The sequence below is a fragment of the Arvicanthis niloticus genome, chromosome 21 (assembly GCF_011762505.2).
Source record: "Arvicanthis niloticus isolate mArvNil1 chromosome 21, mArvNil1.pat.X, whole genome shotgun sequence".
Classification (NCBI taxonomy): Eukaryota; Metazoa; Chordata; class Mammalia; order Rodentia; family Muridae; genus Arvicanthis; species Arvicanthis niloticus.
This window is the reverse complement of record NC_047678.1, coordinates 51,459,214-51,742,657: the sequence shown is the minus strand read 5'-3', so window position 1 is coordinate 51,742,657 and position 283,444 is coordinate 51,459,214. Positions and strand designations below refer to the sequence as shown.

The following is a 283,444-nucleotide window of genomic DNA, read 5'->3' as shown; positions in this document are numbered from 1 at the left end:
CCCCCACGAAGGACAGAAAGAGTGTTCGCTGGTGCATTCCGTGATAAACAGCAGTCCTTTGAAGTATTCTGAGTTTATAACATTGGCGGTCAGAAGAGAGATGAGATTTCTAATGTATGCTTCTTTCCAAGAACCACATTGGTTACTGTGATGCATCCTGTACTGTGCTCCCAAGCCATCTTTCCTCAAATATGACAAGTCCATCCCTTGTGCAAATGAGCCACCCTCAGTGGAACACTGAGGTACTAGAGGGACCTTTCCAGAATCCCTGTAGCAATAAAACAGCCTCTATGAGAAGATGGCCTGTGAGTGTGCCAGTTAAAATGCTCCTTCCCGCAGTTCTGATTTGGCCAAAGGATAGACACTGACCTGAGCAGGGCTTTATGGAGCCCTCTCCTGAAATTGACATATGGAATAATGAGGTGGGGAAAGAGGCGTTTTTTACTACTGGTGGTCGTATTTGCTGTAACATCACGTGGCCCTTCCACTGTGGAAGTGAATGAAGCTGAAAGCAGAGAGGTGGGAGACACAGCAAGGTGTCACAAGGGGACACAAGGTGGGGGGGAAGCAAGAGCAGTCAGTCAGAATGAAGACTGACTCCCTTCTGAGCCTTAGTTTGTGCAAACCCTTAAGTGCTGGGTTCATGTGAGCCTAAGTGGATGAGCCAATCCAGGAATAATCAATCTATGCACACTTACTACTTATTTGTGCTACTGGAGGTACAAATATAGAGCATATTTATTGGATGCTTCTCAGCATTTTTTTTCCTCCCACTCAAGGAGCACCCCATAACCATTTCCTCTGGTAACTGATTTTAGAAATAGGCATCATGTCCAACCAGAACCAATGAACCCACAGAGACAGACTGAGGCTTCTACTAAACTGAAGCTTCCTTTCTTTTCTGCTACAGTGAAGTATTTGAGGTCTGCAAAAGTAAGACCCATTTTTGTCTCCTACCAGGGAAAGACTAAACAGAAGAGAACTCAGGGAGAGGATACAGTTAATAATGTCAAACAAATGCAGTGTGTTCTGGGACAAAAGTTAGGCAGGTTTATTTGCTGCCCATTATAAAAAGATTGGTTTTGTTGGTTTTGTTGCAGTTCTACAGATTGAACCTAGGGCCTCAGGAACGCTAGGCAAACACTGAGCCACAGCTCTAGCATAAGACCAGGGCTTTCCAATTCAAACATTCTTCAGCTATGGTGCAAACCTTTTGCCTGTGAAACATCCATCTGAACTGACTTGCATCACCCCCCATGAGACTGGCGGTAAGTAGAGCCAATGTGAACATGAAACTTCTTACTCTACAACTTTCAACCTTCCTAATGCTACAACCCTTTAATTCAGTCTCTCATGGTGTGGCGACCCCAACCATAACAGTATTTTCATTGCTACTTCGTAACTGTAATTTTGCTATTGTGATGAATCGTAATATAAATATCTGTGTTTTCCTGTGGTGTTAGGTGACCCCTGTGAAAAGGTCATTTAGCCCCAGGGGATGTTAACCAACAGGTTGGGAACCACTGCTCTACAAGGGAAAAGGTGCTAAGTCCTGCCCCAGAAGTCTCATAACTTCCGTTAACATCTGCAATCTTTGGCAGGCTAGTGTATGATCACTCTAAGTGTGATCAAAGCTTAGTTCCTTCCCAGTTACTGACATTTTTTATCTAACTATTGATCTGTAGGAAGCTTCCTTTCCCTATGCCAACCCTTCCACCCCAATACACATGTCATGTTCATACAAGCAAACTTTTTATTTCCCCCAATACATCTTACACCTATTTTGGTAATTTGGATCACAACACTATTCAGTATTTACAGGAATAAGGCTACGAATGCTATTTATAAGCTGTGTGTGTGTGTGTGTGTGTGTGTGTGTGTGTGTTAGTTAAGAAAGAAAAGGCACTCCAAAGTTTGATGGACCACAGTGGGGTTACCTGTACAAATTAAAACTGATAATGCTCCCTCATATGTATATAAGAAGAAGTAACAATTCTTTGCATATTACAATATAAAACATGTTACTGGTATACCACATAATCTCACAGGACAAGCAGTTATAGGAAGAGTCAATCATGTCTTTAAAAGAGATGCTTATTAAACAAAAAGGAAGAGCAAAAATCCCCAGAGACAGACTAAATAATGCATTCTTAACTCTCAATTTTCTTTTTTTTTTTTTTAAGATTTATTTATTTTATTTATATGAGTACATTGTAGCTGTCTTCAGACACAGCAAAAGAGGGCAGCAGATTCTATTATAGATGGATGTGAACCACCATGTGGTTGCTGGGAATTGGACTCGTACCTTTGGAAGAACAGTCAGTGCTCTTAACTACTGAACCATCTCTCCAGCCCAATTCTCAATTTCCTTAATGTTGATAAAAAAAAAAAAAAGAACAACAGCAGTTGATAGACACTGGGTTATCAAATAACTGAGGAACTAGGCGAGCCAATATACCATAAGGCTGTGTTAACATTAGAATGGAAACCCACAATAGTTTTAAGATGGGGATGTGATTATGCTTATGTATCTACAGAGAATGAGAAAATATGGTTACCAACAACACTTATAAACATTAGATCTGACCAGGGAAAATCTCTTGTCAGCTGAGACATGAATGTCTTCAGAAAGCAAATAGCCTAGGTGATTCACTCTCCTAGACTGTCTCAGTCACTGATTTCGCCAAAAAAAAAAAAAAAAAAAAAAAAAAAGCATGCAAATAAACTTCAGAAGGGCTGGCCTTAATGATAGATCTCACAAAGACTGGAAAAACATAGAGATTGGGCAATAAATGCTACAGCTAGCTTTTTTCAAAGTAACCATTTTCTTCCTTGGGGCCCCTATAGGAATTCTTCACCCAAATTCAGCAGAAGAAATTTTACAAAGATCATCGCCCTAGTCCCTTAAGTTGGGGTGGATAGGTTTGATCATTTGATGTGTTATAATTGTTATCATCTAGGCTGGAAGGCTGTTATTAGCTATGATCAGGGATTGATAGAAATTTAAAAGTGTTTTGTTTAAATTACTGTATATTGATAGAAATTTAAGGTTTTTTGTTTAATAGTGTATATTGATAGAAATTTAATATTGTTTAGTTTGAAGTATTGTATATTGATAGAAATTTAAGGTTGTTTGTTAGATTCTTTGATTATATTATACATGTATCATTTATTGAAAATGTGATTATTGTTACAATTATTTCCATTGTGTGTAGACTACTAATGACAGAGAAAAGTACAGTTCTTAAACAGAAAGGAGGATATGAAGTGGAAACTTCTAGTTTCTTTGGCAAGTGATATCAAATGCTTTGCTGGGGCACACAGGTGAAAAGATGTCTTGCTAAAGCAGAAAGAATGTTTTCCTGAAGCAGACACAGGTGAAGGAATGTTTTGATATAGCAAACGCAAGAAAGGACACAGTATGTCTGCCTGCCTAGAGGACTGGTCTGCAGCTGCTGAGTTGTATTTGGTGTTTGCTACGGGACTGAACTGCTGCCAAAGAAGATCGAGCTTGTCCCCAAAGAACTATTGCTAAACGGGTCTTTTTCCCCCATATCTTAATGACTTTTCTCTTCTACTACCTCTGCTCTGTGATGGGCTAGAGGAGAGGTTAAACCCTTATTATAAGTAGGTTGCAAAAAATTAATGCCTACAGACCACCCTGTCCCATCTATTAGTCTACACTATTAAAGGTTCCAGGAAAAAACTGTTGGAAAACTTTTTTGTTTTGTTTTGTTTTGTTTGTTCTGATAATTTGTGATTGTTAGTTCTGCACTTTGTTTCCATTTCCCCTTTTAATATATTTTAGTAACATTTTGACATTTTTTTATATAAAATTTCCCTTTTTGTTTTCTTACTTTCTTACATTTGCCTGATCTTGTTTTCCTTTTCTTTGTTGTGAAACCCCATGTTTTCTACCTCATTATCTTTTTGTCCTTTGTAACTTTTCCCCCCATTCCACTTTGCTGTTCTCCTTTTTCCCTTTCCCTTTCCTTTTACATGTTACCTACCATATTCCTTTATATCAATCAATTACTATTATTAATTTATACCACATAATACTTAAGTTCATAGCTTCTCTACATGGTCGCCATTCCCTGCATCGCTGGTAGTATAGCACTTCGGACTAATTAGAGTGTATTGCCATATCTGGTGTGTTGTAGACTTTACAGTGACTTCTGCTCACTGAGCAGAAATGGGAGCTGTGTCCTCAAGAGAAGATCTCCAGACAAAATCAATAGATAGTCACACCAAAAGATGTGCAAATCACAGCACAGAAACACACGGTATCAAGACCGTGTGCTCCAATATGGGTGCTCCAAAGATCATGAACCCGAAGAAATGCAAGACAAAGGATCCAAAAGTCTACTTGGAAAAGTTAACAATGACTCCAAGAAGATCAAGTAAGTGAGAGGATACAAATAGGAAATCAGTGCAGGATGCAGAGAAGAAATTTGGCAGCTTTGATGAGAAACTCAGTGACAAGTGAAATTCAACATGGAAACAGATTTTTAAGGGGAAAAAAAAAGAACAGACAATGGTAGCACACACCTTCTCTAAGTTTAAGAACAACGTGGTCTGCAAAGTTCATTTCAGGACAGCCAAGGCTACCTAGAGAAACACTGCCCCGGCCTGCGGGGGCTTTGACAGGGTACCCTAAGACAGAAGGGGGAGAGCATTCAGGAGACGAAAAGAACAAGACCAAGGAGCTGGGCGGTGGAGGTGCACGCCTTTAATCCCAGCACTTGGGAGGCAGAGGCAGGCGGATTTCTGAGTTCGAGGCCAGCCTGGTCTACAGAGGGAGTTCCAGGACAGCCAGGGCTACAGAGAAACCCTGTCTCAAAAAACCAAAAAACAAACAAACAAAAAAAAAAAGAACAAGACCAGGACAAGTTTTCTGATCAAGGTCCATCGAGCAGTATTTTCTTAGGCAATTTATACAGGCAGGGAAGGGGATAATGTGTTTGGGGGAATTTCATAGAAGCTGGGCATTCTGCCATGGCAGATATCTTGCAGCCCTGATGTTTTTGTCTGGCTCAGGGCACAGCAACCACTTCTTTCCTTAGGGCGCAGCGACCATTGGCCACCTGAGGAAAAACAAAACCTAAAACTATTCTTTCAAAATGGAGTCAGGTTGGCTCCCGGCAAAACCCTATCTTGTAAAACAAAAACAAAAAAGTATTAAGAGTGAAGATCTCAGTAAATCTGGGGCTTGAGAGATGGCTCAGCAGCTAAGAGTACTTGCCGCTCTTCCAAAGGAAGAGTAAGCTCAGGTCCAGTTATATCAGCACCCACAACAGGCAGCTCACAGTTGCCTCTGACTCTAGTTCCAGAGGACCTGGTGACATCTCCTGGCCTCTGTGAACATCCTCACACTCTCAGCATACACTCACTTAGATACGTACACATAAGAAAAAAAAATCAAGAAATCAAATAAAAGCCCGCAGTAGAAACAAAACTGGGGAAATCCTGTAGCTTGTCTTTGCTAATTGTGGGTTCTTCTTTTTCCCACCATTTATCCCCACACTATGGTTTCACTCCTAACACTAGATAGGGGAGGAAGGATGGGGTGGAGGTTGGGGGGGAGAGATCACTTTGTCTAATTTCTTTCCCTTTGCTTCTTCTTGAGCATGACTTATTAGCCAATGCTCCAGCCATGACCATCTTCCCTGAATGAACAACAATCCTGCCTCTGGGCCCCTAGCATTCATACACCTTCTGAAAAGTTCCCAGGATTCCAAATGTCACACAATCACAGAAACTATCTGCAGCTGGCAAAACCATGCGGTGGGTAGAGCACAAAGCAATAATCATAGCCAGCTGCTGGGAACAGTCTGAAGCAGCCCCCCATCTCTACAGCTGGGATTAAAACAAGAGCACATTCCTATGTTTCTATGTTTTTTTTTTTTTAATTCCAAAATTGCCACTATAAAATTCTAAATCAACCATCAATCTAAAAAATAAGAATCATTATGATTTTCATGAAAGTTGTCTTCTGACCTCCACCCACTCACTCAGTGGCACACACACTCATACACCCAGACTCACACAAACAAAGAGTGTGAAGGAAACTTTATTTTAAATAAATTTTTAGAATTATGTATTTTATGTGTTTGAGTGTTTTGCACACATGTATGTCTGTGCACCATGCCAGGTGCCTGTGAGGATCTGAAGAGGGCATCAGGTCCCCTGAAACTAGAGTTATGGATGGTTGTAAGTCACCATATAGGTGTTGGAAATCACCTGGGTCCTTTGGAAGAACCACAAGTTCTCTTAACCATGGAGCCATCTCTCCAGCCTAGAAACTGCTTTTTAAAAAGAACGAATATTTATAATTGATGGGAAAGACAAAGGACATATTGAAACACCTTATGAAAGCAACTACCTTATTTGTGTGTGTGTGTGTGTGTGTGTGTGTGTGTTTGAACAGAAAGAACCTACATAGGTGAAGCAATGCTTTTCCCAGAAGACATGGGTTAGACATATGTGGTACCATGTGTCTAGTATGCATGGATCCGAGGTTTGATAACCATCATGACACCCAGCATGATACCCAATCCTATTCCTGGAACCTAGCACCTAGCAGTTTTGCACTAATGAGCTCACTACTTCATAATCTCTAGAACCCGGTAGCATACAAAGATAAGTTGTGGCCTCCAGAGCCCCAAGGCTTCCAGCCACTAGGCTTGGGATTTTCTTTTCTTCAGAGAACCTTCTTACTAGAAAGTTGACTCAACTACCCAAATGTCTCTGCTGCATCTTGTAGCCTATGTTCTTTCTGAATGAAGGATAGACTCCCAGTTGCTCAGAGTGTAAATATGAAAAACCGAAGAGCCACAAGTATCCAAGAAAATAATCAGAAAGTGAGAAAGGCTAAGGTCAGAAACTGATCTGGGAGCAAAATGAGGTTAAACGAGGGTGCTGCCTTACACATTCAAAATGTTTTCAACTTAAAACGCGCATTACAACTAGACTGTTGATGGAATGAAGAAGTAAAATAAAGATAATTGCACACATGTAAGAAGTAAGAGGAGCTAGGAGCCAGGAGATGGCTCAGTCAATAAAGTGTCCAGAAAACATTAAGATGCCGCATTGGTGTACATCTCTGATCCCAGTGTTGGCAGAGACAGGAGGGTCTCTGGAGCTTTCTAGCCAGGCTTATTTGGCCAGTGTAGCCAAGTTAGTGAGCCTCGGGTTCAGTGAAAGATCTTATTTCCAAAAAGTAAGGTAAAGGTGCTTGCCACCAAGCCTGATGACCTGAACTCAGTCCCGAGAACCCATATGATAGAAGAAAATCAAATCTAAAAGTTGTCCTTTAGCCTTCAAAAGCATGCTGTTGAAAACACACACACACACACACTACCAAGCACATTAAAAAAAAAAAAAAAAAAAAAACATGGAAAGCTACTGAAAAAGACACCCAGGATCAATCCCTGGTCTCTATAAGTACATACAACACACACACACATGAATACAACATGGGAGCATACACACACATACATAAATATATAGACACATACATGCACACACACAAAACTTAGACAATGTCTTATGTGTTCCTTCTTAGGAAGTTCTTAAAGATACACATTTTAGTGTAATGTGTGCTCTAAGGCTGCTGAGAGAAAATATATGATATACAAAAAAAGAACTGATGGGACCCACAAGTCTATCTGGCAGAAGTCACATTGTTTGCCTGGTCATCAACTACAAGAAAGACACTGAGAATCCTGGGAAACACAGAAGCTTATACAGGATAGTCTTGTTCACACATGAAGTCTAGAACACATCAAGATTAGCAATAGGTTATATATTCAAAGAGAGAGTCTTGGCAGGTTTTGTTTTATTTTGTTCATACTTCTAGCATTCCTTTTTATTGATAATTAAATGTTGGTAATAATCATGTAAAAGAAAGAGAATGTAGAGCCTGTGAGATGGTAGTGTGGTAAAGGCACCTGGCTCCAAGACTTACAAACCTGGGTTCCTGGGATCTGCATGGTGGAAAAGGGGAATTTCTAAAAGTTGTCCTGCAGCCTCCGCACTAGCACCCTGGGGTGAAAACACACACACACACACACACACACACACACACACACACGACAAAATGTAAAAGAAAAATAAAAGAAACAGAATCTAAGCATAGTTTAAAATGTTTCTGTAGTACAAATTATAATAATGTGTACACTGTTGAAGAGTTTTCAAGTTTAAAACTTATTCTATGGGGCCAGAAATAGCGGAACATGCCTTTAATCCCAGCACTTGAGAGGCAGAGGCAGAGGAGGGAGATTTCTGTGAGTTCAAGGTCAGTCTGGTCTAATGAGTTGAGCCTCTGGCCAGTCAAAGCTAAATAGTAAAACCCTGTCTTAAAAAATAAAATAAAACAAAACAAAACTTAAAAAAATTGTCATATGTACAGTGGAGTCTAGAGCTGAAAGCTGAAGAAGGATTTACATCCAACAGAGTCAGGACAGAGAGTTAAAGTTAATGAATCATAAGATAGAAGTCTGAAATAGAAGTGTTATTTCAAACCACCGAAAAAAAGAGCTAAAAATAACTTCTAAAAAGAAGAAAAAGGCAATCATGTGAGCTAAACCATATTTTAGAACACAAAAAAATTATGATGTCTGCCTAAGCTAAGAATGATGATGTGGTATTTGATTCATGAGTTAATGTCAGGGGAGTAGAAACAGAAGCTTTGATCTTTCAGGAGAGGTTTAGGATAAAAAGGACTCAGGAGGTAGAATTTTTTTAAATCAAAAATTCAGCTATACTTCAATTTTAAATAATTTATGCAGGGGTACATGGGAAGGTTTGGAGGGAAGAAAGGGAAGGAGAGATGATGTAATTGCATTATAATCTCAACAAATTTTAAATTATCTAAAAAATTTACATGAATAATATTGCTAAAAATTTCCTTAAATGAGAAAAGGTTCAGTTGAAATATGTTTGCATTGTAGCAGCAAGGGGAGTTAAAGAGGAGACTTAAAATTGCTACTTTGTTGTTCAGAAATCATGCATTGTGACTATAGCTCTTGTTTTCTCCATATGTGAGAAACCAAACTGTAGCCGGATATCTTCCTACTACATTTGTATAAAGCTCACGATTGGGCTGTATGAGAGGTAGGTAGAGTGAGGAGTTGGGGAGGAAGAGGAGAAGGAAGAGGAGGATCGAGTAGGAGGGATGTAGAAGCCATGGAGAACCACGTGTGGGTTGATAACAATCCTGGGTAACGATTTATATCTTAAGGTTAGATACTGGGAAACAACTCTAATTGTGTGGGCAAATTGTTAACTGAGCATTACCAGATATATAAAGCCTTTGTATAATAATTAACCATTAGAGTCTCATTTCTACCAGGTACCACTTGAACAGCGGGATGATCTGGGCTCAACTGTGGAGACAGTGTGGTAGACTGGCAGAGCCATCTCCCACGCTGGCATCTCGTGGGTGCCAGGGTCAGTGTATCTGGCCAGTCAGAACCGAGCAGTGGTGAGAACATGCCACGGCTCATGGCCTCAGGCCTTGCCTAGTTGGGAACATGGCGGCCCCACCAAACAAGACAAATTGGGTGCCACCATTTTAATTTTAACCATAACACCAAACTTTATATTTTGCTGTATTTTCTCTATCAGCATTGTAGGTTTTGTCTTTTGTTTGCTTATTTATTTTTATGTGAATTACACATTCACATGAATGTATGTGTAATGCATACATGCAATACCTGAGGAGACCAGAAGAGGGCATAAGATCCTCTGGAACTGGAGTTACATAAAGTTGAAAGCCCCCATGTGGGTGCTGGGAATCAAACCCTAGTCCTCTGGAAGAGCATCCAATGCTCATATTTTTAACTGTTTAGTCCTCTCTCCAGCCTTTATTAGCACTAACTTTTGAAGAAACAGTGATAGTTTGATGTACTAACAAGAATTATAACCATACAAATACAGGGTATAAGTCTAGTGGAGAATATAGTGAAAATTTGGAAAAGTATCATTTTTGTGCTCCCTGGTAACTTCTTTATAATTGAGTAAGTGCTCCTGTTGCTTCCCTGCTTTCTTATCACATTAAACTATACAATAACATGGCCAGGCATGGTGGTGCATGATCTTAATATCAGCACTCAGGAAGCAGAAGCAAGCAGATCTCTATGAGTTTGAAGTCAGCCTGGGCTACATAGTAAGTTCCAGGCCAGTCTGGACTACATGAAAAAACCCTGTCTGGAAGAACTCAAAAGCAAACAACCCCCCCCCCCCCCAGCAAAAAAAAAAAAAAAAAAAAAAAAAAAAACCAACCAACCAACCAACCAAAAAAACTACAATAACATCAAACTTAGTGCTTTAACCACTTTTAGTGGTGACATTTGATGCAGCTAATCATACCCATGCTATAGCAGGCATCACCAGCTGCACTCCAGAGTCAGCTCATCTGAAACTGAACCATCATACCCTCTCAGATGAAGACTCCCTGTGGCAGCTGCTGCAGATGATCTCAGCTACTCTTAATTTCACTGTCTGCGTGCCTTATGCAAGAGACATCATACATACTTCGGGTGTCTGCTTTCTTTCGTCTAGCTTCTAGCTTCTAGCTTCTAGCTTCTAGCTTCTAGCTTCTAGCTTCTAGCACAATGCCTTCAAGATTCAGCCATGTAATACAAGCTGGCAGAATCCTGTTCCTTCTGCAGAAGCTACAGAGTATCAAACCCACAGTTTCCTAGATGGTAGCAAGTGGGTGACTATTGAGAAAGAGCCCTAGCCCACTTTTTCAAAAGTGTGAAACAAATTCTTAGTTGTTCAGGCTGGCCTCAGAGTAATGACTCTCCTGCCTCAGCCTCCTAAGTCTCATGTGTAGAACCATCACACCCAGACTCAGCTTTGGTTTTTTTTTTTTGTTTTTTTTTTTTTATTCATTCATTCATTTACTTATTTATTTTATGTATATGACAGTAGCTGTCTTCAGACACACCAGAAGAGGGCTTTGGATCCCATTACAGATGGTTGTGAGCCACCATGGTTGCTGGGAATTGAACTCAGGACCTTTGGAAGAGCAGTCAGTGCTCTTAACCACTGAGCCATCTCTCCAGCCCCAGACTCAGCTTTGTAAAGACTAAAGTGCATTCTGCTGCATGGACCTGTCATGTTTTTCTAATCCATCTGTCAATCACCTTTTCTCTAGCATACCTCATGCTGCTACCAGCTTGGGGATGCAAATATCTGTTCAGAGCCAGGCACGGTGGCACATACTACAACCTCAGTACTTCAAGATCATCCTTGACCACATAGCAAGTGCAAGGACAGTCTTCAACACATGAGGCCCTGTCTCAAAAGAGCAAACAAAAGATCTGTGTGAGTCCTTCATTTCAATTTATTAGATCCCAGACGTGCAATTTCTGGGTCATATGATACCTCTGTTAGATTTTTTTTTTTTTTTTTTTTTTTAAAGAGACCATCCTACATCCGTGATGAATGTAATACCTACAGTCCTCAGTGACGCACACGCTTACCCAGGATTTATCTTTGCCTTTATATCCACAGTCCTGATTGGTGTAAAGTGTATCTCACTGTGGTTTTGACTTGCATTTTCAGGACAATTAGTGGTTTAACATTTTTTCATGTGTTTATTGGCTACTGGCCTTTTGTTTGTTTTCTTTTAAGAACTACCCAAGGGCCTTCCTGATTCCCTGTTAAAGTAAGTTATTGAACATGTGGCACTCACCTTTAATACCAGCACTCAAGAGGCAGAGGCAGATGGATCTCTGAGTTCAGGGACGGCATCCTCTACAGAATGAGTTTTAGGACAGCCAGGGTTAATAGAGAAATGCTGTCTCAAACAAACAAACAAACAAACAACAAAAAAGAAAGAGAGAAAGAGTAATAGTGGGTTATGTTATCAAAGTTTATTATATACATGTGTGCAAATGTCATAAATGAAACTCATTATTTTGTGCAATTGATATACACTAATTAAAAAAAAAATACTGGTTGGGTATGACTTTGATTTCCAGCACTCAGGAGACAGAGGCTAGAACTCAGATCTCTCTGAGTTCGAGGCTAGCCTGGTCTACCTAATTAGTTACAGGAAAGCCAGAGTTAACTGATGAAACTCTGTATCAAGCACAAACAAACTTACATAAGGAATTACTGAAGTATTGATGAGCAGCGGCACTTGAAATGATACTTCCAGTCCCTTCCGTGCAGATCATCTCCACAGATTTGGTCCGGAAAATTTTTTTCTTGGCAACACACAGAAAAGAATTGAACTGGATGGAGTTCACATTCTACACTTTTAACGTTTTTGAGTCCATATAAGTAAAAGAAATAAAAGGGAGAGGAAGAGAACTGCTGGATTCGCTTACTGGGGGGGGAGGGGCATGGGGCCCTACAGTACAACCCCTGCTGGCCCACGGAGCCCTGGTTGGCCCAGAATTCCTGGCAATACTCCCATGACTTGGAAATCCCCAAGTGCATTGGGATTGCAGGCATGAGCCGCCATGCCCAGCAGAGGATTGGGACCTAACTTGATTTCAAAAACCTTTGAAGGTTTGATGGGCATGCATGCAGTATGAGCTTAAACTGGCGTGCAAGCCTTTTCAAAGTGATGGAATCTGGGGCTTTCCCAGAACATTTCACATTCTCTTTTCACAGAGATTAGAGGTTGTTCCCTAGGGCAGGGAGGTTAGCAGGAAAGGGGTTTCCAGAGGGCAGATACTCACTTACAAGTCACTGCTGCCTTCTAGCCTCCTCCAGCTGGCTGGCTGCTTGGTCCCCAGACCTGTCCCTAAACCAACCAGTTACGCAGCCTTTTAATTGTGAAGATACAGCGTGCTTCTGGAAGATCAAGACAGATCCACATGTACACGTAAGGGAATCTGTAGCATATTAAGAAAAACTGCAAGTCGCAGTGAAATAGATTCAATGTACTTTCCATTTTGAGGGAGGGGATGAGACAGGAATCTTGCTCCATAGGCCCTGCCTGGCCTCCAAAAAAGTCTCTCCCTAGCCGCTGAAGCTCGTGTAGTATAGGTGTGCACCACCACGGATACATTTATGTCTTGTAAAATTGTACTTGTGTGTACATCGTTTAAAAATGAATGAATAACTAGAATCTCTTTTGAATACATAAAATGAGCCCTCCACACGTACAATTTACACGCATGGTTTTGGCTGGGGAGTGACCCTAAGGCCTCACTCATGTCTGTTAGGCAACCATCTACCTAGATTCCCCTTTTTAATTTTTTTTTTTTTTTAAATCTCTCTGGGATTTCAGGGGCATGTTCTGATACCCATGAGTGTGGTCTTCGAAGGGCACTCAGCTCCCCTCTGCCTGACCGAGGCTGGGTGGAGTTAGGGCATGTCTCCCTGCGTGCCTTTTCCTGGAGTTTCCCCTTGCAGACTGAGGAGGACTGAGGGGGCAGGCCCCTCCTTCCTTACTTTCTATGTCATCCCTTGGATTCCCAGGCCTCCCAAGGTAGCCCGGGGTATGAAGAGGCAAAAGAATACATTACGGAAGGAGACTTAAGTAAACTGAAAGCTCAGATCGGATCGTCTAAACTTCAAAAGATGGATTCTAAAGACAGAGACTGTTTCTTGGGAGAGAGCCCTCAGTGGGTGCCTGCCCCTCCTGTCCCTTGTAAGGTTCCCTCAGTGGGTAACTCTCAGGTACCTTACAACCTCTCAGTGAACCTCTCAGTGGGTATTCCTTGCCGCCTGTCTCCCCTAGCATTTCCTGCTACCTCACAGAACAGAGCTTGCATTTCCCTCTCTCCCTGGAGAGCCCATGGGACCCCACTGCTCTGTGAAATTACAACTTCTTTCCATTCTAGGAAAAGCATTAAAATCTGTGGTCTTAAGGACAGAGGAAGGAAAGGAAGTCTCAGAATTGAGCAGAAAAAGAGCACGGCAAAGGCTTTATGAACACTGTGGGGAACCTCCGTGGGAGAAGGGGGAAGAGATCAGACCCGGGCTTTCAGCTTCTTGCATATGTGTAAGAAGTATTAATTCATTTCCCCCTCTGTACACAGCATAAAATAGAGGCTGCTATAGTTAGCTCCAGAATGTTCTGCAAAGGCAGGGATGTTGAAGGTTTAGGCTCCAGTCTGTGGCTTTGCAGGGAGGGCATAGAACTACTTGGAAGAGGGGCCTGGCCAGGGGAAGTAGGCTTTACAACACTGGAATTCTGGTCCCTTCCTCTCTTACTTCCTGGACACTGAGTGACAGTCCCCTAGCACGAACTCCCACCCTGGTACACTACTGACAGCGTGGTGTGATGGAGCTAAGCAGTCCGGATGGGGCATCTCAAGCTGCCTCAATAAACCTCATCTTCTCAAAAGTTGATTATCTGGAGTCTTTATTTAGTCACATGACAGGAAGCTGACTGACACAGACTCTCAGTCTGCTAAAATGAGCCCATAGACATATGCATGAAGTTTTTTAGTACTTTTTTTCTTTCTTTCTTTTTTTTCCTTGAGACATTGTGAGCTGCCAGCAACAAGGAATGCTTCAAACTTGAGCCGTTTCTGCCCAGCTTAGAGCTGTGCTGGCTTCTAACCACAAGGAATGCTTCAAACTTGAGCCGTTTCTGCCCAGCTTAGAGCTGTGCTGGCTTCTAACCACTTCAAACGCACAGTGGAGTGCCCAAAGCAACTTAACCTTGCTGGTTGTAGAAGTCTGCAAAACCCAGCAGTGACTAGAGCCCTCTGAGCACAAACAACATCCTGTAAAAAATGGAGTCAGCTGGCCTGAGAGTGGGCAGATCACACAGGAAGACACTTAACAACCAAAGTTCACTTTCTATAAAGTGGAATTATATTTGGATTAAAAAGAAAAAACTGCCAGGCAGTGGTGGCACATGCCTTTAATCCCAGCACTTGGGAGGCAGAGGCAGGTGGATTTCTGAGTTCAAGGCCAGCCTGGCCTATGGAGTGAGTTTCAGGACAGCCAAGGCTATACAGAGAAACCCTGTCTCGAAAAACCAAAAGACAAAAACAAACAAACAAACAAAAAACAACCCCCCCCCAAACCAAACCAAACCAAAATAAAAAACCAAACTTATAAGGGCTGGAGAGATGGCTCAGTGGTTAAGAGCACTGGCTGCTCTTCCAGAGGACCCAGGTTTGATCCCATAACCCAAAAGCCTTTGTAATTCCAGTTCTAAGGGATCTTGTGCCCTTTCCTAGCCTCCTTAGTTACCAGGCATACACATGGCATGCAGATAAACAAATAGGCAAAACACCCACACAGATAAAATAATTTTTAAAAATTAAAAGCAGCAATCAGCCAGGCATGATGATACTCACCTTTAGTCCTAGCACTCATGAGGCAGACGAAGTAGTGATCTCTGAGTCCACCGAGGCTGCACCCTAACTCAGAACACACCAAGACAATCCTAAGAAACAAAAACACCTCCAACAATAAGACCAGAGTATTAAATGACAATCAGGGTTTTTTTTTTTTTTTTTTTTTTTTTTTTTTTTTGTACTTAAAGATTGTAATAATAATTACTTTGGGAGGCATTAGAGAGTTCTGTATCCCTATGTAAGTAAACCAAAACTCAACTCAATGTTAATGGTAGTATTCTAGGCAATTGCATAACCCTTAACTAGTGCCTTACGGAAGACTTGCACTTAACCTTTCAGATTAACCTAATTAATTAACCACTAATTAAACTCTACCTAGAGACTTTCCAGTAAAGATTCACTGAGTCACTGCTTTAAAAAGCTAAATTGTTTCCAACAACTCATTGTATGTCTGCCTTGGTTACTTTACTGTTGCTGTGATAAAATATTCTGACAAGAGCAACAGTTTATCTGATGGATGAAGTCAAGGCTTCAGGATCTTGAAGCAGTTAGTCACACTGTGATTACAGTAAGTAAGCAGAATGAGAAACACTTGATTTCTCTCTTATATTCAATCTAGGATCCCGGCCCAGGGAATTGTTCCATCCACAAGGGGCAGGTCTTCCCGCCTTGATTTACTCAACTGTGTGTGAGGTATGTGCAGCAAATAAAACTGCATAAATTACTATTCTGTTAGGGAGGGAAGGTTTTATTGTGGGTAAGACAGAGAACATCCAGAGACATCTGGAAGAGTACAGAGCAGAGACAAAGCAAAACAGGCTGGGTATGGCTAGGTCTATCTGCAAGAGAAGCAAAAGGAGTGGGAGAGAATAGTAGAGACAGCAAGAGATAGAGAACAGCAAGAGACAGCAGAAGTGGGAGAGAAAGAACCAGAAAATAGGGAACATGAGGACTGCAAGAGAGAAAATAGGAAGAATAACAAGAGATGGCAGAAACAGCGTGGGCAGGGGGACCTTGAATTATACAGAGAAGGTATTATATAGGGAGAAGGGAAGCCTGGGGAGGTAAGAAGGACCAGAATGCTAATGTGATGCTTTGGGATATAGCAACTGAGGGAGCCTGCAGGCCAGCATAGGCTTTGATATGCAGCCATGTTCCTTCTGCCAGAGCACGGGAAATGACTCCTTTTGAGGGAAGGAAGTCTATTTCTCAGGATCCTGAGAAATGCTGGATTTTATGTAACTGCCAGAAATCCGTCTATAGTTCAGCTTGAGCTCATTTCTAGACATCTAGACATCTGGATTGCCTGCGAGCACACATTCTAGCCTTTTGTTGATGACAAGGTATGCTGTAGTTGCTTCGTCAAAGCTACATTATGGGCCTAGAGGCCGGAATGTCAGTCAAAGGCTGGGAGGGGAATGTCAGAGATTTGGGAAATTCCATCTGAAACACCTAGTTCACTGACCAAACCTAACAAGACAGGGAACCAATCGGATTGGCTGGATTGGTTAGGATCGACTTTCAGTAAATTCAAGGATCACAAGAGCTATCGAGATACAAGCCATTTTGGATCACTTTACCCCAAAGTGTCCCAGTTGATTCCTGGATGGTGTTTGTTGACTGAGAGGGAATCTGTGGCAGACGTAGACTGAGACAGAAGGTGTTCATATGATCACTGTCTACAATCTGCACTAAAATCCCCATGTAGAAACCTTCATAGACTTTAAACTCTTTCTTTTTATCTGGAAAGATCCAGTTGTTTACCATGAGACACATGTTTGGTTACTGAGAGCAGTCACTGAAAAACAGGTTTTTTTATTTTAATTTTAAAAAAAGATTTACTTATTTATGTATTTTATGTATATGGGTACTTTGCATGTACATCTGCATACCAGAAGATAGCATCAGACAGTTGGAAGCTCCCATGTGGGTGCTGGGAATTGAACTCAGGACCTTTGGAAGAGCAGTACATGCTCTTAGCCACTGAGCCATCTTTTCATCCCCTAACAACTTTTTTTTTTTTTTTTAAATAAAGGAATAGTAAAAAGTTTTAGTCAATAACAACAGCATGGTAGCTTGTGTTTGTCTTTCATTGAAACTTGTGGGTTTCCTTTCTTATGAAGCCTGTCAGCAATGTAAACCTGTCCTCAAATCTGCCTTTCTCAGCAGGTAACCTGGTGGGTCCAAGGAAAAGCAAGGGCTGATTTTTACAAATGAGACCAATTCAGGCTAGCAGGTAATTGTGTCAGTTTTGATGTCTTTTCATTTAAGAAACTCAGTCATTTAAACTCTCTTAAAAAGTTTTTAAAATCTGTATCATCAGCAAGCAACATGTACATCTCTTGGATCCAACGTTCCTATAAATCTGGACTGTTTTAAAGGTGAAAGCAGAGTTTCTGGCTATGAATCTCCTAAAATCATGGTGGGGGGGGGAGGCAGGGGATAGTCGGACGGTGGTCAGAGGGTGGTCAGAGGGTGGTCGAAGAGTTATCAGAAGAGGGTTAGAAGGGGGTCAGAGGATGGTCTTAGGGTGGTCGGAGGCTGGTGGCAGGATGCTCTAGATCTTACCAGGTTGACAACTGAGATTAACCATCACATTGTCAAAATGGGATTTTGAATGTTCCCTAGCACAGAGAAATGATATATGTTTGGGGTGATGGACATGCCAATTAATTTAATTTAATCTTATTATACAATGTAATATACATATAATGAAATGTTAGGCTGTAACCCATAGGTATGTATAATTATGTATCAACTAAAAATAACAGGGCTGAGGAGAGAAAAATAGTTCAGAGGTAGAATGTGTGTGTGGTATTGTGAGTCCTGTGTTCTGTTCCCAGCACTGCAATCAGTCAACCAATCAATCAATCAATCAGTCAGTCAATCAATCAATATTTATCTATGAAGAGGCACTTACATCCCACAGAGAAGGAAGTCTCTATGAAGAACTAAGACTGTAATCCATAAACAAAGGAGAGAGGCATCAGAGCAAGCTAGCCCTACTGACAACATGTCTTAGTTTTATTATTTCCAGAATAGTAAGAGAAAATTAACTTAAAAAAATTTTTTTTTAAATTTATTCATCATTGCTCTTTCCAGACACACCAGAAGAGGGAATCAGACCCCATTGCAGACCTCAGAAATGAACTCTTATTGTTTAAAGAACAACAAAAAAGTGTTTTGTTTTGTTTGAGGGGGGTTCATTTTTATCGTTGTTGTTTTTGGTTCTTTGAAACAGGGTTTCTCTGTGTAGCCCTGGCTGTCCAGGAACTCACTCTGTAGACCAGGCTAGTCTCGAACTCAGAGATGTATCTTTTTCTGCCTCCCAAGTGCTGGGATTAAAAGCATGTGCCACCACCCAAAAAAGTTTAAAATACCCCAGTTTATCTGGAGCTTAGGGCTGGAGAGATGGCTCCATGGTTAAGAGCACTGACTGCTCTTCCAGAGGTCCTGAGATCAATTCCCAGCAACCACATGGTGGCTCACAACTATCTGTAATGGGATCTGATGCCCTCTTCTGATGTGTCTGAAGACAGCTACAGTGTACTCATATAAATAAAATAAGTAAATCTGTTTTTGTTTTTTTTTAAAGAGGTCTTCTGTTATAGCTGATCACTAGGGCATAGCAGCACACACTGGCAGTCCACGCACTTGGAGGCTAAATAGGATGTTCCTAGTGTGAACCTTGTCTGGCTACACTGAGTTCAAAGCTAGTCAAGGCTACACAGATGACCTCATCTAAAAAGCAAAACAATCAACCAGCAACAAAATCCGGGAGAGAAGAAAGTCAGTGAATATTTGGGAGGTACTTGCATCCATGCTCAGGGTGATTGATACATGGCCAGTACCACACCACAGAGCTGGCTCCCAGCCATTTAGATGCTTCATCTAAATGTTTATACCAACTTTTGTTCTGGGCTCAGGCCAGCTCAGAGCAATCGTCTCATCACTCAGCCCCTGACTGTCTCCACTGCACTCCCCAGCACTGTGTTCACACTGGAACATGTGTGCCGTCAGATGCATTGTCATGACCATAATTGAGGCCACATGTTGCTAGTGTTTCCATTTGCCCTTGGAGAAGGAATCCTTGTGCCTTTTGATGAGACAGCCAATAGTACCTTTTCCATGCCAGAGCCTGCCAGAGAAAATTCTTCCCAAGATTTAAGACAATTTCAAATAGAAGCCATCCAGTAAGACATTACTAGGGTCTAGCAGTGGACTCTGCCCTCGCGTACTCAGCACGCATTTGAGAAGCATGTGGTTCCTTTCCAGCTAGCCAGCTCACACATCCCTCCCCCTTCAAGGGAAACATTGTAACCTTTGGTTTGCAAAATACTCAGACACTGTGAACAGCCCAAGTCCCTGCAGCAATTAAGAGGAAACCAGAGACTTTTAGTAATGGCCTCATCAGGAACCCAGGGGCCTCTTCACAGCTGGTCTGGACAGGGACAGCCCTGGAGGGAAGTCATTATTGAATGAGTAGTGTCCACCTGATGGCCATTTCCTTTTGTCCTTTTTCTCTTTGTATTTCTGGGGGACCCAATGCTGTGCTTCTGAGCTACATCTCAGTTTAGGGCTACTGTCCTGTGAGATCATAGCACAATACGTGCTGAACTTGGTACCAGTTTTGATGTAGTCATTTAGAAGGCATTTCAGGCACAGGGAGTCCCTGTATGTATGGGGACCAGAAGTAGCTCTTATCTCCAGAGCATGAGGCAGGACTCTGGAAAGTAAGCCATGGAGGTGAATGAAAGAGGCAGCCACAGAGGGTTTTATGAGCTCTGTGTTTGATCCTCTGAGAAGAAAATGGGAAGTAGTGTGTGTGTGTTTGTGCACATGTGTGTGCATGCGTATCTATCTATCTATCTATCTATCTATCTATCTATCTATGTTGCTCACCTAATTTTTCTATTGATGTGATAAAAACAGTAAGTTGGATACGAAAGGGTCTATTTAGCTTATACTTGTCATCATTGAGGGAACTCAAGGCAAAAACTTACATGCAGGAACCACAAAGGAACACTGCTTTCTAGCTCACTCACAGGCTTGTGTTTAACTAGCTTTTTAAATATAGCCCAGAACCATCTGTCCAGGTATGGTCCTGTCCACAATGGGCTTGGTCCTCCTGCATCAACTAATAATCAAGAAAATCCCCCACAGAAGTGCTCACAGACCAATCTGATCGAGGCTATTCCTTAATGAAGGGTTTCTTCTAGATGAACCAGACTCTTGACAGTTAATGCTAAATAGGGCTGATGCCCAGGCTGGCCCCAAACTGCTGGATTCAGTCTTCCTGGAATTGGTGAGGCGGCTCAGTAGGTAAAGAGCTTGCATGGGGGACCTAAGTTCAGATCCCTAGCACCCACATAAAAGCAAGGCCACACATACTTGTAACTCCAGGTCTGGAGAGTGGAGACAGGAAGATCCCAGGAGTTCACTGGCTAGCCTAGTATCCTCAATCAGTGAAGGACAGACTCAGAAAATAAAGTAGGAAAGTCATAGAGGAAGTCAGAAATGTCTTCCTCTGACCCTTGAGAGGTGCATGAATGTACAGGTCAACATAGATATCTCACACTAATAACACACACACACACACACACACACACACACACACACACAAATGTAAATACCTCAGAACAAACAATCAGACGCCATGCTTCCTGCTTGATGGGTGCAGGTGCCTGTTCATATACGTGCTCCAGTGTGTATGGAGGCTAGAGGTCAACTTCAGATGTCTTTCTTCAGGAGCACCTTGCTTTTTCAACAACTCTTTACACTTGTTAATGGGTGGATGGATTATGGGTGTGTGTAGGTCAGAGGACAACTCTCAAGGGTTGGTTCTCAGCTTCGCTGTGTCATCTAGCTGGCTCCACCTTGGTTTTTGATGGAGTCAGTGAGGGAGGTTGGCTGCCCAGTTAGCCTTAGGGATTTGTCTGTCTCCATTCTCCTCATCTCTGGGGTAATGAGGGAGCCCTACCTTGCACACTTTTTATGTGAGTGTTAGGGATCAAACTGTCTCCATGCTTCTGTGATGTGAGCATTTTACTGACTGAGCTTTCATGAAAATTAATATGCTTCTGCTATGAAAAATTACCCAGGAACTCCCAGAAGTGCTAAGCACTATGTGTTTCCTGCTAATGGAATCCAGACCAATGGTCGGGTGCCGGGCGGTGGTGGCGCACGCCTTTAATCCCAGCACTTGGGAGGCAGAGGCAGGTGGATTTCTGAGTTTGTAGGCCAGCCTGGTCTACAGAGTGAGTTCCAGGACAGCCAGGGCTACACAGAGAAACCCTGTCTCAAAAAAAAAAAAAAAAAAAAAAAAAAAAAAAAAAAAAAAAAAAAACCACCAACAACAAAACAAACAAACAAAAAAACAAAACCAGACCAATGGTCGGAAGATGCCCAGGCTCCTGGAAGGTAACCTGGCCTGGAAGAATGCCCCCAACTCAGTGGCAGGTCTGCTGAAGGTGACAGGTACATATATCCAGTATGAAAGCACTGGGTTGGACTTTACCATGTGGGAAACAGTTGTATAGAGGCTTGGGTACAAGCCTGCACGGACCCTATAACACTGAGGTAATCTTTTCATCTTATAGCTATAGTTAGACTTGGCAGAGACAAAATGTCTAGAATATGTTATCTCTTAGGGTTTGGACAATCAACATTAACTGAAATTTCTCAAGAACCAATAGGATTGTGGTAAGAAAGTCCCCGTTGGCCCATGCAGGCACAGGCATGCACACTGGGGCTGAGGAGAATTCTGGAATCAAGGTGGGTCTGCATGCCTCAGTGAAGGAGACCAGAAGTGGCTCCACCTTGTCTGTGACTGGGCTGTGTCCTCTGTTTCTCACACTCTTTAGCGTTTCTTCCCATCACAGCTGTGTACAGCCCATCTGCCCCACCCACCCAAGCCCTGTGTAATTAGAATGGTTTAGCCAAGTTCCTACTCAGGCTGCTTACTGAGAGACTATCCCTCCCTGACCTTCCCTTGTTTGTGCCCAGCCTTGTCATCAGCCCAGCCTCTGGTGTTTGCTCCCAACACCTCTCCTCCCTGGCCCTGCTACTTTCTTCACCCCTCTATGGGGTTTGGTTATATCCCTAGGACTCATAGAAATTAATACAAAACCCAAAACTAACCAACCAAACAAACCTGGGTGTGGTGGCCCAGTCAACTCAGCACTGAGGAGGGAGAGGTGGTCTCAGAGGCTCTCTGGCCACCTGGAAACTTTGTCTCAAAAAACAATATATATGGCTTCTGAAGAATGACACCAAAGGTGTCTTTTGGCCACCACACATATGCACACACATATACACAGTACACACATATATGTACACATATATACACAACACACATATATACACACACACATGTACATACATACACATAGCACACACATATATGAACACACATATATGTATACACATATGCACACACATATATGCACACACATGCACATACATACAGCACACACAGCACACACATATATGCACACACATGTATGCACACACACAACACACATACACACAGCACACACATATGCACAACACATACACAATAAAACAAATGAGAGGAAAGAAAAGAAGCATGTAGGTGTTATCACTAACACCATGTTAGGAAGTTAGGAGGAAAAAGCAAGTTAGGAGGAAAGGGTTTACTTGGCTTACATTTCCACATCACTGGTCATCATCAAAGGAAGTCAGGAGAGGAACTTAAGCAGGGCAGGAACTTGGAGGCAGGAGCTGATGCAGAGGCCATGGAGGGATGCTGCTTACTGGTTTGCATAATCCGCTTTCTTATAAAACCCAGGACCACCAGCCCAGGGATGGCACCACCCACAAGAGTGGGCCCTCCCCATTAACCACTAATTAAGAAAATGTACTACAGGCTTGCCTACAATCCCAATCTTAGAAAGGCATTTTTTTTTTTCAGTTGGGGTTCCCATTTCTCATATGACTAGCTATGACAAGTTGACATAAAACTAGCCAGCACAGGTATGGAGACAATACACACAGGGCATACCATCACTGACTTGTGAATGATGGAAGAGATAGCCTACCCAGGATGCAGTTGGCATGGATAAACTCTGAGATTCAGGAGAGGTTGCCCTCCTTCAGTTCCCGGGCCCGTGGAAGGTGTGTATGTTCTGCAGGTGCTGTCTCTGCTCCCCTGGAGGTGGGTCCCTATTGCAGGCTTGGCTGCTTATAGCTCCAGCAGGAAGATCAGTATTTGAAAGCAACTGAAATTATGGGTAGTATTATTTCCTATCTATCTATATAACTCATTAACAGAATCAAAAGAATCAAATATTGAATAAGAAACAATTTCTCCCTTTCTCCCATGTTCGTGGATGTTCTGCTGTTTATTCAGAAATCAAAGACAGCAGGCGGCTGAACAGGACATGGCTGTTTGGAGACCAGCATGCTGGGGAAGGCCCCTCTCTCACAGCCCAGAAGGTGGTTGCTCTGCTGTCCAAATGTCACCAGAATCGCTGAATAGCTGCACTCTTGGACTGTGGTCAGCGGTCCTCGTCAGCTGGAGGGCGTATTCTTTAAGGAGTCACATCAGCTTTGTTTTGTTGTCTCTGTCATTGTTTTGGAGATGCAGAGCATGAACATGCTTGGCCCCCTGCTGTGTGGCTGCAGGAGTGGAGCCAGGATGTGGACTGAAGCCTGGAGGAGCTTCACCACACTCTTGTGCAAAAAGATCCCTGGGAGGAAATCTGGAAAGTCTATTCAAAACAGTTCACAAATGAGAGCTGCAAACTCTTTGCAGGGCAGGTTTACCCTAATAAATGATTAGTTGTGTTAACATGACCCCTCAGTACTTCCTTCCATGCTGGAAGCCCTGGCCCGAGGCCTGGAGGCCTGGTTATCAGGACAGGAGGATGGGGGCCATAGAAAGGCTGAGGGAAGCACTAGTTTCACACATCACAAGCATCGCTAACATATGCAAACCTGGGCTAGTGTTTTATGTGATTAAAAATAGTCTTCTTTAAAAATACATTCCCCACCTCCACTCCTTCACACGTTCTCTCTCTCTCTCTCTCTCTCTCTCTCTCTCTCTCTCTCTCTCTCTCTCTTGTTTTTCAAGACAGGGTTCTTCCATGTAGCTCTTTTTTTTTTTTGGTTTTTCGAGACAGGGTTTCTCTGTGTAGTCCTGGCTGTCCAGGAACTCACTCTGTAGACCAGGCTAGTCTCGAACTCAGAAATCTGCCTGCCTCTGCCTCCCAAGTGCTGGGATTAAAGGCATGCGCCACCACCGCCTGGCTCTTCCATGTAGCTCTTGCTGTCCTTGAACTCACAGAGATCTGCCTGCCTCTGCCTCCTGAGTGCTGGGATTAAGGTCCTGTACTTGCAGACAGGACTGTCCTCTAAGAGGCTTCACCCAGCAGCTGATGGGGACAGATGCAGAGACTTCCAGCCAAACATTAGGCAGAGCCCAGGTGTCTCAAGCACTTATTCACCATATTGCCAGTTGGTTCTGACTGGAGGTGCCCGTGGGGTAGACAATAATTCAATGAGCAGCCATCGGACTGGTTTTCTAATGTTTAATTCCACACTCAGGGTCACACACAATTCTTGCAGTTGAGGAGCGGACCTCTTCTTCCATTGTCACACACAGACAAAAGAATGTAACTGCTGTGGCTAATATTCCTAACAGAAGGATAGATAACATGTCATTACACGACCTGACCAGCACGTCTCAGTCTCAGGCTCGGGCTCCGACGTCTCGGGATCACCTCTTTGCATTCAGCGAGTCTTGCTTCACTGGCGTGGGCCAGTTCTCTGGGCCCACGGATGATCGGTTGGCGGTTTGTGTCTCATTGGTCCACTCGTCGGGCTGAGTGGAGTCCAGATGGGCATGGAGTTCACAGGCAGGTCATTTTGGACTGACTTTCCTTCTCTGGTCAGGGTTCTTATGCTCTATCCTACTCTTATCCATCTTTAACACTTTACTGCAAACGTCACACTATTTAATATATGTACATGGCTCGTCAGCTGGTTATCTCCTTGGCTTTCAGCTGGTTTTTATCTCTCCTAGCCTGGTTGTCAGCTGTCTCTACAGCTGCCGCCTTACATGTTCACTACACCAGGAAATCTTATGAAAGAGAGGGGGAAAGGATTGGAGGAGCCAGAGAGATCAAGGACACCATAAGAAGGCCTTCAGGACTGACTAACCCGAGTCCACAGGGGCTCACCTCTTCAGAGACTGAACCACCAACCAAAGAGCATTCATGTGATGGACCTATGACCCTTACACACATGTAACAGACATGTATCTTGGTCTTTTCTCAGGACCCCTAACACTGGAGCAGGGGCTGTCTCTGACTCTGTTGCCTGCCTTTGGACCCTTTTCCCCTAACTGGGCTGCCTTGTCTAGACTCAAGAAGAGAAGTGCCTAGTCCTACTGCAACTTGATGCCAAGTGGGTTTATATCCATGGGAGGCCTCCCCTTCTCTGAGAAGAAAGAGAGGGGCATAGTGGGGGAGGGCAGAAGGAGGATATGGGAGGAGATGAGGAATTAATAAAAAAATTTAAAAATTCTTCTGAGGCTGGGCGTGGTGGCACACATCTTTGATTTCAGCAGATGGGAGGAGGCAAAGACAGGCCCATCTCTGAGTTTGAGGCCAGCCTGGTCTATAAATTGAGTCCAGGACTGCCTGAACTCAATTACACAATAGTTACACTATTACACAAAGAAACCCTATCTTGAAAAACAAAAGAGCAAACAAGCAACACCAAACCAAACCATTCTTCTGACAGATTCTTTAAAAAACAATTATGTGTGTGTGTGCATTAGAAAAACAATTACGCGCATGTGTGTGTGTGTGTGTGTGTGTGTGTGTGTGTGTGCGTGTGCGTGTGCATGTGTGCGCGCGCGCGAGTTGGGGCTGGAGAAATGGCTCAACAGTTAACAGCACTTGTTCTTCTTTGGAGGACTCACCTGTGTTGGCTTTTCAGAATCCACACCTGTAATGTTCTGGGAGATCCAAAGCCCTCTTCTGGCTTCCATAGCTTTTGAATGCATATGATACAAATAAACTCACACAGGCACATTAAAACAAAACAAAAGAAGAAAAAAGACCCAAACAAAAACAACAAAAAGACCCCTTAAAGAAAGATTTAGTTAGCATTGGGCAAGATTAATACATTACCACAGCTCCAAATCAAGGCTGCGTCACTCTGACAAAATTCCTGAGGCTGGGGATTTCTTATAAGATTGGTGGCTACAGTTTAAGTAACATGGTGACAGCATCCTGGAGAAGGCTGCCTAGCCTCATCTCAACAGGATGGAAAACAGAAAGTGAGTCAGTGGTTGTGTGCAAAAAAAACATGGCATGGAGCCTCCCAACACACTTTGTAATAAGCCATTCTGGGGGTTCTAGTTTAGTCTGACGAGAGCTGTGACTCCCGAGGCAGAGGCATGTGATGGTTTGAAAGTAGGATGTCTCCCACAGGCTCACAGTGCTGCTGCTCAGGGAACTTGTAGAACTTTCTGGACATACAATGCAGCTGGCAGACACAGGTTGGTACAGATGGGTGGGGCTTGAGTTCTTTAGCTTCCTGACTAGGTGGGAAGAACCCATTTACCTCACCTTCCAGCAGCCACAAGCCTTCCCTGCCTTGGTGGACTAAATTGCTCTCTGAGGCAGGAGCCACAACAATCCTTTCTCTCTCTTAATTGTCTCTTAGGGATTCTGTCACTGACAAGAAAAGGAAACCTGAGCCTAATCACTTCCCATAGGCCCCACTTCCTAAGGGTCCCACCACCTCCCAACCTTGCCATACTGAGGACCAAACTTCCAAAACAAACATGGAGGATGCATTTATACAATATCCAGACACAGAGGTTCTGCCCGCTGTTGAGGCCCACATTCTGCCTCAACACTTTTGGGGCTAAGTGCTCTGATCAAGAGAGAGTGTGGCTCTTGGGGCAAGAGACTCGAAGAATGGAGACAAGACAGGGTGTGATTCAGTCTCTGTTCTATTTTCTCATGTCTCCCCTATTGAAGGGAATTCTGAGGTATTTATATATACAAGCAGGAGAACACAGGTGAAAACATTTTACCACGTGCACCATACAGCTGGGGTCACTAAACAGCAAAACAAGCTATGTGGGATAAACAATATATTTATCAGAGTGTGCTTCAGCTGTTATAGGCTTTTGAAAACCAAGTCTTTTATCAGGGTATATGGTTCCAGATGGCTGCAAAGTTGATCTAGCCGCTTTCTACTAAAGTCGGCTCCCAACAGCCCGCTTGACAGATAATAAGCAGGCATCAAAGCTACCTTTAGGGGTTATCTTTGGTATGAAGGAATTAAAGCAGGGTAATGGGTCACTGGAAGAAGGGGCAGAGAAGACCTGTGCCAACAGGTTGCATTTGAGACCTGATCAGACCACGGAACCACAGTCTACAAACACCTGGGCCAGCAGAAGGAATGACTTATGCAGAACCTGGGGGGCAACAGAAGCAAGATTGACAGTAGAAGTGTGTGAGACAGGGTGATTGCCGGGTGTGTGTCTTCCCAGCATCACGAGGTTTCTTAGGGAAGACAGCGATGGGGATTGCAGGGGCAAAAGTAGTGATTGTTAGGGGCAAAAGTAGCTTTTCTTTCCCAACTTTTTGCTGTTTAACAGCGGATGGTGGGGAAGGGAGTGGGGGTTTTTTAAAGTAAAGAAGTTAGCTTATTCTGGCTCTTTGTTCCTTTACTCATGAGCCCCTCGCTGATTGGTGAGAGACTCAGTTTCGTTAACTCTCTGAGAGCTAGAGAAAAAGGAAAAGTCACACACGCAGAAAGAAAGTCTTTTATGCAGGTAATATGTACAGACATAAACACATTCATACACACATACACTCTGGTCAGCCCGACCGCCTGTCTTATCAGCTCCACAAGTGTCCATGCATACTTACATACATACACATATACCTACATACGTATGTATAGACAAACATATATGCATTTGGATGGATGGGCAGAGTCTCCTAAGCCACACACATACATTTGGTGGGTAGATGGGGCAGGACCTCAGATGTTACTACCTTACTCCTTCTCTCTGGCCTTCTTGTACTTTCTTAGACAAAAATTCTTTGGAAGATTATCTCATAGATAAAATGTTACACATAGGGAGAGTTACAGAAGGATGTTGATAGTAAGTTCAAAGCAGTGTTTTAGTCTATAAGCTCAGCATAAGTTCAAATCAACAGTCTCACATGGCCTTGCTTTAGCATAGTGCACACCTGTGGCTTCATCCTTGGACCTGACCTAGAATGAAGGTTTTTACTTGGTCACAAATTTGTCCCACGACTATTTTTCTTTTTAGTGTAATTATGAAGGCTCATTGTATTTCTTATTATGCACCCTTTACTTACTATTCTATGAGGAGGAGGCACATGATTCCAACTTTATTACATCTTTTTGGCAAAATAGCTAAAGCCATCTCCCAAAAACTTTCTAAAATTATCAAATCAGGAATTCTATACAATCATTAATTCATCTAAACAGCATTAATTCATGAAAGTTCATCTTCATGTTGATCTGCAGGAAGTCTGCACAATAGGGAAGGATGGTGCCCAGGAATCATTAGGCTTTGTAACAGTGACAGGAACGAGAAACCATCCTGAGATGAAGTCTCTTAGGACCTTGCCTCTCAGAGCTCACCCATCCTAGGCCATGCAAAACAAAACAAAAAAAAACCGGTGGGCCATCTTCAGAAAACTTATTTGCCTTTAGCCCTTCCTAGATGGCTCACTCCTGACAGTGACGAGGGACACAGATGCTACCCTGTAAACTAGGGTGGCAACACAGCCTGTCTCTGCTTTCTTTAAATAACATTATTTCCAGGAGGGGACTTCCCTGCGAAAGGGCAATGCAACAGCTCAGGGAAATGCCTCCCTATAAGCCCCAGCCAGGTTAGTGGAGAGCATGTTGAGACGGGGCCACAGAGATGAGATCTCTTCCAAGCTTCCAGTTCCCTCTTCCTTCCAGCAGAGTATCTGAAGCAGGAAATGTCTCTGAAAAACAAAAGCCTGGTTGTCCACCATTGCTCTGACTTCCCACAGGGTAACTCTAGGCTCTCTGAGGCCCAGGCGCACAAAGGCCTTCTTATTTACAGGAGAAGGGGCCAGGCACTACCTTCACAGGTGTGTCAGATAGAGCTGGCTGTACCAGGAAGATATAGGGGCAGGTTACATGTCACACAATCATCTTGCCACATAGTGCGGGGGCTGTGACTAGCCTCAGTGGCCAAATCCAATAAGGGGAAGTTTTGTCTCTCTGGCCAGCAGATACGGGTCTCCAGTTTCCCAAGATCCAGCCTAAGAACTCCCCAGCCCCCAGTGCCAGCAGGGGAGAGGAGGCTTTCTCTGTACACCTCTAAACTGACATACCTCCTTATCAAAGCCAAAGCTGCAGGTTAAAAGGAGAGGGTGGCTTATGCCTCTGGGCCTAGTGACTCAAGAAGGCTGGGGCCAAGCCAGGAGCCCAGGAGTTTAAGGCCAGCCTAGACAATAAAATCAGACTTAAATGAGCCAAAGATGACACTGTAATAGTTTGAGTCACAGATCTAATGGACTTTTACTAGGTATCTATCAATCAGGGTGTGTCCTTTACAAAACATTGAGAACTCCCACCAAAACAGTGCAGATTTAGAATAAGGAAATGGCATAGAAAACAAAACAAAACAAAACAAAAAAACCTTGACTGGTTACAATCTGTTGCATCTAATTATTTTTTGGTAAAGATTAAAGCAGATGGCCTTTCTTATGCTCAGGCAGATTAGAGTCTGCTTTTGCAGGAAAAACTAGTCTCTCAGGGGATTTACCAGCTTCCTTAAGGTTTGATTCTGGGGCATGGGGTATGAGAGACTATTTTGTTCTGCTTTGCTGCTGCAGAAACTTAGGCCAAAATAATGGCCTTCCTTCAATTTTGGCTAACTTTGGGTAAAATGAATTTCTTTTTTATTGGTTAGGAAAACAATAAAAATGTTAGAGACCCACAATTCCTAAAACACCCCCCTCACAACCCTGAACTACAATCCCCATCCCCATTTCTACCCTCTGGTAATAGAGATGACCACCAGGCTTGCTGCCTGTGAACAGTTCTATGGGTGATTGGATACAGGAAGAATATACATTCTCAGTGCTACTTAGCCTCATAAGAAACTGGATTCTGCATCTCCATGGGTGCAAGAAAATATGTTACATGAAGTAAACTCAGAAAACAAGCACTGTATGCCTTCAGAGGCTAGGAAGCAAGGGGTTCAAAAGCACGAGAGGACCATCAAGGTGTTTAACAGTACAGGTGGGTGGGGCTCACTGCTGGCACAGGTAGATGGAGTTCACTGCTGGTGTTCCATAGCACAGCAGGAGAATCAATGTTGGCAAGAACTAAGAGAATTTAAAGAAGTAGTTAGTACAAAGTTTTCTTTAATATTTGTAATACAAAGAATCAATGAGGTGACAGATGTGTGTGTGTGATCATTACACACTGTATACATGTTCTGAAAGGTCACACTGTGTCCTACAAATATGCCCAATTACTATGTAATTCGTTTAAAAAAAAAAATAAAACCTCTCTACATTGTCTTATCATGGAGCTTGCTATGTAGACCATGCTGGCCTTGAACTCACAGAGAGCAGAGATCCTCTTGCCTTGACAGTGCTGGATTAAAGGTGTGTACACCTGCCAGCTGCTTGAAGGGATAAGTGCACCTGGCACTGTTCTGCCACCTGGAAGTCAGAGCATCCAGGCTTCAGGTGTGGTCTCCAACTTTGCATCTCAGCTCTAACCTCTGCATGACTGTCTGTCATTGGAACAACTCTCCTTTTTTTTTTTTTTTTTTTTGGTTTTTCGAGACAGGGTTTCTCTGTGTAGCCCTGGCTGTCCTGGAACTCACTCTGTAGACCAGGCTGGCCTTGAACTCTGAAATCCGCCTGCCTCCAAGTGCTGGGATTAAAGGCGTGCGCCACCACCACCCGGCGGAACAACTCTCCTAACAAGGGTCCTGTCTTTCCTCAATCTCTAACTCCCAGCCTCATCTCCTCATCTTCTCTCCTCAGTACTACATCCTCTACACACCAATTCACGACACTCATTTGTTCTCTGACGTGGCATAGATTTTACTGTGTGTGGTGGTTTGAATGAGAATGGCCTTCATGGGCTCATATATCTGAATGTTTGGTTCCCAGTTGAGGGACTACTTAGAAAGGATTAGGAGTGGTGTTATTCAGGGAAGTGTGACACTGGGGGTAGACTATAAAGTTTCAAAAGCCTGCACCAACCTGCTGCTGTTTTGAGGTAAGCCCACCAGAGGCCACCACTTGGACACTCCCAAAACCAAATACAAAGTCTTTACTGTTGGCCTGTGGCTGCACAGGGAACTTGCTCAAACTATGCATCCCAGGCCTTTTTATTTTTTATTCACAAAAACCTATATCCTGGTTGGCACATTTCAGTTATCAAGAAGCAGAACTATAGAAGCAAAACTGCAGGGTTAGTATGTATAGGAATTTCACTTGCCCATCACATCCTGGGACGGCTGACATAGCCTTTGCTCCTGCTTTGGCGGGTGGGCTAGGTCTTTGTCTTTGCTCCTGTTTTGGCAGGTAGTACTGCTATGTGTTGGGCTTCGAGGCCTGGATGGTGTTTCTATCATGACATCTGATGTGCTAAGTCTGTGAATCAACACTCAGCTACTGCTCCAGCGCCATGCCTGCCTACCCACTACCCCATCCACACCATGATGACCAGGGGCTAACCTCGGAACTGTAAAATGAGCCTTCAATTAAGTGCTTTCTTCATGAGCTGCCTTGGTTGTGATGTCTCTTCACAGCAATATGACAGTGAGACACTATGACAGCACACTGCTAAGGGAGCCACCTTCCCCCACCCCTTTCCTCTTTCCAACTCCTATCAGGAGGACTGTTCAGTCTTTCCCACTGCAATTCAACATCAGCACCTACAAATGTGCTGGGCCACATTCACAGCTGCCTGTCACATGACACACCTGTCAGGTCTGCCTGCTAGATCACTCTGTAAGGCAGCCGTTGTCTTGGCCCTGAAGCAGCAGAATGGTGAAACATTTGTTTCACACTTGTATGAGCCAGTCCAGCAGACTCTGTGGGGATATCCTGTAAGGGAAGAGTGTTAATACCACAGTCAGTGTTCTCTACTGAAATTAATAAAAAACATGACTCACAGTCATTTCTATTTTTTATTAAAATACCTTTTTTTTTTTTTTACTACAGAGACAACCAATGAAAATTTTTACAATTATATATATAAGTTGGCAGTCATGTTAAATGCAATCAACATGGACTCTTGGAAGTGACCAAAGTCTTTAAAGTCTTTAAAAGATGCTTTCTAAGTACAGACCTCTAACCTGTGGCCCATCCTCAGCATCTCATTTGCCAGTTTTACTTTCTTCTTTTTTATTTTGATGCTTTTTTAAAATTACAAATATTTGTTCAAATATACTAATAACAATGTTATCTTCTGAAACTTTACAAGTTATACTTTGGTTTGACCCCTTTCATAGCATCCTGTGTAAACAAACAGTATATTTTACTAGAATTTGTTTTGCTTTTGTACCTTAATTATGAATAAACTACAGTCCTAATTAAATGTTATGGGGAAAACATTGTTTTCTCATAAAATGTTATGAGAAAAATATGCCCATAAGCCCATATCTTGCTATAGGGAAGTATGTACATATAAATTTAATGACAACCTCTGATTCACAAGCTAGTGTTTGTCTCTTGTTGGTACTCAGGGTGGACCTGGGGCTGCACTGTGACAGGCGAGAGCCCCATCACCAGGCTTCAACCTCAGCCCTTAAAATCTAGTGTTTTTGGATCTGGCTATAAGAAAACAAGATCATTTTTTTGTTTGTTTGTTTTTTGTTTTCCGAGACAGGGTTTCTCTGTATAGCCCGGGTTATCCTGGAACTCACTCTGTAGACCAGGCTGGCCTCGAACTCAGAAATCCACCTGCCTCTGCCTCCCAAGTGCTGGGATTAAAGGCATGTGCCACCACTGCCTGGCTAAGATAATTTTTTTATTGAGAAAGAAACATAAACCATTACAAAATATTCAATATGGAGTGTAATTGCTACAATGGTGTGGAAGGTCTAGACTCAGTGAGACTGCTAGCTTCTAAAATATTTTATTTCAATTCAGGAAAAAAAAAAACCACTGCTCAAAACACTGAGCACAGGACTTGTGCCTTCTGAGGCAGTGCCTTGCTATGGACCCCGGGCTGGCTTTGAACCTCTGATCATCTTGTTTGGCCTCTCTGTGGTGGGAGTGCAAACCTGTCAGGTAATGGGTACTAATTCTTCAAGGCCTTGGCAAATCAGGAGAAATACACAAAAATGAATTTATCTCAGTGGGGATTATTTCTAATGGGAAAAACAGGGCAATAAAAAAGTTAAAGCAAATGGTTTAAAAAAATTGTTCATAGAAAATGTATAGGGTAAAAAAAAGACACTATAGTTTAAATCTTAATAATGAAAAGTTTTAAAAAGATGGTGATGTATTTTAATAATGTTTATGGCCATCATTAAGAAAATGTGAGGATAGCCAGCCTATTCTACAAAGCAAATTCCAGGCCAGCCAAGGCTGCATAGAGAGATCCTATCTCAAACAAAACAAGCAAACAAACAAAGAAAACATAAGACATACTGCCAGAAACCATTCTCTCAAAGCATTCTCTCATCATAGTATAAACTTTCTTGAGAATCAGCAGCTGAAATGGAGCAGCTAGCTGTGGTCCTTCAAAACGCCTCCTGATTTCAAGAAAACCCACAGCCCTGTGGGAGCTAAGAAGAAAGGAGCTGAAATGTTTCCAAGGCACCTTTAAAGAGAGGCCTCTAGGTAAACGTAAGAGCACGCCTTCATGTTTAATAATCACATACATCCACGTTCTAAGTTGGCTTCTTAGAAGGCTGGAATACCTGGAGTATTTGTCAGCTACTGCGAAGAGCATGGTTTATAATGGGTAGCTATGATACCACAAATGATCTCGTAACTAACTACTTTTCAAATAAGGACACAAAATGTGTTTAAGAACATTTTCTATTTTATGTACTAAAATATGTAATCATATAAAGATTATTTCTAAAAAGTTACTTTTAATTCAGATATGCTCTAGAGAAAATAGCAATTGTGTAAAATTGAGTCTGTGTATTATAAATATTTGTTTCAGATTCATGCTTGAAGGTGAGGATTTTATTACTGTGAAGGGCATGTGGTATGGAAGCTCATCTCTATGGAAACGCTATATAAGACGCTAACTAGATAATTCTGTAGCATGCTAGGAGTAAACGTATGAAACAGGTTTCCCCCTGTAATTTCAGAAATATACCTTCTTAAAATATGATACTTATTTAGATTCAGATATCCAGAAACAAATGTAATATTACAAAGGAACAAAACCAGTGACTATAAATGGTTTTAAGGTGGACCCTACTAGGAGTTCCCAACATTTTTGCCCTTCTCTGTCCATGTCTATACATGCTTCTTCAACCCTCTCCCTTTTCACATGTGCTGGAGTCCCTGCTGTTGCTGGTGCTGAGCCAGCCCCTCTCCTGGTCAGTCTCACGTTCAGCTTGGAGCCTGATGGGACAGCTACAGCCCCGCATCTGTTACTGGCTACTTCTCACCCAGATCCTCGCAGTGCATTTGATGACATTTCAAAGGTACGCCATGAAACTTGGTTGAGGCAACTCTACTGTACTGACGAATAGTGATGACTCTATACATCACCGCATCAGCACTACTGATGGGGAGGGGACATAATGTCGAAATCACTGTCAGCGTGGGTGCTACACAATAGATTTAGATTTCACCATATAAGAGGTTTACACTTAAAAAAAATTTACTTATTTGTGTGTGTGCACACTCATGCACACCTGCATGCATGTCACCGTACGTGTATGAAGGTCAGAGGACAATTTACAGGAGCTGGTTCTCTTCTTCCAATATATGGGCTCTGGGGCTCAAACTCAGGTATCAGGCTTGGCAGCAAGCGCCTTTATCCACCGAGCTGGCTCGCTGTCCTTTGGTAAAACTTTTCTGTTATAAAATATAGTAAACATTTACTTTCTAAAACCAATGTAAAATGGTGTGAAATTAAGCTTTTAATGTGGTTTGAATGTGAGTTGTTAGAATTATAAACTGCAATATTTACTCATATAAAACAGAACAGCCAGACAAGGCACAATTAAGAGAGGTGTGACTAGAGGGACCTGATGTCCTAGAGCTGGCAGGTGAGAACCACACATGGACCAGGCTTGTGCGATCACATTTTAAACAAAAAGCGTTTGGAAAGCTGGAAGAAGACAGCACCTTCTGTCAGAATGTCAGGTCTTTCCAGGACTTCTCTGAACCCTGATTCTCACGTGACTAAAGTTCTACTAAATTCAATGGAAAAGAGATATGCTAATAGGCATCAAACATATAAGGCACAGTTACAATAATATAATTTAACACACTCCTAGCATACTAACTCATGATTTCTGCACATTTCATGACTTACTGAGTAGTCTGCATGTCCTCCTAATAACTAAACTGCTTTGGTTTGCATTTCTTCTCCCTCTTTAAAACATGCAGTTCATACACTTGACAGTTTTACTACCATAGTCGATGCATTCTGGACCGATGCACTCACAGCAGGCGTTATGAAACCAGCGATATTTGGATGCTCCCATGGACTCACAGGATATCTTACACTGGTGTATGGACATGCAGTCATCAAAGTAAACCACAGTGCACATGTGCTCTGAAATAAAAATGGAGACCTCAGTTGAGACAAGAAGAGCTCTGCCACTCACTTAGAGAAGACCTGCAGTTACTTTCTACTTCTCTTATTGCTGATCAGCACAGGACAAAAATGAGAGAATAAAGATCTTCATTTGTTGACAGACATTAGACAAAGGCAGCAAAGACATGAGGTTAGAATATCTGGTGTAACAAGCATCCATGAAGCAACATGGCTGATTCCTAAGCTGACATTTCCCCAAAGACATACTTCCCTAGTCCAAAGAAGATTGAAAAATACTGTCCTAAGTTCATATTAAGAATTTGTACTAAAGCAAGTAATTCAAATGTTGCAAAGTGATTACCAATACACCATAGCAAGTACAGATGTTACTAATGGGGCTTTCCAGGTCTGCTCTCCAACAGGACAGTCACATCTTTAACTTTGTAGGTTGTGAATCCCATGTGGCTGCCTAGCTAAGACATAATATAACATGAAATAAACTAAAGAGAATAAATCATTAACAGAGAATGCATGATAACAGTTATGGGTTTTCTTGAGGATGGAGGAGCATGTGTCGTTCTGGACACAGGGTCTCTTGCTTATGCAGCCAAGACTGGTTCCTGCTTCAGCTTTCTGATCCTGGGATTACATGCATGTGGCACCTTGTCTAAGTTGTTTTTATAGGGCGACTTACAGAACTAATGAACAGAGGGAGGGCTTAGTAAAAAAGGTTGTGTTATGGGGAATAACAAGCAAAGCTTCCAGGCACTGAAGGACGGAAGCCTTGGAGATGAGTACAGTATCCATGGGAATGGAGCAAAGGCCCAGGCACAGTGATGTTTTCCCAACACTTGGAAGGGGCAGAAGGATCATGAGTTCAAAGCTAACCTGGGCTACAAAATGAATTCAAATACAGCTTAAAACAGCTTCAAAGAAAGAAACAAAGGAAAAGGCTGCTGGGCTGGTTCAGTGAGCAAAGCACTTGCCACACAAGCGGTCTGTACTGAGTTTGATCCTAGATTTACTCCACAGGGCTTCGAAGACGCGCTGTGGCACAGTGTCTGCCCCTTACCATGCACACACACAGATAACAAGCAACTCTTGTGTTTTACAAATGAGTAAACCTGGGGCATGGTGAAGCACAGAGCAGTGGGGTCAGAAGGACTGGCAACAAGCAAGTCACTTACAACTAGGACCCACTAAATTCATTTCATCTAATGTTATCAATATCTATTTCCTGAAAACCTACTGTGGGCTAGCCATTACAGACTCAAAGAGTACTCAGAGAGTCCAAAGAGCTAGGTAGAAAAGGTAAACCTACCAGTTAAAAACAAACTGCAAACTGAGCTGTGTGTAAATGCCAAGAGGAGGAAGAGGCACCAAGGAAAACCTTAGCTCTGTTTTGTGTTTCCAAAAACTGGTTTGGAAAGCTGTCATGATTTAAGAAACCTCTGAGCAAAACTTATGAATCAATATGAATCTATGATGCTCATTATATTTTGGTGTGAAAAAGTAGCAGCAAAGCATTTATCATGACATTCGCATATTTCCCATGTTTCCGGAAGCCTAGCATTTGATTTGTAAAGCAACTTAGCCTAAAAGCAGGTAAGAAGTCAAACTGCCATATAACAAAAGCTGTCCTGCTTTTATTGTTAACATGCAAAGTTCTATTTTATACTGGTAAGATTATAATGAAGGGCACAAAAAATAGCCAAATTTAGAAAGGCGTTCAAATAACAGCATCTGTGCATAATTCATCAATGTTGTAAGACACACACAGCTGCAAGTCAGGCACAGGGTACAGCTGTAGTCCCATGTCGACCTACAAGGAGGACTGCCACAGTTCTAGGTCAGCTACAAGGAGGACTGCCACAAGTTCTAGGTCAGCTACAAGGAGGACTGCCACAAGTTCTAGGTCAGCCCGGTCTGCATTTGGGATCTTATCTCAAACACCTAAAACAAAAGCCACATCAATTGTATTTTCATAAATATATTATTCTTCTATTATAAAACTATATTGAAAAACATCGAAGACTTTATATAAAAACTGTACACTGTTTATAATCCAAAATCATGAATGATCCATTCTCATTAGTAAATGGTCTTTGACACGATTCTCAGATGAGCAGAGATTATTCTCTTGTCTCTTCTGTGATCACAATCATATCCACTGACAACTGCCTGCATAGTCTGTACCTAGAAATGAGATGTCTTATAAGATTTTAGCTGATGGGCAGCAAGATGGCTGAGAAGGTAAAAGCTCTCACTGTACAAACCCAACCCGAGTCTGATCCCAGAATCCACAGTGGAGGGGCAGAACAGACAGAACAAAGTTGTCCTGTGACCTTCACAAGTGTGATGGTGTGTGTCCACACTTGGAAGCACACAGACACAATAACAAAATAAAAACAAGTTAATCGATGACCTTGGTATCATTCGCAAACGCTTGACTTCATGGGGCACCATGACAGACATGTGACAGCAAACACAGATGCCATGTAATAAAGAATAGTTAAAGTCTGACTAAAATAAACACCAGAACTAGGAAGTTCTAACCACAGGGACACCAGAGTGAAAACAGGTACCTTTGTCGCTGGGAAAAGGGGCGTGAACATTGTTGCTGGGAACAGACACATTTTGGTGGTGTGGCTGGTTCACAGTTTCTAAAAAGGAGACTAGGTTTTCATGGTGTGACAGCTCCTCTGCCACAGGGAAGGAGACGATGTTCCAGTTCAGCTGTGTGTCGCCCTCCGTCAGAGCCCTGAACAGGGAAGGGATGGGCTCGTGCAGCTCCTCCACTGTGCTCTTTGATGTGGGGGGGGTGTCGCTGTAATTCCGAGGGTTACACATACCTGGGGAAACAGAGGTCATACAAGTTTACTCTCCTCACAGATTATAACATTGTGGGATTCTGTTAATTCCCTGGAATGAAAGCTCTGTATGTTAGCATTGTGATTTTTTAATGTCACATACTGAAGTTTTCACAGCCTTTTTACTTCTGAAAAGATAAAAAGTAATGAGAACCACCCACTGAGCAAACCAAGTTCCAAACTCCCCTCCACTAACAGAAACAAGGACAGCAAAGATTCCAAGGGTTTGACCACAGATACGTAGGAATGTGCACGTACGTACGTACGTGTGTGTGTGTGTATACACAAGCACGTGCACACACGTGTGTGTAAATGTAAGACATGGAATACCAGCTTTCACTGACTCAATCAACAGTGGAAACATGAAAGCTGGGCCCAGGGCTTGGGATACAGCTCAGTTGCTAGAATGCTCTGCAAGCCCCAGTTCAAACCCCACCACTGTATAACTTGTGCAGCCCCGTACAACTGCAATCCCAAGGTGGTGGTCACCTCCACAGTCAGGATGCACATATAATGAACAGTAAGTGAGGCCAGGCTATAAAACCCCAGGACTTGCCCAGTGTTCTACTTCTCCATCGAGGCTATACCTCCTAAAGGTTCCACAGCATTGCTAACAGCACCTCCATCTGGGACCAGGTGTTTAAACACACACGGAATGGGGTACAGTTCACATCCTAACCATAGCCCAAGGGTGATCTTCAACTCCTATCCCTATCCTCTGTGTGCTGAGATTACAGATGTCTAAGACACATCTGGCTTTATGTGGTGCTGGGGATCCAGCCTATGACCTTGTGTATACCAGGTAGGCACTCCTTGTTATTACACTTTAAAAACAAAATCATCCCTCATGCTTTAATATCTACTATGTCTAATATGGAGTTTCATGTCTTCCCTGGAGTAAAAGTTTGAAAAGTTAAGCCAAAAATTATAAACTCTTTAAATTTTATAAATTTAGAGATGAGAAAAATCTCTCTCTCTCTCTCTCTTTGTGTTTATTTTTTACATATTTTTTACAGAATTTGGCAAGACCTGAGTAGAATAACATGTATCTCTCTCATAAAATTTAAGATATCTGAACTTAGCAATTGATTAGATGGCAGCATCACATATTATATGATCAAGTAAGAACACGTTACTCTCAGTGAGGAAGCAGGCCCAGATAAAGTCAATGTCTTGTCTGCTCTTACATAATCCAGGAACAGAGCCAGAACCATGACTCAGCCTTCTCTCATGTTCTCTGTCACAATTACCATAGGCTACAAGTAACCCAAGTGCAGCAGACAGCAAGGATTGCAGATTGCTGTTCAACACACACAAGTCTTCTGCCAGATTCTATGGTAAAAGGAACCAGTAACCAAAGAAGAAGGGTGAATGCCAGAGTTCAAAGGTCAGACTTAAAACTCCAGTGCTTATCACCAGAAGGTTCATTACATTACAGAAAATTCATTGTTGTACATTTATAAACTTAGGCAAAAGGCTTGTAATTTCCATAGTAACCACTAAAGCTAGGATGTGGAGAGGAACTGTGTAGGTAAGGAGCACAGAAGCTACCTCTTGGAAACACTATGAAGAAAGAGTTGGGTGACAAAGGCCAGATTTTATTCTGAGAAAAAAAAGAGGTGGACACAGTCAGGAGCCACAAAGGTGACAAGACAACTAAAAGGCACAGACAGACAGAACTGACACTGGACAGTAAGGGACAGCTGGCAACTGCAACTCTGGCACCTAGGGTAGGAAGGAGTGGAGCGGAAAGCCCGTCACACTCTCTTAGGGCAGCTGGCTTCCTCCAATCTCAGGGGGACTGGAGATGAAGCCTGAGAGTGGAAAGGATGCAGGTTAACACTCAGAGGCACAGGGATCATGACAAGGGAAGGCTGCTTTTACCACAGGTCACAGCTGCTCAACATAAGAGACTGGAACAGCTGAGATGACAAAGAACTGAATGTTTAATTCACAGGCCTGGGTGAAAAGCAGCAGTGTATGGGAGCAGCAGTGACCTGATGAGAAGTCAAGCACAAAATGGAGAGTTTCAAAATCCAAACCAAACCCAGCAAACATGGAAATAAAAACCTCATACAATCCCAATAAAAATACAGTGGAAAACATCACCAACAAACCACTAAGTCAGACAAAAGAATAAATGTTAGGGATGGAGGTCAAGGATGACAAAATGTTGGGCATCAAAGTATCAATAAAGGAAAAATATTGTTTACTGCTCCTCCTCATGTGTGTGTGTTCTGAGACAGGGTCTCTATACAGTGCAGACTTGCCTTGAATTCACCATGTAGCCCAAGCTGGCCTCAAATTTGTGGCTATCCTGTCTCAGTCTCCCAAGTGCTAGGATTACAGCATATGCCACCATGGTCAGTTGGAATGATATATTTCAAGTCCCAAGAGTAAGACTGTTAAATCCAGCAAGCTCATCTTTTAAAGTGGCGAAGAAATAAAACAGTGTAGGGTAAGGATGAAAGCGGCTCATGACCACTAAGCCACTGTTATTTAAAGGAATTCTATGTCCACTTTACTTTGGTACCACCACCCACTCATCTCTGACAGACGCCTATGCTCCATTCACATGTGCAAGCACTGCTTCAGTAGCCTGACACACATGCACCTCTGTACTACGCTTAGGACTGTTGGACATGGAACAAAGCTTCAACATTTCTTGAGGAAATATTATGAGGCAAATATACTCTCAGCCTTGTGCTTGAGAGTCTGAAGGCCTAGTTTCACCTCATAGAGAGCTCAGAACCCTTCCTTACTGCCTGTCTGTCTCCTGCATCTCCTGTGTGGCAGTAGTTCGTAACTGAACTTGAGTTAAACTTGTTACTTTTCTTCAATCCGTGTTTTTCTCTTTCCTTTTTTCCTATTTATATTTCATTGGTCCTCCATTATAACTTTTATTTCTCTCTCCAATGCAGAATGTAAATTTCTTTTTAAAGACATAAAGGCTGGGAGTGCTGGCACACACTTTTGATCCCAGCAGGCAGAGGCAGGAGGCAGGAGGCAGGAGGCAGGAGGCAGGCGGCAGGAGGCGGCAGGAGGCGGCAGGAGGCGGCAGGAGGCGGCAGGAGGCGGCAGGAGGCGGCAGGAGGCGGCAGGAGGCGGCAGGAGGCGGCAGGAGGCGGCAGGAGGCGGCAGGAGGCGGCAGGAGGCGGCAGGAGGCGGCAGGAGGCGGCAGGAGGCGGCAGGAGGCGGCAGGAGGCAGGAGGCAGGAGGCAGGAGGCAGGAGGCAGGAGGCAGGAGGCAGGAGGCGGAGGCGGAGGCAGAGGAGGAGGCAGAGGCAGAGGCAGAGGCAGAGGCAAAGGCAAAGGCAGAGGAGGCAGAGGAGGCAGAGGCAGGTGGATCTCTGTGAATTTCAAGCCAGCCTGGTCTACACAGCAAGTTTCAGGTCATCGTGGTCTACAGAGTGAGACCCTGTCTAATAAAAGACAAGGGGACAAAGGGACAATGTCAGGAGAGGACAAGTGGGAGTGGGGAGGGCAAGAGTGGATGCAGAGGTGGTAACAATGGTAATAGCGCACTGCAACCATCTATGAAAACCTCACGGTGGCGCTCTGCCCTTTGCTCACTTAACATATGGTACAAAGGAGTGCTCAGTGACTTAGTGATCCCAGTGACTGTTGAGGGCAGTGCAGGCTGTATTCCAGGGCCATGCACCTGCCTGCCTTTTTCACCCCTCCTGTCTACATGCCCTTCCCCTAACACTAGTTTTATACTTGTGAAAGCACAGGTTCCCACCTCAGCTTTCCCGGTATATACCATCACACCCAGGTAATATTTTTTCTAAAATCTTCTAGAATCTTCTTTAACTTGAAAGCTATAAATATTTATAGAAGATTATCTATAGGTAAGTCTTTCTTTAAAATCACTCAGCATTCTGTGGAATCTTTCAATTTGAAGAACCCCTTCCCTTACCCCATCACTGGGGCATTTTCTTCTATTATTTTTTGACCTTTAAATTTTATTTATTTATTTTCATTACTTATTTATTTAGAGACAGTTTTTTCTGTATGTGTTTCTGGGTGTTCTGGAACTTGCTTTGTAGACCAGGATGGCCTTGAACTCAGACAGATCTGCCTGACTGCCTCCTGAGTGCTGGGATTAAAGGTGTGCTTCAACCATACCTGGCTGACTCTTCCTCCACCCCTCTATTTTAAATCTTTCTTTTCTTGAGCATCCTGTTATATTTCCCATCTGTTTGTTCTATAGTTCATGACATCCTAATATTTATTTTATCATTTTATATGTATGGGTATTTTACCTGCATTCATATCTGTGATATCTATGCACTGTGTTTATGCAGTGCCAATGGAGGCCTGGAGAGGGCACTGGATCCCTGGGAACTAGAGTTTTAGATGGCTGTGTAGGTGCTAAGAACTGAACCTGGGTCCTCAAAGTGAAGCCAGTGCTCTTAACCACTGAGCCATGTCTCCAGCTCCCAAATCCTGATATTAATTTCAATATTCAATATTGACCCCTTCTATTTAATATTTGTTCTAGTCATATTGAAACAAATGCTTTTTGTAATTGTTTTTTTACAGTACAAATACATTTTCTCAAGAAGACAATCAGTTACAGATTTACCCTGTGTTGCTGGCACTTGCCCTGTTTTCATGTCCAGTCCTTAGACTGGGGACACCTTTCCCTCTCTGAAGAGCCTGCATGATAAAGACTCAAGTTTGACCATAGTCTAGAGTTTCTTTCTCCCTGATGCACCCATTAAGTGGAACCTACAGAGCCTCTAAGGGTTTACATGGGATTATTCCACCATAATCATCTTTAATGGAAATTCTTAGAATTTGTTCCAATTTGTTTACAAAATAGCGATGATCTTTCACTTTAGATAGCTAACGAAAAGCCAATTGTTTCTATTGTTTATTTCTCTTTATTGTTTCAGTGCTTCCAATTATATCCAAACATTTGATTTTACTAGTGTCTTTTGTGCAAGGGTACATGATAGGTAAATGGAGACTATCATGTTGAGCTGGAAGATATATTTACTTAGGAGTTGAACATTTATTTCATCAAACACCCCCCTTCTATCTTTCCTAGATATTTGGACGTAGTTTCTTATATAGCAAGTCCATCTAAGAACATTACAATGGCCTGGAGAGATGGCTCAGTGGTTAAGAGCACCAGCTGCTTTTCCAATGGACCTGGGTTTGACTCCTAGCGCATACATGGCAGCTCATAACCGTCTGTAACCCCTGTCCCAGGTACACAATATCCTCTTCCAACCTCTGTGGGCACCGGACATAGGCGTGGCACATAGACACCAGGGTTTTTGGTTAACACCCTCTTTTTTCACTCTGTCACAGTCAATCCAGTTAATAAACCCAGTTTTAATAACATGCCCACACTCCACAGGGTTACTGTAAAAAAAAAAATAACGGAAATAATTTATTAGAAGGGCTTAGCAATAGAAATTAACTTTACTTTTTTAGTTAGCATACAAAGTATCATAGTCATCATAGCATCTCCTCTCCCCCAACCCACTGTAGGTGTGTAGGTGTGTGCGTGTGTGTGCACGCACGCGCGTGCACTGGCTTTAATGAAAATGGCTTTTGTAGACTCATGTGTTTGAATGTTTGACCCATGGGAAGTGGTACTATTAGGAGGTGTGGCCTTGTTGGATGAAGAGTGTCACTCTGAGGTGGGCTTTGAGGTCTCAGTTGCTTAAGTTCTACATAGTGTCATGTTCACGTCTGCTGCTGGTGGTGGAACAAGATGTAGAACCCTCTACTCCTCCAGCACCATGTTTGCCAGCACACCATGTTTCCTGCCATGATAATAGTGGATTAAACCTCAGCAACTGTAAGCCAGCCCCAACTAAATGGCTTTCTTTATAAAAGTTGCCTTGGTCATGGTGCTCTTCACAGCAACAGAAACTTTCAGACAGGAAGGATTAGGAGCTGTAGCCTTGTTGGAGGAGGTGTCACTGTGGTGGGTTTTGAGGTTTAAAACTCTCACACCATTACCACTTCGTGCTCTGCCTTCTATTTCTGGATAATATGAAGTCTCAAAAACCTGGACAAGTTGCTGCGAAGTCTCCTTTCTGTGGCCTCTTGGAGTCTGCCACATCTTCCAGGCCTCCCACCACGTGGGAGTCTCCCTGCTCTGCACTCTGGGGCCCCACCACATGGGCAACTCTCCATTTACTACGCCTGCAGCATCTCTGTGCCCTCAGGGTCTCTAAGATACTAAATCCCTCCCTTGGGTGAGTTTCTGTTGCTTCCTTCTTGTCCTTAAAGGCTGCACTGCTCTCTGTCTCTCAGCTCTCTCTAGGAGCTTACTGGAACTTTCCCTATGGCATGGAGTTCGTTTCGAGACCCTTCTCCTTTTCTCCTTGGATTCAATTTCCTCCATAGACTCAGAGATTTTATTAAAGTCTTACTGCAAACAAGCTTTGCCCTAGTACACAGCTCAATGGCAAATGCACGCTTGAGTTCCCAATTCTCAAAGGCTATAACAACTTCTGCTACCACACAAACAAATGATTCCAAAGTCTCTTACTACTAAGGCTTTCCAAGTTTCCATTCTTGAAAATCATTTATCTCTGTGATGAAATGGAAACTTAAGGGTTCTTTAGAAAGTTGGTTGGATGGTGTTTTGCTGGAGCAAACACGTGAAGGAATGTTAAGCTGAACCGGACACAGGAGAGAGGATGTTCTGCTAAAGCAAGCACATGAAAGAACACGTAATGAGGATTCTTTGCTAACAACACACATGTATTGGTCCGTCTTACAATGTGTAGTTGAGTTACATTCGTTGGGACTCCATAGAGAGAAAGGCACAAAAAAATTCTGGTGGTCCACTGCAGGTTCTCGCCGCTTTCATGGACTCGGGCTGGTTGGATGCATGTGCTGAGATAAGACATGTGCTGAGGCAAGACACATGGAGGACATGTGATGTTTGGAGGGAATGTAAATAGGACTTCACAGAGTGACAGAGACAGAGCTTGGCTTGCTGGTACAATTAGCTGCGCAACGATTGTGGGTCTCACATCTTCACTGATCTTTGCTTCCTTGAGAGAGGCACAACCAAGAACTTCTCTTGGTGTTCCTCCCAGTCTCTCCTGCAGACATGTACCAAGGCCGAGGCCTGGCTGTCTGTTCCGGTTGTGTCACCGCTGTTGCTAACCCAATTCTACCAAACTGGACTGCTGGTGTATCTGTGAGATGTTTGCAAGTGGGTTGAGCCACTGCTGCTAACCTGTGAACTGAACTGCAGATTTTCAGACAACACAGACAGGAGTTGCTCCAAAGAACCTTTCTAAACAGGTCCGCTTCCCCTGTATCCTTTCTTTCCCATTACCTCTGGTGAGTGGTGGGCTAACAGGGAGGTTAAAGTGTTTAAGAACCATTATTAAAAATAAGGTTTGAGCTGGGCAGTAGTGGCTCACACCTTTAATCCCAGCACTTGGGAGGCAGAGGCAGGCAGATTTCTGAGTTCGAGGCCAGCCTGGTCTACAGAGTGAGTTCCAGGACAGCCAGAGCTGTACAGAGAAACCCTGTCTCGAAGGAAAAAAAAAGAAAAAAAAAAAAAAAAGAAGGTTTGAAAAAACTAAAGTTACACTATGATTTCTCTGCACTCTGCTCTCAAGAAATCTTTTAAGACTATTGTGTAAACAGCCTTTATCTAGGATTTGTAAATTCATTGGGTGTAGTAAAAAAATCTGTAGCAAAATTTGGCTTAAACCTTGCAACAAAAGGTTTATAGTTAAAAACCTATACATGGGTAATTTTAATTTGCTACAACATACTATATATGTGACACAACTTTTGTTTAGGATATATTATAAATGTAACTTGGATTCAACTTTTGTTTAAACATATAGAGTCATATAAAAAGCTCTGATGTTTTATAATGATGCACTATAAAGGGATAAAGTTCCCTCTATGGACTGAATTTATAGTTTAAAGTTTTATTTTGGTTCTAAAGGATTTTCAATTAAATCTTTTTTTTTTTTTTTTTTCCCACGAGATGACGCGGGAGACAGACACAATCGGGATAGACACACAGACTGACTGACAGGCAGCGGGACTCGAACCGGCGCACCAAGAGACGGGGCGCCCTCTGCGGGCGGGAGCCTTAAGGGCCGAGCCACCGGCGGTTCGCTTCAATTAAATCTTTAACTCAAATTTTTAAGACTTAAACTTAACAGGGATAAAGCTGTAAAATCCTGATCTTATAAAAGCTACTAATTTGTAAACTGTTAAAGATAATTAAGACATGTAAGTTAACGGTCAGTTAACTTACTGACCTCATAAAGGATCCATGTTCTTTAATGCTCTCAGAGCTATGCTTATAGCCATGTGTAGTGGTTTAAATATGCTTGGCCAGGGACTGGCAGTCTTAGGAGGTGTGGCCTTGTTGGAGGAAGTGTGTCAGCTCCTAGCAGCAGCAAACATAAGGTCTCTCGAGAAGACAGATGGGGTGCTGAGGACCCCCCTGGACTGTGGAAAGGCTCAGCACTTGGGAATGCTCATGCCTCCCCTGCTGTCAGTGCTCAGCCCTAATGGGTTGACTGCCTGCTGTCCTCTGCCTGGTCAAAGTGAGGTAGTTTCCCTGGAGCCTCCTCCACAGGAAAACCTCTCAGACACTCTGGGACCTGGCAGCCAAAGGCCGCAGTCCTCTGTACTGCAGCTAAAGATTTAATGCTGTCATGTTTGATAGCCAAAGATGGACCACTGGCCCCAACAAGCCATCCAGACCATGGGAGCCTAGGGGAACTGCCCAGGTAGTGGTAAGTCTCTGTCACTTTACTTGATACACAGGTCATTTGTATTATACTACCTGCTAAGTTTAGCCTCAGATCTCTGAGGATGTTGATGGCTAGGCTAAGAGTAGTGCTGTGGGTTAAACAGCAGTAGTCAAACAAACTCCTTTCCTGAGGCTGCAGCTGCCTTGTTAGTTCATTTAAGTCAGGCCTTAGGACTCATTTTTCTAGAACTACTAGGTCTTCTGTTGAGAAAAGCTGACACAATTTACCTTGCTGACAGACCTCACTCTGAAAGAGATAAAGTCACAAAATGAGTTTAAAGTGTTTCAGATTTCATTCCTTCTCTATGCCATTGTTAGACTTTGAGAGTTCAGGGTTTTAGCCTTAATCAATGGAGTTCTGATAAGCTATTAATCTAGCCTTGATAAATTTTCTTTGATTGTCTCCTAAGTATAGAAAAAGAGTGCTTCTGCTGAAAACACCTCTGTCCAGTCTACACATCCAACCCTCTTACTATGACTCAGGGGCATGAGTCTACTGTTTTCTTTACAGTGTGGATTCAGTACAAATTACAAACAGTGCTAATGTTAATATACCTAAAATTTTTTATCTCTTTTTCTAAACTTACAAAATTCTTGTCAGGGAGTCGTGAGACTTGGATTCACCTATTACAGGTCAAATGGACTCCAGATAAGAACTCTTGTCAACCAAGCCTAAGCTCTCCCTTACTGCCTACCCTGTTTACCCGAGGTGGGATCCCCCTTCCCCTGGTTTTGGGACTCTTCTCACCCCTCAACTACCAGGACCATGGGCATATAAGTGTCAATGTACACCCACGATGGAAGTTTTACCCCAATTTTATCTTCTATTGTTAGTTTGTATCTGTCCCAGCAGATTGCCAGTCAACTGCATATATGCTCTAAAACTGTCTTCAATGGCCAGTGCTGGTGTTCCTTGAAACCTACATCCCAGAGGTCTCCAAAGCTGTCAGCATTTCACTAGTCCCAGATGGTTTCACAGAACCTGGGCAGCAAGCAAAACAGATACCACCCAGTCTACACTCCTGTCTCCCTTCTCAGCTTTGTCCTACATTCCAGCCTTCCTGGATCCCCCCAATTTTAGCAGGAAGTAGTTATAGAAGAGATTACATCACTCCTTTAACATCAACAAAAGGCTAGAATGTTATGTCTCAGAAACCTGGGACAAATGGCTAACTGAGGTGCCTATTAACAAATCAAGACAGATGCTGGCCAGCTCTCCCAGCATCCTCAGTACCTGAGACTCTCTGCCCAGCTCTCCTCACCTTACCCTAAACCCCTCAGGGACTGAGCTTCCTCTTTCCTTCCCTGGCTCAGGCCACCTCTCCTGGTTGGTGGCTTTTCTGCTCTCCCTTCCCCTCTTATGGTCCTGTTTAGTCAGCTGGTCATATTCAGCCTGGATTCTTCCCACTGCCTGCTTTCTCCCTTATAGCTACAATAAACATTTCCTATTTATTTATTTTAGGAGTAGTTATATCCTCTTTTTATTTTATCTTTTCATTCAGATAAGATGTAAGCTCTCAGCTATGCCTGCCTGCCTGGCTACTGCCATGCTCCTCTCACCATGATGGTCATGACCTTTAGCTCTCTGGAACTGTAAGCCTCCAAATTAAATGCTTCCTTTTATAAGTTGACTTGATAATAGTGTTTTATCACAGCAATAAAAAAGTGACTAAGACTCTGTGTGTGTGTGTGTGTGTGTGTGTGAGAGAGAGAGAGAGAGAGAGAGAGAGAGAGAGAGAGAGAGAGAGAGAGGGGAGAAGGAGACGGAGTACACATTGGTCTCATCTACTCCCCTCCCCATGTCTCTCCCGGCAGCCCCCTGCTCCAGCACATCCTGTCTTCTCTCACACAGCCTCTTTGCTTCATGGTTCATGCATTCCATTACCGTCTCCATTTCTCACCTCCTTTATGATCTCTTCTCTTCCAGTTCTGTTTCCACCTTCATCATCCACAAACGTTGCATAGACGTACACAACCACACTTTATAACCATGCCTGGTTTTAGTGGCTCTTTCTAAAAGCTAAACTCACTATTCCCTTTTTTTAAAGTTTACTTTTTAATTTTATGTACATTGGTGTTTTACCTGCACGCATGTCTGTGTGAGGGTATCAAATCACTTGGATTACAGATGGTTGTGAGCTTTCATGTGAATGCTGGGAACTGAACCAAGATCTTCTGGAAAAGCAGTCAGTGCTCTTAACTACTGAACCATCTCTCCAGCCCCTCAGTATTTCTTTTAATGGTTGGTCTATTTATTTGGTCTCTAGAGATAAGGTCTTACTACAGCTTAGCTTCTCCTGCTTGGCCTCCCAACAGCTATGACTATGGATATGTGATATCATGCTCAGCTTCAAGTCCGAATATTTCTGTTGCCTATTAGCTTAAAAAGAACAGTACATGGGCCAGTGAGACAGCTCAATGAGTACAGGCACATGCCACTGAGTCTGACACACACAGCTAACACATGTTCAGAGTTCTGGGGATTCGATTTAGACCTACAGATTCAATGGCAAGCCTGTATGGCTGGTGTGATGGCCCAGCAAATAAATGCTCTTGGGCACAGGCCTGAGAACCTCAGCCCGATCCCATCAATCCCACAAGGTGGCAGAAGACAACCAACTTCTGAGGTTGCCCTCTGACCTCCATTCACACACACCCACACACAATAAAGAAATAATAAACAGCAGTCCAAAACACACACACACACACACACACACACACACACACACACACACACACACAAAAGAGCATTCCAACCACACAAAACTTTCTATCTATGGTTTTGTTTCTGACCTAGAAATAAATGGTTTCAAGAAAAAGTAGCCTAATTAATATAACACTAGCTATCTGGTGTTTTTACTTGTATATTAGTAACCTTTAGATAATTAAATTTCAGAAGGTAGGTATGGTTGAGAACCTTTTACCTGCAATCTTTACGGAAAGAACATGTTGGACTGAAGGATGAAAACAAGCAAGGATTCTGAGTGAAAATCAGAAAGAGATAAATTAGTGATGAGGTCAGTGGTTCAGAGGATCTGGATTCCATTCCCAGCACCATGTGGCAGCTCACAACTGTCTTTAACTGCAGGGAGCCAGCAGCCCCTTCTGGCCTCCACAGGCCTTGCAACCAATGTGCACCAACATACACACAAACATCCATACACGTAAAACAAAAATGAATGTTAGAAACATGAAAAAGGAAGAAGAAACTAGTTTTCTCCCTCTCCCCCCATCCCCTTTGGTAGGTATGTAATCTCACTAGGACCTCACACATGGCAGATAGGTGGGCTGCCACCAAGAGTCCCTTCTGTCCCACTTTTTTCTTTTTCTTGTTTTGTTCATTTACTTATTTGTTTTATTTTGAGACAGGCAGGCATTGAACTCATTCTGTGAACACATGCATGCCTTGAATTTGTGATCCTCCTGCCTCAGCCTCCTGTATAGCTGGGATTACAAGACTCTGCCACCCAGCCTGGCATCTGAGAAACTCACTGCAGGGAGTTGGGAAGAAAGCTTGTTAGACAAAGTGTGTACGAAGGCACATACACCTGAGGCAGAAGACAAAGGCTGTGTCCTAACTGGAGTCCTCTCAGAAGATGTGCCCCACCCATGAAAAGTGGGGGACAGTTTCAACCTAAAAGGAAGGGCAGTCACAGGACTGCAAAGGTCTGTAAGGAACCTAATGGAAGGCTGCTGTCTGCAACAAAAGCGTGTGTGCGTGCGTGCCTGCGCAGCCCCTCCTTACATCATTTAAAGTCCAGGATTCCATTCTGTGCTTTACAGAAGGTCAGAAGGCAGCCCTGGCCGTGGACTTACCGACACAGTCGCAGCACTCGTCCCACAGGGCCCCGAGGCACAGCATGCACTCCTTACAGCAGGGGCAATTCCCTTCTCCAGGCCGGCACTGGCAGAGCTCCTGAGAATACAACAGACTTTAAAGCCAAATTCCAAACGACTGTAACCAAAACTCTGAGCAAAAAATAACCCACAGCATTTCACTTATAAAAATCTACTCCTGATGTACTTTTTTTCAACAACATCATTTCCAGATTGTGACAAATAGGTTTTTACTTCCTTTGGATGTATGCAATGAACAAAGATGTAAAGACCTTACTTTAAACAAAGAAAACATTTTGCTTCATAACGCACAACTTTATACCACCTCCATGTGTAATTCTGCACTAGAACTTTCTCAGTTACTGCACTGGCCGGCTAAGTTATGTGAAGGAAAGCCGACTAATAATGAGACCTGTGGTTGGTCAATATAGAAAGTGTCAATAAGAACATTCTCTAGGAGCTGTCAGGGAGGGATCAGTGGTTAAGAGCACCGACTAGGTCAGAGGACCAAGACAGGCTCCCAGCATCCACACACTAGGCAGCTCACATCCATCTGCAACTCCAGCTAAAGGGGATCTGACACACTCTTCTGGCCTCCACAGGTATCACATGCACATGCTCATGTGAGTCAGTCTCTCTCTCTCTCTCTCTTTCTTTCTCTCTCTCTCCTGCCCCCCGTCTCTGTCTCTCTCTCTCTCACACACTCACAAATATACACAGACACACACAGTACACAAACATACATACAGGTAAAACATAACCATAACATATTTTTTTCAAAACAAAACACCAATATCTTTTAAAATTGTTAGTTTGGATTCTAGTGTAATTGTATATATAGTCTCAGCCCTCCAGAGGTTGATTTAAGCGAATTACAATTTCAAGGCCAGCCTGGGCTTCACAGCAAGACTTTGTCTAAAACAAATAAAAATACATCCAATAGCAAGAGCCAGTGATGTTGCTTTGTAAACCTAGCATGAGCAAGGACTTGGGTTCACTCTCACACTCCAAACCCAAAAATACTATGTGAGAGCTAAGGGAACAGACAGCCCAATGGTGGGATGCTTACCTGGGTCATGCAAGGTGTGGCATTTCATCTGTGGCACCACATTCACATACACAATTTTATTTATTAATCTATGATACACGGAAGCAGTGTGCTTTCATAGATTATTTACAAGCATGGTAACAAGTGTTTTTCCTTTCTGAACTGTAACTCCATGATCACTCCCTTTATGGGGTAGAGGTTTTAGGGTACAGAGACCTGGGCTAGGATGGTGGACCAGAAGCAGCCCACATGTGATGCAGTGAATGAGAAGTCAGGATAACAGAGAACAGACAACTTCAAACAAAGACGGAAAGTGCCAGAAATAAAGGGAGAGCATGACAGCTGAGGACCAACTCAGAGGAAAAGAGCCACAGCCCAGCCACGGCCTCCGGATAAGGAAGGGACACAGAAACCTTCAGGAGGCAAGCCAGCCATCCTGATAAAAAAAGACTATGGACTCAACCCAAGGTCAAGCCTGGAATACACTTGGGGGTTTTCATTTGACCAAGACTCCTCTACTCAATGGGTCAGCACTCAAGAGGAGAGCTGGCCAGTCTCTCGCTCTCCACACCTCAGGAACTATAGCTATAGGAATCATCTTGAGAATGTTTAAGACTGAGCTATCCCACGATCAATCAAGTCAGGAAACTAAGGATCAACCTACCCCAAGGATGAACGACAGCTACAGGAAGCTGCTGCAGATGACAAGAGCCAACAGGCACCTGAGGAATACAGGTACCAGGACTGGGCACCAGAGGATACAGTATAGTCAGCAGCCCTACCCTTGGTGGAGACCTAGCATGCACATGGAACTTATAGCATCACTTGGGGGCCAGTGAGATGGCTGAGAAAACAAATGTACTTGCCAACAAGTTGAACACACGAGTTTGATCCTTGGGGTCCACATGGGAAGAGAAAACCAACTCTTGTAAGTTGTCATCTGATTTCATATGGGCATCATGGATGTGTGTGTGTGTGTGTGTGTGAAGGTGCATGTGTGCATGTTGAGTCCTGAGGGTGTCTTCCTCAATTGCTCTCCATGTTATATACTGAGGAGAACCTCTGGCCAGGTCACAGCTCTTGGTCTCTGTTAGTCTGACTAGCCAGCCTGCTCTGGCCTCCACCTCCTGTGAAGTGGGGCTGTGGGCAGGCAACCACATCACTGGGGACACGAACACCAGTCCTCATGCTTACAGGGTAGGGGCTTAACTCACTGATCTGTCTTCCCATACCTCTGATACATGTCTAACAAAATAATGATTTATCTAATACCCTGATATAAAACTACTAAAATCTCTGCAGTCCATCCTTAGTGCCCTAAGTCTCTTCTCAATCTCATCTGCACTGTGTAAATGTCCTTACTGTTCTGCTGTCCTTGCTGTAGTTGACAGGTCTGACTGTGCACGGCTGCCCTGACCCTGCAGGCCTCCTTGGTCTCCTGAGAGACAAAATTACAGATGTGTCCTATGATGTTCTTCAATACTGCCATAAAAAACCTCCTTAGCTTTCCCCTCCACTTTAAAAAAACATAAATGTATTTGAAAACCCTCCTCTTCTTAAACAGAAAAAATGACAGAGGTAAAATATGACATTTTCTTTGAACTTGGTTATTTATATATTTCACCAACTTCACTATGAATAAACTGCTTAGTCAAATGGAACATGTGATCAAACCAAACACAACATTCACAGACGTCTGAAACAGAAAGTTACTCAAAGCTTCCAATTACTTTCTGTGGCCACATTCCCCACAGTTCTGCAGTCAGTTGTTTACACACGGCTGCTCTCTGTTCAGTTCACTGCTTCCTGCTCCCAAAGCGTCCATCAGAGTGGATGATTCTCATTTTTCCAATGAAGGTATAAAATGCACAGAATGTTCATTTGGTAAGTGGCTAGGAGTTGACTCTGGTTTAAGTTAGACAGTACTGCTTCATACAGTTTGGAATGAGAACCATAAAGCATATTTATGTCTAGCATTTCAATACCTGGTTATTGGTCTTTCTTAGAGAAAGATCAAACAATGATGCCCTGTAAGCTGTTGAAGCCCTCACTACTGACAGAAGCTGGGGCCAAGCCACGGTTTGTAAAGGTAAAACAGGACTACCTAAGCACTTCGCAGGGGCTCTAACCCAGTGCTTAAGTCTTCCGTTGCTTCAGCCAGTTACTGGTAACATCATCTGTTGTCCAACAGTGCAGATGACCCCAAGTTCCCAGTGGCACTGGTTCTTCTGACTCAAGGCCTTAGTCTCACATGTCAGAGAAGGAAACTCAATGTTTACTCCCTGTGTGAAGGATCCCATTAGGTGTTTTTAAATATTGATGACCACATTGTTCAGTAACTTTATAACAGAAAAAAAGAAAATGTATACTAAATGGAAAACTAAACATTACACTCTCAGGTTATCCTCATAAACTAGCAGGAGAGTTTAATGAGAATATGGACACTTCTTAAACAGTTTAAATGAAAGGAAACTAAGGTAAAATTTGAGTCTAATTGTTTAATTTTTAAAATTAATTATGTGTCTATCTGTGTGCATGGGCACGTGTGAAATGACGTTCATGTGGAAGTCATAGGAAGTCAGGTCACATCTCGGGTTAACACCTTTCCTGCTGAGCCATTCTGCAGCTCAAGTCCCATCATTTAACATACACCAAGTGAAAGAGGGCAGGTATGGGCGATGGACTCAGTGCATGGTTTTATTTATAAGACATTCTGGCAAGCACAAACTGTAAAGCAGAAATGGAACCAGGCTTGAGAGCACATATCTTTAATCCCAGCACTCAGAAAGGAAGACCCAGGAGGATCAAGAGTTAAAGGCTAGCCTTTGCTACACAGCAAACTAAAGATCAGCCTGAGCCAAATAAATCCTTTCTTAAAAAACAAAATGCGGGCTGGAGAGATGGTTCAGCAGTTAAGAGCACTCACTGACTCACTGACTGCTCTTCCAAAGGTCCTGAGTTCAATTCCCAGCAACCACATGGTGGCTCACAACCATCTGTAATGGGATCTGATGCCTTCTTCTGGTGTGTCTGAAGACAGTTATAGTGTACTCATATAAATAAAATAAATCTTAAAAAAAAAATGCAGGGGCTGGAGAGATGGCTCAGCGGTTAAGAGCACTGACACTCTGTCAGAGGTCCTGAGTTCAATTCCCAGCAACCATAGGGTGGCTCACAACCATCTATAATGGGATCTGATGCCCTCTTCTGGTGTGTCTGAAGTCAGCTACAGTGTATTCGTATAAACAATAATAAATAAATAAATAATATTTAAAAGAAACAAAAACAAAAGCAAAATGCAGAGCCAAACAAAAAAGCAGGAAAAAGGGGTGGGTGGGAGAAAACCAATGTAGAAGATGTTTAAGAGAGAAGACTTTAGTGCAAACCAAAAACTTACTGTGTAACAACAGGTCAGAGTAAATGAAGTGAGAGATTAATATAGAATCTCACTGTGCTAAGGAAACCAGGAAAGTTACTTGTTAGCTGTGATGTCTGAATGAAAATGGTCCCCACAGGCTCACTGGGAGTGGCATCATTTGAAAGACTGTTAAAGTAGGTTTGACCTTGATGGAGGAAGTATATTGGGGGTGGGGGGTGAGGTTTTGAAAGCCCATGCTAGGGCCAAGTGTGGGTCAGCTGTGAGCTCTCAGCTACTGCTCCAGGCCATGCCTGTCTCCCCGCTGCCATGCTCCCTGCCATGATGGTCATGGACTCACTCTCTGAGACTGTAAGCCAGCCCCAGTGAAATGCTTTCTTTTATGAGTTATCATGGTCACAGTGTCTCCTCACAGCAGTACCACACTGACTAAGACACTATGCCCAATACCTGAGAAAAGTAACATAAGGAAAACGGTTTTGTTTTGACTCTCAGTCCATCATAGTACAGGCAGTTCTGAGGCAGCAAGTGCATGCGGCTATTACCACCTTACCTTCCTACATCCCAGTAGGAAAGGAGCAGAGAGGAGGGAATGGCACCCTGGCTTTCTTCTTTTCCTCCTTTCATCTGTCTGGGCCCCAGTCTATTGAGTGATGTGCTACCATCCTCCATGGCGGGTCAGCTAATCCGCTCTGGAAATGCCTCAAAGACATGCCCACAGTATGTCTCCTAGTAGGTGATTCTAACTAAACCCAGCCAAGATGACAATGATGGTAACCGTCACAGACAACCATCACACTACCTAAGCTGAGTATCTGAGGTACTCTGTCACATTGTTGGAAAGCTAACAGCCCATGGCAGACATGGTTGATTCAAATTGTTATTTATTTTAAGTGTTAAAGTTTATTATTTTAAATGTCATGTTATGTTATTTATTTATTTATTTAGAGTGAGTGTGTGTGTGTGTGTGTGTGTGCATGCATGTGTGTGTGAGCTGCACCACACCATGTATGTGGAGGTCAGAGGACAACTTGTAGGTGTTGGTTCCCCCCTTCTCTCCTTCCCCCCTTCCCCCTGTGGGTCTCAGGTACTGAACTCAGGTTATCAGGCTAGGCAGCAGGTGTTTTTACCTCATTAACTACATTACCAATTCTAAAACTTTTTATAAAAGCAGTAAAGCAGTAAAATCCAGTCAAAAGCAGCGTCCTACATTACAGCTTCCCACTTCAAACAGGGTGGCTGCACCACCCATGTGAGCAGGGTATGCACCAAGACAACCATTGGCTTGTTGATGTTTAAAGCAAGATTTCATCTCAGTCAAAGCACACAATAAATATTTATACAGGGACCACCCTTATGCATAGCAGCTTGTAGGAGCGGCTGGAATGACTGGACTTCCTTGACCACTTGCAACCATCCTGGTAAAATATTTACATGACCAACAGACCGTGGTCTTCATGACCTTTCAGGGAAACGTTGTTATATTTAGTTATTTCATGAATGCTCTGACTAAACATAAGCAAATGCTCTCACATCCTCACAGTACATCATTTCAGCACTACAGATGTTCAAACCAAACTAACAAAGGAAAACCTAAGGTCCCTAAGGAACATCCTGTTATAAACTATGGCTATAGCATTTCTCTCTCTCTTTTTTTTTTTTTTTTTGACTGCTGGGAATTGAACCCAGAGCCTTTCACATTAGATAAGTTCTCTGTTACATTACCAGACCATATCTCTGTGTTGTTGCTGTTGTTGTTATCATCATTATTATAATATGTGGATGGGTATTTTGCCTGCAAGTATGCTTGTGTACCATGTATACTCATTGAGGCAAGAAGAGAGCATCAGGTCCCTAGAGTTGGTATTACAGATGCAATCTGTCATGTGGGTGCTAGAAATCAAACCCAACTCCTCTGAAAGAACAGCAAGTGCTTCTAGTTGCTGAGCCATCTCTCCAGCCCCAAAGCTCTTTCTTAAAGTACTTATCCTCCTACCTCTCTTACATTAATCATTTCTATGCATGTTACTCAGTGAGTTACAGAGAGAAGCTATGATCACCACCTACAATGGCAACATGCCTTGTGCTCTGCAGACCACAGCAAGTGGTTCCATAATGACAGCTCAGTGGGCTGCACAGAAGAGCAAAGCTGTGGCAATGCTTTACCTTTGCATGGTGATCAGCTACTTACATACTATCTTAATGGACTGAAGGGAGAGCTTAGCAGTTAAGAGCACTGGAAACCAAGCTCTTCCAGAGGACCTGGGTTTCATTCTTAGACCTACATGGTTGCTCACAACTATCTGTAACTCCAACCCCAGGGTATTCAACTCCCTTCTCAGGCCTCTGTGGGCACCAGAAATGCATGTGGAACACAGACATACATGTAGGCAAGGCACCTATACACATAAAAGTAATTTCTTAAAAAACTGAATGGTTGGTATACTAAAAGCTATAAATACAGTTAAAAGAAATGCAAGAAAATCTAAATAAAAGATAAGTTATATAATTTCATGAATTAAAAATCAATATTGCTAAATGTCATCATTTCACAAATTGATCTACAAATTTAATATACTCCTCGTAAAAACAAGCATGGACAGCCCCAAAGCCACGGTCTCTGAAAGAAATAATTCATAAACTAAACTTCACTGAAATATGAAACTTCTGCTCTACAGAAGACATTCCAAGAACAAGATGGCAAAACAGACTAAGAGAAAATACATGTAAAAGCCTACCCGATAAGGACTGCTACCCAAGACATAAGAAGAACTCAAACTCAATAATAAACAACTGGATTAAAAGCCGAGCATGGTGGCACATGTCTTACATCCCAGCACTCAGGAGGCTGAGGCAGGTGGATGGCTGAGTTCCAGGGCAGGCTGGTTAACACAGCAAGCTCCAATATAGCTAGACTACACAGAGAAACCTTGTTTCAAAAAAACCCAAAACCTAACCAACAAATAAAACAACTGGACTGAATAAGGAACAAAAGTCCTTAAGACAATTTCTAAAAAAGGTGTACACATATAGTTAAAAAATATGAAGACATTCCACATTATGGTGTGTGTGTGTTTATGCTGGAGAACCCAGGGTTTCATATCATGTTGGACATGTGTGGTTTTGTTGAGCTGTACGCCCAGCCCAGGGAGTTGCAAATGACAACAATCATGAAATCTACCTCAGATCTACTCAAACAGTGAACACCTAAGACAGACGCTGGGGAGCAGCGAGAACTCTCAATTAACACTGCTAGGAAGATGTAGCCACACCATTAATCAACAAGAAAGAAGTAAGAATGGTAGCCATGATGGTTAGTCTTGGTTGTCAACTTGACTACATCTGGAATTAACTAAAACCCAAGAGGCTGGGTACACCTTTGAGGGATTTTCCTTAATGAAATCATTTTGAATAGGAAGATCCACTTTTAATCCAGACCTTTTGAGGAGGGAAGACCCACCTTTAGTCTGGGTCACACCTGCTGGCAGCCTAGATGGAGGACATGGAGGAAGGAGGCTTGCTCTCTGCCTGTTTTCTCTCACTCTCAGTGCTAAGTCATTCCTTCACTGGCACTAGAGCCGATTTCTTCAAGATTCTGAGGTACACTAAAGACCAGCAGAGACATCAGCCCCATGGACTGAACAACTACCAGATTCTTGTACCTTCCATTGGTAGACATCAATTACTGGACTAGCTAGACCAAATCCTGTCCTCCATTCTAATAAATCCCCTTTCTACAGATAGCTAGATACATAAACTGACAGACAGGTAGATAGACAGATAGACTGATTCATTCTATCAGTTCTTTTTCCCCAAACAACTCTGACTAATACAGTAGCTATGAAAAACCACAGCAGAAACACTTTGCTGAGTGAAAGAAGACACATTTATTATTATGATTCCAGCTCTACAGCACTCTGGCAATAGTCAAAAGATAGATAATCAAAAGAAGAAGTGGTTGTTAAAAGGTTGGAGAAAGGCAGGGAGGCACGACTCTATACAGGAGAGATTTAAGGCAAACTTCCTCAAACGAGTATCATCATAAATGCACAGTATGCATGCATCTGTTAAAACCCACAGAAAAACTATACGAACAAACTTAAAAATGGGTTTTAATCAAGAATACAGGGTATTAATACTGGTTCATCTGTAGTAAAGAGTGTGCCACAGTAAAGGAGGATACTAATGGGCACATGTCTGTAATCCTAGGTATTCAATAGGTTGAGGCAGGAGGATTCCAAGTTCAAGACCAGCATACGTAAAACAGCAAGACTATCTCAACAACAATAACAACAACAACAACAAAATATTGAAAAAGAATAAACCTACACAAAGAAGTAGAGAGGAACTCTGTACTCATTTTTTCTAAAGACCAAAGACATTTCTAAAAAAATGAAGCCTATTATGTTAAATCAATTCCTAGCAAGTTTTATTACAGAAATTAACAAGATGACCCCAAAATTCATATGCAAATGCAAGGGATCAAGAATCAAGAACAGTCTTTTTTCTTTTTCGAGACAGGGTTTCTCTGTGTAGCCCTGGCTGTTCTGGAACTCACTCTGTAGACCAGGCTAGCCTCGAACTCAGAAATCTGCCTGCCTCTGCCTCCCAAGTGCTGGGATTAAAGGCATGCGCCACCACTACCCAGCCTAAGAACAGTCTTAAAAAGAACAAAATTAGGCTATACTACAAAGCTATAGCAATCAAGGTAATGTACATGCTCAAAATTGATTGCCCTTCAAAGGATTCACAAGGTATCTAGACTCAACTGTTTACATTTCAAGATGTCAGGGCAAGGATGCTGTGGTGGGTAGAACAAAAATGGCCCCACAGGCTCATTCATTTGCATGCTTGGTTCCCAGTTGGTGGAGTATCTAGGATTACTAGCTGCTATTATTGGAGGAGGTGTGACACTGGAGTTGGACATTTTAAAACCCAGTTGTACTCTCTTTCTGCCTGCTGCCTGTGGATCAGGATGTAAAGCTCTCAGCACAATGCCTGCATGCGTGCTGCCATGTTCCCATGTTCCCATGATGGCCATGGACTCACCCTCTGTAATATCAGCAATCCCCAAATAAATGCTTCCTAAAAGTTGCCTTTTTCATGGTGTCTCTTCACAGCAACAGAACACTAAGACAAATGCTATGCTAAAAGTTCCAAAAATAAATAACTAAATAGTTACTCACAGGGAATAAGAATTAAACTGGCATCAACTTCTATGGTGGTGGATTCTAGTAGACAATAATGACCCGGCTTTAAACCTATACTCTATACCAGACAATCTATCATCCAGGCATACAGTCAGAAAAAGTCCATTTTCAGGAATACAGGGCCCAAAAGGTTATTTTCCAGTTAACTGGAGAACCCAGAGGCATATTACAACAAAATAAAGGAATACATTTCTTACATGACAAAACATGGGATCTAAGAAATAGTACCCAGCTCAGAAATGCTTTAGTTTTTCAGTTCTGAGAGCTGAGTCTGGAATCTTGGTTTCTTAAAAAAAACAAAACAAAACAAAACAAAACAAAACACCCCACAGAAATATAATGAGAATGTGATTTCACATTAATCAGGTATGGGGCTGCTTGGATTGCCTGCTGCAGCAGCTGACCATGATTTGCCTCCTGTTCTAGCAGAAGCATGGTCCCAACTCTGACATCACTAGAGCCCTAAGAGGTGGGGTGTGTGTTGGTCATTTAGGGAGGTTAGTTGTGGTTTGTTAGTAGCTGTGGTCAAAAAAGAAACAAAAAGGAAAGAAATTAAGATTTAGGAATCTTTTCCCCCTATGTTTTTGTTTTTCTCTTATCTAGTGTTCCAGAGTGAAACTTGGGGTGTGTGGGGGGGTGGGAGGTTAGGGGGGTGGCTAGGAAAATGAAGAACCCACGAAGTAGCGAAGGCCGGCTACAAGTGGTGCCCAACATGGGGGCCCGATAAAGAAAAAACAGGAATTTGATTTCAAGTGCCATAGAAAAAACTTCAGGGAACAGAGGGATGGATTCTCTAGAATTCCCAAAAATGTTACTACAACTTCCTTTAGTGACTTTTAGTTATATCAACTGAGTAAAAAGATATTGTTACTATTTTATTTCTTTCTCATTCATTCATTCATTCATTCAGTCAGTCAGTCAATCAGTCAGTCAGTCATAGTTTTCCAAGTTTCTATCCATAGTTTCTGTGTAGCTTTGGCTGTTCTGGAACTCACTCTGTTTGACCAGGTTGGCTCAAACTCAGTGATTGGCTGGTCTCCGGCTCCCAAGTGCTGGGATTAAAAGAATGTACCACCACTGCCTGATTCTCATTTTTATTTTTATTTTTTATTTATTTATTTATTTTTGGGGGGAGGGGGTTCGAGACAGGGTTTCTCTGTGTAGCCCTGGCTGTCCTAGAACTCACTCTGTAGACCAGGCTGTCCTCGAACTTAGAAATCCGCCTGCCTCTGCCTCCCAAGTGCTGGGATTAAAGGCGTGCGCCACCACTGCCCAGTCTCATTTTTATTTTTTAAACTAGGGTTTTTTATAGTTAAGGCTGGCCTCCAACTTGCTATAGAATAATGTGGTCCTACCACTGATAGTTACATTTAATGTCACTGAAAGCGGAGAAAAATGTTTTTCTTGTTATATGAACTCTGCAGTCAGTATTATATTGTACTTTATTATGCTGGGCAGTGGTGGCGCACGCCTTTAATCCCAGCACTTGGGAGGCAGAGGCAGGCGGATTTCTGAGTTCGAGGCTGGCCTGGTCTACAGAATGAGTTCCAGGACAGCCTGAGCGCCTGAGCTACACAGAGAAACTCTATCTTGAAAAACAAAAACAAAAAACAAAACAAACAACAACAACAACAAAACCCCATACTCCACCAAATCAGAAAATCTAAAAAAAAAAAAAAAAAAAAAAAAAAAAAAAAAAAAAAAAAAAAAAAAAAAAAGAGTAATTTTCTTGATAGGTACCACTTATCTAAGGAAAATCAAGGTCAGATAAACAATTTAAACAGACCTATAACCCCTAGTGAAATAGAGGCAGTCATCAAAAGTCTCTCAATAATACCACCATCACCACCAGCTCAGAGCATGATGATTTTAGAACAGAATTCTACCAGACTTTCAAAGGAGAGCTAATGCCAATATTCCTCAAAATATTCTACAAAATACAAACAGAAAAATATGGGCAAAAACCCCTAGATGTCCCTCAGTAGATGAATGGGTAAAGAAAATGTGATACATTTGTACAATGGAGTACTTTTTTTTTTAATTGGATATTTTATTTACATTTCAGATGCCATCCCCTTTCCCCATTCCCCCCCACCCCCCAGAAAACCCCTATCCCATGCCCCCTTTTTCTTTTTGCTTTTCTACACTTGTTAAAAATGTTAATCAAAGGCTTTATAAGTTTGGTAATGCTCAATCAGAAGTGTAACCTAATACCCAGCCTAAATATATCCACTATCTTTGGTGAAGACACGTGAACAACTGCCTCCATATCCCCCCTCTCTTTCTCTCTCTTTCTCTCTCTCATCACCTAGCTTCTCCTCTCCTTCTTCTTCTCCTCTCCTTACTAATGGAGTACTTTTTAGCCAAGAACTTTTTTTTTTAACTTTTTAGTTAAAAAAAAAAAAAAGAAATTCACAGGTAAATGGATGGAACTAAAAAATATCACCCTGAGTGAAGTGACCTAGACATAGAAAAACAAGTATGATCAGTGTCTTGCTCAGCCATCAAGTGAGACGCTTCACTGCAGCAGATGAGAACAAATGCAGAGACCCACAGCCAGACATCAAGCAGAGTGAGACCTTAGAACACTAAGCCCTAACTTAGTGTTGCCATCAAACTCCTCCCTCAGGGCTCAGGGAACCCAATGGAAGGTGAGGTAGAAAGAGTCTAAGAGCCAGAGGGCATAGAGGACACTAAGAAAACAAGGCCCTCTAAATCAACACACACACACACACACACACACACACACACACACACAGAAAGGCAAGGCATACTAAAGTTAAAATTAATCAATAACAAATTTCTCTAGTTAAATGTTTGATTTGGAAGGCAAGTAGGGTTCTGCAGAGTATGTGATTAATTAACTAGAATTCAAATTACTAATGAAAAGGAGGAAAATGTCAGGAATAGGCACAAAAAAATCCCTGATCTATAAAAATTACTATGACTGTAGTCTCAAGTGACAATTACAGCCAAAGTCAGTGGACTCACACTCTACATGGGAAGCTAACGCAGGCTGAGTGTCTCTTTCTAAATGTGTAATCCAAAAGGCTCAAAACCCTAAGCCTTCCTCAGTATGAACATGACATCACAAGTGGAAAATTCCACATCTGACAGAAGATGAGAAATTGCAGTCAAAACAGCTAAAAATACTACATACGGTCATTCTCAGGCAAAGCGAAGCAAAGCACACATGAGACAAATAAGTTTTTTCTTTAGATTTTATATATATATATATATATATCTGTGTGTGCATGAAATGTATATTTGCATATGCTTATTTGCATATATATTTATGCAATTCTAAAAATTTTAATTCTAAAAATCTCAAAACGTGAAACACTTTTGGCCAAAAACATTTCACACACATTCAGCCTGTACGCATAGTTAATAAATTTCGTGGGCCATGGCCAACACCTAGAATGGCGGTCAGAAAAGACATGACCCCCCCTCAAAGGGAAGAAAGACTGCTGGAAGGATGGAGAGAGAGAAGCTATGTAATCTGTCACTGTCACAACAGCATGAAGAACAGTAAGCAGGATGCTGAGTGAAAGAGTCATGGGCTTAGCAGTCAGAAACAGGTCAGAACAGGTCAAACCCACAACTGTTTCCCAGCTACAGGAATGTCACCAAATGACTGTCACTTTTTATCTCAGCAAAATGACAGGTAATTATGTTGGTTGCCTTGCTTACATTGGAAAGGATACTTTTTCACGTATTTGGAAGGAGAGTCTATAATCCTGGCCAACAATTTGCCTGCAACCTGAGTGAGCCTGAACCAGAACCACCAAGCCACCAGTCCTAGACTCCAGTCCCTCAGAAGCTTCATGAGCTAATGTATTTTTGCCTGTAGTTGCTAGGTTTTGATATAATCTGTTACACAGCAACCGGAAAATAATACGTTATATGTAATAATCTGTCTATTAACTGACAGGCTAAAAGTCTTCTAAATATAGTTATTAAGACTCTCCATCTAAGCTAGATTATAGACACCAGCATGCTCATCCCCACCACAGCATGCTTATACAGCAGAATAGCATACTTCAGATTGAACTTCTTGAACCAATTTTGGTCAGATATAAGATAGCCAGAGATGAAAACCTCTCTATGGTTCAGTACCTCAGACCCTGGCCCAATGCTCAGACTGCATACACTCGCTTTGGTTTATCTCTGCAGTATCTACCTGTGTACAGTATGTTTCAGTATTAAAAGTACCTTTAATCCTACCTGAATGAGGCATTTGCTCACATCGCTGGCACAGAGTGCTTTGTTACAGCTCTGTGACACAGGGAGACACATCAGGAACATCAGGGAGGCTAGAGTTAGCACAACATAGTGTGACTTCATGATTCTTCAAAGAAGTCACTTAGTAGCTTCCAAGAAGCTAGAAACAAAAACAAGCAAAAAACAAAAACTTTAATTCAAAGGCAAGAAATGGTAGGTTACAAACTAAGATGAAAACAAACAAAACAAAGAATATAAGCCAAGAGTTACTTGCTTGTGTCCAAACCCCCTGAGGAATCATTTGAGGAACATTTTCAAAGATCATTTAAACATTCAAACATTCAGGATTGGGTGGCTTTCTTTAAAGAATGAACCTAGAATACTACTTAGACCTGGGGATGATTAAAGTCCTAGTTAACATTGCTGAAGTCCCAGCAATCTGAAAGGATCCAACTGTACTGACACTATTCAAATTTCAACTTCATATTTTATTTAAAATCAACTTTAGTATTTAACCTTAAACCCATGTAAGAACTAATAATACTGCCAGGTGTGGTGGTGCAGGCCTTTAAAATTCCAGCACTCAGGAGGCAGAAATTTGGAGGCATGTTCAAGGCCAGCCCCAGCTACCTACCTAGTGAGATCCTGGCTCAAAAAAATTATATATGTGTATATATATATATATATATATATATATATCATATATATATGAAATTGTATGGGCTGGAAAGATGACTCAGCAGTTAAGAGCACTGACTGTTCTTCCAAAGGTTCTGAGTTCAATTCCCAGCAACCACATGGTGGCTCACAACCCTTTGTAATGGCATCTTATATCCTCTTCTGGTGTGTCTGAAGACAGCTACAGTGTACTCACATACATTAAGTAAGTAAATAAATAAATATTTTAAAAAATTGTATACACACACACACACACACACACACACACACACGTGTGCGCGGGCTGGAGAGATGGCTTAGTGGTTAGGTGTATGTACTGCAGTTGCAGAAGACTTGAGTTTAGTCCCCAGTACCCATCTGGGGCAGCTCACAATCACCTGTAACTTTAGCTCCAGGGGGAAAGGGGCTGAATCTTATGACTTCCTGGAGCACCTGAACACACACTCACATACACATAATTAAAAACAATAAAACTACATATTTAAAGATATTAATACTGAGCCGGGCAGTGGTGGTGCAGGCGGTTTTCTGAGTTTGAGGCCAGCCTGATCTACAGAGTGAGTTCCAGGACAGCCAGGGCTATACAGAGAAACCCTGTCTCGAACCCCCCCCCCCCAAAAAAAAGATACTAATACTGTATTATGTTAAAGCATCTTTTAAATTCTCTGTGTATGTATGCACATGTGAAGCTGGAAATGACACTCTGGGCCTCGTGTGTGTGAGACCAGATCTCTGCCATGAACTGTACCTTCAGCTCCAATTTCTAAAATCTGAGTATCAAAACAAAACTGTAAACGGAAATTGTTCTGATGATTATCTCATTTTGTTAGAAAAGTACTTCAGAGAGAGAGGCGCGGGATCCACAATCATTCAGACAAATGCACCAATAACAAAGGGCAGCAAATTATGAATTGCATTAAAAATTGTAGGTAAGTGTGAAGATATTCTTTCTGTTAGCCTGGCAGGTTCTTCTGTTATTAAGAAGGTATTATAGTACAAAAAGAAACCAGAGGGACACCAGCACAAATAGTTTGGGGCTGGTAAGCTAGCTAGGTGGCTAAAAACATTTGCCTGACAAACCTGAAAGTCTAAGTTCTAGTCCTCAAAACTCAACAGGAAGAGAACTGCCTCCCCCCAAAGTTGTCCTTTGACGCACACACCACGGCACAGGTGCACTGGTACATAGGCATGCTCTCGCGCGCATAAACACACACGCGTGCACACACACCAAAAATTTAAAGATACAATTTCTTAAGGCCAAAACACAAATTCCCAATAAAATCAATTAAATAATAGCTGGGCCTGATGAGACACGCCTGTGATCCCAGCACTTGGCAAGCAAGGCAGGAGGATAATGAATTGCAGGCCAGCTTTACTTTCAAGTTAGATAAATTAACGATAAAAATAAAGGGCTAGAGAAATGGTTCGATGCTTTAAGAGCACTTGCTACTCTTTGTAGAGGACCCTAGTTCAGATCCCAGCACCCACACTGGCAGGGCACAAGGGTTTCCAAGTCCAGCTCCGGAGGATCCAATGCCCTCTTCTGGCCCCTAGCAGCACCAGGACGAAAGTGTGCACACATATACAGACGCATACATTTAAAAAAAATCAAAATAAATCTTCTCAAAACAATAATAGATAATTCTGATGTAGGGCGGGTTAGAAAGTGGACCCTGCTGGATACAAAACTATGAGAAGGCGCTACACCACGGGCTTTGCATGGGGTATGACTCCGTTCCGAAACAGAAAGTCTAGCGCTCCTGACCGCCGGCGGGAGACCGTTAGTAATCCCATTTTCTCCCCGCGGACACAACCGGCTCCCCGGCATCCTGCCCACTGCCGGTGCGGCCCCTCCGCCGCCGACCGCGGGGACACCCCTGGCTGCCCCGAGCGACTTCCCGCCGTCCTCCCGGGAGCCAGGTGACCGCGGGGTGGAGCGCGACGCCCTACACCGGCGCCCAGACCCGGGGTTCCGAAGGCGGCAGCACCGCGGCCCTTTGTCCCCCGCCGCTCGGGCCTCCTGGCGCTCGCACCCCCGCCGAGCACCATGGCCTGGCCTCCGAGCCGCCGCCCGCCCACCCGCGCTCGCTCACCGTGGCCGCGGCCTCTTCCCGGCGGCCAAGCCTCCAAGCAGCCCCCGCGAACCCCGGCACCGCCGACAGACAGGCCCGCGCCGTTCCCCGCCGCTCCCCGCCCGCGCTGGGCCGCAGGCCACGCCCCCTGGAGCTTGGGCTGGCCACGCCCTCGGACCACGCCCCCAGGTGTGTGCGCTCTGGCCTCTCTCCCGGCCCAGCCCGCCAGCCGTCTGGTCTGCTGCCACCTGTTGGGCGGCTTACCTCTGACTCCAGCCGCTGTGCCCTGTGGTTCAGCAGCCCTGCCACAGCGCTGTTTTGTTCCTCTTACTGGATGTAAGAATGAGGCACAGAAGAGAACATGACAGATACTTGACATGCAAGGCAGGGTTCATTTTAAATACTTGCTAAAACACCTTGGGATCACTGGCTACAGATCTGTCCCACACTTCGGTCACTAATTCATAAAAATGTTCTGAATCCTTTAAGTGCCTGGTACTGCCTTTAAGTCAAAATGGAGAGAAGGCAGTAGTGAATCCTGGTCAGGAAAGTCGCTAGGTACAGGAGGGAGATCAACTGGAAGCCTCAGTTGAAAAAGCGAGGTTGGGTCAGTTGGCTTGATCAGTCCATTGAGCCTTGTATTTTTAGGAAGATGGGGCTTATCCCACCAATAGTCCACAAATAAAGTCAATTTACAATTACATTTAAGTCTTGACTATAACCTAGGAAATTGCTTTTCCAGCAATATTACAGAGCCATTGAGTTGGGGCCCACATGGCCAGTTCACTTTGGGATCAATGGCCTAGTGTCAAACCCTTAACCTAGGAAGTGTCTTAAACGGGGTTTTACTCTCCTTGGTTTACTGAAGGCAGCGGAATAAAAATAGGTGATTAGCTGAGGTGGATAGAAATAGTTACTAGCTAACGTGGGTCATAGTGCTGGTACTATTTCATTTTGTAAAGTAAGCATAGACTTTCGTTAAAAATTGGGGGCTGAGTAGATGGCTCAGTTGATTCAGATTAATATGTCCATGTAAAAGCCAGGCACAGGGATTGATGTATGAAACCCAGCCCTGGAAGGAGGTAGAGACAGGAGGATTCCTGGACTCCCTGAAGCTCCAGGTGCAGTGAGAGACCCTGTTTAGGAAAATTAAAAGTAAGAAAGCCAGCCGGGCAGTGGTGGCACATGCCTTTAATCTTGGGAGGCAGAGGCAGGTGGATTTCTGAGTTCGAGGCCAGCCTGATCTACAGTGTGATTTCCAGGACAGCCAGGGATATATAGAGAAACACTGTCTCAAAAAAAAAACAAAAAACAAAACAAACAAACAAAAAAAAACAAAAAGCAAAAAAAATTAAGAAAGCCATCCAAGGTGGTTCAGTTCATAAGGGCACCAAACCTGATGACCTTACTTTCAGCTGCCACCAAACCTTATGTTCCAGCCTCAAGATCCACAAGGTGGAAGTAGAGAGCCAATTCTTGTAAGTCATCTTCTGATCGCCACACATGTGTTGTGCCACAGAAGGAGCACATACACACACACACACACACACACACACACACACACACACACATGTGCACAAGTGCACATACACACATTTGGGTGTACATGCATGCACATACATGCACATGCACACACTATTTTAAAAATAGAGTGATATAAGACTACCTCACACATCAGCCATGCACACATGTACACACTACTAACAGGTACCTATACACCCCACACATTAAATGAAGCACCCCTGAAAACTATCCTAAGAAAATAGGGGCCTACACAAATTAAAATTTAAGGATCTTATTCTCAGCATTACTTATGAGTTACAGAAATTATGACACACTAGATCAATGGGCTAGTTCAACCATTTAAAAACAATATTGTAGATCACAGAGTCTCAAACCTCTTGCTCACAGGATTCTATACTGTTGAAAACAGGGAATGTTTTAAAGAGGTTGTGTATTGTATCTATCAATAGTTGAAATTTAAAATTTTTTAGTTAAAATTGTCCATTATTTCATTAAAACTAAACCCAGTACATAGTTACATAAATAACATTTATTTTAATAAGTGCATTTGGAAAACAAAACTGTGATAGATTAAATAATTATATCCCCCATAGGCTTGTGTATTTGAACATGTCCCTAGTTGGTGGCACTGTGTGTAAAGACTGTGTAACCTTTGAGGGGTGGAGTACCCTTTGGAGAAGATACTTCACTAGAGGCTGACCTTGAGGATATGGACCTATTTTCCATTTTCTGTCTGCTTCCCTGTGTGAGGATGCTATTTGATTTATCTGCTTATCCACCCTAAAGGGAACCCAAGACTTGGATTTCAGGAGCCCTGGATCAAACAGTCCTGATTGTCTGGCTCCTCTTTATCCTGGGGCGCCATGCTGGTGCTTCTGTAAGGAGCCCCTATTTGTGTCCAATTCCCACGAAAGTGGGCTTGACCATGTGGGTGATACGGACACTCAGCCACTTTTCAAGTGTGGATTCTGTTTTGTTTCTCTTGTTTCCTTCCGGTCCTATAAGGTCTGAGTCTTTCTACTTCATGTTGGATCCTCAGAAAAGGCTGGACAGACGAACATACTGCAACAAAGGACTAATGCTACACCTAAGCCAGGAAGATTTTTGTGGCACCAACAGAGTTCTGCATGACGGACTGAAATGATGCCCCAAGGTCACATGAATGATGGCACATGGAGACAGAAGAGATCATCAGGACCCATCAGGGAAACTCACTCTGCCTCTTTTCCCTATATAATCCGGAGACGCTTGTGAACACTCTGAAACAGTGTTTAGGTCATCAGTACTCTGTATTTGCCAGTGTGATCATGCCCTTTATGATAATAATAATAATAATAATAATAATAATAATAATAATAATAATAGCAATAATAATGCTCTTTTCTTGACTTTATCACCAGCTTCTTTTTAGCTGGTTTTCTGGGATGGGTGGGGTTGGGGGCCTGAGCCTAGTCCTACCTGTCATGGTAGGTCCTGTCACAGTGGTCCACTCTTGGGAGCTGGGGCTTTTGGCCCAATTCTATATTGGTTCTAAAAGGTAAGGTGAGACATGGCCTCGTTACTACCCATAGGAGGCTGGGTGAGGGGTCCTGGCATAAACAAAAAGCCAGTAAAAATGGGAACCCTTCTCTGTCAGCTTCTGGTTAAGACATCACAGACTCATTTCTTGTTTCTTGAGTGGATCAAATCAGCTGACTTTACAGATTTTGAGTCAAAGGAGCTTGGGCTTCTCAGCCTCTTCACCAGCTTGAGTCAGGAAGTGGGGGATGGCAAGACCGAGGAAGCACACTCTGCTCTCCAATTGTGCTCTCTGCTGTGTTATCTCAATCAGTGCGGTTGCAGAAAGGGGACAAAGGCAGAAAACCAATCTCTTTCAAGGGTCTGTGGTCTCCATTTTAAGTAGGAATAGTGTAGACAGGATTGCTATAAACTGATCCCTGAGGACAAAAGCTCTTAGGCACCTACCAAGAGATAGTGTCTTTCAGCAAAATGACTCTCGAGGACCATTGAAATATTTACATGTGTCCTTCACAAAAATTACAGGGCTCACTGCTGCCTGTCATGGTGGGTCCAAATCTATTTATTTAGAAATTTGTTTTCACTTTAAATTCCACCCTGTAGAGCACAGAAACAATACACGTGTTACTGAGGAGACCCCAACAATGGTGGCCCTTGATGATAAGAGAGGCTTTTCTATTTTATCCTACAGATGTTGTTCCTACTTGTGTCTCATGCCTGTAATCATTAGCAGTTGGGAGACCACACAGCAATACTCCACGCTCCAGGCCCAGTCTAGCCTTTAAAATTGAAGAAAGCCTGTCTCTCAACACTATTTCTTTTTGTATATATTGCTACTAGTTCCCTGAGCCCTGCAGAGTCTCATATTTACACATTTATAAAAATTACAGAAAACACAATCAATACTGTTATATGTTTTATATCTACATGTTCCTTTAAAAATTAAAAAAAAATATTTACATTAGTGTTCTGCCTACATATATGTCTGTGTGAGGGTGTGAGATCCCCTGCAAGTGGAATTACAGACAGTTGTTTAGTGCCCATGTGGGTGCTGGGAAGTGACTCCAGGTCCTCTGGAAGAGCAGCCAGGGCTCCTAACTGCTGAGCCATCTCTGCAGCCCTTTTTATATGGTGATATTTTCAAGAAACTTCTCCACTGGTATGACAGTGATTGTCTATCACAGCTTGTCTATGTGAATTGAGAGACATCTGAAAAGTTTGTAAAACACACCTCTAAGTGAGTCTATCAGGGAGTTTCCAGAGATGGACCTCAAGGGCTCTGAGCTAGCCAGTAGTTTAATCTACAGATGGATTTAAAACTTGAACATGTATTAAGGTGTGGAGAACTAAGAAAGGTAGGACCTGTCTAGAGGAAGTGAGTTCTTGAGGGTATGCCTTTGAAAGTTTTATGTTTGCTTGTTTTTAAGAGAGAGTCTCCTTATGTAGCTCTGTCTATAACTGGAACTCCCACTGCCTCTGCCTCCTAAGCACTGGGATCAAAGGTGTGCGCCACTAAGTCAGGTGCCATATGTCTGGACCCAGAGATGGACTTGGGTCAGAGACTTGTTTGTTTCTCTTCTTAGCATGTTCTTATTGGACACATCGTTTTCTTTTTCTTCTGCTTTTCATGACTCATTAATTGGTATCTGAAGGATAGGAGGCCAAGACCAGCTTGTTAGGGCTGCCAGACTGCAGGATTTGACCATAACAGCTCTGCTAATTCAGGGTGGTGGTGGATGCATCTGAATGACTTGACAGAGACATGGATCTAACAAATACAGGGTGGGGCATTTATGTGCCAATCTCTTAGCATTGGCTATTGCTAAGTATATAAATCTGGACGGGCAGAGTAATGCCCAAGTGTTCTCATTTATAAAATGGAGATTTTAATAAGATGTACTTGGTAAGAGTATGTTTAGAGCTAAATGAGATCATCTCAAGTGCCCTGCACATAAGTGCCTGCCTCATCTTCTGTCCATTAGTGTGAACCGAGAAGGAAGAGGGATGAGTGGGCTTAGGAGAATATCAGGAGTGACCTATATGTCCAGTCTGCTGTCACTATTAGGCATCTGTATGGAAATGACAGTCGGCTGTCAGATGTGAAGCTGGGCACTCAGACAGAGGTTTGGACTCGTGATTGGAATGTAGGGTGTCAGTGACACTGAACACCACAGAAGAGGGTGAGCTCCAGAGGCAGAGAATAAAGGTACAAGACAGAGTTATAGGGAACTCTTTCTTTAAAAGAGAGAAAGAGAACTCTGGAGTCATACTGTGGTACCTTATCTGGTATAGGAGAGAGATGCTGCCCTTGGCCCCAAGCCTAAAATGCAAAAACATCTCTACACATAGAGGAACAGGACACACAAGCCATGGGCCTTTCTATGAGGTGCCAGAATAAAGTGGCTCCGACTGCCCACTCTCCAGCCTGGAGGTACCAACTTGTTGAACGCCTGTTCCTTAGCTTGCAGCATTTTTAAAAAAATCTTTTCATGATTATGCATGTGTTTTTACATGGTTACATGTAGGGGCTGGCTAGATGTTTCTGTGTGCTTGCAGAGGCCCAGAGTTGAGATTTGAAATCTTCCTTGATCAATCTCTCACTCTTCCTTTTATTATATTTTCCCCCTTCCCCCACCAGAGCTGAAGCCTGAACCTTGTGCTTGCTAGGCAAGCACTCTACCACTGAGCTAAATCCCCAAGCCCTCACTCTGGTCTCTTAAAGGTCTTTCAGTCAAGCTCAGAATTCCCCTATATTTCAGTCAAGCCCAGAATTCTTAGGCAGCTTGCTGGGGGTGGAGGGAATCCCATCTGTGCTTTCAGAGGCTGGAATTACAGGCAGGCTGCTGTGCCAACCCAGTGTTTACATGAAAGCTGGTGATCTGAACTCAGTCCTCTTGCTTGCCTAAAAACTTGGCTTTAAAGACTGAGTCATCTCAGCCCCACACGTTATTCTTTGAAGCTCAGCCCCAAGGCAGTGGGATGAATGCCACTGGAGACTAAGGTACAAGGGCAACGGCATTGGTTCATCCTCCTTTGCCTTTGTAACAGCATTCTGTGGCCCTGGGGTTGTGCAGCTGTAGTGTGATGAATCCACTGATATCTTGCTTGGGAACTGACTACAGAAATGTGATCTCTGACATTAATCACCAGGAGTGTGAGCATAATTGGCTGGCTCTGAAGCAAAGGCTGGAAGACACCAGTGGACAATGGATCCAGCTGAACTTGAACCAGGAAGAGAAGGAGGAGGAGGAGGGGGAGAGGTGGGGGAGCTGTTGTTGTTTTGGCTTTGATGAGATTCCAAGAACAGCACAAATGCAGTCAGCCTGCACCAGCAGAAGACTCTGGAAGAGCCTCCCAAAACACAATCCAGTCACTCCCCAGAGAGCTTCCAACCCTGGAAGAATCTAAGAGAGCATTCAGGGGCCAAGCAGCCCAACTCCCTCAGCTGGGAAAGGGGAGTGAGGAATGCTGGGAGAGTTTGTGGCCAAGACAAGCACTGATAGCTGGGCTCCAGGATGGATGTGTTTATTGAGTGTTTAGCCTCCTAAATGCAAGATGGGGTGGGGGTGGGGGGACAACAAGGTTAGACCTGAAGGTACAGAGATGGAGGTATCAAGGGGACAGCTGCAAGCAAACAGCTGTGAAGAAACCAGAAGTAGGAGGACATGGCTACGCCTCCGACAAAAACAACACTCTATGGTAAAAAGAAGAGGCTGGCTGGCTCTAACTCCATTCTTAGACACCCATCATACTGGCTCTTAGTCTTCCACAGCACAAGTGGGGTCTCATATTATAGTCAGTTCTCTGGACTGAACCTGAGTAATTTCTGTCCTCTAGTCTGCAGTGACCAATCTCTCTGTTTTTATTTGTATCTAAAAACCTAAGTCACAGTCTGGTACTGAGTTAGGGAATGGCAATGCATCCTGTCCTGGAACCTGACCGTTCATGGAGCTAATCACCATAGCCCTGTGGCTGGCATAAGACAGACGCTCATGTGCTCAATAAAGTAATGTCTCCACAAGGAGATTTTCAGAACCTTGCTCAAACTGGGAAAACAACTTAAGCTAATTAAAAACAAAACAATAAGAGAAAACAACAACTGGATGATAGGGCTGATGCCAAAGAAAATTGCAGAATTTAAGTCAGCTAAGTATACCTGAATCTCTGGCCAAGTAGCATCCAGTCTACCTTTCAAAATCACCACAGAACATGTCCTTGATCATTAAGTCCTATATGTACTTTGGCTATTGCTGCTTTGAAATCAATCACTCCAAAACTCAGTGGCCTAGCATGCTTCACTGTTTCACAGGTTTTATGAAGCAGTGATTCAGAATCACCTGGATTGTTCACCCCTCCAGATCTCTTGTGCAAGTTCTGGTACTCAGAGTGAAGCTGGCTGAAAGTAGGTCATTTGTAGGAGGGAGAGGATGGACTGAAAGATGACTTTTCATTTTCTGGCTTGAGCTGCTGGCCATGTCATTTACATGAACTGAGGAAGAGGGACAGTAGGTTTAGGAATGGGAATCAGGAGTGCCAGGAATGTCCAGACTGTGCTGTTTATTAGGTATTCTTGGGGGAAACGGCAGACCAGAGGGTTGGTAGTCAGGGGTTTGGACTAGTGGTTAAAATACTTGGTTGTCAGTAGGTAAAGGAACTTAGTACCAAGCATAAGGACCAGAGTGGGATTCCAGGAACTTATAAGAGAAGCAACGCCTCAGAGTAATCCTCTCCACATATGTAGTGGTACTTGCCCCTAACCCTTGCAAGGTAAATAAGTAAATAATATTTTTAAAAAAATACATAAGTTGGATACTTGATTTAATAAAACTTTGAAAAAAATTTAAAAGGAGATACATCTGTGTGGGTGAGTGATTCTTCCAGAAATCATAGGTTATTAACAAAAATCACAGTGAAAGGACTGGACTACCTCCCTATAAATTGTTGGGGTCCTCATCACCCACTGCTGTTGGTTGCTCATCAGAACTAGATGGGAAGGCCTTATTGCTGAAGATGCTGTATAGTTTGGCTATGGGACATAAAGAAATCAAGCTGGAACTTGGCTGGAAGCTTTCTCCCTCCTATCATAGCACCAGAAATTGCACTGCAGGCTGCCTGCGAATGGTCATCATGGCCTTACTCAGCTGCAGACCCTCTGGCCAGGTAAGATTATCAAACTCTCATGCAATAGCTTTCTGATTGGATTTGATGACTGCTCCACAGGACGGATTCACCCCTGATACTGTAAACTCACACAATAGCCACTGGCTGAGGGAGTCAGAGGTCCTAGTGGAGACATTATTGTGGTTGATAAAAGGACACATGACATACCTGGAACTCTGTCTTCTAAACAACCACATTTATGTCTTTAGAATAGCATAGCTATTAACTTTGGTCAGAGAAGCTTCTTGTTTGCAGAGGTCAAGTGGTGCCTTCAGAGATTTTTATAACTGGTTAAATGGGAAGAATAAATGACCGTTGAATATGAAGCCATAAACAAGACATCTATAAACACCCCTGCCCCAATTCTAAGGCTGAGGGTACACTGTGGGAGAAGAGGTGGAAGGAATGGAGGAAGAGTGAGATGAGGAAAACAGTCAACACCGACTTGTGGACAGGCCATGGGGGTTGTACACTTGAACTTCTGGCAGCTATGACCTCCTGCACAGGATCTTCACAAGACTGGGTCAGTCAACAACTTTGTTGTTGAAAGGGGAGGGGCCCATGGTGTCCCAGTCTTCTCTGAGGATTTAGTTAATGGCCGATGGTCAGAGCGGGAGGTGTTTTCTTCAGTTGTGTAACCACTGGTTATATTCCTAGACTCCTGTAAACAGTCCTAATGAAAATCACCAGGACACACACAACCATGAAAGTAGAAGGGGAGGTTAGAGGGGAAACGAAAGGGATAGCCAGCATGTGATGGGGACAGGAGAGGGTAAGAGGGTGTGTGTGAATGACTGGACTACATTATAGGTATCTATGAAAATGTCTCAGTGAGATCCATTGTATTTGATGTATGTTAATCATGTAAGAGTGTGTGCTAAGGAGGGAATTACAGGGAGGCCAAGAATGACAGAAATAAGACACTCACATATGAAATTCTAAAAAAGAAGAGAGAAGAAAGTAAATTTATAACATTTTTGGGGGGTGGTGGTGGTGGAGAGACTGCTCAGCAGACAAGAGCACTGACTACTTTGCCAGAAAATTAGGGTTCAATTTCTGATAACCACGTGGCAGGCAGCTCACAACCATCTGTTAGTCCAATTCCAGTGGATCCAACACACTCACACACATATACATGCAGGCAAAACACCAATAAACATAAAACAAACAAAAACTAACAAAACTTTTTCTCGAGACATGGCTCAGCAGTTAAGAACTCTCGATGAATTCCAGAAGGACTTGGCTCACAACTGTCTGTAACTCCAGTCCCAGGGGATCTGAAGCCTTTTTTTTTTTTTTTTTTTTTTTTTTTTTTTTTTTTTGCCTCTGTGGCCACCAGGGATATAGGTGGATGCACAGATGTACATGCAGACAGAATAACTACACTCATATAATATTTGCCAGGCATGGTGGTGCATTTCTTCATCCTAACACAGAGGTAGGAGGATTTCTGAGTTCCAGGCCAGCCCAGTCTGTCTAGCAAACGCCAGGACATAGAAACTCTGCCTTTTTTTTGTTGTTGTTTGGGTTTTTTGTTTGTTTGTTTTTCGAGACAGGGTTTCTCTGTGTAGCCCTGGCTGTCCTGGAACTCACTCTGTAGACCAGGCTGGCCTCGAACTCAGAAATCCACCTGCCTCTGTCTCCCAAGTGCTGGGATTAAAGGTGTGTGCCACCACCGCCCAGCAAAACTCTGCCTTAAAACCAACCAAGCAACCAATCAAAAATCTGCAGAGATTTTAGTTTTAATCTTGAAATATGTCTCTTTCCCATAGGTTTTCTTAGTGGGGTTTATAAACTAATTAATTGTTTCAAAGACTCATCTTTGGGTTTGACTAATTTTCTTTAATCATGAACTATTTTAAAATATATTCTTTGACTCTTAAACAGTTACAAGTTTTCTGGTATTTTTTTCACTTGTTTTTAAACCTAATTTCACTTTGTAAAGACTATATCCTGAAAGATTTCAAGCTTTTGTAATTTAGAAGTTTTGTTGATGTTTGCTTTGTATTGCAGGAGATCTCCCTAGAATAAGCATTTTGAACACACGAGTGGGAGAGAGATGTCACTGGTGGCCTGAAGCCAGGACAGTTCTAGAAAGGTTTTGTCAGTTCAGTTGCATCCTCAGTTTAGATTCTAAAGCCACAGGGCAGAGTAGCCAAGCTGGTTAAGAGTTTATACAAGTGTAAAACTATGTACAGCCAGCCATTTGCTTTTAAAACTGTGAGTCATAGTTGACAGGTGTGTGAGTTACAGCTGACAGGTGTAAGTGTGAGTCACAGCTGACAGGTGTAAGTGTGAGTCATAGCTGACAGGTGTATGTGTGAGTCATAGCTGATAGGTGTAAGTGTGAGTCACAGCTGACAGGTGTAAGTGTGAGTCATAGCTGACAGGTGTATGTGTGAGTCACAGCTGACAGGTGTGTGAGTCATAGCTGACAGGTGTATGTGTGAGTCACAGCTGACAGGTGTATGTGTGAGTCATAGCTGACAGGTGTATGTGTGAGTCATAGCTGATAGGTGTAAGTGTGAGTCACAGCTGACAGGTGTGTGAGTTCTAGCTGACAGGTATAAAGTGTGAGTTACAGCTGACAGGTTTAAGTGTGAGTCATAGCTGACTGGTGTGTGAGTCATAGCTGACTGGTGTGTGAGTCATAGCTGACAGGTGTAAGTGTGAGTCATAGCTAACAGGTGTTAAGTATGAATTACAGTTGACAGGTGTGAGTCATAGCTGACAGGTGTAAGTGTGAGTTATGGCTAACAGGTGTGTTTGTGGTTAGGTTGTTTCAGTTATTTTTCTAGGTTATTCTGTTCCAGGTAGCAAATGACATCATGCTTAGTTAAGTTGTACAAGCAGTGCTTTAAGTAAATCCAGTAAGTGGTCTTTTCTATCTTATTCTATTTCAATATGATACAGCTAATTATTTCTTCTGAGACAGGGTCTCCCTATGGAAACACAACCTACTTTTTAATTTTTTTTTTGCCGGAACTTGTTTTATCGGTCTCCCCAAGCCCCTCCATCCTGTGTGTATCCCTGTCTCTCTTCCTGTCCCTAACCTTCCCTTCCTCTTTGTTGTCTTCAGCCACCACTAGGCTCCTGTGAGATTACTGGAGGTTTGGAGGTGCCTGACTTAACCATAAAAGCCTCTCAAATCTGAATCCAGAGTTTATACCAATGACAGAAATCAGATTCAATGTATGAAAAGATCTGGGTATCATTAGTGGCCCATCACAGCACAGAGGAGGGTGACCTTGAGAAAGAAGGTCAGATTAACCACACTGACAGCCAGTCCAGGCAAGGTGTTCTCAGCCCTTTAACACAGAACCTTAGTACAGGGTCCTTGGGAATGGAGTTTCCCAGGGGTCTGCAAGCTGAGGCTGATGCCTTTATTTGAGACTCATGCTCTTTGAGGCACAGTCACATTGTGGCAAATGGGTATGAAGTTGTTGAGTTGCAGTCATTTGTTATTGCTAATTTAAGATGTAGTAATTTGATGCAACAGCAGCATGGGAAACCTCACCTGAAGAGCCTTTCTCTCAGAACCTGCAGACTGTACAGAGGACACGTCAGCTCTGGGTTATTGTTACATATTGTCCAGCCAGGCTGCCTCTGCTGGTTCTCAGCTGCGAAGCTGGCCTAACAACTGTGTTCCTGAAAAGTCTGTTGTAAAAGGTGATCTGTTCAAGATACCCTGACTAACTCAGCCTCCATCTACAGTAGTCTTTCTCAGACATCAGAGGTCTGTCTACACCCTTCAAAACTCTCTGGTTGTCACAAGTGCTAAGACCTATGGATGGAGCTGCATGGGCTCTGCAGTGGATTGAAAGGTTAGGTGGCTGGAAACCTGTTCAAGCATGTGAGTGGACCCATGAGGGCCCACTGTGCATATCCTCTTGCTCTGGTAGATACCTGTCCTGAGAGGACCTCAAAAGCACGTGTAGGAACGGGGCCCTGGAGAGTTTTCAACATACAACCTAGTTTGTACAGGGCAGGCTAAATGTCATAATGTAGTTAATAGCATGTTGTGGGTTTCTAGATTGTCACTCCAGGGGCAATGGTATCCCTGGGGTGGGGTTTAAGCTTTCTGTAGGAAGTTTGGTAATCATCAAAACTGTCTGCTTAGTACATTATAAAAGAATGTCCACTGTTTACAGTATTGGCACTGTAAGGTTCCAGCCTCTTGAAGCCATGGGTGTGTATGTGGATGTGTGTGTTAATTTTGATTAATTATGGTTAATTTTCATTTTCCCAGACCCATCACCAGCAACACAGGAGTAGCTTCTTCCTCTTCTCTTGTCACACATTCATACAGCAACTCTTCAGAAGCTTGCAGTCCATCTTGAGCTATTATTTTTCAGAAGGGCCAAATCTAGGCCACCAAGTCTCAAAATGTGGACTCTTGAGAGTCTCCAGCTGGGGCCCTGAGATGGTCTGCCAGGAAAAGTAAGGTTTAAACTGTTCAGATCCAGCACAAAGGCAGACACGCCCAACTGTGTCTTTAAAGTTTCCTCTGCCAAGCTCTCAGTTTAAAACAAAAAGCCAGTGTCAGGGGCTAGATGGCTCAGTTGTTAAGAACTACTCTTCCAGAAGGATTCTGGTTTAATTGTGTGTGTGTGTGCGCGCGCGCGCGCACACGCACACGCACACGCACACACACAGAGCAGTTTGCACCATCTCTAACTCCAGTTCCAGGGTATCTGGTAGCCTCTCCTGACATACATGTCATTGTTACACCCACACACCCTGACCCTCAAATCTTTAAATGTTTCACTTAACAAAATAGAGAAAAACATAAGACAGTTCTGTTGTATACCATAATAAAATGATTAAATGGAAAAAAGTCCTTAGATGAGCTTTCAAGCTAACTGTTGTCACATCTTGGCTCTTTGGCAGATACACACTCCAGGCTGTATGTACAGTATGTATATAGCCTGGGCTCAACACAAAAATCATAAAATTACTTTAAAAATTGTAATGTTTGTGATTAAACAAAACAAAACCCAATAACCTTAATTGTATAGTTCTTGAGATCTTTTCAGGTGGCATGTTTTAATGCCAGGATGGTTGGATGTGTTTGTGGGAGCCTGTCTCTGTAAGAAAATGAACTGGCAGCAAATGCCAGTTATTGAGATAAAAAGTCAGAAATCTGTCACTTGATGTTTGATCTGATGAAAACGAGAAAAGGCCACTCCTCTGTTGAAGAGTCTGAAGACTAATGAGAACTTCCATGACTATGGAGAGGTGAAGTGCTGCACACCAAGAGCTCAAGTGTTCATGGGTAATCCCAAGTCCCCTTAATAGGCAGTTGTTGCCATCTCAGCATCTGACCTAGCATCCTTCTGACTGCTAAGATGCATTAACTTAGTAGACTATTAGCTTCCATTAGCCCAAAAACTAAGAATGTCATTAAATGGCACTGGAACCTATGACAGAGAACGTTCCACTTAACTTTAACCCACCAACCTGATGACAATGTTTAGTGAATGCCTTGACTTATGACCTTCTTACATTCTGTAACTATAGACTTGATGATAAGCATTCTACCATGAAACAAGTTATGTGGAAAGCCTGCAGCCACACTTACAGGCCAGAGTCAGGTCCGTGACTTCCGCTTCTTTTCTTTGCATTGATACTGACACTTGTGGATTTATATGTTGGCCTGAGAATGCTGTGGCACACACCTGGAAGCCAAAGAACAATGGGAGTGTATATGGGGGAGTGTCTGTTCTTACTTTCCACCACAAGTCACAGGGATAGAACTCAGGTTGCCAGGCTTAGTGGCAGGCACCTTCACCTGCAGAGCCATGTTACTGGCGTCAAGTGTGACCTTGTTGATGTTAATATAGTAAAATGCATCAACATGTGGACTTCTATCTACATCACCGAACTGGTATTCTTCAAACGTCAAAAGACCAGAAAGTGACTGTCACCAAAACTATGTTAAATGATCAAACACCTCCCCACCCTAAAACAAACAAACAAACAAAACAAAACCCCCCAAAATTGGAAAACTGTCCTCTGGGCCTGAAACTCAGACATGATCATCAGTTTTTGGTTCGTGGCGTGGCTTCCATAGCTGTCCTCGCTGATGGACACACCTCTCCATCAAGTGACCAGCACAGTACTGTGCCAGGTGACATGTACATGATGTGGGTGTGCAGAGGACTGAAGCTTGGCTGTAAGGACAACATGGCCACAGAAATGAAGCACTGATATGGAGGAAGAGGAATAAGGACTAGCCTCTGAGAGAGAAGACGGGGGTGGCAAATCATGCACGGGATACACAGAGTCCATATCTGACCTTTATGCACAGGGGAAACCACCAACACAGCAAGACAACTCAAAGAAATGAGAAAATCCTTGAAGATTTAAAACACAAAAGGAGGTCAGGTGTGGTGGCGCACTCCTTTAGTCCCAGCACTTGGGAGGTAGAGGCAGGCAGATCCCTGTGAGTTTGAGGCCAGCCTGGTCTACGGAGTGAGTTCCAGAACAGCCAGGGCTACACAGAGAAACCCTGTCTCAAAACAAACAAAATCCCAAGTGACAAAATGACATGCACAAATGGTTTAAATAAGCTCAACCTCATGAATCAGTGGAGGAATACAAATTAGTCACAAGGTGTTGCTACACAGCCAGTAAGTAAACTGGCTAATAATTGACTGATAATGTTATCAGTCCTAATCTCCAACCATCCAGTGATGGATGTAAACCCAGGGCATCCTGGACACCAGACCCAATAATACCAAATGTCAGGGAGACTTCAGAGCAACGGATCTTTCATACATGGCGGCAGTGGTGTAAATGGTGCACTAACCTAAGCTGTGACACGATTCTATGTGATGGTAAATACCGAAAAGAAATCAAATAAGAAAAGCAGATTCAGTTAAAGTTTCCATGTCCACAGGTTTATTCACAATATCCCAAGCTGTAAACAATCCAAATACTAAGAACAAGAGAACACATTTGTACAGTATACTACTTTTTAAAAATTACTACTTGTTACTGATATATGAAACACATATCAATTCCAAAATCTGCTTCAGGAGGAAGGTAGACACAGGTATATACTACATGAGTTCATTTCCACGACATTTGAGACTAGGTAGAGTAAACACATGGGGGAGGGGGGTGGGGGTGGTGAAGGCAAGCAGCTCACTGGTTACCTCCAGGGGTAGACAGCATGGACTGAGGCATGAGGAATGTTCTGGGGTGATGAAAACTTTTTGTATTGATTTGGGTACTTGTAACAAGGAGTTAACAAACTGCTTACTTAGGTCTGCATTGTTTAAAAAATTAGATCTAAATCATAACCATTTATTAAAAAAGTACTGACAAATGTAAAGCTAAATGTGGGATTACAAGTGCTTTTTCTCATAGGTGAGTTTATCCTACGTATGCAACATTATTCTAAGAAGTGAGGAGGAAAATTAGCTACATAAAGGCTTTTATCTAGTGCTAGTTGAAGATTTGGTTATAGTAACCACTTTTTAAAAATGTATTTTGAAAAGCAAATGTGCTTGCCATTTCTTTGCACGTAGTAACACTGATTCCCCGTGTGAGCAAAGACTGTCTACTTTTTAGTCAAAAACCTTAACATTATTTCCTTTGATGAAAGCCTGTCCCATGATCAAAAATTGTGTTACTGTCGATGCTGTGCACATTCACTCACAGGAAACCTGGTCAATCTTCTAGCTACTTCTTACTACTTTCGTTAATACTACTTTTAATTTCATAGACTTGGAGCAGTTTGAGTGAACAGAATTGTTCACTTTATCTGGCTCAGTTTCTTTTATGAAACTTTTATCTTACTTTTCATGATTGGACAAATTCTGGTGACTGTTTCTGTGGGGCCTTAAGCTCCCACCTTAAGCTTAGAGAAGACTTCCAAGAAGCCACCAATAAATTAATGAATTACAGAAAATTTTAGCTGGGTGCACACCTTCAATCCCAGGACTTGGCAGGCAGAGCGAGGTGAATTTCTGAGTCTGAGGTTAGTTTGGTCTACATACTAAGTACCAGGCCAGTTAAGTCTACATAGTGAGACCCTGTTTCAAATACAAAACAAAAATTAAACCTTAAACATTACACACATCTCCAAAGATTATTATTATTCTTTACTTCTTTCCTTAACTGTTTGAAAAATTTACTGATATTATTGTTGTTTTGAGACAGGGTCCAATCTGGCATTGAACTCATGGCAATCCTTCTGCCTCAGTTTCTGAAATCCTGGGATTACAGGCATGAACCACTTGCCTGGTGAAAAAAAATTTTAATGGTAAAATGTTTCCTTAATTAGTCAATAGCCTTTCTGAAAATTTTGGGAGTTTATATGCCAGAGCAGTAGAGGTAGAATAAAAGACATAGCTCACTTTCTGAAAAAGAAAAGGAAATTATCTTACCCTGCACTCAATTTCTTGGATCACTGGAATTTCAAGTGCCACTCAAATGAGGTTCATGGGGCTTTGGGAATTGTGCAGCATGCCTCCTACTTACAGCTCATTTGTGAGACCTCTCTTTGATTCAGACTGTTTGAATGGGATTGTTTTCACAAAATGAGTATTTCTGCAATCTTGCTGGAGGCCCAAGTAAACATTGGTGTTTCACTTAATTATACAGGAGTGGAACATTAAGTAAAAAACACTGAGCACACATTTCACTCTTACGTTTTCTATAAAAATATAACTCTTTATTAAATAACATGCACAAATATTAACTAGTCATTTATTAAACAGATATGATTTAGAACAAGACTTAAAGAAATACAAATCCTCAGGTACAACATCTTGTTCATGATGTTTGAATAGTTTAAAAAGAATCACTGATTAAGTTAAGTATCCTCACTTTTCTTTGAGAATCCAAACCTTTTAGGTAAATACTCCATTCTGAGTTTTCTCCTCTACTATTTCAGACCTTCAGAAAGTCTCTAACATCAAGAGTCCTTAACTGTGTGTAACTCACACATCTCCTATGAAGTGCAGTAACTTAGCTATCCCGATGGCGTGCAGAGGAAATGCGTAGTACAGAGTCCAGGCAGAGGCTCCAGCTGGCTGAGCCATGGCGGAGGAGGGTGAGCACTGTGTAGGACTGGAAAGCTGGGCTGAGGGCAGCACCTGCGGATCCCTGTTTACGTGCAGCTGTGTTTTCCTTTCCTTTTCTTTTTTCCTTTTTCCTTTTTCAACAGCTTGTTCTGTTCGGTCAGTACTACATCCTCGCCTGTTCCCTGGCGGGACCATCAGAACAAAATGCTCTACAGATTTCCTTTTCTCTTGCTCGCTTGAACATTTAATCTTTTCTAATTTTTGTAATCTGCCACACGAGCTCATCAAATTTTCTTTCTAGGCGAAAGTATAAACAAACTTTGCATTAAGTTGGTATTGTATTAAAAAGTATTGCTTTTATAAATTAGTTTCTAATGTTCCCAGCCTTAACAAATATAACTTCAAAAAAACCAGTGCTTCAATGTGTACCCTGCCTTTCTGGCCCCATTTATTCAATGAAAGGCCAAAATCTTTCATCTAACTTTCTAAGGGAAACTACATCCAACCTTTATCAAATCTCGCACTGTGTAATTTTCACACGTGCTGCTTTATTGCGCATGCCAGTACAGTAAGAATAAAAATATAAATTGATGTAAAAATTCAAAAATCCCTAAGCTTAATATGTACCTTTGCACTAAAAAACTTATTATTTTCTTTTACTAGCTGGAACTTCCCACTTGTGAGATGAATTTAAAGCATTTAACATATATTCATATATTTTTTTCACTGTTCCTTATCAAAACTGGAAATAGCCAGTATTGTCTCACAATTCAATTCAGTATTGCAGCAGGTTTTGTAATGTCTATCCTGTTTACCTATGATGATTTAGACTAACCTAATTTTCAATTCCAAATGTTTCACAAGTTCAGCAGTAGGTTTTATAAGTTTTCCTGAATATCTAATCTACATCAGATCATAGAAGAAATTGTTCTAAGTTATACTGCTCATTATTTTACTATAAAAGCATACCAAATCTTATTTCAATTATGAAATTTTGCAAATTAGACACTTTGCATCTTGATACAAGGAAAAAAGACAATATATTAATAAAAATGTCATGAGTATTTCAGGGACAGAGATATTCCTAAGTTTTTACTTCTTCTGACAACCAAGCATCTCATTTGACTTCAGCATTCCATTTTTATTTTAAAAGTGCAAAGGCTATTAAGCTTAAAAGATCAAATTTAAGCAATGTAAAAAAGTTTACAATGATTTAACATGACCAATAAAATTTATTAAACATATTTACATATATTCACAAATTCTTTCATAGTTGAGTATTAAAATAGACATTTACAATTTCAGAATTTCCATTCAAAGGCATTTGTTGTTGTTGGTTGGGGGCTGGGGGGACAGGCTTTCTCCAGTGAGAGGAAGGAAGTGCTAAAGCCTCTTTGTATGACCACCTCTAAGCAAGGTGCCCAACACAGAGTCCCAGGTGCTCTCACAGGACACTGGTATAAGAAGTCTCACACTGTCTCAGGCATCAGTTATGGAAAGAGTCAAATTATAGAAAGCATGCAATACAACTAAGCCACCATCTTTACAGTTATGGGATGGACGCAAGCTAACTCAAACACATGCAGACCTATTTAAAGGTTTACTATCAGAACACACTGCTATTACACTCCAAAAACTACAACTTTGGTCCAACAGAACAAACAGTTTTACAATTATCTCTTTGTACACATTTTGAGGGTCAGTTCATTGTATACATTTGACCATTAATTACAAGATGTACAATATGTATAAAATAAGTTATTAAAAAGGAAGACAATATTAAAACTTTCAAAAAAGAAAACTGTACAATTAATTTACAGATAAAATAAACTGAAGAATTTTGTGCCAGATTTCTTCTACATTAGAGCCTGCCTATTTGGTAGGAATTGAATCTTTGCATTTACTCATGTGTTTTTAATACAGCCCACAAGAGATCTGAGTACTTGTTGCTTGTATCTTGCTACTTGGGGTGCTAACAACTTCCAGCGTTGTTAACAGATTTTCTCAACTTTTTAATGATCTACTCAAGTTTGTTCTAATGCAATAGTTACCTTTGATCAATATAAATAATAGTTTTCCATTAGAAACTGTATTTGGACCAAAGATCCAAAATATTTTTATTTTTATAAAATGACAGTGTTTACTACATAACCAACTTTAGTTAACTTCACTAACAACTGTAAAGGCGTAGTATCAGGGCTTTTCTTAAAAGGCAGTATTCCACAGTATAATGTCTAGATATGGTTAGTTTAAGATGACACCAACACAAGTACCTACTGCTATATAGGAGTCAGTTCAAAATCATCATTAACATCAACAAGGGGAACATAAAACTCCTGGATCTCATAAATACTGATAGATTTATAGGTGGCAGGGTCGAGTTCCTGGAGTTTGAGCTGCCATTCTAGTCTCTGGACGGCATTTAAAGCTGCAGCTTCATGTTGCTGCCTCATTAAAAGACAGGTCTATTTAAAAGAAGAGAAGACTTGATTAATCTGTTACACTTGCTATTTCAAGATAATCTCACCCCAGCTTTGTTAGGGACCGAGACAGATGCACAGGCTAAAGAACAGTTCACACCACAAAACCTTCAGGCCTCTGTTCACACCAACATGCCCTTACTTCTGCGTCTGCCACTTCATATTCATCTGTTTGGGCTTGTTAATATTCCTTGAAATTATGAGAGTCTAAATTATTGAAAGAATTGTAAAATCTAGACAGAAATGCTTTAAATTTCAGGTCAATTTTTTTTTTTTTTTTTTTTTGAGACATCGTCTTGCTATGTAGTCTAGGCTGGCTTCAAACTTGTAGAAATCTTCCTGCCTTTGTATCCCAAGGAGCTAGGATTTCAAGGGTGCACCACTGTACAAAATGTATTTGTTTTATTATTCTATTCTTCATGTTAGAGCTGTAAGCAGACAGTGGATAGTGAGTATAAAGACACACAGAATTCCTCTTTCTATGGCCCTCTGATAGACTTTAATTACGTGTATGTGTATGTACATGTGAGTTATGGTACCTTTGGAGGCCAGAGGCATCAGATCTCTCTGAAGCTGGAGTTACAAGTGGTTATGAGTCAGCTGACATAATAAGTGGGAATCAAATTTAAGCCCTCTCCAAAACTAGTATGCACCCTTTGCCACTGAGCCATCTCTCTAGGCCTACTATGTTAGTTCTTAAAATACATTTATGTTTTGTATTTCCTATTTTCCAGTTGTGGTTCACAGTAAATATTCATAATTAACTAATGATTCTTTTTCTGAATATTTATCAATATTGGTAATGTCTTTTCTCTCTCTCTCTTTTTTTGAGACAGGGTTTCTCTGTGTAGTCCTAGGTATCCTGGAACTCGCTCTGTGGATCAGGCTGGCCTTGAACTCATAGATCTGCCTGCCTCTGCCTCTCAAGTGCTGGGATCAAAGGTGTGTGTGCCAACACCTAGCACTACTGATTTCTAAGAACAGGGAAACATTAACCTAAATTAATTAATTTGCTATGTATGGGTGTTTTGTCTGCATATATGTATGTGTACGACCTTACTGCCTAGTGCCTGTAGAGACCAAAAGCCAGAAGAGGGCACTGGACCCCTTGCATTACAGACGGTTGTGGTTACAGACAGATCCTAGGAGTGCTGACATAGACCTGGTCCTCTGTGAGAGCAGTCAGGCTCTTAACTGCTCAGCTCCAGCTCCACTCGCAAAGAAACCCTTCCTTTACACTGGCTCAAAGAGAGGCAGTTCAGCTGCTGGAGTACTTGCTCGGCAAACACTTGAGGTCAATCTGCAGTACCACATAAAACTGGCATGGTGGTGCAATGCATATAATCCCTGGACTCAAGAAGTAGGAAGATCTGAAGCTCAAGGCTAGCCTTGGTTTCATATTAAGTTCAAAACTAGTCTGGGACACATGAGAACCTGTGTGAGAACAAACAACAGACAACAACTGCCATGCAAAGGTACCCACCTTTAGCTTGTCAAATTTATCATCCACATCTTGCAACCAGGACATGAACTGTCTTGCATTAAATCGATCTCTCACAGAAGTTTTGCTGTCATCAGACTAAAAAGAATGTTACATGCAGTCAAACACTTAAAAAACCCTTTAATACAATGACAGGAGGACCAGAGCCATTACAAGGTCCCCTTTAACTACTGGAGGTCAGGCCTCTATCCCCGCCTTGGCACGATTAGAATCGTCAGGGACCTTCTATACTTGGAGAAGGGAGGAGATGTCAGGGGCAGCCCTGCTTATACACTGCAGGCCTAAAATCAGCCATAAGCCTAACATCAGCAATAGGCCTGACATACATGCCTGCTAACACAAAGTCTTGGGTCTCTGTGGAAAAACACTGAAACAGATAGCTATAAGCTATTGTAAACAGGCAGCTTTTGTGGAAATTTACCAGCCTGAGTAGTCATAGACCTTGTAAATAGGCAGCCTTGGCAGATAGTACCAACTTAGATAAAGACAAGTAAATCATAGGCAGAGTCATAGTGACTTGTCCCCTGAAGACCCAGCTGATACCCTGTTCTGAAAGATATCTATACTCCCCCTGAACACCTATGCTCCTGTGTCATCCCCTTCCCCACATCCTGCATTCTTGTGTTTATAACCATGTTAAAAAGTAAAAATTATGATTTGATAGTTGAAAAAAAAACTTTAATATCCTATTTATTATATATGTTCTTTTTTTTTTTTTTTTTGAACTCAGAAATCCACCTGCCTCTGCCTCCCAAGTGCTGGGATTAAAGGCGTGCGCCACCACCGCCAGGCATGTTCCATTTTTATCAAAGATAAAAATATATTTCTGAAGAGAAAGTTTAACGAAGCTGTCATTTCTCAATCAAGTAGACAGGGTGCTTACAGGGTACTGAAGACACAGGGTTTAGTTATGAAGTAGAGTCCTGCTGCGTTCTCAGAAAAGCACGGCACAGATGTACCTCTACTAAAGTTTACCATACATACAACAAAGGGGATCATGTGGGAGACACTGCCATTAGAGGTAATAGTTTTTCCAGGATGGATCTTTTTTTGTTGTTTTTTTGTTTTGTTTTGTTTTTTTTTTCGAGACGAGGTTTCTCTGTGTAGCCCTGGCTGTCCTGGCAGGATGGATCTTTTTAAGTGCTCTTCAACCTGGGCAGTGGATGGCTCAGAAGGTAAAGGCACTTGTTACACAAGCCTGCTGACACGAGTTTGATCCCTAGGACTCACACAAAGGAAGAAGCCAGAACTCATTCCACAAGTTTGTCCTCTGATCTCCACACATACATGCTGTGTGCCTAGATATGCACCGTATGCACACACAATTCAAGTAAAACATGCTTAGTATCAGTTTTGGAATTAAGATATATTTAAATTTCAGCTCTGTATCTTTCTGTGCAACTTTGGTATATTTTGATACAGCATCTTTTAAGAATTAAAGTACCCCAAGGCTCTTATCACAATGCTTGTGCATATACAAGATGTCCATGTCACACTCTTAGGACTGGCATTTAACAAGTGTCAAAGTACATTTTCAGTAGCTTCATTTTCTCCTTGGTCTCAGAGACAGTTTTATTGCTTAATATTAAGGTTTATTATGGAAAGAAATAGGACCTGCTGAAGATGAGCTGAGCAGATTCAAGGAGGCAGGCCTTGCCCTATACCTGGTTCTTTACAGGCCATCTGATAGGACATCAGTCTGCTACTCGACCTACCCCAAAGCCAGTAGTAAATGGGCTCTTTTTGGATTACAAATGTAAACTATTAACAGGCAGCTCTCCTTGTCAAGGACCAGGCCTCATATCCTGGTATTTTATCAAGCTTAAATTTTAACTTGAAGTCTGATAGTCTGGTTCACTAGGAAAGGTTAGGTCACAGTATAATAAAATGATTTAAATTACCAAATGTCCTTTCCATCAACAACATATAGTTTATTTCTTGGAGAGCTTAATAAGCTTGCGTGGCCATATAACGAAAGTAGATCCAATCAGAAGATAACACCACCTTACTATGAAAACGCCCCTTCTGGAAGATGGCTGCAACTTTTAGTACTCTAAGAGAGACTGGCTTAGCTGTTATATCTCTGATTTCAGATCATTCTGAATTTAATGGGAATTCACTTATTTTTTAAATTCATGGATAAGCAAGTTTGCTTGCTGCCAAGCTTGGTGTGCTCAATTCAAGCCACAAGACCCACATGGTAGGGCAGTAAAGGACCAATTCCTACAAGTGATCTTCACACATATACTACAGCATGCAGGTGCACAGACACACATAGTACATAAGTAAGTGTAATAATAAAGTATACTTTTTTTATTGGTGTTTTTGAGACAGGGTCTCATTATATAGTCTAGCTTAGTCTCAAACTTGTGAACCTCCTGCCCAAGAGGTTGCTTGCGTGCTGAGATTACAGGTATGAATCACCATGACTTACTGAAATTCTCTTTTTAATCCATCAGAGGCTAAGCATTCCTCAGCCTAACCATGTTCCTAACCATGCCAGTGTATGTGTGAAGGTCAGAAGACAACTTGTAGGAATTGGCTCTCTACCACCATGATGTGGGTCCTGTGGCTAAAACTCAGGCTGCCAGGCTTGTCAGCAAGCAACTGTGCTTACCCAAGAATTAAAAAAAAAAATCATTCACTTAATGAAGTGAATGATTAAGTCTTCATATGTCTTACACCTTTTTTAGAAACCATAAAATGTTCTGATTTAGTAGTTTCTTACCTCAATTTCCAGTTATGATATATCTTTTGTCATTTAAAAAGTTGTCGAGTGCCCAAGGAATAAGTCCTTTAAGAGATTTTCATTGTTGCTTGATTATAAATCTCCATTTACATTTCTTAAAATGAATCACAGTACTTTATAATGGCACAAAATTAAAAGATCTCAGTACACATGGCCTAGCTTTTAGTAACATCACTAACCTCTAACTTTGGTTATTAGAAGTTTAAAAAATGATAAATCATAAGTATTTCTATGACCTCTGTATTGAATTTATTCAATTTCCTTACAGTCAAGCTCTTTTCTAACTTTGGTTATTAGAAGTTTAAAAAATGATAAATCATAAGTATTTCTATGACCTCTGTATTGAATTTATTCAATTTCCTTACAGTCAAGCTCTTTTCTTAGATCCAGGAATTAATAGTGGTGTGCTGCTGCTTCTGGGTGAGACATGGCACCGCTACCCTGGACCAGAGCAACTCCTGACCACCCACACAGCCTTCACAGTATTAAGTCTATAAACATTCCCACATGGAGTGAGGATCACTTTACATAAATGAGGAATAAATGCAGGACAGGCTGAGAGGAAGACAGTGGGAGTTCTCTGGAGGTGTAGATACCTGTAAGTTCTCTATGCTCCTTGAAAGAACCCAATATGCTCACTGGCTCACTAAATGGAGCTAACTGGAGCTAGATGGATTGCTTAATATTGACTTTAGAAACAAATGACAAGTTACAGTCATCTGTAAGTGTATATATGGGTATGTACACTGGTGTGGTAATGGGAGAATACAGGTGCAGACAGACCATGGAACATGTCTAAACACTGGAGGACAACCTTGGAGATCAGTCCTTATCTTCCATGTGTCTAAGACAGTTTCTGTGCTTGCTGCTGTATGTGCCAGAGTTCTCCTATCTCCTCTCTTCTTGCTGCAGGAGGAACAAGAGTCTAGATGTGCACTACCATGCCTGGGGATTCAATCTCAGGTCCTCACATTTGCATGGTAAGCACTTTACCCACCAAGTTATGTTCTCAGCCCTTGATTTCTGCTAAACAGACAGTTTGCAAGTCTCAAGCTCTGGGTTAGAGGCTATGCAACCTTACCCAGAAGATTATCTGGCTTTATAACAAACAGCACTACTGAGATCCAGCTCCTCCAGGGGTACTTTTAAAGAGTTGCATTTATTCTTTGACTTTAATTCAACTTTCTTCTGCAAAAGCAGATCTAAAAATAGGCACACTAAAATAGTTCCTGAAACCACTCTATAAACTAGCACCTTACCTGTGATTCCAAGGGCACATTGTACACTTCTGCATCCAGTAAGACCGTGCAAGCACTAAATGGCAGTGTTTGATTGGCCAGTGTTCTTGCAGCTCTGTAATGAACTCGAAGAACTTCTTGCTCATTGGATACAATAAGTTTTTCCTAGTTGAACAGAGTAATTTTTAAAAATGATAAAGTTGTTTGTGGAATTAGATAAAATAATTTAAGCTATACTAAAACTAAATAATCTTAATCATAAAATGGCATTTTCTTCCCAGGAGGTTTAAGAAGCTTAAGAATTCCTAGTGTTGTTGAAAAATCTTCCCTCTCCAGAACTGGCAGTTTCTTTTTTAAAAAAAAAAATTTTATTTTTAAGTATTAGAACACTTTAAAATTCTGTAAGGGTTCTGGAGAGATAGCTCAGTGGTTAAGAGCAGCTGTTGTTCTTGTAGAAGACCTGAGTTCAGTTCCTAGCACCCACATAGAGGCTCACAACTGTCTATAAATCTAGTTTCAGCAGATAGCACACCCTATTCTAGCCTCTACAGACACTAGGCATGCATGTGGTACAAAGACATACATAACAAAACCCTCATGCATATAACATAATATATAAATCCACTTTCTATTTCCAGAACATTTTCATTACATATACCAGAAATGAATCCCATATTATTAGCAGTCACTCCTCTTTCTTGTATCTCCTGGCTGTCAGTAGTCTATCTTTTGAATCCAGGAGTTTGAACATTCAGTTATCTGTAATAAAGTCATACATTATGTGGTCTTTTATGAGTGATTCTCCTTATTTCGTCTTGTGTTTTCAAGGCTCACACTGCAGGTATGCACTAGATAGCTACTTTGCTGAGGACAAATCCTATTCTACTGTAGACAGCACCTTTTATGTATGGCATTCTTTGGTGATCACTTAGATCTGAAGGGTGGCAGACAATGCCACTTCAAAGCATGCTAATTTGGCATAATGATTATCTGAGCTGAAGTTGTTTTAAAAACAAATAGGGCAAGGGTACTTTGAGCAGGAAATAAAACCCCCATGTGAAAGATGTCCTCTATGCAGCAGGGGGAAAGGAACATTCTCACCACTAGAATCAGAGAGGCAAAAACAAGAGAACTGAAATAATCTGCATTTTCCCTTTGCTTTCCTAGCTTCTCTGTCTGACTCAACATAAAACCATTCGCCACTTCTTTGGGTCTTCATTTCCTCATGTGGGCTCCATGTTAAGTAAAACTTACAAAAATGACAATGTGTACACCTTTTGCTCATCTGCTCTATGACACGTTAATCCTCAGGCTTAGACAGAAGCATTGCAACAGGGCTGAGATAATGTTCTACCTTCCCCAAAGTTGTTATTCTTTGGGACTACTATGAAAATATTCTCATGAGCATTTATGCTGGAGCTTCTTTTGTCCTGGACATTTATTTTTATTGTTTACAAGATAATAAGTAGGAGTAAAAATGTTGGGTCGCCACATGAAACTCATGAAGAAGGAAGACCAAAGTGTGGGTGCTTCAGTCCTTCTTAGAAGGAGTAACAAAATACTCATAGGAGCAAATATGGAGACAAAGCGTGGGACAGAAACTGAAGGAGGGGCCGTCTGGAGACTGCTCCACCTGGGTATCCATCCCATGTGTAGTCACCAAAGGTAGACACTGATGTGGATGTCAGGAAGTGCATGCTGACAGGAGCCTGATATAGCTGTTTCCTTAGAGGTCTGCTAGAGCCTGACACATACAGAGGCAGATGCTCACAGCTAACCACCATTGAACTGATCAAGGGGTTTCCAATGGAGGAGTGAGAGAGAAGACTGAAGGAGCTGAAAGGGTTTGAGGCCCCATGGGGAGAGCAACAATACCAACCAACCCAGGGTCTAAACCACTAGCCTGGGAGCACATAGGGAGGGACCCACGACTCCAGCTGTATATGTAGGGGAGGATGGCCTTGGTCCCTCGGGCATAGGTGGGAGAGGAGGTCCTTGGTCCAGTGAAGGCTGGATGCCCCAGTGTGGGGGAATTCGAGGGTGGGGAGGTGGGAAGGTGGGAGTGGGCGGGTTGGTGGGGGCACATCCTCATAGAAGCAGGAGGAGGGGGATGGGATAGGCAGTTCCTGGGTGGGGGGGAAATGGGATCACATCTGAAATGCAAATAAAATATCCAAAATAAATAAATAACTAACTAAATAAATAAATAAATGTTCTAATAGGAAAAAAAAAAAAATGCTGGGTCACAAGTCTGTTGCCTGTTGAGGAACAGCCAGGCTGTTCAGAGCAGCTGTTACATGTTTATATTCTGACCCACTATGTAGGATGGCTCTCCTCCCTTACGTATTTCTCAGTGTATTCCATTATGGTGTCTACTGCAGTCACTCTAACACGTGCGCATACTCCTGTCTCATGTCTGCTCTGTCTTTCTATGTGTGCATTTGCCTTCATACACAAGTATGTTTGTGTACTCTACCTGCATACTTATGCTTGCAGAGGCTGGAAGGGAGCACTAGATCTCTTCCCATGGCAGTTACAGGTGACTGTGAGCTACAATGTGTATGCTGAGAGCCGAACTCAGGTCCTCTGCAAGAGTATCAAGTGCTCTTAACTGCTGAGCCATGTCTCTGGACCCAGCTTAATTTTTATGATGATGTTATTTACAGAAATAAACATACTCCTCTTTAAGGAGTCAAGTATTCCAAACTTCCAGTTATGGAACAGGCTGAGTCCTGAAGTTAATTTTTTGCATTTAGCAGATGCCCATCTGAAGACCATAACCCATCCTGATCCTGGCTATAAGCTTGAAATACTTGGTGGTTACCCTTGTATTTTCACCTTTGATGTCAACAAAGATGTCATGAGGACAGGCTTGCAAGCAGTGCCTTGTGAGGACAGGCTGGCAGTATGCATGCTCTGTCTCCTCTGTGCTGAAATATGTGCATGGCAGTGTGCAGGGTCCAGTCTGTGCCAGTGCTTTGCTCTCCCTCCCTGCTTCTCTTTGTAATCAAATGATCTTTACTCACAGAAATATATATTGTATATTTCTGTGATACATAGCTTGCATATTTTACAGACTACAGAACTTTACCACAAGCTTAATGGGATATGGAGGTATAGTTATGTTTTTTTGTTTTTGTTTGTTTGTTTGTTGTTTTAGAGAAAGGATCTCTCTATGTGGTTCTGGATCTTGTTATGTAGACCAAGCTGGCTTTGATCTCACAAAGATCCCTCTATCTGTCTGTCTCTGCTCTGGAGTTCTGAGAACAAAGGTATGTACCACCATATCCAGCTCATGGGTTATATTTGGTAAATCCATATAAACTGACTTTCATGATCTCTAGGATCATAGGGTTTTGTCCTTTATAAAATGTTTTTTGGTTTACTTTCTGTAAATGTTTTGCCTGTACGTGTGTATGCGTACATGTCTATCTGCTATCTGTGGAAGACTGAAGAGAACCTTGTATCCTCTGGACAGGAATTAGACCATTGTGAGCCACTGTACGGATGCTTAGACCTGAACCCATGTCCTCCACAAGAACAGCAAGTGATTTTCTTAATCACTAAACCATCTCCCCAGCATCTCTTTGTCTTTTTTATTTCATGTCAAGTCATTTATTTACCCATAAGAATAAATAACATAGCCTTTGCCATTAGCCCTAAAGTAGTTGGTATACCAAGTGAGTACTCAAAAATTAACTGACTATTCTAATACCACAAATTTAACAAATAACATATAATAGAGATTTTAGATATAAAAGTACACTTCAGCATGAACTGTAATAAGGAAGCAACTGTCCTAAGATAGGAGTAAACTCCCTCCTTTAACTGGATGAGCACAAGGTAACAAAATCACAGCAGTTCCCCACATAGCAGTAGATAGGCAACATCTATAAAAAGCCATCATCCATTTTCCTGTTTTTAAAAATGGTTATTTTTTACACAATTTATATTTGAAGGTACCTTACCCTTTCAATACTATGTTGCAAACGCAGTTTCATCCTTACTACTTCCTGTTGCCGAAAGAGCTCTTTAAGTGGATCTGACAGCGAAGGTGGCGGTGTGATCTAATTAGAAAGCACACATATACCATTAAGTTTTTTTTAATCTACAATTAAAGTTTTAGTGCATAACTTAAAACATGACATTCCATGAATTAAACAATACAGTTTTGGAATGGTTAATTTTGTCAACCTGATTAGACAGGATTAAAAATGAGTATGTGGGAGTGTCAATTAGAAATGCATAGGAGTCATTGTTTTCATTTTCTTCTCTACTGCTGTGACAAAACACTAAGCAAAACAATATAGGGAGGAAAGGATTTCCTTGTCTTATGGGTTATAGCTCATCACGAAAGAAGGCCAAGGCAGGAGGAGCTAAAGACAGAAGCTAGGAGCAGAAACCAATGGAGGCACGCTGCTTGCTGGCTTGCTTACATACTTCTTCCTGGCTTGTTTACATGCCGCTTGCTGGCTTGCTTAGCTACTTTTCTAATACAGACCAGGCCCATGCTCTGAGGGATGGTACCACTCAGTAGGGTAGGCCTCCTCCATCAATTATCAAACAAGAAATGCCCCCAAAGACATGCTCACAAACCAATTTGATGGAGAAGACTCCTCATTTAAGGTTCCATCTTCTCGGGTCTATCAGCTTGACAAATGAAACTTAAAACAATTATGTTATGAGGGACCTGATCTAATCAATAGTTTAATTAAAATCAAGTTTGTTCAAAAAATTTTTTTGAGTAAATTACTGGTAGGTGGTGGAACTGAAAAAACAGACCTGGCTGGAGGAGGCAAGGTGTCTTCCAGTTACTTTTCCTGTTGCTACAAAGTGATAAGCCTTGCCATATGCTCTCACGAGCACGACACTCTACCCAAAGCAATGGATCTAGAAAACGCTGAATCTAAACACAGCAACTTTGAGCCAAAATAAATCCTGTCTGCTTATTTGCCACACCAAGTCTGTCTGAAGAAAACTGTCATTACACAATTGAATGGGACTCTTTAGTCAGCTGTAACTGTCTAAAACCTCACAGACATTCCACTGTGCTTAGATGTTTTGACTCAGTCTACAGCAAAATTTCAAAGAACAAATTATTAGGACTAAAAAGTTAATCACTACAGAGCAATTTTAGACCATCAGTCACAGGAAGAGATCGAGGAGCCGTACAAACAGAACAGGTGGTAAAAAACAGAAGCATTCTTGAAGACATGAACAGTGTGCTTCTGTAAGCAAGGCCTTTTTGTAGACTTGGTAAGAGTAAACACAAAAGCCTAGTGTTAATGAACTCTCATATAAAAGTAGATGAAACTATGCAATAAACTTGTGGTTTTAAATTTTTTTATTGTATGTAATACCCCATGAAACTTTGTGTACAACCATTCAAACATTATGAGCTCATTCCTAGCTGAGTATTACAATGGCCTATGCTTTCTGATTACTTCCAGAGGAAGTTGGTAATTTGCTGTTAAAGTAGATAGGCACATCTGGAAACATCTCTGACTCTGGGTATTCTTCCTTCTTCTTAGGGTGTTTTCCTTTTTATGTCCCTGTGTATGACAACTACTAGTCTATTAGGGGAAAGCACAACATTTGACAGTTTGTTGACTCCATCAGAGAGCAGGACATCAGTGTTGGGACTAATGGTCACAGCACCATACCCTGACAACAAATACGGTTTATGATGAAACCCAGACCATCACAAAGCTGGCCTGAGAAAACATGAGAACTATGGTAGCAATTTAGAATGTCGATCTTGTTCATCTTTAATATCTAGTTCCTAGCATAATGCTTAGCATATACTTATTATTTGTATATGAGATATACCAAACATTTGAATATGCAATATTCATGCATCTGAGTATCTAAGGCAGTAATGAAGTCATCACACCACAGTGTGATATATAAATATAGAAAATGGGAAAAGAGAGGAGGCAAACCAAAAAGGAGGCAAATTTAGGGGCTTATTTTAGTTGAATCTGACAGAAAGACTAGCCAGTCAGGCAGAAGAACCAGAATAAATACAAGTATGTAATTAAATTCATGAAGAGAAAATTTAATGAAAAGCAAGGTGGTCATAATATCAAATCAGACAAATAACAAAAATAATCTAATGAAACTGACAAACAGCTTAGTGATAGTCTCTGCTATGGCATAATGGCTCAAGAATAGGAAATGACATGAAAAAACTGTCATACACAAATCCCTTGGCACAGGATGGCAGTGAAGGTGACAGTAAGGTTAATGAGCTGGGAAAATCAATGGAGATTCTCTCCCCCCTCTAAGAGAAAAATAATCCAACCATATTGAGTGGACAAATAGACACCAGTCAAGAAAGAAGACTGGATAAAATCCACTAGTGAGAAGGAAGTATTTACTAGAGGAAGGTTCCAGAGAAGATGAACTGATGGGATCAAATCATGTAGAGGCATTAGTCTTCAGAGAAATCAAAACATGTCTCCTCTAAAACACAAGGATAAGCAGGTGAGAAAATGCAAGCATAGTGCATGATGCTTGATAAGGAAACCACTTTGTGAAGAGTCGTCTGTCAGAGCTGACATATATGGTAAGTACTTCAGACTGTGGAAAAAAGAAGTAAAATATCTCAAATAACTATATCTTGATTATATATTGAGGTAATACTTTGGATATAGTGCCTTAACATTTAAAATATTAACTACTAGAAAATATAAAGGGATGTAAGCAACTTACATTACACACTTTCCCCAGTACTAGAGACTGAAGCCAAGGCCTTCTGCATGTGAGAGTACACTACTACTGAGCTAAATTCCCAGGACAGGGTTGAGATGTGTATGGAGTAACAAATTACTTACTGTAGGAATACAAATCTTGCTTAAGGGGTTTCCGTCCAGGAGATAGGATCCATTAAATGTCACATATTCATCATAGTACTGAGGAGCTTGAGGAATAACGCTACATAGCAACTTGCGTTTTTCTTCAATTTTTTTCCTTATGTGTAAATATTCAAAATATGGATTTGCTCTCTCAGAACTGTATGGCTCAATCTCATCTAGTTTCAGAGAATCTACAATGGCTGCTAGAGACTGTTGAGTTTTCTCCTTTGCTTGTAGTAAAGAGGGACTCACTTGCACAGGCTGAGGGACCCTTGACACTTTCCTTTTCCGTGGATGGTGGATCTGAGGATCATCATCTTCAGTGAGTCTAATTCGTCCCCTAGGGGAGGACTCACTATCTTTCTCTGCTAAAAGTGTACAGCCAGCAAGCATTTGTTTGCTTTGATTGACCACTGTACTTGCCTTGTTTCTTGTCATTCTTTGAGGGGTTTGGTTTTCAGTTTTATCATCTTCACCATTTTCTTCTAATTCTATCTTACCGAGCTGGTCATATTTCTGCACCTCTGGCTGAGCTGACTGCTGTGAATGGTTTTCCACACTTGATAAAGTACTCTGCTGAGACTCTTCATCTTCAGTGGAAAGTGAGTACTTCTCACTGTCAGGACCATGCTTTGGGTTATCCTGTTCATTCAGGTTTCCTTTTGGCATCCCTGCATTCATTTCATATAAATCAGAATCACATTTACTCAACTGAGTCAAGACCAAACTTTGCAGTTTGTTTTCTTTTTCATGTGAAATGACTTGAGTATCATCTGAGCCCTTCTCAATTTCATGGCTACCAGAAGACTTATACGTGAGTTTGCTAAACGTATAATGTGTGTTTAGCTGAGCAGCGTCACTCCCATTGAAGTCCTTTTCTGATGGCAACACAAGTAAAGTACTGGTCTTCTCAAAGCTTGGGAGTGTTTCCTGCACAGTGCTTTCAGAGTAAGCTGGTACAAAAGAATTTGTCTTCTGAATGTCTGCTAAGACAAATGTATTTTCTACATCCTTTGTAAAGTTATTATCACTATCTAAAACAGAACTGATCATATGAACTGCACTTCTCTGTTGTAAGACACCTGGCTCTTGACTGGCAACATATGACAAAGACACAGGTTTAGGAACAGAGTCAGCATCTGTCAGTGATTGGTTGGAAGAAGAGCAGGGCTGAGGTGAAGACAGAAAGGACGCTGGGTCCTGAACACAAGAGTTTCCTGGCAGTTCAGGCTGGTGCAGAGGTAAGCAATCAGTATTTTGTTCTCTTGACATTTTGTTTTCTGAATTATAAAAACTCTGAGCAGAGGACTCTTGATCAGATGTACTAGAGTCTGGACAGATAAAGTCACTGGTGCTTAAAGACTCCAGTTTATCAACAGGCGTCTCCCATGATTTTCTTTGGATCACTCCAACCTGATTAGATGGTTCCAAATGCATTGAAGTGTCAATCAGAGAACCCACAAAAGTAGCACTCTTGATTCCACTTGCATCAGATGAAATATGGCTGCTGCTTACAGACCTTGTTGGAGAGCCTGTACAGTTAGGATGTAAGTCAGACGTATGCGAAAGGCCTCTTTCAGGTACTGCTGAAGACACTTCAGGTTTGGGAGATGGACAAGTCTCTCTTGACATAGCTAAGTTGCCTTGACTACTTTCTTCTGATACTTGGAAATGTTTTATGGGTTCACAAATGACTGAGGGCATGCTACATCTTCTAATTTCTACAGCAGGTCTTACATCATTAGTAATTAGTTTAACATCTTCCACAGAAGATGACCTGAGATGGCATACTGGAAGTCTGTTTGTATATGGTGGTTTAAGTCGTTCTGGTAGTTCAGTGAGACTTTCCAGCTCCCTTTCATAAAGAGCTGGAGATTTGGCATTTGGCAAAAAAGGTGACTGAGAAAATGACAACTGAGATTCTGAGCCCTCTAACATAAAGTCAGAGTCATACTCAACGAGAGGCCTTGGGGTTGTCACTGTATGGCAGGAGTCTTCTGAACTAGCAACAGAAAGCATGGACACAGACCTGGAGCTAAGACTCAGCTTCTCACCTTCTGACCTAGGAGACCGGTTTGAGCTATTCTCTGGAATATAGGATGGCTTTCCTAAATTCAATACACTTTTGTTGTCAACAGATTGTGATCGGTTACTTCCAACATCTTTAGATTGTTTCTCCTTGTTATAAACATCGGTCAGCTCTGAACTTCTTGACCTGGTAAGTTCTTTATTTTTGGATTCGGTGGGTGCATGTTTTATTTTGTCTTTATCTTTTACTTTAAGTTCTAAACAAGTACGATTCCTTAATCGTTCTTTTTCTTTTTGCTTAATTTTTTCCTTATGTTTTCTGTGCCACTGTTCTATTTCTAGGTCTTTAAGGCTGAGCATCCGTTCAAAACTTGTCTGCATTAAATCATCGTTGACTAACCTCTTCTCTTTAGGCCGAGTATCTTTTGATGCTGGTGATAATTTAGGTTTAAGCTTCTCTGTTTCAGATTTTAGTCTGATTAAAGTATTTAGCTGGGCTTTCTCTTTACGCTTGTCTCGCTCTTTGTATCTGTCTATATCCTTTTTATCTTTCTCTTTTCCCTCTGGAGTTTTCAAAGGCTCATCTCTTGCCCTTTCTTTAAAGGACAGAGCTTTCTCATGCTGGGTTTTACTACTGCCGTCTCCTGTACTTGACTTTCTTTCTTCCTGTAAATGTCTCAAGTTAGTTACATTTACACTTTCTTTATCTCTCAGTTTCTCCTTCTTCTCTCCTTCCCTGTCTCTGTCTTTATTTCTGACCTTCTCTGATTTAGAATACTCACTGCTGTCAGATTGCTTTCTTTTCTCTAAGTGTTTTTCTTTGTTTTCTGCTAAACACCTCTCTCGCTCAGGTTTCTCTCTGTCATGCTTTCTATCTGTCTTTTCTCTGTTCCTCTCTCTGTCGTCAGTTTTTCTAACCATGGTTTTCATCTTCTCACCATCCTTGTGGCACCTTTCTGCCTGGTGTGAGTACAGCCTGTCCTTCTCTTTCACTCTGTCAGCACACTCACTAAAATCCAGCTTCTCTTTTTCTGACTTATGCTCATGTTTTATCTTCTTTTCTTTTTCAAAAAATTTTCTTTCAGTCCTGTCAAGGTCTTTTTCCTTAGTTTGAAACCGTCTGTCAGATTTTTCCCTTTCTTTCGTGTGCCGTTCTTGCTTCTCTATGTCCATTTCCTTTTCTGATGAATGCAGCCCTGAAGCTTCCTGGTTCGCACTGACACTCAGGGAATTGCACTCGGCTTCTTTCTCTGCTGATACACTATCTTTTTCTTCTTTCGGATCTTTCAGTTTTTCTTCTCTAAGAGATTTTTCACTTTCCTTTTTAGTCTTTTCCCGTTCTTCTTTAAAGTTCCTCTCTTTTGAGACATGCTTTTCCTTAGCTGACCTATCATCTTTCATGTTTTTTTCCACTTTTGACTTTTTTTCTGTTAGGGACTCATGTTCCATATTTAAAAAGAGATCCTCAGTTTCATCACTTTTAAAAAAATTTTCTTTCCAAAACTCTCTGTCAAATTCAATGCTCCTCTGGAGCTCTTTAGCATTATCCTTATTTTTATATTTTTCCTTTTCACCTTCAGCTTCTTTTTTGTGCTTTTCTTTATCCCTCTCTTTATGTTTTAGTTTATGTTTTTTTAACGTTTTGCCCTCTTTATCCATCTTCTTCAGTGTGCAGTCTGAGTTTTCAAATGCTTGATTATGATCTTCATCCTTTATTTTGGTATTTGATTTTTCACCAAATTCTAGGTGAAAATCTTTCTGATGTTTGTTTTTTTCCTTGTGCTTATAAGATTTTACATTTGAACTTTCCGGCAAGAACTCAGGTTCTGCATTATCATACCGAGTGAGATCAGGCTGTAATGACATTTCAGAACTTCCTGGAGATATGCATGCTTTCGTGTGTTCTTGCTTCAGTGGTGTTGTCTGTTTTTCACTTAATCCACAGGAGTGTTTAGGAGATTTACCAGTGGAAATATGAAATAAGTGTAATGAAGTATCATCCTTTGGGCTAAAAGATTTTCTAAAGTTCCCCTCTTCTCTGTTTTTTTCCGAACAATCCAGTGCAGTATTAACTGTCAAGTTTGCTATCCTGCTATTTTCTTTCCCCTCTTTTTCTTGTTTTAGCTCTTGGTTCTCTTTGTTTTTATTCTGATTTTTTAATTTTCTTTTAACTTTGCCTTTCTGTTTGTATTCATATTCTTTTTTGGCTTGCATATCAGAATGTGATGTTTCAGCAACAGAACATGCAGTAGAAATCTTTCTGTTCTGAAGGACTTCTTCATCAGAACTTTCAGTACTGGAGTACAGAACCCTCGATGGCTTCTGTTTTTTAGTTTTAAATGACTTAGAATAGAAGGCTTTCTCCTGTTTTGCAAACAGACCACTCCTTTCTGCTTCAGATTCATTCTCTCTCCGCTGTTCTTTCCTAAGGATGTGCCTGTCGTCGATCATCTTACTTATCTCCTCTTCGTCATCGTCTTTGAACTCATACTCATCGAGTGCAGAAGGCAGCGGGGCTTTGCTGGGGAGGATTTTACTTCCACAGACGAAAGAGTCTTTCTCTGTCTCTGAGTCAATATTTTCATCAACACTAGAAGGATTTACAGATTGAGCCTCTTCTGAATCTACAATAAGAAAAGAAAAATATAGCTTACACCATAAATACCTCAGACAATTCAGATAAAATCATCTTACACCTATCAGAGAAAGAAATATGAAAGAGTCATAATACTGTTGTAGAGTTTGTACAAGAGCTTTACAGCAAACATCCTTTATGATGAGACTCTTGACTCTTTAAAAGCACGTTAAACACAGTGTGTTTATTAAAAGTATACAATATGAACATATACACATAAACAGAGGGAAAGCATACAGCAAAGGCACCTGAATTGGGAGAAACAGTCTCTGCTGGCAAGAGAATAGCTTAGGTACTGTTTGTTGACTCATCCCACTAAACAAGACTAAGAACCACTAAATTGAAAGATTTTGTTTTATGTACTTCAAGATATGTATTAGCAGAACTTTATGCTTACCATAAAGGCCAATAATTTATATAATGGGAAAGCTTTAAGTATACTAGAAACATGGAAAGAAAACAAGAAAAAAAATTAAACCAAACTCCAAGTACATAATCAAGATTATAAGATATGTACTTCACCAAAAGCACTATTCTGTTCCTTAGTTCTGTTATCTCAAACAATAGGAGAAATAGTCTCATTTCCTATGTAGTATTCTATACAAAAGTATTTTTATTATATTATAGCTAAGCACCAGGCATGGGAGCAAACACCTTTTAATCCCAGCACTTGGAATGTTGAAGAACCAGGTTAGTTCTAGGCCACTCTGGTCTACATAGTGAACTCTGGGAGAGCCAAGGCTACATATTGAGACCTTGTCTCAAAAAACCAAACCAAACCAAATTACAGTCAAACTGTTGAATAAGTATGATCAAAGCCTTGGTAGAGTTTATTTCACTGTATCTTCTTTTTTTAATCAAAAAGAAGCTTTTAGCCAAGAGTAGTTTTTAGCTCATGTGTATAATCCCATACTTGTGAGATGGAAAAAAAACTATTATGAATTATGAAGCTGCCTGGGCTACCTAGCAAAACTCCATCTAAAAACAAAAGCAACTACGTTATCCCTACAATGAAACAAGAACATTTGTGTTAGACATGCAGACTAATGAGTTCCCAGGATCCTAGGATCCATTTGCCTCTTTTAATCTCAGTACTTGGAAAGCAGAGGCAGGTGGATCTCTGAGAGTTTTGAGGCCAGCTTGGTCTATATATTGAATTCTAGGCCATCCAAGGCTACATACTGAGAACTTATCTCAGAAACAAAACAAAATAAAATTATAGCCAAGCTATTGTATCTATTTCAGTGTATTTTTAAGGGCCATAGACAATGGCCTTGCTTGGCTTTTCCATGGGTGTTTGTGATTTAACCCTGGTTCTCTTGCTTTTACAGTAGCCTCACCTTCCTGGCCCCCAGGTTGTACACCTAGGGCCTTTAACTGAAAAACTTGTAAGGCTATAAAAAGGTCTGTTTTGTGGTACAGCAGCGGCAGTGCACGCCTTTAATCCCAACACAGGCAGGTCTCTTAGATCAAGGTCAGCATGGTCTACAGAGTAAGTTCAAGGACAGTCAGAGCTACAAACAAACAAGCAAACAAACAAACATTAGAACGGACTATAAAATGATGACTGAGGCATCTGAACCAGGGGGTGAAAAACAAATCAACTGCAGTAGTAATTAAGTGCTTCACTTAATATTCAAAAAGATTAGTATTGTACACTTACTTCGATGTATTATGCATCATTTGATCTGGCTCTTATATACTCTTCATGCAACACACTACATTTCAGAAACATTCATACCTGTGTGATATCAGACATTGTACTAACATCTCCCAAAGGTCACAATCTTTGTTTTTGGAAAAAATTTCCAAAGAGTTCTACTTAGTGATACAGTTTCATAGCTATGGTATTTTTAAAGGCTTGTAAATATACTTTAAAATCCTACTTGCAGTTACCAACATTGCTGTAAAAGAATCAAAACGTAGGGCTATTACCATCAAAAGGTCAGAACTTTTTTTAAACTTGATCAAACAAATCAGAGAATACATGATTTACTATCACTGTTTATAAGAGCGTCTCAATGCAGCCCACATTAGCCCTGAGCTCATGATGCCTTTCTTTTGCCTCTACCTCCAGTGCACCTTGGCTATATTTCAACTCAAGGACTTTTCTTCTCTTGCAGTCTTCAAAGATTTTTTTATGGCTTCCATCTAGTTTGTTTCTCACTGGATAATTAGTTCCACTGAAAACAGAGAACTTTTTATCCCCTAAAACCCCAGTAAAACTTTCTACACATAGGCCCGGAGTGTTAGGGGAACCAAGATGAAAAGAACACAGCTCTTGCATCAAGCAGCAAAGACTGAATTCTTAATTTTATACAGTGTTGCAGCTACTGCAGAGATTGCTTCCACAAAGCACACTCAGGTTATTGGCTTAGGAGAATCGTAGAATTAATAAATATTTCTTGGAGAAGCAGCACATAATTAATTCATGAAGAGTAAGAATTTTAGGTAGGATTAACAATGGATATATAAAATAAGCAACTCAAATCACAGTGCCTATAGCACATCATTTGTTTTTCATTTAAGGATGGTAGAAATTCTTTTGACATTTCATAGTATTATGTATCAAACAGGATCAGATATGCCAAACATTCCAGCACTATCACATGCCCCCATGCTCCCAGCTCTTGATTACTGTATGTGCTCATGTTTCTGTGTTCATATATGTGGCAGTGTAGCTGCCCGTGATGGTGTGTATAGAGGCCAGAGACAGACATTGGGATGTCTTCCTCAATCCTTCCACGCCCTTTTTGAGACAGTGTCTCAGTAACCCTGGAGTTCACACTTCAGGTCTGACGGGTTGTCCTGCAGGTTCTCCAGACCTGCCTGTCTCCACCACTCCAGCTCAGCAGTACAATTACAGCTGTAAACTGCCATGCACAACTTTCACATGGGCTCTGGGTGCAGCAAGGACTTTACCCACTGAGCTATCTTCCCAATCCTCATTACTGCAATAAACTTATTATACTTAAATATAATTCATTCCTTTACTGAACAGACAGTCAGGATGCTTTCAACTAGTTGATAGTACAAATGAATTTAGTAATTTGGAAAAAACTGGTATACAGTATTCTTTGGAACAACAGTGTGTCAGCATGTGAGTACAAAAGAAGGGAAGGGAAACACACCAAAATAACATCTCTTTAAAAACTCCAGTTAAATGAATTTGATTTTTTAAAAGCTTTTTTATACTTTCAGGTTCCTAGCACAACAGATGTTATTTCTTTTGTGAATAGAAGGTTGTGTTTCAGTTCATAATGGATGCAAAATGATAATGGTAATGCTGGTTTCTATAAGTACTTGTGTAGGTTATTTTTCATATATGCTACTACTTTTTAATGCAAGATATAACTTCTTCTGGTCTTATGCCTACCATAGCAATATATTATCAATTATTTTTATTTATAATTAGAATAAATTTTATTCTCACTTTGATATAATATATGATATAATATAGTACTTATACTTATGACCAACTTGGAATATATGCATTAGTAGATTATACATATATGCATGTAGCATACAGAACTATGAGGTTTGTCATTTATGTTCCTGATTCACAAACTAATAGATACTTTCCAATGCAAAACATGTCTTTTTGTTTCCTCATAGTTTTTAAAATATGAATATTACTTTGGGGAAAAAGCCCTATAAATTCCAATGTAAATAATTTGGCCAGATATTAACTAATATCCATATGGGAGCCTAGAAATATTCCTATGAATCCATCTAGTTCTGTGCTCTGAGTCACACACTTATCAGGAATATTCTACTCAGATTTCTTGGAGTTATCTGTGGTTCTCAGCCAAGACCATTTCCCTCTCCATGTCAATGTATGAGTAGACCAAGATGACAAATTCTTTCCTTTCTTAAGCAGCTTTAAGTTTCTGGTTTTTTTTTTTTTTTTTTTTTTTTTTTTTTTTTTTTTTTTGGTTTTTTGAGACAGGGTTTCTCTGTATAGCCCTGGCTGTCCTGGAACTCACTCTGTAGACCAGGCTGGCCTCGAACTCAGAAATCCACCTGCCTCTGCCTCCCGAGTGCTGGGATTAAAGGCGTGCGCCACCACCGCCCGGCTTACAGGTTTGTTTTTTTTTTTTTTGTTTTTTTTTTTTTTTTTTTTTTTTAGCTTTAAGTTTCAATTCAGTTCACTTTACTCAGGAATACAGATAAACCTGGTTCTGGATAACAGTGAACTAATCACTTCAAAAGGATCTTTGCTCTTATCTATTTTAGCAGATGTTTGCTGTGTTAAAATCTCCAAATCCTCCCATTCCTATTGTCAAAATGGCCATGGTTAGGGTCCTATGAACCTCTTTCATCAAACATTGCAGGCTCTTGTCAATGCTACTAGTTGCTCTCCACAACCAGATGGTAAGACCCTACTGTGGCAGGCAGCACTTACATGAGTCATCAAACATGGAGTTCAGCTTGTGCTCAACTAGAAGTTTTATCCATACTGACTAGCATTCACAGTGCTAAGAGGTACTCTGTACACTACCAGAGGTGAAAAGTAATCATCAACATCACTCAGATGCAAACCCTGAGACCTACAACGACCACTTGCCTGCTGGTGCAACAGTGGCACAAATGTTATTAGAGTAACTAACTCCTCTGAGAAAGCGCCCATCTGACTGCTAGAGTGGTTAAGAATCTGAGACACAGACAGTCCACAGGCTGAGGGGAAAACTACTATTGTGATTCTGCTAATACCAATAGATCAGTGCCTCACTCCATCCTCATCAGAGAAGCTTCTTCTCTCAGCAGATGGGAATTCAGAGATTCACAACTGAACAATGTGCAGAGAGGGAGCAACTCTGGAGCACTTAGTCCTAAACAGGACATCTTCATCAAACTTATTCCCTCAAGGATCAGGGGGATGGGGTGGGGTGAGTGCATGGATAAGATGTGGTGGTAGAGCTTCCCAGTATCATGATGGATCTATAAGGACCCACCACTAGAGGATTATAGATTTAATAAGGCTTACAAGATTAGGTTTTAGTTGTTGTGCCCAGAAATTGAGTTACCATTGTTTCTAAACTCTGTGGTATTTTTCTTCCTGTGGTGACTCAACCAAGCTCGAGAGAGAAAGGTACAGCAGCAAAGCTTGGGTTTGTGTGATGTGCCCCTCAAGGGTCGTGGGGGTTTGAAGCACAGGAATGGCATGGTAGTGATCCACCAGTGGGAACTTAAGAGAGCTGGGTGATGAGATTCTGGAGCTCTGGAACTTCTGTTGGTGTGGGGCACTGGAGCAGGAACTTGGATGGCGGCTGAACTGGGAGCTTGCCGGACGCCTCATTTCTAATATCTACCACAACATCACATTGCCCACTAATAGTGATACCTTGATTTCATCATTTCCAGGGCATCAGTGATAGAGACCACATGGTATTGGTACTGAGACAGGTAGATAATGGAATAGAATTGAAGATCCAGAAATAAACCCACAAACCTATGGACACATGATCTTTAACAAAAAAGCCAAAACCATATATAAAAAAAAAAGAAAGCATTTTCAATAAATGGTGCTAGGCTAACTGGCAGTCTACATGTAGAAGATGATTATCACTTTGCACAAAGCTCAAGTACGAGTGGATTAAGAACCTCAACAAAAAACAAAATACACTGAATCTAACAGAAGAGAAAGTGGGAAAGAGCATTGAATGCATTGGCACAGAGGGAATTTTCCTGAATGACCTCAATGGGTCAGGCTGTAAGATCAAAAAGGGACCTCGTGAAACTGAAAAGCAAAGAACACCGTCAATAGGACAAAACAGCAACCTACAGATTGGGAAAAGATCTTCATTAAATGTACATCCAATAGAAGACTAATATCCAAAAAAAAAAAAAAAAAAAAAAAAAAAAAGAGCTCAAGAAGTTAACCTCCAAGAAACCAAATAATCCAACTAAAAAATGAAGAACAGAGATAAACAGAGAATTCTCAAGAGAGGAATCTTGAATGGCTGAGAAGCGCTTGAAATGTTCAATATCCTTAGTCATCAGAGAAATACAAATCAAAACAATCCCAAGATTCCACTTTACACCAATCAGAATGGCTAAGATCAAAAACTCAAGTGACAGCACATGCTGGCAAGGACGTGGAGAAAGAGGAACACTCCTTCATTGCTGGTAGGATTGCAAACTGGTACATCTGCTCTAAAAATAAATCTGGGGCTTCTTCAGAAAATTGGAAATAGTTCTACTTGAGGACCCAGTGACCAGCCCATCTTGGGATCCATCCCGTGGGGAGGTACCAAGGCCTGACAATATTACTGATGCTGTGTTGTGCTTACAGACAGGAGCCTAGCATGGCTATCCTCGGAGAAACTTTACCAGCAGCTGACTGAGAGGACGCAGATACTTATAGCCAACCACTGGACTGAGGTCCGGGACCCCTATAGAAGAGCTGGGGGAAGGACTGAAGGAGCTGAAGGGGATGGAAACCCCATGGGAAAACCAACAACCTCAACTACCTTGGACCCCTGGGAAGCTCCCAGAGACTAAGCCACCAACCAAAGAGCATAACAGGGGCTGGTCTGAGCCCCCCTCTCCCCACAAAGGATTGCCTTGCTGGCCTTAGTGGGAGAGAGAGTATTGACCTAAGTGGGGGAGGTGGGAGTGGTGAGGGGAGTGGAAGGTGGAAGCACCCTCACAGAGGCAAAGGGAAGGGGGGCGGTGACAAAGTCTTGGAGCAGGCACTGGGAAGAGAGGGCAACATTTAGAATGTAAAGAAAACAATTAAAAAACAAAAAATAAAAAATTTTAAATAAAATATATTTAAATGCCATGGTTACCATTATCCTAAGTTGTTGGGTTTTTTTCTTTTCTTTTCTTTCTCTCTCTCTCTCTTTTTTTTATACCATTTTTAGTTTCCAACTTTTTAGTATTTGAAATCTACTTAATTACCAAATATGAACTGGTATTTAAAATAGACTTTATAAAATTGTTTCTGACAAAAAATGTCCTGTAAAGTTATTTAACTCAACATATTCTCAACATCTTATTTGGGAAATAGGAGGAAAACAAGATGCAACTGTTAAATTTTAAGTTATCTTTCTTGTCTACAAAAAATAATCTGTATTTTATTTTTAGCAAAAACCCTTAAATACAGTTGACAGTTGTCCTTATATATCTCAAGGCAACTTAAGCACAGACTGGGACATTTAAAAGAACGGCTCTACTGGCTCTACTGAGTTTACCATAAATTGCATCTTCTCTTTATCTTTTGTTTTTCAAGACAGGATTTGTGTAGCCCTGCCTGTCCTGAAACTCACTCTGTGGAGCCAAGCTAGCCTCAAACTCAAGAGATCTGCCTGCCTCTGCCTCCTAGTATCCAAGAGATGTGTTACCGTGTTGTCAAAATGGTCAAATAGCTAGGCACTCATGGTGCATGCCTTAGATCCCAGTACTCAGGAGGCAGAAATAGGTGAATCTCTGATTTTGAGTCCAGCCTAGTCTACAGAGTGAGTTCCAGGACAGCCAGGACTAAACAGAGAAACTGTCTTGAAAAACCACAAAAACAAACAAACAACAACAACAAAAAACCCCCCAAAACAAAAAACAAAACCAATAATTCCAAAAGGTCCAGGTCAGACAACCAGAGCAGGTGTAACAAATGAAGACATGAAGGTATATATTAAGTTCCTTCCTCAAAAAATCTCTAAAATAACAAGCTAAGGGATTTTGATGTGATACTTTTAGATCAGTATTTAACAAAATGATTACACTTTAAATGTCTAATAAGAGTCAATAGACATTGGGCATTTGAACAGATTGCCTTATACATTACACATTTAAAAACCCACAAATATTCTATCACTATCATATACTGTAGGAGCAATGACAACTCTGTATACGAGTCTGAAGTCAGCCGGACAGTGGTGGCACACGCCCTTGATCCCAGCACTTGGAAGGCAGAGGCAGGCGGATTTCTGAGTTTGAGGCTAGCCTGGTCTACAGAGTGAGTTCCAGGATAGCCAGAGCTACACAGAGAAACCCTGTCTCCAAAAACCAGAGAGAGAGAGAGAGAGAGAGAGAGAGAGAGAGAGAGAGAGAGAGAGAGAGAGAGACAGAGAGACAGAGAGACAGAGAGACAGAGAGACAGACAGAGATGGAGTCTGAAGTCAACCTATCATCTTTCCTCTGAAATTTAACTGGGTCAAATTCCTTGGTTCTTTTCCACTGCCTTAAAAATCAGGACTAAAAACATTCAATTTACAACTTTCATTCCACAAGAGCCATCTCAAAGCCAGTATTTTCTATCTCTGGTGTAACAATGAATCCCATTTCTCAATGTAAAACTCTGTATTTTAGGATAGGGAGATGGCTCTGTGCAAACATGGCTGCTGCCAAGCCTGACAACTGGTACTTTAATCCTTGGAACCAATGAAAGAGCGAGAGAACCGATGCCCAAAACTTGCTGTCTGACCGCCACAGATGTGCTGTGGCACATGTCCACACCCAGACACACAGTATTAATACTAATAAAAATCCCTCTGAGCCATTTCCAACACTCAAATTTTTAAGTTTCAACTGAAGCTTTGGTTTGCAGGCTATGCTTAAATCCATCTTTTCTCTATTCCCATAGGCACTATCTCAGCCTAGGTTCTTGCCTAGCCTAAGCTACATCATGGTCAGAATTATAGATCATAATGTATGTCTTCTCATTTCAAGAGTTTTCCACTCCCACAATTTACTACTGACCAACTCTTACTACAGTCAATGAAGGGACCCACAAACAAAGCCATGAAGTCTGCTCACAACTGCACACTGAAAGGGTGCTTTGACTTCAGTGTATTCTCACCTTTCACTCCTGTATAGAGTAGCCATACTACCATGCTATCTATGTCCTACAATGTTCATGCTTACTTCTGTAGATTCTAATCATTTATTCCTTATTTTCTATCAAGCTATCTCTAGGAGATATTGAGATTTATACACAGAAATACACATGCATGCACGCGCATGTACACATAGTACTGTAAGTAATCTGCTGGGAAGAGGCAGTTTGTCTTCACAATCTATCTGCATTAGCATGCAGGTTTAGGAAGCAATGTTAACTCCCAGTTGCTCCCTACCATATGGTTGGAGCCATTCCTAAAGATGTACATTTTAATTCTGGTTATCTATAACAGACACCGTCCGTTTTCAAGAAAAGGCAATGGGTAGAGGGAGGGGTATCTGTTCCACAACATCTCTAATGTGCTTTCCATATTCCAATGAATCCTTAAGCATATGTGCAAGCCTACATAAGATAGAACTTCCTGAAAACATATAAAAAACATATACCAGGGCTAAAGAGATGGCTCAGCAGTTAGAACACTGGCTGCTCTTCCAAAGGACCCAGGTTCAGTTTCCAGCACCTCTATGGCAGCTCACAATCACCTGTAACTCCAGCTCTAAGAGGTTTGTCACACTCTGCTGGTCTCCATGAGCACCTATATGAACATGGTACACATATACACATAGATGTGCAGGCATACACACAAACATATAAGTAAAAATACGTTTAAAAGCTAAAAATAAGTAAAATGTTTAAGAACATTTTATATGTTTACAAAACATAATAGAAAATCCTATAATGCTTAGCATATAGTAGATGACCAATACTGAATAAATGTACAAACTGTAAATTTTAGAATTGCATCAAGACATAAAGAAATTAAATGGCAGAAGCTGGAGAGATGGCTCAGAGGAAAAAGCTACTTGTAGCCAAGAATGATGATCTAAGTTTGAGCCACCATGAAAGGAGGAAAAACTACCACAAGTTGTCCTCTTATCTCCACAGGCATGCCTCATATGTGTACCTCTCACCCAATAAATAAATAAAGTGTTAAATTATGGCAGTGCTTATTTGAGTATTATGGACAAAGGGTTGGAAATGGTTAAGTACTGGCTGGTCTTCCAGAAAACACTGGTTCAGTTCCCAGCACCTATGTGGTAGCTCACAACCATCTGTATTTCCAGTTCCAGATAATCCAGTACCCTCTTCTGACCTCCACCAGTGCACAGATATACATGCAGGCACAACACCCATTCAGATAAAATAAATTAATACATTTTAAAGGAAAATTATAGGCAAAATAACCATATAAATAATTTTAATGCTATATACAGAGAATTTAATTAAGGTTCATACTAAATGCTAGAGAGTTATTCTGAAAGTTCAACATATACCTAGACATAAGAAAAATTAAGAAAATTGAAAAAAAAAACAACCCTACATTAAAGTTTTAGTGTCTTTCCCTGCTCAATTCATAGTAAAATCTTCTTGTGAAGCAAGTTGCCTTCAACACTGAAATCGATGTATGTATTTTGAATTTAAGATAAGAAAACTCAATTTTTAAAAAACTCAACTAAAACCATGAAAATGCAGTAAGCAAGACTGTGGGAAAGTTTGAAGGCCCAGGTAACATGCAAGTCTACATTGTGGGCTGTGGTACACATAAAAATGCACCGTAAAAAGGTCAATGGGCAGTCTTCCACTAAGGATTGTTTTGTCTGTGTGTCTACATGTCAGAGATCAATATGTCTCTAAGGCTCAATACTTTTTTTTTTTTTTAAATTAACAATGGAAGGGGTAGTGGTGGCTGGAGAGATGGTTCAGTGGTTAAGTGCTGCTCTTCCAGAGAACATAGGTTTGATTCCCAGCACCTAATGGCAGTTCACAATTTTCTGTAACTCCAGTTACAGGAAACTGATGACCTCTTCTGGCCTCTAAGGATATCAGGATTACATCTGGTAAACAGACATACATGCAAACAAAGTACTCATGTACATAAAACAAGTTCATAATATGTATTTGTTTTTATTATCTATGATGGGTATTCTGCTTGCATGGATGTTTATGTACCACATGTATGCAGTACTACAAAAGATAGAAGATAGCATCCATGTGGTGCTCCCAAGCAAACTGAATCCTCTTAAATGCTAAGCCTTATCTCCAGCCTGGCCCTGCCCCCACCTTATCTTTTAAGGTAAGATCTCTTACTGAACCTGGAACGACTTGGCTAGACTAGTCAGCCAACATGCTTCCAGGATCCTCCTGCCTCTGCCTTTCTAGTACTGAGATTATAGGTCTGCACACATACATGTGCTGCCTACAGAGGCCTGGATTTAAATCTGGGTGTTGGAGATCAAACCCAGCTCCTCACGTTTGCAAAGTAAACACTTATCCATTAACCTCCTCCCACCCCCCCGCCTCTCACTAAAGTTTTTTAAGTTACTTAATAGTAGGCTCCATAGCAGAGTAGAAGCAAGTGTGGGGAAATGCAACACGACAGTATTTGAACATGATCAGAGAGCTCAGCCACTGTTTGTTTTGTAATACATGTGATTAAATCAAGTAACTATTATTACTACATTAATATTTCAGTCACATTTGACATTTCTATGATTTAACCATGAATTTTCCAAAACTGGTATTCGCAGATATCATATCTAAAAAGCAAGGAATGTGGGCACAAATATCTAAATTTATCACATAAAATTGATAAACTCACAACTGTGTAAGAAAGTCAAACCTCAACTAGCACAAGTGTCTACAAACTAGTAAATGGGGTAGGTGAATTTGAATTTTGATCTTGTAATGCTAAATAGTTTGTAATGCATCATATGTGGCTTTGAATATTTTACATAAAAACGTGGTAAGATTGAGATTTTTACTGTTTTTGATTTGGAGATAGGGATTTGTTATGTAACCAAGGCTGATCTTGAGCCTCCTTCTGTGCCAGCCTTTCAAGTGCTGGGATATAGGCATACATCATCAAGCTAAGATAGATTTAGGAAAAAAAAAAAAAACTTTTAAAGCTAATATTTCTCAAACTCCAATTCTGTGTGTTGGTTTTTTTGAATGAGTATCCGTGTGTTGATTCACTTCCCCCCGCCCCTGAGGTGAGGTGCTGTTGACTGAAAGACGAGAATATCTCGCGAGTATGTTCAGGAAGCCTGGGATTACAAAGAGTGGTAGAATCTGAGCCTGGGTGGTTAATCAATCTATCTTTAAAAAGAGCAGAGAAATGATTATTCGACTTACTTCTGACATAGTCTTCACATCACCAAGTTTTGTGAGGCTGCCTCTCCCTCCCCCAACCCACCCTGATTTACCCCATACCTCCCACCCATCTTCACAGCCCTTTTCTTAGCATAAGGTATTTAAAATTAAGGGTTTTATTAACATTAGGAATTCTTCTTAGAAAAATGTCCTGGCCGGGCGGTGGTGGCGCACGCCTTTAATCCCAGCACTTGGGAGGCAGAGGCAGGCGGATTTCTGAGTTCGAGGCCAGCCTGGTCTACAGAGTGAGTTCCAGGACAGCCCGGGCTACGCAGAGAAACCCTGTCTCGAAAAAACAAAAAAAAAAAAAAGAAAAAGAAAAACATCCTTACATTTGTTATGGTGTTTGTACACTGTTTGGAAATGGTGCAGTATACTAAACAGTCCTTGGTTTGGGGCTGGAGAAGACGGCCTACAGCTTTCAGAACACTTGCTGCTGCTGCAGAGGTCCTGAGTTGGGTTCCCAACCCCAACACTAGGTGGTTTACCAGAGCATAAAATTCCAGATCCTGGATATCAGATGAACCCTACTGGCCTCTGTGTTACATGGCACACATTCATACACTCAAGCACACAAACAATAAAATAAAATAAAATAAAGTAAAATAAAATAAATCTTAAAAATAATCATAAGTTATAGTTCAGTGATTGAGTGGATTCATTAACTTTAAAATATTTATTGTTCTTTTTGCATAAAAGCAAAATAGTTCATGATAGAAAACCAGGAAAACAGATGGGAAAATCAAGAGAATAAAATTCCATAATAATTCTACTACCCAAGAGAATGACACTTATAACTTAATTTTCATAACACATTTAAAAGTATTAAATTTGATTTAATTTCCATTTAATAAAGTTCTAGTGAACACACCAAGTTTCTAACCCTAAGGTCTGTCCTCTGTCCACCCAGTGTATTACTGACTGACTTCTGTCATTCTGGAAAGCCCATGTACTTTGAACTTCCTACACATCTACCCTGAGGTATTCCCTGTAGTTTTGTCTTTTTTCTTCTCCTTGCTTTTTCATCATTGACAGTACAATGCAGTACACAATTTAGTTTAAATATGAATATGAGGAGACTTTACTTTTTGATATAACCTAACTATGAAACCCAGACTGGCCTTGAAACTCTGACCCTCTCTTGCCTTAGCCTCCCAAGAGCTAGGACTAAGTTGCTTATCAGAACAATTGACATATAATTCCTTTTTAAGATTTACTTTTAATTATATGTATATTGTATCTGTGTGGGTGTGTGCATGTGAGTACAGTTGCCTGCAGATGCCAGAAGTGTTGGATTTGTATTACAGGCAGTTGTGAGATGCCTGCTGTGGGTACTGGAAACTGAGCTCAGGTCCTTTGGAAGAGTGGTACACACTCTTAATTACTGAGCCACCTCTCTAGCCCTACCATATAATTTCTTGATAACATTTTACACAAAAAGTCTAATATTCAGCTCTAAGGTATGCCAGATCATTGCTATTATCCTAGAAATTTTCATGATTTTTTTTTTTTTTTTTTTTTTTGGTTTTTCGAGACAGGGTTTCTCTGTGTAGCCCGGGCTGTCCTGGAACTCACTCTGTAGACCAGGCTGGCCTCGAACTCAGATCATGAAAATTTTAATCTTAGTCTTTATGTTTATGCAGTAGGTTTTCTTGTTCTATCCTTAAAATTTGTGATGTTCACGACTAGTTTTGTGTATTTTAACTATCTCTTCTCTTCCATAAAAAAATGCCACACAGGTTGTGTTAGTTTTCACATTCAATTTTAGCACTCGGGAAACTAAGGCAGGAAGATTCCTGACACGCTCAAGGCTGGCCTGGGGTGCATGGCAAGACGTGGTCTAAAAAAATCAGAAAAAAAATATAGAGAAGAAAGGAGGAGAGAGAAAAGGAGGGAAGGGTGAGGAGAAAATAAGAGAGTGAATGAATGAAAAGCATGTCTATAATTTGCGTACTTGTGTGACTGAGGTTGATTGAGATGTTCAGGGCCATATGCTATATGATCTTGTTTCAAACAAACAAACAAACATACAAACCAACCAACCAACCCCTTTGACCATTAGGTCAAGTCTTCTATTACAGAAACAGTGACAAAGCCAAACAACTTGCTTTCCAACATTGTCCTTCTGCATTATGAAAAAGTTAAGTCCTTGATATATGTGCAAATGTCTTTTTTTTTTCCTTCTATTTTCAGTACCTTTGTTTTCTGTCTCCCAGGTTGCCCTTCTTTTTAGATTTTCAGCAATGTTTGGTCTTAGTAACCTATCTCAAGAAACATTCTGGCCTCTGAGGATTGACAGCAGCCTTTGGTAGATATGATTGTGGAGTCACTGATCTCTACTTTCTTAGGATACTGAGAACTTACTCTTTTTCTTTCTCTGTCATTCATAATCTGCAGGATCAACTGTTCTATTTTGTTGATCTTGGGCCTTCTTCTATTTCACCCAGCTGATTTTCCTCCAGTCTCTGTATTTCTTTTCATATTGATAAAAGGAAAAAACATTAGGTGAAAGAACAGTTTCCCCTAAGAGAGAGAACTGTCAGCAGTAGCTGGGATTATCTCTAACCTGGGTCTTCTGCTTGAAACTGCTCCCTGGACAGTCTGGTTGAATTTTAGACTCTCTGGCGCCTCCTAGGGAACAATGTTCGCAACTGAAGCACCTGTTATTTGTCTATTTCGAGTCGTTCCTTTGTTCTGTGTGAATCAAAATTAGTATTTTTAAGAATCACATAAGCTGGGAGTGGTGGTGCACACCTTTAATCCCAAAACTGGAGATCAGAGGATCTTTGTGAGTTCAAGGCCATCCTGGTTTACAAAGCAAGTTTTGGACAGGAGTTCCAGGCTCTGTTTCACAGAAAAATCCTGTCTCAAAAAACAAAAACAGAAAGAATCCCATAAACAGAACTTATGCTACCTAGACAAGGAATTAAACATTAGAAAAACATTGGCTGTCTTTTAGAAAACAAATCTTGACATGTTTCACATCAGATTGAGAACTGTAGCTTTAAAAGAAAAAGTGTCTGTTTGTCTTGTCTGTTCATTTCTCCCTCTCTCAACATTGTCCTGTATTTCAGGCTTGTGTCCGGCTCCTGATCTTTCTGCTTCTACCTCTTGGATGCTGAGATTTCAGGTATGCAGCACAACTGCTTTATACAGTGTTAAGAGTTCAACCCAGGCTTCATGAGCTCAAGAGAAGCACCCTACAAATTTAACACCCCAGTCCTTCTGTAGTCTCTTAAATTTGTATTTCTAAACCTCAATTCTCCAAAACAAATAGTGTTTAAATTTACCATATAGGAGGAAAGACGTCATGTGTATTTGGAAAGAAGCTTATCTTTTCACTTTACTTCTGCATTAATAGGTACTGGGAATAGAATTACCATTAGGTGTTTCAGGGTGATACAGAAAAAAAAGAATATAATCAATAGCTGGAAAATATGTCTAAAAGTAAAACCTACATTAGAAATAAACTTCTTCCTGGTTTGATGGTGAAAATCAAGTATAGCATCTGCTCTTACTATAAATATCACCAAGGAGTAGCATTTTACACATATCCCTTAATTACTCATAACCCAACTCCTCTCTGTCAAGGTGTAACATAGAAATTAATTCTATGAAAATGGTATTTTTATTTCTCTGAGAATACAACAAATATGACTACAAAAATTTTGACATCACTAAAGAAAATGGACAAAAATCATCCAGGGTAAGATATTTTATTATATACAGAAATCACAGGGAGGTCCTTTTACCATGACTAAGAAAAGCATATGATATGATATGAAATTGGTTAACTTGAGTTCATTTAAATGCATGTATTATATAATCAGTATTTTTTAAATGAATGGTCTTTTTAAGGGATCTGCTCAAAGGTATGCTTATATAGAATTTTAACTGTTCAGTAATAGGCACTGCTGTAATTATGTCACAGACTCATCCTAAGGACTTACATCATACTCATTTGCAGCTATCCAGTGAACATGGAAGCTATGACTACAAAGTGCCATTTATGTGAAATAAGCAAATCAAGGATATAAGATCTTTCTAAGTTCCTCTTTTTTAAAAGTAACTAAGTTACTGGAAGGACATACATAAACATGCTCCAGCATGCTTCTGGGGGTCTGAGAACAATGGGAGGGGATTAGTTCATTCCTTACACCCTCTGGGTTCCTGGGACTCAACCCCAGATGTCAAGGTTGGCCATAAGCCTGAGAACACGTTACTTTTTGCTTCCTTTTTTTTTTTTTTTGAAATGGGGTCTCATTATGCAGGCCTGGCTCATCAGTAACTGGCTACAAATGTTATTCATCTAGTACCAAATAATGGAAATTTTGCAACATTAAGTAATTTAGGCATTCATTCTTGGTTCTCTCCTTACAACTTCATAAATATTTTCCATTAACAATTATTTCACCTAGAATTACAAATTCTCAGGCTTTTGGCCTAGGCTGATGTATTGTTAATCTATATAGAATATATGATTAAATGTGTATTAATTTGTGGTACTGACTTAACAAAGAGCTAAACAGATATTGTTTAAGGCATTGGTAAGAGCAACCTGATCTTTATGTAAGAAAGTTTAAAAGTTACAATTCAAATATGTTTGTAAAGAATAGCATGCTCGTTAATAAAACAGATGAGACCGAACAGAGAATAGTATCATGGAATTTCTGACATTTTCGTTACTAAGTTTCCACTGAGTGAACAATGTGTGTAATGATGCATGCTTACTCAGTCTTCCATGCATAAGATTTCTAAATATTTCTCTATGCACCAGTATTACAACGATATGTTAAAAGTGAACAGCAAGCATGGTGCTTACTAATACTGAACATCCTCAAAGCAGATGCAACCAAGAATCCTGCTAATAGTCTTGGCTTAATAAAATCAAGTTCTCAGGGTAAGAAATGGATTTCATCCTTTACAATCAGTCTAATCCTATCTATATTTTAAATTTACTGAAACTATTGCAACATGATACTTGGAAAGGAACAAGAATACTATTTACATTTTTAAACTTCACACTTTAAGAAATCTTTAATTCTAGCATACCAACAAAAATGCTTTTCTTTAAGATTTTTAAAAAATATTTTATGCGTCTGTGTGTTTTGCCTGCACCTATGTTTGTGCAGCATGTACATGCCTGGTCAGAAAGCAGCATTGTATCCCCTGGAGAACAACAGCTACAGAAGGTTTTGGGTCTCTATTCACGTGCTGGGAATCAAACCCAGGTCCTCTGGAAGACAGCTCTCTAAACTGCTGAGCCATCTCTCCAACCCCCTAATGCCTTTATTGTATAAAATGTGGTATGCATGAAGTCCAAATACTAATGATCAAACATGTTGATATAATATTCACTCTAAAAACACCACAAAAACTTATTTTGTTTGTTTGCTTGCTTGCTTGCTTGCTTGCTTTCTTTTCTTTTCTTTTTTTTTCCAGACAGGGTTTCTCTGTGTAGTCCTGGCTGGCCTGGAACTCAGAAATCCACCTGCCTCTGCCTCCCAAGTGCTGGGATTAAAGGCGTGCGCCACCACCACCTGGCACTTTGAAATTTTTTAAGATCATGCTTCTATGTTAAAATGTTAATATCATATGGCCCATTTTACAAAAATTTCTGATATATTCTGACTTAAATATTAATCTTAAATATTGATCTTATTTGGATCTCTTAATTGTTATAAATCCACAAGTATGCACCAGTACTTTATTTTTTACATAGCTATTAAAATATAAAACTAAGAAAAAATAGTCTCATAAATTATGACAATATTTTTGTCACAATAGTAGAATGTACTATTTTAACTGAGAAATGATTCACAATCCTAGACATTTTGTGTACTTCATGACCCATACACCCAGGGGAAGACACGGCATCACTCTCCTTTCAAAGGGCTCATCATCTTGCAGAAGACCATAATAGCAGTTTATGAGGACAGAGCATTTGTTGGGTTAAACTGAAATGTACAGGAGATTAAAGTTTACAGCAGCTACTTTTATAAGGTCAGATTACCACCCAAGGAAAATATGGAGAAAGTGAATAGTTCTTTTAACAATGACTGGCATTTTAAAAATTTGTCCACTGAGCACTCCTTCAATGAAAAGGCTGGAATAGTACAAATATTATTTGTATTTATTGTTAATAAAGTCTCTAGTCTGGTAACTAGTGAATGTTGGAAAGTTGGAATGGAGGGGTACAATGTGGCACACATCTCCATTACCATAACTATAATTCACAAGCCAAGGTATGACTGAAATCACAGAATAACAAAAGAACGTTATTCATAGTAAGTACTATCTTTAGACAGAATTCTGAACTGGTAGATGACACTGAGTAAGGCTAGGAAACAGACAAGGTGTGGTGGTGTACACCTTTAATCCCAGGATTGGGAGACAGAGGCAGGTGGATTTCTTTGAATCTGGGGCCAGCTTGGTCTACCTTGCAAATTCAAAGCCAGCCAAGAGACTTTCTAGAAAAAACAACAACAACAAAAATGAACTATAAAATTGAGGAGGGGGATATACAACTGAAGAATTATGCAAATTTAAGTACAATACCCTTCTATCCAAATAAGCTGTGTTAACCAGGACATGTATTCCTGTGGTATTATCATAAATGTCTGACCAACATGGTACAAAACTGCTATTCCAAGTGCAGTAGTTTATTCACTAAGTGAGGACAGTTTGCTGATTATACCGTTCATTCTAAAGTAGAACCTTGTGCCAAAAGTGGAATCAATTGATGACATCACTAAATATATACTGTTTCTGTCAGCAGACATTTTCCCTCATGGTGAAACCACAGTGCTTTAACTGACATTCTGCACAGATTTCTTATCCTGGGCTTGGGGGATTGGTTTTTAACAGCAAACAGTTTACAGGACAGCTTTGAGCAGAATTGGCATTAGCACATGTCTTAAGGAATAAATTGCATATGAAATGCTACATATGTAAAACTGTTTCTGCAACACTTAAAGTGTATCTGTCACATGGATGGTATTTCTGAAGGAAAATCATGCTATGAAATTTTCACATACAAATAGTTATGGGCAGTTAAAATTAATTCTCCATTAAAAATGCATTAGGAATTTTGATTGGTTGAAGATTGATAATGTTGAGTTTAATAAGGACCTCATGTAAATTAAAGAATAAAATTTGGATATTTCCATTAGTCTTCAGCAACTCCAGAATTGCTGTGTGATACTTACTGATAATTTTTGCATCATTCCTTGACGCACTTTGATCAAGCAATAATTCAGGCATATTCACCATGTGGAAAATAAATATTCTGAAAAATTAATACATAGCTGATGAACACAGGAAATAGTATCAGTGGAAAATTAAAAAGGTTCTAGAAGATTTGTCCTACTCTAATTAAAACATGTAAGTTCAAATAAAATACCTTTTATCTGAAAAATCTGTTGCAGCACTTTGTCCTGTGGAAGGTTTTTAACAAATGCTGCTTTTCAAAGCTACGGTTTCTTACGATTTCTTGAAGAATCAAAATTAAAGAGTTCATAGCAATAATAGAACACAGCATATAAAACGTTCTACTTTTTTTTTATCTTATTTTCTCATCAAAGACAATGAATTTCAACTCATAAATCCTGATTCCATATTACCAGGAAGAATGTGTAAAAGACTTCCAGGTTTTACATAACAGATAGATTTGCAAATGAGTTAAATGTGAAAACTGACTACAAACAGTAAAATTATTATTACCTGTTTCCTCAATCATCTCTACTTAAACAATGCCTAACACACATAGTGGTAAAAGGAAGAAAAAAAAAAAGAAATGAGATTTGGGGTGACTCCAGGTATGTGGCTTCTGAGGACAGACGAGTGTGGCTGTCATTTAGAAAGGAAAGAACACAGTAGCCTAAATGGGGAAGCAAGTTTCACTTGTGCACTTTAATTTCTGAGAGTTCACTGATGAACTCTCAGAAAAAGTGGCAACATCCAGAGGCAGTTAAAGTTAGTTCTTGAAGTTTATGAGAGAAGTCTGGGATTGAAAGGAATGTTTGCAAGTTCTTAACCTGTGAATGGTAGTTAACGAGATAAAGTGTGCTGAGCTTGTCAGGCAGGCTCCCTTTAGTAGAGAGGGTCCAGTGAGTGAAAATCTGAGCAAACCAACATGGCACAGAGGAAGGAAAAGAAGATGAGATTCTAGAACCACATTTGGAATAAAGCAGTCTAGGAGTTGGTAGAAAGTCAAAGGGGACTATGTCCCAGAAATCAAGACATTAGGAAACTAAACAAAGAAACAGTCAGCATTTTCAAATTCCAGTTTGAAAAGAACAGAACATACTTCTCAAGTAAAAGAACATTTGTGGTCTTACTAAAGAATAAATTCCAGAGTAAAAATGACAGACTATTAAAAATAAATAAGGGGCTGGAAAGATGGCTCCATGGTTAGAGCACTGACTGCTCTTCCAGAGGACCTGGGCTCAATTTCCAGGATCATATGGAGGTTCACAACCCTCAGTAACTCCATCCTAAGGGTTATCCAACACCACCTCAGACATCATTGGGCACCAAGAACACATGTAGTGTCCATATATATGGTACATAAATATATATGCAAGCAAAACCCCATATACATAATTTTTAAAGAAAATAATCCAGGCCTCCTTGTGTCACTTCTGCATCCACACCTTGGTCTAGCTTCCTCAGCAGCTGACTGCACTTCCTTTCCAGATTATGATTCCTTATAATGTTTTACATGGAAACGATTTATGTGCATATGTGAGCACACAGATAGGTTAAAAAACATTGCTCTTGACAAGGAATGTAAATGTAGTTCAAGAACAAAGCACTTTCTTAGCATGTGTGATGGTCTGACTTTGATACTCAGCACTGTTAAACCAAACCAAATCAAACCCTCACCGAATAATGCTGGCCACTTAATGAGCTACGAGCTATGGTTACTCATCGTAACTTCTCCAACCCAACAAACATAAAGTCTTCCTAAGCAGTGGCATCTCAAAACACACCACTGATATACAGAGCTTCTCACCAAGCTCCTAGTGATTCATACTTTTAAATTCTTTATCACCAAAGAGAATACTATAATAACCACTGTATCCACTGGAGTGTGCCTGACTAATAAAGAAGGCTAAATATTTTAAGAATATTTCTGTGAAGATGGGCTAGTAAGATGGCTCAGCCACTATTACTGATGGCACTTGCCACCAAGCCTAATAACTTGAGTTTCATCCCTGGGACCCACATGGCTGAAGGAGAGAACCAACTCTATCGAGTTGTCCTCCAACTTCCACATGCATTTCATGGACATACACATGTACTTTTGTTCTTACTCATGCTGTCTCCCATAAGTCATGAATACAATTTAAAAATTAAAGGTTTTTGTGTAGCAAAATTTGAAATGACACCAAGTATAATCTTCTAGAGCCATTCTGCTTCGGTTTCAGTTCTAATAACCAGTTTTGGATAACTTACACCCCCAGTCAGCATATACATTTTGAAGGCTCCTCATTGTTATGCTGCTGACATCTCAGAAGCACAGTGACAGTTCGCATCCCTGCCCTTTCACCCCAATCTTCTGTTAGACGACTGCTCTTGTAAATTTGTTTATATGTATCACTATGCTTTCCAAGTCTTTCTTTTTTCTCCTTTTTTCTTTTTTGACACAGGGTCTCACTAATGTAGTTCTGGCTGGCCTTGAATTCATGGAGGTCTGCCTCCTGCCTTGGCCTCAAGCAATAGAATTAAAGGTATGTGTGCTATTATGCCTTGCTGCTTAGTCTTCTAAGTACTTGAAGAGTTCTCTCTGGGTTTGTTCATTTTGACCTCACAGGTAAGTCATATCTTGTCTAGGTATTTTAAATCTCTATTAATGTAGTTCTCCAGTTCTTTAAGGCATCTATTACTTATATCTCTTGTTTAACTCATAACTCTTTCCTTTTCTATTTTTGTTATGTCATAGCAAATATGACTTATTTCATGTTATTTTAGAAAATAACAAAGTACTTTTAAAATTCATTTACTTACGGAATTACCATGTTTCATTAGCTTCTATAAGTATTTCATTTTTTGAGGTATCTCTGTGTGTTTTACTGGTGACTAAACTTAGGGCCTCACGCATGCTAGGAAATACTTAATCAACTAAGCCATAGTCTTACTCCAAACCTTTCATTTCTAGACCCATCCTCCCTGTGGTCTAGACTGGACTAGTAATCCTTCTGTCTTCTTACATGATGGAACCACAGGGCATCTCTAAGACTTTCCATGTAGTATCAGAATCTCTCAAAGTGCCAATTATTGTTAATGAACTTAGCATTCCTCCAGCTTTTTTATTTAGTGGGGTTAAAACTGTGTTCACTCACCCTGACTGTTCTCTCATATCTCCAGGCAACCCTGGAGGTTGTTAACTTTTTTTTTTTTATTAGCACACAACAACATGATACAGAGTTGTCCAAGCAGCAGTTCTTGGTGCAAGGAGAAGGTGAGGTCATCTTTGCCACGTGAGCAGCTGAAGCACTGAGAAGAAGCTGGCCTGCCACCCAGCAGACCTCACAGTCAGCTGTTCCCACGGACTAACTCACCTTGGATTAGACAAAATCTCCCAGGGTCAGTTTTGTGTTTACTGAGCAGTATCTATGTACTTACAATATTAAATTTACATTTTTCACTAGAGGGTAAAGAGATAAAAGTAGCCACTTTTTAAATTTTACCTATAGTTTAGCTCCATTAACATCACTTCTGCGAAACACGGATTGATACCAATCCCTTATTAATGCTGTGTTTCCTCTTTCTTAGGATCCTCCTGTAATTAGCTAGTATTTGAAGCGGGTGAAAGCACTGGAAAACTTTCATAGAGTGGAAGTTCCACTTCCTAAGTAACAGCAAGAGAACTGTTGCAAGTGCACCAAACCTCCTCAAGGCCATGTGATGCCTATTATGTATTAGATAACTATATAATATTCCTTTGTCTTAAGAATTACTATATGTGAGACACACACATATACTTGTGTGTGCCAAGCTGGTGAAATGGCTCAATCAGTAAAAGTGCTTACTGCCAAGCCTGATGAGCTGAGTTCCCTGGACCCCACCCACATGGTGGAAGAGAGCTGACTTCTGCAAGTTGTCCTCTGACCTCCACATTCATGCCATGGCACACATGCCCTGTTCCCCACTTCATATACTGAATAAATATCTAAAATATTATTTTATTAACATCCTGAATCTTACATGCACCATTTACTTTGACTTAGTTTTATGTAAAACTCTAGTGGGCAGTGATCACCCATGAAAACCATGCTTAAGTCTTTAGTCCTGCTTATTTTCCCTAAAGCTTGATGTGCCTTTCAAGCCATGTCTTTCGGAGGGTGGTACAAGATCTCCCTTTTCTATTCCATATACTAAATCTGCTCAAGAACAAGGTCTGCGTATGTTAACACAACCTTGGCGTGTTGACTGTATACTCTTGTTGCAGCTCAACAAGTTCCCCTTGGAAGGCAGCTGGGTCCTGAGCACTGCAGATGGAAAGTCTGTCTCTGGAGACAAAGTGAGAATGTGTTCTTTCTTCAGAAACACAAGATACTTTTATGCTCTGTTTTTTAAATTTTATTTATTTTTATTTTATGCACATTGGTGTTTTGACTGCATGAATGTCTTTGTGAGGGTATCAGATCCCCTGGAACAGGAGTTATGGACAGTTGTGAGTTGGCATGTGGGGACCAGGAATTAGACCTGGGTCCTCTGGAAGAAGAGCCAGTGCTCTTAACTGCTGAGCCATCTCTCCAGCCCCTCCTCTCTCTATGTAATGGTTCATGTTTAATGCTTAGATATTAACTCAGGGTCACAAACACGCTCATTTCCCCCTACATATTTTACCTGGATAATTTTCTAACACAAAGAAGTTTACCAGTTTTAGGATTCCTATAGATATTAGGCAAGATAATGATGTTTTTCCCCCCATTTGCTTAATTAAAAAAATAAACTGGCTTTCCAGTATTCTCTAATTATTACACAAAATGTCTAAAATTATCATTATAAACCCATGGATTTAAATATATATCATGAGTTCGCTAACTCTGCAGTTAATAATCTTATTAGATAGGACATTATGCCATTGTTAGCCATTGGAAAACTGCTTCAAGTTATTTCTTATGGCCTTAAAAAAAAAAAACAAAAAAAAAAAAAAACCCTTGCATTAGTCTTTGATAACTTCCTTAAATCTAAAGGAAAAGGATTTTCCAAAATCATCTTATATACATGCTTCCAACAGGGAATGATGGTTCTCTTACAAAGTCTTAATGTTTTGTAGTAGAAAACACTTTAAGATTACATGAGAACTAGAAATTATTGCTGCTCTCTTACTCACTGTTTTTTAGGGCTTTTAATAGAGCAAAGACATTTAGTACTATGTCTGTATGTGTGAGTGCAAATGCCTGTGGAGCTGGAGTTACAGGTGTTCTGAGCTGTCTGACATGTGTGCTGGGAACTGAACTCGGGCCCTCTGCAAGATAAGTATGCGCTCTTAAAAACTGAACTACCTCTCACTCTGTACTGGTATATATTTTAAACTTCCTTTGAAAATAATTACAAACTCAAAAAGTTTTAAAAATTCAAATTACTAAACATGACATATTCTTTAACCAGATTTGCCTATTATTGATGTTTTATAGCCCTGCTTCATATAGGCTTTTTTTTTTTTTTTTTTTTTTTTTTTTTTTTTTTTTTTTTTTTTTTTTTTTTTTTTTTGGTGTCCACCCATTTAAGTATAGAGTAATTCCAGACACTAGAACCCTATATCCCTATATCAATATATACTTTAGTGGATATTTCTTTCTTTCTTTCTTTTTTTTTTTTTTTTTTTTTTTTGGTTTTTCGAGACAGGGTTTCTCTGTATAGTCCTGGCTGTCCTGGAACTCACTCTGTAGACCAGGCTGGCCTCGAACTCAAAAATCCGCCTGTCTCTGCCTCCCAAGTGCTGGGATTAAAGGCGTGCTCCACCACCGCCCAGCCCCTGGATATTTCTTAAGAACATATCTCAGTATTTTAAAACTCAGGCTGGAGAAGTGAGGTAGCCATTAAATGAATGTATTATTCTTGCAGAGAACTTAAGTTTGGTTCCCAGCAGCCATGTTGGGCACCTCACAACTGCCTGTAACTCCAGTTCCTAAAGATCAGATTCCTCTTTTGGCATCTACAGGCATTGACTGACTCACAAACATACCCTGACCCCACATATATGTATGTCATTAAAAGGAAAATCTTTGAAAAAAGATAAATGTCCTCCTTACATGAAACATGGCCACCAACATCCCTGTTTCCCTGATTACTTGCTAAATGACCTACAATGGTCCTCACATTCATTTTCCCTCAGTAGAGGTTCTAGCCTTCAACAAGTATCACCCTTTAGTTATCTCTTTAAAATTCTGAAATAGTTCTGCTATTTTTGCTGGCCTCTATTAACATTGTTAAATCCTCAATATATCTGTCTGTCTGTCGAAATAGCTCAGCAGTTAGGGGTACTGACTGCTCTTCCTAGAGAATCCAGGTTCAAATCCCAGCAACCACATGGCAGCTCACAACTGTTTGTAATCTCAAGATCTGACATTCTCACACAGACATACATGCAGGTAAAACACTGATATACATAAAAATAAATTTTAAAAAAAGTACTCATTTTTAGGTACAGCTGAGTCATAGTGCAGTGCCCTCAGAAGCCAGTAGAGGGCATTAAATCCACTGGGACTGGAATTATAGACAGTGGTCAGCTGCCAAGTGGGTGCTTGAAATTAAACCCAGGTCTTCCAGCACTCTTAACTGCTGAGCCATCTATCCAACTCCATACACTGTCAATTCTTTTTTTTTTTTTTCTATGAGACTCGGCGAGAAAGTCACACGGGAGAGACAGCGGGATTCAGGATTCAGGATTCAGGATTCGGGATTCGAACTTGGAGAGAAGGTCACGGCCGCACTCTGGGGGGCGGGCACTGAAGCGCCACCGCTTGCTTGCTTACACTGTCAATTCTTAATAATTTATGGCATTAAATTGGCTTTATTTTTAAAACTATACAACACTCTCCATGATAATACAACTGCAGATGGAAACTGTTGATCTACAGGAATGGCATTTGGAGGCACAGGCTGTCATACCTCCTCACTTTCATGCTGTTCACCAGGTCGATACTGTGACCCAGTCAAGGTCTCATGTGATCGTTCTGCTGTATGACTCATTTGATCTTCCCCTTTTCTTCATGATTATACAGGTTAGGCATCTCTCAAACTCAAAGAACAACAGACTCAACAACTATGCACTTCCAAACACAATTATCAAGAGAAATCATAAGAAGACATTAAACTCCAGTTGATGAAATGCATGCTCAGGTATTTAGAGATGTCTGTAACTTATTATGAACTGTGAAAACATAGGATGTATGCTAGGCACAGCATTGCATGCCTAGCACTTGTGAGACACAGACAGAAGATGGGCATCTGAGTTTGAAGTCAGTCTGGTCTATATATTGAGTTCCTGGCCAGTCAAGGCCAGAAGTGATAGATAGATAATATGACAATATAAAGGAAATACAGTAAAAGTTAACAATGGAAAATACATTTGATGTATATAGGGCATTTGCAATATAATTCTTTGAAAATGAATATATTTGAGTATTTTCCATAATAAACATTGAGACTTTTGAGAGAAGAAAAATGTATTCTCAGTTGATAGGATGCTTCCTTGATATTATCAGGCCTTGAGGCTTGATCCCCAGCACTACCAGATAGGTAGCAAATGTCTGTGGTCATAATACGGGGTGGGGGAGGCTGGGGGTAGAAAAAAGTAGAAATACAAATTCAAGGCCAGTTCTGACTACATAGTGAGTCTTTAGGTCTGCCTATTTTTTTCCTGCTACATGAAATTCTGTCCAAAAAGAAAACAAAATTGAGAATTTTAAAAACATACTGCAATGCAAGAAAATATCCTTCAATGAATAGTTTCCAACACTGTGTGTCTAATACTGTCTATAGAAGCAGAGAACATGTAGGTGACTGATGGGTGACTCTGGTGATGACCCATTCAATGTCAAGATTCACATGACCATGAGACGTGGCTCAGTTAGACTGTTTGTCCTGGTATATGAGGTCCTGGGCTCAATTCCTAGCACCACAGAGAACAAAGAAGGGTTTGTTTCTCTTCTCTCTCTGTTTTGAATATGAGCCTTTAATGGCTGGGTCACCTCTCCAATTGCCACAGTGCATGTACAGAGGATAGAGGACAACTTTTGAGAGTCAGTTCTCTTCCGCCACCACATGGGTTCCAGAAACTAAAACTCAAGTTGCAGGCTTGGTAGCAGGCACCTTTACCCACTCGCTGAGCCATTTTTAAAAAACATCAGACAAAAGGGGGTGGCAAACCCTTGTGTGTGTGTCTTCATAAATATGGTATGCACATTATGTGTACACATTTGCATGTATGAGATTCACTTATAGGGTAATGTACACACATGTGTATGCCAGGAGCTGACGTTGAACATCTTCCATCATTACTCCTCACTCTGTACACTGAGTGCTTGACAACCTGGCTAGTTTAGCTAGCAGCATACCTCAGGAATCTCTTTTCTCCTCCTCCCAAACACTGGAATTACATCCAGTCCATTATACTCTCCTGGAGTGTAGGAGTTAGAGACCCAAAATTAGGTCTTCAGGTTTGAGTAATACGTACTTTACACATTGAGATCATCTCCTAAGACCTTCGCCCAAAACAGTACCTTTTTTACAGTAATATATATGTAACTGAATACATGTAGATTGTATATATTTTAAATTAATAAATACCTTAGTTATGTCTTTTTAATATATATCCTTTTGTAGTTTGTTTATTTAAGCAAACCAGAAGATATTGTTCTTATTTTAAAATTCTTTTTTTAAAGATTTATTATGTACAGTGTTCTACTTGCATATATGCCTACATGCCAGAAGAAGGCGCCAGACCTCATTACAGATGGTTGTAAGCCACCATGTGTTTGCCGGGAATTGAACTATGAACCTCTGAAAGAGCAGTCAGTCAGTGCCCTCAACCTCTGAGTCATCTTTCCAATCCTTATTTTAAAATTCTTAAAGGAGTAAATGCAAACCCACTTCTATTTTGTTATATATAGTATGTAGAAAGAAGTTTGTCATATTATTAGAAAAATTTGACACAAGAGTTAGTCACTGTGGGTGTGGCCCTATAGTCAGCCAAGTTCTAGGAAATGTGTATTAGTACATATGTAGCACAAATTGGACTTGGCAAGTTATCTGAAAACAAATAAAACAAGGCTGTAAAGTTGGGAGGGGTGGTGCCAGAGTGAGGGTAGACCTCAGAGGAAATGAAGTAAGTACATGTTTTTTTTGTTTTTGGTTTGGTTTAGTTTTTTGACAGGATTTCTCTGTGTATTCCCTGGGTGTCCTAGAACTTGCTCTGTAGACCAGGCTGGCCTTGAGATCTGCCTGCCTCTGCCCCCTAAGTGCCCAACACTGCTCTGACACTGTGTGCTCTTTAAAAATATATTTTGAAACTATAATAGTAATCATATACCATACTCCTTTTAAAAATACATTCATTTACTTTTATTCTATGTATATGTGTTAAAGTCTAGATAAAATGTTAAGGCCTAGGTAACAGTTACTTGGCTAGCCTGCCATTATATGTTTCTGCTGTTACTAGCAAACTTTCTAATGCCAAGACTGATTGCACATTCTGTTATATTTATGCTATGTTATACTATGTATGCCCTTGGAAACCAAACACGATAAAAGTCAATAGAACTGTTCTGTGCAGCTACAAACAGTAAGTCTGGACCCAAACCAACCACCCAACAGTACTTCCTGCACCTATGTATTAGCCTTTATGGTATAAACTGCCCCAGGATAGACCCCAACATATGAGAGATACCTGCACCAATATAAGAAACAATTTGGAGTAAGACTTCCATTTTGAATAGTAGTCTAGCAAAATTTAAACTCCCAAGACCTCCCTGGGAGCTGACATCCTACTCAGCTGAAAGAGACATGTACATGGGTAACTGACATCCTGGTAGATAAGTTAAGACATGACTGTCAGACAAGTCCCATCCCGATAGACAAGTTAGAACATGAACGTTAGACAAAGGCAAATCCCCTGCCATAGTTGAATACCCCAACCAATGGGAGCAGGATAAATGTATAACAAATACATGTTCCTAAGGAAATCCCTTATCCCTAAATCCTAATTGGTGAATTAACTTGGCACAGATATTTGTGGATTTATGGCTTAAAAATCCTGTAGGATCTTAACATAAGGTCATGGTTCAATTAACGAATCAGGACCATGGCCCTGAATCAGGACCATGGCCCTGATTCACCAGTCCTAGGATGTATGCTCAATAAACTCTCCCTGTCTAACTGAGATTGATGTCTGTATGGTTTGTGATACAATTCCTGGACCCCAACAAGTGTTTCATCTGAATGTATTTAAATGTACCATGTGTGTGCCTGGTGTCCATGGAAGCTATAATAGGATGCTGGTTTTCCTCAAACTAGAGTTATAATTGGTTGGGAATAGCCATGTGGGTGTTGTTACAAGGACATAAAATGTATTGTTAGCAGCTAAATAATCCCACCAGAAGAAAAGCTGACAGCAGCAACGTAAATGGGCAGGCACAGTGAGAGTTCTCAGTGAGGCCAAGCACAGGAACCAAGTTTAGCAACTTAGAGTAATCCTAGGACTTAGTAGGATGGGGCAGAAAGTTTGCAAGTTTTAGGCTAGCCTGGGCGAATTGGCAAAATCCCATTTCAAAACAGTAAGAAAGACACAAACCTGTATAACTTTCATCATCGCCAGACAAAGGCACCTCTCTTTTTAGCAGTAACTCCAACTCCTCTGTCTCTGCCACATCCACTGGTCGTTCTCCATGTTTATTAGCTTGGAATGGATTCCCGCCATGACGAAGCAACAATTTGACTATCTGCAATATCAAACAGTAGGGGATACCATCCTGTCATTTATTTCAAACCATTCTCATCCTCTTTCCTCATGTGTATGAGTGTTTTACTTTCATTTGGCTATGTACCACTTGTTTGCCTGGTGCTCAAGGAGATCTGAAGAGGGCATTAGATCTCCTGGTACTTGCTGGAGTGACACATATTTGTGAGTTGCCACATGGGTGCTGGGAACTGAACCAGTCATCCAGAAGAGCAGTATGTGGTCTTAACTGGTCTTAACTGCTTGAGCCATCTCTTAGGTCTCTAAGGCATTCTCTTGATAACACAATATCCATTTGAATATTATTTCACCTATTCTATATCCATGACTTACAGCATGTACTTGAAGTCATTATTATTATTCTCCACTAGTTTCATTTGCATTAAACCTCAACCCATCTGATGACCTCATCTATTATAAAGAACTGTTCTACTTAAATTTTAAATGGGAGTGGGAGTGGAGCTGGGAAGCTGGGGTTGGGGAGCTGGAGAAAAGGTTTCATAGCCTTGTGCACATAGAGAATTCCAGGACAGCCGGGGCTAAATAGAGAGGACCTGTCTGAAAATAAAGAAACAAAAAGTGACTTTTGATCCTGTTGAAAGCTATCTGTGATCATCAGGAAGCAATCAGGGTAGGTAAAAAAAAGTCTGTAAAAACATGCCACAAAATTTCTAACATAAACAAGCAGTATTTTATAAATAACCTCAGATACAAACACTAACAATTAGTTGCATTTGCATAAAACTTAATATAACAGACAACAAATGAGATAAGGGAAAATTATAAGCCAAAAAATAAGATACCTAAGACATAATTAGGGGTAAAGCAAAATAAAGACTGTAAATAAAGCACAATACACTTGTGAGTAAGGGCACAGATGAGGCGATGTCAGCATCCTCTACCCTGACCAGGTCTTACCACACAAACCTGCTCTCTTTCAATGTCCCCCTTTTCTTTAGGAATACTTTATATGTTTTTTGAGATATCATGACTTCTATTGAATTGAAAAATATTTTTTTAGGTTTAGTCACAGGACACAGTACAGATATACAGGGATAAGAGCTTTTGACAGCTTTTATTTTACTCCTTAGGCACAAACAGAAGACCAAGGAGAAAACAGTACTCAAAACTTCTTAAACTGTAAAGGCTGAAGATGGCTCAGTGGTTGGCAGCTCTTACTGTTCTTCCAGAGGACCGGGGTTCAGTTCCTAGCACCTAGATGGTAGCTTACAACCACCTGTAAATAGACATCCTCTTCTGTCTCTGCAGGTTCCTGCACACACAGTGCTCATTCTCAAATACAGGCTTGTATGTATGTAAGTTACATATATATTCATGTAGGGTCACATGTATGTAAGATATATATATATATATATATATATATATATATATATATATATATATGCATATAGGCTCACATGTATGTAAGTTACCTATATATATACATGCATATTTTAAACTCAGACTCCACAGAGTACAGCAGAGTCCTTCTAGGAGGACTGTAAATGTTACTGAGTGTTCAAATGTCAACTTCTGAAAATACTGTGCAACTATAGCATATTTAGAAACTTTGGGCCAGGCTGTGGTGGCACATGCCTTTAATATCAGCACTGGGAAGGCAGAGACAGGCTAATGTCTGTAAATTGGAGGCCAGTATCACCTATAGCATTGCGTTCTTGGACAGCCAGTGCTTTTACACAGAGAAATCTTGTCTGGAAAAAAAAGCAAAATCAAACAAAAATAAATAAATAAAAACGTAGTGTTACAGAAATATATACTAGTCACAAGATATAATTCCACTTATGTGGCAAGTATCTACCTACTGAACCACCTTACCAACATTACAATGTCTTTAATGAGAAAAATAAAAAAATATCTTATAGAAAATATTAATGAAGAAAATGGCCCTTTTAATTTCTAAAGAAAATATTTTGGTATATATGAAGTACAGTAATATAGAAGATGCTTTTAGAGTTTTTATCACTGATAATTCTCTAACATTTTCAATTTCAAGGTATGCTTGCATGTACAGTGTATTTTCCTTTATAACAACCCCCTTCAAAGGTATAATTTAAGGACTAGGGAGATGACTCAGCAGTTAAAAGCACTTGCTATTCTTACAGAGAATCAGGGTTCTGTTCCCAATACCCACATGGCTGCTAACAGTCTGAAACTCTAGTTTCAGGGACTCCAACGCTCTCTTCTGGCCCTCACAGGTACTGTACATACATGGTGTATGTACACACACACACACACACACACACACACACACACACAGAAAGGCAAAATATCCATACATGTTTTTAAAAGCTTTTAAAAAAAAACTTAAATAGTAAATTGGCCAAGCAAAAGTAAGCTCGTCTTTTCACTCCAAATACAACTTGACAGTTACAAACATTTCTACAAAGAGAAGCAGCACAGCACCATGACCTCTCCTGTGTGTGTTCCAACTATAGAGTTAGTTATATAACAGACCAAAGTCTTACAATAAAATGTTTGCCGAATTGTTTAACCTATTATCAATTAAATTACATATTTTATTTCTTTTGGGGGAATCCCTGGCTGGCCTGGAATTCACTATGTAGACCAGGATGACTTCAAACTCAAAGAGACCTGCCTGTCTCTGCCCCATAAATGCTAAGATTAAAGGTAATGCCTGGTTGTAAACGGCTTACTTTACGAAAAAATATGCTAAATTAAGTAAGTACAAATTAGAACTCAGAAAACAGAATAAAACGGAAAACAAAATAAAGATGAGAAGAAGCATGAAGTGCGAGCCCAGACAACAAGCAGTGTGCTCTGCCACCCCTGGCTGACTTGTGAACAGACGCCAGCTACCCCTTCACCATACTCACATCTCTATGCCCACTGCTGGCAGAGTCATGAAGGGGTGTGTCATCATCCAATCCTTGTGTGTTAACATCTGCTCCAGCTGCTATAAGTATTTTAGCAACATCATAATACCCAACATTGCAAGCTTCATGTAAAGGGGTCCAACCTAAAGTGAGAATATGAACTTAACATGAGTTCAAGAGAGATGCTTTCCACATTCATTATCTGCATGTAATATCAATTCTAAATCGAGTATGAAACAGAAAAAAAAGGAAAAGAAAGAAGAGAAACTATTTAAAATATAAAAGAATATCAATTTTGTAGAAGGTTCATTTGAGGGAATATTAATTTCAATGCAACTAAGTTATTTGATAAAATATTCAATTTACTCAATATTAGTATGGTTTAATTCATAATAATTATCTCAACTATATAAGTTATATAAAAGACAAAATATGAATGACTTGGTCAAGAGTCAATTAAAAAACCTTTATATTTTATGTCTTTTATTTTGTTGATATAATCTTTTCTGGACCTAATGCTGGTTTTATTTTATTTATTATTATTTTAATTGTAACATTCATAACAGCTGAACCACCTCTCCAGCCCAATGTTGGTTTTAAGAAATCAGATTTCTAACTTTGTTTTCATAATTAAACACGTGTTCACAAATGAGATATTATAAAACACAAACGGCACTGTCTATAATGCTATCACCCAGGAAAGAGTGTTTAAATTTTTATGTAATTCTTACTGGTTTCCCAATATACATAGACAAGGGTGGATGTTCAATCCTTTCTCTAAAGTGGTGTTTCCTTTTATTGTTATGCTTTTAAAGAACACATGGACACCCTGTTTCTTTCCAGATGCCATCTCCCTCAGCAGCCCAGGACAACTTCAACCACCTCAGGATCTTCCTGAGCACTGGGGTCATGGGTACTACTGCACCTAGATGGGGTACCAGGTGCATAGCAGTGAACTGATTGAACAAGTCCCCCTCCTGGGGATTTGTGTCGTACAATGTTTCAATACTGTCCTTCATTCTACTCTTATACATTTTTCAGATTAATACTTACAAACCTGTAAATGTGAAATCTTCAGATGACCTGTAAAGTATGCTTTAGGTAGCTAGTGAGTATCCTTCTGCAGTGTATGAAGATATTCATAAGCAGCCACTAAGTACATTCCTTCAGAAGGGATCTCTCCCTTCCCTCCCTCTCTCACCCTCCTAAGCTCCTCTCCTAGAGAGACGCTCCTGCCTCTACCTCCACAGTGCTGGAAGTATGTGACAATTTCCAATTCTAAAGAAGACACAAAGAAAAGGACTATTTCATGTACTTTTTTGTTGCTGAGAGAAGGTTTGACTTTGAACTCCCTATATAGACAAGAGTAGCTTCAAATTTGCAATCCTCCTGCCTTGGCCTCCCAAGTTGCTGAGACTTACAGGTGTATATCACTTTGCTTGGCTTTTATATACCGTTGGGAGATATAAAATGATGGATGTATAATCTTTAAAAGGTAAGCTGCCATTATTAAAAATAGTATTATGCATCTCCTTTAATATAGTAATTTCAATTCCACTAAAACATTTTCTAACTATGAACAAATGAAAGAGCATTCACTACAGCACTGTTTAGGGGAAGGCAGGCTTGGTAACACATGACTTCAGTCTCAGCACTCAGGAGGCAGAGGAAGTGGATCTCTATGAGCTCAAGGCCATCCTGATCTACACAGCACTTTCAACAACAGCCATGGCATCATATAGAAACTGTCTTAAACAAGACAAAACAAAAATGACAAGAAAGGCTACGATGCTATTAAAAATAAAGTAGCCAAAGACAAAGAAGTCAGACCTGTACAAACAAGGAGAATTTCTACACTCTTACCTGTTTGACTGCTTGCACTCCTAAGAGTTATGCTACCTGAGTAATTAAAACCAACAAAGGCTGGCAAGAAGCCTCAGCAAGTAAAGGTACTTATGAGGCAAGTCTGGAGACCTGAGGTCAACGACCAGGGCCTACATAAATGTGGAAGGAGAAAAGTGACACCACAAACCTGCCCTCGACTTCCACATGTGTGCTGTAGCCCCACTCTCCCAAACACACTAATAACTTTAAGTATACTTTTTAAAAAAAAAAAAAAAGAAAAGATAAATATCACTCTCTTATACCTTTTGTGTTCACGTTAATAAACATTCTTGAAATAATTATCTATGAATTAGCCACATTAAATATGGGCTCAAATTTACCTAAAATAGAAACTAATTTATGTAACTACACAGTAGTATATATAAGTTATATGTGTCAAAATATGAGAAATTATTGACATGGAAATGTAACAGAGATCAAGGTGTGTGTGTGTGTGTATTTCAAAAGTTTTAAATAAAATATACTTTTTTAAAACTATCGCCAGAATGTTTCGATTTTAGTTCCTGGATATTAGTATTATTAGAGTCTCACCTGCAAAGTCTTTCACATTCACATTTGCCCCTAAACTAATTAACTCTTTGACTTGTTTCACATCTCCTCGAATAGCTGCCATGTGTAAAGGAGTTTCACCACGTTCATTTCTTTTATTAATTTTATCTTTTTGTCGAGATGATGAACTGGGAGTTTTCTTCTGGGCTGGTGTTGCTTGTGATGGATGACTTGGTGTGGAATCTGTAAGAAAGAAGACAGTTCAGAAATGTTCCAAATCACCTATGAACCACATCAACTAACAGCATGGCACAGTAACCCTATGGGTACAGTAGCTACATACATATTTTGGCAGTAACCAACTGCTCTCTAATTGGACTTAAGACCTGATCAACAAGAAGGAAACCTTGTTCAGTACTGGAAACCTAGCTAACTAATTAATGCCAATGTAATTATGATTACTGGAGGAGAATCTACAACCACTAATTTACTAAACCAGTATAATCCCTAATAACAATCTATAAACATTTGTCCTTAAGCCCACAGACAAGTGTAGTTTCTATCCTTATCAAGGAAACTTCTCTTTGCAACAGACCTCTACAGAAAACCACGACCAATGAAAAGGCAGAGTTGAGGAGCCCAGTCCTAGTGAATACATGCACACAGAACACTGCCATCCCTTAGGCCCAGGGAGCATGAGGAAGAGTGGGCAGAAGTTCAAGGGCTTTGTTGTGAGATTTGTTTCCTGGTATCATTGGAAGCTATGCCTTAAAGTTCTCAGCAACACAGCTGCCTAGCTGTGAGCTAAACAAGGAACATACAATAATACCAACAAACATGCCCAGCTGGATGGAAATCAGACCCCGAGGCCTCAACCCCACAAAAAGAACTATAGGCAACTGAGTAAAGCTAGAAGTGGTGGCCTTCCTCGGGGAAGAGCACACCTTTTGGTTGTCCAGTGTCAACCTTGAAAAAATATGTACAAGTAACATTATGTAAACTAAATGGGTCTATTTGGGAAAATGCATGCACAAGCAAAACAACTGCTGAAGCAGCCATGAATTTGAAGAACTGCAGGGAGGCTTTAAGGGAAGGGTTAAGAGGAAGGGGAAAGGAAAAATGTAATTAAAGTACAATCTCAAAACAATAACAAAAATACAAAGAGAAAAGTTGTAAAAGATTTTGTATATTTAAAGAGCTCTTAATGATAATGTAACAATTTCTTGGAACACAGGGTATACCTTCTTAAGCTAATAGTCTAAAAACTGCCTGGTACTGGTGGCACACACCATTAACCCAGCACAGGCAGGTGGATCTCTGTGAGTTCGAGGCCAGACTGGTCTACATAGTTAGTAGTACTAGGACAACAAGGGCTACATAAACAAACTCTGTCTTGAAAAACAAAAAACAAAACAAAAAATTGAGATATATTGGCAACACCACCCAAATAGACATCTTTCCTCAGTATTACTAAATATAAGAAATGTTTTTTCTGTCAATTCATGAAGTTGGCTTAAAATGATAATAGAGTGTCAGATATACTTGTTTCCTTAATGAATAATTTGATGAATTAACATGTATTTTTTCTGGGTATGTTACAATATATTAAAACACAGATGAAAACACACTGAAGGCTGGTGTTCACAGCACTGACCAAAAGCACCGGAGTTCTTTTCTGCTATTATGCACAAATTCAACTCATTTTATTATGAGAACTAAGTCAAAGATCTGTAAGAAACAAAGGCAGTTAAGAGAGAGATTTGTCAGAATCATGCTTTGCTATGACTAACATCTTTAACACTTGTTATTCTTTTAAACTGTGTGTAGTGCGTGAGTAGACTCCCTCTGAGCCCACAGGAGTCAGAGCCCTGGAGCTGGAGTTATCGATGTTGTAAGCCACCCAGCCCTCTACAAGGGCACTGTGTGCTCCCACTGCCAAGCCATCTCAACAGCCCAATTCACAGCTTTTTATTTTTGATAGCTTGCATATCAAAAAACAAAGCTCTATACCCTCACCCCACCAATTTCAGAACCACTAGGTAAAAAAAAAAAATGGTTTCTTAGGCAATTACTTTAAAAAATGTACAAGTACTTAAAATAAACTAACTAGTGTTCTCAGAAGTGGAAAGAAAATCTATGGAATGTAACTTTCCATAATCTATCTTGCAAGACAGCACAGCTAGCACTTCAAAGCATCATCCTCCTTTCATACACAAGAAAATTTAAAGGTTTACTTTTTAGATTTCAAATACAGTGTCTCACCAATAATTCTCTATTTAGTTATTTCTAAAACATACCCTCAAGAAAAAGAGCTTCACCTTATTCAGCACCAAATCTCAACTGCTTACAAGACTTCCCAGTATACACTGGGAACTCAAGAAATGTGCTGAGTGAATTTTATAACCATGATAGTCACACTGTTTAACAAGATGAGCTTGTTGGCTTGCTTATGGACTAAAAGGCTATCAAATGGGTAAAACTATAAGCCCTAAGCTCTGAGCACATATGCACGATAGCTAACAATTTATAATTTCATAAGCTTTCCACTCTGGTCCTAGACCTACTAAGAAAGAAAGCTGACTACTAATTATCCTTAGATGAAAAGAACCACTTGTGGATGAATACGTATGGTCATATTCACACTGAACAAACACACAAACACTCTAGTAGCAGCAGCAGCAACAACAAAAGACACATCTAGTGCTTGGCCTGGTGGTGGAGACCTGTGATATGAGTCACTCAGCTGACTGATGAGGCATGAGAACTGCCAGTTAAAGACCTGGCTTGGCCATGAAGTTCAAGTTCAGCATGGAAAATTTAGTGAGACCCTGTCTCAAAAAAAGAAAAACAAGCCTGAGGATGTAGCTGACTTAGCAAACACAGGGAAAATAAGACAAAGCTTATCTGTATGTTTATGCCTAGAAGCCCCTGAAGCATAGGTTTGAGACTCTCTAGCAGTGATGGGTTGGCTATGGTAGGATAGACACTGAGGATGAGAAAAGGCTTTCCTCTTCAGAGAACCATATAATGTTTCAGCATGTTTTTCATTTGTCCAATCTTTATCAAGTTAATGACAAACAATCAATTTTGGGACAATGAGATATCTCAGCAACTAATAGTGCTTGCCAACAAACCTAACAATCTAAGTTCAATCCCAGGTCTTACATGGCAGAAGGAGGAAACCAATCCCACAAGTTGACATCTGATCACATATACTCATGCATGTGCATATATACACACATAGATAAATAAATGTTCAAATACCTATATTAAAGAGCACAAGGTCTCAAATAGCAGATATAAAGGTTAAAAAGCCAAAAGATAGTGAGAATAATCAAAGAATATTTTATTTATATAAACTAGTGCTAGAGAGAGCTCAGTGACTGATCTTGCATAGGACTTGGGTTTAGATCCCAACCCACACTTGCAGCTCCCAACAGTCTGTAACTGAAGTTCCAGAGAATCTGACACCCTCTTCTAATCTCAACATGCTCCTATATGCATGTGGTATACTCAAATACTCAGGCACACAAACATACTCAGGTGCACGTGCACACACACGCACACACACACTCATAAAAAAATAATCTTCTAAAAAAATTTTTAATTTTATTTTAAAAGTTAAGAACTTAATTTTATTTTTTAAAAAAATTACCTAGGATCCTACTTACAAATACTTCAGTTTCAGATCACATATTTTATTTAACAACCACTTACTTAATGCCCAGTAAACAATATAGAAGATTCTTGCTCGTACAGATCTTGTAATCCAATGACGGATACAATAATAAAACATCGTGCATACAATGAGAAAATTAAAAATTGATGTTATGAATAGTGTTGATTAAATTCAATAAAGGATAAAAATTCAAACTAGTAAAAAAGAATTGTTAAAGACAAAGTTACTCTAGCCCTAGGCGAGCTGAGAAGACACAGTAACTCCATGGCTGTGGATGTCAATCACCTGGGCTATTGTCCCTTGCTGTCATCTGCATTAGGAGCGCCATCTGCTTTCGTTCAGAGAGTGGGTAACCAAAAAGAATGCTGACTGGGGTGGATTTCTTAGTTCCAGCTTCTTTTTTTGTTTTCTTCTTTTCTGGACCTTCTTTCTCTGCAATGATTAATAAATATGTAAGAATCTAAAACAAATGTAAGTATTCAAGACAACCTTTGTGACAGATGGCATGCACACGGATAATGTATGTTAACTAGTGGAAGCCAGACAAAACTGCTAAACATACATAAGCAGTATTTTCTCTGAAAGATTGAGAAAAATATATTCTTGATTCTACTGTTAGAAAATTTTACTAGTAATATTTTAGTTTTAACTATGTGCTTTCTTAAAGTATGATGTCTTTAACAATTCAAATAGTCCTAAATACAGCTAGCTGGTCCTTGATATCTCTAAGGGCTGTTTCTGGGACTTCCTAAGGATAATAAAACCTGCAACTGCTCAAGTCTCTCAGGAAAAATGATTCAGGATTTGTAAACAACCTGTGTGACTCCTCCCATATATTTTGAATTATGTACAAATCACTTATAACATAAAATATTATGTTAATTTTATGAAATAGTTGTTATACTACATTGTTAAGGGAATAATGAAAATTAAAAAAAAAAAAATCTGTAGTTTTTTTTTCCCTGAGTATTTTTATCTATGATCAACTGAATCTGGGGACAAGAAGACAACTGTATTATTATCTTTAAATTATCTCTTTCACACCATATCTAGTATTGTTGCTAATCCTCCATACCAATGAGCCTTACAATTATCTCCCTGATCCTAGCAATGACTTATACAATCTTGCAAGAGGCTGAGCATTTAAAGTCTCACCACACAGAACAATTACTGAAGAAAAGCCACCATCAATGCACTGTAACAACTAGACAGCTGAACGTGGAATGATACCAATCAAAGCTAACTATGAACAAACTAAAGATCTGGCTTGGCATTAACCATGCCCTGTAAAGATACAAAAACTCCCGCAACCTTCTCCAAGAGATTAAAGCCACCAGAAAGGTCCTATTTAGCGGTTTGGAAACCCACAGCTACTCAGTAAGTATGCCCATTTACGTTGGGGGAGCTCAGTCTGCACTGAATGGTACAAGTAGGACATACTTTTTCTTTTAGGAATTCACCTGAATTTATTCAGACATGGAACAATACCACGAATGAATATGAGTGAATCAAAGGTCTGGTTATATTTTAGATATCTATTTCTGGGATTTAAAATTCAGGTTTAGAGGTACCCAAAAAAGAAACTATAAAAACTATTAATAAAAATTGAAATTAGCAAAAATGAAATAGAAGTAAATCTAACAAGTTTTAAGAAATCAACTAAAATACAATATCAAAAAACACAAGAAGTGACTGGTCCAGTGTACCATCTCCAGTTAATTAGAAGAAGTTGGTATCCTAATGCTCTAGAAAATGAGGTCTTAATACTTTAAACTTTGTTGCTCACAAATGATTCAAATAATTCTGTGAACTCCTAACATGTCTGTCTGTTGAATATCTGATTTTTCCAACAAAACCAAACGTTTCAAGACTTACTCAAAAACAAAAAAAAAAAAAAATCAACCTTTTCACTGTCTTCATTCATTTTTATCATCTCTGCACTATCATTAATAATGAAGTGATTTCATATTATTATACAGACTTAAAGATGTCTCTGGAGAACACTTTTTTTTTCCCCTGAAATATAGACTCTTTCTGGTAATAAGTCCCTGTAGATCATTGTTTTCTAATGTTTAGAAAAAAAAAAAAAACTACTGTTGTTATTAATGGCTTTTCATCTGATAACAATTTTTAAATATAGTGAATGTATTTCTCTTCTAGAATCAAAATATTTAGTATTACAAACATTAATAGAGTTGAGAAAATGTTTCCAAGATAAGAGGTACAATCTGGCACAAGAGTACACCCTAACCAATACTTTCCTTCTGTGGTTCTGAAACAGGTCCTTGCTTTGTAGCTGAGGCTGGCCTCAAACTGTCAAAAGATAGTTCATGCCAGACATGCACCCCTTTAATCCCAGCACCTGGGGGGTAGAGGCAGGTAGACTTCTCTATGTTCAAGGCCAGCCAGAGCTACACAGTGAGACCCTTGCTCCTCCTCCTGACACACAAAAAAAGAAAAATAACATTTTAAAGTGTATCTACCTGGGCTATAGAAAAGACAGACTAAGCAAATGAATACATATGTAACTACTTCAAAAAAGACAAGTTGGATCTAAATACACAACATTCTTACACTTTCATTCAATATAAACTTTTTCTGAATTAGTACCATAATCATCTTTCTGAATTTACATTTTACATGAACTAGGAAAAGAAAGTTAACTGAACAGCAGCTGGTGTAAACAGCAAAATTTGAGATAATTAGATTTTTTTTTTAATTGTTAAGTATTAGACTGCTATATTTCAAAGCTTATTTTGAGTTTTGTGCGGTTTTGGTTGTTGTTTGTTTTGGAGCAGGCACACTGTAGCAGGATTAGCAGGGCTCCCTGTACAGCCAGCATCTCCAATCTGCATTCCTCTGACCTTCATCTGCCAAGGGCTGAGGCTTACAGTGTGCCTCATTGTAAACATTTGCCATATTGTAAAATTTAAAGTAATCACTTAGACTATGTGGGGTCTATCCTGTGAAATACCAGCCTGGCCGTTTAGTAACTAAAACACATGTTCTAAACATGTGTTTAAACTAAAACAAGACATTGTTCTAATAGGCCAAAAATTAAAACAGGGATACTAATAAATATAATCACTTAGCACTGTCTAACACAAATCTAAAGTTCCACTTAGTCTCTAGAGATTTTTAAAAACAATCTGAGAAGTCTACTTAATACTAATCAAAATTAAAACTGAATTTTTTTTTACATCAAATCCATCTTTCTCTCCTGTACTCTTTAACACTCGCAACTTCAGAAACAGAGTTCCCATCTTATATTCTAGAAAAGTAGTGCTTTCCCCTTTTCCTGCCATATTAAACACAACACTCAATACTATCATTTTTCACATAAGTAAGCATAGAGTGTTACTGGAAGAAGAGACAGAACTTCTTGGGAAGATATTTCCCAGCAAAGTCAATGGAGTTGGAAGGGAACACATGAACTCAACTGCATTCAGTATTTATGCTACAGTTCTAGGGGTAGGGGCGTCAAGCCCAGGTGAACGTCTGAGCCTTATTTAGCAGTGCCAGGCAGACCACGGACTACTTTGTCATGTTTGGGTTGGGTTGGGCTTAGTGCTTAGCAGTCTTCTTTTGGAAAGGCACACTAATTCCACAGCAAACAATGTTATCAGATGGAACTGCTGGCGTCTCTCATCAATGATAGTGTTAAGGATGAATTAGTTGTTCACTACTGCAGATAGCCCCATGATTTACAAGGTAAGTAAAACAGATATTAGAAACAGAAGTTTGGTTGGTTGGTTTATTTATTTATTTGTTTATTTATTTATTTGGTTTTTTCGAGACAGGGTTTCTCTGTGTAGTCCTGGCTGTCCTGGACTCACTCTGTAGACCAGGCTGGCCTCGAACTCAGAAATCCACCTGCCTCTGCCTCCCAAGTGCTGGGATTAAAGGCGTGCACCACCACTGCCCAGCATTATTTTCAATTTCTATAGCTAAGTAGTATATGCTATTAACTAGGCAGAAATACCCAGGGACTATACAAGATTTTTATTTAAGTAAGTTCAGAGATAAAAAGACTAATTTTAAGAAAAAAGAAAAAAATCAAACAAAATAAGAAACACTAGTCTTGCCAAGTGCAGTGGTGTATACCTTAAAACCCAGCATTCAGGAGGCAGAAGCAGGCAGATCTCTGTGAGTTTGAGGTCAGCTGGGTCTACAAGGAGTTCTAAGCTACCAGGGCTATACAGTGATACCTCACCCCCAAAACAAATAACTGGTTTTACTTTTTACTGTAAAATGAGGTAATTATGAGTCCCAAACAACTGGAGCTATTACCAATTGTAGATATTCTAACACAGAAGTTAGTAGGGGCATCTGTCTAAGTGACCTGATATTTAATCTACTTATGGTTAAATTCTACCCAAGAAGCAAAATCAATAAACACTAAAGAATTCAGTGGATAAAATTTTTAAATATGCATATTAAAGAAGAAATAACATGACTAAACAAGTAACAAAACACTTTTTTATGAAAACTGGTGTACTTGTGAACAATTTATAAAAAGGCAAACCAAAGGGCTCAGGCACCCGCTCTCAGGAAGAAGTCTACTGAGCAATGCCACATGGAAGAGCAACTTGCATATTGTTTTTTTACATAAAAGGTATTCTCACACTGTTCCATTCAAAACCCAAGTGGAGTTTACGACAACCCTACTATGTTCAGAGACAGCATGTCCTGGATATGCTGGGCATCTCACTCAAAACAGAAGCTGAAAATTTTGGTGAATTCATATAGTTCATTTAATTTAGCAAACATGTATAAGCTGGTTTAAAAATAAACATGACAGAACCCACTGGCTGAACAGGAACACCTGATGATCTAATTACCTGAGTATGTCCTGTAAGAAGATATAAGTCTCTCCCCCCAATTTTCACTTGTATGTCCTGGGTCTGAATCTACAGAATGAAAAGAGACAGGAGAAAAGGAAAAAGCACACGGAGGGAAATGCAGAGTTCAACATAGCAACATCTCTGATAGACCACCAGTTAGTCAGGCAATGATATGTCACTGGCTTTACTTCAAAAGTACTATTTGGGAAAAACAAAAGACATTAAAATACAGGTTTGGCCAATATATAATATTTCAATTTCCTAAATAGAGTACCTTGAAGTTTAGAAATGCAGCCATATAGTTTTTATAACACCTCGATATTGCTTATTATTATAGTTCTTTAAATGCTATTTTTAACTCTGTCAATAATGTTAAGAGACAGTGTTCTTATTAGAATTTGCCCTACTAAGGGCAACTTTGCCAAATAGTTGAATTTGCCAAAATAAGTTGAATCAAACATATTTTCTAAGAGGGCCAAAACGATTCCCACGACAGAAGAGCATCTATGCGTGTCAGTACCCCAGACCACAGACTGTTGTAGACTGTACTTATTCCAAGTGATATGGATTACTTCAGCATTTACTACTAAAGACAGAGCTCATCCAGCATCATCACCCTACAACCGAGTCCGGAGCACGGGTCTCTGCTTAGCAAACAGTAACAGCAACAGAGGACTCTGATGAAACATCCAGAGCAGGTGGTTTTGTTCTTCTTCTTCTTCTTTTTTTTTTTTTTTTTTTTTATTTTACTGTTCTGTGGGGCAGGGGGGTGTTCACTTTGTCGGTGTACATATAATGTATTTTATCAGAATCACTATTATACATATTATTAATGACTTTAGTTAAATATGACTTATCATATGTTTGGAAAAAAAACAAATTAGATAACAATCCAAAATAAAACCTATACACATGAAATAAATAAATGTGAAAACTTTAAATGTAAAATTCTTAAGTTTAGTAATGAGAAGGTTCATTCATGAAAAGGGGATTGTTGACAAAATAACTTTTAGATTAAATGAAATGCAAGCTGGTGAGCTGACTGAATGACAAGACTGTCCAGCAACACACATATTTCAAATCAAATACATTAAATTGAACACGTACAAAAATTTCATAAAAATTACTGGACATTTCATATAAAAGTAAGCAGAAAGTTTTAAATAGCTTCTATACATGGAAATGTAAAAAAGAAAAAAGAATGGCAACCAATAAATTATGTAGCTGAACTGAACAGCTTATTGAAAGCAGTTTATATTATTCGAACAGATTAACACAATGGCTCAAATGGACTTTCAAGTATATTTACTAATAAAATTAAGTGTTAATAGTTTAACCAATTACCTAATCTTCTTTTGTAAGCATCCAATCTGCTCTGACCCCATATGCTGTTTGGCTTCATTTGTTTATTTAATAATTTTGATACAAGGTCTCACCACATAGCTCTGGAACAATGACCTGGAACTCATTATACAGACTAGGCTGTCCTTTTAACTCAAAAATCCACCTGTTTCATCCTCCCAAGTGCAGGGATTAAAGGAACACCTCGCTGAAATTTTTATGAGTAAACATCAAGAAAGACACAGCACTTAATCCATAATAACCAACATCAAGTGGCTTGCAATCATCCATAACTCAAGTTTCTGGGGATCCAACACCCTTTTCCTGGCCTTTGCAGGCACTGTATGAATGTGGTATACAGACAAAAATGCAATCAAAACAACCATACACATAAAATAATAATAAAATGTAATTAGAAATGAACAAATAAACACCAAAGGTATAAGTTGAAAAATAGCTCCATGGTCGAGGCCAGTCTTGCAATGTGCAAGGCCTCTACCATGAGTGCAAATTTAGTCTCTAGCACTCTGAAACAGAAAAACCCTCAAAATGACTATATTTTAAAACGAGGGCATGGTGGCACAAATTTATAATCCCAGTACACAGGGAGCAGAAATGGGGGTCACCACAAATGTGAGGTCAGTCTGGTAAGCATTTGAGCTCTAAGCCAGCTAGAACTGAATGAGAAACTGTCCCAGCAAATATAATCAAGATCACAAAGGTGATTACACTTACAAAGTACCTGCTATGTATTATCTTAATGTAGCTATTTTAACTATAATGTGAAGTAATTCTCTCTCCCTGCCATCTTTTAAATAAAAAAAATTGTTAGCACACTGTACTAGCTAGTTTGCTGTCAACTTGATACACTCTAGAGTCATCAGAAAGGAAGGATCAGAAAGTGCTTCTGTAAGATCTGGATGTAGGGCATTTTCTTAATTAGTGATTGATAGGCAAGGCCATCCCTGGGCTGATGATCCTGGGTTCTATAAGAAAAAAAGGCTGAACAATGAGGAACAAGCCACTAAGCAGCACCCCTCCATGGCCTTTGCATCAGCTCCTGCCTCCAGGTTCCTGTCCTGATGTCCTCCAATGATGAACTATAATGTAGAAGTGTAGGCCAAATAAACCCTTTCCTCCCAACGTTGCTTTTGGTCGTGGTATTTTGCCATAGCAACAGAAACCCTAACTAGGATACACACAAAGTAATTTTTTTGTTTTGGGGGTTTCTGTTTTGTTTGCAAGTCTCACTGTATAGACCAGGGTGGCCTCAAATCCACTGAGATCTGCCTGCTGCTGCTCTGCCTCCAGGGTGTTGGAATTAAAGGAGAGTGCCACCAGAGCTGGCCTACAGCAATGGGTTTTTACTGAATTTCTGTATATGTACAAGTAATGGCGTGCTTTGCTCATATTCATACTCGGTCGTCTTCTCCAGGCCGTCCTGTCCCTCCCTTATTTGTTCCCCATGAGCCTATGATTCTCCCCTACTACTCTTATGTTACAGAAACATGTATGTGTGTATTTAAAATCTGTATCTATAGATGAAAGAAAATGGATGCTTCATCTCTCTCTTCTCACCCTGTTATGTCCCCTTCCCCCTCCTTTTAGATCCTTTCTTTGCCCAAAACAGTTGTCCTTCTGCTTTCATGTCTCATTCATATATATATATGTATATGTATATATGTATATATATATATATACATACATATATAGATACATACATACAAACAGACACACACACAGTTTACCTCTCTTTGTTTTGGGGGGGGGTTGTTTGTTTGTTTTGGTTTTGGTTTTTGGAGACAGGGTTTCTCTGAGTAGCCCTGGCTGTCCTGAAACTCACTCTGTAGACCAGGCTGGTCTCGAACTCAGAAATCCGCCTGCCTCTACCTCCCAAGTGCTGGGATTAAAGGTGTGCACCACCACTGCCCGGCCAGTTTACCTATCTTGTAAAACATGTTATTATTCTTTTTACACGTCTGAGCCACATTGTGGTAAATCCTTTAATAACATCTACAGCCTCAGCAAAGTTGAATTTCTAAGGCTGCCTGACAGAGAAGAGCTTCTTTTACAAAATTTAACATGCTCTATAACTGCTACCATAACCTCTGAGACCATACTGTGCCTGTTTAGATTTCCTTGAATCACACTACCTTAAATACCAAGAGAAAACACTATAGTGGCAGAGAAAGTATGTTTACTAAGAGGAGACAAATATTTTTAAAAGGGGGTATTTCTAGCTATTGGAGGCTTCTTAGCTAGGTGATTATCTCAGAGAAGAAACATGAAGAATCAGAAGTGCCTCCCTCTTTTAATGAAGAAGTGATTCAGAATATAACAAAGTAGAGTCTACAAAGTCTATTCACAATTAAACAACTGAATGTTTTGTTTAGATGTCAAGAGACAGATGCCTTCAAGGAGTCTCCAGGCAGTTGTTCAATATGCTGACATAAGGTGCTACAACTTTCCTTAGATGCCACGAGACTGAAACAAGTTGTATTACTGCATGACTGATAATGAATGAGTAAAGTTGACTTATTAGAAACTTTTAATACTGCCAGTCATGGTGGCTTATGCCTTTAATCTCAACAACCAGGAAGAAGACGAAAAATAGATCACTATGAGTTCAGGGTCAACTTAGTCTACATGACAGAATTCCAGGCTGGCCAGAACTATGTAGTAAGATTCTGTCTCAAAACAAATAAATGAATTTTTAATAATTATTAAAGATAAATATTTCCAACAGTTGATTATACTTTATAAATAGTGATAATTACTATAAAAGTTGTCTACCCTATATTCATGTTATCAGTTATATTAGGAATAGCCCAATCATGATCAAAATGACAAACTACCATAAGAAGCTTTTGGCCTTAATAATCTTAAAGTTCAAGTTAATAATGTTAAACTGCAAGTTCAGTACACTAATCAATGTTAGTAAGGTACAAGTTTCTCTCCCTCCCCCCCTTCTCTCTCTCTCTCTCTCTTTCTCTTTTGAGACAGGTTCTCTTTACTTAAGAACAAAGTTCATGTATGAACTTTTCTGCTAAAGGAGGCAGAAAAGACAGATTAAGAAGAATTTAGTTCCATCTCACATAACTGAGTTTTGTCAACTCTGGACTTACTATACCTGGTCTTCTTGTCGTGGAAAGAGGACTCTGCAGTGAAGAGTACTGGCTGCTCTTCTAGAGGGCCTCCCTCCTCACCAGAAGCAAGAATCATTGAGTCTGGGGACTCTGATCTCTGATCTAATTCTTAGATAGTTTTAAGGTTGCTCTTCAGAGGGGAAAACATTAGCAGTAAAAGCACAGTAAAGAAAAACTCTTTCTGTCCGATAGAGACAAACACTCTAGCTGACTAAGGGACTACCCCCATAGGAAAGCAGGCTCACCTTAAGGCATGCTAAAGACAGGTCTTGATGTTCAGGTGGGTTAACACTTAGAAAGGTACATTTTCCTTTTTTCCTGTCTCTTCTTTCAGATGCTGGTCAGAGTAAGTGTACTTTTTCTGGTTCTCTGGGCTTTTTTCTCTGTTTATGAAGCCCTCACTATGTGGCTGCTTGTCCACCCTATGTTTGACCTCCATGCTGGCTTTCTTCCCCATCTTTCCTCCACTCCCTTCCTCCCAACAGCTGCTGAGATCATAGCTGGAGTGGCCTGGTGGAGATATTCTTTTAAACTTTAATACCATTGCCCTCAACCTTAAAAGAAAACTCAGGTGGGAAACAACTGAAGAAGACACCTAACAATGACCTCTGGCCTCTACAAGCACTTGTACACATGTGCCTTTGGTGTGTACACACACACACACACACACACACAAAAGTGCCCATGCTCACTGTGGTGGTTTGAGTGAGAATGGCCCCATAGGCTTATAGATTTGAATAGGGAGCAGCACTATTTGAAAGAATTAGGAGGTGTGTCCTTGTTGAAGGAAGTGTCCTTGTTGAAGGAAGTATGTCATTAGGGGTAGGTTCTGGGGAGTTTCAAAAGCTCATTACAAACTCTCTCTTCCTGAGACTTGCAAATCTAGATGCACAATTCTCAGCTATTTCTCCAGCACCATGTCTGCCAATATGCTTCCATGCTTCAATTAAACCTCTGAAACTGTAAGCCAGCCCCAATTAAATGCTTTCTTTTATAAGAGCTGCTATGGTCATAGTGTCTCTTCCCAGAAGCACAACACAGACTTAGACCTCCAACATACACCCATGGCACATATGTGGAAGACAAAGGACTACTTTTGGAGAGTCAGTTCTTTCCTTCCACCATGTAGGTCCCAGTAGTTCTAACCTAGGTCACAGGTTTGGTGGCTAGCACCCTGACACACATCTGGCAGCCCCTGATATGCTTGAGTTTTGAGAATAAAAGAACTATGAAGTAAGCCATTAGACTCATTTGGGGGAATGCTACATATTTTGATGTCATCCATGAATCAAAAATGTCTAAACTTCTTTGCTGTAACCAAAGAGTAACAAAAAAGCAACATCTTTTTCTAATACACATGAAATCTTAATAATGCTTGTTTTACTAAGCAATTTTCATTACTGAAATGAACCCCAAAACTAAGTTCCGAATGCACTAAGAGATTTTTAATAAATATCCAGAATAAGGAAATTGGTTTTTTTTTTTTTTTTTTGTCTCATTACAAACCACAGTTTGGATAATAAACAGATGTACTTTTGCCACCATGATAAAACTGGAATAGTATTTCTCTATGAACCAAATATCAAAAGGAGGGGTAGACAGAAAAGCAAAAAGAAATCACAGTTATAAATATAGTGAGTTTATTAGAAGATAAATTATTCTACCTGTGTCTGAATCTCGCTCTTCATTTCTTGATGGGCTGACTGTAAAAGGCAGTTTACGTTTCATGGATGATTTCTCTCTCATTTCCTTGCCCATATCACCTCGGTCAATTTTTGAAGTTTTGCTGTAAGATGCAATCTTGTCTTTACTCTATTTTTTTTTTAAAAAAAAAAATCAAACATAAAGTAGTATCAATATTAGCTAAACAGTATGGTATTTTAAATTCTCTTTATTATTTGGAATAGAGCAATGGTTCAGAAATCAAGAGCAGTTGTTGCTCTTGTAGAGCACCTGGGCTGTTTCCCAGTATCCACACAGCATCTCTGAACCGTGTGTTATCTTGTTTCTAGGACCCAATGTCCTCTTCTGACCTACATGGGCATGCACACAGTGGTGCATACCTGTGTACATTTAAGAGTATATATGCATATATATGCAAGAAGACAAAACACCTATATTTTGTTTTAAATTTAGATTTTTTAAAATCCTGTTAAGGAATTTTAAAATATAAAAATACATTATAATTCATTAATGAATTTAATGTGTTAAATACAGAGATTCAATAATTAAATGTCGTTTGTGCTAGCTAGCTTTGCATCAACTTTAAGTAAGTTAGAACCATCTAAAAGGAGGGAACCTCAACTTCCGTAAGATCTGGCTATAGGACATTTTCTTAATTGATAATTAATGTGGGAATGTCCAGCCCATGATGGGTGGTGAAATCCCTGGTCTGGTGGTACTGAGTTCTGTAAGAAAGCAGGTTGAGCATGCTTCCTTATAGTCGTGAGGAGTAAGCCAGTAAGCAGCACCCCTCCATGGCCTCTGCATCAGCTCCTGCCTCCTGCCCTGCATGATTTTGATGGTAAACTGTAATACAGAACTGTAAGTGAAAGACACTCTTTTCCTCCCCAGGTTGTTTTTTGCCAAGATGTTTCATCACAGAAATAGAAATTCTGATTAGGATATCCCTCAACCCTCTGCTTTTTTTTTTTAAGGCAAGGCTTCATTATGTAGCCCAGACTGGCCCCAAACTCACAGTCATCCTCCTACTGCAGCCTCCGAAATACTAAGATGACAGGTGTGAGCTATGACATCTGGCCTAATTATAGCGTTTTTCCCAAGCTATCGCACATTCTTCCACTTTAAGAACAGAAATTTTAAGTAATACTACACACATTCTTCCACTTTAATAACAGAAATTTTAAATAATACTATAATATCTTGAATATAACAAAATCATCTATCTAAATATAACTAGACATATTACAATGAATTAAACACATAAAGAAGAGAGAGAAGGGGAAGGGAGATGAAGGGAAGGAAAAAAGAAGGGGAAGGGAGAGAAACCAGAGAGTAAGAGAGAAAAGAAAGCAATAATCATTGGAACTGAGCTTAAATATAAGTCAAGAGAATAATAAAATTACAAAAAGACTATTATTTCTAATCAATTGCTAAACTACTTCTAATAGATTATTTAATTACTTCTAATGAAGTACTATAGACTACTATTTCTAATCAAATAATAACCCGAGAGCCTAGAATAATGTACAATTTTCATAGAAACATGCATCATGGAAAACTAGGTAAGGAAGCTTAGTACAGTGGCACACACCTCTAATGCTAGCACTCGGGAGGTAGAGGCAGGTGGACAGGACATTGGAGTTCAGGACCGGCCTGGTCCACAGTGCTCCAAGACAGCCAGTGCAACACACAACATAGAGGTCCTGTCTTACAACAACAATGCCACAACAAAGCAGAATGAGAAGGAGAGACAGACTGTATCCATCTGACCACACAAGACAGGAAATCTATGGTCCAAGATTTGTCTCAGCAGGTGACTGCTGTCACTGGGGCTGACGGCCCATATGTGGCAGAAGGAAAGAAGTGATCCACAAGTTGTCCTCTGACTTTCACACAGTGACAACCATGCATACTGAGAAATGTTCTCAACAACAACAAAAGAAAAGATGGCACCCTTCACATGATTTTTACAAGAATCTTCTCAAAAAAATTCAAGGAACAGGTATTTCCTGTTCTATATAAACAATATAACAACATAAAAATAAAATGAGGATCTATCCAATGCATTTTACAGGTCTAAAATAAATCTGATATTTAACAAGCCCAAGACAGAAAAATATAGATTGGAAAATATAAAAATCTTAAGGTTTTTTTTTTTTTTTTGGTTTTTTGAGACAGGGTTTCTCTGTGTAGCCCTGGCTGTCCTGGAACTCACTCTGTAGACCAGGCTGGCCTGGAACTCAGAAATCCGCCTGCCTCTGCCTCCCAAGTGCTGGGATTTAAAATCTTAAGTTTTTCAAATCAAATTTAATGTCATTAGAAAATAACATTCTGGGAGGGGAGGGCTGGAGAGATGGCTCAGTGGTTAAGAGCACTGTCTGCTCTTCCAGGGGTCCTGAGTTCAATTCCTAGCAACCACATGATGGCTCACAACCAACTGTAATGGGATCCAATGCCCTCTTCTGGTGTGTCTGAAGACAGTGTGCTCATATACATAAAATAAATAAATCTTAAACAAAACAAAACAGAACAAAAAAAGCCCTCTGGCTAGGCATGGTGTTGTTTGCCTTTGATTCCAGCCCTTGGGAGGCAGAGGTAGGGAGATCTCTGATTTCTAGGAGTTCTAGGCTCTGATCTACAGAGCAAGTTCCAGGACAGAGAAACCCTGTCCTGAAAAACAAAACAAAGCAAAGCAAAGCAAAGCATTCTGGGGCTGGAGAGACAGACAGCTCAGCAGTTACGAGCATGCACTATAGCTTTTCCAGAAGGCCCTAGTTTAATTTCTTAAACTCACATGTGGCAGCTTGTAACTGCCTGTAATTCCAGCTCCAGGCTATCTAACACCCATTTCTGGCCTCCAAGGACACCTCCACACATACACAAACACGCATACATTCACAAAAATAAAAAATTTAAATATTTTTTATAATTAACAAAACATAATTTACCCAGACAATGCAAAGGTAGTCAGTCCATTATTAGAAAAACTCTAATTAGCTGTTAAAAGCAGGTACTGCTTGCTCTTGGAAAAAACCTGGGTTTGGCTCCTAACTGCCTGTACCCTCAGCTCTAGGAGATCTAGGACTGCCATTCCTAGACTCCAGGGCACCAACATTCACATGTGCATTTACACGTGTGAATTATCAGTGCAACCTGATACCTAGGTTACACTGTTTTAGTAATTACTAAGAAGCCGGACGGTGGCGCACGCCTTTAATCCCAGCACTTGGGAGGCAGAGGCAGGCAGATTTCTGCGTTCGAGGCCAGCCTGGTCTACAGAGTGAGTTCCAGGACAGCCAGGACTACACAGAGAAACCCTGTCTCGAAAAACCAAAACAACAACAACAAAAAAAGTAATTACTAAGAATATTAAGTTAGGAGTCTTTTGTGTGGTACCTTTCTTCCATATGGTCTCTCCACCATACTGCTGTCACTGTCAGAATTTTCACTCTGAACTGGTTTTGTGAACCCAGATTTGGGCATTTTATAGCTGTTCAGCTAGCTACTTCTTTTATCAGTCTTCTCATCCTGGATCTGTAAGAACAGATATACAAGTGTTATTTGTATATGCGTACAATACAATTTAATGTTCATGTGCCACAATTAATACAATTAGATTTCTTGGTTTCTATTATTTTTTTCCAGAAAAGACAACCTATGTTATCACTTATCAATTTGAGTTTTTATTAAAGTTCTTGTTTGTCTACTCAGCTTGTCAATGGGAAAAGACTGACTTCAGTTTCTCCATCTCTGAACTGCTACTGTCTACAACTTTCTACAAATCCATAGCAGCAGCAGAGGAGAGTAGTGGTAAAGGGTCCTCACTCCAACATGGATCCAGAGGTGGGAGCTTCAAACAGGCTTCTCCTTGGACTCAAACAACCCGATACATGTCATCTCTGAGTAGTTTCCTTCCTTCCCTGCACTCAGTCATCTTGTGACTTTAGCAAGCTGTTTGCTCATGTACTCGTGCTGGGCTACAACGATCACTTTAGACATAGTTTTCTTTCTCTCCTACTCTGCAAGCTATGTTCAACAAGGGCCTTCTCAGAAGCTTACGCTTATAACACACTTGGACTTGAGAAATGCAGCAAAAATTCTCAGGAAGTTTCACATATAAAAGAGGAAGCTGTGAGTCTAAACTGTTTTGTTCGCTGATGACCTAATGGCCACCTGTAGCTATTTAAATAAATAAAAATTAGACAAAAGTTACAGTAGCTATTACATAAACAATATAGGTATACATTTACATTCTTCTGGAAAAGCTTCACTATACAGCACTGACTTAGATTAATGTTCCTGGCCAAGAAGAGAATTACACAACAGATTGAGAAATTCAATGACTGACAAACTTACTTTCAACTCTATCATGCAATAAATTTCCATTGAGTATCACAAGTCTTAAGTAACCTGCCATTTCAGTGCCAATGTGAACTAAAAAACTCCAAACACTTTGGTAGTATTAGTAGTCTGCTAAACTCTCCAAATTGTTTGTCATATTGGTGCTTAAAATTTTATTCAGTTTTGATAAGGAGTAAAGGGGTAAAAATACCTTCAATTAATTGTTTATTTGGTTTTGATAAGGGGGAGGGGTAAAAATACCTTCAATGAATTGAACTATCAAAAATATAGTAAATGGATCTGTATAGACCCAATTAAAATATAGCTGGTTCCTGACCCAATCAATGTAAATTACAATCACTAGAGTAACCATCATACAAGCTATAGTATAAAAAACAGAAATTAAAAAAACATACTAGGGCTGGAGAGATGGCTCAGTGGTTAAGAGCACTGACTGCTCTTCCAGAGGTCCTGAGTTCAATTCCCAGCAACCACATGGTGGCTCAAAACCATCTGTAATGGGATCCAATGCCCTCTTCTGGAGTGTCTGAAGATATCGACAGTGTACTCATATAAAAAAATAAATAAATTGATTTTTTTATATAAAAAAAAGGAGCATACTAGATAATTAAAGTGGAGTATTACTCAAACAAAACATATGTCATTAGGGCTGGTTGGATGGCTCAGCAGGTACAGGCATGGGCAGTCAAGCCTGACAATCCGGGGAACCCATATGTGGTGGTAGAGAACTACTGCACAAGCTGCCCTCGGGACTCTACATGCATGCTGCAGTACACATGGACACACATGTACACGAACACACCACCAGCCAGCCCTTCATATACAAGCATGCATGTAAGCATGCACACAAATGAGTTGTTTTTTTTTTTTTTTTAAATGCCAGTAAAAGCAGCTGGGGATGTAGATTACAGTTACAGCCTAGCATATATTAGGTTCTGCAACTCAACCATACCAAACCAAAACAACAACAAAAAATTAGTTCACAGTTCAGATCTTTCCTTTTATAGAAAATGAAACAAAGTTGAAGAAAATAAGAAACTTTCCATGGGTGTTTCAGCATTATACATAAGAATCAGACTCTGTCTTGGGGCCATTCAAGTGCTTAGGTACTATCATATAAACAGAGGCATTTAAAATCAAGAGCTTCAGCAGAGCTGGCTATTAGTAATGCTTACAGACTTAAGAGTCACAAGTCATAGAAAAATAGAAAATTTCCAATTCCATATCAAAACTAAGCTGCTTAATAACAGACATCAACATAGTGAGACTATGTAGACAAAACATTATCTCTTTTGTAGATGGAATCAAGTCATTAGTGACCTAAAAAAGTATCATGAGTATTTTTTGAAAAACAATTCCAGGGCATTAATGTTATATTAAAGAAATGTGTGTCAGAAACGTTTACATATTTTTAAAAGACCTTTACTTACAAAACATTAGCAGAGACATAAGGAAAATCATAATACATTCCAAAAATATTAAATGTTTGATATAGTAAAGATTTAATATAAATCATAGCCACTAGAATAACCAGCAAACTACACAAAGAGATATAAAAAGCACACTATATAATTATAATGAATAGTTTAAGATATACAAATAACCCAATAAAAGGCAGAAAAAGAAAGACTCAGAAATGCAATATTGAGGTTAAATAAGAAACCAGGGCTGGCCATGTAGCCTAGCAGATGAAGGTGCTTGCCGCCAAGCCTAGTAGCATCCTGAGATTGATTCACAGAACCCACAGAGCAGAGAGAAATAACTCCTAAAAGTTATTTTGACTTCCACATGTGCACTGTGTGGTATGGGTGTGCACATCCATATACATATACACAATAAAAAGATTAAATTAAACAAATCTAATAGGCAACAAACTAAAAGATTTAGTTCATGATCTCAATCTCCCAGTCAAATGGTAGGTGTACTGGCTGGCTTTGTGTGTCAAGTTGACACAAGTTCAGAGTCATCAGAGAGGAAAGACCTTCAACTGAGAAAATGCCTCCATGAGATCCAGCTGTAGGGAATTTTCTCAATTAGTATTCAATAGGGACAGGCTCTGCCCATGGTGGGTGGTGCCATCTCTGGATTCTGTAAGAAAGCAGGCTAAGTCAAGGGATGCAAGCCAGTAAGCAGTACCCTCCACAGCCTCTGCATCAGCTCCTGCCTCCAGGTTCCCGTCCAGCCGTTCTCCAATGATAGATTATGATCTGGAAGTGTAAGCCAAATTAACCCTTTCCTCCCCAACTTGCTTTTTGCTCACAGTGTTTTGTCCCAGCAATAAAAATCCTAAGATAACAGACTAGAAGAATGGGTTAAAGACAAAATCTTCCTAATTCATTGCTTGTAAAAAACACAACTCACTAGAAAAGGAGTGTGCTATCTTAAGTGAAATACAAAAAATGTACTCTAAGTGAATGGAGCTATAAAACAGAGGCGCCACCATTCTAATCTGACAAATACAGACTTCAAACCAGAGCTAATAACAAGAGATAAACAAGGTCACTTTACACTGATTAACAAACAATCCATCAACGATAGGAGAGAATGTTCCGGGAAAGAAACTGTTGGCAAAGACTGATAAAGACAGCAGTGCTGTGGAGAGGTTGCAGGCCCAGGAGTTAGTTACCTTACTCTGGGCTAGCTTGAATAGCCATTCATTCCTTACTCTTTCCTCTGTCAGAATAAGATCTTGTGATGTAATAGATTTTAAAAAACCTTTGAGAATCTATGAATTTGACAGACTGCTACCTTCCACCAACACAAAAACTAAGCATGTCACCAGATGACACCGAAGGCTTATAGCAAAGCTTCCCCCATCATGCTATAAACATCTCTTTGACATACCTACTAATGTATTTTAAACTTGCCTGGATTTATGGCTTTCTTTAGCTTATAAAATGATGAAATTGCTTCTATATGTTAGAACAATATTGTTCTTACAGAGGAAGACTTAAGTTCAGTTCCTAGCACCCATGTTGAGTGGCTCAAAACTTTCCTGTACCTCCAGCTTCAGGAGATCCAACACCTCTGACCTTCACAGGCACTTGAGTGTACATAAACACACATATACATATACATATACATATACATATACATATACATATACATATACATATACATATACATATACATATACATATAATTTTAGGGGAAAAAAAAACCCTTGAGCTCAGGATTCAGTGGAAGATTTCAACAGACCTTCAAAGAACACCAGTGCTTTCCAGCTTTTCCACAGAACAGAAAATGAAGCAACACCACTGAACTCTTTCTACAAAGTCAGTATAATCCTGTTACCCAAACCAGATGAAGACAGTATAAAACAATCTCTCTGATGAAAAAAAAATGTGCAAAAACAAAAAAACCTTGCAAACCAATTTCAATGAAAAAAAGATTGTCTTCCTTGAGTACAGCCCTGATGAACTGACTTCAATCCCTGGATCATGGGTAGGAGAGAACCAATACCCAAGAGTTAGTCTAAAAAGCCTCAAGTGCTGGCCCATGCCTTTAATTCTATCACTCAGGAGGCAGAGGGATCTCTTTGAGTTTGAGGCCAGGATGGCAGACAAAGACAGCTCAGGGCTTACACAGAGAAACCCTGTCTTAAAAAACTAAAAATAGTTAATCTTCCTCAAAATGTGCTGTTGCTCATGAATACTTGTGTACACACACAGAGACACATTGTAGGTCCCCAGAATGTCACCCTACATTTTTTTTAGATTTACATGAGTGTTTTGCCAGCATGTTGTGTCTGTAAACCACATCTATGACTAGTGCTGGTGCCTTCTTCTGCTGAGGTCAGAAGAAGGTGTCAAATCCCCTGGAGCTGAAGTTCTGGGTGGTTGGGAGCTAGAAATGAGTGCTAGACACTGAGCCTGAATCATCTAAAAGAGCAACACGTTTTGAACCACTATCCAGCTCTTCAGTGTCAACAATTTAAATGAAAAAATAGCAATCACAATGATAAAGTGAGCATCATTCCAGAGATCCAAATTTAGCATACAAAAATCAGTAATGTTAATACATCATATAGATTTCAAGGACAGAAATCACATGGGTAGATACAGAAAAAGCTTTTGACAAAATCCAAAAAGTCCTAAAGAAACTAGTAGAAGGACACTGAAAAGCCAATCAATCAGCTGTAAGTAGCAAGAGCAAGGATGGAGCAGTGTTGGACATACCACATTTGCTGACCTCAGACACACTAGTCTAAGTGTATCAACAGTAAGTAACACACAAAACCAGGCATGTACACTATGTAACAGAAAATGAACAAGCCCAAGCACATACAGGCACTTGGTTTTCAACAAGGATATCAAAAAGACACACTGGGATTGTGTGACAAAAACAAACAGCCTCTTCAACAAATGGTCCCCAGAATGTCACCCTACATATACCAGTTCCAGATGAGCTGAAGACCTCATGTAAGACTTGAAACTGTTAGAGCATATACATCAAGATAAAGGCACCAGCCAGGCACAGTGGTGCATCCTTTAATCCTAGCAACACTCAGGAAGACGAGACAGGCAGGGATCTCTCAAAGACCAGCAATTCCAGTCCAGCTGAGACTGTGAAGTAAGACTTTGTCTAAAAACAAACAAACAAACAAACAAAACAAAACAAAACAAAACAAAAAACCCCAAAAGATAATGACACACACAAAATCTTTCTGAGGACAATATCACAAGTAATAACTGATAAATGAGTTTGCATAATATTAAAACCTGCACAGCAAAAAAAAAAAAAAATTAGTAGAGGAACAGTCATTCAACAAAAAGATAAAAGTATAACCGCCAGAGTGCAGGGAGTGAAGAAAGCAGTAAGCTCAGTGACAGCTGCACTTCAGGTTCTAGTAACAAAGTTTTTAAAATGAATTAAAATTGTTTAAAGAAGCAATTAGCATTTATCCACTGTATTTACTCTATTTAGTAAAAATAATTAAACAAGAGGCCAGAGAAGAGGCTCAGTAGTTAAGAGCATACACCATTCTTCCAGAAAACCCAATGATTTCCAGTATCCATCCATGCTAGGCCATTCAAACTCATGTAAAATTCTAGTTTCAGGGTGATCCAATGCCCCTGGCTTCTGTGGGGATTTATACTCATGTGCATGTCTCCACTCTGACAAAAACATACAATTAAAGATAAAATCTTTCTATGTATACATATATAGTTTAATTGGAAAAATTTCCAACTATTCTTTGGAGGTAAGTTCCTTTTGCTGAAAATATCACACTCTTTGGACACAGGACCCAAGGGACCTAAGCTGGATCTGACCTGAAAGTCATGTCCCAGAGGACTATTTCTCATGGTACTAGAAGGTGCCATGTCAAGGGAGGGAGGCAACAGAACCAGCATGGTATAATAACTATAGGGGTGCAGTAGTGACATGCATACCTTGGTAAAAACCAATAGCTTTCTACTTGGACATGAGACCTCCTCAACAAGAGGGAAACATCTGGTGCTGAAAACCTAGCCAACTACCCAGAATTGCTGAAGTCATGGATCTTGGAGTAAAAGTTACACCTGCCACTTTACCAAACACCATGATAGATAACTAAAATCTAAATATTTATCCTTACAGCCATTCATAAATGAAGTTCTCAGCCCTCGGCAAAGAAACTTCTGTTTGCAACAAAGACCACTATAGAAAACACAACCATTCAAAATGTAGAACAAGAGATTGTGTAATGCTCAATCTCAGCTGATAAGACTGCACAAATCATGCACCTAAGGCTCAGAGATCACAGTAGAAGAGCAAAGACTGTAAGGCCCAAAGGAACGGGAAGTTTGCCCTGAGAGTGCATCTCCTAAAAATGCCAGAGGCCAGGCGTGGTGGCAGTTCAAGGACAGCCAGGGCTGTTACATAAAGAAAACCTGTCTAAAAATTAAAAAAAAAAATTACTTCTTGCAAATTTCATGATGTCTTTATTTTTAACAGCTGAGCAGTACTCTACTGTGTAGATGTACCACATTTTCTTTATCCATTCTTCAGCTGAGGGGCATTTAGATTGTTTCCAGTTTCTGGGTATTACGAATAAAGCTGCTATGAACATATTTGAGCAAGTGTCCTCATGGGATGGTGGAACATCTTTTGGGTATATGCCCAGGAGTGGTATAGCTGGATTTCCAGGTAGAACTATTCCCAGTTTTCTGAGAAACCGATAAATTGATTTCCAAAGTAGTTGTATAAGTTTGCACTCCCACAAGCAATGGAGGAGTGTTCCCCTTTCTCCACATCTTTGCCAGTATGTGCTGTCAATTGAGTTTTTGATCTTAGCCATTTTGACAGGTATAAGATGGAGTCTGAGTTGTCTTGATTTGCATTTCTCTAATGACTAAAGGCGATGAACATTTCTTTAAATGCTTCTCAGTCGTTAGAGGTTCCTCTGTTGAGAATTCTCTGTACCCCATTTTAAATTGGGTTATTTGGGTTGTTTGTTTCTAATCTCCTGAGTTCTTTATATATTTTGGATATTAGTCCTCTATTGGATATAGGGTTGGGAATGATCTCGTCCCATTCTGTAGGCTGCTATTTTGTCCTAATGGTGGTGTCTTTTGCTTTACAGAAGCTTTTCACTTTCATGCGGTCCCAGTTATTAATCGTTGATCTTAGTGCCTGAGCTATTGGTGTTCTGTTCAGGAAGTTATCTCTTGTGCCAATGTGTTCAAGGCAGTTCCATACTTTGTCTTCTATTAGATTTAGTGTGTCCGGTTTTATGTTGAGATCTTTGATCCACTTGGACCTGAGTTTTGTGCAGGGTAATAAATATGGTTCTACTACATTCTTCTACATACAGATATCCAGTTAGACCAGCATCATTTGTTGAAGATGCTTTCTTTTTTCTATTGTATGGTTTTGGCTTCTTTGTCAAAATTCAAGTGTCCATAGGTGTGTGGGTTTATTTCTGGGTCTTTGACTTTATTCTATTCATGAACTTGTCTGTTCTTATGCCAACACCATGTAGTTTTTCTTACTACTGCTCTGTAGTACAGCTTGAATTCAGGGATAGTTATACTTTCAGAACATTTATTGTACAGGACTCCTTTAGCTATTCTGGATTTTTGTTTTTCCATATGAAGTTGAGAATTGCTCTTTCAAGATCTATAAAGAATTGTATTTGCATTTTGATGGGAATTGCACTGAATCTGTAGATTGCTTTTGATAAGATAGCTATTTTTACTATGTTAATCCTACTGATCCATGGGCATGAGAGATCTTTGCAAGCAAATGGATAGAAAATATCCTGAGTAAGGTAACCCAAATCCAGAAAGACATGCATGGTATATACTCATTTATAAGTGGATATCAGCCATAAAGTACAGGATATGAATGTTATAATCCACAATCCCAAAGAAGCTATTAACAAGGAGGGTTCAAGGAAGGATGCTTAAATCTCATCAGAAGGGGAAATAAAATAGGTGGATAGTGGAAGGAAACTGGGTTAGAGAGGGGATGGGAAGGGAACTGGGGTGGGAATCAGGTGTGGGGAGAGTAGGGGGTGGCTGGAAGAAAGAATGGAAATTGGTGGGTGGGCATCTCTGGGATGAGACAATACTTGGGACTAAGAAGGCTCCCAGGAGTCTATGGGGGTGACCCTAGCTAACACTCCTAGCAGCTGGGGATATGGAGACTGAAGTGGCTCTCTCCCGTAGCCAGGCAGAACTTCCAGTGGAGGGATGAGGACACCAACCCCCAATCAAAACCTTCTACCCAAAACTTGTCCTGCCTACAAGATGCACAGGGATAAAGGTGGAACAGAGAGTGAGAAAATAGCCAAGCAATGACTGGCCCAACTTGAGACCCACACCATCGGAGAGAGCCAATCCCTGACATTACTAATGATACTGTGCAAGTCTTGCAGACAGGAGCCTAGCATAACTCTCCTGAGAGGCTTCATCTAACAATTAATGGAAACAAACACAGAGACCTCCAGCCAAACATTAGTTAGAGCTTGGGGAGTCTTGTGAAAGAATGGGGAGAAGGACTGAGGGACCTGGAGGGGTCAAGGAAGCCATAAGAAGACCTACAAAGTCAACTAGCCTGGGCCCATGGGGGCTCACAGAGACTAAGCCACCAACGAAAGAGCATGCATGGGCTGGACCTAAGCCCCCTGCACATATGTAGCAAATGTACAACCTGGTCTTCATGTGGGTTCCCTAATAATTGGATGGGGGCTGTTGCCTGCCTTTGGATCCCCTTACCCTAGCTGGGCTACCTTGTCTGGCCTCAGTGGGAGAGAATGCCCTTAGTCCTGTTGCAACTTGATGTGTCAGGTTGGTACTCTGAGAAGGGGAGGAATATTAGGGGGAGGGGGTTTATGAGGGTAGGACTGAGAGGAGACGAGGCGGGGGTGGGGGAAGCTGTGATCAGGATGTAAAGTGAGTAAATAAAATGGGAAAAAAGGTGTTGGTATAGATGACTTGCCAAAGCAAGCTTAAGTTCACTATGCTCCTTTTGCCCTAAGATTCTAAAATTCTAAAACCTCCACAATCCAGTAGAGGGCTTCAATAGCTCAAGAGGAAATAGTTACTTTCCCCTTCATTCTTGGCAATGGAAGGTGAAGCAAAATCACCAAGGCTCAAATTATCTAGTATCAACTCCAGTAACTTTTCCATTGACAGTGGAAAAGGCTTAGATTCCAGAAGAGGTCAGTCCCAACCTACAAATCCTAAAAACAACTCTTGTCCTTTCTCCTTTTATAAAATAGTAAGCTCCTGAAGGTAAAGTATCAGTAACACAGAGTCACAAGGAGGGAAAACCACTCCAAATGCCTCAGCCATTCTCTGCTGCCTCACAGACCTGGCTACACAATACTACCAGACCAATCTTAAAATGATCCTTTTGTTCTGAGGCTCTCAGTCTAACTTTATCACATCTCCTCAGTATACACAACAGAGTGAAAGTAAAACTTTCATTAAATTTCAAAGTAAATCCCAGTACTCTGGAGACAGGCAGGTGGATCTTTTGAGTTTGAGCCCAGCCTGTATATACAGCAAGTCCCAGGCCATCCAGGCATGGCTACATAATGAGAATGGCTCAAAATAAAAATAAAAACAATTTTTCAAAGTAAATTTCTAGGTCATGTTTGCAATCTTAACACGTTCCCTAGCCAGATATTGTTTACTGCTATATACAATGTACAACAGAGTCAATAGGGGAAAAGTGAAGAATTCATTACAGAAATTGGGGATACACTGGGGATACACTTTAAAAAGAGACTCTCAGAAAGTCAGACAAAAAGACAAGCCACTATTAAAAAATGCATGCAGAGATGGAAGTGAAATTACACCTGAGAAGTACATACAGAACTTCAGCTGAATTTGAAATGCTCATCCTTACATTTATTATGCTATTTTCTGTACCACTTAAGTCACTTAAGAAATTTCAATTTTTCTAAACAATTATTTTTTAATATGCATTATGTCTGGCTAAGAGAGAGTGTTGGATCCCCTGGAACTGGAATTATAGACAGTTGTGAGCTGCCATGTGGTTGCTGGGAACTGAACCAGGGACCTCTGGAAGAGCAGTCAGTGCTCTTAACTGCTGACCTATCTCTCCAGCCCTGATATCTCAATTTTTTTTCTAAAAAAAATTATTCATTCATTCATTCATTCATTCATTGGGGCAAGATCTCACTGTATAGTCCTGGCTGATCTAGAACTTACTGTGTAGACCAGGCTGGACATGAATTCACAAGAGGTCTGCCAGCTTCAGCCTTCTGAGTACTAGGATTAAAGGTGGGCACCACCATGCCCAGCTCTAAGAGTATTTATTTTTGTGTGTGGCTGTCTTGCCTGCAGGCATGTGTATGCACCACTTTTGTGGAAAGGCCAGAAGAAGGCATCAAATCTGTAGAACTGTAATTATACATGGTGGCTAGCAGCCATGTGAGAACCAGGAACTAAAACCAGGTCCTCTGCAAGAACAAGTGCTCTTAACAATCTCCACAGGCTAGTTTTGTTTTTTGTTTAAAAAAAAAAAAAAAAACATTGTTTGATTGTCTTCTCTCTCATTCCCTACCAAAGCACATTATTACAGCCTTTTTAAAAACATATCATACTACTTATCAATTATCGTTATGACATTCTAAATATTGTTCACAGTTTATTCCTTTATAAAACTCACCGAGCTAGAGAGATGGCTTAGCAGTCAAGAGCATTGGGTGCTCTTCCAAAGGACCTTGGTTCAATTTCTAGCACCCACATGGTAGCTCACAACTGTCTGTAACCCCAGTTCCAAAAGATCTAACACTCTCATTCAGACTTACATGTAGGCAAAACACCAATGTACATAAAATAAAAGGAAATACATTTTTTAAAAGTCATTGTCACTTTAAAAGAATTCTTTAAGTGTAAACACACATTTGGGCCAGCAAGATGAGTCAGTGGGTAAAGAACTTGGCCTTGAAAGTCCAGCATCTGTCTAAGAACCCTAGGGGTAAAGATAGGAGGAGTAAGCTGACTTCATAGGCTTGCCTTTGGGACTCGACGTGTGTGTGTGTGTGTGTGTGTGTGTGTGTGTGTGTGCGCGCACACACACACGTGCGCAAACACACATCATGTACACACATAATAATTAAAAATGTAAAAAAAATTAAGTGTATACTTTAGCTTTGATGACAAGTGTACTTTTAAAAATGGTAGATAATGGGAGAGGGTTAGAGAATTCTTCTGGTCATAAGCTTTGCCTAGTCCTGATGTGAGACCTGTACCTTCCTGCAAAGACTGTTAAGCCTGAAGACACTAAGAAAGCACCCTGTTAGGTTCCCCAGAGGTCCATGATATTGCCTCCCTATGGACTCCACTGTGAGCATCACATAGTGTCAAAGATACAAGAGGACCTGATCCCATCCCTCTAATGACATCTGACCCAGAACTGACGGAAATGGCAGGCCCTCCCCTCATCCAAGATGTGCTGTCACACCACATACCTGAAGAGTTAGGAAAGCTCCTCTGTGACTGCAGACAAATTATACATGAGATTTTCTCCTCACAGCTGGACTGTGAGAACATGATGCTTTCCAATTCAGACACAGAACCTTTTACTGCCAGTCTAGACAGCAGAGAAGCTTCAACTTCAACAAGAGAAACACCTAAGTCTACCTTTACCCCCCTTTGACCTCCATACACGTGGCACCACACACACACACACACACACACACACACACACCCCTTCCACCTCCTTCCTCTCTTTCCCCTCGCACCCCTCAGACACGCAGGCACACAACAAAGCAGAGATAAGAGTGTGGCTCAGAAGCAGGACACTTGCCTAGCAGGCACCTCTGTTCAATCTCCAGCACCATGAATACTGAGGCAAGGTAGATAGGATCAATATACATTGTATACATTTGTGAAATTGCAAAAATACCTTTAAAATATTAAAAAACATAAATTAAAAATCCCACCATTTATGTGCCCAATACAAGCCAGTAATCAGGTAAATGTTTTTTTTTTCCTTTGCCCATGGTCCTTATGACGTTAGGAAAGTATATGGCTGGTTTTGTGTGTCAACTTGACAAAGCTGGGGTTACCACAGAGAAAGGAGCCTCCCTTGAGGAAATTCATGAGATCCAGCTGTAAGGCATTTTTTCAATTAGTGATCAAGGGGGAAGGGCCTAGCCCATTGTGGGTGGTGCCATCCCTGGGCTGGTAGTCCTAGGTGCTATAAGAAAGCAAGCTGAGCAGGCCAGGGGAAGCAAGCCAGTAAGCAGCATCCCTCCATGGCCTCTGCATCCACTCCTGCCTTCAAGTTCCTGCCCTGTGTGAGTTCCTGTTCTGACTTCCTTTGGTAATGAACAGCAATGTCGAAGTGTAAGCTGAATAAACCCTTTCCTCCTTAACTTGCTTCTTGGTCATGACTTTTTGTGCAGGAATAGAAACCCTGACTAAGACAGAATGGATACTATCAGTAGACTTAGAAGAGCAATGTTAAAGGAAGCAGTTAGCCCTGAGCAGTGGTGGTACTCACCTTTAAACCCAGCTCTCAGATGGCAAAGACAGGCTGATCTCTGAGTTCAGGGTTAGCCTGATCTACAGAGTGAGTTCTAGCCAGAGCTACACAGGAAAACATTTTCTCAAATAACAAACCAACCAAACAAACAAAAAAGCTATAGGCAGTAGCTCAGCATAGTGGCTCACACCCATAATTTCAGGACCTCAGGGCATGAATATTTTCATAAGTTTGGGCCAGCCTGGGCTACATAGTAAGTACATTTATCTAAGCTACACTCCAACAACCAATAACAACATCCATTCTGTAACTAGAATGATATGATACAGTTTACAGTTTCTTCTGGGGCTTTTAAATGGGCTGTAAATGTCATGATTCTAAAGGAAAATGATTTGTAAAATAAAAGATGTGGAAATCTAGTAACAAGATTGCATGAAAAGGTTAAAATAGCTAACCTATGGGCGGTGGTGGTGCACGCCTTTAATCCCAGCACTTGGGAGGCAGAGGCAGGTGGATTTCTGAGTTCGAGGCCAGCCTGGTCTACAGAGTGAGTTCCAGGACAGCCAGGGCTACACAGAGAAACCCTGTCTCGGAAAAAAAAAAAAAAAAAAGCTAACCTATTTCTGTTAACAATAGCACAAGTTAACTCAGTAATATAAAAACTCAAATATACATATTAGAATAGTATTTGCTTAAATTTTAACTCCTAAAAGTTTGACTAAAGATTTCTGAGTTCAAGGCCAGCCTGGTCTACAGAGTGAGTTCCAGGACAGCCCGGGCTATACAGAGAAACCCTGTCTTGAAAAACCAAAAAAAAAAAAAAAAAAAAAGTTTGACTAAAGAAGAACTAAGAGAAAAAAAAATGGCCAAAGGATATTAAAGGCTAATTCGCAAATATAAATATTCCCTAAACCCAAATTCATACAGCTAGAGTCAAATACCTTCTACAACAACACAGACTAAAGCCTTAAAATGTACAGTGAGGAACCCAGTGGGGTGACCTGCTGGGAAAGGGGTAAGGCAGTTGCTGCCAGGCCTGAGGGCCTGAGCGAGATCCCTGGAATACGCATGGACTGACTCCTATGAGTTGTTCTCTGACCACCACACTGGTACCATGGAGAAAATAAAAAAAAATAAGTATTTTTAAAAAGTAGAGTATGGTGATATAGTTTTAGTATATGTAGTCATGCAATCCCTATATAAGTCTGTGTATGTAAATCCCCATATAAGCTTGTGTTTATAGAATAGCAATCTGTAGAGCACAGAGGCAGAGGTAAGCCATAAAGAGCTTCTTTCTTCATGACAAAGTCCAGGATGAGTAACCCATAGCCCATCAAGCAACCCTCTGTTTACTTTTCATAACATGAACACAAACAGAAACAGTAAATGCTACTTTTTGTCCTATCCAACTGAAGCTTAAACAGCATATTCTCTCATATGTGGTATGTTTTAGAAATCCTAGAAGATGAGAAGAATTTCCAAAGACTGAACAACCTCCACTAATGATCACCTTAGCTATTAAAACTGCTTCTTTCTTCTCTATTCCTCTAGGTTTGTTTATAATTCTCTTTCGGAAGTAAATTTCAAGGCAGCCTAGGCTTACCCCAGTAAGTTTAACCTAGATCCATTCATGGTCCTGTGAGGTCAGGTGACAAATCTTTCTTGCCTTACATAGGTGTGAAATTCAAAATAACCAAATGCAAACCTTATAAACGTCAACCCACTCTAATTTATTTATTTTTATTTTTTGGTTTGGGGGAGGAGACAGTATCTCACTATGTAGACTTGGCTAGCCTGGAGCTCACTAGTTAACTAGGCTGACCTCGAACTGCCTGTGTGTGCCTGCCAGCAAACCACTGTAACTTTTAAGGCATCCTCTTTTCTTTTTCTTTTATTTTCTCTTCTTTTCTTTTTTAATCTTGAGTCGTACAGCTATTCTAGGCAGAAAAGAGACCAACCACATATGGCATACACTTGCTTCAATAAAGTAGGTAGGCAAAGAATTTACTGCGTTTGTGATAACTACTCTAATTGTAGCCCAAATACATACTGATGACCAGAAAGGCAAACTACTACATATTTCCAATCAATTTCAGTACAATGAACAACTGTTAGGGGCCTGGCTATAGAAAAAAATGTAAGTGTGTATGTGTGAGACAGAGAGAGAGAGGGTGGGGGAGAGGGAGAGGGGGAGGGAGGGAGAGGGAGAGGGGGAGGGGGAGGGGGAGAGGGAGAGGGAAAGGGAGAGGGAGAGGGAGAGAGAGAGAGAACACAAATGCGAGTTTGTGCAAACCAGCAGAAAGAGAGCAGAAGAGGGTACTGACTACCTGGAGCTGAAATTACAGGTGGTTGTAACCCACTTGATGTGGATGTTGGGAACTGAACTCAGGTTCTCTGGACAAACTGGAAGTGCTATTAACCCCTGAGCCATCTCTTTAGCAGTCTCACACAAAACAACTTTTATATTTTAAGAATTCTGAAAAACACTACACTACATATTTTAATAATACATATTTTAAAAATCTACACTACAATTTACTTCATAATTTACCTTGTGTACTTAATTTCTGTGTTTCAATTTAACTTTTTAGGGACTGAAGTTAATTTTTTTTAATTTGCAGGCTTCTGGATGTCCTTAATAGTAGAAAAAAGAAAACCTATTCCTGAATGCTGTTTTGCTAATAACCTGCACAAATTCAAACTTTCCATCACTGGTCTAGACCTTCCTAAAGTTGCCTGGGCCCAGTGTGTTCTTTTCCCCTTGTTCACAGTGTATCTCTCTCCTTAAGCCATGGGAAACAGTATGTACATGGAGGTCAGAGGTACTTTCAAGAGCCAGCTCTCTCCTTCCACCACGTGGTACCACGGATCCAAGTAAAGATCACACTTGGTGGCATGTCCTCATCTTGGGCTAGAGATGCAGCTCACAGATACAGTGCATGACAAAGTACATACAGACAATGACTAGAATGTCTCTGATCAGGGCCCTGAGATCTGTCTCCAGCAGTGACATGTCTTGGGGGAAATGAAGAACAACTCACACATGTATCTCACAAAAACAAAACAAAACAAAAACCCTAGTGGCTTCTTCCAGTATTCTCATATAATACTTATTTTCATTTTCCTTTATGGCCACCCAGCTGGTGGAACAGCTGGCCCTCAAACATTGCTCATAAAGTCCAAAATTTAATAAATACTACCTTAAAGCTCTTCAAAACAAATTAGCCATTCTTAACTAAAGAGACAACAGAGAAATGGCTAACATATACACGGAAAACTGCCACTATTTAGCTTGTGAATATCTAAATCTCATAGCTATTCATAACCTCAGTTTAATTTGTTGTCTTAGAATAGGATTTGTCTGTAGACTAAGGAAAATTATCTGAAATGTTGCACTTAAACCTTGACTCAGCAAATAAAGCACTCAGCAAATCTTTTATCCATGCTTTTGAGGGAGCGGAGTGAGGTTCAAGACAGGGTGTGTGTGTGTGTGTGTGTGTGTGTGTGTGTGTGTAGCTAAGGCTGTCCTAGAAACTCACTCTAAAGATCAGGCTAGCCTAGAATTTAGAGATCCGCCTGCCTCTGCCGGGATTAAGAACATGAGCCACCACCACCTTATTGATTATCAATACTTTTTATGTTCAAAGTGACACATGCTCTGATAATCTGGCAACATTTATTGATTTTCAGTATCAAATGAAAACACCAGAAAAAAATTAAACTTTACCTAAAAAACAAATACAACAATACCAGAGAGATAGAGGCAGATGGATCTCTGTGAGTTCAAGGCCTGCCTGATTTGCATAGTGAGTTCCAGGTCAGCCAGGGCTATATAAAAAGACCCTCTTCTCTCAAAAGAGAAGAGAAAAGACAAGACAAGACATAGACAAATATAAAGTTGACATATTTTGTATATTTATGCAGGGTCTCACTCTAACCCAGGCCTGCCCTTTAATTCAAGCTGTGGCTAGGTTGGCTTAGAATTTGGGGTGATCCTTCTACCTCAGCCTAAGTGCTGGGATTACAGACATAAGCTACCACAGTGTTTTTATGTATTTTAGAAGCACTAGATGACCAAAAAACATGAACTATTAAAAACCGAATTTATAAAGGAAATTTATTTCCTGCTACTGCCGTGTCTGAAAATCAGCCAGAGACAAATTAACATCACTATTATGGTACTTTCACTATTGCTTTTAAAAAGCCATTGTCTGCTAAGGAAACAAATTATGCATGCATAAGCATATAACAAGAATGTTTTCAAATGCTGTATGAAGCAACTTTATATTCTCCAGGAGAAATCAGAGGGCTAAAGCAATATTTAGAGTGTTCATAAGCAGCTTTACTAAGATTAGAACTAAGTGGGGATCGGGAAAAACTGTATCTACAAGGAATTATAATCCCCAGAATAGCAGGTGTAGAAAATAATAAAGCCAGGGCTAAGCAAAAACCTATGGACTGAAACATCTTGTTACACTTCAAGAACTACACTTTCTTTCAAAGCAGCAGCATCATACTTTTTATCTGTATAAAGGTTCCCAGTATACAGTGTTGTTGCTATAGTGCTCTCATTTTAAGTTATACAAGAAAATCATTAACATTATTTGGTGGTGGTGGTGGCAGCAGTACTGACTGGTCAGGCCTCACACATGGGAAGCAGGCAGTCTACAGCCCCAGGAGATGACTCTTTGTAGATAAAGAATGCAAGGTTCTGACTGTTACATGATTTGTTAAAACAAGAACAAAACCAAAAAGTGACAAAGAACTTAAATCCAGACCTTCTCAGTTTTAGTTCTAGGTCTCTTTCCTTCTGCTTCACACAACTACTCCCAAATAAAGAACAAATTAGCATCTCACAGCAAGAAGCTTCTAGACAAATCAGCACGGCAGACAATTCTAAGTAATGGGCAAGCTTTTACCTTTTCATCTGAAAAGGGAGGGACATGTATTACAAAGTGTGAAGCTGTGTCTAGTTCTACGACTAACTCTCCAAACGTGCCCTGTACATGACACAGGGGTCTAACAAATACATGTTGTTAGGAACAGTGCTGGAGCAACCCCTGCAAATGTAAAGGAAGCTCTATCCAAATGATGCTACTCCAATATCCTTATGTATGTGGTTGGAAGTGCTTTAATCTTACAATGACGGAAATGACTCATCTCATTAACTATTCCCTTTTCAGACTGAAATTAATGTTTGTAACGAAAACCGGAAGTGGTCTGGCAGGCCTGTAATCTGAGCTACTTGGGAGGCTGAGACAGGAAGGATGGAAAGAGTGTGTTTGTCTACTCAAGAGCCAGTCTGGAAAGAAAACACTAAAAGGGCCTGAATGTTGGTTTCATTCCCACATCTGGTGGCTCACAAGCACCTGTAACTCCAGTTCCAGGAGTCAATGCCTCTGTCCTCTGCAGACATCCTGCACGCCTGTACATAACTACAAACACATAATTAAAAATAAACCTTTAAGGTGCTTGAGAGACAGCTCAGCAGTTAAGAGCACTGGTTGGTATTCCAAAGGATTCAGGCTCTATTCCTAGCACCCACATAGCAGCTCACACCGGTCTGTAATTGCAGTATCAGGGCTTCTGACACTCTCACACAGATATACATGCAGGCAAGACACCAGTGAACACAGAACAAAAACAAATTGTGTATTTAAAAAAAAAAAAAACCTTTAAAATGGGAGTTTAGGGGCTGGGGATGTAACTCAATAGCCTGCTTGCTAAAACAAAACAAACAGGTATAGTACACAAGGGGATCCTTTCAAGTTCAAGGACATTCTGAACTGCACTGTGAATTTGAAGCCAACCTGGGGGAGACCCCCATCTCAAAAAGAAAGAAAGAAAGAAAGAAAGAAAGAAAGAAAGAAAGAAAGATTAACTACTAATAAGCTAAAGAAAAACCTCACAGTTAAAAAAAAAATAATCCTTTTCAAATACCCCAACTGACTAGCATCTCAACCAACTTCATAAACTACCAAACACTTTTCCCAATAACTTCTATGGAGGAAGAAGGGAATTAGGATGGTAATTTTTTTTTTTTTTAAATTAAGAGTCTAATGTATCTCAGGCTGGCCTAGAACTCATGTAGCATAAACTTTTTTGTGTGTGGTGGTGGGTGTGTCTGTGTATACATATGCACACAGATGCATGTGTGTAATATATGCATGGTCACTGTCAGCATCTTCTTTGATTGCTTTCCACATTATTTTTTGAGGCAGGATCTCTCACTGAACCTGGAGCCTGTTAATTTGGCTAGACTGGCTGGCCAGCAAGCCCCAGAGATTCGCCTTGCCTCTGCTTCCCCAGTGCCAGAATTACAGGAGTGTGCTCAGCTCCCAGCTTTTACACAGTTGTTGGGCATCTAAACTGCCACTCTCCTGCTTAAGCTTTACCATCTCTCTAACTCAACCTTAAACTGATCCTTCTACTTCTACTTCCTAAGTGCTGGGTTTACAGACACTACACATGTGAACTAGCAAGCCTGTGTCACACAATGCTGGGGATGAAATTCAGGACTTCCACCCAAGATAGACTTTCACAACACTGCAATCTGGGTAAAAAGCGTCTTCTTTTCCCACATATTCCAACTGTCTCCATATAAAGTCTAACTATTATTTTTTCCTGGATATTAAAGAGCCAATACCGAAACTGCAGAACATCTTCAGCAACTGAGTTCTTTCACTGTTGCTCTCTTAACTCCTCCTCCAATACACTTCATAGGGTGCATACCCAGAGATCACCACTGTCTCAACGGTTCTTACTCCATAGACTCTGTTAACAATTTTAAAATACACAAACTGTAACAAACAGAACAGCTTCCAACTTTTAACTCTAATATTCCTTCCGCAAATACACTTAGCCCCCTGGTTTCAATCCCAGAGAACTCTGCCAGTCTCTAAAACAAAACACATACATTGAACAATTGTTTGTCCTGGGTCAACCTGTCTTGTAGAGTGTTAGAAATTCGATTAGTACTTCTATCGACTATAAAAGATTCTTAAGTAGTTAAACCTTTCTCTCTGCATCTATAAACTCAGGGAGAAGTGTTGCATGCTTTTATATATTTTCTCTTTTAATTCAAATAAGAGCGCTCTCAAGAGGTCAACTGAAGGAGGTCAAGATGGCTCAGAGCATAAGGTGTGTGCCACCAAGCCTAAGTGCCTGAGCTGGAGCTCTGGAACCCACGGAGTTGAAGGAGAGAACCCCAACTCTAGGAAATTGTCCTCTGCCGTCCACGTTTTCTATGTAAACAAATGTATTAAAATATTAAATGTCATACTGAAATGTTTTTAAGGGTACTACAACGTCTTCATCGTTAAGTGGTGATTCTAACGAATTTCTGCTTTTAAAACATTTGTCATCAAGAGAGCACATTTTGCCAGTTCTGAGTTAATATCCAGGAACGCCTTTGTGTAACGCTTGAAGAAAATGAAAAAGATCAGTATCAAGATTTTTAAAGGCCTACTTGGGCATATGTTTTTAATGAACAGACGACTTAGTTGAATAGTTCATCTTCCTTTATAATTGACTCAGACCATTTTAAAATAAGAAGAAACACATGGCTGAGGATGCAGGTTTATCTCAACCACAGAATTAGCGATAATCCCAGAGCGTCACTGATCGCCGGATTTGCAACACACTTCACCCCAATTCAAGGGCTGTCCAGCGGAAATTACAGTCCCTACAACCACACTGCTTCAAATGTTTCCGATGTATTCAACTAGTGCAATACTGTTCATTTCCACCCTCAACTATTCTCACTGTAATCATTATAACAGCTGTCAGCTGGGCTTCGGTGACCTCTTTATACAGCCTTTTTATTCAACGCTGTGGATCCTGAAGGATGCGTCATCCCCATATTACTCTTCAAAAATCAGATCTAAGATTCCAACGCGCTCTAAGGATCTCTGGACATCATTCCAATCTGAATTGGCACAAACTAGACCTGATAGCTCAACGCGGCAATGGCAGGTCGCACAGGCATTTAGGACAGAACTAGCTCCGCGAGCCGCAGCTCTTTCGCTTTCACGCACCTCTCCCGGGACCATCGCGCCTCCTACGCCCCGGCCCGCACCGAGTCTCCGACATCCGCGCACGCAGCGCGGCTGGCACCGGGAGCGCGCGATGGCACGGCGCGCCCCCGCGATGCCGTCCGTCCCGGTGCGCTGGCGGCGCCCTCCCGGCCGCGCCATGTTCCGGTAAGCGGCGGCCCAGGCGCTCGCGCGAGCCGCCACCCGAGCGTCGCCCAGCGGCGGCCCCACCTGCGCCGCGACCCGTCAGGATGCCGGGCGGGGCGGCCACCAACGGCCTGTCACAGTCCGGCCGGCCGCGCCGCGGACTGGGCTGGGCTGGGCCGGGCCGGGCGGCGCGTGGCACACGGCTGGGCGCGGCTGGCAGAGGCGCAACCCCCTACCTGGCTCCGGGTAGGAGACGGGGCACCGGACAGAGGGCTGAGGGTCTCCTCCCTAGTGCCCGGGATAGACTCGAAACCGCGCCCTCCTTCCTCCCCTCTGGTCGCCACGCCCCCCTGGCCCGCACGGACCCTAGGCTCGGCGGGCGCAGAAGGGTTCACCCCCTGTACGAGGACCTCCGGGTGGCCGCCGCTGCCGGTGTCTCCGTCGCTGCTGCAACAGCCCCTGATGCCACCGGGGCCAGGCTTGAAAACATCTCCGGTCTTGGTCGGTCTCTCACCACAGCCTCCTTGCTCTTGGACAGCGTTCTCCGCGATTGGCTGCGGCGCGAGCACGTGACCCGGACGGACACGTGACTCCTGCAGGCACGGGACGGGCGGCGTGACCGCCGTGCCCCGCCCCCGACGTGTCCGTCCCTGGGCTCTTCGGAGGAGCCCAGCGTGCGGCGGCGGGTGGCGTTCGTGGGGAGCGGAGCGGGTGGAGGGGGGCCGGAAGTCCTGGGCCTCCGGAGCCGGCCGCGCCCGAGGAGCAGTGGAGCCGCTGAGAGTCGGAACAACCCTCGAGCCGAGGGCCGGGACTTTCTGCTGGCGTTCCTCGCGGGCAGCCACCACCACCCGAGATGTGCAAAAGGCGGCGTGGGTGCCGGCGCTCGGCGGAGGAGACGCACATATTTTTGCAGGGTTTGAGTTGGGACGGCAAAACCAGCTGCAGACCGGGAGGGTTTTATTAGCTGTGGTCGAGCCGGGAGGGCACCGCAGCGCTGAGGGGCGGGTCCGGGTTGCGCGTTTGATCAGCAGCATGAGGTGCAGACCGAGAAGCACTCAAGCCAGACGCATCCAGACCCCCAAAGCACCGCTATGAGCACTGGTTGCAAAGAACGCGGCATTATACCCGGTTCTAGCCACGCGATCCTGTGACCTTTCTGAACAGAAATTTCACTAAATTTGTCCGTGTGGTACTCTCATAGGGCGTGTGAGGAAATTTTACATCGCAGCAGCTTGTCCTCAGACTTCCTTCAGAATACTTTAATCTACAGCGGTTAGCCTGCAACCGTTGTGCCTTAACCACCCCAAGAAGTTACATACTCTACAGGAAACCATCTTCTCCCTCATCGTTAACTGTGGCCTCCTTCAGAATCCGTTAGTACCTTAATGGGGAGTTTAAGACAGTCCTATCAATAATAAGCTGAAAATTCTGATGTGACTTTTGGACTTGACAGGGACATAAACCTACATTAAAAAAAAAAAAAATAAGGGCAGATTTTCTTCCATGTTCTCACGTAGTAAAAACAATTCACTATGAACAGTAGGAAGTCACTTTGCTGCTACTGGAATATAACAACTTGGATATGTGCGACAAGAAGCAAAAGGTTTCTCTTTATGTCAGGAGGCTCTAAGATGGGAAGATATACTCTGTTCCTTCTAGAGAACTCTATATATGTGTGTACTGGGGACTGAACCTATGTCCTTGCTCATGCCAAGCAAGTACCCAACGGTGCTGTATATAGAGAGCTATATTTCTGGCGAAAACTTAAAGACCTACCTTAAACCCTAAATCATAAGCACTCACAACCAGTTAGTTTGTCTTTATAGACCGAGCTGGAGAGATGGCTTAGGGGTTAAAAGCACTGTTGGGAGTACCTGGGTTCAGTTGTTCCCAACACCCACATGACCACCCAGAACTGTATGTAACTTCAGTCCCTGGGTGTCCAATGCTCTCTTCTGCCTTTGGTGCACACCAAGTACACAGGCAAAACAGTGATGCACATAATATAAAATAAATCTGGCTTTTTTTTTTTCAAGACAACAGTCTCACTAAGTAGTTCTGTCTGGTATGAACTTCCACACACAGACCTGACTAACTTCAAACTCAGAGATTACCTGCCTCTGCCTCCTGAGTGCCTACTACTATGATGAGGCACCTGTAAGACCACTGCCTTTGATAAATCCTGAAGCAATCTGATTATTCCATGAATTAAAACTATTTATTTGCATTTTCAGAAGTACTGTACTATTACCTCCTTTCTTGAGTTGAATGTAATAGTTTTATTCATACAAACACATATTGTCCAACTAACCAACTTCACCATTTATTTCTTAGGTACTTCTAGTGTTAAAAAATATAGCCAATGATGGCCAAACCTTGCCTCAAACAACAACAAGAACAAAGCCAAAATCCAAGTGTGGTGGCTGTTGAATACCTTTACTAGATTTCTATGAGTTCTAGTCCAGCCTAGTATACAAAGTGAGATCCTGTCTCTAAATAAATAAATATAGTTAAAGATAGTATCAAATTATTTTAATTTTTCTTCTTCTAAGTTATGCTTTTATTATAATCCCAGAACTTGGGAGGCAGAAGCAAAAGTACCCAAAGTTGAAGGCCAGCCTGGTAAACACACAAGCAGGGCTACAAAATGAGATGGCAAACATAAAATACTTTTAGAGAAAATCCTCTTACCCTTATTACTGGTAGTGAGGTCTTACCAGTCAGAAACTCGGTTAGAACTATATACTTAAATATTAAAACACTTGAAGGGAACATTGACATAAAGCTTATAAAAATTTCTAACAATTTGGCTGTGTCTAAAGATACAAAGGAAAAATGTATTGGAAGTTTTGCAAAACTTTTACTTCACAATAATAACCTACTACTGATAAAAATGAATGGGCGACACTAAAATAACTCTGAACTTGATTGTTATAATTACAGTCTTCACAGATAGACTAAAATAGTAGTTCTGTTGTTCTGACAATATTTAACAGCTGCAAGGTACTAGATTACTACCAAGGTGTACAGGTGGGAATAAGAAAATAGTATAAAGTTTATGTATGTAAGTTCATATTTTATTTCTCCAGTGACACTTTTACAGTTGAATATAAGTTAAAGGCCTGCTTGCACACCAAAGCCAGGTCCTTTGGGTGGTTCAGTCAAAGAAGTAAGGCCTCCTGCTGGCTCACAACAGAAGCGGCCACTCCTGAAAAGAAAAGCAAGTAATGATTATTAGTGATTAACATATGTAAATTTTTACTTTAAAAAACTGGCCAGGTATAGTAGTATTCACCTTTAATCCCAGCCAGCACTCCAGAGGCAAAGGCAGGCAGAGCTTTGTGAGTTGCTAACCTGGTCTATATAATGAGGTCCACACCAGCCAGGGTGATAGAGTAAGACCCTATCTCAAAATAATGTTAAAAGGCACTTTTCAGCTTTAATGTAACTTTATGGGACTATCATTGTCTATTGCTGGTTAAGTCATTATGTGATATATGACTGTACTAAAGTTAGTCTGAAGCATCACTGTGAATTCACAAGCCAACTAGAAATCCCATGGAGATCAAACTGTGGCACATAAGGAAAACTAATTAAAGATCTGTGATACTGCCAGGCAGTGGTGGTGCATGCCTTTAATCCCAGCACCTGGGAGGCAGAGGCAGGCCTGGTCTACAGAGTGAGTTCCAAGACAGCCAGGACTACACAGAGAAACCCTGTCTCGAAAAACCAAAAAACAACCAAAAAAACAATCAAACAAAAAAACACAGATCTGTGATATTAAATAGGTGAAAAAGATAGGGAGAATACAAGATAGCTATTTCAAGAAGTAATAATTAAAGATCATCTTGTACTGGGATCAATGACATAGGTCAGTAGGAAAGAAAACTGTTGAAAAGGCTAGCAACCCAAGTTCAAAACCTGAAACTTGTACAGGTTTAAGAAGAGAAGCAACTCCACAAAGTTGTCCTTTGACCTCCACATATACATTATACATGATCAAAATTAAAAATATATTTTAAATTATCCCGTATTGATTGAAAGGGAAAATGGATCTTTAGGTGGAAATAAGAGGAAGGCTAATTTCAGATCAATCTTCTAGTAACATAAACTTTTAAGCAATTTCTATTTGTAGGAGATTCTCTTTCGGTATAAATGTTCTGGTAGATCACAGATAACTATCTTACAGAATTTTTTTCCTATATTTATGAGATGTATGTAGGCATGTTTGTACATGTGTTTGTGTGTGAGGTATGTATGTGCACATGGGAGCCCAAAGTCAATGTTAGATGTCTGCCTCTATCAACCTCTACCTTAATATATCGAGGATCTGCCTCACACTGAATGCTAGCCACCTTGCTCAGGGGATTCCCTGTCTCCTCTTCCCAACACCACCCCACTCAGTTTTATGTGTGTTCTGAGAATCTGAACTCCCATCCTAAGGCTTGCAGGGAAACAACTTTATGAATACTGAACCATCTCCCCAGCCTTATTTTATAGATTTTTATGGAAAACAAAAAAAAAAAAAACAAAACAAAAACCTTGCTCCAGATGACAGCTTTAGATATGCAAACTTCCAGTCATCTCCTATGAATGAGTGCAAAACTCTTAAAATCAAGCTTCTGTGAAAGATCAATTCAGTGTAGGTTATGCCATTAGAGTTTATATATATGAATATAAGTATACCTTGGCCCTGGTTTTGGAACTTTCCCAGCCCTGAGTTCATCAATAATCTCTTCGATATCCTTGGGTGTCAGATCCTCCTAGAGAAAAATTGAAGACGTTAAGAACTGCTATTAAAAAACAAAACAAGCCAGGCAGTGGTGGCGCAAGCCTTTAATCCCAGCACTTGGGAGGCAGAGGCAGGTGGATTTCTGAGTTCGAGGCCAACCTGGTCTACAGAGTGAGTCCAGGACAGCCAGGACTACACAGAGAAACCCTGTCTCGAAAACAACAACAACAACCCCCCCCCAAAAAAAATAAAAAACAAAACTGTAAGTCCTTAAAATTAATTCATTTATTACTTACCAAGATATCTACAACTGAATAACTCCAATATATAATGCAATATATATTAAGAGCTTTAGCTGAAAAGGCAAAAGTAAGTGTATTTCTGTGTCTGAATTCTGGCCTCACTAGTATCTTAGGGTAGTCACCCAAGTTCCTTTATTGGTAACTCAATTTGAACTTGCTTTGAAGATTACTTAATTTGAGTAAGAGTGGCCCCCATAGGCTTGTCTATTTGAATGCACAGTGACCTGGGAGTGGCACTAGTTGAAAGGATTAGGAGGAGTGGCCTAGCTGAAGAAAGTGTGTCACTGACAGTGCCAAGCCTAGTATCTCTGTGACTACCTGCAGATCAGGATGTAGCTTTCAACATGCTTCCTGTCATGATGATAATAAACTAAACCTTTGAAACCATAAGCAAGGCCGAAACTGGGTTTTCTTTTTTATATGAGTTGCCATGTCATGGTGTCTCTTCACAGCAGTAAGAACAGTAACTAAGACAATAAGAAAACATAAAGTAGGGAAGCACCAAAGAACAAAACAAATGCTAACCTGAAAGAAGCACTGTGGTTCAAAGAGTGATTATCTATCACCAGTTGTTGTGCCTGAGAAGTACAGGCCTAATGTCTATCCTGAATCAAGCTCTAACTACTAATTGGAAAAAAATGAAAAAAAAAAATCTCTTAGACACCAAGGACTGTGGGCTACTATATCAAAATTTATGCTTCTTAAAAAGCCCTGACTAATAATTCTTTTTTGAGGTATACATAACAGAGGCACAAAACAAAACCCTCAAAGAAATTTCAGCAAGAAATTATGAACCAAACCCCAGTTAAGCTCCAAAAAAGCTATACATTAACTACAAAGATAAACTAGAAAGTAAACTGTCCTGCAAAAAAAAAATTTCTAGGCTAGAACCCATATCATTGCACCCTTTGGGGGTGCAATTAGTACCTCTAGGAGCAGGAGAGAAGTAAGTCCACTCTTGAAAATGTTAGCTTCAGCAAAGACCTCAAAGAATCTCCATATACTATTTTCTAAGAAATAAAAACTAACAAAATACTGTAATTGAAAAACATGATATAATAGGGGCAGCAAGTAATTTAAAATGCTAACTAGATAATTCCACTTATTTGGATATTAAGAACATACCTCCAGAAAAATTACAGGTCAAAGATAAAGAGATAAACAAAACAAAATTAAAAAAAAAAACCTTTTGAGATACATACAGATAAAGCAGTAGAGGAATGTTATATATTTCATCTATATAAAAAAATTTAAGCAAACAATGACATATTTCTATAGATACAGACTACAGAAAAAGCTTTAAAACTATAAAAAGAATACACACTAAATTTATGTTGCTATCTAGAGAAAAAGATTTGAGGTGTTTATAATTTCTTCTGCAAATAATAATGATAGACAATATCATCTAAGAAAATGCTCTAGTGTGTTGCTGTTTCGACTTGGTTTCTACTATATGTAAATAACTAAATTTGTCATAATTAAAACTCAAATTTATATCCTGTAGAAAAATGCAAAATGTTTAAAGATAATTCTTTTAAAACCTTTTAGATACTTATACTAATAGTTTCTTCTAAATGAGTAACTCAAGAACCAATATCTGAACATGAAATATCTTAAAGAGAACACTTCAGAACTTTAGCGTACATGAAGTTGAATGGATACTCACATAGTAGTTGTCGTTTATTTGAACCATTGGTGCATTTACACAGGCCCCTAAACATTCCACTTCTATAAGAGTGAAAAGTTTGTCGGGTGTAGTCTCTCCAACCTTTATTCCTAAAAATATAAATGATCACTATAAGAAATAGATTATAGCATAAAAGCAATATTGTTTAATAAAAATGACAATATCAACAATGTTATAGAGGTATATAAAAGTATTGGCATGCATTAAATTTCTGTAAAAATGAAAAGTGCCAAACATAATGGTATATACATGTAACCTCAGCACTTGGAAAGCAGAGACAGGACTCCAGCTCAAGGCTAGCCTGGACCATACATTGAGATCTGGTCTCAAAAAAAAAAAAAATCAACATAATGATAACAACATAACACTCATTTTGATTTTTTGTCTTTAAGGTTTTGTTGTTTTGTTTTGAAGACAGAGTCTCACACTGAAGCTCAGGCCTGGCCTCTTAACTCATGACAACCCTCCTGGCTTAGGTTCCACAGGTCTGGGATTATAGGCAAAAGCAACCTGCCTATCTTCAAGCTATTTTTCAAGTATGCTTGTTCCTTTAAAATCAATAAAAACCCAGAGACCAGTGCTCACAGTTTTCATTTACTCTGTGCTAAGACTGAACTTGTTACACCCATTCCACCTAGCTGCTTATCTGTCACAAGGCTGACCTCCAGCCTACCTCAATCAGCATGGCTCTACCTTTCTCTGTCTCACTCCTACAGGGAGCAGTGGATATTTATAGTTTGTTTGCTTCAGGGGTTTTCTTTTAAACTAATTGTTCTCAAGCTTCAAAAAACAAAACAACAACAAGTGCCGGGCAGTGGTGGCGCACGCCTTTAATCCCAGCACTTGGGAGGCAGAGGCAGGCAGATTTCTGAGTTCCAAGCCAGCCTGGTCTACAGAGTGAGTTCCAGGACAGCCAGGGCTACACAGAGAAACCCTGTCTTGAAAAACCAACAAAACAAAACAAAACAAAACAAAACAAAACAAAACAAAAAACAAAAAAAAACAAAAAACAAAAAAACAACAACAACAAAAAACCAAAATATACAGTTGTGGGTCATAAACATCTATAACTCCAGTCCCAGGGATCCAACATCCCCTTCTGGCCACCAAGGGTACTGTACACACATAAACAAAAAAGTCATTAAAAAAAAAAACAAAAAAACAACCAATTGGACTGCTAATAACACAGTTACACCATTAGATTGGTAAAGATTCAGAAGGTCATTACAGAGGTAAGGAAAATGAATACTCATATCCTTAAGGGAAGAAATTGCTAAAATTCAGCAAGCGTGACTCAGCAATTTCTTACAAATGATCTTAACATACAATATGGAAAACATGCAAAGGTGTATATACATGAAATTACTAGAGTACTCTTGTCTATAACAGCAAAAAATGAAAACAGTGTGTGCTATATGCATGAAGTCCAAAGTTATACCATATAAGAGCTCATCTATTACATTTATATGCTAAATAATAAAGGATATAAAACCTGTAACGTATATACCAAGCAGCTACCAGAATCTCTACCTTAGAGGTGTGTTTTGGGAGCCAGTTTGATCTTTCAGCCTCATATACTTTGATATTGCCCAAATGTATCTGTGACATGCAAGGACATATATTTTTTAAAAAGCCACACTGATGAAAAAGACCAGCTACTACTTGAGAGTCAGAGGACTGTGAGCAAGAACAGCTTAGTCAACTAGTAAGACCCTATTTCAAAGTAAGTAAAAAATGGGGCTGAGAACACAAGTCAGTGTTAAGTGTGTACTTGCCTCTAGTATAAATAAAGCCTGTACTTCTTCAGTAAAAGAAGGAAAATTAAAAGATGTTTTAACTTCACAGTCAAAAAAAAAAAAAAAAAAAAATGCAGGCAGGCAGTAGTAGGACACACCTTTAATCCCAGTACTCCAGAGGGAAACGCAGGCAGATCTCTGAGTTTGAATCCGGCCTGGTCTACAGAGCAAGTTCTAGGACAGCCAGGGCTACAGAGAAACCTTGTCTCAAAAAAAAAAAAAAAAGAAGAAGAAGAAGAAAGAAGAAAAGAAGAAGAAAAAGAAAGAAGAAGTAAGGAGGAGAAGGAGGAGGAGGAAGAAGGAGAGGGGAGGAGGAGGAGGAAGAAGAGGAGGAGAAGGAGGAGGAAGAGGAGGAGGAGGAGGAGGAGGAGGAGGAGGAGGAGGAGGAGGAGGAGGAGGAGAAGAAGAAGAAGAAGAAGAAAGGAGGAGAAGGAGGAGGAGGAAGAAGGAGAGGGGAGGAGGAGGAGGAAGAGGAGGAGGAGGAGGAGGAGGAGGAGGAGGAGGAGAAGAAGAAGAAGAAGAAGAAGAAGAAGAAGAAGAAGAAGAAGAAGAAGAAGAAGAAGAAGAAGAAGAAGAAGAAGAAGAAGAAAGGAGGAGGAAGAGGAGAAGGAAGAAGAAGAGGAGGAGGAGGAGGAGGAGGAGAAGAAGCAGCAGCAGCAGCAGCAGCAATGGCAATTTTGTATGGAAAGAACTCATTTGTTTCATTTTATATATCTATTTAAAATTTCCCTTGTGAAATATTCCTACTATGTTGTTACTTATTCTATGGCTTCTCTAGAAAAGTATACAGACACTCTAAAAATTATTTTTAATTGTGTATTTATTTGTACACATAAGTGTAGATGTCTCAAGAAATGTCTGATCTACCTGGGGCTGGAATTATAGGTGGTTGTGAGCTGTCTGATGCATAGATGTTGGGTAGGAAGTGAACTCAGATCCTCTGGAAAAGTAGTACATGCTCTTTGCCTGAGCCATCTCTCTAGCCCATATATAGTCATTATTATGTGACATATGCTAACATTCTTAATGATTAACATAGATTAAAGGCTCAGACTTGAGGCTGAGAATTAGATGAACACAAACTAGAAAGAAATAAAAGTAAGCAAATATCTTTTAAAATACTGAGTAAGTGCAAGACAAATGAGATAAATTGAAGTTGAAAATTTTAGGTGGAAAATGTCAGGTCTAGAAAGATAGTTTTGTTTGGATGTCAGGAAATGTATAGAGATGAAGCTTGCTTGCTTTGTTTGCTTGGGGTTAGGGGTGGGAAAAGGTGTCTCAAGACAGGGTTTCTCTGTGTAGCCCTGGCTGTCCTGGAACTTACTTTATAGATCCCTGTCTCTGCCTCCCAAGTGCAGGGGGATTAAGGTTGTGTCCCAAGGCACCCCAGCTATTTTAGCTATTTTAATAAAAGAAACAAAGCATTCCATACCAAGCTTTCTCTGAAGGGTCTCCAATATGCTGTCAGAATCTCGAAGCATGCAAGGTGTAGTAGTGCAGACCTGAATATGGTACTTCCCAACTGGCTTTCGATTATACATTGTATAAAAAGTTGCTACTTCATATACTCTCATTGGAGGTACTTGTAAAACTTCTGCCACCTAAAATATTGAAACATTAAAGATTACAGTGTTCACATCACCTGAAGCTAATGTATCCAGCTCTAAATACCAGTGTCATAAATGATCTTACACGCTTGTTTTTTTCTCTCTATAGTCTTAATAGTCAACAAGAGACATTTTCCTTAAAAAAAAAAAAAAAAAAAAAAAAAAAAAAAAAAAAAAAAGAGGCATGGGCAAGATGGTTCAAGCAAGTAAAAGACCTTGCTAACTACAGAAGTCCTCTGACCTCCGCATGTACATCACAAACTAAGCTTAATTTTTAAAAATATTTTTAAGACTTTAAAAACAAAGGTATAATTTCAAATGACAAATTTTTTTTCACAAGAACTATATAGCATACTACTTTTTATTTTTTCTTTCTTAGTGCTGAGGATTAAATCCAGGGCTTTGGAGTTGATAGGCAAATAAATGCTCTTCAACTTAGTTACATACCCAGTTTTCATCAAGGTTTCTGGAAAAATTAACCACTTGTATTAACTAAGGAAAGCATTAACTTATTAAATAAAGCCTTGTAACACGTATCAGTATTGCAAACAGAACAACCAACACAACTTAAAATTTGCATTTATGGTTTTTATAAAGCCTATTCCTGTTCTCCCAACAAAGATAATAGCCTTTGTCTTCCGTTTCTTTTTGTGATAATCCACCTTAACAGTGGACTTCATTTATAACCAAATAAAGTTTAGAAAATGATGAGTGTGAGCGTACTACAGTTGGAGTATACAGGACAGCTAGTCAGGTAGAAAGCACAATGAGCTGTTCTTACACATTCTCTGTAAGTGATGTGCTGTACTGTCACGTGAATGTAATTACCATAGTAGTAACAGGATGTAAGTAAATCTGAAATCTAGATTATTGCTGAAACTTGGAAAACAATCTTCACATCTAAGGCAAGAGGACTGGCAAAAGCTTAAGAATAGACTGGGCCAAGCGTGTCACGAAGACCCTGTCTTGGAAGGAGAGAGTATGAGTATTAACAGTGTTTATAAGTAGGCTGAAGTGGGTCACTTGGCGGTTCTGAAGGTCACCAGATACCACATATTAGATACAAATTTTTGTTAAAGATGTAAAGATATTATGAGATTACATTTGGTAAGGGATTTTTTCCCCTGTAATTTTAATGTTGAGACTCTATTGCATTAATTTCCAAAAACACCTTGATACTAAATTATACATATTTGAGATCTTTTCATTAATGACCATTTCCCTCAAAATGCGTGGGAGGAGAAAAACACCTCTTTCATATTAGTGCCTATTTCCTGCAAGAATGGAAGCTGTATTACAGAAACACACTAAAGAGATGGGTGGGTCTGTCTGTCTGTCTGCCTGCCTGCCTGCCTATCTATCTATCTATCTATTGTATGAATGTATGAGTAAACTCTGATATTAATGATTATCGTGATCTCTACATTAAGTTATCACATACAATCTCTCCTCTTTTCTGAAGCCAGTTGAATTCAATACCTTGTTCATAGCTGAGATAGGTAGCCATCCATTCTGCCTTTGGGCTAGATCCAGGACTGGAAGTACAGCTGCTGCTTTATGTCCTTCTGGGTAGTTTTTTACTATTGCCTCTATCCTCTGTAGAAAGAAAAGTGTCTGCTTTATATGTATGGATGCACTGAATACTTGATAAATCAACTATGTTGTTTATTAAACATACCTTATAATTTTCTGGTGTAAAATCAAATGGAGTATCTGGGTTATTCTCAGGAGTATCTCTATGCTATACAAAAAAAATTTAAAAAGATTTTTTTCCACATTATCAACATTTTCTCTAAAACTAAAATATTACTGTACACTACATTATATGATTGTTGCTATATTATATAGTGGCTGCTCATTTAATCTCTAATCCCATCAGTTTATCTTTGTAGCAGGAATAACTAAAAATACTTATTTGTTGACTGTTTATCAAAGTAAAGTTAGCAGAACTAAAACTTAGAATACTTTCAAAATGAACCCTTAAAGATTAATGCGTTTTTTTTTTTTTTTTTTTTTTTTTTTTTTTTTGGTTTCAAAACAACAAATAGTTATCCAGCTTTACTAGGGATAGGATATTCTAGTTCAAATATCAAATATAATACCGGCAGCAGTATGTAATTAAGACACGAAATTTATATATGGGCTGGAGAGATGGCGAAAAGGTTAAAAATGCTTGCTGTTGCAGGACATGGTGATGCATGCCTTTAATCCCAGCATTCTGGAGGCAGAGGCATGTGGATCTCTGAGTTTGGGGATAACCTGGATTACAAAGAAAGTTCCAGGATAGCTAGGGCTCTATTATACCAAGTAACCCTATTTGGGGGGAAAATGCTTGCTGCTAATGCAGAGAACCAGAATTCCACATTGGGAAACAGAATTCCCAGTAACTCCAGTTTCAGGGTATCCAATGACCCTTCTGGCCTGTAAGGATACCTGTACCACATGCATATATCCAGGTAGACATATACACCAATAAAAATTTTAAATAAAAAATTCTAAATGTGAATTCCTGACAAGCACAGTACCCCAAAGCAAAGGAATTCAATTGTCCAAGATGTCTGGAACAACACATCTGTACTCTTTCAAGAGGTACAAAGGTACATCTTTCCCCAGACAAGTTTACCACAGAGAAACCATTAAGCTAACATTTAGAAGGTTTAGTTTGCCAAGAATCCCAGGCAGAAGGATTGCCAAGAACTCAAAGACATCCTGGGTTACAATGTGAAACCCTATATAAAAATAAACATCAGAAGCAAAAAACTAAAATCACAACTATATCCCAAAAAACCCCACCACCACCAACAACAAAAACAAACAAACAAAAACCCAGTGGAGTAAGCCAAACATTAAAAGTGTGCTTAATCCCAGCACTCATTAGGAAGCAGATCTCTGAGCTCCAGGCCAGCCAGCAGTAGTCAGCATAAGTAAGTACATAATAAAGAACAGAATAAGTGTAATATCAACAAAACATCTTGATGTTCTCAGAGGTTTGCTTTTAAAAAAGGTATCAAGCAAAAGAGGGAAGAAAATGGAAGCTTTGGACAATAATTTGAAGTATGTACTCTAACTCATCATACAAGTTTACTACCATTGTCATCAAATACTAGATTAGTTACTAAAAACAGACACAGCATTTAAAGCTAGTTTTTAAATACCACCTAGTGTTAAAACTGTGAAGCCAAGATTATGGAGACCAACTGCTTTGTGAAAGAATATATTTATTATGCATCAATGCACTAACTGTATTACTATAAACTCTTAAGTTTCAAACAAATACCCTGTTGGGATTTCTCAAATTACAGTCATGTAATCTGACCATCAGATTAGCATTCATAGCAATATTACCAAACAATAACCTAAATTTTTCCACCTTCTGAGATGGTATTTCTCTGTGTAACAGAGCCCTGGCTCCCAGAACTCACTATGCAGATCAGGCTGGCCTTAAACTCTCTCATCTGCCTTCCAGGTGCTGGGACTAAAGGCATGCTCCACCATGCTCTGCTCATAATAACCAAAATTCTTAATTCTAGAGTCTTCTAATTCCTAGGTGTTAGTTTATAATTGAGAGGTTCAGCTGGAACCAAACAGCATTTGAATTATAACAAATTTAACAAGCTATATTTAAATCCCCATGGTGATCAATATATATCAAAGACACAGACATTAAGGTTTTGCTTTTGGGGGGCAGGAGAAATGGCTCAGAGGTTAAGAGCCCTTACTGCTCTTGCAATCAGGCTTGGTTCCCAACACCCACATGCTAACTATAACGCAAGTTCATAAGGATCTAACATGGCCTGACCTTCTCTGGTTCCTGCATGTACATAGTGTCCATACATGTTCTCAGTTACGTTCACACATAAAACTAAAACAAAATTTTAAAATTGTTTAATCCTTTCCTTTGCAGTGCTAGGGATTGAACCCAGACCCTGCATACTCTAGGCAAGTATTCTGCCAAGGACTTATGGTAACATAACCCATAATTTATGATATTACAGTGGATCCACTCAAATTCCAAAGTCTTTTCATTATGAGGAATTCCAATTACTTACCACAAATAAGGCTCCTCCAGCACCATTTTGCACTGCTGTCTTATGCAAATTCCTTGCATGTCTTCCCTAAATTTTTTTTTAAAAAATTAAATTTTAAATTTTTAAGAAAGTTAAGTCACACACAAAAAAGAAAATTAAGTCACAAATTTAAAAGAAAATTTCATGAAGAAGTATTTTAAGAGTCATAATTTAAAACAAGGGAATCAAGTTATCATCTTAGGAGAGCTGGCCTATATCCTAGCACATTATTAACTCACCTGTGGGAGTCAGTGGAAGAACTGACCCAAACCCAAGCCAGAGTTGAGTACAGGTGCCCAGGGTGTCCTGCATACTTTCTACTCACTCAGAATTAAGTGGTTGTCATTCCTCTTGTCTGAGTTGATGTCAGCTTTTTAATATGGTAGAGTTCTGTTGCTTGAGACAGGGTCTCACTGTGTGGCCCTGCTCTACTGGATTGTCCGGTAGACCAGGCTGTCCTAGAAATCCACCTGCCTCACTTCCCAAGATTAAAGGTTTGTTCCACCACACCTGGCCCTAATATGGTAATGTTTTTATTCTACACATGAGTCACAGCTATGCACACATAGTCACATTATACTGTTCTAAAATTTTTTGATAGTCTCCCTATGTAGCCCAAGCTAGAGTTTAATTCTTTCTTTTTGCCTCAGCCTTCCTGGTGTTGCATTGATTATAGAACGCATTACCAGACCTGCCAGCCTCTCCAGTTTACTAAATACTTCAGCAGCTCCAGTCACACACATACTACTTGTAATGCTATGCAGACTTACAGGTCCAACTGCTCTGGAACCAATCTGACTGTTACATTTTGTTCTCCTGTTTCTGCTGACCTCCTACTCTAAACAAATGAAGTATTATTCTAAATCCCACCATTTCTTAATTCTGTGAACCACAAATGGTGAGACACTGAATTAAACCAAGCATGGAACCAGCTACCAGAGAGACTTAGTGCAAGTGACATGACCCAACAATATACTTAACTTTACCACAGAGCATAGTGCTTCATCTTGCCTTAACTAGAAAACCTAGTTACAGACATAGGTACAGCAAATAGTGGTCAAGCTATCAGTTTTATGTACCACCCACAACCAGAGAAAGGGTCCTGGAGGGGCTTTGCCTCAACTGTGTTCTCCCCTACCACCACCCCCCTCCCACCCCTTCAGCAGATAGTAGATAAACAAGCATTACTTTATGCTTCTTTTGTTTTAAATATATAGTTTTAAAAGACAATTCAATACATTCAAGGCTGTGAAACATGACACTAAACTATAGAAAACACATGCTGCAGTCACTTTAGCTGAGAATACAATATAGAAACAACTTCTGAATAACAGAGAATTACTTAAGTAAACACTGAGAAAATAACTATTTCATAATAATGATTAATTTTAAGGCAGGGGAAGTAACCCATCTTTTCACCTTCCCCACCTTGAGGACTCAGCTCTGACTCCTCTGCTCTGTTTGTTCCTTTCATTCTCTCTCTCTGGCATCATCTACCAACTATGTTGAAGACTACTATGCCTTACACACATCTAGTGATAAAGGGATAACACCTAGAAAAGACTTTAAGTGCATAAAGTTAATGAGGAAAATTAGTAAAGATCATGAACATTTAAAAATTTAAAAGCATGAAATTTAAAATAATACTGCCAGCTTAAATTAGGAAAAATTTTGGTTTGGATTTTTTTTTTTTTTTTAAGATAGCATTCCATTTTGTTGAGAGCATGGGAGAAATGGGCTTGCTAATGCATTAGGCAAACACTCATACAAGCCTTTTAGGGAAGCAAACTAGTATGATTTATGGAAAACCTCAAAGAATTCATATCTTTGGTGGGGGCTGTTTTGGCAGGGGATGGTTGATGACATGGTTTCCCTATGCAACAGAGCCTTGGCTATCCTGGAACCACCTGCCTCTGCCTTCTGAGTGCTGGGATTAAAGGTGTGAGCCATCATGCCTGATGTGAATTTATTTCTTTTAACACAGTAACACTTTTGGAAATTTGAAGAACATTGCAGTAGTAGATGGGGGTGAATCCTAGCACTAGGAAGCTTGAGAGATGTTGTGTATCTAGCTCTACATATGAAGACCCTGTCTCAAGGGAAGAGGTGCTCTGTGTGTGTATGTGTGTGTGTATGAGAGAGAGAATGAGAGAGAGAGAAAGAGAGAGAGAGAGAGAGAGAGAGAGAGAGAGAGAGAGAGAGAGAACGCACACGCATGCACGCACGCTCACCTATTACAAAATGCAGGTAAGGGAGCTGAAGAGATGGCTTAGTGGTTATAGGACATGTTCCCGGCCCTGGCAGCCTCTCCAGTTCTTTACTAAATACTTCAGCAGCTCCAGTCACACACATACTACTTGTAATGCTATGCAGACTTACCAGGTCCAACTGCTCTGGAACCAATCTGACTGTTACATTTTGTTCTGTTCCTCTCAGGTACTGCTGACCTCCCACTCTAAGCTGGGGCTGTTCTTCAAAGTTCTATTCTCAGCATCCAGCTGGGACATTTCACACCTGCCTATAACTCTAGCTCCAGGGAAATCCCAGACCTCTAACTCTGCAGGCACCTGCACTTGTGGGCATATACCTACATATACAAACATATTTAAAAATAATACATCTTTAAAAGAAATGAGTATAAAAGACATAAGAATATTTTGCCATGCATGGTGGCACACACCTTTAACCCTAGTGCTGAGACAAAGCCACACAGATCTCTTATGAATTCAGGGCAGCTTGGTCTACATTGTGAGTTTCAGGCCAGCCAAGAGTTCATAGTGGACCCTGTCTCAAAAGATACAAAACAGTCAAAAAAAAAAAAAAACAAAAAACAAAAAACAAAAAAAAAACAAATCAAAATAAAACAAAAACTGTTTCTAGCATAGTTAGTGTAAAAACATAAGCAAAGCTTTAATTTTAAAGTATTTTCAGAGTGTAATTTGATATGATCTGTGTGTATCTTTTAGGAGTCCTCTCCTTCCACTGTGAGATCCAGGGGTCAAACTTAGGTCATGAGGTTTCCACAGCAAGTTTTTACTTTGTGAGCCATCTCACCACCCAAAGGGAAGTTCTAAATGAGCAAAATTTCCATATTGGAGTATTAAGTAGCTGTTAATTTTCATAAAAATGACACAGGAAAAAAGTATGGCTGCCACAGTTACATTTAGAAATGATGAAGAATTCTCTTTTTATAGGACATAAATGAGGCTGCAGAGATGGCTAGCAGTTAAAAGCACTGGCTGCTCTTCCAGAGGATACAGGTTCAATTCCCAGCACCCACAAACAGTGGCTCACAACCATTTGTACCTCCAGTCTTAGGGACCCTCTTCTGATGACCTTGGGCAACAGGATGCATATGGTACATAGGCATACATGCAGGCAAAACACAAAATACAACAAAATTAACTGTTAAAAAAGTGCAGACTATTATAACAAATACAGACACTAATAAAAATTGAATGCCATAAATAGTCACCATCATTTTTATTATAAGATTGTAAAAGTTCATATATTTTTTCTATTTTTCAAATTCCTATTTAACACTGATACACAAACCAGAAAAGATTGATTTAAGATAAAACATTCACAAATGAAATACATCGAACTTTTTTTGGTCAATATTTGATCCCATTTTTGTTTACTCGGGATGTTTTATGCGTAGATTATCGTTTAAAATAAATAAAGAGGAGCTGGAGAGATACTCAGCAGTTAAGAGACCTATTTTTGCAGAGGACTGGGGTCTGGTTCTCAGCACCCACACGGTGAATTATAATTGTTTATACCTCCAGTTCCAGGGGATCCAGTGCCCTCTTCTGACCTCTGTGGGCACCATGCACACATGCAGTGTACACACACACACATATAGGCAAAATACTAAAACACATAAAAGGAAAATAAATCTTTGAAATAAATACAGAGCTAATTTTGAAAAAGCTGTCAATTAGCTTTCTGGTGGTCAAGACCTCCCTATAAGAACATGCCTCCCTTCATCCCTTTCTAGACAAGAAAAGGAAACACAGGAAAAAGTGCCTGGTGCAGAGCCCCAGTTTCTACTTTATGGATAAGAAATGCCCAGGATGCGATAAAATAAGCAGTCTTTACCCATGCACAAACGGTAGTCTTGTGTGTTGGCTGCTCCACTGTCCTGTCAGCTATAGGTAGAAAGGCAAGGCTGAGAAAAGGATGCTCGAACAGGAGGCAGTGGCACTGAAAGTACCTGATTCAGGTTAAGTGGGAACTATTCCAATAAACACATTTTGTATTTAAAAAAAAAAAAAAAAAAAAGTTGTTCAGTAGATCTATGCTGCTACAAATTGGACAATCTCTTTAACATTACTTATCTATTGCTTTCTCTCTCCTTCCTCTCTCTCTCCCTCTCTCTCTCTCTCTCTCTCTCTCTCTCTTCTGTGAACAACTCACAGAAATTGGCCCCAGGGACAGAACTCAAGATGGCAGTTTTGGTGGCACTAAACCACTCTACCAATCCCTGGAAAAATATTTTTGAGGCATACTCTTGCTGACCAATAATTCTGCATATTCGCATGAGTTTACACACATTTCCATTCAAAACAAATCAATGTTTTAATTGCAAATCACTGATGACAGAATGATTAAGGGTGGAGCAGGGGCTGGAGAAATGGCTTAGAGGTAAAGAGTGCCAGCTAGTCTTCCAGAGGTCCTGAGTTCAATTCTCAGCAACCACATGGTAACTCACAATCATCTATAATGAGATCTGGCGCCTTCTTCTGGCATGCAGGCAAACATGTATACATAATTAATAAATAAATAAAATAACTAAATTTTTAAAAAAAAGAGTGAAGAGAAAAAACTAAGTGGTATAAACTCAGAACTTTCTGAGTCCACCCCCCAAAGTAAAAAGTTTATAGTAATACTTTGCTACTTTCTAATATGCAACTTTGTACTTACCAAAGATTAAAGACAGGATTAACATTTAGTGTAAAATGCTGATTAAATTTTATGATATTTAATTTCTAGCTTAAGTCTCAGGCAGACAAGTCTAGAAAAATTCTCAGAAAAAGATATCAGAAGATGATATAGTTTGACTGTACCTGACTCTGCACATAATTATGAAACTTTGGTTATTTCTACCTTCACGTGGTATCTCCTTTCATTATACTTTTCATATTTACTTTTTGTTGTTTTGAGATAAAAGTCTCATTCGATAGCCCAGGCTAGCCTAAACTTTCTATGCTCCTATGTCAGTCTCCCAAGTGACAAGATTATAGGTATAGACCATCAAATGCAAATAACAGTCTTTATATACAATATCTTAATGCCATGCATTACTTGAGAAAAGTATTTCAATATACTTTTCCTGACGTATTAAATCACTAGGTCTTAGACATTCTACTGAATAATTTTTGCTATTCCTGCTATTGCATTCCCCAGCCCTGCTTCTATCCTAGTTCTCCCTCCACCCCAGATTACCACCAATAACGTGGTTCCATGACTGTCTTATGCTTTTCCACATCTCTAGAGATGTTCACAAAAATTCTAATGAGCAGAGGACTGAAGGTGGTAGCACTGGACTCAATCTGAGCATGCTATGCATCTGCCGTAACTGTTCACGTCTTAATGGATAAAATCTAAATCCTTTCATGTCATAGAAAAGGCCTTTTGACCCTTTCAATCCAGGCTTCCACCCTCTTATTCCTCTCCAGTCTACCATGCACCTCCCTCCTTAGACATGTGGCTACTTCAACTTACAACACTTTATGCCTCCCACTCACCTATCATGATCATGGTAACTTCCTACTCTTAGCCCCGGAGAGCCACTGGAGGAAGGAACTGGCCATGCCTCCATAATCACAACACTCGTTCAACACTCATTCATAATTACAACAACTGTTCATCATATACAATTTCCCTGGGCACCTTCAAAAAGGAATATGCGTGTACACACACACACAGAAAAAACAAAACAGTGAAACTACTTTAGAGAATTGGCAAGCTATACTGTTTCATTTATTATTAAATCTTTGGCCTTTAAAGTAGGAGTGTATGTAAACCCAGCATAAGTTAAGAAAAATCTGTAAAATGTTTTGGGATTTAGGATTTTAAGATACACACACACTAAGATAAAATTTCTTGGGTTTTTTTGTTATTGTTGTTTTGGTTTTTTTGTTTTTGTTTTTGTTTTTGTTTTTGTTTTGTTTTGTTTTGTTTTGTTGAGAAAGGTCACTAAGCAGCCCTTGATGTCCCAGAACCTGCTCTATAGACCAGGCTGGCCTCAAACTCACTGAGATCTTCCCGCCTTTGGGATTAAGGCAATGTAGAAACATGCCTATCCTAAAAGGTAAACTGTCTTTTGGGCCTGCTGGGATTTTACAGAGTTAGGTTTGAGTATCTCTAATGTAACAGGCCAACTAGGACTGCACAGAGAAACCCTGTCTCAAACAAACAAATCAAAAATTTCTCATGTAAGCTAGGTATGACAGCTCACACCTGTAACACCAACACTTAGGAGGTATGCTAAGAGGACTGCCAGAGTTTAAAGCCAGCTTGGGCTACACAGTAAAACCCTGTTCTACAAACAAAGAATCCAAAATAAATAAATAAATAAACAAACAAATAAATAAATAAATAGCAGTCTTAAATGGTTTGACTTAGCGAAAGAAGTGGATAATCTCAGGCATGGACAAGTGGTAAATCCCAGGAAAGGAAGTACCAAAATGGAGACAGAAACTACTCAGATCTGTCTGACCCCTGTGTAATGATGGACTCTAAGCAGCCCAGCTAAAATAGAACCAATATTTGGTCTACCACTCATGACAATGGGGATGGGCATTCTTTAAAGAAGTAAGTTAGACTGTAATGTCTAACTTATATGTTCACAACGTCCAGGATACAATTCAAAATTATTCATTGTGGGGAGCATGTTGGGGTGACAGCGCAAAACCCACTATCAGAGGGGAAAAACATTTTAAAACTGAAAGCAGTGGCTTGGTAGTGCAGGTGGATCTCTGTGAGTTTGAAGCCAGGTTGGTCTTCCTTCCAGGCTAGCCAAGGCTACATTTAAAAAAAAAAATTAAAAAAAAAAAAAAAAAAACTGTCTCAAAACAATAGCACCCACAAAACAAAACCCTGCTTTTCAATTATACTTCTTGTTACCCTTTGCCTCAAAAAACAAAAGAAACAGAAGATGTCTCTGGGAACTTCTTTGCCCCTACTTCTTAGTAGTCTCCTCAACAGAATGATTCACAGAGCCTCTCTTACCTATGGAACCTTGCAGTGTCTGACTCCAACCCCACTCCTGTACCAGTCATCTACTTAAAGCAGAACTTTACTGTACATAAAGCCTGTCACTGACTCTCTACTATTCTACACTACCATGGTTACCTTTTTGTTTGTTGTAGGGGGCTGGGATTTGAGTTGGGGATATTTTACAGACAGGAACTTATATAGGCCAGGCAGACCTCAAACTCACTATACACCTAAAGATAACAAAGATTCTAATCTTCCTGCCTCTGACTCCTGAATGCTAGGATATCAGATGTGACCGACCATACTTATATGTACCTTATTAGTGTTCTTACATGAAATAACCCCACAAAAACCGGAATTCTGTTTCTAATTTGTAATTTGTAGTGATGTCAACACTGTACCGCCTTCTAAAATAAGATATAAATTCACCTATTAAACACACAGCAAAGGGCCACCAAGCATCACCCATCACTAGTATATTCCAGCAGGGCATGGAAGCTCACACCTGTAATCTCAGTACTCAAGAGTCAATGCAAGAGGACCAACAAGAGTTCAAGATCAGCACCACACTTAGCAGGCTCCAGGCCAGCCAGGGCTGCATGGTGAGATCTAGTTCCAAAAGGAAAAAAAAAAAAGTACTATAATCCAATCCACACTGTTACCTGGAACTAGAAATATATTAAGGCTTCAAATAACTTGGGATGGACTCAATAGTCCCATCTCACAGCTGAAGAAACAAAGACTAATTCTAGTTCAAGTCATATAACTACAAAAGGTAACCTGGAATGCTATCCTTCAAAGCACAGGTTAAAGTCAAAAGCCCTAAATGAATTCTATACTAATATATACTGTGTTTTTTTGAGGACTAACTTAATTTTTGTTTTACTGTTGGGAAAATAAAATCCAAACAATTAGGGCTTCTCTCTTTCCTGTAATTGCCATGTAGTTAATTAATTACAATAGCCATTATTTATCGTGTGCCCCAACAATCTCCGGACACAAGTCATGTTCGTGAAGGTCGGTCAGCAACTAGTCCTCTCACCTGGAGGCCAGCGCCTTTCCACACCGAGCTATCTCGCAGGCCCTGGAATCTGCATTTTAGGTTCGCTTCAGTGTTTCAACTTCAATTCAATTCCTTTTGCCTATTTGAGATGTACATGACACTCAAATGAACAGAAAACTAGGGCTCTTTAGTCAGTGCAGTTACTCGTGCTACTATTCTTTCACGGTTAATTCCTACGATTTTCTGCCGAGCATTTCCTATAATGAATGAACAACTTCAGTAAATGAAACGCTGGTCACCTTTATCTAGGCCTAAAGGAACTCAGCAAGCCTTCACCAAGCATTATCAGCGTTTTCTCCGGAATGCTTTTAACTCTGCTGCAGCGTTGTCGCTAAACCTGACAGACAAGAAGCCCCTTTCTTCGTGGCCGGGATCCTGGAAGTAGCGGGCCGCCAGGGCTTCACTACGTTCCGCGCCAGGACGAATGACAACCGTCTTCCTGACCTTGACTAAGTTAGGGGTGACTTTCCCGGGCCTGTGTGGGCGGCCCTCAACCCGCAGCCACCGCAGCTGCGGTGCATCCCGGAGGCACCGAGGACGAAGGCCGCGGCGTCCCTGCCGCCGCCAGCTGACCTGTCCAGGCCCCTGGGGGCTCCCGGTACCAAAGCTAAGGGAGGCACGAAGAGCAGGAGACTGTGGAGACAGTACTCAGGTTCACCCCGAGCCTCTTACCCACTGAGCGGTGAGGCCGGACGCCCTGGCCCGCAGCGCCAAGGAGAACATGGCAGGGTACGCGGTTCTCTGACCCCGGCCGCTCTAGGATGACTGGGAACGAACGAGCCAGGAGGTCCTGCGCGCACAACCCCGAGCGAGGGACGCACGGCGCGCACGCTCACGAGCCCGGGGACGCACGGCGCGCGCGCTCACGAGCCCGGGCCAGGGCGTCTGGAGCAGTAAGTTGCTCCGGACGCGGATGAGCGCGGGGGCCCGCTGGAACTGGTGGGCGGGCCCGAAACAGCCCAATCTCTAAAAGGCGGGTCCCGGGGCTGGGACCTTCCCCGGGGCTAGTTCCTTCCCCGAGGCCGAATAGCGCCTTCTGGAGGCTGTTTTGTCTGTTCGTCAAACACTTCCTTTGGTATTGCAGTTTCTTCTTTCAAAATCCGTTTGGTTAAGTCTTATTTTACATACCGTCGTACTTAAAGGGCTGCCACATAGTGGACCTGGACAGCAAGTTCCTTGGCTCGCAAGCCTTCTCTTTAGAGTCTGTAAAATGTTAGGCTAGCTGGAATTGACTTCGGAATGCCAGGAAGTGGGAGGTAGAAATGATGACTGTTGATGCTGCGTGGTAGACGAACAAATATTCTTTGTGCTTGTATATGCTCTAGACATTTTCCATAATGAAACTAGTGGAAGGAGAAAGCCACTGTCTTCTTGATGTTTGTTTGGTCTCTGGAAATTCCTAGCAGCTGTAGTTGCATCGTGCTGTTTCCAGCCGTAGATATTTTACACAGCTTCTGTGAGATCCTCCTCAACCTTCAGCCAAGCGTGTACTGCCACCTTGGGCTTTTAACTTATTCTTGACTCCTCCTTTGGCTAACGTTTAGTGTGTGTCCTCTTTTGCATCTACCCCTTTCCTTTTGCTATAATAAAGTTGTAAATAGTTTCTGGAATTTTGACAACAGTATGAAGATTCCGAAAGGTTATCCTTCATGAGTTTTTTTTTTTTTTTTTTTTTTTTGAAAAAAAAAAAAACTAAGATAATCCATTGCAACCTGTGTGAATCATATTCCACAAATTATTCGACTCAAGAGACAGCGGTTTCAATCAATGATACTAAATGCCTTGGTTCCTATTGCATTATCTCCAGTATTAGTTTGCCACTTCTAAATTTGTTTTAGTGCTTCTCTGAGGGACTGAAAAGATACTGAAAAAGAGAGGATAGTTGGGGTCCCAATACTGATTTATCTTATTGAGTGTGCACACCCAAGCATATTATCATAATTAGCAGCTATAATAGCTTGGCTTTTTTTTTTTTTTTTCTTTTTGGTTTTTTCGAGATAGGGTTTCTCTGTATAGCCCTGGCTGTCCTGGAACTCACTCTGTAGACCAGGCTGACGTGCGCCACCACCGCCCAGCTAGCTTGGCCTTTTCAGAGTCTCATGTAGCCCAAGCTGGTCTCAAGCTCACTATAGGTAAAGCTAGTCTTGAACTCATGACCCTCATACCACCACCTTTTAAGCATCACCACCAAACCCAGTTTACCTGATGTTGATACACATGATTGTTATACAACTAAAATCAGATCAAAGGAAATTACAAATTAAACCACAGGAACTCATATATGGATGATACTAATTCTGTATGGATTCTTCAATGTGGCTTTGTTGTATTTTATTAGGAGTCTCTCAGACACCTAGTCTAGATTAGTCATGGAGGTACCTCAACAATATGCCTGTCTCCCTTTCACTGTATTTGCCACCTGATTATAACTTCTCTGAGTAAAGAACTTTCCATTTTTTTTTTTAGTCAACATCTTGTACTATACTTAGCATATAAAAGACAGTCAATAAATCTTTTAGCTGGATGAAAATCTTTGTATAATGCATACAGTTTCTGTACCCAGTCTCTGGCTGGACTATGATAATCATGTATGTATCATTTCGATGGTTTGTATATGCTTGGCCCAGGGAATGGCACTATTAGAAGGTGTGGCTGTTGGAGTAGGTGTGTCGATGTGGGTGTGGGCTTTAAGACCCTCATCCTAGCTGCCTGGAAGCCAGTATTCTGCTGGCAACCTTCAGAGGAAGATGTAGAACTCTCAGCTCCTCCTGAACCATGCCTGCCTGGATGCTACCATGTTCCCACCTTGATGATAATGGACTGAACCTCTGAACCTGTAAGCCAGCCTCAATTAAATGTTGTCCTTATAAGATTTGCCTTGGTCATGGTGTCTGTTTATAACAGTAAAAGCCTAACTAAGATAGAGGTTGGTGCCGGGCTGTGGTGGCGCATGCCTTTAATCCCAGCACTTGGTAGGCAGAGGCAGACAGATTTCTGAGTTCGAGGCTGGCCTAGTCTACAGAGTGAGTTCCAGAACAGCCAGGGCTACACAGAGAAACCCTGTCTCGAAAGAAAAAAAAAAATACAAGTTGGTACCAGGGACTGGGTATTGATTGCTGTGATAGGCTTGACCATGCTTTTGTTTGGAAGAATGTGGATTTGGAAAGCCATGGAATGTTTTCAGTTGGGCTTAATGAACCATCCTAGTAGGAATATGGAAGACTTTGTTGCTATGAGTGATTTGAACTGTGCAGACCTGGTCCAAGATGTTTCAGTGGAGAAGAACTTCAGTATGTGGCCTAGAGACTGTTTTGTAGTATTTTTGTGAAGAACATGGCTGCTTTTGGCCTTGTCTAAAGAGTCTGCCTGAGGCTAAGGTGAAGAAACTCAAGATTAATTGCATTGACAAAGGAAGTCTCAGAAATGTCCACCATAGACTTTGTTCTATGGTTGAGTCCCATGAAGAGTGTTTTGAATAAGTATAGCAAGCTTAGAAAGGAAAAAATATAAAATATGTAGTTTGAGTATTAAAGGGGCACCAGGAAGTGAAATGGAACAGGATCCTATGTTGTAGGAGATAACAGATTAAGGGATTTAGGGGCAAGATCCTACCCAGCTAAATTTAGATCCAGGCATGGTGATACACACCTTTAATCCCAGGAGATAAAGCCAAGAAGATCTGAGTTGAAGGCCAACCTGGGACTGCAAATTCTAGATGAAGAAAAATTAAGTCCAGGTGTGATGGTACACACCTTTAATCCCACGAGACAGGCATGCAGATCTCTGAGTTCTAAGTCAGTCTACAGAACAAGTTCCAGGACAGCTAAGCTTAGGGAGTGAAGGAATTGGAAAACAGAAAGCTGGTGATAATGTAATATAACAAGGGGGCTGTGATGGTTATTGCTGGTTGTCAACTTGACTATATCTGGAATGAACTACAATCCAGAATTGGAAGGCTCGCCTGTGATATAGATCTTGAGGCTGGGAGATACAAGTTTCTGACCTGGATCTTGCCATGGAGATCTCGAGGCATAGTGGCTATGAATCCCAGGAGATTAAGGCAAGGAGATCTCTGAGTTCATTGTCAGCCTGGGACAAAACAAGTCCCAGATCCAGGCATGGTGGTACATACCTTTAATCTGGGCCACACCTTCTGCTGGAGACCTACATTGAAAGAAGGAAGATTGACTCTTTGGTTGCATTTACTTGCCAGCACATCTGTTGGAATCTACTAGCCTTGCAGGACTGAGCAACTACTGGATCCTTGGACTTTCCATTCACAGCTAATCATTGTTGGGGAGTTGGACTACAGACTGTAAGTCATCATAACAAATTCTCTTACTGTATATAGACTACTCATAAGTTCTGTAACTCCAGAGAACCCTGACTAATACAGGGGCCAAGTTCCAGCCCCAGCAAGCAGCAGCACAAGCAGCTTTGGCCATGTGGCTCTGGATTTAGAGTGAAAAATAGAAGGGACTAGTGGGACAATCGATGCTGGTTAGCTGGAGTTAAGAAATTAGCAGTGAATGCCGAGCTGTGGTGGCGCATGCCTTTAATCCCAGCGCTTGGGAGTCAGAGGCAGGAGGATTTCTGAGTTTGAGGCCAGCCTGGTCTAGAGTGAGTTCCAGGACAGCCTGGACTATACAGAGAAACCCTGTCTCTAAAAAAACAAAAAACAAAACAAAAAAACCCAACCCCCCCAAAAAAACCCAAAAGAAAAGAAAACAAAAACAAAAAAAAAAAAAGAAAGAAAGAAAGAAAAGAAAGAAGGAAAAGAAATTATCGGTGATTAAGAAGAAACCAGCATCTCTGAGGTGAAATCTTCTGGGAAGTGTTTTCTGAGAGCACAAAGAAGCTGTGTTCCAGAAATAGCCAAGGTTGTACCTCATGCTACAGCTGTACTTGATGTGTAAAAATCACCCAGGTGGTACTGGTTTTGAATGTGGCTTCTCAAAGGAGAGTTGTACCTCATTATTTTTCCAATGGCCATTTATAGTTTGGGTGAATTCTGAAATTATCTTCAAAAAGTTGCTATAAATTTAAATGAGTGGACTAGAGAGATGGTTCAGGGGTTAAGAGCACTGGCTGGGGGTTACATTCCCAGTACTATAAGAAAAGCTCACAACCATCTCTAACTCCAGTTCCAGGGGCACTGTTCTGGCCTCTGCGGGCACCAGGTATGCTAATGATTAACAGACATACATGCAGGCAAAAGACCCATATACATAAAAATAAAAGTAATTTAAACTTTTTTTTTAAAAAGGAAGGAAGGAAGGAAGGAAGGAAAAAGAAATTCCCAGGGATGGAGAGATATAGCTCAGAGTTTAAGAGAACTGGCTTATCTTCCAGAGGTCCTGAGATCAATTCCCAGCACCTACATAGTAGCTCAAACCATCTATAATGGACCCACTGCAGATATACATGCAGACAGAGCACTAATATACATAAAATACATAAATCTTAAAAAAAAAAACCCAAAAACTCATGTTTTCGTTTGCTTGTTGTTTTAAAGAGGAAGAGATGTCACATTATGCCTTGTCTCCAACCTGAACTCCAGGAAACTTCTTTTCTAAAGTCAGAATAACTACAGGTATACTACATTCAAATCTTCAGTTTGAGGTTGGAAGGTGTGCTTGGGTTTTGAAAAGGACTAACAGGCCAAGTTTAGAAGCAAGGGACTGCCAAATGGTTCGGGTGAGGGCCAGTGAGAGAGGATTAAATATGCTGAGAGAGAGTCTCATAGACGCCCAGCCTTCTGGCTTCATTCTAGCCAAGTCAGGCCTCCGGATCCCCATCCACCTGCTTTGCAGTTCCCAGCCACAAGTTCCCATAACTACACTCCCTGCTTCAGTCTGAGCTGGACCCAAAGAGACAGTCATACCTTAGCACTCCACTCCCCATCCTTCCTTGCCCCTTGCCTGTCCCTCCCTTGTGTACCTTGGGGTAATGCAGTGATGAATTAGAATGAGACATTCTGGGTGGCTCATGCTGGGGCAACCCTCCCTGCAACAGTCAAGCCATGTGACCAGCTTAGTATAAGAGGGAGTTTATTTGAGAAGGTAAAGGGGGTAGAGGCAGAGAAAGGGGGACAGAGGAGGACAGAAAGAAAAGATAGAGATGAAGAGAGGAAGAGGCCAGCTGGCCAAGGACACGTGGAGGAGGTGTGTGTGTGTGTGTGTGTGTGTGTGTGTGTGTGAGAGAGAGAGAGAGAGAGAGAGAGAGAGAGAGAGAGAGAGAGAAGAGACAAGAGAACCCAGGAAGTCCTTCTTATATGTGATCCAGGCTCATACATGGGTGTTGCTAGGTAACTGTTGGGTGGAGTCCAGAGGGCCTGGTTAACAGGGTAGACAGTCAGTCCCTCCAGTCCTGGAAATTTCTTTCTGCTATCTAACTTCCAACTGTTCTCTTCCTTACTTGCTTCAGGCCATGCTGAGCTCTTCCAGTATATTCTTGTACTTGTAAGGGCTCCTGTATCTCTTTTCCCAGCTATCTTAGGGTTTTTCTGCTGGAAACAGACACTATGACCAAGGCAACTCTTATAAGGACAACATTTAATTGAGGCTGGCTTACAGGCTTAGATGTTCAGTCCATTATCATCAAGGCAGGAGCATGGCAGCATCCAGGCAAACTTGATGCAGGAGGAGCTGTGAGTTCCTCATCATCATCTGAAGGCCACTAGGAGAAAACTGGCTTCCAAGCAGCTAGGATGAGGGTCTTAAAGCCCATGCCTATGGTGACACACTTCCTTCAACAAGGCCGCAACCATTCCAACAAGGCCATACATCCTAATAGTGCCACTGCCTATGCCAAGCATATTCAAACCACTATACCAGCTTAACAGGAGATAGCCACAGAAGCTCCTGTGAACTACGAATAGAGTTTGAAAAGGCTGGGGATGAAAATAGGACAGGCTGCTGGAGTCAACTAGGCAGAAGAGATCCCACCTGTTGACCTCTGTGCACACACACACCACACACACACACACACACACACACACACACACACACACACACACACTGCCTTGTTAGTCAATAAGGCCGCTCTGCTAATGGTAAGGAACTGGCCAGGATGGGAGGCCCAGACAACAATCAGACCATTTCTATACCTCTGAGCTCGAAAGAGGAGATCCAGGTTTTTATATCTTCTGCCTATATCATGATGGACCTGCAGTTAAGGATGCTTCTTCCTTCTCTGCTTTACACCAAGCCTGTGCCTTAGGAGTAGCATCCCCAGTGTCCACAAAGCTCCTGTTATCTAACTGTGACCCATCCCAGTGCCCAGATCTTCTTGCTTATTCCTCAAACTGGTCCTCTTCCTGTCTATTTCTGCCCTGGGACTCTAATGCTCCAAGGTGTGTTATCACCCTGGCACAAGGGGTTTCCTGTCTCTGCAGGAGGACAAATTGCTGTTGTGTGACAAGACTTCCTGGGAAGACATAACACAAGTCTACTCACCCCAAATAGGGAGCCCATGACAGACCAAAGTATGAATACCATCCAAATCCAACTTGGTGAGTTTTAATCGGGTTACTTTCAGGAGTATGGGTGAAGGTTACAGGAGTAGGGGTGAGGGTTACTTACAGGATCAGAAATGACTCACAAACAACTGCATCACTACAAGCCAAGCTGCAAAGACCAGCTGCCTAGAAGAAGCAGAAACCATCTGAGCTGCCTGGAAGAGGTTCAAAGCAACTGAGTCACTTGGGAGAGACACTTCCAGCCTGTTGTGCTGTGTCAGGATGTACAGGGTGATTCGGGCTCTCAGCTTTTGTGGGCTGTCATCTATACTGGAGTATATTTTGGTTGCAGTTGTATTGCTTTCACACCATAATAATTTCGAAAGACTGCAAACTGAAGAAACCCTGCAGGTCTGGGATTGTAAAATGAGGGTTGTCTCTTACACCACAAGGAAGACTGACCCGGCTCAGGCCTTTCCCTTGAAGGGGAAGGAGCGCCTCCTGGTGGAAGAGAAGAGCCATGAGCGCTTGCATCATATTTTAACCCCAGGTCTTTTGCTATCCTGGAAGGATAAAACCATACCCTCCTCAATTTGCATCTCTAAAGCAGATGAGATACAGCTCTATTAAGTTTTTTTTTTTTTTTTTTTTTTTTTTTTTTTAAGATCCTTTATTTTAGTTTTCCAAGATAGGATTTCTCAAGACAAGATTTTATTTATTTTATGTGAGTACACCGTAGCTGTCTTCAGACACACCAGAAGAGGGCATCAGATCCTATTACAGCCACCATGTGGTTTCTGGGAATTAAGCTCAGGACATGTAGAAGAGCAGTCAATGCTCTTACCAGTTGAACCATCTCTCCAGCCCCAGCTCTATTAAGTTAAAAGATAGTTTTTATAGGTGTGTGGCTGTATGCATGTCACAACAGCTACAGCTCCACATCTGCAGGTCAGAGGACAACTTTATGAAGTCTGTCCTATCCGTCTACCTTTTCTCTTTCTCTCTCTCTCTCTTTTTTTTTTCTTTTTGAGACAGTTTCTCTTTGTAGCCCTGGCTGTCTTGGAACTCAATATGTAGGCCAGGCTGGCCTTGAATTAGAGATCCACTTCCCACTGCCTCCTGAGTGCTGGGATTAAAGACATGCACCACCATACCCAGCTCTCCCTCCACCTCTATATTGGTTCCAGAGATTGAACTTGATTTACTAGGTTTGCACAGCAAGTGCCTTTATCCTCTGAGCCATCTCAGTGGCCCAAAAAACATTTATTGATCACTTATTTTATGCAAACTGCTGGGTAGGATGAATGTGGTAGGTCTTGAATGTGTTCATTAGCATCTTTAACGGTACCAAGCTGGACAAAGGTCCACTCAAGACGATGCTACTTCCCACCTAAGACTGACCCCAGGTCCTCTAAAGATCCTGTTGCAGAAATTTCACTATAAGACTTCACAGATGAAGACTAAAGACTCCTGACCAGGCTGAGGCTGATTATCACTGGGAGCCTACCTAACCTAACAAATAGGACTCCCAGCCCTGAAGCCTCTGGACTGCTGGGGCAGATTCAAGCGGCCTGCAGCCTTGCTGGGTTGACACAGGAAAGCAAGTCACATCTAGCTGGCCCTCTGTAAGGCAAATAGTGGTAAAGGATACTTATGTCTGCAACTTGTTACTTTCTCTCTGAGCTTTGCCCAGTGGTGGGGAGGTGTATGTGTGTGTGTGTGGGGGGGGTGGGGGTGGGACTATATCATTGGGACCAGGAAAGAAAACATTCTCTCAGTCTTATAGGATCCTGTCACCGGTCACTGAAACCACGGGTGGCTTGGACTATGTGATAAGCCTGTGTGCTGAGGGTTGACTACAGTGCCAATAGCACTCTCTAGCAGGGGCCTAGAAACACCAAGATGGGAAGAAAAGGACCTGAAAGATGGATGCCTGTCACACTCTTCCAGACAGAGTATCTCTGTGTAGTCCTGGCTGTTGTGGAACTCCCTCCACAGACCAGGCTGGCCTGAGATCCATCTGCCTCAGTCTCCCAAGTGTTGGGACTAAAGCTGTGAACCAGTGTCACCCCACTCCCGTACCACTCTTTTTGCAGGCTATTTATTTCATCTTTGTTATGGCATGGTCAAATGGGTTGTAGTAAATGAGGAAATTGGTCAAAAGCATTAAATAACTTAGCCAGGACCTCCCAGTTTGGATGCATGTGAAGTCTGACAGTTTCTAAGCTTATGCCTTTGCTCTTTCTACCAGAGTGGGTTCTGGTGGTGCCAAAGAGGGGACAGATTGGGCTTCTTGGAGGAACACTTGAGCTGGGCTACAAGACACAGGAATGTAGCCCCAGTCTTGCCATTCCTTTATATAGTACATTGAAGCTGAGTGTTATATCATATAAGCCTTGGCCCCTCTCACGAAGACAGGCTTACTTACACTAAAGACTTGGCTTTAGAATTGTGGAGAACCCTAAGAACTGAAGTGCTGATCAAAGTCTTCAAGGAAAATGACAGGCAGATAAAGAGACCAAAAAACAGGTCAGCTTCCAGAGGAGTTCATCCCTGACATCAGGGATAAACAGAAAAGGGGAGGCAGAGAGGAAGCAGGTGGCCTGTGGCAGAGAGCACGTTCAACAGAACAGTGGTGGATATCAGACTAAAGCTACCATGGGGCTGAGTAGAGCTCACCCTGGGCTCGGGAAAAGATAAATGAATCCATCAGAGGTTTAGCCCATTACTATCATGCTGAGAAGCATGGTGGCATGCAGGCAGATGTGGTACTGAGAAAGGAGCCGAGGGTTCTATAGCTGTACAGCAGGCAGCAGCAGGAGATTGAGACACACTTTCCTTAATAAAGCCTCCTAATAGTGACACTCCCTATGAAGTGGGGCCTATGGGGGGCATTTTTATTCAGACCACCACAGGCTCCTTTAAAGCAGTGCTCCCAAACTCAATTTTCCAAACTATCATCTGAATCTATATCTCCTCAACTGTAATATAAAGAGCAAGCTGGCTGTGCTGTTTGAATTCAATGAGAAGCTGGCTCTGGATGCAGGATTGTCCTTCCAACCTTGTGGGGAAGGTAAAGGGGAACAGCCAAAACAAGTCAAGAGTAAAAATACTGTGTCCTTGAAAACAGAACGGAGAACAACACATTTCCAGCATCTTCTCAACTCCCAACTGTCTCGAATAAATTTTGTCAATCATGGGCCCCAGTTGCTTATCTGCTGCTCTAGTGTTTTTCTGCTATCTGTTAAACTCACTCATTTAAAAGCTAAGGCAGGACTAGCATGGCTTATTCCCCAGATGGAATGAACTGTTGAGATTCAGGTGCCGAATGTGAGTTACCCCATATGCCCAGATGATTGTTTTCCATGCTTGGGTGTACACACTTCCCATCCCCTTATCAAAACAGCAGACAGCTTGGCTCCCCCTAAAGAGTGGGTTTGGATTAGAAAAAAACAGTCCATGCCTGATTGTCATGGGGTAGCCTACTGTCAGGAACACTATCTCGAAATCAGAGAAGAGGGCTGAGAGAAGCCTATTTGCTTCCTGGGGATGACAGAAGAAACAGCCATGGGATGTTCCCATTGGTTAATCCAGGACAGAATGCCTTCAAAATTACCAACAGAACTGCTGTAATGACACCCAAGGAAACAACAGCCGTACCCAGTTTTGACACGCATATAAACTAGTCTCCACAACTTGCTGGCTGCAGAACAATATTCTAGGAACACACATCTTCCAGAAAAATGCCACAACATCTCAGTGTGTGTGTGTGTGTGTTACCAGATTTAAGCCAATAAAATAAACAATACATACTAATTTAAAAACCTAAATATAGCTCGATGTGGAGGTACAAACTTTTAAAATCCCAGGACTTGGGGAGGATTGGCCAGTGGAGTTCTGTGAGCTTGAGGCCTGCCTGGTCTACTTATCAAGTTCCAGGCCATCCAGGGCTACATAGTATGGTTGTTTCAAAAAGCAAACTTTAAACCTTTTGAACATGGAGCCTGAGGAAAGCAATAAAGGGTGTGACCACCTTTAGGGAAACTAGCTTGTCAATTGTTGAGGTCCTAAACCAACCTGTACCCACAGTGGGATGAAGGTGTACAGGGCACAGCAATGGCATTGGCACCTGAGGAAGGCATTGGAGGCTGTGCATCCACCCAGCTCTCATCATCATCTCTCTGGCCTCAAGGTAAAGAATGATGTTCCAAGAACTGCCCCAGACCCCACAAGAGGACAGGACAACTTTGCATGAATACTGTATACCACATTATCACCAACCCTGCTTGCAAGAGCTCTCTGCCTTCCAGAAGACTCCCCAGCTTCCAAGGGGGAGTCCCCCACCCCCCTGCAAGCACATAGCTCACAACTTCCCCATAGCACACATTGCCTTAAACATCAGATAGTCACAACACTACCTGACAGAGGCCCCACATAACCTAGCAATGTGTAGGATCTTGGACATGGCCTACTGTGTCTTCGTGTGTGTCTTCGTGTGTGTGTGTGTGTGTGTGTGTGTGTGTGTGTGTGCGCGCGCGCGCGCGCGTGTGTGCGCGCGCAAAAGTGGGTGTTCACGGAAGGCAGAAGGAGCACTGGATCCTTTTGAAGCTGGAATTACAGGTGACTTTGAGTAGATCAAAGTGGGTGCTGCAACCTAACTTTGATCCTTTGCAAGAGTAGTTAGCACTCTTAACTTCTGAGCTCTCCCTCCTGGCCCTGTACACATAAAGTTTTAAAAAACAATTTCTGGTTGCTATGGCAATCTTTGCAGGCCGGGTGCTGCTTCCCTGCTGTTTTTCAGTTGGGGGTGGGATGGACTTCTGTCAGCATTTCTTATGTGGCTGCTGCCTGACTACAGCTCATCAGCTGTGGGCTGTCTGTGGCTTCTTTGCCTCTAGGGCTTTGGCTCGCTGGTGGTTAGAAGTCTGTCTGAAAACTGGAATAAGGGATGCGGGAGTAGGGGGGGAGACTCATCTGCCTCTAACACTCTCAATATACCGTAACTGTCCATCTACGCACCGCTTTCCCATTCCTAGTAAGCAATAGTCCATAGTCTGTTTCTACGCAGAATCTGAGTACTCCAGGTCAAATCATTCGCTATCTCTTCGGTTCGACACTGTTTTTTTTTTTTTTTTTTTTTTGTTTTTTTTTTTTTAAGTTGGAGAGTAAGGGACTTTACCTTCAGAGGTAAACACAGGAAAGGTAGGATCTTCTAAAAGATTTATTAAGCTATTTAAGTATGCATGGCTGGAACAGAGGCGGGTATTTGGGAGACTTCTACTTGATGTCCTATAGTAGGGCATATGTAGGGCGAGGGCTTCTTGGAGCCGGGAACAGGACAGATTCGAACCTCGAAGACAGGAAAGGCAAATACAAGAACATAGGGCGGCTTCCTGGCCTGGGCCCCGCCCACCAGCAAATCCAGAGAGGCGGAAGTCGGAGAGCCCATCTGAAAACTGGTGGACGCTAGGACCCCGGGCTGCGGGTCACCAGGAGGCGCACGTGAGGACGCCGCCCTAGGGCGAGAGTGCGGGGCCGGTGAGGGTCGGACCGCGAGCGCGGGAGCCGGAGGAGGCCGTGACTCTGCTGTCCATCCGCTGGAGGCGAGTGAGAGCCTGGGAGAGACAGACAGGGAAGGCAGTGCAAGGATGGAGCCGCCGCTCCTCTCGCACCCCGCAGCTCCGGCTGCAGGGAAGAGGCCCCGTGGCTTCCTGAAGATTTAAGGGAGCAGGGTGTGGGAGGACGATTTGCACGGTGCGGGTGGATTGTACTGGGCACTTCCGAAATTACGAATTGCACGGGAGACACGCACATGAGGGGTGTTGGATTACTAGGTTAAGTGCTGGTCACTACAAACATGTCACTTATGCTAAATATAAGCACGGTCTCTGTCCACATAAATACTTGACAGGTGTGTGTGTGTGTGTGTGTGTGTGTGTGTGTGTGAGAGAGAGAGAGAGAGAGAGAGAGAGAGAGAGAGAGAGAGAGAGAGAGAGAGAGAGAGAGAGACCATGATTCAGGAATGTGTATGTATTCATGGCATGCTGACAAGTGAAAAATAAGTAAGCAGGAACGATTGGAGACCAAGATAGAACCGTAGTCACTCACTGGAGGAAGGAATTACTTTGTCTCAGAACAAAACTCACGACTTCTGATTGCTTTTTATTTTTCAGCTATTTGTTATTTTCCCTCACAAGTAGGGTGGCCTTCAATCCATTTTAGATGGTTTGGAAACTTCCCCTTGTGGGCAGGACCTCAAACAGGCATCTAACTCCCTCCTTACAGGGCCCCAATGACAAACCAAAGTACAATTCCATCAAAGCCCACCTTGAGTTTACTGGGTTTTCTTGCAGAACATGGGTGTCCCAGAACAGCAGAATCACCAGAAAGTCACCCTGCATGGGTGATGAGTCCCCTTCACTTAACTTTCCAGTATGGACACTGAGGCCTAGATGATATGCAGTTAGGACAGAATGGTTGTATATAACGGGCTGGAGTTGCAGAGGGGAGGGACAGAACACTCGAACACCCCCTACCCCATCAAAGAATGTCAGTAGTTAACAGGACTATCTTGAACTTCACCTTGGAAGTGACAGTTGCCCCAGTGGAGATGGTTAATGCTTGGAGTTTTCTGCACAGTGACACTCACAGTGACTTTTCCAGTGAAAGCCATCAACCTCTATGCAATAGCAATGCCTAGTTCCAGAGTTTATTGTGAACATTAGCAGTTGCAATGATGCTGAGTGACGTTGGGGCGTTGGGGCTCAGTGCAGAATCTCTTGTGTTTGTTTCTCAAGCAAGATAAGATAGATGTCTGTCAATTAGGATTGAAAAAAAAAAAAAGAAAAAAGTGAGCTTTTAAAATGGTTTGCATTTTTGTGTATGAAAATGACAGAACATGCTGATTGATAACAATTTTGAATTAGATAATTGATTCATTGCCAGTCTTGAGCACAAGCTAAATATTTTCACTGTTGAAAATGTTCTTTTATCAAACTTCCTGAATTAAAATTGGGGGCACTGATAAATTCACCGACACTGAGAGAAGGAAGGTCGTAGTTGAAATGGACTGGCAGACTTGCTCTAAGGTATGTAGCTGTTATTAGCTAGTGAAAAGAATAGTTAGTTATAAATAGTAATTTGTGTTAGTGGTGGCGATATGGCATATTTTACTAAGTTGAATAAAGATAGCTACATGGTAGAATGGATAATAAAACAATGTCACTGTTAATTTTGATTCTTATGCCGGAGCTCATTCTAGCATATGTCTTGCCTAAAAAGAGAAATGGAGACTTTCTACAAATTTTTTTATTTAATTATCACGTGTGTTTGTATGTACAGCATGTGTATGCTGCGCAGGTACACATGTCTTGTCAAGTATATGAAGGTCAGAGGACAACTTTTGTGAGTGGGTTCTCTCCATTTATCAGGTAGGTAGTGTTGCATGTAGCCCAGGCTAGTCTTGAACTGTCTGTATCAGAACATGGCCTTGAACAACAGACAGTTCTTGCTTCTGTCTCTCAGGTGCTAGGATCACAGGCATGTGACACAGCCACCTTGTGTGTGTGGCTGGTAGATAGAAGGGTTGAATGTAGTGCTGTGTTCTTGATGTCTTGGTTTCTTCCCACAGGTACCATGACACCGGTAAAGACCCAGCACTCCTTAGCTGGCCAGCTTTATGCAGTGCCACTTATCCAACCAGACCTGCGACGAGAGGAGGCAATCCAGCAAGTGGCAGATGCCCTGCAGTACTTACAGAATATCTCTGGAGACATCTTCAGCAGGTGGGACCTGCTATAAAGCTGACCTGATAGAGGGCCACCCCTTTTCTAAGTGGGATTCTCTGCCACCCTATGTACTGTCTACAAACAACCTCTTTAATGACCTAACTAATTGCCAGTGTGGAGAGGGTGTGAGGGAAAGGGCCAACTTGGAAACATTCTTATAAGTGCCTGAGAGCTCACCACCTCCTCACTGTGTAATGTAGCCCCTTAGGATTCCTGTGGGTCCATGGGTGGCAGTGTCACTTCTAGGATCTTCCGACCAGACCTCGTCCTTCACCGACTCAGTGCTGGGTGCACAGGGCCCTGTGCTTAGGTCTAGCTGTAGACCTGAGAGTGTCGGTGTTGCTGTCCAGCTAGAGTATAACTCTGGCTGGGTCCACAGGCCTAAGAACTGCTATGCCTTCCTTAACTCCAGCTGTGTGCTGAGGAGTGGATCACATGATGGCTTTGTCCCTGTGTGGACAAGATAGTGTGCTCCACAGATGCAGATGGTCTAGTCCTCCATGGCTGATCTCCTAATGTTCTCAAGACACACAGTAAAAGTGAGATGGGTGGGGCTTCTGCATGACCCAGTAACAGCACACTTCTATAAGCAGAAGGAATATGCTGTAAGATGATGATAGCAGTTACACTACAGTAAAGACAAGCCTACAAACCTTTATTATCATTACTAAGTGTGTCATACTGCGCATAATTGTGTGTGGTGTGCTTTATGCTACTGGCCAGACAGAGTGATTTTCATCAACATATCCTCAGAACTAGGACTAATATGCTGTATTGTGGCAACATTACCATAGCTACTTCATCCTTAGGGGAGGAGAGGTTTTCTGCTCCAGTGCAATGTTATGGGCATACCTTTGTGTCTGTGGTCCTTTGTAGGCTGAATTGTGACGATGTGCCATCATGACTGTAACTAGTTTTGTGAGTAGTTAACTACACTTGTACTAAACATCTTTATAGAACATTATCCATTACTGATCTAGCAGTGTTAATTCTTTTAACCCTTGAGGCATTCTGTGAGGAGCTACTGTTATCATTCCTCATTTTGGTGGTGGGAGCAGAGACAGGGTATCACTGATGCACCCAGTCAGACCTTGAACTTGCTGTGTTTTGGAGAATGACCTTAAGCTTCGGATAACCCTGCTTTCAACTTCTAAGTGTGATGGCTATGAGCCTTAGGGACTTTGCCTGCTGTTCCTCTGTGTCCTCAATCATACTGTCAGAAGACTTCAGACAGGAGACTTGGCTGTAAGCAGGGCTCTGAGTGAAAAGTTAGGACCTGTGATTTGCATAGGACTTTCGTCGTGATTTATCCCAGAGATTCATGGGACCATGCAGGGTTCTAAAACAGAGAAATAGTGGGGCAGAAGAGCTCAGAAAGGACAAAAAGGGGGAGCGGTTCTTCCTAGGGTCAACCTGCAGAGCTAACGATTTAGGACAAGACAGGGGGTCAAGGGTGTTAGCTCCAGCTGAGGAGGCAGAGAGGACTGGAGAAGAAATACCTCAAAGGAAGCAGCAGTAGGTTATGAGACTAGGATCTCGGGATGAGTCAGTGAGGACAGAGGGGTGAGTTTGTCCACTTGCCCTCAGGCTGCAGAGGTCCACAGCCTAGGGGACTCTTTATACTTGGTCTTGTGGAGTGAGGATGAGCTTAGCACCTACCTTCCTCCTTCCGCATGGCCTACCTGCTTGGCTACCACTTCCGGGAACAGACAAGTGACTGGAAAAGATACCACTCTGCCAGGCCTTCAAATCAGCTGATTCTGGGCAGTGCACAGGATGATGAACTGGTAGCTGGTCAGCACTAAGAAACAGACTCCTTCCCGCCTGTCCTTGCCAGGAACTTGACAAAAGACTAGAAACTGGGAGATTCTCTAGATGCTTTGCCCTATCATGTGACCTGCCTCCAAGAACTGCAGAATTCTCAGTAGGAATCGGAATTGGTGTCCGTGGGGAGCTAGACAGGGTCTGTGACTATGTGGATACTTTGACCAGCACAGGCCCAGCCAGTTCCTCCTCCTGCTCTCGTCCATCCTTCTTCCTGCCTCTTCCTTTATTTTCTCTTGCTTCTTTCCCTCTCTCTTGGTTACTTTTTAACCCTTCGTCCTCATCTCCACTTCCTGTGTGCTTCTCCTCTCTGTAAGTGGTACCTGGCAAAAACAGGGTTCCAAAAGGAGTCAGCTGTAATTACTCTTGTCTGAGTAATTAGCAGGTTACTCAGAACTATCAGAGTAGAGGACATTCACCAGTGCCAGCACACTCTACGGGGTTGCTAGAGTGTGGGGAGGTGCCAATTATCTTTGTGGAGAGATGTGAGAGGAAGGGGAAATGGTTCATCAGTCCCATGGTGGATGCATGGTCAGTGAAGCCCTGCAGAGGTTGGGTCTACCTGGCTTCATGGGTAATGTAGGTCCTGTTTAGAGATGTGGTACAGGGTATCTAGAAACTCTCCTGGCCATCTCTTCATTTCCCTGAAGGGCCTTAGTAGAAATGTCATACTCTGAGCCAGAAGTGTCATTGGAGAACCTCTGACTTCTTGTCCTTCACGGAGCTTACTTTTCCTGTTACTACAATAAAATACCCTGTCAGAAGTCACCTGTGAGTGTAATTGGCTCACAGTGTGAGCTGCAGTGCATCATGACTTCATGGGGCTAATGCTCAGAGGCCTGCTCTGGATAAGGGTTTGTGTGTGGGTCACAGGCAGGAGCTGGTATTTGTGGTGGATGGGGAGATGGAAGAGCATTGAGTGTCTGACTCTCACACAGGGTCAGAATCAGCATCCCAATGATATAAACCTGCTATGGCTCAGAGGTGTGAGGAAGTGTCTGTAAAGCAAGTTTATACAGATCAAGTTGGAACCATATAGGTACAGTGTGAGCCCCTGGGGATGTCTCTGTGCCAGGCTCTGTGCAAGACCAGAGCATGGTCAGGAATAAGGAAGGCCTGGACTTTAGGGTACGCAAGATACACCAGGGGTTTGTTGGGGAGTAGCAAGCAGGCTAGGCCTGGAAAGTGCCGTGGATAGGGTTTTAGTCTGGTCAGGGAAGTTCTGGTGTGGAAAGGCCTTAACAAAGGGGGTAGGTTGGTCCTGTGAGTGTCACACAATATTCCATTTGATTCAAAAACCCAGAGGCAACACTGGGTTTGGCACATCAGGGTATGTCAGGGTACTGTTATGGCCACCCCACACTTAGAAGAGCATGGGGCAGGTTAGTGGTGGGGCTGTGCAAGTCTTATGAGCCAGCATTAGGCTTTCATATTCTGTGAGCTATCCACAATGTATAGGGTAGTTCCTTATCTATCTGGGACTAAATTTAGGCGAGGTCACAGGTCTGACTGGGCACTTCACCTTGTTGTACACTTGTCTTCTCTGCAAAAACCAGAAGTCTGTCATATCATGTGACCAACAAGGATAGGTGTAGGTGTAAACATTGCTAACTGTCAGTAGCTAGTACAACTGTCAGCCTGTCTGAGGTTATACACTCCAGAATCCAGGAATCATATTTTTTTCAGATGGCATATGTGGGCACCAAACTAGAGTCAGGCTGGCTGTCCTTCTCTGTCCTGAGCTCATGGTCATGGCTTCCTAGACTGCTTGGGCTGAATAATATGGGCAGACAGAGGTCAAATGAACAGCAGCACTAAGACCAGCCTGATAGGCAGGTTATAGAGCGTTGAGACTTATGGCAGGACTTGGCAAGGCTCAGGTGTGTTGTTGGTATAGGTGCACAGAGGCCACAGAACCTGAAGCTGTCCTCAATCTCTACAATTCTCCTTTGGTAGGATCTCCCAGCGAGTAGAGCTGAGTCGGCGCCAGCTGCAGGCCATTAGGGAGAGGGTCTCTTTGGCCCAGGCTAAGATAGAGAAGATCAAGGGCAGTAAGAAGGCCATCAAGGTAGGCCATGACTCCTGTGCTCTATGGCTGGCGCATTGATCTTCCTATACCCCTGCTGTTCAGCCACATCTCACTTCCCTCCTGTCCATGGCCACCCCATTTTTAGTACCTGTTTATATGACCTCTATGATGTCTTGAAAATTTTGGGCCCCAGAGTTGTCCCTGTATCTACAGGTCTTTTCTAGTGCCAAGTACCCAGCACCAGAGCACCTGCAGGAGTATGGCTCCATCTTTACTGGTGCCTTGGATCCTGATCTGCAGAGACGACCCCGTTATAGGATCCAGAGCAAGCACCGCCCACTGGATGAGAGGGCTCTTCAGGTCTGAATGCTACTTGCATGTCACCCATCTGGGGGCCATGGGTGCTGGGAGTGAAGACTGATCACAGATCTCGGTATCCATAAGGATTATGGTCAGAATGGTGCTGGGTCAATAAGCATAATACTGAAACTCCATCCATTCTAATCCTGCCCCAGGAGAAGCTGAAATACTTTCCTGTGTGTGTGAACACCAAGTCGGAGCCTGAGGATGAAGCTGAGGAGGGACTTGGGGGTCTTCCCAGCAATATCAGCTCCATCAGCTCCCTGCTGCTCTTCAACACCACAGAGAATCTGTATGGCCAGGAGATAGCTAGCGGGAAGAGGGGAGGGAGGGAGGGAAGCCCTGCTTAGGTAGCTTTGGGACCTGAGCCTGGCACAGTCCTCAGGACTTGATTGGGCTTCTAAGAGTGGATATCCAAAAGATAAAATGCTTCCCCAATACAGTAGGGCGGTGGCCCCAGGACAGAGGATAGCCGCCTGACCCTAGCCCACTCCACAGGTATAAGAAGTATGTTTTCCTGGACCCTCTGGCTGGTGCAGTGACAAAAACGCACACAATGCTGGGCACAGAGGAGGAGAAGTTGTTCGATGCCCCTCTGTCAATCAGCAAGAGAGAAGAGCTGGAGCGGCAGGTGGGTGTGGGGCTGCCAGACAGAACAGCTGGAGTGGCAGGTAGGTGTGGGGTGCCTGGGCAGGCGGGCTCTGTCAGTCCTGTTCCACAGAGGGCTCCACTAAGCCTCTTGTCTACCCAGCTGTGTGGGTCCACATGTGCTTCCTGCCCCCTGGTCTCATTGTTGGCCCTGTGCTCCAGCAGAGCCATCCTATTTCCTGTACTGCCTGTCCCTGCAGGCTCCAGAAAACTACTTCTATGTGCCAGACCTGGGCCAGGTTCCCGAGATCGACGTGCCATCCTACCTACCCGACTTGCCTGGCGTTGCAGATGACCTGATGTACAGTGCGGATTTGGGTCCTGGTATTGCCCCGTCTGCTCCTGGTGCTATTCCAGAGCTGCCTGCCTTCCACACAGAGGTGGCTGAACCTTTCCAGCCAGGTGAGCCATGTTCCAGAGCATGGAACTAAGCCAGAAGGTCCCTGCTGAGTTCCTCCTCAAACCTCCCTGTGTTCTCACTTTCCTCATAGAACTAGAGAATGGAGTGCTGTTGGCAGCACCGCCGCCTCCTCCTCCTCCTCCGCCACCTCCCCCAGCTCCCCCAGCTCCCACAGTGTTGGTCAGTACCCCACAACCACCGATGTTCCCTGAAGTGGCAACTGTAGCTGGCCAGATTGCCAGGGAAGAAGACACTAGCAGCAGCATGGCCCACACAGGTAGGGCAGTGCAGATGGGGGTGCTCTGACTGGTTCTTATTAACAGAACCTCCAGCTTTCTCTTGCTGTGGTCCCTGAAGAGTTCTCTGTAGGTCACATATTCCTAGGTTTGGGATTTACAGAGAGTTCTCAGTCTGGGTGTTGATACAGTGCTTTCTGTGCTATAGAGAGTTGGGGGAGTTTGACTTTCAGGGCAGAGGAAGCTTTGGAAAGGCGTTGTGCCCTGTTTCTAGTTCAGCCAGTGGGAAAAGGGTCTATAACAAACTTGAAATTACCAAATTTCAACTTTTACATCATATCTCTCAGCCTGTCTCCAGCCACTTCAAGAAATAGAAAATCCTTGTTGGCTTATGGTGCTAAGTTAGAATACGCAGAACAACAGACTCACAGGGTCTGTCGCTTCAGGGTGTCATCACAACAGGATTGGAGAGGGAAGAGAGATGCCTAGGCACAAGGCCCCTTAGCTCATTGTCTGCAGAAATCCAAGACTGTTTTGAGTAGTCGTAGAAGCTGTGGTTTCAGCAGCTGGGCTTCCCTTTTGTTTGCCAGGATTCTGAGGTAGCCTCCAGCCTGAGGCTGGGCAGCCTTTTCCCATCCTGTAATGTTGAGCAGCCCTTCACCCTTCTCCTTAAAGCCTCTGTTCAAGGAGCTCCTAAGGAGGTAGTTGACCCCTCCAGTGGCCGGGCCACTCTGCTGGAGTCCATCCGCCAAGCTGGGGGCATTGGCAAGGCCAAGCTGCGCAGTGTCAAGGAACGCAAACTGGAGAAGAAGAAACAGAAGGAGCAGGAGCAAGGTGAGGGACCGAGGATGTTGCAGTAGCCAGGCTCCATGTCAATCTGCAAAAAGTCCCTTGTGGCTACCCTGATAGGTATCCTTGTTCCTCTGTCTGGTACTATTTGGTCCCCTAGGGAAGCTTTCCTGTCTTTAGTTCTCCCAGGTAAAACCATGAGAAAGTAAAACCTTTGACAAGCATTGTCCAAAGAAGCATGCAAGAACCTGAGGTCCTCTGAGACGGAGAACCTGGAGGTTATCCCCACCCTGAGGATAAGCTTTATGTCTGCCAATAATCCCTGCTGGTAGTATCCTAGTTAACCCGTGTGTAAAGTATTAGTACCCCAGCACTCAGAAGTCCTGGGTTTGCATCCTGGATCGTCTGACTCAGTTTGTGACTGAATACCAACAGCCTGGCCTCTCTGAGCTTGTGTCCTCCATACAGTGAGGCTGAGAACTGAAACATCAAGCCAAGATTGGGCCCATGGCCATATCAGAGATCTAAGAGCTTATAGCCAGCACATGGCTGGAGAGCAGGTGTGGGTGTGCTCCTGGGGGCAAGCGAGCCTGTATTGTGTTGCCTGATTTCATAGTTCCCTCACCTGCCACTTACCCACCACAGTGAGAGCCACCAGCCAAGGTGGAGACTTGATGTCAGATCTCTTCAACAAACTCGTCATGAGGCGCAAAGGTAGGCACCTTACCCATTGTCTATCTTCAGGGGCTGGTGAACTAGTGCCCCACTGTCTTTCTCATTGCCTCTCCCTCCCAGGTATCTCTGGAAAAGGACCTGCCACTGGAACCAGTGAGGGGCCTGGTGGAGCCTTCTCTCGAATGTCAGACTCCATCCCACCTCTGCCACCACCACAGCAGGCAGCAGGAGATGAGGATGAGGATGACTGGGAGTCATAAGAGTGTTTTGGCCCTTTTCCTATAGGAGGCAGGAACAGCTGGCAGGGGCTCCTTGGCCAGTTGGGGCCTTTCAGGGCCTGTTGCCCAAGGAGGTGCAGGGTGTTGGGCAGGTGTCCCAGGCCTGTGCCTAATCTTTCTTCATGGAGCCGGGGCCATGTGAGCCGTCTGCTGGCTTTCCTGTTTTGTTCGACTGCTTTACCTGATCCTTCCCTGAAGAGCTTCCTTCAAAGGATCCTGAGAGAAAACAGTAACATGGTGGAATAAAGAAAGTAACTGTAGACCTGAACCCAAGCCAACAGTGGCCTTTTAATAAATGAAGAGTAGCCATGCGGGCTGCGGCTTCTCAGAATGTGAACTGTCCTCCTTCCCAAGTGTGCTCAGGCATAGTGCATGATGTCTTGAGGGGACTGAGCTCTTTCTCTGGGATCAAGGCAGATGGGGATGAAGTCAGCTACTGCAGGGGGAGAGAGGGATATCTTTCCACTGGAAACATGCCTTGGTGTTTGCTGAGGTTTGCTGAGGTACTGCAGGCTACAGGGAGGGCTTAGAGGCAAACAAGGGAAGGAGTCCTGTAAGGGACTGAGGACACAGGAGGGATAGGGCTGCAGTTAGGAACTGAGACTGGTATGAGGTGCCTGTGGATTTCTGTGAGTTAGATGAGAGAATAGAGTCCAAGGACAACCCATGTCACATAGAAAGGGCAGAGCCGTGCCTCCAGAAAGCAGAGGCTCCTGACTCCACAGATGCCTCCTGTGATGCTCCAGGCCCTCCCCTCAGCTAAGGCTGGTCTCTGGCATTGAAGTCCAGCAGGATGTTGATCCTGGCCATGTTAAGTGGGACAGGCAGATCTCAGGCTGATCTGCCCTGGGTAGGCAGGCAGGCCTAGCTCTTGCTGTTTCCTCAAGATGATCCAGATTTGCTCCTGGCATCTCTTTGGTATATGGGCATCTGGGGATCCCTCAGGTGCCACAGGATGCCAGAAGACCTGCTTTCTGAATGAAACTGCACATCCAGGAACATTTATCAAGGGTTTGTTGGGAGGGAAAGGCAGACTGAACCTTGTACACAGAGAAGGCAAGACCAAGGATGCTTTCCCTCCACTGGGTCTGGCAGGTATTCCAGGACAGCAGAGTAGACACATGCTACAGCCTCTCTGGTACCTGATAGCCCTACCAGGGTTGTGACTCAGAGTGAGGCTCTAAGCTACATGTACCTCAGCACAGTGGGTAGCCATCAGTTAACTTCCCTTCCTCTGTCCTCACATGGGAAATTAGGCAGGTAACATCCCTATTCCTTGAGCTGGCTATCAGCTCCCACTAGCAGGCTTTCCTCTAGTTGACAACAATGATACTCAGATTCTTCAGTAGTGTCTTCCCTGGGGTAGGGGTAGGGGTTTGTTGTGGGGGCAACTTGGAGCTCATAGAAGATGGCTGGTATCCTGGCTTTGCAGCAAGGCCAGGTTTCATGGGCCTGGGCCAGCAATGAAGTCATAGAGAAGATTAAGTAGATGTAGATGCCGCCCCCTCCAAATTCTCTTGTGAGGCCGGGGACAATGTAGTCAGTGCAGGACCTTGCCACCCCAGCCTAGGGGTGACACAGCTTGTTACCAGAGTTGTTAACAGGCTGGGCTCAGCCCTGAACAGGTCAGTTAAACAAATCATAGTGAAAAGTAGAAAAGGGAGATGTATCCAACGTGACTACACTGGGAAGAGAACATGGAGACCTAGTTATACCCTCAATGGTTGCCAAGTCCATCTTTGGAGTCCAAAGATGAGGTTCAGGTTTAAGTAAACATTAAGAGGTCAAAATGTGGGCCTGCCTATCACAAGTCAGAGCTGTATGGAGTCAGGCTCCCCTCTGCCTGGCATGGGAGCATTAGTCTTTCTCCTAGTATGAGATCTCAAGGGAAATTAAAGTCCTTGCAGGTACATTATCTTGACAGACTGTCCCAGTCTTCTAAGATTGGTTTTCCTCCTCAACCCTCCCATGTTCTCTGAAATGCTAGAGGTATTTGAAAGGGTCTGATGTAGTAAACTATCTTTCTCTCGTGTCCAGTGTCACCACATACTTGTGGGACACAGGATTCAGTGGTATAAGGTGGTCAGGCCTTCATGGTGCCATCAGCTGTTACCCACCACTCTTACAGCCCCCCCACCCCCTGGCTTCTTCTCTGCCACCCAAAAAGGGTGTTTTTCAGCAGAGACCTAGTCCAGGCTAAAAAACTGAATCCTAAGCATGTCTTGGCTGCCTACTTCTCTGTTCCATGGGGCTTCAGCCCCAGCAGGGAAGAGCACTGTCTACCAGGCCAAGTCATCACTAGTTAATCCCTTTGCTTATCTTCCCTGCAGACAACAAAGAAGAAGAGCAGGGCTCCTTCAGATGGCTTCTGGCCATGCTGCAGCATTGGAGGGGAACTACTAATCCAAACTGGGCAAGCCCATTACTATTCCAAGCTGCCAGGCCTATGGGTCATCAGCACCTCACCCAACTGGTTTACTATGAAAGTCCAGAGAGGTGGCAAGATTGAGAAATGAGGAAGAAAACACAAGAATGAAGAGGAGGCTTCCTGACTGGACTAAAAACATGGCTGCATCTTGAGAGCACTTAACCTACCCATTAGACCCCCAGGGAAGGGAAGGTTTTTTTTTTTTTTTTTTTAAATATCTACAGGGACAAGACAATGCTTTCCAAAAGAGGCTCTAAGAACACTGAGGCTTGGGATTACTTAAGATCCTGGTTTTTCACCAGGTGGTGCACACCTTTAATCCTAGCACTCAGGAGGCAGAGGCAGGTGGATCTCTGAGTTTGAGGCCAGCCTGGTCTACTGAGGGAATTCCAGGGCTACACAGAGAAACCTATCTTGGGAAGAAAGAAAAAAACAATCCTGCATATTCTGGGGTTGGAACTTGATATAATCAAACTTTAGGGAAACAGTAACCCAGTCCACAGAGCCTGGAAGTGGGATTAAGGAGCTAGAAGTGAAAGAATCACACATAGCCCTTCTTTCTCTTCTTCTGCAAGCTCTGTCTTGAGCCTTTCAAGTATACATATAGATGACAACAGAACCAGCAGAGCAATCAAAGGCTCTCAGATCTCACCAAGGACCAAATCCTGCAACTGCCCAGCTCCCTATGAAATGGACACTAAGGAGCAGAGAACTAATCATTCTTACATCTTTTGGCAAAAGAGGGAGAAGGGCACTAAACTTGAGGTTGTGGTTAGGATTTTCAGCCATGGCCTCTGAAAATGGGTCATGTTCAATGTCCCTAGTGCAATAAACAGATTTTTTTCTCTTTTTTTTCCCCCTACCCTTCTCCCCCTCACCTGGACCCTGCTCGGTCCTGCCCAAAGGTTTTAGTTACTTATTATATGTGAGTACACTGTAGCTGTCTTCAGACACCCCATAAGAGGGCACCAGATCTCATTACAGATGGTTGTGAGCTACCATGTGGTTGCTGGGATTTGAACTCAGGACCTCCAGAAGAGCAGTCAGTGTTTTTAACTGCTGAGCTATCTCTCCAGCCCAAAACAGAGATGTTTAGTGTGCTGTGTGTGCTTTTTAAAACTAGTGACAGGAAACTAGCCTCTCAATTTTTTTATTCTGTGTTATACAACAGGAACAATTTCTAAAGAAGTCACCATAGTACACCTTGTCATTATTGTGAAACAGATTCAATATCTACAGTAAGGAGGAAACAAATATATGCATGATGTATGACTACATCAAAAACCCTCTTAGCTCTTAAGGGTTTATGTACATCTGATATTTGATAGTTTCTCTTTTTACATTTAACATTCTTTGAGAAAAGCCTATTTAAAAAATGATAACTTGGGGGCTTGTGAGATGGCTTAGTTAAGAGCACTGGCTGCTCTTCCAGAGGTCCTGAGTTCAATTCTCAGCAACCACATGGTGGCTCACAACCATCTTTAGGTAGATCTGATGCCCTTTTCAGACAGGCTGATGTATAATGCATCAGAGCACTCATACATTAAATAAATGAAAATTCAGAAAACTGCGATATTTCTGTGAAAACAACAACAACAAAAAAAACAAAAAAAACCCCGATAACTGGTAATACCAAAAACCTAATATGGAAGGCTAGATTAAAGCTCAAACACATAGCCATTAACCAGGCACTACAGAAGCTTAAGTCCCGCGGGTGAGCTGAAGCGCGCAGGCGCAGTGGCGCGGGGGCGTGACCACGTGGTGGCTTTTCCTGCGTGCGCATGCTCCTTCAGTGAAGCTGCGGTTCAAATTCAGCCGGGAGCAGACTTGTTTGCCGGCCTCAGCGAGACCGTTTTGTGGTTGAGACGGAGTTTGGTGCTGCGTGAGGGAAGCGCTGAGCCTGAAGGCAGAGAGGTGAGAAGGGTAGACTCGAGTGGAGGTGCAAACCGTGGAGGCTGCCAGGGGGCGGTGTTAGCCGAGCGCGGCCCACGACCGGGATGGTGGAGGCGGCCCTGTTATGGTAGCGCCTTCGTTGAATGTGTGTTAACAGGTTGGGTTCTAAAATTTAGGGAGGCTGAGGGATTATTGTTTATAATGAACGTCAGGTGAAGACACAGGTTGACTGATAATTAACTTGAGATCCAATTTGGCAGTCTGCCTCAGGGCCCATACTGTTACGATCTCGGTTGCACTGCCCTTTTTTTTTTTTTTAAGGTTCAGAAAGTTCGAGAAGTCTACCACATTTGTGATGGAAGTGGCATAAAAGTAGAATTAAATAATAAATACATGATCCTTGTATCTAGGAACCTGTCCTGAAATCCAGGCTAGCTTGTAGTTCTCACGTACACGGTTTCCCGGTCTGCCCGCAGTCCGGGTTCCTGGTTTTCCCTGACACGGACCTTCTTCACCTCCGTGTGCATCACTCCAGGAACTTTCCTGTTTAGTCTTATTAGTTCTCTATTGTATCTAGGTGAGTTTGAACAAGCAGACTCTATTCACCTGGGTTAAATGCGTGCTTTTTCTTCTTTAAGTAACTAATGTTACTCCTTAACACCCTTTCAGTTGTAGATTACTCTGAGCTGCTGCTAGGCAAGGGTTCCACCAGTGAGCAGTGCCTCCAGCCAGCAGTTATTTAATTTCTGTAACATCAGCATCCAGAAGCATGTTCTGTCATGATGTCGGTGATAGGTTAAGTGAAATTAAGGGGGTGGTGGTGGTAGCTCTGAAGAGTGCTTTACACATGTCAGATGCTCAGAATCTGTGGTTACCTTTAAAAAATTACTTCTAATTTACTGTCTTATGTGTACGGGTATTTTGCCTGCCTGTATGTCTGTATCCTCTAGAACTGAAGTTAGACACAGTTGTGAGCTGCCATGTGGGTGCTAGGAGTTCAACCTGGGTCCTCTGGAAGAGCAGCAAGTGCCCTTAACTGCTCAGCCATCTCTCCAGCTCCTGTTGGCTACTTTTCTTTCCCTTCTCTTCATGTTTTAGTGGTTTTCCAGTTGCATAGCTCTTTTTTTTTTTTTTTTAATTTAATTTTCTAACTTTTTGGGTTTTTTTTTTTTTTTTTTTTTTTTCCTTCCGAGACAGGGATTCTCTTTGTAGCCCTGGCTGTTCTGGAACTCACTCTGTAGACCAAGCTGGCCTCGAACTCAGAAATCTGCCTGCCCCTGCCTCCCAAGTGCTGGGATTAAAAGCATTTGCCAAGGTTGCCTGGCCAGCATAGCTCTTTTTATTACTGCATTTTCTTAGTTTGTTGTGTGGCTTTTTGTTTTTGTTGTTTTGTTTTGTTTTGTTCAGTAATGTCTCCACCTGGGTAGTCGTTTTTTCTTCCCCTAATAACTGGAGGAACATATTGGCATCTACCTTTTCTCATAAATGGATTGACACTATCACTGTCTTTTAGGATAGTGTAGTTAAAAAAAAAAACGATTTCAGTTTATTGATAATAAAGTGGGTCTTAGGGTTATAACTATTTGGACTTAGAACAGATGGGCCTGTCCAGTTACATCTCAAGAAAAGAGGTGTGGATGAGTGTTTCCTCCAGATGTCAAGGAGGTGGTAGAAGAAAAGAGTTTCAGAAGAGGAAACAGGAATGAAAACGCATAGAGCTGAGAGCCCTTGGCCTGGCAGGGGAAGGGGAATGCTGTGCACAGCCTTAGTATTGGTAAGCCAGTCCAGTCAGAGCTTAGTGTCTGTGAAAAGCATTCTTACAGTCTGGAACCAAACAGCTGTTTTTTAGGGGAGTTAGGGTTCCTGGGATCATATCATGGGAGGCTCCCATTTCCTAGTTAGCTTTCTACCATTGAGTCCCAGAAAGAAAGCTCTTGTGTTTCAAGGCCAGAAACAATAAACAACCAGTAGATGGCGCTGCTTATGTGGAAATAGAGGTTAGGATGAAGAAAAGCAGATGTGAGTTGTCTGATGCAGGAGGCTATGGATGTGAATTAGTGCCTTCTGAACAAGTCTTGTTGGTCATTCTGTGCCATTTCCCATAGGTTATAGGCCTTCATCGCAGGAGCAGGTGAGGCAGCTTGGGCATGGGAATGTCCCATTACAGAGGTTTTAGAGAAGATTGCTGGAGAAGGACTCCCAAGGGGCAGCTGTGATCCAAACAGCATTCACCTTGGCAAGGAAAGCCAGCCCTCTGCCTTTGTGGCGGTATTATTGGAAGGGTATCCAGCAGCAGCACAGGAGGTTCATCTTAAGGCCTTTCTGGGCTGGATTCTACAATAACAGCATCTGACCAGCATCACTTTATGGATTGTATGGTTTTGGTATATGTGCGAATAGATAGAATGTGGTCTCTGCTTGCCAGAAAATGTACAACCCAAAGGGAAATTGTGTGACTAGTGAGAAAACTGCTTTGGATTAAGTAGACTTAAAGCCACTTCATGGCTCATGAGAATAGTAGTAGATTTCTTTCTTTCATTCTTTCTTTCACTCTTTATTCCTCTAGGGCAATGGCTGCTGAAAGCCAGGAGATCGGTGGCATCCATTTTCCTTTTCCCTTCCCGCCTTATTCTATCCAGGAGGACTTCATGGCAGAGCTCTACAAGGTTTTGGAGGCTGGCAAGATTGGGATATTTGAGAGTCCAACTGGCACGGTGAGTGTGAGGGATGAGGGAGTGTCACTCAGACAACTTGGAGGCAGCCTTTCTCACCATGACAGTTCACCTGTGTAGACATTGCCTTTCTGGAGAAGAAGCTGGGCACAGTATCATCAGTTTCTCTTTCTGCCTAGTGGTCTCTTCCTCTATCCAACTGCTAAACATAGCACCATGGTCTGAGAACAGGCTAAAGGCAGCTGAGACTTTAAACTTGCAGTGTCAACTACCACAGCAATATTTTTGAGATTTCCCTGGCACACTGCTGCTTTGATGTTGAGGAACATCAAAAAAGCTTTGGCATATTGTTTTAGGGTATAGGATCTAGGAGACTGAGTGCTGTTGGGAGCCAACCGTGGGACCCTGTTTTCCTTCCTGACCCAGATTGAGTGAGAGATACATTTGAGGTGGGCTGTTGGAACTGAATAGGGCTGTGGCTACAGGTTCCCAGCTTCTATCTAGAACTTTGGTGTATTACCATGCATAGTGAATACTGTGTGAACTATGTATGTTGATGTGAAGATTCTCAAACTCCAGGCTTTAACGTCCTAGATAACGGGGACCCCGTGTTTGTTCGTGAACTATATGTTTGGCATCTAGTGTAGCTTAGCAAGTTTGGCCCACAGGAGGCTTTTTGTGTAAATATTTTCTGAACAAGCAAAAGGCAGTGCATGACCCTTATCCGCATCTCCAGAATTGATGGTCCTGGGACAGAAAGTGTGTTGTTCCCTGAGGTGCTCTGGTGTCCTTTTTACCCCTTTATACCAGCAGTTCTCAGTCTGTGGGGCTTGGCCCCTTTGGTAGTGGAATGACTTTTCACAGGGGTTGCATATCAGAAATGTGCATTATGATTCATAACAGTAGCAAAATTATAGTCATGACGTAGCAATGAAAATAATCTTATGGTTGGGGGTTACTGCAACTTGAGGAACTGTATTAAAGGTCACAGTGTTAGGAAGGCTGAGAAGCACTGGTCTGGTCTGTACAGTGAGTGGGAATGTTTTGTGACTGCCTTATGAAGACTGTTCCATGACTTTCGGTGAACATTTGGATGTGCAGCTTTTTCATAAGTTCCAACTGACTAAATACCATTAGCATTGATATTTTTGCTATTTCTATTTTACATTACTTGACATCAGATAGGGCCTCAAGCACATCAGTGGAGCTCTTTCCCACTCACCTTACAACCTTCTCAGTCTGTACTTTTGTGATCTTGTTACAGTATCTCAGTTACCCTTTGGTGTCTGTGTTAGAGGCACACAGTTAATTTTGGAAGATAACTTTGTGCATACTCTTAGGAACGTCTGCTTCTTTTTTTTAGTGGAGATTGTGTAGCGGCTTTGTAAACAGATGTCTGTCCCTGGGCCCTTGTTGCATGCTGATGTTTTGCTTGTTCTAACAACAGCTAGTGTTAGTGTTACATACATATATGTATGTATATATGTACCCACATACACATACCCCCCATATCCACAATCAGCACAGCACAGGACCATCATCTCTAGGTTTTGGAAGAGTGCAGCTTGGGTTTCTTTGCCATTCCATGTAATATTTGCCAGTTGAAACAGTATAATGGAGTGTTGGATGTGTCATCTGTGTGTTCAAAGTATTAATGAAAGCTGATAGGTTCTATGGCTCAGGATAATGAAAATTCTGTCATTACTCAGCAGTTGCAAGTACCCAGTTTTTGACTTTACAGCCAGGTAGTGGGATCCTGCTATCTATGTATTAACTAAGGTAATGAATGTTGTATGGAGTCTGTGAGTGAGGATTATTCTTATCTGACCCATTTTTGCATATACATGGAATAGGCTTTGAGAGTTAGTTCAGAGTTCCAGAGCTTATAAGATGAGCCACTGTCTAATCCTGGATTGAAGGTGAGGAATTGTATTACTTATGGTACCTCCCAGGGCAGGTGGGTTCAGAACCCTGCTCTGGAGACTCTCAGCCACCCCTAAAATAAGCAGAATCAGAAGGTTAAGTAGGCAGAAGGTATTATGATTTGCATATGCTTGGCCCAGGGAGTGGCACTATTTGGAGGTGTGGCCATGTTGGAGTAGGTGTGTCACTGTTGGATTGAGCTTTAAGACCCTCATCCTAGCTGCCTGGAACTCAGTCTTCCACTAACAGCCTTCAGATGAAGTCGTAGAACTCTGAGCTCCTCCTGCACTATGTCTGTCTGGATGCTGCCACGCTCCCACCTTGATGATAATAAACTGGACCTCTGAACCTGTAAACTAGCCCCAATTAAATGTTGTCCTTGTAAGAGTTGCCTTGGTCATGGTGTCTCTTCACGACAGTAAAACCCTAACTAAGTCAAAAGGTTAGCTCTGAAGATTCACCTGAACCCCAGGGGCAACAGCCTGAGGGGCATTTCACAATTTCCTCTATAGTCCCTCTCCTAGTCTTTATAATATAGAGTACTGTAGATTGTGTACACAGCAGAAATCCAGCACTTAGAGTTCTGGAGGTTCATGTCTGGAGTCAACATACTAATAGGTTTGGTTCTTCCTGAAGGCTATATGAGAATGATGTCCAGGCCCACTCCTTATCTGGTAGATGGCATCTTTCTTCCTTCATTTCTTTATGGTGCCCTTGTTCCCTGTATGTCTGCATCTGAACCACCCCTTTTTATAAGGTTTCCAGCCCTTGTAAGAGTGAGGACCCACCTAAGGGCCTCATGCTAACTGAGACACTAGGGTTAAGGAGCACAGCATAGGGATGCATGTCAGCCTGTGAAAAGTACCATGGAAAGGTGTGACCTGAGGCAGGAATAGTGCTTTGGAGAATAAACATTTTCAACAATAGCAACTCATGTGACTTATTATGTGTGTTTGGGCTTTTGTTGCTATAAAGCTTAGAGTTAGATGTGGCCTTCGCAAGAATTTGAGATTTCATGCTTTGTATTTCTTTGTTGTTAATGTATTTGTTTTCCTACCATTGTTTAGATATATTAACTTGTAGTATTTGTAAGTTGCAAACACTTAAATTCTTTTGGACCATGGAGCTGTGTGGCTTGAGACATTACTGCTTGGGACCAAGCTTTCCACCTTCCTTTCCTTGTTTCTGGTGACTACTAATTCCTTTCCATTCTAGATGGTCTTAGAGCATCCTCATGTTTAGAACTAGGGTTTCTTTGATGTCCTTATTAAATGGGGAAAGTCGTCTGGGAAGCTTTGCTTCTGGCCTGGTTTGAGGTAATTTTTCTTCCTGTAGGGAAAGTCTTTAAGTCTGATTTGTGGGGCCCTCTCCTGGCTCCGTGACTTTGAACAGAAGAAGTTGCAATCGGAGGCTCGTCTCCTCGCACCTGGATCTAGCTCCACAAGTAGTGGGAAGAACTCACTCATGTCTTCCTCATCTTGCCAAGAACCTTCTGACACCCCAAGGCCTTCTGGAGAACCTGACTGGGTCACTGAATTTGTGCAGAAGAAAGAAGAAAGGGACCTGGTGGAGAGGCTGAGGGTGAGATCTTAAGGGACCGAGAAGGGGAGGGATCAAGAAACACACTTCACTGATTATTTTCAGTTTTTTACAAGATTTAGGATTTTTTTTTTTTTTTTTTTTTTGTGGTGGTGCCTCTCAACCCTTGGGTGAACTTGTGAGGAGATTGCTATTTCTTTGACACAAGCCTTTTCCATTTTTCATTCACCTGGGAAAGGACAAAGTTGAAGAATGGCTTTTGTTGTATGCCTTAGAGAAAGAGAGGATGTAGCCCCGTTGCACTGAGCAGTGGGACCAGATTGGCAGAGAGAATGGTAGGTGTAGCACCATGTGAGGGGCTCCCTCACATTTGTGAGGGAGATTTGTTACTGAGAAATCCCTCAGATTTGTTACTGAGAAAGGCCTGGGGTGGCACTTCTGAAGGAGTCTCTTTCTGCTGTCCCTGTTCTTTAGGAGGAGCAGATGAAGAGGAGGAAGCGAGAGGAGCGGCTGCAGGAGGTCTACCAGGATGGAAGGCTCAGGTTTGCAGCCAAGCGCATGGTGAGCATCTGGAAAGTTGTGGCGTGTGGGCAGCTGGACCCTGCCTGGGATTGATGTGACAGACCAGAGTGTCAGACTCCACTCTTGCTCCCACCGTCTCCTCAGTGGTTGGGGCTTTCAAATGGTGGAGGATTTGAGTCAGGTAGTGAGGCTCATCCTGTGAGGAGAATGTGGGTACTCTGTCCTTGGTGGCAGCAGTGCTGGGGCCAGCTGTGTCACCGAGTCAGCTGGGAGCTCCAGTGCGAGACTTCTCTTTGTATCTTTGTTCCTACCCAGAAACAGGAGGAAGAAGAGACTGAGACTCTCCTGCGCCTTAGCAGGGAGATGCTAGCTGCAGGAACAGGACCAGAGCAGCTAGAGCAGCTGGAGTGTGGGGAGGAGCATCTGGTTCTGGCAGAATATGAGAGTGATGAGGAGAGAAGAGGCAGCAGGTAAGACCTCAGCTACCTGTCAGTCTGCAGCCTGAGACGCCGGAGCACTCATGAGAGGGCCTGATAGCCACCTGATAGCTCATTTGCTCACTTGGGCTTGTATTTACACGGTCATAAATGCTGGTGACAACCACAGTTGACCCTTTACTCTGTGACAGTACCATATATGGTTGAGTTAGTTTTCCCCACTGTAGTTCTTTGGTGGAATCCTGGAGGCTATGGATTGGCCATTGCTGTGGGCTCATGAATGGAGGAGAGAGCTGGGCCTGGATGTAGTCCACCTGGTTCTAGATTCCATATTCTCCACCAGTAACGTAAACATGTGTGGAATGCATGATACTAACTGTCAGAGTCCCAGACTCACAGTTTGACATTGTTTTAAGGTTTCTGGTCCAGATGAGCAGAAAGCTCTTATTTTATGAGCTTCACTTGTGAGTGACCCAGGACACCCTGAGAGGAAGGACTTGATCATTGCTGCACCACACAGCTCCTTGGGAGGCTCTCTTTTCTCAGTCCTACCTTAATTCTAGTGGGGGAAGTCTGGTGGCTCAGGTGCTGCAATCTGGAGTTTGATGATGGATAGGCACAGTGACTGTAGATATCAGTATCAGGGTGAGACACAGGACTTGGCATAGACTTTAGGGGAATAGAACAGACTTCTTCCCAGCTGGGGACCTGTGCAGGATCAATCTGTGAGAACTCTGATTAAATCAGCCAGTTGAGGTGGGCTGGGTATAGCCCTGTCCATGAAGAGCATACATTTCTAGACTGAGTAAGCAAGCATAGAGTGTCAGTTTGAAACCAGTGTGTTTGCTTTGAGAAAAATGGAGTAGTACAGTAGTAGTATGTGAAATCACACAGAGGTGAGGCCTGCTGAGGCATGAGGGCTCTGATTAGGGAGCCATAAACTCACTGGGAATTATAAAAGTGGGGAGAGTATGTGCTTGTGGGGAGACCCAAATATCAGAACAAAGAGAGGAAGAGACAGAAGACCTAAGGTTGAAGCAGTTACACGTCTCTGTAGGCCGAGTAAATACTGGATGGATGTCATAGTATAGCATGATTCTGGGGGAGGGATTAATTAAGCCAGAGGGTGGTATGTTCCATTTTCAGTCCTAGTTCCATTGAAGGTCCTTCAAGCATTAAGGTTTGTGGCTATTTGCGATTCTCCCTGGTCTTGGGGATCATCAGCCAATATCTGCCCACAAGGGTAATGGCCCATGAGGGCAGTGGGAGCAGAGATGACAGGTGGGGATGGGGAGTGGGGGTTGGAAGCCCTTTGAGTACATAGGGGGAAGAAGACACCCTGGGATAGCTGGAGGGAGGCAGATCAACTTTTCTAGGGGGTGATTCAAGGCTTATATAATTTGTGAGTTGGGGGTTAGGCGGTAGAAACATCCAGGATGGGCAGAGATTTTTGGCTGAAGGCTTAGGATCCCAGAATGCAGAATCAGGCAGGCGCTTTGTAGTCTATGTCCCTCCCACACACCTGTTTCACTGAGTGCAGCTCCCTTTGCCAGATATCAGTGGGCAGCCACTTTGGCTTCCTAAACCCATCAAGCCTTCCCTTCTCTGTTTGCAGATGTTAAAAAACACCCCTCTCCCCTGCTGTGGTCAATGTCTTCACTCCTTTAAAGCCCATGTCAGTTGTCTCCAAGGCCTTGTGTGTCAGCCCTTCATGTTGTCTCCCTTGGCCTTTTTAGACTGGGGTCTCATTGTGGTGCAGATTGGCCTTTGAACTCACTGTGTACCACAGTGCTGGTTGGCTTTGAACTCAGGCTGACCCTTCTGCCCCGTGTACCTACAGAGCTACAGAGTACCACTGTGTGCCATTCTAACCAGCCCCTGTGTTTTGAGCTGAGCTTGGATAGAGGCTTTTCAGGGAAGAACACGTCTTTATGTGCACTTTGGTTTTTACAGCCACAGTCACACGGCTCATTTGTACGCAGTGCATGGTAGTTGATCTGAGTGCACATACAAGCTCCTTTTTGTCTCATTCTGAGAATTCCAGAAATGCTGTAGGTGTGGGTCTTTGGGTGGCTGGAAGGTAGTGGCCTTTAGTTGATTATTCATAGCTGTGTGTGTGGAGGCACATCTTAGCAGTGTAGAGGATTTGTAGTTTTCATTGTATGGGTCAGTGGCTGGCAGTCATCACCTCTCTGTCACTACACAGGATAATATAAAGCACCTGAGCTGAGAATGTCCTCAGCTCTTTGCCATTTTAGTTCTGTCAGTGACAGCTAAAGTCATGAACTGAGAGTCAGAGAGTTGGGCTCAAAATGTGCACTGCTTTTCCTGTTTCTGCTACAAACTTTCTAGAAGAAAGTTTTGTGTAGGTTTCTCCCTCGGTAGCATTTGTCCTTCGTGAAAAGGCCTCTCTGCTTTTCCTCCACCACTGAAACACTTCCTGGTTCCCCCAACGGATGGTGATAAGTCACTGATGGATGGAGGCACCAAGCTAACCCTACCCTAGTGATGTCAGCCCTGCAGTTAATCTTTATAAACCCCAAGGCAATTGCAGGTCAGTAGCCTTGTCTAAGGTGGTAGCGGCATCATGAATGCTCATAACCACAGCTTCCAAAGGTGGTTTTGTGGTGTTCATTTCTTCCCTAGAGCTCTGGAGGGCAAAGACCAGGCAAAGCACTTTGGTGGCATTGCTGAGAATTAGAGCAATGAAGAACTTCCTAAGTCCTGGACAAGGATAGCTGATCCTTCAGCTCTTGTCCCTGCACAGACGTCAACCTCTCTGTGGACAGCAAATTCCATCTACAGAACTTTTGTTCTTCCCTGGGCATTGTGGCCTGTGCCTGTTATGACATAAGCTGAGTGTATGATGTAGTGAGAATCTTCAGCTTCAGATCAGTCTGGGGATGCCAGGTGGTGGTGGTGCACGCATTTAATCCTATGAAGTTAGTCCTACAGTTAATCTTTATGAATCCCAAAGCACTTGCATTTAAAAAAGGATGTGAAAGGAAAACTTTTTATTTCTTTTATTTCGTATGATACTCCCCCAGCTTAGCATGTTCAAGGAGACCTGTTTTTCTATGGAGCCCAGTGCTGTTGACCGAGTCTTCTTTCCTGGCCCTGGTGCAAAGGGTCCTTCATTCTGGAATGGGCAGATTGGAGCTCTGGAAAGATAAGAGCCATTCTGCCAGGCAGAGTGGGAAATATGCATGGAATTGTTGTAGCCAGGCTCTCGCAGGCCTCTGGGGCACAGCAGAAACAAGAGAAACCTGGTTCTTGGCTTGTACAAGTGGCAGGAGGCATAGTAGATGGGGTGTCACCATAACAAATAGGGCAAGGCACTTCTCGCCCCTGTCACCTACCAGTAGGACAAGGAAGGAGTAGCAGTGTCCCTGCTGGGATAGCGTAAGTTGAGGACAGACCAGATAGAGGCAAGAGTTAAAGGCACTGAGGTAACAGAGAAAAAGTTTGCCAGGGACCAAGCTTGGTTGGGGGTCCTGAGGAAGGGGTGTTTGAGAATCGTGAAAAGAATGACTCAAAGTCAAATTGTGGGGTACAAGCTAAAAGGCTTATTCTGTTCTGTTCACGACAGCTCTCTGAAGATCACTCAGTTAGATAGCTCGGTTCTCTCAGACCAAAGCCTAGTCTTTTATTTACATATCAGTTCAATCATCCTCTCCAGGTTTCCCTCTGATTATTTCACGAATCAGCATTTTATGACTTTATTCTCTTGATTCTTAGAAAAGGACAGCAAATACATTGTATTGAAAGTGGCAAATGAATTCAGAGATCTGCCTGCCTGTGTAAGCACAGGCAGTAAGCTAGCTGGGTGAGATCTTGCCCTGCATTCACCACTCCCAAAATCGCTTCTTCTTTAGTATCTGACAAGCCCTCTCTGTTCTTTTAGGTCCATGAAACTCTTGATACAACGAATTTTGCATTCTTATATTTTGCATAGTTGAGAAATGATATATTTTTGAATTCATGTTTTCAGAGTTTTTTCTCCACAGCCTTAAGGGTTTCAGCATTTTGCTGAGACATTAGACACACCCTCACCTTCTGGACTGGTGCTGCTCCTGATTATAATGGAGTCATCAACCTCAGTAGGGAGAACATCCCCTCCTCCCCCATAACCTTATCATATATACATTTTTTTTTTAATGGTTTTTCAAGACAGCGTTTCTCTATATAGCCCTGGCTGTCCTAGAACTCACTCTGTAGACCAGGCTGGCCTCCAAATCAGAAATCCACCTGCCTCTGCCTCCCAAGTGCTGGGATTAAAGGCGTGTACCACCACTGCCCGGCAAAACTAGGTTTGTTTCCTTAATTTTTTAAGATTTATTTTTATTTACTTTTTAAAATTTTATTTCTTTACTTTATGTATGAGTACTTGGCTGCATGTACACATGCATGCCAGAAGAGGTCATTAGATCCTTTTTTTTTAATAGATGGCTATGAGCCACCATGTAGGTGCTGGGATTGAACTCAGAACCTCTGGAAGACCAGCCAGTGCTCTTAACTACTGAGCCATCTCTCCAGCCCCGTATATTTATTGTTTGTTTGTCTGTTTGTTTGTTTTTTAATACAAACCTCAGGCCTGATAACTGTCAATGCTTGTGGAGACCCACACCCTGCTGGCTCTGTTCCAGGGGTGGGAATCATGTCATGTAGTTCTTTCCATGACTGTGCAGAAGTTCATTGTAGAACCCAGAAGAATCTATTTTATAGCAGAATGGCTCATGAGGCTATAGGGTCAGAGATCACATCTTGGCTTCGAGTGTGTGAAGTGACTTTTAAGAACTGCAGGTCTGGGACTGGAGAGATGGCTCAGTGGTTAGGATCACTCACTACTTTTCCGAAGGTCCTAAATTTATTCCGAGCAACCACATGGCTGTTTGAGCTGTCTGATGCCCTGTTCTGGAGTGCACATAGATGCACATCCAGACAAAGTGCCCAAAATATATACGTAGGTCTTTAAAAAGAAAAAAGAAAGAACTCCAGGTCTTTTCCATCTTTCCTCCATGTTTTCTAGGTTTCACAGACTTGAGCAGCAGTGAAGGCAGCTATAGAGCTTGTGTGGGGTGTCCTGAAGAGCAGCGCTTGGCAGTTTCCTGGGTCATATCTGCGTTGTATTTAGAGCTTGCCCCTCAACTCTGTTGACTTCTGAGGAAAGGGCTGCCCTCCTGCTTGTCAGTGAGAGCCCAGAACACATTTCAGAAATTTTAGGTATTTAGTTGTCCTGAGTGTACAGTGTGAAGACTCACCTCCATGTTTGTCTGTCTTCTAGGGTGGATGAAGCTGAGGATGACTTGGAGGAAGAACATGTGACCAAGGTAAGCTGCCTACTTCTTGGATGCTTCTAGAGGGAGGGCAGGGAAGACTGTAAGGCTAGGACTCTTTGTTTTAGCAGTTTCTCAGCCTCTTGGAGTTGAAGAGCTCCTAGCTTCTGAGATGTGTGCTTCCCAAATGCAGAGCATGGCTTCTTGTTGCTCTCTTGACTGTCTGGACCTCTTCTATGTCTGGAAGACAGCCATACTGGGCCAAGGACCCACAAGGTTTCCCTCTGCAGTGGGCAGTGGTGAGGGCAAGGTAGGAGCGAGCAGGTGTTGAGTCCTTATTCTTGGACTCTCATGGTGTGTTGTTTCTCTTCTTGCTTGTGTTTCACATTGATGGAGTGTAGTGAGTTACGTGTGCCATGACACCTTTCTAGGTTCAAAGTCCATTGTTTTATCTGAGATGTATCTTTTCTGTGCACAGTGGGTGTCCTTGTGCTCTGCTTTCCTGTCTTACTTTGCTGAATCTTAGAGCAGCTGAAATGTATACCTCAGGCTCCAACCTTTCCTTTCAGGACATGTGTAGAGAATAACCTTCCACCCATGCTCTTCAGAGAGTTAAGGATCATTGCCATATAATCAGCACTGTGGGAAAACCCACGTTTCTAGGGTCTCCTAGGTCTCCTAGCCTTGGACTTGAGGCTGAGTTTAAATTGTGGGAGACTTGGATCCTAGGCACTGTTAGGCCCTCATCAGGTGTAACCAGATCTAAGCTGACTTTCTGTCATCTCAGGAGTTTGCATTTGTAACCAGCCTTTTTCCTCCTGCAGGATCTCAGGCCAATATGGGTTAGTAAGACTCCCCTCTTTGCATCCCTTTACTTTCTTCTGATCAGATTTATTACTGCAGTCGGACACACTCACAGTTGGCCCAGTTTGTGCGTGAAGTACTGAAGAGCCCTTTTGGCAAGGAAACTCGGCTAGTCTCCCTTGGCTCTAGGCAGGTAAGCAAAAGGTGTTCTTGTCCAGACAGATTCCCCCGCTGTGTCTTATCTCTTGACCTAGGCATATACAGAGGTTGGTGAAGGCAAGCTGGGCATGGGAGCAGTACTCCTTTGTTGGCTGATTATTCTTTAGAAGGTGCAGGAGATGCAGACTGGGCCATGGGTCCTTTTATCCTTCAGCCAGCATCATTTCTATTTTTTTTTTTTTTTTAATCTGAAAAGACACTGTCGATGTTCACTATCAAAGATGTTCAGCTGAACTAAGAAATGCTGAGTGGGAGAAACAGGCTTTCCCAGGGACGAGCACACTATTGCCTAAGACCAGATAGATGATCAGTCCTGACAACATACTACAAGTCATAGTATATAGACTGAGCAGGCTGTAATTAGAAAGATAACATGTATGCACATATACATATATGGATACATATGCCAATGAAAAAAAGAGGCCATGAATTTGAAAGATAGCAAGGCACATTTGGAGGGAGGAGAGGGAAGGAGAAAAAGAAATGCAATTTCAACCTCAAAAATATAAAATAAAAATGTTTTACTCTAGTGATTTCTGTTTTTCTCATGCAGGTCCAGAGACTACAACAAAGGACAGTATATTTTATTCAATAAATTGCAGAGGTTTTTTCAGGAAACCCACAGAAAACTCACCTTTTTTGGTTGGGAAAGAAATAGAATAGCAGCACACAAAACACTTTCATATAAGTCAGTGTGGTGGTGCATGCTTTTAATCCCAGCACATGGGATACAGAGGCAGGCGAATCTTTTGAGTTTGAGGCTAGCCTAGTCTACAGTGAGACCCTTTCTCAAAACAACCACAAAACAACAAAAACCCAAAACCAACTAATCAAACAAAATCCTAAAAACTCATATATAATGGACTGCGAAGAAGCTTGCTTCAAAAAAAATATAAACTTGGCTGGAGAGATGGGCCGGTGGCTAAGAGCACTGGCTGCTCTGCTCTTCCAGAGGACCTCGGTTCAGTTTCTAGCATCTGCGTGGCAGCTCACAACCACCTATAACTCTAGTTCCAGGGCATCTTATGCTTTCTTCTGGCCTCCTGGAGCGTTTACTAGACATGCACATGGTGCACAGTCAGACATGCAGACAGAATACCCACACACATAGAAAAGTAATCACCACTGACTAATACAAAACAGTGGGTTAACATACTTGAAGAGAACAGGTTCAGTCTTAGAAGAGGTGATGAATTTTGTGTGGTGTAGCTTAGGCACAAAAATTTCTTTCTGGAAGGCAGTAGTGCAGTTGAGTGTTCAGATTTTATATTAATGGCCCATTCTGTAAGCAAGGGTCAAGGTGAGGCAGCTATTTAGAGTTGACTGAGGGTAAGCTTGGTGGTAGAGGTTTACCCAATGTAAATGTAAGCAGCTGCTTTCCCTCTCCTGCCTTATAGTCCCTTTGTGTGAATGAAGATGTGAAAAACCTGGGTTCTGTGCAACTTATGAATGACCGCTGTGTGGACATGCAAAGAAGTAAACATGGTATGTACAGGGACCCTGTGTAGTGAGATGTGCTGGACAGCGTGGAAGTGGCAGAAATGTGGTGGGGTCTGAACGGGGCCATGAAATGACCACTGTGCTAACCAGAAAGAGTGGCTAAGCAGGCCCTGGTTTTTGCCTCCAGCCCCTCCTTGGGCAAGAGTGTTCATTCTTCCTGAGTCAGGGTCAGTGACCTGGTTTAGACATGTTTGTGCCATCTGTTTTTGAAGAGTATAAAGTAAAAATCTCAGAGTATTCTGACAAGTCCACAGTAAGCAGCAATTATCCACCTGAGTGAACAAATGTGTTTCTCCATCGTTGTACCTCCTCCTGACCCCAGATGTAGCTGAGCCCCTTCCCGTTCTTGCTTTCCTCCATCTGTACAACCACAGAAAAGAACAGAACTGGGGAAGACAAGCCAAAGAGAAGGAGACAGAAGATCCAGACCTCTTGCCCCTTCTACAATCATGAGCAGATGGAGCTTCTCCGGGATGAGATTCTGCTGGAGGTGAAGGACATGGAGCAACTTGTGGCCCTTGGGAAGGAGGCCCGGGCCTGCCCCTATTATGGAAGCCGCTTTGCCATCCCTGCAGCCCAGGTGAGTGTGCTGGGGAAGTGGGAAGTAGTCCACGTGTTAACTGGGACTTACAAAACAAGGCTTTCCTCATCCCTCTTCTTTAGAGGAGGATGTCCCTACCTAGATTAGCATGACAACTGGTCTGCATCTCATTTTCATGGTACAAAGCTATCTTATCTAGCGCATAGAGTTTGAAGAGTCCAGGGACCCCAGAGGGCCAGTTAGCATTATTGAGTGTTTAGCCCGTAGGAATCCAAAAAGTGTGCTGTTCATCTTAAGGAACCACACTGAAAGAGTGTTGTGTAGGAGCTGAGCCCAGAACTCGAAAATAGCCAAATGGCCTTTCAGGTGGACTGCTGATATACCCACCTTCCAGCTCATGGCAGTACTTTCTTGGTTAGACCTGCCTTACCTTTGTACAGAGAGGAAAGCTGGTTTTCTTTGACAGCCCCTTGCTGTTCACTGTGGGTCATTTCATGCTATCTTGCTCCTTGAAACTCACTCAACAGGAGATCTGTGTCATCCAAGAGACTTAAATGGATTTCAAGAGAGTAGTCTTGGTAATCATATTGCCTGGTGCAGTGCTCACTCCTGGATGTCCCTGCTGTGTGTAGGTACTCACGTACAAACTGCGGGACTCTCCCTTATCTCCAGATGTCTGAGTGACTTAGTGCTGTCACCATATAGAAGACCTGAGATTGGTGTTTTCTTGACATGTGAAAGCTATTTTTACCTCATTTTCCTTTATAACAGCTCACTGAAATAGCTCTATTTATACTTGAGAACATTGGGACTCAGACAGATGATTTTCTCTTCTCTCACTGTCTTAAATGACGGAACTCACATTGGTACCTGGTTTTCATACTGTCCATATCTTTGTGTGTGTGTGTGTGTGTGTGTGTGTGTGTGTGTGTGTGTGTGTGTGTGTGTGCGCGCGCGCGCGCGCCTGCCTCTATGCAGGCTAGAGAACAACTTTGGGTGTGGCAAAGCTTGCTGGCAAGTGAGCCTGTCTGTGTATCCCTGCTGCTGCAATCTCGAGTGGTACCTCCATTCCTTGCCTTTCCCCCCATGGGTTTGTGGCTCAAACTTAGCCCTTGCATTTAGGTGATCTCCCTCACCTATTTGTTGCAAAAAAATCTTCATAGCAGCATATACCTACACATTTGATTTTATACTCACCCCTCATTGACATGGTTTGTCAGATTCGCTTAGCTGATGAAAAAACAAGGGTTACTTAAATGAGACTTTGCCAGAATCACAGAGCTGAGATAGCAGCCAGAGGCTACGGTTGCTTTCTGCTGCTTGGTGATTGTCAGTGTGTTGAAGAACTTTGGAGCCTGAGGATGCAGTTCACCTCCAGGGACTCCAGCGCCCGCCCCCCGCCCCCCCCAGGTGATCAGCTCCAATTTGAGGTCCTCATAATTGATATCCCATGGAAAACATATGAAAGAACAGTCAGAATACTGAGCTGTGACATTCTGGCTTGAATCCCCCTCCCCCATCTGCAAGGTCTGAGTAAGAAATTAAACAGTACCATTAGAACATCAGTAGCCTGGATATTTTACTGCAGGATAAGCCTTCTGCTCTGTGAAGACAGGTTTCTTTACTATACAACCGTCACTTTTCCCTACAGCTAGTGGTGCTACCCTACCCAATGTTGCTGCATGCAGCTACACGACAGGCTGCCGGAATCAGGCTGCAAGGTCAGGTGGTCATTATTGACGAGGCACACAACCTGATCGACACCATCACCAACATCCACAGCACAGAGGTCAATGGTTCCCAGGTGGGTCAGCCTCTCCTGTTTTGGGCAGAGTGACATAGGTCATTCCTTTAAATGCCTGGATCAGTAATTCTTCTGGATGTGGGGCTTGGTAGAGGGTGAACTGAACTGAAACCCTGTCTTCTCTTGTTCATTTGTAAGAGTGAGGTTCTTGGGAGCTAGCTTGAAGAGGGTGACTGCTTTTGTCTTCAGCGCTCCTTCATCCAGGGTGCTGCTCACTAGATCTCTGTTAGTAGGGTTAGTAGAGACCAGTAGTCTCAGTGTTGCTTTTTATCATTAGTGATACTGGTTTGGGGGCCTTTAATGGAGGAATGCCCAGGGCCTCTACAGGCTCCTATTTAATTTCCTCTGGTATGTGTCAAGCATTGAAAGGGGTTCTTTGTGCCTTATGCTTGTCTCTTGGGATAGGGGTTCCCTGCTTTATTTTGGGAGCTTTGGGATTCACAGAGGGCAAAGTTGTATGTCTTATGCCCACACCTGCACAAATTGAGGTGAGCCAGGATATGACCACTGGCTTCTGATGGTGAAACCTATGTGATATCAGCTACCTTGAATCTCAGTCTTGGAGTATAAGTCATCTCACAGCTCAGTTCTCCTGTGAGATTTAGGACCTTAGGCTTTGATCTCTTCCCTTGCCCTCTCAGCTCTCATCAGCCCCACAGCCTGCTTGCTTTGCTTTTTTTTTTTTTTTTGCCTTTGTCTGTTACTATCCAGATGCCCATCACCTTGATGGCACCCATGTGTCTTGGGCTGGCATTTCCTAGATCTCTACAGAGATCTTTTTAACCATATCCTAGGATGCCTTCATGCTGTTCTGTTTTCTCCCCAGCTCTGCCAGGCTCATTCCCAGTTGCTCCAGTACATGGAAAGATATGGGTAAGAAACTACCCAAGGCAAAAAGTCTACCCAGGCTCAGCCTCAGTGTTTTCCACATTAGCCTGCCAGAGCACAAATGGAGGTTGCCGCTAGTGCCAAAGTCTTGGATGAGTGGGTTGAATTGTTCTGTCGTGGTATTTGCCCTCTACATCCTAGGCTTTTTGGGATAGAGCAGCAGGTGCTGAAAACCTTGGTCTAGCCACCCTTTTTTATCTGCTGGAGGGTTAGTTTGTAGCTTTTGGCCCAGTGTGTCATGCCCTAGGCAGAAAGGCCCAGTGGCATCCGGTGGAGGGAGTTACTGGAGAATGCTACCACTCTGCTCTGTTGCTTCTTCCTCAGGAAGCGTTTAAAGGCCAAGAACTTGATGTACATCAAGCAGATCCTATACTTACTGGAGAAGTTTGTGGTTGTTTTGGGAGGTAGGTGCACCATCCCCTGGCTCACCCCTAATCTGCCAGTTGTGTTGGTCTTGTTCCTTGAGTGCCAGTGAGGACACTTGGGTGTCTTATGCTTTTAAGGTCATTCCTTAGGGTGTCCTTGTTTCTATCTTAAGGTGAGATGTTTGACCTTAGCTTTTTCAGTTTAAGAAACCCGACAGTACAGTTATGATAATCATACAGTGTACAGCAAGACATGATGTTGTGTGGTGTAGTTACAGCCATATGGTGTACTGGCTCTGACACACTGACAGAAGAGAAGTCTAGGAGCTTTAAACTTCAATCACAGAGGGAAAACTAAAGCTCAAGGTGGACCTGCCTGTCACTCCTGAGACTGGAGGCTGTTGACTCCAGTATCCAGGTTTCTTTGGATCTTCTGGCTGGGACTGTTTCATTGTATGTCAGTGGTTTTAAAGGCTTTGGTAGAGCTCTATTTCCAGAAAGTCGGTGGAGGGTTTTCTAGCAAGCTGTTTCCCATGTTAGTATTTTTCACTTCCTTCTCTGACTGTGCCACAGCTCGCCATCTTCTGGCAGATCTTGTTTTGTCCCTTGTCCTGCTCAGTGACAGTGGGGACACTGCTCTGATCCTGTCTCTTGTCTGGCCTTGGGTTCCATTTGAAGTATGTGAGTCAGACCTACAAAGCTTCTGTAACCTCTTGTCTTTTTAGTGTGTCCTTTGTTTGCTATAAATGTCCCAAACAGGTGTCTCTCGAAATATTAATGTTCCTTGTAGTTCTTGAAGCTAGGATGGAGTTCTAACTCAGAAGTGGGCAGAGAGCTGCCACTGTGACCCACTGGAATTTCCTTTTTTAGGTAACGTTAAGCAAAATCCTAGTACACAGAGCCTGCCTCAGACAGGTGAGGAGGTTGCTGTCAAGGGTGGGAGGTGGTGTGAACCACCCAGAGCTTTACTCCAGAACTGAGCTGAGGACTCGGCAAGGTACAAAACCAGCATCTTTTGTCTGCTCACAGGGTCTGAGCTGAAGAGCATCAATGACTTTCTCTTTCAGAGCCAGGTGGACAACATCAACCTCTTCAAGGTAAAAGTCTATTCTGATTTAAGCACCTTCTGATTTACTTAAGGTTCTGAAAGGAGAGGTAGGGGAGGAGGTCAGCTGCTGTGCACTCACCTGTTGTGTTTTGCCTCTAGCACCTAATCAAGTAGATATAGAAGAAATAACATGTAAATCAGGGTTCTTGAGTAGTTTAATATCCAAGGATCTAAATCAGGATCCTTAGCAGTTACCAGGTCTTTAAAGTGAACAGCAGCAGCCCAATGGTTGTGTCAGGGCCTGTATACCACTTTGGGGTTAGGTGTTGTGGGGTTTGGTAAGGGAAGTTGCTCTTTGCATCCCTTGGCATAAACACAGCCTCTTCATCCCTATCCTTTTCTGTTCTGCCAGTTCTTCTCCAGGGAATTGTTTTCAGAGTATAATCCATGGTGTACTGTGTGAGGTGAGCAGGTGAGCGTGGCTAGGACCACCTAGCTGATATTCCTGCTGGAGCCTTGGATGGGATGGCCTGCACAGGCCTTTGCTTCTGTTAGCCTTTGAAATCTGGTGTTCCCACAGGTGTTAGGTTGCTAGGTCATTAAACCACAACCTAGTGTGTTTAAATTAAGCCTCCATGGATACTGTCTCTTTGTTCTGAGCACTCTGCCATGACATACTATGGCCACTTAAGAACAGGAAAACTGCTGAGCAGTGGTGGTGCACGCCTTTAATTCCAGCACTCAGGAGGCTGAGGCAGGGGATCTCTGTGTTTCAGGTCAGCATGGTCTATAGCCAAGGCTACACAGAGAAACCCTGAAACATATAACAAACAAAAGATCAGGAAAACAGGCTCAGAATAGCTGTTCTGGAGGATGACTGGCCTAAGCTACACGCAGGTGAACCAGGGGTGGCTGGTTGGGGCCAATGTCGAAAGCCAGCTAGACCCACCCTAGATCCTACTCCCTGCTTGCCTTCCAGTTTTCAAATTGGGGTCCCTTTGAATAACCTTTGGTTGTCGTCACTACTGTGATCCTATTAGTCATCTTTGGTACCTTTCTCCCCCTTTGTTCAGCTCTGAACAGTTGTCATTCCCTGTGGTTCTTGGCTACCACAGCTATGACCCTGTAGCAGGCTTCTTTCTCCAGCTTGCCTCAAACCTCTCCCTTTCACTTTGTAAAGGCTAACTGAAGCATTCTTCACCAGATGCCAGTCTTTGTAGCAGTCTGTCTAATTCCCACAGACCCTCATGTTACACTGTGAGCTGAGCTGAGGCACCAACCTCTACATACTGAGCACAGCAGGGAGACTACATCTGGACCTTCCCCGGGACAGACCCATCTTCTTTCTGCTCTGATGTAAAGGATTGGACTTTCTTGTTTTCATTTTTTGTTATTTTGTTTTTTGACATTTCAAGTTAGGGTCACTATCTAGCCCTGGCCATCCTGGAATTTAGTCTGTAGACCAGGCTGGCCTAGAATGGTTTTGATTTTTTTGTTTGTTTGTTTGTTTGTTTATCTTTGGTTTTTAAAGATTTGTCTTTTTAATGTGTATGCCAGTACACATTCATGTTTTGAATTCAGGTGTGCCTATGCTATAGTGTATATCAGGCTAGAGGACAATTTTCCCATGTTAGTCCTTGCTTTCTACCCTGTTTGAAATAGGGTCTCTTGATTGTTTATCCACAGTGTGTGCCAGGCAAGCTGGTTCACAGGCTTCTGGGTTGTTTCTTGTGTCTGCATCCCATTTGTCAGTAAGAGCATTGTGGTTATTGACACTCAGTGCTGACTCTGGCTTTTATGTGTTCTCTGAGTATTCCAACTCAGGTTTTTGTGCTTGTGTGGCAAGCTTGTGAGCCATCTTCATCACCCTTGGAATTGTTTTTAACTTACCTCTTCTTCAAGGCCCAGTCTGCATATGGGCACTTGGAAGGAAGCAGCATGCAATTAGTGCCTTTTTAAAAAAATGTATTTGGGTGTTTTGCCTGCATGTATGTCTGAGCACCACATGTATGCATGCCTGGTACCCAAGGAGGTCATGAGAAGAGAGATCTGCTGAACTGGAATTACAGATGGTTGTGAGGCATCATGTAGGTCCCAAGTTTTCTGGAAGAGCAGCCAGTGCTCTTATGGCTGAGCCAATCTTCCCATCCTTGAGATCTTGTCTTGAACTCCCTTAAGGTGACCAGAGACTGGGAACATTTCTGGTGAGGCTATAGTTGTGAGGTCTCCTGTGGAACCCTGTGTTCTTAGGGCCACTGGCCTACTGGTCTACTCAGAAAGTAGACCAGTAAAATTTCTTGTAGGGTTGTGGGTCCCCGGTCTGCTCCGCCACAGAGCATGGCAGCTTAGGGAGGCAGAACATGGGAAGTTCAATTGTGCTTATCCCATCATGCTCCAGGAGTGTGCTGGGCTGTAGGAAAGCACCAAGTCACCGCTCGGGGTGGGGTGGGAAAGCACAGTCAAAGGCCCAGGACAGATGGGGCTGGATCTTGGGTCCGATGGCCTTTATTGAGGCCAGGGCTGTCTGGTTCTTAGGCTCTGGGACATCCAGGCCCCACTGGGAGCTGAGGAAGAGCTGAGAACATCTAGCCTGGGGCTACGGGGTGGAGGTGGGGAGGGTAGCTCGGGCTGGTCCCACAGGGAGATTCCTTAGCTTGACAGCAGTTGGCAAGCTTGGTGGTGGTTGTAGCTGGGAGCTCAGAGAGGCCTTCGAAGGGAGATTAGACAGTAGACCCGTGGCTCCCCATGATGGATCCCGATGAAAAGAGAGTCTGTGGTTCCAAATCATTTATTGCCATGGTGGAAAGTGGCTGCGTAAAACCATACCCGACTTCTCAGGGAGACATTTTGCAGGGAGGAATGTCTGGGAAGGGAAACTTATTGGCTATGTCCTCCAGTCCTAAAGGTGCCTCATTAGCATAGAGATCTCTATCTTGAGCCTAAGTGACCACAGGTCATGTCTCTTTTCCTGTTGTCTTAGTCTGAGGTGTTAGGGCTACCTGTGGAGAGGCTTGAGGTGTTGCCCTTATGTGACTGATAGCCACAAATCTATAGAAGGCTTTAGCTAGTGACACGGGCCCGGTGCCTGGGAGCAGGCAAAGCTCCTACCATCCCTTCAGGGTCTCCAGGGCTTCAAAGCCTTTAACTCAACCAAGGACCAGGCTACCTATCATGGTCTGCTGCCTTACCCTTTTTTATATGGCTTTGGGTTCCTCTGAGGTGGCAGTGAGCCATATTCCTTCAATGGTATGGGGTGTCTGTCTCAAAGAATTTAGCCCAACGTGTGCTTCCTCACAATGGCCTGTGCTGGTTCTGCAGGTGCAGCGGTACTTGGAGAAGAGCATGCTCAGCAGGAAGGTACCTTTCCCATTGTTTTTTGCCAAGGAGCCAGAGTACCCCTGCTTGCCTTACTCTGCTGCTCGAGGGTTCTAGGCTTCTGATTCCATTGTCCATATTGTGGAGTAATTCCTGGCTTGGGAGGAAATGGGCTGTGGGCTGGCTTGGGTGTCTTATTCAGAGTTTCTTCTCATTTTTGTCTGTCCTTTTGTCCTCAACACAGCTCTTTGGCTTCACAGAATGTTTTGGAGTTGTTCTTCCATCCCCCTCAGACTCTCAGGAAAACCGAGGTCTGGGTGGCTTCCAGCAGTTCCTGAAGAGCCTGCAGTCAGGGCCTACTGAGGGTAAGCTAGAAGGGTGAGCAACAAGAGGCAGACACAGGCTCTTTGAGAGAACTTGATATAAGGCACTTGATATAAGGAAGGCCTTCTTTCCCATACTACCCTCTTCTGCAGACTCCCAGGCTGTAGCCCTGCGGCCTGCCTCTCCACTGATGCACATTGAGGCCTTCCTGGCAGCTCTCACCACAGCCAACCAGGATGGCAGGGTTATTGTGAACCGCCAAGGTAATCCACTGCTTGTAGCCAAAGGGCCTAGCTTGAAAGGGCTCTATCATTCTGCCTGATTCTGTATGTGAAGGAACCACATGCCTCCTAGGCTGGAGCCACCAATGGACCTGGAGACTGGGTTTCAGAGGTGCTGAGTTATCTCAGGCATGGTTCCTACAGAACCTAGAATCTCATGGTTGTGGTTAGATGGGGTTGGACTTTATCTTTGTTCTATTGTCTGAGGGTTATGTGACACTGGCCAGACTATCTTTGCACCAGAGTTTTCATATAGTCTATGGTACTAAAGGCAAGGGAAATGCTTTTCTTTTAAAGGGAGAATGGTAGTTCACTGGCCTCCATAAATCATCTGGGTTTCTTATGCCTAATCAGCTCTATCCCCTTGTCATTTGTCTGTCTTTCAGGCAGTATGGGTCAGAGCAGCCTTAAATTCTTACTCTTGAACCCAGCTGTGCACTTTGCCCAGGTGGTGAAGGAATGCCGAGCAGTGGTCATTGCAGGTGGCACCATGCAGCCGGTAAGGTACCAGGGAAGGATACACATCAGTCTTTTCTCCGTTCCCTGGGCTCCTAAACACAAATGGGCCAGTGCATGCAGGCTCAGCAGTGCCTACTAGAGGCCACTGCCTTTTCACTGCCCCTGCCTTTTAGACTGGTAGGGTGGTAGCCTGTGGCTCTTATGTGTCTGCAGCCCCTGGAGCTGGCTTCTCTGAGAAAAAGCCGTCAGTCTTGGTAGTGAGTTCTCTCTGCCTTTGTGTAATCCACTTACTAGGGCCTCACATCATTAAAGAAAACTGGCTTTCCGCCTTGAAGCAGTTGTCAGAGTCTAGTAGTTCCTCAGTTAGTGATGGGATTTTTGTCTCCATAATCCCACCTCCATGCTGGGGTTCTGCCTGCCTTGAGTTTACTCTGGATTCCATCTGTCACAGTCACCTGCCCTGGTGTGTCCTGAAACATTTCCTTGATGTTATCTTCCACCCCTGGCTCTCATAATCCGCCTTCCCCTCTTCCTGAAGATCCCTAAGCCTTGAATGTCATTCTGTTGGGATAAGGCAGGAATCTTAACATGGTTTTGATTTTTATTTCTCTGGTGGCTAGTAAGAGTGAGCATTTTTTCACACATTTATTGGTTATTTCTTTTTCCTGTGTTGAGAACTGTTCATTTTGTTACTCCCATTTCCTGATTGTGTTGTTTGATTTGTTTCATTTTTTGAGTTCTTTGTGTATTGTAGGTAGTGATCCCTATTGTTGATTTGAACATATAGAAAGGGCCTGGCATTTCCATTATTGCTCTTAAGTTTTCTGTCGACACTGGATACCGGTTGTTTTCTTTTAGCTTGGGTTATTGGCTATTCCTTCTTTCTCGTTGGCTGGGCTGGCCTACTATCACAGACTTCTCTTACATTCACTACAAGAGCACACAACCCCAAGTTCTGGGTCTGCTGTTACTGATGCAGGTGTCTGACTTTCGGGAGCAGCTGTTGGCATGCTGTGGAGTAGAAGCTGCGCGAGTGGTGGAGTTTTCCTGTGGTAAGCAACTGTGTGGAGGATAGAGTGGGCAAAGGCAGAGGACACCATTGCATTGTCACCTTAGTGGGCTTGTTCACCAGCACACTTCCCTAGATTCAGGTTCTTCACTCTGCTTACCACATTGTTTATACTAGCTGTGTCAGTGCAGAGAGGAGCTAAGTGCATTTCAAACTTTTGTTCCTAGTTGGAGAAATGATTTGAGAAACTGTCCTACCTGGACACTAGGTTTCAGTCTTCCTTTGGTATCACCAGGTCACGTGATCCCTCCAGACAACATCTTGCCTCTTATTATATGCAATGGGCCCTCTAACCAGCAGCTGGAATTCACCTACCAGAGAAGAGAGCTGCCTCAGATGGTTAGTGCTAGCCACTTCCTGTCCTCTCTGTCATGTGACCAGCTAGAGAGTACTACCAGCGTTGGTATGGAGACAAATGGTCACATCTGGGACATGAGTGGAGTCATTTTTTTTTTTTAGATATTTATCAAGGAAGATCTTAGCAGCCTTTCTCACTGTATGTTGCTAAATGCTTTCTAAAGAGCTCCTATTATTCCATGAGGATGCAGGGTAGGAGAAGGCTGACCAGTTTGGGGGTTCTTGCTTCTTGCTTCTTGCTTCTTGCCTCTATCCTGGGAAGGGTGAATTTCTAGGGTATAACTTCTGTGGTATCTCAGTACCAATTTGTTCTGATTGGTGTCCCTCATGAAATAAGGACATAGGGAGATCTCAGTGGCATACCAAGAGTCTGGTTTTTCATTTCTGGGGTATCAGTGATGGGATGTGGCATAAATGCAAGGAGTCACCACAAGCCCCAGTTGGGCATGTCTCTTAAAAGTAGTGAGCACATTGCATGATACCAAAGGGGAGCTGTTCAGCTTCCATCCTGTGTGGCTGTGGCTGTGGGGCCTGCTCTAGGCTAGCTCTTTGCTTTCTGCAGATGGAGGAGACAGGCCGCATTCTCTGTAACTTGTGCAACGTGGTTCCTGGAGGGGTGGTCTGCTTCCTCCCTTCCTATGAGTACCTGCGCCAGGTACATGCTCATTGGGACAAGACTGGCCTGCTGGCACGTTTGTCTGTCAAGAAAAAGGTGAGTGCCTCTTAGCCTGTTTATGACATTGCTACTTGTAGCTGTTCCTTGGGTCCCTCAACCTTGTTAACTTGGCATCTACCAAGTTGAGGCTTGGGACAGCAGCTACAGGAATTCCCTGTAGCTTGACTACATGTTCCATCCATATGCTTCAAAACCCAGACTGGGCTCAAGAATCAGTGTTTTGAAGCCTTTTGCTAGGAGGCCTTGTCTTCTATCCTTAGATATTTCAAGAGCCCAAGAGAGCGAGCCAGGTAGAGCAGGTGCTGATGGCGTATTCCAAGTGCATTACGGTGAGAGATGGAAGTGAGGCTGGATCTGGAAGCTGGGAACAGTTGTGTGATTCATAGATTTGGCTCAGGAACACTGATGTGATTCTCCCCTGACAGAGCTGCAGTCACTCAGAAGGCCATCTGACAGGGGCTTTGCTCCTCTCTGTGGTTGGAGGGAAGATGAGTGAAGGGATCAACTTCTCTGATGACCTAGGCCGGTAGGTGTGGTGTCCTTTTGTCTGCTGGGACTGGGGGCACTGGACCCTAACTGCTAAGGCATGCTCTAGGGTCCGTTCCCATATGGCCTGCTTGGGATCTGTAGGCTGTGGGTGGATTATTTGAAAACACTGTCTGGCTGTGTAGATCAGAGAAGTAGGCAGCCATGACTTGCTTAGGATCCTAGTCTTCTTTCTGAGTTGGATCTCTGAGCTAAAGGGAAGAACCAGAGGGCCATAAAAGTGGTAGGAGGGAAAGGGACATGGCTTAGTGAGTGAGGATGCATGCTCAGAAGGTAAGAGGACACAACAACAAATCTGCAGCAAACACATATAAAAGCCTGCATGGTTGTATTTACCAGTAAGCACTGTGTGTCATAGATGACAGGCCCCTGGGTAGTTTTGCCCATGAACCCTAGGATTGTGTGAGCTTCAGATTTAGTGAAAAACCACATCTCAGAGAATAAGGTGAAGAGTGTCGGAGGACAACACCTGACATCTTCCTCTGGCCTCCACACTCATGTGTATAGGCACATGTGTAAAAGGCCCATGAAATCACACATAACTCCTTCCAAGTATCCGTTGGTCCCGTGTCAGTGATAGCTACATGCTGACTTGATGACTTATGCCATATGACTCATTCAGGTGTGTGGTGATGGTGGGGATGCCGTACCCCAACATTAAGTCTCCAGAGCTACAAGAGAAGATGGCCTACTTGGATCAGACCCTTGTGAGTACCTGTAGTGTTTCAGACGGTGAAAGGGAGGAAGTGGTGTGCCCCCCTAGGACTGGATGACAAGGCTCTGCAGCAAGACCTCCTGTTGTACAAATGATTGCTTTCCTCCCTAGAGGTTTTGGAGTATACCTCTAGCCCACTTGATCTTCTCTATTACATGAACTATAGCACAAGCTGTTGGCTCAGACTCATGAAACCTGACCTTGCTCCAAAGCCTGGACTACATGGCAGGTAAAAGTAGATTCTGATTTTTCCTTTTTTGTTTCTTTTCAGCCTAGGACACCAGGTCAGCCCCCTCCAGGGACGGTATTGATAGAGAATCTGTGTATGAAAGCTATAAACCAATCCATAGGTAAGTGTGGGGTGCTCCTGGGGGCAGATGGATGATTGAGGCAGGAGAGATATTAGTACTGTATTGTCCATTTTGAGGGGTCAGTGAAGGAGGAGACCCCAGTGCACATGCAGTATTGGTAGGTGAGTTGAACCTAAGAGTCCCAACTTATGCATCTACCCAGGCAGGGCCATTAGGCACCAAAGGGACTTTGCCAGCATTGTGCTCCTGGATCACCGGTATGCCCGCCCTTCTATCCTGGCGAAGCTGCCAGCCTGGATACGAGACCGAGTGGAGGTCAAAGCCACCTTTGGGCCTGCTTTTGCTGCTATGCGGAAGGTTAGGTTTTTCTCCTTGTGCCCCAGACCTCCCTGGCTTGAAATGACGCTTCTCACAGCCTTTTTCTCTCTGCAGTTTCATCGAGAGAAGTCACACCCATGTCTGGTATAAGCTTCTCTTTATTCTCCCTGCTTGACCTGGCCTTTGTATTTGGCCTAAGAACATCTAAACTGTATGCAGACTGCTAAGTCTACACCAGTCTTCCAGAGGCAGTGGACTCCAGTGTTCGACTTGCATAGAAAAACCACAAGGACAAATCCAGAACATCCTGAAGGAACCTGGCCTGGGACACCTTGTTCCCTGAGATTGACTCACTATAGCACCTGGCTCAGATTCAGCTTTCTGTCTGGCTTCAGGAGGCTGTGCTAGCAGCAGCTCTCTGCCTTTTCTGAGGTGAGGCCCATCTGCCTCTGTCCTTTATAGCGACAGTAAGCTTTTCTTGGCCTGGCCATATACCTTTCTATGCCCCACAATTTTTTCTCCTTATGCTTTTCCCCATAAAGTAAGAGGCATTGATCCCGTCCATGGCTGTTTAGGCCTCTGCACTCAGAACAACATCTACCTGAAGACATGGCATTGGGCAAAAGTGTCTCTGTTTTTCATTTTCTTCTGTTGTACCATGAAGGAGCCCCAGTTAAGAGTCCAGCTCTTTCATGTTCCACTGTGGCTGTCCCTTATGTGAGCTTCAGCAAACTCAGGAGCAGTGCCCTTGCCATTTAGGCAGTATACTTGTTGCATACTGTTTGCAAGCTGAGAAGCCATAGAAGAGGCAGAGGAGAGAATGAAGGCTTGTCTTTCACGGTTCTTGTGCCACTTGCAGCTCAAAAGAGTTCCATCCTTGAATCTTCCCCAGATTGAAATGGTAAGGCCCTCACACCTGAGGGATATTGTTTAGAGACAGGCCTCCTGTAGAGAGGCAGGGAAAGATTTTGTCATTAGGATAGGACTTTAGAGTGTGCTGAGTAAAGTGCAGCTAGAAGTCCCCGTCAACTGATCTCACCTAGAGAATGGTAGCCTCTGTAAACCTTGAAGGATTGCCACTTGGAATCTACTCATCTGTTACCTGCTCTCTGAAGTGGCAATGTTCCCAGGCTTAGATCATAGAAATATCATGTGTTATGCCCGATTAAAAGAACAATTGAACCTACACAAACTTTATGATCAAGTATGAGAATCCTCCTAAATGCAGTTGACAATATCATGGTAATAGATATTACTCTAGAGACAGTGTGCAGTGTCAGCTATATAAAAGAGCATTGGGGAGATGCAGTGGGAGGAATAATTGATTCAGGGGATCAAAGTGGGCAGCATGCTGCAGAATGAAGAGACCCAGAGATCTTACTTGTTTAGTGACCTCCATCAAGCCACTTAAAGTGTTACTCACCTATCAGTGTTTGCTTGGTTTCCCTTAAGAGATGAGATACATTGTGGAACTCAAATCATTGAGAACTCTTCTTTTAACATAAAGGCCAGGGTATGTGTCCATACTAAAACATAGAGGTCATAGTGCCCAGCTCAGCCCTAAACATACATCTACTCCATGTCACCCCTCCCTCCCACTGATCTTTCAAGTGCTGGGGGACAGCATTTCAGTGCAGGGCTCCTTCCCTGATCTTTAGTCTGTAACCCAGTTCTTCCTGAAGTTTGTCTATGTAATCTTCTATGGGGACTTAACCTGGACCCATGTTAAAAGGATTTTCAGGAACTGATCTCACTACTCTTGTGCTCAGGCCCTGAGTAGAGTGGAATCCTTGACCTGGGTATCTTTCTATGTGTACACAAGTAGGCCCTACCATTCTGCCCTTGTCAGGCAGCTGGAGACTCCTCATGTCTAGAGAGGGAAATCTGCAAGAAAAGCCTGGGCTGCTTTGCTGAAGCTTGCTAGCTTTCCAACCTCTCAGGTTCCCAGTGATATATGAAGACTCACTTAGAATTCCTCCAGGGTGTTTCTAGAGAGCAGAGGGACCCCAGTGGATTCATGAAGTCTCTGGCTTACTTAAACAGGATCATCTGGATGTTGGAGTTGAGAAGGAGAAACAATGCACAGTTGCAGAATGGGGATCCCAAGCAAAGGAAAGAACCCATGGTCACAAAAGTACAGGATAGTTCAGTATACTGCAGTGCAGAGTGAGTGCTCTGGGAGGGAGGCAGCAGTCTGGAAAAGTTTCTGTTACTGCCATGAAATAGGTAATTGAGTTCAGAGACCTGAATCCAAAAACATCCTTTTATGGGAGTCAGAACAACAAAATGAGTGACTTTGGAGACCATATTCACGGGCAGAAGAACCTGGGCACATTCTAGGCCCATTTTTTTCTTCAGTGAGAGGGAGGGATGGATGAGTGAGAGGGGGAGAGAGGGTGAATGAATGAATGAACATATGATGAGCCTGAGGTCTCATCCTAAGTCAGTGCTTTCTCCTTGCTTCAAGGGCACTGCACTCTCCCATTTATCAGAACCACTTTTTGAAAGTTGCAGAAGCTTCAGAAGTCTTTCCATCTCTTCTGTAAAGAGGGAGCATCCTTGCTTGATGGTTGCCTGTCCTAAGGACAGTGGAACTCATGATGAGGCACCTATGTCTCATCAGGGGTGACAAACCCTCATCAGGTTGCACATCTGAGGCAACAGCCACTTTCCCAAACCCCACATTGCAGACATATAACATAGCTAAAATCTTCATGCGACCTAAGAATCTTGATGAAGCATAGCGTTCTATATAGCCAGGGCTGTGTATCTTGTTAAAACAGCAGACACAGCAAAGGGTTGCTTTAAGAGCTTTGCCAGCTAGAAGACATTGGGTAAATATTAGCAACATATTGCTTGCAGGTGATGTGTAGATAATGGTAGCACGATGCTGCAGAAAGCTGACTAAAATAAAGGAGCCATGGAAAACCCTAGGATACCTCTTTTGTTCTCCACCATACTCTCAGTCTCCTGGCGAATTCTAGCAAGAGAGCAGATGAGAAATGAGCTCCTCAGCCAGTAGACATGTCACTACTCCTTGCATTTCATCTCTGCTTACATGAGGTCCTAAGTCTAAACCTTGCCCTATATCTACTCAGAGGTTATTGTTCTTAGCTTATGTGTCAAGTGGGACACCATCAGCACATAACATTTACAATGTCAAGACTTGGAAAGTTCTACCAAATGAGGTATGAGAGGAGGACTGGATACCTGGGCACAAGACTCCTGAACCTGGAGTCCACAGATACATAAGTTTCACAGTCACAGACCTGTTACCAAGAGCTTCAGCAACAGGCTTCTTTTCTGGTGTTGGAGTCTCTGTCTCTTCTAGGATTTGGAGGTAACCTCAGATCTGAGTTTTTCTGTATCTGGAAATGCCTGCTATTTTGATTCTTGCACTTTTCTCCTACACATAGATGCTTTTCAAGTACTTCCTAAGGATGTCATCTGTCCTTATAGTGATGAGGCTACTTGACTGCAATCCATTGCTAAGTTGGGGCATCAGCAGGGCCAAACAGTTCAGTGTCAAGAGGCTGAATATGGAGAACAAAATGAAGGAGCTTGTGTAAGTTGAGAAAAGAATGGTTGTCTTGCAGAAGATATGTTCCCAGTTATCTCCCACCAGTCTTTGTACCTAGCAGACATCCTAGCACTCCAACAATACATATGAAAACCCTCATGGCTATACTTGTCCCTCTAACCTTAAAGACTGAACTTTTTGGCTGGAGCTCTCCTGTCAGAAGAATCAGAATCTCTCTGAAGTGTTAGCCAAGGAGACGGAGACAGGGACTTGTGGGCTCTGCATATGTCAGTCAGGCTTTTTTGGAGTGAGTTAACTTGTGCCACACTGCCTGTCCAGAGGCATCCTAGATACCCTGTGTAAAGTGTCAGGGTCCTAGCACTCAGAAGTTCTGGTGTTGGTTGCAGGCTCTTCTGCACTGGCTGAACTGGTGAACAGCATGACATCTCCAGGCTTTGTTCTGCTTCCTACAATGGGGCTAAGAATGGAAACATTAAATGTTTAATCACTTGTGGTCAGTCAATGACTGGGGAGCAGGTGTAGAAGAGCTTCAAGAATGGGGTGAGCACAGAGGCTGTGAAGATCCTGGGTACTCCCATGGGGGAGAGAGATACAACTACCGGTTCATAGACCATGTACCTAGTTACAGAAAGCATCACCTGTCATGTCGACTACAGAAGATAAGCAAAGAGACCCACACATAGATCCTGCAGCGACTCCACCAAAAATTTGCCCCTGAAGACTCAAAAGCTCAAGGGCTAGAACACATATGTAAACACATCCAGGGGTAAGGATGATAGCCAGTGGTTCTTGCACCATAGAAAAAGTCCAAAAGCTACTTTCGATGCATGCCTGCTCTACTGTACACAGCCCCAAACTCATACAGCAGAGATTACATTTTTATGTAATTTTAAGGTGCCCTCTCCAAGTCCCAGTGTCATGTAAGTATCATGAAGAAATGGTGAGACAGTCCAGACATGCCACTGTCCAGAGATGTCCTCCCATACCTGTACCTTGCCAAACACACAGGCGGGGTCCAAAAGCCCAACGGACTTAAGTCTTCCCTCTTTTGTGCAAATAGGGTGGCCGGCAACCCTTTTGAACACCTACTTAATAATCAAAAGGGTTGAGATCATCTCAATTTAAGTTTTGTGGATGCTGCTTATCCTGCGCCAGCAGAGAGACTGCTCCAATGACTGACAGAGCTCCACTCTCCACCAGGATTGGCTTAGGAGGGCCCAGAGATGTCACAGCTATCTAAGGAAGTTTTGTTTTCTGGGACATGAATTCTCAGTGCTGTTTGGAGGGCTTATTCAGGATGATGAGTGGGAAATGTTCTGGAGGGTTCACATGACTTGATACTAAAGACAGCTCAAAATGGTGGCACATATTGGTCTACAAAACAGATTGTCCATTAAGGACAATCCTAACTCATCAACCAACCCAGGAATAGTAACTCATAACACTGTACTGTACCTTTGACTACAACAAAGGTAGTCTAAGTTGAAAAGCTGTGAGGGTAGTGAGGAGCAAGCCAGCTATGGATGTAGTCCCCATCTGTGCTGTCTTCTACAGTAGCACATTATAGCTAAAGCATGTCTCCTGATTCCAGACTGTGGGTACCTATCCTGCCTCACTCTGCTCAGGTACTTTGAACTCAGGAAAACCCCACAACTCACTCAGCATCTATTTAGGGCATAAGCCAGCAGACACCTCATGTCAACATCATCCAGGCTTTGTATTGTCCCAGATTGTTTGGAAAGGCTGGTACTGCAAAGAAAAAAGCATGGTATAGGCCAAGAGGCAGGAAGCACACATGCGAGAAAGGGAAGCTAAAAGCTTAAAGGATGACAAGAAAAGGATCATTCATGACATCTATTGGTGACAGCTGGGCTTACACATTTCTGCAAATGCCAAAGGATATTAATAGATTTGTCTTTTAGCCCTGGGTACACATGAAACCTGAAATGGAAATTTTTTAAACTCTGCATGTCTAGGCCCAAGCCTAGCCTTTTGAAAAGGACTATTTAGGATCTTCAGTATCAAACAAGTTCTCCAAAGTTTAAGCACACTCTTGAGCATCACACATTTGAACACATTTGAAACTTGTCTGTACAGTTTTAAGTTGATCTTCATCTGGGATTTGACAGGATTTCTCAGCTTACTGTGTTTCTCTTGACCCACCTCTGTCTCATGTCTACAAGTTTCCTTGACAAGCCCATAAATACAACTTTGTAAGTGGTCTTTTCAACGCCTTCTTGCAAGCAAGCTGTTTTTAAATGGTAACTGCAGGTCAGACAAGACGAGGGAGATGATCTACCGAACAACCACCTGAGAAAAATGAGATAAGTCTGCTGGTTAAAAGCAGGATCATCATTGCTAGAAACCAGAAGGAAATGGGTAAGATGCAACTGAGCAAATACCAGAAAGATGGAGCAAAACTTGGTGATGAGATAACCTGTGGGGAGTGGAACAGGGGCTCTGGCTCATAATAGCTCTGGACAATAGCATTGATACTTTTCTGAATACATCTTGTCTGTACAGTTTTAAGTTGATCTTAAAATGAATGTTTACGTATAAACATAGAATAGTAAAAGCATGCAAGGACAATAATAAAAGCTCATGTCTTTTCAGTTGGCATCCTCCAAAGGAAATGCTAATAACCAGCCAGATTGAGTTCTCTAGAGAGACTGGGAAAGCTTAAAGAACATCATAACTTTCTGGGAATCCAGAGAGCAGGGTAGGGGGTTAGGCAGAAGGTGCAGGAAATGGAGGCATATCTGTATCAGATTCCACTGGCCTGTAGCCCACTGGCTCCCTATGTTAAACTAGGAAGATCCTAGGATCTTCAGGCAGCAGAAATAATCAGAAAGTGATCCATGGCTCCCTGTTGGACCAGAAGAAATAGGTTACCTTCTGATTGAATGTGTTCATTTCCCAGCGTGAGCAGTACTAAAATGACCTGATACCTGTGGGAGAAGGAGACAAGTTCTTGCCTAAGATTTAAAAAGAAAAAAAAGTAGCACTCTGTTGTGAGAGTATGGGCCATTGTCACTTTAGAGGAATCCCAATGTTATTGATTGCTTCATGCCCCTAGAAGATATGGTGCTCACAAAGACTAGCTTGTAGTTGTGGCCTGCTTGTATATGGGTCTGGATGGCTAAAACTCCCTGAGGATGCTCAATAGAGGATCTTTCCCCTTTCTTCTTCCAAGTGTTAGCTCATCAACTGGACTTTGGAGAATTGAAAGATGAATAGTTTGGAGGTGAGGTCTGGGCCTGGTCAGGAAAGAATGGGGTGTGTTTTAGTTGCTGTATGCAATGGATGGAATTGGTGCCTTGGCTCACCCAAAAATGCCAAGGACATGATATGGCATGTGTGAAGACTTACAGCAGGGAGTTTCATCCTCAGATGTCGTTCCCTAGCTCTATTTTACAAAGAAAGCAAACAAAAGGAAAAAGATGCATGGCTCACAGCAAAGCCTTCTGTGACAGGCCTTGCTGTGTAGTGAAGTGGGCTTACTAGAACTGTTAGGACACTGGACATGGCCATTCCATGTTACATAAAGGGAGAGATAGAAGAGTTGGCTGACATCCAGACTATGTGCCAAGGTGATGGCTGTGAGAATTACTGAAATGGGTGTGTCTGAGGGGAAATTGTTACAAAGAAAGCCAGGAGGAAGGAAAGATCCTTGGTCTGGATGTCAGCAAGGGCTTCAAATGTGGCCCTTTCCTGTGAGCCTTGATGAGTTTTTGTGATGTTAGAGCAGTCATCCTCAGGAGAGACCTTCCTCAGCCTGATTTCCCCTTTCTCACAAGGACACAGTATATCACTTATCTAAGTTACAGACATGGGTACATTTACTAGAACATAGTAAATACCCTGTCCTTCTATATATTGACAATTTAGATGCATTGTGTTGTGATTCAAGCAAGAGTATTTAACTCATACCTGGATGACATTGGATAAAGATATATGGGGTACATCCCTCACAACAGCTGCAGCAGGAGTGATAGGACTAGTCATATGCAAGCATGTTTCCAACCTCACTTGCTTTAGGATGTGGTGTTGTCAAAGTCTCTGCTCTAGGTGCAGTGACCTAAGAGTGTTTGGGAGTTTCCTTTTACATGATACAGATATTTCCCAATGCTTCCCCTGAGAAGAGAACCCCAGGACATCAGTTATACGTGGCATGATTGGCAGTACTGAGCTCTACTTTGTGGCCTCTCCCCTTAAGGCCGTTTGGAATCCCAGTGTCTTAGCATCAGAACCTAGGTTTTCTAATGTGATCATCTAACCTGCATCTAAAAGATGAGATCCATGGTGAATTTCAGTTCTGTCTCTAAGGGGAGACTGAGGAAAGACCATTTGAAGGGTGATTTGAATCTTGGCTTTTGTATTTGTGGTGAACCTCTGAGTCTCATGTAACAAGTCATGCTAACTGCAACACCTTGACTCATCTTCTGGGAGGTAGGACTGTGCAAATTTGTTAGTGATCCCTAGAAGACAGAATTGGAAGTGTTAAGGTGGTAGACCTGGGACCCATTTCATACTGTGGACTGTCTACCTGGTTTTCATCATGGCAGAGGAACATTGCTCCTTGAACAGGTTGTTGGTTATTTACAGCAGATGAAGTTCCCATCAAGAAGACAAATGTTTCCCAGAGCATCAGTGGTCTAGTTCAGACTCTCTGATTAAAGCCAGAGCTTGACCTACACTCCTTCGACACTTGCTCCAACCTTCTCACCAAGTGCAGGACACTGAAACAGACATTACCTTTGGACAAATGTGGTATATTTAATGTGGAACGTGGAGATGGAAGGCAGAAGAATCAGCATGTGTCAAGATCATGCAAGAAAACCCTGCCTCTTGCTTTCTGGACTCCAGCTTCCACAGAAATAGTTGTTGACATAGCCAAGAAAAGTATTGAAAAGGTCCCAACACTGAATATACCATGAAACTTGGACAGTGGAGTTGTGAACTCTCAGGCTCAGGAACCACACTGCAGTAGGTCATGCTCTGAGCTTTAAGTTCATTCTCACTTCTGAGTCAGGATTAGGGTTGCTGCCTTGGTCTGCTCAAAAAGTAAATAAGAGCATCTTGTGTAAGGGTTCTGGATATGCTAATGTGGGAAGCCATGTCCTAAAATATTCCAGGCTTACTGTCACAGCCAAAGAAAATTCTGTCAGAGTAAAGGTAGGCAGAAAGAATAGGGGCAAATGAAGTAGGGTGCTAAGATTCTATAAGACTTAATGTTAGAGAACTAAACTGAGAGGTTGAGGATCCCAAATCAACAACCAAGGCAAGTCTGTGGGTCATACAAGATCTGGTTGTCCTGACTTACACCCAAGGAAGGAGAACAGCACATGTGTGTGCCAAGGCCGAGGCTCTTACTTCCCAGACCATTCAGGTACTTCTGCATGTACTGGCACTGCTTCAGATCTGTCAGGCGCTTCACTTACAGAAACTTTTCCAAGAATAGCCAATAGAGTTCAATTCCTGGATATTTCACCAACTTTGAGAAATGGCTCAATAGAGTTATCCTCTGACCTCCACAGGCTATGCAGAAAATATACCTCCCCCCCACACACATGAGAGAGGGAGGGAGGGAGGGAGGGAGAGAGAGAGAGAGAGAGAGAGAGAGAGAGAGAGAGAGAGAGAGAGAGAGAGAGAAAGGGCACATGAGAAAGCGCACAAGAGAGAACCGAATCTAGCACATGCAAGACCGAACAAGCATGTAGAGAATTTGAGACACAGACAGAAAAATAGATTAACAGAGACAGATATAGACAGAGCAACTGAGAGAAGAGAAAGATAAATAGGATAGAGGAGAGGAAGAATAAGTGAGTGAGTAATTATGTAAAAAATTTAAGATGCTTTGCAAGGTTCTGGGCTTTCAGAGCCATACCATCTGTGAAAATAAGGGTAAAGTCTGTAAATCTCATATATACCTAGTAGCACTGAAATGGTCCTAATTTATTAAATAGGTTAGTAGTAGGAATATAGTCTGAAATGCTGACCATTTGCTAACTTTTAATGGAGGGAGGGACTTTGCAGTAGGAAATGCATCTGGCAGAAGAAATAGAAAAAAGAATCAACTTGAAATCTTAAGACTGGGGAGGAAAACTGAGGGAGAGTCAGGGAAGAAGTTGCTCTTTTTTGGAAACAGAGTTGTCACTAGGAGGACATCAGCATAAAATGAAGGTCTGAAGAGGGAATCAGGCATTTTATAGTGTAGCTTACAGGGACAGCTGGGCCTCCCATCATTTTTGCATGCAGCCTCACACTGTCATAGCCCTCCTGTCCTTACTGTCACCTCAGTGACAAGTAGAACCTTGTAAGGCCAGGTGTCTAAATGAATATAGTACAATCATCACATGAGCTTGAAGGGCAGAGTAGCTTTGTCAGAGAATAGTCTACTGTGACATAAGCTTCTGCAGGAGATGGTGACAACACTGCAGACTACAGTGAAGGGGACTGTGTCTACCCACACTGTTCAAGTCTAGGTTCACTCATACAGGCATTAGATTTCTCAGTAGCCTTCCATGGCCTTGGGCTCCACACCATGACACTGTGTCTTCGGTATCTACTCTGGCACTCCTCATGTGTCTTCTGGCCCTAAGGAGAACACACTTCATTCTTTAGACCTCCCCAGAGCTTGACTCTGGACAGGTTTTATGGAGACGCCTCAGAAATCTCAGTCCATTCTTTGTCTTTGAGCACTGGAAGCTCAGTTAGCTAGGATCAGAGTTGCAAATGTCTGTAGTCTTCTCTTTCCTAAGACTTGGAGAGTCCTGGAACACTGGATGATCAGGGAGTTCAGGGAAGGTTAAGAAATCTGCAGGGACTTAAGTGTTTAGGCTTTCTGAGAAGACAAAAGACAGCAAGGAAGAGGAGGCCTCCTTAGCTTTCCTGTCTGCAGAAATTCTGGAAGAGTGACAGCTGCCCTGGAGTGACTTGCACTGATGTGGGTTACGTTTAAGTATAGGAGAAGGTGAGCCTCAGGGCTCCTGATGGTGTTACAGGACACCAGAACACCTGTCACCTTACTCATCATTACTTGAGGGTTCTGGTTGTTTGGTAGTGTATTCTGCTTTCAGGAAGGATTTTGGTACTGGAAGACAGCATGTTTCACAGTGATTCAGCTTCAGAGGTTTCCTCTCAAATTGTGATTTTCAAGGGGTCAGTATATATACATTGTCTGTTCCCACTCCCACCCTGTTTCCCAAATGGAGAAGCCCATGGCATGCTGTTTTTCTCATTTGGGCCAAGATGTCCAGGGAGACAGATTATTTCTTTTCTTTTTCTTTTTTTATTGGATATTTTATTTATTTACATTTCAGATGTTATCCCCTTTCCCAGTTCCCCCACAAGAGACCCCCTATCTCATCCTCTCCTCCTGATGCTTCTGTAAGGATGTGCCTCCACCCATATACCCACTCTACCTTACTGGCCCTTGAATTCCCCTACACTGGGTTATCCAGCCTTCATGGGACCAAGGACCTCCTCTCCCACCAATGTCTGACAAAGCCATTCTCCACTACATTTACAGTTAGAGCCATGGGTCCCTCCATGTGTGTTCCTAGGCAGGCAATTTAGACCCTTGGAGATCTGGTTGGTTGGTATTGTCACTTTCCCCATGGGGCCTCAAGACCCTTCAGCTTCTGTCTTCTCCATTGGGGACCCCATGATCAGTTCAATGGTTAGCTTCGAGCATCTGCCTCTGTATATGTCAGACTCTGGCAGAGCCTCTCAGGAGACAAGTATATCAGGCTCCTGTCAACATGCACTTCCTGAGATCCACAACAGTTTCTACATTTGGTGACTGCACATGGGATGGATCCCCAGGTGGGGCAGTCTCCAGATGGTCTCTCCTTCAGTCTTTTCCCCACAGTTTCTCTTTGTATTTGCTCCCATGAGTATTTTGTTACTCCTAAGAAGAACTGAAGCACCCATACTTTGGTCTTCCTTCTTCTTGAGCTTCATGTGGTCTGTGAGTTATATCTTGGGTATTGTGAGCTTTTGGGCTAATATCCACTTACAAGTGAGTGTATACCATGTGTTCTTTTGTGATTGGGTTACCTCAGGATATTTTCTAGTTTTATCCATTTGCCTAAGAATTTCATGAATTCATTGTTTTTAATAGCTGAGTAGTACTCCATTATGTAAATTGCCACATTTTCTGTATCCAGTCCTCTGTTGAAGGACATCTGGGTTCTTTCCAGCTTCTGGCTATTATAAATAAGGCTGCTATGAACACAGTGGAGCATATGTCCTTATTATATGTTGGAGCATTTTCTGGGTATATGCCCAGGAGTGGGTCCTCAGGTAATTCTATGTCCAATTTTCTGAGGAATCATCAGACTGATTTCCAGAGTGGTTGTACCAGCTTGCAATCTCACCAACAATGGAGGAGTATTCCTCTTTCTCCACATTCTCACCAGCATCTGCTGTCACCTGAGTTTTTGATCTTAGCCATTCTGACTGGTGCGAGGTGGAATGTCAGGGTTGTTTTGATTTGCATTTCCCTGATGACTAAAGATGTTGAACATTTCTTTAGGTGCTTCTCAGCCATTTGATATTCAATTGAGAATTCTTTGTTTAGCTCTATACCCCATTTTTTAATAGGGTTATTTGGTTGTCTGGAGTCTAATTTCTTGAGTTCTTTGTATATATTGGATATTAGCTCTCTATCAGATGTAGGATTGGTAAAGATCTTTTCCCAATCTGTTGGTTGCTGTTTTGTCCTATCGACAGTGTCTTTTGCCGTACAGAAGCTTTGCACTTTTCTGAGGTCTCATTTGTCAGTTCTTGCTCTTAGAGCATAAGCCATTGGTGTCTTGTTCAGGAACTTTTCCCCTGTGCCCATGTGTTCAAGGCTTTTCCCCACTTTCTCTTCTATTAGTTTCAGTGTATCTCATTTTATGTGGAAGTCCTTGATCCACTTGGACTTGAGTTTTGTACAAGGAGATAGGAATGGATTGAGTTCATTTATGGGTCTTCAATTCTATTCCATTGTTTTTCTTGCCTATCTCTGTACCAAGACCATGCAGTTTTTTTTATCACTATTGCTCTGTTGTTGGGGGCCGACTTTTAGCAGAAAGCAGCTATCAGCTTTGCAGCCATCTTGAGCCATATACCCTGACATGAGACTTGAATTACAATAGCCTACAACAGCTGAGAACACTCCGATAATCTTGGTTTAGATACCCTGAGATTAAAGGTGCGTGAGATTAAAGGTGTGTGAGATTAAAGGTGTGTGATTTAGAAGTACAGAGATCAGAGAATACAGGGGATCATCAGAGACGAATCTCAGACATTAGGGAGACTATAGAAGACAGAATCAGACATCAGACGAGAGAGAGAGATTCATACACATCAGACATTAGGTAGAATCTGCCCTCACCCTCGCTCTTGCTGAAACCTGACCTGCAGACCGGAGCAGCAGCTTGTGCCGGGATACAGTGGCCGCCCAAACGTGGGTCGGCCCGGGCCTCAACATTTTGCTCAGGCCTAGGCATTTTTTAGCTGCCCCAACGTGGGACTAGTTTGGTCCCCAACACTCTGTAGTACAGCTTGAGGTCAGGGATGGTGATTCCCCCAGAAGATCTTTTATTGTTGAGAATAGTTTTTGTTATGCTGTTTTTTTTTTTTTGCTATTCCAAATGAATTTGAGAATTGCTCTTTCTAACTCTGTGAAGAATTGAGTTGGAATTTAGATGGGGATTACAATGAATCTGTAGATTGCTTTTGGCAAGATACTATATTAATACTATATTATACAATATTTTACAATATTATACAATACTATATTAATCTGCCAATCCATGAGCACAGGAGATCTTTCCATCTTCTGAGATCTTTGATTTCTTTCTTCAGGGACTTGAAGTTCTTGTCATACAGATCTGTTATTTGCTTGTTAGATTAACACCAAGGTATTTCATATTATTTGTGACTATTATGAAGGGTGTCATTTCTCCAATTTCCTTCTCAGCCTGTTTATCTTTGAGTAGAGGAAGGCTACTGATTTGTTTGAGTTGACTTTATATCCAGCCACTTTGCTAAAGTTGTTTGTCAGGTTTAGGAGTTCTCTGGTGGAAGTTTTGGGGTCACTTATGTATATTATTAGGTCATCTGCAAATGATGATATTTTGACTTCTTCCTTTCCAATTTGTATTCCTTTGACCTCCTTTTGTTATCTAATTGCTCTGGCTAGGACTTCCAGTACTATATTGAATAGATAGGGAAAGAGTGGGAAGCTTTGTCTAGTCCCTGATTTTATTGGGATTGCTTCAAGTTTCTCTCCACTTAGTTTGATGTTGGCTACTGGTTTGCTGTATATTGCTTTTACTATGTTTAGGTATGGACCTTGAATTCCTGATCTTTCCAAGACTTTAACCATGAAGGGGTGTTGAATTTTGTCAAATGCTTTCTCAGCATCTAGTGAGATGATCATGTGGTTTTTTTTTTTTTTTTTTTTTTTTTTTTTGAGTTTGTTTATATGGTGGATTACATTAATGGATTTCCTTATATTGAACCATCCCTGCATTTCTGGGATAAAGCCTACTTGATCATGATGGATGATTGTTATATTGAACCATTCCTGCATTCCTGGGATAAAGCCTACTTGATAATGATGGATGCTTGTTTTGATGTGTTGTTCTTAGATTGGGTTTGCCAGAATTTTATTGAGTATTTTTGCATCGATATTTATAAGGGAGATTGGTCTGATATTCTCTTTCTTTGTTGGGTCTTTGTGTGGTTTAGGTATGAGTGTAATTGTGGCTTTATAGAACAAATTGGATAGTGTTCCTTCTGTTTCTTTTTTTAAAATTTTTTTATTGGGTATTTTATTTACATTTCAGACGTTATCCCCTTACCCCATTCCCTCCCAATTCACCCAGGAACCCCCTATCCCATCCCCCTTCCTCCTGCTTCTATGAGGATGTGCCCCCACCTACCCCCTCCCACCTCCTCACCCTTGAATTCCCCCACACTCGTTGTCCAGCCTTCATGGGACCAAGGACCTCCTCTCCCACCTATGCCCAACAAGGCCATGGATCCCTCCCTATGTGCTCCCAGGCTGGTGGTTTAGACCCTGGGGAGCTCTGGTTGGTTGGTATTATTGCTCTCCTCATGGGGCCACAAACCCTTTCAGCTTTTTCAGCTCTTTCTCTCTAACTCCTCCATTGGGAACCCCTTGATCAGTTCAATGGTTAGCTGTGAGCATCTGCCTCTGAGTATGTCAGACTCTGGCAGACCTCTAAGGAGATAGCTATATCAGGCTCTTGTCAGCCTGCACTTCCTGACATCCACATCAGCGTCTGTTTCTTATTTGTGGAATAGTTTGAAGAGAATTAGTATTAGGTCTTCTTGGAAGTTCTGATAGTATTCTGCACTAAAACCATCTCATCGTGGGCTTTTTTTTTTTTTTTTTTGTGGGGAGACTTTTAATGACTAATGCTTTTTCTTTCGGGGTTCTGGGATGGTTAATCTGATCTTGATTTAACTTTGGAATCTGATATTTGTCTAGAAAATTGTCAGTTTCCTCCAGGTTTTTCAGTTTTGTTGAGTATAGGCTTTTGTAGTACAATCTGATGATTTTTAAAAATTTTCTTGGTATGTTTCTTTTTTTTTCAGTTTCGATTTCATTAATTTGGATACTGTCTCTGTTCCCTCTGGCTAGTCTGGCTAAGGGTTTATCTATCTTGTTGTTTTTCTTAAAGAACCAGTTTCTGGTTTTGTTGATTCTTTGTATACTTCTTTTTGTTTCTACTTGGTTGATTTCAGCCCTGAGTTTGATTATTTCCTGCTTTCTTCTCCTCTTGGATATATTTGCTTCTTTTTGTTCTAGAGCTTTCAGGTGAGCTGTCAAGCTGCTAGTGTATGCTCTCTCCAGTTTCTTTTTGTAGGCACTTAGAGCTATGAGTTTTCCTCTTAGCACTGCTTTCATTGTGTCCTGTAAGTTTTGGTATGATATGCCTTCATTTTCATTAAATTCTTAAAAGTCTTTAATTTCTTTATTTTTTTCCTTGACCAAGTTATCATTGAGTAGAGCACTGTTCAGTTTTCATGTATATGTGGCCTTTCTGTTGTTTTTGTTGTTACTGAAGATCAGCCTTAGTCCATGGTGATCTAATAGGGTCAGGATTATTTCTGTCTTCTTGTGTCTGTTGAGGCCTGTTTTGTGACTAATTATATGGTCTGTTTTGGAGAAAGTACCATGAGGCGCCGAGAAAAAGGTATATTCTTTTGTTGTAGGATAAAATGTTCTATAGATATCTGTTAAATCCATTTGTTTCATGACTTCTGTTAGTTTCACTGTGTCTCTGTTTAGTTTCTGTTTCCATCTGTCCGTTGCTGAGAGTGGGGTGTTGAAATCCCCCACTATTATTGTGTGAGATGCAATGTGTGCTTTGAGCTTCAGTAAAGTTTCTTTTTTCTTTTTTTTTTTTTTTTGGTTTTCCGAGACAGGGTTTCTCTGTGTAGTCCTGGCTGTCCTGGAACTCACTCTGTAGACCAGGCTGGCCTCGAACTCAGAAATCCGCCTGTCTCTGCCTCCCAAGTGCTGGGATTAAAGGTGTGCGCCACCACCGCCCGGCTCAGTAAAGTTTCTTTTATGAATGTGGGTGCCCTTGCATTTGGAGCATAGGTATTCAGAATTGAGAGTTCATCTTGGTAGATTTTTCCTTTGATGAGTATGAAGTGTCATTCCTTATCTTTTTTGATAACTTTTAGTTCAAAGTCAATTTTATTTGATGTTAGAATGGCTACTCCAACTTGTTTCTTGGGACCATTGCTTGTAAAATTGTTTTCAGGCCTTTTACTCTGAGGTAGTGTCTGTCTTTGTCATTGAGGTACATTCCTGTATGCAGCAAAATGCTGGGTCCTGTTTACATATCCAGTCCGTTAGTCAAGTCTTTTATTGGGGAATTGAATCCAGTGATGTTAAGAATATTAAGGAAAAGTGATTGTTGCTTCCTGTTATTTTTGTTATTAGAGGTAGAATTATGTTTGTGTGGCTATCTTCTTTTGGGTTTATTGGAAGATTACTTTCTTGCCTTTTCTAAGGTGTAGTTTCCTTCCTTGTGTTGGAGTTTTCCATCTATTATTCTTTGTAGGACTGGATCTGTGGAAAGGTATTGTGTAAATTTGGTTTTGTCATAGACTGTCCTGGTTTGTTCATCTGTGGTAATTGAGAATTTTGTTGGATATAGTAGTCTTGGCTGGGATTTTTGTTCTCTTAGAGTCTGTATGATATCAGTCCAGGATCTTCTGCTTTTTATAGTCTCTGGTGAGAAGTCTGGTGTAATTCTGGTAGGTCTGCCTTTATAAGTTACTTGACCCTTTCCCTTACTGCTTTTTAATATTATTTCTTTGTTTTGTGCATTTGGTGTTTTGATTATTATGTTACAGGAGGTATTTCTTTTCTAGTCTAGAAAAGACTAGAAAGAGTTCTGTAGTCTAGAAAAGAGTTTTCTAGTTCTGTCATCTAGAAAAGAGTTTTCTAGTCTAGAAAAGACTATTTGGAGTTCTGTAGGCTTCTTGTATGTTCATGGGCATTTTTCTTTAGGTTAGGGAAGTTTTCCTCTATAATTTTGTTGAAGATATTTACTGGCCCTTTAAGTTGGGAATATTCGCTGTCTTCTAAACCTATTATCCTTAGTTTTGGTCTTTTCATTGTGTCCTGGATTTCCTGAATGTTTTGGGTTAGGAGCTTTTTGCGTTTTGTATTTTCTTTGACTGTTGTGTCAATGTTTTCTATGGCATCTTCTGCACATGAGATTTTCTTTTCTATCTCTTGTATTCTGTTGGTGATGCTTGCATCTGTGACTCCTGATTTCTTTCCTAGGTTTTCTATCTCCAGGGTAGTCTCACTTTGTGATTTCTTTATTGTTTCTACTTCCATTTTTAGGTCCTGGATGATTTTGTTCAATTCCTTCACCTATTTGGTTGTGTTCTCTTGCACTTCTTTAAGGGATTTTTGTGTTTCCTCTTTAAGGGCTTCTACCTGTTTTCCTGTGTTCTCCTGTATTTCTTTAAGGGAGTTATTTATGTCCTTCTTAAAGTCTTCTATTATCATCATGAGGAGTGATTTTAAATTTGAATCTTGCTTTTTAGGTGTGATCTAGGACTTGCTATTGTGGGAGAATTGGGTTCTGATGATGCCAAGTAACCTTGGCTTCTTTTTCTTACATTCTTGTGTTTGCCATTTGCCATCTGGTTATCTCTAGTGTGCTGTCTATACTCACTGTCTCTGACTCGAGCCTGTCTCTCCTGTTATCTTGGTTATGTCAGAACTCCCCAGAGTCCAGCTGAGTATGTGATCTGTGATCCTGGGTGTCAGAGCCTCTGGGAGTCAGGATGCCTCTGGGATCCTAGGGGTGTTAGAGCTCCTGGGAGTCCAGCTTTCTCTGGGTGTTATGGGATTGGTTACAGACATAGTGCTCAAGGTTTGCTCAGGACACTGGCTCAGATCAGGAGGAATCTGTGCCGATGGGTCAGGATACGGTGTCTTCACAGGAGCAACCAGCTAGGAATCAACTGCTCTGGGTGCAGTGGATCTTCAACTGCTCTGAGTGAAGCAGACCCTCTGGGATGGGTCAGAATATGGTGTCTTCATGGGAGTGGATCAGCTAGGAATCTCCCCCAGCAGAAAGGACCAGGCTAAGGGGGCAGAAAAGGAGTGGTATTTGGAAGGGCGGGGTTTGGTGGATGATGTGTCCCTAGTGTGCTGCTGGTCTCTCGGCTGCAGCTCTGGGACTTTGGGTTGTGGAGGAGGGTTCTTACCAACTGCTCTGAGTGCAGCAGATCCTCTGGGATGGGTCAGAATATGGTGACTTCCCAGGAGCAGACCAGCTAAGAATCTGACGAGACTATTTCATTCTCTGTTGACCTACAAAGAGTGAGTACTCCTTAAGTGCACCCTACAGACTTTCCACTCTCCCATTGTGAACAGAAGCATCCACCATTCAAAGCTCCTGGATTCCTGAGTGTTAGTGTTGACTCAGATCCAGGAGTCAAACTCAGCTCTCAGACTTGAAGGCCCACTCCTTTGAGGCCTGAGCTGCCTTTTTCAGTCTTATAAGGTAAAACAATTACATCTAGCATCCTACTGTCATAGTCCTCCTGTCCTTAGTGTACCCATAGTGACAGTAGCATGCTGTTGGGGCAGGCTGGGGTGTGTTCATATGGACAGGGAATTCATCACATCAGTGTCAAGGGCAGAATGGCCTTGTCAGAGCATAGTCTATTGGCTCAAGTGCTTCTACCATAGATGTGGACAGCACAGCTACCTAGGACATCCTGCAGTTGGCACAGGATATTCCAGAGACTGTCCTTCCTGAATGTCCATGCAGACTTGTGAAGACAGAGAGGTCCAGATCCTCTTTCCAACTGTGTTCCTTGAGTTCTGGAACAAGATTCAATTCTGAGCATAGGAAGGAAATGTCTTCACCTTGATAGGAGATAGAATGAATGGGAGAAGGAAGAGAAACAAGGACTAGCTCATGAATTCCATGAGAATGAGTGTTATTTGGTCTTGGGGTACAGGGATTGAAGGCATCTCCTCAGGTCTTCTTTTCTGTTTATCAGATGGTTTGAGCAGCAACCAAAGTGGCCCTGTTCTTGTGAATGGAATCCCTGTGGAGAATTCTGTATCATTATGTACACACTGCCTTAATAGATTGACTGTTGTCTTACTGGCTGGGCATGCAGAATGAATGTGTATGAATCCAGTCTTTCTGTCCTCTACAGATGCTGATATCCATTCTTGGTGGATGCTCCATACTGATACACCAAACAAACAGCTCAGCACCTGGGTGTTCTTCTGAACTGCAGGGAGACACTGAGTTGGCCCATTAGAGCCTTGACCTTTGTCCCTCTGCCAGGCACCAGATCATCACATTAGATTCTATTTGGACATTTGTTCCTGAGTACAACAGCCTCACATCTTTCCTGCATACCTTGCTCAGGTAGGAGAGTTTTACTTTGTGTTTCTAGTTTAGTGTTATATTGAGATGTGATCCTCTGCAATAATGAGCCACTGCCCTCACAGTCAGAGACCCATGTCCTTCCCACAGGCACCAGCTTCTGTAGCACAGCACCATCATCTGTAGAGGAGAAGCTGAAGGAGGGATTATTAGATGCAAGGGGAGGGAACCCCAGGTACCATGACAATGGCAGGTCCACCTTTTGGAGAACCTCGCACTAAATGAAACTGCCACGGGGTAGATTACAACTAGGGTAAGAGCCAAAGGGTTCAGGAGGGAAGGACACTGGAGCAAGTGCAGTGATGGACCATTTACCTTTTTCTGAATGTCTAAAGACTGCACTTGAGACTTGCAGTGGCCTTTAAGACTCACCAAGGCCATCAACTACTGGACTTTATCATGTTGCAGGTCAGGAAGCTAATGGAACCTCATGTCCTTTAGGTTGGTGAGAGGAAAAGAGCTCACATGTGCCATTGGGCTTTGTCTCATGATGACTCTTGGATAGGGTAAGTCCAGAACCTCTATTCACTGTGTGAACTTCAGTTCCAGGTTCCAGAGTGACTCTAATGATCATCCTCTGCAGATAAAGACAGCAGTCACAAATCCCAGAAATTAAACATATGGAGAATAGAATTGATGGGGAAGGGGTACACAGCTGAGACACCTGATAGATAAATTAGTGAAAATGTGACAGGAGATGAGGTCAGGCTGTCTACTGTTCCAAGAGTGAAGACAGCTCACAACCTAAAGTACCTGGCATTCCAGAAAGGAATTGCCTCTCCCCATCTGGGTTGGATAATTTTCTGACAATTTGGTTAATATCATTCGGGATGAAAATGTCTTGTTGAGAAAATGCCCTTATCAGATTGTGGAGTATGTTTGTCATTCATTTTCATGATTAGTGACTAACTGTGAGTGTTTAGTTGTGTTTGGATGGTAGCTTAGATGGGAGAAGGAAACATGCCAAGGAAATCTTGGTGAAGAAGCCAGTAAAGAGTACCCTTCATGACCCCTACAGTTGGCTCTGCCTCTAAATTCCTACCTTCATTTACTGTTCTTAACTTCCGACCAGGATAGTTATACACATGAGTGTGAAGTTAAAGAAATGCTTGCCTGCACAGCCAAACAGGACCTACTGCTCTGTGTGTTCATGGCACCAATGAAGAGGGTGCCACACACCTGTTGTTGACACACACCTGTTGGTTCATGTCTTTAGCAAAAGGTAGCCTCATCAGAGAACATGCATGGTAGCTTCCTACTGTACTTAAAGTCTTAGCTGGAGAATTCTAGAGAGACCAGAGCTAGCAGGTGAGAGAGGAGAGAAATAACCCGATCAGTATACCCATGCCTCTCTGTAGTTTTTTTTTTGTTTGTTTTTTTGTTTTTTAGACTAGAATGAAATATCTAAGGCACTGAAAATGTTTCTTCAAGGTTGCTGAGCCTTTGAGTTGGACAGGAAGCACACATCAGGAGCCAAAGAACAACATAGGTCCAGGAGGGACTGCCTGGTGACACTTTTTTACTTAGAATCACCACTGGCTTTGAAACACATACAGGTATATGTGAAAGAGGGTGGAGCCCCACAGATGGAACAGGGCCTCTAGACTCTGTGATGTCACCATGGTCCCCATTTCTGGCTGGCCCTGTTCTTTTCCACTGTTCTGCTCACCATCTTGTGCTTTCCAGTCCTCAGTGCACAGGGGAGTGCATCCTTCAGGTCTTTTCCATGTGTGGCCCATCAAGACTGCCAGAGCCTGAGCGTCATTAGGAGTTTCAGGACATTTCACCTAAAGTGACTTACACATAGCTTCCCCTTGGGTGACCGCAAACACTGCGCTGTCAGAACGACTCCATCATGTCCAGGGATTCAGGCAGGCAACATGTCACATGGCTTCCCCCATGACCCTCTGTGCCTACTGTTCTTCCCTCCCAGGCTCTGACCTGCTGTAGCCCTCACAGCAGTGTCTCTTGTGATTCCCTGGACCACCATGCATTCTCTCTGGTCCCTTCCCATGTTAGGTGTTTTCATGTAGACCTACACCACCATTTTTGTCTTCCTGATTTTCCTGGACTCTGCCAGCATGTCTGTTGCTTGGGGACAGGTCCACCTTCAGGCCTAAAGATCCCTGGATCGAGCACATAGTGAGGGCTTGGCACACAGCACATGGTTAGTGAATGTCTTCTGACTGGGTAACTGATCACAGCCTGACACAGAGTCAGCCTAGAACATGGGATTGAATCTCAGATCTTGTTTTCACACTGGATGACTGGTTCCATTTAAGTAAGAATGAAGTGGGGCCTATGAGAGAAGACTTAACTCCAGCAATGAACTGGAACACAGATGGTAGAGGGAGCACATGGACAGGCCCAGCCCAGAAGGCACAGAGCAAGCTAGATGCCTAGGACACTGAGCCCTACCATGCCAAACAGCCCACATTCTGGGAACAAAATTCCAAGGAAATTAAGTGACAGGTCACAAGGCTACCCTCTGGAAAATCAGGAGACACCTTCCTCTAGGTTCTTCAGAAATGGAAGACTGAGGCTCAGAAATGTGGTGAATGCTTAGGAACCATTCTTGTTTCTCAGGCATGGAAGCCTTTGAGGTTCACTCACAAGATTTGCAGGTTTCTTGGGCTCAGTGAAACAGATGTGTTGTGTGCCTGCTCCCACACTTCCCACAGGAAATGAGGTCACCTGGGCTGAGTGATCTCCGTGATGGAAGCACTGGTCTCTCTGTGTTCTCTAAACCTCAGTGTGTGGTCCTTCAGCCCCACACAGAGACTCATCACACTGTCCCAGTAGACAGAAGCCTGGACTTTCTTAAACTGCAGCACTTTTAGAATGTGGTGCTGGATCATATTCTGGGGGCAACTAGATCTCCCACACCTGAAGTCCACTTTCTATGTCCCCCAAGCCTCCTGATGTCAGCTGCATACAATGTAACAAGTGTCCCAGGGTGGACTCTCAGGAAGATAGCTAGTTCAGAAGCTGGTTGAGTTTTAATTTAGAGTGATACCTAAGGGAGCTTGGTTAGTATGAGAGGCCATGAAGGCACATCCTATGTATGCACAAGGGTGGGATGCTGACATGGTATCACTCAGCATGTCCTGTGCCTGCACAGGAGCTGCCCAAGACAGCACATGGGCTGAATGCATAGGTAAAGTGTGAAGAACAGAGCTGTGGAAGGACACTTCCCATCTCTGCTCCTTCCTTGCTTTTATGGGTGCTGTATGCCCAGGCTATGAATGCTACTATGGAGATTCTGGTAGAATACTGCGAACCATATCCTCACTAAAGGGCTTGCAGGATACACAGGAACTGAGTATCCAGCTCAGCTTCCCCAGGAAGCATCTAAGCATCAATGTCAGACTTCACAGGGCTCAGCACACTCTGCCTGTCCAATAGAATTGTAGTGAGGCATTGAGATGGTCCCTTTGCGGTTTGATCATGGTCACTCTGCCAGTCACTAGGTCCCCAAGCAGAGTCTCGATCTGAATACATTTCTCATAAACAACAGCTCCACAAGCCCCCTTTCACCCAGGCTGTACCCACAGTCTCTTGCTGATTACTGCTAGTTGGGTTGTATCAGATACCACCTAGGCATTCTCCAACAGGATTTCTTCCTGAGGTGGTAAGCCAAGGATCAGGGTTTAATCCAGCTGGAATAGAAATACATCTGACCATCCCAAGAGACCCCAGAAACGTACACTTCTCTGATTTTTCCAGCAGGGAGACATGAATAAAGACATAGAAAGTAAATTACAAAGCAGAGATGCCTCCTCCCATACCTGCTTACCCTTTACTGTGTTCTGCCTCCTGTCTCTCTCAGGGGAGCCACTTTTTTGGAGGATGTTTTCGGGGTCTTTGTCTTTTGAGCACAGGGGAAGCAACAGAGTCTTGATAGGCCTGCTCTGATTTTCCTGGTGAGTCTCTTGAAGCACCCAGGCTTCTTAGGAGGAGATGTTTGTATATGAGAGTGTTGCTCAGGTGGCATAGGCAATTCCTCCTCCAGTATGTTGTTGCAGACACTGGGGGCCACCACAGATCCGTTATGGAGGGCACAGGTGGAAGTGCTGCTGGTCTTTTTCTCTGGACAATGTAGAGCAACTGGAGGCATGGAGACACTTGTGGCCACGTCCTGTCCCGATGGTGTCAGGGCAACAGGCCCATGCATTTCTGAGGGCTGTATGTGGAGGAGACTAAAGTTGGACTCACTGGTCCTTTTCTTCAAGGGAAGACCAGAGATAGAGGGATCAGCTGGTGAAGGGGGTGGTGTAGGGCACCAATCCATAGTCTCAACTGAAGTTGTAAATGCATGCTCTTGCCCCTTGTCTGCCTGTGCTTTTAGAATCAAATACGCCCCCAGGGGTTCATTGTATTTTCTCTTGTCCAGGGATTCTATAATCTCATTGGCATCAAATCCCATGCCACAGAGCCTGTCTATGATGTTATAATCTGGATCGGTCTCAGTCGGGATGTCTACCTCACACTTCACCACCCAGGGATGGTTTTCGATTCTCTCAGTGGACGGCCTCATCTCTGGGGCAACTGTGAGCAATTGGTGGATTAAGTTTTCCAGCTGCCCAGAGACGTGAGATGGAATGTCATAGGTCCCTGTTGTGATGTTTTCGTCCATCTCCTTCATGGTGTTTCCTCTGAAGGGGTAGTGCCCAATGTTAATGAAAAATAGTACCACGCCCAAGCTCCACACGTCAGCCTTTTCCCCATCAAATGGCTCCCTTAGTACAAGCTCTGGAGTGAAACAGCTTTTGGTCCCACACTGCCGTTTCAGTAATGTGCCAGATCTGCACGTGATGGCCAGACCAAAGTCTATCAGCTTTACATTACCGTCCTCATCCCTTAGTATATTCTGCGGCTTGATGTCATGATGCACAAGATCCAGGCTGTGGCAGTACTTTACAGCTGACACTACCTGCCCGAATATTTTCTTTGCCTCCTCCTCCTGCATCGGGCCATCTTCCTTAATGATTTCATACAAGCTTCCTCCCGGAATATATTCGGTGATAAGGTTAACGTGCCTTGATGTTACCAGTACCTGGTAGAGGCAGATAATGTTGGGATGGTGCAGTGTCTCCAATGCTGATATTTCGGCATGTATCCCCCTGATGTTCTTCTTGCAAATCTCTACCGTTTTTATGGCAACCAGCGCCTCGGTTTTCAGGTGCGAGGCCAGTTTCACAGTGCCAAAGGAACCTTGGCCAAGAGTAAAAAGCACTCTGTACTGACTTTCCATATTCTTCTTTTTGGAGTTGCTGGCCATGAGGGTAAGTGTTCCCTGTGCTCTGGTGCACACAGGATGCGAGGTCCAACAACCCAAAAATTGACAAACTAGATATGTATTGGAGGAGTCCCTCCCACAGGTCACCAATATCAGCTCCCTGCTCTGTATGGACAAATACAACAGTCCAGTCCACAGTCTTATGCAGAGGGCCCTCATTCTTCCATCACAGTAGCTCTTTGTGAGGTCAGAGCACAAAACACTCAGAGCAGTGAAGGTTGTTTAGCAATTACAGGCAGCAGAGTATCTCAGTGGCCTTTGTAGCTGGATGTTGATTATGTCAAACCATCCATCTGGCCTTTTAAGGAAGAGGTTCATTTTGGACAAGTGTTCTGCAGAGAGCGGCCAAGTCATCACAAAATGTAACTGGGAGCTTTTCTACCCAGCCTCCTTGTTCCCAGAATAGGACTCTAAGACCTATTCATGAAAAGATGCCTAGGCCATAAGCTTTGGCTGATTCTCCAACCAGCTTGTAATTCATACAACCTGTTTATTCTAGTCTGTGTCTGACATATGGATGGGTGTCTCTCCTGAGATTCATGTTTCTGTCTTCCTCAGAGTTCAAGGTCAATCTGTAGGTCTTCACTGTTTCTCCGAGTTCTCTCTCTCTCTCTCTCTCTCTCTCTCTCTCTCTCTCTCTCTCTCTCTCTCTGTCTGTCTCTGCCTGATGTTCCACCCTTTATTTCCTCCCTTGCTTAGCTGGCCATCAGCTTTTTATTGACAGGTGATGCTTATACACAGTACCAAAGAAATTCCCTTTATATATCATCTCCCCCCACCCTGCCCATAGTCCAACTAAATGCCCATCTCTAACATTAGTAAACTGCAATGCAGAGGAACAACTGTGAAAACCAGCAGTCAGAATTACATTCACAGTGTTCATTCTCTCTTGTATTGGACCACATTGGAAAAAAGTACTCTACAATCACAACTATCTTGGTGATTGGGTTTGAGTTTCTATACATAAATCATGTTCTTTCAAAATATGCAATTATAGACCTAAGAATATCTCCTTAGACTTTATAAGATTTACTCAAACCTTAACAATTTAAACTGAAAGATGAGACTATGACTACCTGGTCTTCTTTCCCATCAGAGACCTGAGGAGTCAAATGGCCTGAGTATCCTGGAAGTACAGCACCAGCAACTTCTGATTCTACAGAAATGACAGAGAAAGCTGGCTTCCCAGACAGTCATCAAAAGTGTCTATGAGACTTTGGAGCATCCATCCTGAGCCTTTTGTCCCAGAATATCTGAGAAACTTTTCTGTGAAGCAGGAATTGTGAAGGACTCCTTACCTGTTCTGGCAGCTTGTCCATTGACTTCCCTGTCTCTTATTTACCACGAGCTTGGAGAGCATTCTGTCTGCAGTTTAGGCAAGCACAATTTCTAGCTTGTCAGATTTGAAGTAAACTCCATATACATAGGTTCTTCAGTGCTCATCATCTTCTTTGAAGAAGTGTTGGGGTGCTGCCAGGAACAGACATGTCTCCCTTTAAGAGCCATTTGTTAATAAAAACTCTTAAAACACCATATTCTGTAGATGTTTTACGTTTTTAAAATATCTACCATGTTGTTTTTATTATGTTTAGATATGTGCCTTGAATTCCTGATCACTCCAAGACTTTTAACATGAAGGGGTGTTGTATTTTCTTAAAGGCTTTTTGAGCATCTAATGAGACAATCTTGTGATTTTTTTTCCTTTGAGTTTGTTTATATACTGGATTACATTGATGGATTGTGTCATATATTGAACCACCCCTGAATCCCTAGGATGAAGTCTACTTGATGATGGTGAATGATCTTTTTGATGTCTTCTTGTGCCCCTGCCCTCGGGGATTCGACGAGACCTTAGGGAAGGGAGCGAATGAATGAAAGGACAAGAGACACAAAGAATGAGAGCAAGTCTGAGGTTCTGCTCAAGCTCTGAAACTTTAATTTTGGGGGCAGGTTATAAAGACACAGCAAACCGGGAAGTTTGGGCGAGGGTCATTGCTTAGGGCTATCCTCCTATGGAATCCTTATCGCCCTAGACCATCTTATTGTCATAATCTATCACCCTAGACCATCCCACTGTCATAATAAGCTCCAAGGAAATGCCAGACGTTCTTTAGGTTCCTGG

At 41.9% G+C, this 283,444-nt stretch overlaps 5 protein-coding genes, 2 long non-coding RNA genes and 2 pseudogenes across 16 annotated transcripts; 4 read left to right on the top strand and 5 right to left on the bottom strand.

The window, feature by feature from the left end:
• Positions 1 to 11,882: 11,882 nt before the first annotated feature.
• Positions 11,883 to 21,123, bottom strand: LOC143435392 (uncharacterized). Its single transcript, XR_013105636.1, has 3 exons — positions 20,921 to 21,123; positions 15,288 to 15,376; positions 11,883 to 12,819 (listed from the first exon to the last, which is right to left on the bottom strand). It is a non-coding gene; the product is annotated as an uncharacterized LOC143435392 (long non-coding RNA).
• An 11,369-nt stretch (positions 21,124 to 32,492) lies between these two features.
• Twsg1 (twisted gastrulation BMP signaling modulator 1) lies at positions 32,493 to 68,283 on the bottom strand. Its single transcript, XM_034484152.2, has 5 exons — positions 68,156 to 68,283; positions 65,388 to 65,544; positions 51,506 to 51,605; positions 38,639 to 38,905; positions 32,493 to 36,071 (listed from the first exon to the last, which is right to left on the bottom strand). The coding sequence occupies exons 2-5, from the start codon at positions 65,505 to 65,507 to the stop codon at positions 35,890 to 35,892; spliced, it is 669 nt and encodes a 222-aa protein (XP_034340043.1). The 5' UTR covers positions 65,508 to 65,544; positions 68,156 to 68,283; the 3' UTR covers positions 32,493 to 35,889.
• Positions 68,284 to 83,216: 14,933 nt separating this feature from the next.
• On the bottom strand, positions 83,217 to 179,826 carry Ankrd12 (ankyrin repeat domain 12). Of its 5 annotated transcripts, none has more exons than XM_034484137.2 (13): positions 179,684 to 179,826; positions 158,224 to 158,361; positions 154,809 to 154,956; positions 148,655 to 148,723; positions 144,099 to 144,245; positions 140,177 to 140,377; positions 137,741 to 137,883; positions 134,721 to 134,868; positions 100,176 to 104,848; positions 97,308 to 97,406; positions 93,361 to 93,504; positions 89,335 to 89,430; positions 83,217 to 87,836 (listed from the first exon to the last, which is right to left on the bottom strand). In XM_034484137.2, exons 2-13 carry the CDS (start codon positions 158,308 to 158,310, stop codon positions 87,651 to 87,653), a joined length of 6,141 nt encoding a protein of 2,046 aa, XP_034340028.1. In that variant the 5' UTR covers positions 158,311 to 158,361; positions 179,684 to 179,826; the 3' UTR covers positions 83,217 to 87,650. The 5 variants fall into 5 exon arrangements, with proteins under 5 accessions (XP_034340028.1, XP_034340029.1, XP_034340031.1 ...); XM_034484138.2 differs by having other exon boundaries at positions 179,555 to 179,693; XM_034484140.2 differs by lacking the exon at positions 148,655 to 148,723.
• A 2,547-nt stretch (positions 179,827 to 182,373) lies between these two features.
• On the bottom strand, positions 182,374 to 202,703 carry Ndufv2 (NADH:ubiquinone oxidoreductase core subunit V2). Of its 3 annotated transcripts, none has more exons than XM_034483882.2 (8): positions 202,469 to 202,703; positions 193,492 to 193,557; positions 191,121 to 191,183; positions 190,922 to 191,038; positions 189,268 to 189,436; positions 186,019 to 186,128; positions 184,005 to 184,081; positions 182,374 to 182,526 (listed from the first exon to the last, which is right to left on the bottom strand). In XM_034483882.2, exons 1-8 carry the CDS (start codon positions 202,517 to 202,519, stop codon positions 182,433 to 182,435), a joined length of 747 nt encoding a protein of 248 aa, XP_034339773.1. In that variant the 5' UTR covers positions 202,520 to 202,703; the 3' UTR covers positions 182,374 to 182,432. The 3 variants fall into 3 exon arrangements, with proteins under 3 accessions (XP_034339773.1, XP_034339774.1, XP_076773698.1); XM_034483883.2 differs by lacking the exon at positions 202,469 to 202,703 and adding an exon at positions 201,776 to 201,875; XM_076917583.1 differs by lacking the exon at positions 193,492 to 193,557 and having other exon boundaries at positions 202,469 to 202,632.
• On the top strand, positions 197,439 to 197,719 carry LOC117693335 (small ribosomal subunit protein eS27-like pseudogene; annotated as a pseudogene).
• A 12,016-nt stretch (positions 202,704 to 214,719) lies between the features above and the next one.
• On the top strand, positions 214,720 to 224,618 carry Washc1 (WASH complex subunit 1). The gene is made up of 11 exons (XM_034484558.2): positions 214,720 to 214,858; positions 216,886 to 217,039; positions 220,823 to 220,934; positions 221,109 to 221,255; positions 221,411 to 221,547; positions 221,754 to 221,886; positions 222,104 to 222,305; positions 222,395 to 222,580; positions 223,215 to 223,373; positions 223,974 to 224,042; positions 224,124 to 224,618. The coding sequence occupies exons 2-11, from the start codon at positions 216,891 to 216,893 to the stop codon at positions 224,261 to 224,263; spliced, it is 1,434 nt and encodes a 477-aa protein (XP_034340449.1). The 5' UTR covers positions 214,720 to 214,858; positions 216,886 to 216,890; the 3' UTR covers positions 224,264 to 224,618.
• A 3,865-nt stretch (positions 224,619 to 228,483) lies between these two features.
• On the top strand, positions 228,484 to 257,698 carry Ddx11 (DEAD/H-box helicase 11). 2 transcript variants are annotated; one of them, XM_034524986.2, is made up of 27 exons: positions 228,484 to 228,623; positions 231,169 to 231,316; positions 234,533 to 234,778; positions 235,211 to 235,297; positions 235,574 to 235,728; positions 240,980 to 241,025; positions 241,861 to 241,968; positions 243,392 to 243,479; positions 243,869 to 244,074; positions 245,687 to 245,839; positions 246,666 to 246,712; positions 247,052 to 247,131; positions 247,963 to 248,007; positions 248,122 to 248,189; positions 251,459 to 251,497; positions 251,700 to 251,820; positions 251,932 to 252,042; positions 252,447 to 252,559; positions 253,499 to 253,571; positions 253,824 to 253,927; positions 254,508 to 254,657; positions 254,882 to 254,950; positions 255,047 to 255,147; positions 255,790 to 255,874; positions 256,154 to 256,232; positions 256,396 to 256,550; positions 256,626 to 256,812. In XM_034524986.2, exons 2-27 carry the CDS (start codon positions 231,173 to 231,175, stop codon positions 256,659 to 256,661), a joined length of 2,709 nt encoding a protein of 902 aa, XP_034380877.1. In that variant the 5' UTR covers positions 228,484 to 228,623; positions 231,169 to 231,172; the 3' UTR covers positions 256,662 to 256,812. The 2 variants fall into 2 exon arrangements, with proteins under 2 accessions (XP_034380877.1, XP_034380878.1); XM_034524987.2 differs by lacking the exons at positions 253,499 to 253,571; positions 253,824 to 253,927 and having other exon boundaries at positions 256,626 to 257,698.
• Positions 257,699 to 275,885: 18,187 nt separating this feature from the next.
• LOC143435396 (uncharacterized) lies at positions 275,886 to 282,544 on the top strand. 3 transcript variants are annotated; one of them, XR_013105642.1, is made up of 3 exons: positions 275,886 to 276,005; positions 276,465 to 276,529; positions 282,419 to 282,544. It is a non-coding gene; the product is annotated as an uncharacterized LOC143435396 (long non-coding RNA). The 3 variants fall into 3 exon arrangements; XR_013105641.1 differs by having other exon boundaries at positions 275,924 to 276,005; positions 276,432 to 276,529; XR_013105643.1 differs by lacking the exon at positions 282,419 to 282,544 and adding an exon at positions 277,413 to 277,534 and having other exon boundaries at positions 275,924 to 276,005; positions 276,432 to 276,529.
• Positions 279,753 to 281,419, bottom strand: LOC117693262 (putative sperm motility kinase W pseudogene; annotated as a pseudogene).
• Positions 282,545 to 283,444: the final 900 nt, after the last annotated feature.

Coding starts and splice junctions, on each gene's coding strand:
- Twsg1 (XM_034484152.2), bottom strand. CDS start 65,507: ATGAAGTCACACTATGTTGTGCTAACTCTAGCCTCCCTGATGTTCCTG. Junction 51,606..65,387: donor TGAGCAAATGCCTCATTCAG/GTAGGATTAAAG, acceptor TTGTATTCTCAG/GAGCTCTGCCAGTGCCGGCC. Junction 38,906..51,505: donor CGAGTGCTGCGACTGTGTCG/GTAAGTCCACGG, acceptor CTGTTTCCCCAG/GTATGTGTAACCCTCGGAAT.
- Ankrd12 (XM_034484137.2), bottom strand. CDS start 158,310: ATGCCCAAATCTGGGTTCACAAAACCAGTTCAGAGTGAAAATTCTGAC. Junction 140,378..144,098: donor AGCAAGGGACAATAGCCCAG/GTGATTGACATC, acceptor TCTTTCTTACAG/ATTCCACACCAAGTCATCCA. Junction 93,505..97,307: donor TGCAACATAGTATTGAAAGG/GTAAGGTACCTT, acceptor CTGTTCAACTAG/GAAAAACTTATTGTATCCAA.
- Ndufv2 (XM_034483882.2), bottom strand. CDS start 202,519: ATGTTCTCCTTGGCGCTGCGGGCCAGGGCGTCCGGCCTCACCGCTCAG. Junction 191,039..191,120: donor TTACACCAGAAAATTATAAG/GTATGTTTAATA, acceptor TTCTTTCTACAG/AGGATAGAGGCAATAGTAAA. Junction 184,082..186,018: donor AAATAAACGACAACTACTAT/GTGAGTATCCAT, acceptor ATTTTTCTCTAG/GAGGATCTGACACCCAAGGA.
- Washc1 (XM_034484558.2), top strand. CDS start 216,891: ATGACACCGGTAAAGACCCAGCACTCCTTAGCTGGCCAGCTTTATGCA. Junction 221,256..221,410: donor TGGATGAGAGGGCTCTTCAG/GTCTGAATGCTA, acceptor ATCCTGCCCCAG/GAGAAGCTGAAATACTTTCC. Junction 224,043..224,123: donor ACTCGTCATGAGGCGCAAAG/GTAGGCACCTTA, acceptor TCTCCCTCCCAG/GTATCTCTGGAAAAGGACCT.
- Ddx11 (XM_034524986.2), top strand. CDS start 231,173: ATGGCTGCTGAAAGCCAGGAGATCGGTGGCATCCATTTTCCTTTTCCC. Junction 235,729..240,979: donor GAGGAGAGAAGAGGCAGCAG/GTAAGACCTCAG, acceptor TCTGTCTTCTAG/GGTGGATGAAGCTGAGGATG. Junction 255,875..256,153: donor CCTACTTGGATCAGACCCTT/GTGAGTACCTGT, acceptor GTTTCTTTTCAG/CCTAGGACACCAGGTCAGCC.